This window comes from Cricetulus griseus, chromosome 2 (genome assembly GCF_003668045.3).
Source record: "Cricetulus griseus strain 17A/GY chromosome 2, alternate assembly CriGri-PICRH-1.0, whole genome shotgun sequence".
NCBI classification, from domain to species: Eukaryota; Metazoa; Chordata; class Mammalia; order Rodentia; family Cricetidae; genus Cricetulus; species Cricetulus griseus.
The window spans coordinates 225,541,028-225,829,385 of record NC_048595.1 but is presented as its reverse complement, the minus strand read 5'-3'; the positions used below and the strand labels follow the sequence as shown (position 1 = coordinate 225,829,385).

Sequence of the window (288,358 nt, the reverse complement as noted above, 5' to 3'; positions counted from 1 at the left end):
GACATAAGGCAGAAGCAATAGGAGTTCAAGGTCATGTCAGTGTCAGCTACATATTAAGTTAGAGGCCAGCCTGGGGTGCTTGAGACTGTGTTTCAAAAAACAAAACAGAATACCAGTAACAACATATATACCCACATATGTACTTTGAAGAGGTAAATAATTTTAATTATTATATAATCATACACACAGTTCCAAAGTCTTCCACATTCCTCTGAAAACAGTCTTTCACAGCAATATCCTACTCCTGGTACTGAGTTTATTTAGGACACAAACACACTTTGCAAAGATATAAGTAATTTTTTTTAATTTAAAGATTTATTTATTTTATTATGTATACAGTGTTCTGTCTGCATATATTCCTGCAGGTTAGAAGAGGACACCATATCTCATTACAGATGGTTGTGAGCTACTATGTGGTTGCTGGAAATCAAACTCAGGACCTCGGGAAGAACAGCGAGTGTTCTTAACCTCTGAGCCATCTCTCCAGCCCCAAGTAATTCTTTTTGAGACATGGTTTTTCTACAAGGCCCTGGCTGTCCTGGAACTTACTATATAGACCAGGATGGCCTAGAATTCATTTGCCTCCTGAGTGCTAGTATAGAGAGGTAAATAATTTTAATTATTCTTAATGTTGAAGAATCCTTCCTTGTCTCTGTATTTTACAAAGCATAAAAGTATTTAAAGTATTCCTGCTGGATGGTGGTAGTATTCATCTTTAAACCCAGCACTTGGGAGGTAGAGGCAGGTGGATCTCTGTGAGTTAGAGGCCAGCCTGGTCTACAGAGTGAGTTCCAGGACAGGCAGGAATTCCACACAGAAAAATTCTGCCTTGAAAAAACAAAAAGTAAACAGAGATCATTTTTAAAAAATCAGATTATTCCCATAAATAGATTTATTTAGAAATCGAGACAAAGAAATTATGTGTGGTAGCTTCTACTGTATTAGTCAATGTGGATGTTATAATGTAGGAAAATAAGTGTTAGTGTTTATTCTGTACTTTGCCTTGGTCTTAGAAAAAGTGGGGGCCAAATGCTGTCGTTTAGTGAGAACTGGAGCTAAAACAGCACATCTCCTAGGAATTCATTATCACCTGACCTGGCATATTGTTCTCATCTATTCCAAATTAAGTTCTAGAATGTTGAGAGCTCACCTTGTGACAAGTGCTATATTAGGTTCAGAGTAACTGTGAATTCTTTTTTTTTTTTTAATTATCACTTTACTCTGAAGTCTACAGGGGAGATAGACTGCTTCAACAGATGCTCTCATTCAAGGAGAGCCTGGAGAAATCTGTCATCTTCTCCATCCACCCAAGTGAATTCATAATACTAATGTCTAGTTTAGGAGAACTGGGTAGAATTATGGTATATTCTGGTTTTCCACCTTAATAAGTACTGCTAAAATTTTCCAGGCACCATGTTATTGGCTTTATATCTTTTGGGAAAATTTTACTGTGTGTCTGTCACACATGCCTCAGTGTGGGAAAATTTGCATTATTATTATTATTATTTTGTTATTATGTGTGTTTTACACATGCCAGGGTATGCGGTGAAGGTCAGAGGACAAGAGGACAATTTTTTTCTTTGTTGCTTTTTTTTTTTGTACAGGGTTTTTCTGTGTAGCCCCAGCTGTCCTGGAATTCACTATGTAGATAGACAGGCTGTCCTCGAACACACAGAGATCTGACTGCTAAAAGGCATGTGCCACCAGGCTCTGTTTCCACAGTGGAATTTTGACGGGCTTGACCCTTTGCAGTCTGGTGCATACAGATACAGCCACTTTGAGTTGATGTGTGGAATGACCCGGTCATGTCTGGAACATACTACTGTGGGGAGCAGAGGAAGCCCTGAGCATGTGAGGTCCTGACTGAATGTGTGCTGTTGACATGGGCACTGCCATGTCAAAGATCCTAGCTTCACACCTGGAGAGAAACCGCAACTCCAGCCCCCAGCCTACAGTTAGGCTCAGAGGGAAATGGCAAAGCCTTGGTTGACATTTTGTGCAGACTCCATGTTTACAGCCCAAAGACTGCCCTCTACAGAGACTGCTCCTATCTAGAGGAGCTAAACCTGTTTCCTTGATCCAGCTGTGCACCACAACCCTGTCCATTTATCTGTAACAACCCCACTTTGTTCCTCAGCTGTTTGATGAGCATGCTCAACTTCCCGGACGATGCAGCTTTCCCATCAGAGACTACAGTAGTCCACTTAACCCCAGTTTTTCTGTCTCTGTGATAATCTCTTCATTTCTCCCTTGCTCCCAGTCAGGTCCAGTGCCTTGGCTGTGCACAGCTGCTGCACACTATTTTAGCACAGTCCTCTACTACCGGTGGTTCTCAAAATCTTCCTGAGCCTTTGGAACAGGGAGCACTATTGGTAGTGAGTGCCCACTTCTGGATGCAGCCCCTGAAAGGCTGCTCATGTTGCAGTGGATGCCTTACACTAAGTAGATTCATTTTAATTTAAAAAGGAACACATAGCCGGGTAATGTGGTGCCCACCTTTAGTCCCAGCACTCAGGAAGCAGAGGCAGGCTGATCTCTGTAAGTTGTAGACCAGCCTAGTCTACAAGAGCTAGTTCCAGGACAGCATCCAAGCCTCAGAGAAACCCTGTCTCAAAGAAAGTAGTTAAAAGCACTGGCTGCTTTTGCAGAAGACCCGGGTTTAATTCCCAGCACCCACATGGCTGCTCACAGCCTTCTGTAACTGCAGTTCTAGGTGATATGACCCCCTCACACAGACATGCATGGAGGCCCGAACACCAGGGCACATACAAAAGGCAGCAGAGGGTACAGAAAGAATTGGAGGGAAGAAGTAGGGGCAGATTTTATCAAAATACATTATATTCATGTATGGAATTTATCCAACAATAAATAGTTTTGGAGTTGGGCATGGTTACAACTTTGTATCGCAGCTATTCTGGAAACTGAAGCTTAGAGGAATGAGAGTTTGGGGCCAGCAGAGGCTATGTAAGGAGAAATGTATCAAAAACAAAAATCAAAATCTAACAGTTTTGGAGCCAGTCTTGATGGCACACACCATTAATCTCAGCCTCGGAAAGAAGAGGTAGGTGGATTTCTGTAAGTTTGGAGGCCATCCTGATTTACATAGCCAGTCCTAGGCCAGCCAGGGCTAAACAGTTTTTTTTTTTTTTTTTTTTTTTTTTTTTTTAACAATGGTGGCACTGCTGTTAAAACCACAGAAATGGCACAACTTCTATAAAAGGTAATTTGCCAATAATTACCAAATTACAGCTTTTTCCTGCAGTACTGGGAGATTGAATTCAGGGCCTTGGACATTGGCATACACTCTATAGTTGAGCTAACTAACCCCCTGATGCTTAAAATATATATATGTGTGTGTGTGTGTGTGTGTGTGTGTGTGTGTGTGTGTGTGTGTATGTATTGTTTGTTTTTTTAGATAGGGTTTCTCTGTATTGCTTTGGAGGTTGTCCTGGAACTTGCTCTATAGACTAGACTGGCCTCGAACTCACAGAGATCTGCCTGCCTCTGCCTCCTGAGTGCTGGGATTTAAGGCATAAGCCACCAACGCCCGGCCTTAAGTTATATTTTTTAAACTAAAAGTTATTAAGTGTGGTGGTGGGGGTGGAAGGAGCTTGGGATACCTCTCAACCCAATTAAATATCCTGCAGCTCAAAGTGTCCCCTCCTCTTGGTAGAGGCCCATGTAGCTCAAGTTGACCTTGAACAACCTCTATAGCACTGGGATCACAGGCTACATGCTCAGCCACACGTTCCATTCTATGTACTTCTGGAGATTAAATTGAGGCTTTCTGCAGGCTAGGCAAGCAACCTACTAACTGACCTGTACCCCAGCCTGAAAGTGTTCTCAGGTGGTACATGACATCAGCCTATATTCTGCAAACAGTGAAGCAAAAAGATTTCTTGGTAATACATTCATTAAATTATCACTGGCATACTTTCCAGATACTATGCTCTGAGTATTTTTTTCTTTTGTTGAGACTGCCGTGGCTGGCTGGAGCTCACTACGATCTCGGCTAGCTTCAAACTCAGTGTAATCCACCTGCCTGTGGCTCCTGAATGCTGAAATTAAAGCTGTGTGCTACCATACACACAAGGCTCTTCTTTTTTAGATTAAAAACTCACAAAGAAACAATTTAAAATGATAGAATTTATTTTAAGATGATATACATATGCACATGTACTATTTTAAAAATAAGCATGTAAATGATAATAATTATAAAACATAAATCAGCCCTAATTTAGTGTTATCAGAATAAAAGAGCAGGTATAGAAGTCTGTCTCACATTGTTGCATTTGCCTTTTAAAGTCAGAGCAAACACTTAGTGAAGGACCATTTATCCCTTTTCATTCATGTTATCATGAATGCCCCTCTTATCACTTACATTCAAGTCATCAAAATCTCTTAAATTATTAACATACTATCATCACTAAACCGAGTAATCTAAAAATACCAGCCTAAATTAAAACCCTGAGGAATTAAAATCTTTTACACAATAGTTTTGGTTAAGTGCAATTCATGTTTGTAAGGACTACTTAATTTAAGGTCATACTTGGTAAGGCAGAGTAAAAATAAGATCTACAACAGTAACAATCTAAACTATCTTTTAGTTGTTTTAGTTGTCTTGTTTCCCTAAGAAGTAGTTTTGCACATCACTGGACCTCTTCACTGCCTGCTGGCGGATCAGCTTGACACTCAGTAGTTAAAACTTGTGCACTAAACTGAAGTGTTAACGATGGTGGTTCAGGCTTAATGCAGCCAAGGGGCTACATGGTGGAGAGTTCATGTCCATGCTCGATCATGGCCTGCACAAATTGCTTGAAGACTCGATCCATGTAAGTACATTGCCTGGGCCAGATTCCCTCCAGAAAACCAATATGGCCTCCGTAAGAAGTAAGGACCAAAGCCACATTAGGGTTTTGCTTAGCAGTTTCTATTGGGATAGCTTGAGGAATCGAACAGAATTGTGTGTATGGGGGGGTGGGGTGGGGTGGGGTAAAGAAGTGGGAGAGAAAGAGAGAGAAAGAGAGAGATCATTAACATTTCTCATTTCTAATCAGTAAAAACATCATTAAACAAATACTTGTAATAAGTGTGACTAAATGGAATGAGTCTGACTAATTTATACCAGTCACCTATACTCTTATAATAATCCACACTTGTACTAGATCCTTATTTTTTAAAAGAATCTCCCAAGATTTATATCACCTATAATTACAGGCTGTTTCTTGGCTGTGAGATGGGCTTGTGCCCTGCCTGATAACCCGAGTTTGATCTCTGGGACCCACAGGACATAGAGACAGAACTGCTCAGACTTCCACACGTGTGCTGTAGCACTCACGTGAGTGCGAGGACACTCATGCACAAACACATACAGAAAGGTCAGGTAAAATAAAATAAAATAAAAATACAGGCTGTTTCTTGTTTTCAGAAATTAAAACCAAACAAAGCTTTGTGAGAGTTGTAAATCAATTCTGTATAATTTTGAGTATATGTAAATTTAGATTTCTAAGCATGATTGATAACTATACAAATGACTTAAACCCCAAATGTGAGATATATACATATATATGTATGTATATGTATATATATATATATATATATAAAGATATAAAGATAGCAAGAACAAAGAGAAATAAAATTATGGCCAATGATAATGCATGTTTACCTCCTGTTGCTGAGACATCTAAGACAGGGTAATCATCTTTTTCTATCTTTCTGACTTTCTCTTTACACTTAGCAGAAAAGAGAAGCTTTATAGGAAAATAGGGCTCTAAAGTGAAATGGAAATAATTCACTAGTAACAGCAGAGTTTGTACATCCTCTATCACATTAACTTTGAGCAGAAACCGCAAGGGTATGAACTAACGTCGTTTTCTCTTTTCTCCTAGGCCTTAGAGTACAGTGGGGGTAAAAAATGTGTGTGCATGCGCGTGCAAGTACACAGTACATGCCCCAAAGACTAACTGGGGAACCTTGTGAACCTGAAGCTCTGCCTCTGGGCTCCACCCCAGCACTCTCAGCCTGTCTAACCCTGATTGTTAGCTACAATGTTATCAGAACAAAGGCTCTGCCATGATACAGTTCTGTGAACCATGTGGGCGGCCTGTTCCCTGAGGCTGCAGACAATTGTCCTCTATATGCGAAGACTATTTTAAGGGCCTGGGAAAAAAATAGGAAATAATGAGTTTAAACTTCACTCTGTGGGTCAGGTTAAATGTTGGGAAATTCTTGTCTGTAGCAGAAGCAGAAAAGTATAAAAATGGATGAATAAGTATCAGATCTTATCCAGTGAGATTATGTGAAGCAATACTTTACATATTAAAGCACAGTGTACTTTAATAGGTACTAAAGCCAGTTTCATTTTCTCATCTGGAACCAAAGGCCCAAAGTGCCAGCTATTGAAAATCCCCTCTGGGTAAATGTGACCTCCAGAGAAATGATGGGTGATTCAACATATCTGTGTGTGGTGGGGTGTTCCAAAATTTCACGGTACATGGGTTAGGTTTGGGATCTGGATAATTATGCTGTTTAGTGGTGACTGAGCTCGGGGCCTCGAATGTCCCAGGCAAGCACCCTACCACTGAGCTCCAGTCAAGCCCCTAAAGAAATGTCTTTTTGTTGTTGTTGTCTTTCTGTTTTTTGTTTGTTTGTTTGTTTTTTGAGACAGGGTTTCCCTGTGTAGCTTTGGAACCTGTCATGGAACTAGCTCTTGTAGACCAGGCTGGCCTTGAACTCAGAGATCTGCCTGCCTCTGCCTCCCAAGCACTGGGGCTAAAGGTGTGCACCACCACTGCCCAGCTAAATGTTTTAAATAAAGTATTTGGAGAAAATGTTTAAAAGGGACTAGAGAGATGACTCAGTGGTTAAGAGCACTGGATGATTTTATAGAGGACTCACAGTTGGTTCCCAGCTCCTGTATGGCAGCTCACAACCGTATGTAACTCTTCTTCCAGGAGTTGTGGGCACAGGGCAAACAAAATACCCTAACACATTAAAGTTTAAAAATAGATTTAAGAAGGTTTTTTTTTTTTTTGGTCAGGCCTGTGGCTCCTACCTAACATACCAAAGCATGGGAGGTGGAGACAGGAGGGTCAAGAATCCCAGGAAAGCCTGGGCTACACAATTACAGCCTGTGTGACAACAACAAAACAATAACCATCCTTCAGATACTGAAGTTTGTAGATTACTTTCAATAAACAAACATGTATGCTTATTGCTGTTCTTTTTTACTTGTGAAATCAGGAAGCTTCTTTTTAAGATTTATTTTCATTATTTTCAATTATGCATGTGTAGGACAGGATATGTGTACATGAGTGAAGGCTCTGTGGGGCCAGAAGGCAGGCAGCACTAGATCTGGAGTTACACATGGTTTCAAGTTGCCTAATGTAGGTGCTGGGAACTGAACCCAGGTCCTTGGCAAGAGCAATACAACCTCCCAACCCAATTGCTATTCTAGAATAAAGAGAGTATGGAAGTTAACTTTGGAATAATTTTCTTTCTTATTATATCCAGGAGAAAAAAAAACTAGGTTATTTTCCTTTAGAAATAAACTTTTAGCCCAAATTTGCTTCTAACATCAAAATCCTCAAGGACATTGTATTTCTAAAGTCTCCAGTCCTCTTCTAGGTTAAAGGACGAGAAAAACTTCAACTTCTTTTACTTTGGAATTCCAGGAAAAAGAGGCAAACAGTGTCAGTGTTCTCTCTAGGCAATGATACTGGAGCATAATCCGTTCAAAAGACCTGTGTCTGAGAGTAAGGAAAGGAACACGAGACCACACGGGGACCCTGAAAACACAAGTCCTGAGGTCTGAAACTTTTAATAATGCTATATTATATTTATATATTTATTTATTTATTTATTTTGAGACAGGGTTTTTCTGTGTAACAGACCTGGCTGTCCTGGAACTTGCTTTGTAGACTAGGCTGACCTTGAACTCAGAGAGATCTGCCTGCCTCTGCCTTCCATGTCCTGGGATTATAGGCATGAACCACTGTTTCTTGGCTTTTGTTTGCTTGTTTTTACATTTTGAGTAATGTCTTCCTGGCTCAGGCTGCTCTTCAACTTATTAAAGTTCAGACTGGCCTTAAATTCTTCTCCTTCTTGGCTCAATGTCCCAAGTGCTAGGATTATAGGCATGTAGTTTCATGCCAAGCAGCATTTTAATAAAAAAATTGTAACAGAAATTACATGACTATTATATTTTTATTATCATATTTCCTTAAAAAGAAAAAAATTAAAAGTTAAACTAGGAACTGGGGAGATGTTGTTGTCCCAGAGGATCCAGGTTCAGTTCTAAGCACCTATGTCTGGTAGCTCACAATAATCTATAACTCCAGCTCCAGGGCATCTGTTGCCCTCTTCTGGCCTCAATGGCCACCAATACACACATGGCATATACTCACACAGACATACACAGAAATAAAACTAAAAGCTAATTCTTTGAAAACAAAGTCGGTTCACATCAAAGTGTGTAGACAGACGGTGTTCTTACCATGGCTGGGCGAGAAAACATCATCCACAGCATTCAGGCACAGCACTGGGATCCCCACTGACTTCAGCCTTCGGTTTGGACTGGCATCGGTGTAATAATCATCAATTGTTCGGTATCCAAACATGACTGAGGTGAATCGTTTATCAAACTCTCTAATAGACTTAGCCTGAAAAGCAAATCCAGACTTAATCTACTCTTGGAGTCACAGGAGGAAATAAAAATATTAGGAGAAGCTACCCATTACCTTCATGACCTGGTCCATGTCAATTTGCTTGACAAACATATGCCGATGCCTGGAACAGAAGATATTTCAAACTAAAAATTAAGATCATCTCTACCTCAGTCATACCTAAAATATATAAGAACAGGTAGTTAAATAGCCTAGCACAGAGCACAAAGCTGGCACTAAAATATTATTTGCTGGGCCAGTGAGATGGCTCAGGGGGTAAAGACACATACTGTTAAGCCTGATGACTTCCAATTCTGGACCCATATGGTAGAAAGAGAATTTCCTCACACAGATGGTTCTCTGACCTATACAACACACTGCCCACACAAAGCTAATGAAAGTATGATGAAAATACTTTAAGTTTGCTTTATGCACAGGTTCGTGTCTTGCATACCTCAGTGCACATGTTGAAGCTAGAAGACAGCTTTGGGAGGACCCATCCCGCCCCCCGCCCCCAGGCTAGCCACATCTCTGCCTCCCATCCTGCCCTAAGAGCTGGGTTACAGACTCACACCAACAACCACATCTGGCTCCACGTGGGTTCCGGGGATCGAAACTCTCCTCCTTATGCTTTCGTGCAAGTGCTTTATCCACTGAGCCATCCCAGAGCTTCTTCATTTTACCAGGAAAATTAACTAATATATTTTTTAAAGATTTTTATTTATTTATTATATATTCAACATTCTGCTTCCATGTATATCTGTCCACAAGAGGGCACCAGATCTCATAACGGATGGTTGTGAGCCACCATGTGGTTGTTGGGAATTGAACTCAGGACCTCTGGAAGAGCAGCCAGTGTTCTTAACCTCTGAGTCATCTCTCCAGCCCCAACTAATATTTTTGTAGACTTATATTTTAAAAGTTGGTCACTTCTCCTCCTCCTCCTTTGCTTTTTTGAGGCAAAAAACTTTTTTCTCTGTGTAGACCTAGCTGACCTGAAACTTGCTCTGTAGACCAGGCTGGCCTTGAAAGGTGTACACCACCACATCTGGCCCTGGTCACTTTGCTTTTGTAATCAATATATATCCATCTTTTGGCAGTGATAGGAATTGAACTTAGCACATGGAACAAGATGCATCTTTAGGCCCTCAAGCAATACTTTAATCCAAATGATTCTTCATTTTTCTTGCTACTATTCCCATGTCAATAAACATGCCAGTGATAATTAGTAACCACTGCTATAATAAATAATGACATTCTGACTCTGGAGTGCTTTTTAGCAATATTTATAATCAATATTTGTAACTAAACAAGCAGGTAAATTTAATCCAGTGTTAGATATCAACTTTCAGGATAACAGTTTTCATTAAGTCACGTTTATATTTATCATTTCATTTAAAAATACTTGGTAGGGGTAGGGTAGGGGCTATAGTGGTTGAGTATGTGCCCAGCATGCTTGAGATTCTGGATTCAATATCCAGCACCTAACAAATAAACAAATAGTAATGGCTATTAAAGGAATAAAATAGAAAATCTTGATGTTTTGTGCTACTATGCTGCTTACTGTTAGAAGATGCACAATTGCAGAAAAACTGATGCAAAGACATTAGTTTGATGATATAAGAATCATGAGCTATGAATATGAAAGTGAACTGCATTCTATTTCTTTCTTGTTTTGAATACATTTCCTTAAAATAAAAAAAATTCACTTGTGTTCACGTGTGTATGCCACAGTGTGTGTGTGTAGGTCAAAGGTTCACCATATGGGCCACAGGGATTAAACTCAGGTTGTCTGGCTTGGTGGCAGTTGCTTTTACCCACTGAGCCATCTTGCTGGCACACATTCTCCCGTTCTAGAACACACCATACCTGTAAGAACATGCTTAAGGAGCTATATTATTCGACATGGGACACTCTTTTGTTGTTGAGACAGGGTCTCTCTATGTAGCTTAAACTGTCCTGGAGCTCACTATTTAGACCAGGCTGGCCTTGAACTCACAGACATCTGCCTGCCTCTGCCTCCTGAGTGCTGGGTTTAAAGGTGTGTGCCACCACCACCCAGCTGCATTATGACTTTCATCTACATTTTTAACTTACATTTTTTGATGCATTCATAATGTAGAGAGCATTTTAGTACAGTAATAAATACACTGTATAAATAAATAAACATATACCAGTAGTGCCACACTCGAAAATTTCATACTGCTGGGTCATGGAATCTAAAATGTGTGGTAACAAAAGGTTCGAAATGTGACTTACCTCTTAACTGAAGACTGGAGGCAAGTTGTCAAGTAGTAATTAAACAGCAGCCAGTTCAGGGGTTTCTCCAATGACTCGGAACACGCAAAAGTATTCCAGCCAACTGAAAATGTTGCAGCTGCCATCAAAGGAGTTTTGGACCCAGTTTTGCCCAAGTAATTTAGAAGCAGCATTCTAAAATAGGGAGAAAGAAGAAGATTGTGACGTGTTACATCTCTCAAAAGTCCATTTCTAACTGTGCACGTCCCAAGGGCAAGGCAGGAACTAGGAGTAACCAATGCTTAGTCTTCCTTCCTTCCTTCCTTCCTTCCTTCCTTCCTTCCTTCCTTCCTTCCTTCCTTCTTTTCTTTTTCTTTTGTTTGAGGTAAGATCTCAGGCAGCCTAGGCTGATCTTGAAAACTCACCTCTGTAGAATAGTCTTGAACACTTGACCTTCCTACCTTTGCTTCCCAAGAGCTGGGTCTGTACCATCATCCATGACTACTGTTTAAGTCACATATTGGAAATGTTATCTTTGTTCTTTCCTCATATTCTTTAGAATTTTTTACATGTACTATTTATTTGTGCATGTGTACATGCCACAGTGTATGGAAGTCAGAGACAACCTGCCAGATCAGTTCTCACCTTCCACCATGTGGGTCTGGGGAGATGGGGGACGGGGTGCAAACTCAGGCTATCAGGCTTGGTGGCAGGCATCTTTATCCACTGAGACATTTCATCTGTTCATGTAGCATGATAAGTAAAAGACTCAGAGACAGATATTGGGGTTCAAGCTTCAAGCTGAAGATCAGAGAAGCAAAGCAGCCAGGCCAGTAGATCTTTTTATTTTTTTATTTTTAAGGGCAGCAGATCTTACCTCTACCCAGCTGAAATGGCAATCCTGTCTCCACATCCTCGGAGGCACAGGCTCTCAGTTCCCGTCTCCTCCTCCTGATATTACTTTCTCCGTCCAATCACATCACTCCTGTCTCTAAGTCCCTAGTGCTGGGATTAAAGGCGTGTGGCCCCAGGTGCTGAGATCGCCTTTCTGTGAGCTCTTTCTTTTAGGACTGGATCAGTTTCATGCAGTCAGTGTGGCCTTGAACTAACAGAGATCTGTCGACCTTTTAATCCTGAATCCTGGGATTAAAAGTGTGTGCCACCACTGCCTGGCTTAAAGGCAGGAAATTTTTATGGAAAGTGGACATCTAGCTTTTAAAAATAAATTTTTTGAAAAACTTTTAAAATTACATTTATTTATTTATTTTGTGTGTGCGCACGCGCACGTGTGTGTGTGTGTGTGTGTGTGTGTGTGTGTGTGTGTGCATGCGCACACGTATATATACTCTATATGAAGTTTGTGGAGGTCAGAGAACAATTTGAGGGAGTCAGTTCTCTCCTATGTAGATCCCAGGATAAAATGCATGTGTCCTTGCCTGCTCAGTTATCTTGCTTCACTATTTTTAGTTCAGGCTGGCTTGGAACCTCTAGCCTTCCTGCCTCATCCTCCAGGAATGCTACAATTACACATGTGCTCCATCACATGCGATTTGAAAATGATCCTTGGTCATGACTATGACTTGCACACAGTGCTGTGGTCACAAATCCATTTGAGGGATGCTTTCTGTCCTCCGAAGAGTTCAACCTAAAAGACCCCTGCCCCTTAGCTCTTAAGTTTGCCTCCTCCTCCGGTCGGCAGCTGATGGGGCGCACGGAGGATGCCTCGCTCCTGCGCCTCCCCGATCTCCACCCCCGCAGGCCTCCACTTCCCCCGCCGCAGCACGTCCGGCCGCCGGTTCCCTCCAAAGCTGGTCCACCCCGGCGGGGCCCCCGTGCCCCCTGCCCGCCCGCTTGGCACCGCGCCCCGGGGCTGGGGCCGAGCAAGGAGCCCGCGAGGAGGCACGAGGGCGAGCACCAGGTGGGCCGGCACAAGGGCAAACACCAGGTGAGCTGGCCTGGGCCCTTCCCCCGCGCCCCCCGCCCGAAGAGAAACACTCCGTCCCAAGGTCTCCGCCCCCAAGGTCAGCCATCTGGACGCGCGGAGGGGGGAATTGAGTCGGTTGTACCAGACACCAGACCTTGAGAATATGCTGGTCTGGAATGGCTCTGTGCCTCACTTGAACCATCCAATAGAAATGACTCTGTACTTTGCCTCATTTGAATAACTCTGTATTTCACCTCATTTGAATGACTCTATACTTCGCCTCATTTGAATAACCCTGAGTAGCGCCTCATTTACATTGACCAATGGGAATAACTCTGTACTGCGCCTCATTTGAATTATCCAATAGAATCCCTGCTTCTCGCTTATGCTTTTTGCTATATAAGGACCCCTCTCCCTTGGCTCGGGGCGCTTGGCCTCACAGAAGCTAAGTTTCCCCGGGTACCCGTGTCTCCAATAAAGCCTCTTGCAGTTTGCATCCAAGTTCGTGGTCTCGCTGATTCCTGGGTACGGGTCTCCTTCTACGAAAGTACCTCCACGGGGGTCTTTCAAACCTAGAGTTCTCATATAGTAATTTACACTTCAGCTGGAGGTCAAACAAAATACACAAACCAGAGCTGGACGGTGGTGGTGCACATCTTTAATTCCAATACTCGGGAGGCAGAGGCATGCAGATCTCTGTGAGTTTAAGGCCAGCCTGGTCTACAGCCTTCCAGGACAGGCTCCAAAGCTATAGGGAAACTGTCTCCCATCCCAAAAGCCCCCTCCCAAACCAGAAGAGCTGGGAAGGATCTAAAGCAGAATGACCCTGAAATAGGCACAATCAAATCTTTAGATGCATTTCAGGATTGAAATAATGTCAAGATGCTACCTCAAAAGATTATTTTATATGGAAAGAAGGACTCTATTCACTCACCAGTGTGTGTGTGTGGGGTGTCAAACACAGGTGGGGAGGAGTCTAGATGGAGAAAGAACTCATGGATTAAAGCATTTAAACTCCGAAGAGTGGATTTTATTTGGCATCTGTATATCAAACTATAAAATTAAGTAACAGATTTTGGGGAAATATGAACACTCAATATTTAGTGATACTTAAGAAGCACTGTTAATCTTGTTCAGGTGTGTAAGAGTATTATGACTTTTTAAAAAACGAGACAGGTCTTCTATTTAGATCTACCAAGTGAAGTATTAATATACTGACTTTCTTCTGTGCATTCCACTCCAAGAAGAGCTGTGATACAAGGCTGATGCCTTGTGTATTGTGTAGACAAAGCAAGACCCCATCCCATCTCCCTATTCCAGAATACACTTCATCTATTGTCCTGCGATAGAGGCTTTATCAGACACCAAAGTGAGAAATACAGATGCCACACTTACCATATCACAGCCAAAGGCCAAGAGCTGAGTCAACCAATTGATTTATTGTTTTGAGGTACTAGGAACTGAATCTAGGGCCTCCCGTGGTTAAGCATGTTCTCTGCTCAGTGCCGTTTGAAATAATAACAAATGATTATGAGGGTTAGTTAATAATAATCAGAGTTGGGAATGAATTGGAGAAGTACAAGATTACCCACAAGCTGATATGTTTGGAATTTTCTATTCATTTCTAGTCTCACTGGGAGACTAGAATCTGGGTCTAGAGATGCAGAGTTTCTTGACTTAACTCAGTTCTGGCTCAAAGCCCATACTTGGCCCCAGACATCACAGGCCCTGGGATGACCCCAGTCCATGGCTCACTGGGCATAAAACTATTGCTTAAACTATGCTTTTGTCAGCTGCATCTCAAAAAAAAAAAAAAAAAAAAAAAGAATGCACTCACTTGGGAACGTGTCACAGTGCTAGGCAACTAGAAGGTGTGATTCCTTCAAATAATTTACAAGACATTAATATTCAGCCAGCTGGAAAAGCTAATCTAATGGTGAGACTCAGCCTTTGGGCACTGAGGCTTCAATGCTGGATGAATAGGCCCTTTCCCGAGGGCTTCTGAATAGACAATTGGTGCCTCTTTATATAAGGGCTAGCCTTGAAAAAAAAGTCATGAGTTTATACGATTAAGGAGAAATGTTCAGCACTTACTCTGTCTTTTCAGGTTCACACTTTGGGCTGAAAGAAAGAGATGCTAAACCTGCCCATTAAGCACAACCTGGAAATTTTGCCTGTTTCCATGCTGACTCAGAGTTCCTTCTTTACTAGGTCAAGCCAGACCTTCCATGCTAATGTAAGGGATGGATTCTTTATCAGAATCCAGAAAGCTCTGGTCAGAGCCTACTCTTCAGAGCCTATCATTCATGGCGGCCTTTGGCCTTTGAGCACATACCCTCGCAAATGTTTTGAAAACTGAGACAGTAGATACATCCAGAATAAAGTTAAGAAAAATATTTTCCATTTTAAATGTTGACTGGCTTTAAAAATCAGGTAAAAAAAAAGAGCAATTTACTTCTGCCTTATGTATGGCTGCCAACCAAGTACATGCAGTGCCCGTGGAGGCCGCAAGAGTTCACTTAGGATCCCCTGGAACTGGAGTTACAGATGGTTGTAAGCAGGGTGTTCGGAACCAAACCTGGGTTCTTAACTAACAAAAGCAAGTGTTCTTAATTGCTGAAACATCTCTCCAGCCCCACCCCCCATAATCAGCTTTTAAAATAAAGGCAAATGGTCATTAGTGTGCCTGAGTACCAATAATGAATGTAGAATAAAATATCTACATGGTGAAATAGTCTAATGAAAATGACATCAATAGCATTCATGTTAAAGAGTTTGGTGGGGGAAAATATCTATAGTTATATATATGTCAACTTTTTTTGATAATTTATTCTGCAGATAGTAAAAACAAAGATTTTTAAAAGAGAATTTTTCAGTTAGATAAAATTTTAGAAAAATGAAATACAGCAGTTAGGGGCAGAGGTTTGGGTCTCAGTGGCCAAGTGTTTGCTTGACATGCATTGATTCTAGGTACAATCCACTGCACTGTAAAAAAAATTAATTAATTAAATTAAAAAGTAAGTTTGGACAATGGTGAGAGGGGTCTAAAGTACAGGAAAATACTAGATAATAACTTTTAGATTTCCTTATGCTCACTCTACACACACACACACACACACACACACACACACACACACACACACACACACACACACTAAACAGTTGTTAGTGTCGGACACTAAAACCAGAGTGTGGCAGGAGAGAGTTCCAAAAAGTGTCAGGAGATGTCCCACGAGGAAGCACTTGCTGTCTTCCCAGAGGACCTGAGTTCAGTTCCCAGCACCAAGACAGGCTGCTCACAAACATTTTTAACGCCAGCTCCAGGGGACCTAATGCCGTCTTCTGGCCTTCTGAGGCACCTCACCCCCAGCATGGTACATACATATACAGACAAATATACACATAAATAAATCTTCAAAAAATTCCAAATAAACCCCAATGTAAGGCAACTGCATAAACCATCTTATCATAACAGCATCTGGAGTGGGAAATTAACAAAATTAAGTTTATCTGATGACTCCAAGAAGGACTCACTGTTCCCTTTGAATCACAGAACCAAGGAAAATACTATAATTTGTCTGAGCTGATTTTTTTCTGCCTTCCTTCAGCCACACGTGAGAGACTCAAACATCCACAGTTAAGTGTTGAGCTAGCTTATAGTCCTCTCAGAGACAGCAGTGAGGACTGCTCCTCTTGCTTGTAGTCCTCTGAGAGAGACAGAGAGACATCGAGAGAGAGTGAGAGAGAGAGAGAGAGTGCAAGCGCCATCCGTGAGGACTGCTCCCCTCTCCAGCATTTCAGAAAGAGAAGTCCTTACCCTCCCATTGACACGCCTGCTGCCAGAAATGGGGCCAAAGGGTACAGGCTGTGGACATGGTGGATGACTGTCTCCAGGTCTTCAGTGTTCGCACAGCAGTAAGTCCGTGGTGTCTGGACAAGAGGGCATTATTGTTAAAATATGAGGGGAATGATTTGTACAGAGTAGAAATGTTTAGTTAAAAAAAAAGTAAGAAATCACAAATATAAAAAATAACCTTGTGCTGATGGTGCATGCCTTTAACCCCAGCACTCAGGAAGCAGAGGGAGGCAGGCAGATCTCTGTGAGTTCAAGGGCAGCCTGGTCTACAGAGCTAGTTCCAGGATAGCCAAGGTTACACAGAGAAAGAAACCCTCTCTCAAAAAACCAAACCACCACCAACAAAATAACCTTGGTTTGTACATATTAATAATAATAACATGTTCATATCTTCTAGTACACTTACCTGCCACTTAAAATCAACATGATTTGGTAGCACTAAGAAAAAGACTTTGAATGTGCAAGGAATACTTCGTATGAATAGGGCAAGCCTGGCACAGATACCTTCAATTAAAACAGATGCAAACATGCAAATGTGTGAGAGAAAATGCACAGAATTATTATTGTTATTATTATTATTATTATTATTATTATTATTATTATTATTTGAGACATGGTTTCTTGGTGTAGCTTTGGAGCCTATCCTGGAACTCCAAGAGATCCGCCTGCCTCTGCCTCCCAAGTACTGGGGTTAAAGGTGTGCACTGCCACCACCACTGGGCAGAGAATTACGTTTTATAGAAAAACAACGTATGTTCCCTAAGAGACAAAATAATTCTTTATTATAAAAACAAGCAAGGGTACAGAAAAGATTTTCTGATAGTGCTACTGAAGGGTTACATTTCAGGGCATGCTGGGTGTGGTTGTGAACATCTTTAATCCTAGCATTCTAAAGACATACTTAGTGGATCTCTGTGCGTTCCAGGCCAGCCTGGACTACACAGCAGAGTCCCTGCCTTGGGGGTCGGGGAGCAAAACTGTGGCTAGTTTCTCACCAGGGACCTTTTTCCTCCACCCTGAGTGCTGTCTGCCCAATGAGAAGTGAGATTTCCAAATGATGCCTTTATCTAGACAACACAATATAAAATCTGACATTAAATATTTTCTATGATTCTGTATGCATTTAGTCCCAGCCATGCTTCACTCCAATAAACTTAAAATATTATGTTAAGTTTATTATGCTTCAGTAACACTAAAACAAATGATTTCCGTGTGAAATTCATCAATAGGGGCACTGCTATGGCAGATAACAGACACTTCATTTGGGACTTGGGAGGTGTGACCAGGCCTCTAAAAGATATACTGAGTGTGTGTTTGTGAGCTCAGACAAGTTGACATTCAACTATATGATGAATCAATAAAACAGTAATACTAGATAATAAAACAATAATACAAAAACTGGAACTAGTTACCCACACTATTTGACTTTAATATTCTGATACTCATAACCACACTAGGAAGCTTATGTATTACCTCCCATTCAAATATTAATTAGCAGCTGCAGAAAATTACAGTTTTTATGATCCACCCAATTAATCTCATCCCTAAATCACTGCCTATTACCCACTGTCATCTTTTTGAGATACGTGAGTATGAAATACTACAAAGTATTTCATACAAAGACAAATGCCACCCTGACAGAATGCATACTGGTTAAGAATTCCTGAATAATTTAATGTGTGCCCACTGAAGCCTGTGGGAGGGCCTATTTTATATCTATTTTGTAAATGAGAAAATGGAATTGAAAGACTAATAGCTGTGATAACATTTTAAATGCACTTGTGGAGTGAAAAATCCAATGAAAAGTCAAAACAGAACATATTTACCACACTCATTTGTAGTGACTGCAGTTTGTCATGAGAATTTATGTGACAAATTTATTCTTACTTGGTATTTGTATTATACATAAGTTTACTCTTACTACATAGCTTTAAATTTTGGATTATTTATAAAGAGTCCACATCTACTCCATCTACTCCTGCTTTACAGGCTCTAAGGGAAGTATGCACACACATGTGGGGACACAGGCACACATACATGGACACACAGTTAAAAGATAAGAAAAATGCCCTGTGGAAAATTCCAGGCTCAGAATCTTAGTGCCAAAAAGTGCCCCAGATGTCACCTAGTTTTTTTTTTTTTTTCCACATGAGGAAATGGAGGCCCAGAAAAGTTGAGTAAGTTTCTATAGGGCACTCAGCAGCAGAAAGTGGATCAAATATTTACAGTGATTAAACTAGTTCTTGTAAAGCACTGAGGTTCCATGAGATACAACAGCTATTCCAGGAGGAGATTAATGTGCAGGAGAACTACTGCAGTGGAACCCAGGACTCAGGACCCTTTTCACTTGGAGCTGGACTTGGCACACTTTTTTGTTTGTTTTCAAAACAGAGCTTCTCTGTGTAGCCCTGGTCGTTCTAGAACTCACTCTGTAGACCAGGCTGGCCTTAAGCTCACAGAGATCCACCTGCCTCTGCCTCCTGGAATTAAAGGCATGCACCACCATCGTCCAGCTACACTTCTAATACTGAATCAGGCCACCTAAAGATTTTAGTTTGCAGACCTCTCTCAAGGTCTAGTGATGTGTATGCAGTTACTTAATAATTCTATTTAAGCAACTCTGTGATTCTGGTGTGGGTCTGCCCACCTAGAGGAGCATTTATTATTTCTAATAGTGTCCCTTAATCATCTCTATGGTGTGGTCTGTTTTAAAATCATACCCATCCCTGTCCAGTTCCTATTGAATTGCCCACATTGTTCTGAAGAAAAATGATTTTGGTTTGGGAATATGAATTTATCAAGGAGTTAGAAAAGAAAAAAACATGTCCCACAAATATAACCAGCATTTCAAAGTACTTTCCTCTTACTACTGATGAATGTATAAACATGATCAAGTGTCAACATTTGCCTGAGAGCATATTACTTTTTAAAAAAACAATCAACCATGAAATAAAGAGCCAAGAAACAGTCCCGTCAACTTGGAGTCCAGGGTGACTTGTGTGCCCGCTTGTCACAGTCCCAGATGGAACAGTCCATGTTCCTGTAGTTGTCTGCATAAGGCTCCTCAGAGCAACAGTGGCTCTGGGCATGCTTTGGAGCAGGTTAGCCAGCCAGATCTTTCCAGTGCAGAGCCCTAAGAGGCACATCCCAAGTTCTTCCATGGCTTGGGCTTTGCACGACATGAATGATCCTGGGCTGGGAGCACTACTGCATGCAGAACATGTAACACTCAACGAAGACTGTTGTTTTAAAAAAAAACAAAAAACAAAAAAATCACAGAAACCTAACTGCATCCCAGATTGAAAGACTTCGCATCTCTGCAGGGGGAATGGATGGAGTTCATGGCTACGGTGTGTCAGCCTTCTCAGAGGATCCTAGGTACGTAACCAGGGTCAAGGACTACTGGTCTAAGAGGACAGAAGCAGAGTGAGAGATGGACCAAGAACAGAAGGAGCCTGCAGTGACAAGAAGGAGAGGGTCTATGCTGAGTGCAGGGAGAAGCACATTGGCCTGGTGGTGTGGCCACGTCTGGGAGTCCCTATAGTCTTAGAGCTGTACTGTCTTGGACCTTACAGGCTCTTGGGCTCATCCCAAGCACTCATCAGACAGAGTCTAAGCTATTGTTATTTCTAAAACCCCTTAATAACGTAAGTATTTCTTTCTTTTTTTGAGTAGGAAGGACTTATTTCAACTTATACTTCCAGATTATAGTCCATCACCGAAGGAAATCAGGGCAGAAACACAAGCAAGAACTGAAGCTCCCTGGCTCAGGCTCAGATGCCTTTCTTACATGGCTCAGGCTTGCCTAGGGATGGCACCAGCCAGTAACAGACTCTTCTAAAAGAACACAATAAAATGATTCCTAATGATATTCTGTTATACTCATAGATCAGTGCCTTGTCTAGTCATCACCACAAAGGCTTTCTCCATTAGCAAATGGGAACAGGTACAGAGACCCACAGTCAGACATTATGCAGACAGAGTCTAAATTGGAGGTTTCAATTGGGTACCTTCCCCTGGAGATGGCAGAACCCCTTGGAAGAAGGCAAGGAAAAACTGTAGGAGTCAGAGGCGATGATGCACACCAGGAGAACATGGCCCACGGAATCAACTAAGCAGGGTTCACATGGGCTCAAAGAGACGGCAAGCATAGGGCTTGCATGGGTTTGCACCAGGTCTTCTGCATATATATTATAGCTGTTAGCTTGGTGTTTTTGTGGGAGCGAGTGTGCCTCTGGCTCTTTGGCCTGCTTTTGGAACTTTTTTCCCTCCTAGTGGGCTGTTTTGTCCAGTCTTGATATTCCTTGTTTTAGTCTTGTTTCCTCCTGCTTGGCAGTTGTCTTTTGGAGGCATGCTCTTTTCTGAAACGGAGGTGGAGTGGATCTGGGGGAGAGGAGACGTTAGGGGGAGCTGAGAGAAGTCGGGGGGGGGGAGTGTGGTTGAGATGTATTGTATGAGAGAAGAATCCATTTTCAGTAAAAAAATTACAAGAAAGAAAAAGAGAAAATGCCCCACAGATTTGCCTTCAGGCTAACTTGATAAGGCACTCAGGTTTATGGACCGAGCAGAAAGAATAGTCTGAGGAGGACAGTGTGAGAGCAAGGATGTGCTTGAGGAGCACAGCTGACAACTCAGTTATGACCAGCTGCACTGCCCTCTGCAACTGTTTCTCTCTCTCAGGACAAAGCCTTTCTAGAAGCTTCCTTCTAGCTCTTTTTTTTTTTAATTAAAAAATTATGTTGGGGAATTATCATTTCCAAGATTAATTCAGGAAGTGGTCAGTAATAATGCAGAGTTTGTGGACAGCTCAGATTCTTGGATCCCTGTCTTCAAAAATCAATCTGCAGGGGCAGAGGAAAAGGTCTACTGTCTCCCAAAGACTCCATGTTCCCGGCAGGGATGTCTGAGGTTCAGCCTGGCCTGATGAGGCTGGTCTGTTTGACTCCCCTAGCAGCTTCAGCAAGGCTGAGTGGGTGCCATTCTCACTTCTGTGGAAGAAGCCCCTTGGCTTTCCCTCATCCCTGCAAAACTCAGAAGAAAGGAGGACAATATGGTGGAAACATCTACCTCCTGACCCTTTGCAGGGGCCATAGCAACCCTTGTGCATTGCAAGTGCATCTCTGACCTCTTCCAGCAAAGCTTTTACTTCTACAGTGTTTTTCTACCCTAGAAAAACTGCTTACCCTAAATACCCATTTCACCTTTGCCAGTTCTGGGGTAATTTCAGTTAGAGACAGTACCTTCCTGTTTGATCTCTGCTGACTCATCTTTTGTTCCTTTTTTATGCCTACCTAAGGTCTTTCTTACTGTGGGGCCCAGCCACACTAAAATCCTTTCTGAAGCAAGGAAAAGTATAAATAAACACAAAAGTCCCTCCGTACTTTAAACAGAAACCATTCATGGCTCTATGACAGAAAGAAGGAATACCAAGTGCTCCAAATGCTACAGTTAGGCCTATCAATATTGGCATCTTGCTCTGTGACCCTACTTAAGTAATACTCAAATGTTGAATGACTAAACTACAACCAGAATTATGTCCTTTTGGAACAAGCTATTTTATTGAATGTCCAAAATATAGTTCTACTTATATCCTTTTATAAATACTTAAAAAGTATTATAGTTGATATAGTAACACACTGTGGGGTATTGCTGTGACAGACCTGACCATGTTGTTTGGGGGAAGATCGTGAAAGGATTTTGGAACTTTGTGCAAAAAAAGCCATTGAGTGTTTGATGCTTGGTGAGCTGTTCTGTAGGAGTTCTGAAGGTAAGAATGTTGAGGGCAGATGGAGGCCTGGCTTGTGAAGTTTCAGAGGGAAGTTTAAAGACTCTATCAGGGACATTTGTTATTTTGAATTAACATTCTGTGGTTCTGGTTAGCTGGGGCTGAAGGATCAGCTGTGATTAGCTAGGTACCAGAATTACTAAAGTGAAACCTTTGTTTTGCTGGGATACTCGATGCTGGGAAATTAGAGGTAATTAAAAAGAAAACTAGCATCATTGAGGTAAAAATCTTCTGGGAAGTGTTTAATGAGAGCACAGAGAGCTGTGTCCAGATGCAGCAAAGGTTGTACTAGAAGACAAATTGTGTATGCTGCAGAGGGGAGAGTCAGAGAAGAGACCTTTGGAGGGACACAGAAGATTGTGAGTGAATCCCACATATTGACATTGAGTTATTTATACAGTTGGGAGTTTAGTTTTGCTTTGTTCAGATTGTGACTGTGCCCTGGTTCTTCCCTCTTGCAGTAAGGAATATTGACCTTAATTTTGATGTTTTAAAACAGGAGCCCACAACTGAGAGATTTTGAAATTTTAAGAGTTTTTTTCTTTTCTTTTCTTTTCTTTCTTTCTTTCTTTCTTTCTTTCTTTCTTTCTTTCTTTCTTTCTTTTTTTTTTAAAGAGACTGGATGTGTAAAAGGGACTGAATTTTTAATGTGTTTGAATTTGTAAAGAGTGTGGTACTCTTTTGTTGTTGTTGTTGTTTGCTCTGTTTTTTCGAGACAGGGTTTCACTGTGTAGCCTTGGTTGTCCAGGAACTTACTCTGCAGACCAGGCTGGCGTTGAACTTACAGAAATCTGTCTGCCTCTGCCTCAAATTGTCAAGGGGTTAATTGTGTTGGGTAGTTTATGTCAACTTGACACAGCTAGAGTTATCAAAGAAAAAGGAGCCTCAACTGAGGAAACACCTCCGTAAGATTGGGCTATACATTCCACATAGAGGGATACTCCCTGAGCCAAGACACATGGGGGTGGGCCTAGGCCCTATCCCAAAGGATACGACAGACTCTGATGACACCCTATGGAATGCCTCACCATCCAGGGGGAGCAGAAAGGATATGTGATAGGTAGGGTTTTAGTTGGGGGGGTGGTAGGGGAGGAGGGGAGAGAGAGGGAACTGGGATTGTCATGTAAAACAATCTTGTTCTAATTCAAATAAAAAATCTGCAGAAAAAAAAAGATTGGGCTGTAGGCAAGCCTGTGCTTCCTTATCTTGACCAGTGGTTGATGAGAGAGGGGCCAGTCCCTGGTGGGTGGGGCCATCCCTGGGTTGTGATCTTGGGTCCAACAAGAAAGCAGGCTGAGTAAGCCATGAGGAGCAAGCCAGTAAGCAGCACTCCTCATGGCCTCTCCATCAGCTCCTGCCTCCAGGTTCCTGCCCTGTTTGAGTTCCTGTCCTGACTTCCTTTGGGTGAACTGTGATATGGAAGAGTAAGCTGAATAAGCCATCTCCTCACAACTTGCTTTCTGGTCCTGGCATTTTGTTGCAGCAACAGAAACACTAAGACACATATACTGATTAATTATGATTGAATACATGCTTCTTGTTCCCTAATGGTGTAATGAGTTAATACAGTAGCAGTTATGCCTTGGATAGTAAAACTCTTTAATTTTACAAGAAATTTTTGTATTCATAATTCTCTGTGAACTTCAAATACCCTTGTGAAGTGGGATGTGTTTGTTGTTATTGTCTTTTGGTGAACAGAGAAATGGGTAAACTGATGTATCACTTAGCTGGTTACTGACGAGACGAAAACTTGAATATGGGACTTACTGGCTGTGAATCCCTAAAAATCATGAAGGAATGATGTCCTGAGACACAACAATAGACATTATTATTCTAAAAGTGATAGAAAACAGTAAGGAAGGATTGGCACAACAAGAATGAAACATAGCAGGGAACACACTAAATCCTACATGCTTCCTGCCTGGTGCAGAGCATGTGATGATGTAATTAACGATGAGTTCATACAAGCTCGGGCAGCCCTTTCTTACCCTATGTCTGTCTGTGGCATTCACAGCCCACTTGACCTTTGTCTTGATCTGGCTTCATTTTCTGCCTGCAGCTTTCCATATTCCTCACATTTCCAAATCCTGGGTGCTCATTACAGCTTTCATGTATCACCCTCTCAAGGACTTTGTGGAGACTAGTACCCTGCCACACATTCTCTGCTCACCACACACACACACACACACACACACACACACACACACACACACACAAATTGCTTTGGAATCTAGGTAGAAGTTTTCTCCTTGAAGATAAAACTCTTGCATCTTGTGTGCCTGCAATCAGCATTACATGAGCCTCCGAGTCTGCCAACATCTCAAATGATAATTAGAATACCATGGACTACAGCTGTATCAGATCCTGGACAAAACAACCTCCTGGTTGGCACCATGAGAATCAGAACCCTACAAGTGTGTTCTCTCTCTCTCTCTCTCTCTCTCTCTCTCTCTCTCTCTCTCTCTCTCTTTCTCTCTCTCTCTAGACATGGTTTGTCTGTGTAGCCTTGGTTATCCTGGAACTTGCTCTGTAGATCAGGCCGGCCTTGAACTCACAGAGATCCTTCTGCTTCTGCCTCCTGAATCCTGGGATTAAAAGTGTGCTCCTACCACCTGGCCAAGTTTTTTCTTCTTAAGAGAAAATATTTAGAAGAGTGTATTTTTTTCATATCCTTGAGCTTGCCATGGGCAGAGTCTGGCCTGCATGAAGGCATACATATATCCTCGTGTCTCAGTGCAAAGTGATTGGCTTGCTTAATGGCACTGGCCTCTTCAGAAACCATGCCTTCTTCACTCTCAATTTTACATTGGTTTTTCTAACCAAACTTCAGTTGTTTTCTTTCTTTTTTTTTTTTTTTGGGTGGGGGTATCTTTCTCCTCTGCTCTCCCCATACAAAGTCTCAAAAAATGGAGCTAGCAGCTAGGCAAATCCCAGAACTTAGGAGGAAGAGGTGGGTGGATCTGTGATTTCGAGGCCATCTTGGTCTACAGAGTGAGCTCCAGGACAGCCAGAGCTGTTATACAGAGAAACCCTGTCTAGAATCAAACACCCCTCCCCCCCAAATGGAGGTAGCAATAACCATGCCATGGCCTGAGTATTTGGCTGCCTTCCTTAAAATCTCAAAATATGGCCCAAGTTCACTGCCAGAACATAACACAATTTTCAATAGAGTCCTTGTTTCCATCTGAAATCAAATCACAGCCAGAGACTGTCCTGTCTACATATATATTGGCACTCGAGTCATCTGAGCGCCTACCAGAATCACCCACTGATACTGAGACTGCATCATCCTAGGCATTCTAGACCAGATATCCAAGCTTTCAGATTTCTCCTGAAAACTAATTCCAAGGCTTAAAAAACCAAAAAGAAAGGTTTTGTGCCAGCAACCATCCCACTCCCGGTACCAAATTTCTGTACTAGAGGGTTTTTTTTTTTTTTTCATTATTCCGACAAAACATCTAAGAGAACAATTTAAATGATGAATGATTCATATTATTTAGTTTCAGTGGTTTCAATCTATCATGGAAGAGGGGATGGCACAGATTCTATCATGGTGGCCAGGAAGGGTAGAGGAAAGGATTGGGAAAGGGTGAGGGACAGAGAAGGTCTAGACTGATGGACTTTCTCCTTTTCCCACAGCCTATGGAATGAACCTATTTATTTTTGGAGCAGGTCTTTCATCTAATTAATTTTCTCTTGAACTGTCCTCATAGACAGAAGTATGTGTTACTAATTTCATAGTTATTTTTCTATTTTTTTTATTTAAATTTGGAACAAGCTTGTTTTATATGTCAATCCCAGTTCCTTCTACCTCCCCACAGGCATTTTTTCATCAGACCAAGTTCATAATCAAGATTAATTCTTGCAGTAAGTGTAATATTTTACACTTCCATGGTTCACAAGTTTGTGGGTTTTCTTCTTTTCTTTTCTTTTCTTTTTTTTTTTTTTTTGGTTGTTATTCTGAGCTTGAGTTGGCCCAAGTTGGCCTTGAATTTTTTTAGTTTGGTTGGTTGGTTTTTTGAGACAGCGTTTCTCTGTAGCTTTAAGAGTCTGTCCTGGAGCTCACTCTGTAGACCGGACTGGCTTCGAACTCAGAGATTCACCTGCTGCTGCCTCCTGAGTGCTGGGATTAAAGGCATGTGGCAGCCTTGAATTCTTGAGCTGGAGTGATCTCCTACTTTAGCCCCCAAGTAGATACAGCATATCACCATGCCTGATTCAACTTACAGATTTAATTATCAAATGCAGCAATGATGTAGAAGAACTTCTATCGTAGTAAAAACTAGCTAGGGGAAAACCATGACTCAAATAATATTTCTTCTTTGTAAAATTCTTCTTTGTCAAATATTCATACACACACGGCTAATATGTGTCATGACAAAACTAAATTTCTTTTCTGGTTTTTTGTTTTATTTTTTGAGACAAGGTTTCATTTCACTGTGTAGCCCTGGCTGTCCTAGAACTCATCTGTAGACCAGGTTGTCCCTGACTCTGCCTCACTAGTGCTGGGATAAAGCCATGTACTACCACTGCCTGCCTAGGTCTCTTTTCATAACAGAAAAACAAGTATCACCATACTGTTTTTGTTATCTGGGGTGGTTTCACTGAGACTGGTCCCCATAGGCTCATATGTTTGAATGCATGGTCTCTAGTTGGTGGAACTGTTTTGGGAAAGATTTGGAGGTATGGCCTTGTTGGAGGAGGTGTGTCACCAGGGGTGGGCTTCACACCAGGCCCAGTCTTTCTTTCTCTGCCTGCTGCCTGTGGATCAGAAGTGAGTTTTCAGAGCTACTGCTGCCTGCCTGCTGCCATGCTCCCTACCGTGATGGTCATGGACTCACCCTATGAAATAGTTATCAAGGCCCTAATTAATGCTTTCTTTATAAGTTGTCCTGGTTATGGTGTCTCTTCACAGCAATAGAACAGTAAGTAAGATTCCCCCTCCCCACTCTTGGGTTGAACCTAGAATTTCACACATGCTAGGCAAGAACTCTAACCACTGAGCTTCATCTCCAGGTCATATTGGTCAACTTTTGAAGAAAATGTATTTTGCAATAAAAATGATAGACATAGCTGGGTGGTAGTGGTGCACACCTTTAATTCCAGCACTCATGAGGCAGAGGCAGGGGGATCTCTCTGAGTTTGAGGCCAGCCTGGTGAGTTCCAGGACAGCCAGGGCTCTGGCAGAGAAACCCTGTCTCAAAAACTCAAAAAACAAATAAACAAACAAAAAACCTAAACCAAAACAACAAAAAAACCACTCCCCAAAACCAAAACCCAAAAAAAGACTTAATGTCTTTTTTTGAGAATTAATTAAAAATTAATTAAATTTAAATTTAAAATTAAAAATTAAAAATTAAATTTAAAAATTTAATTAATTAATTAAAAAAAGAATTAATGTCTACTGGTTTTAGAATCTAGTTACTATAAAAGTTGTTATGAAATAGAATAGTGGTAGCTGGAGAGATGGCTCAGTAGTTGAGAGGACTTCCTGCTCTTCTAGAGAACCCAAGCTCAGTTCCCAGAATTAATGAAATGGCTCACAATTGTATATAATTCTAGCTCAAGGGTATCTGATACACATACTAACACACACACACACATAAGTAATTAAAAATCATAAAGCATACTAACTTCAGTTAGAGAGATTTTTCTACTATGATCTTATATTAATTGTAAAACTAGTTTCAATAAAAAATAATATGCCTTTCATTATAAAACAGGAAATGATTCTTTTTCAAATTGAGGGTTGTCATTTAAATGTACTTACCAAGAGATTCTCTCCAGCCACTCCTCTGTTATTAAAAACCACACACCTAAAAATGAAGAAAGTGATTTTGTTATTTTCCACACAATTCTTTGTGGTGAAATGTTATTTATGATTTAATAAAGATTGTCTTAAGTATTAGAATGCAAAGCCAGCCACACTAGTTAAGTAGGCAGTGGTGGCACACACCTTTAATTCCAGGACTCAGGATGATCTCTGTGAGTTTAAGGCCACTCAGGGTTACAGGAGAGTGAATCAGTCTAAAAGATTAGTAGAGCTCATGCCTTTAATCCCAGCTCTAGAGAGGTATATAAAAGACAAGGAACCAGTGTCTTAGGCTGCATTGAGGAGAGGCAGCAGCAGTCTGAGGCTTGGTGAGAGCTTGTAGGAACAGTATTAACCCTTTTGGCCTGAGGTAGAAGTAAGAGCTAGTGGCCAGCTGCTTCAGTTTTCTGATTGTTGCTTAAAGTTTGAACCCCAACATGTATCTCTGGGTCTTTTATTTTTGTGTGTGTGTGTTACAATTCTTCCTAATGATATACCATTGAGATCAATTTACTGACACTAGCCTACAGCATTAAAATAGTAAAAAAAAAGTTGGACCAGGAATGTAGCTCAGTTGGTAGAGTGCTTGCCTAGCATGGTGAAGCCCTGGGTTCAAATTCTAGCACTGTATAGAGTGGTTAAGGTGATGCATGCCTACAACACTAGCACATGGGAAAGTAAAGGCAGGAGGATCACAAGTGCAATGTCATTTTTACCTGTGTAGCAGTAGAAAGTTTGAGACCAGCCTGGGAGAGATGGAGACCCTGTCTCAAAAATCTGCCAAACAAATAGACTGAAAAAATCTGTTTGAGGGACTTTGAGATATCTTAGCCGATAAAGGCACTTGCTGTCAAGCCTGACTTGAGTTCATTCCCATGACCCACAAAAGAGAAGTGACTCTTGCAAGTTGTCCTGAGTCTCCTGAAAGCACAATGGTGTATGAACACGAACACACACACACACACACACACACACACACACACACACACACACACACACACAATTAAAAATGCTTGTAATACTGAACTGAACTCTGGAACCCAGTTGTAGAGAGGAAAAATGAAGATCAAGAGTGCCGGACCAGGCTGGTGAATCCCACAGAAACAGCTGATCTGAACAAGGGGGAACACATGGTCCCCAGTCTGCTGTCTGGGAGGCCAGCACGGGACTGATCCAGACCCCTGAAAGTGGATGTCAATGAGGAGGCCTCGAACCCTATGGGGCTCTGGTAGTGGATCAGTATTTTTCCCTGGTATAAGAAGGGACTTTGAAGCTGGGTGTTGGTGGCTCAAGCCATACCCAGTAAAACAGACCACTTCCTGTTGGCTGTGAGTCAAAATGTAAAAACTCTCAGCTTCTTCTCTTCCCATCATGCTGATAATGGACTAAACCTCTGAACTGTATGTGAGCCACTCCAGTTAAATGTTTTCCTTTATAAACGTTGTGGTGGTCATGGTGTCTCTTCACAGCAATAGAAACCCTAACTAAGACACTATGTATCTGCATGGGAATGTGTACATGAACGTGGATGCCCTGGGAGGCAAGACAAGGGCATCAGATTCCTTCGGGCAGGAATTACAGTGGCTGTAAATTGTCATGTGGGTGCTGGGAACAGAACTCTGGCCCTCCAAAAGAGCAACAAGTACTTCTGACTGCTGGGTCATCTCTCTAGGTCTTTACGTTTTTAAAAACATCTTACTTGTTTACAAGTATGTATGTATATGTGGGTGTGCATTTGCATGGTATAAATATGGAAATTAGACAACAAATCTGTCCTTTCCTTCTGTCATGTAGGTCCGGAGGATGGAAATTATGTATGTCATCAGGCTTGGTGTCAAGCTCATTTACTTAGTCATCTTACCAGTTCCAAGACCAGAATTTTATAAGTGGTAAAAACATTACCACTGGTAGTGCTACAAATGCCTGATATAGTGGAATGGACCACCAATATACTACTACTTAGTGTTAAAATATTTAGCTCTCACTTAACTTTCAATTAACAGTTATATATTAACATTTCTTGGTAAAAAATCCTGACTCATACCTATATAGGTTCTTATGGATTTAGTGTATATGTGTGTGTAAGTATATATATTTTCATGCCAATTAAAATTCATTTTGTTTTTGTCTGTTTATCTATGCAATCAAGCCTGTGTAATATTCCAAGTTTTGCCTTTATTCCCAGCACTCCAGAGGCAGAGGAAGGTGGATCTCTGTGAGTTCGAGGCCAGCCTCATCTATAGGGTACATTCCAGGATGGGCTCCAAAGCTAGAGAGAAACCCTGTCTTGAAAAACAAAAACAACACAAAAAGATTCCATGTTTCTTCTTTTGGGGTGCTGTGACATTGTGCAGGTTTAGAGCAGGGATGAGTGAGCTGCTAGCCCTATAGGTCATGCTCAATTCTGATTTGCCTCTCAGGGTGTTAGGGTTCAAGGTACACCACCTCCATTGAAGGTGGTAGTTTAGATCTGGTTATTAACTTACTTATTTATTCTGTCATTGCTTTTTGCATCTGAAGTGCTATCTACAGAATTTTTAGGTCTAGCTACAAGGGAATAAATAGTTAAGAAAATCTCAGAGATCAGGCTAAGGAGATGATTTTGTCTAGTAAAACCCACATAAACCAGTCAATGTAATAGAGCACACTTGTAACCCCAGTGCTGTGGAGGCAGACAGGTAGTCTCAGGCGAGTGGGAAACTATCTCAAAGAACAAGGAGAATAGTAACTGAGGTTCTATGTGCAGATGCACAAAGACATACAAGCAGCCACATGCATGCATGCATCCACTAGCACAGAAATATAATTAGAAAAAAACCAGAAATATCACATCATAGCTGGGTGTGGTGGCACAAGCCATTAATCCAGCACTTGGGAGGCAGAGGGCAGCTTGGTTCGCACAGAGTTCCAGGCCAGCTAGGGCCATACAATGAGACTTTCTCCACTGATGGTTGTCCTTTTGTTTTAAGAATGGGATCTCCTACCTTTCCCCCCGGCTGGTTCTAAACTCAAGTTGAAGTCACCCTCTGCCTCAGCCTCCCAACTAGCTGGACTGTCAGGCACATTCCGCTATACCTGACTATTTATTTATTTATTTATTTATTTATTTATTTATTTATTTATTTGGTTTTTCAGAGAGGGTTTCTCTGTGCAGCTTAGAAACCTGTCCTGGAACTCACTCTGTAGACCACACTGGCCTTGAACTCCCAGAGATCTGCATGTTCTGTCTCCCGAGTGCTGGGATTAATGGTGTGTGCCACCACTGCATGGTTTATCTGGCTTCCTTTTCCTTCCCCCCTCCCCACAAAAGAATGGCAAGACAGACTATATTTATATATGTGGCCTTGCAAGTTGGCCACTATGAATCACTTGCATAAGCACCTAAGTCACATTGTGACCTTGAGCCTGAAGCTCCTAGTTAGGCAAGAACTGCTGCAGGGAGCAAACATTAAGGACAGATCCAAATGGCTTCTGGAATAAGATGTCACATGGCTGCAGTGTGAGAAGGCCACCAAGCTATAGAGGGGAGAGGAAAAGATGGTTTGCAAATGCATGCAAAAGCAACCTAGCCACCTGGGACTGCTCTCCAAGCTGCAGACTGAGCATGTGAGCTTTCCCCCAGGCAACCAGAGAAAGCGGATCAGAGCTCGGGACTCCTGTTAGAGAGGAAACTCATTTGATCTCTCCATCTTTGTCACAGCTGTCTCCTAGTTTGGGCATGGGCAGAAGGGTAAAGAGGAATGTGGGACCTGCTCAGCCAGGCTGCCCTCTCTCCCGCCAGCTGGTGAGAGGTGGTGACAAGCCCCTGTTAATTAGCACTGTCCAAACAAATGGGACAAATTTTTCCCCTTTTTCCAAATGACTTTAAATGGTATACACATAAAAAAATGGGACTGCTCAATGTTCTTTCTGCATTTTTAAACTATCTAATTTTCTTCTTCTCAAAGAAAGACATAACAAACGAACACATATGGGATGAAGGGGGCTGAGACATGGTGTGGTGGTTTGAATGAGAATGACCTCCATAGGTTCATGTGTTTGAATACTTGGTCCTTGGTTGGTGGAACTCTTCAGCAAGGATCAGGAGGTGTGACCTTGTCAGAAGAAGTGTGTCACTGGGGGTGAGACAGGTTTCAGAAGACTCATGCCATTTCCTATAGTCAGCTTTCTTGACAGACTATCTTTGGACCACCAGCCCACAAATAATGACCCAGAGACTATTATTAATTATGAAAGCGTGACCTTAGCTTAGGCTTTTCCCAACTAGCTTTTGTAACTTAATTCATCCATATTTCTAAATCTACCACATAGGGCTTGGTTACCTCATCTCAGTATGGCACATCTGACTTGCTCTGTGTCTGCTGGCAAAATTGTGCACCTAGATTCTTCTTCTCAGTTCTTCTCGTTCTGCCCAGATGCCCTGCCTATTCTCTCCTGCCCAGCTATTGACGATTTAGCTCTTTATTGAAGCAATCTGAAGGTGTCTTAGGCAGAGACATGTTTTTACAATATAAACAAATATTCTGCAACAATTCCCAGTGTGCTCTGCCTCCTGCTTGTGGATTTAAGCTGTGAGCTCTCAGCTGTTCCTGCTGCCGTGCTTTGCTCCGTCACCATGGATGTTATCCCTCTGAAACTAAACTCAGTTAAATGCTTTCTTTTGAAAGTTGCCTTGGCCAAGGCATTTTATTACAGCAATTGAAATATAACGAATGCAGAAGTTAACCTCAGTGTTAAGAGCTCATAGTGTCTGTGCAGGGGACTTGAGTTTAGTTCCCAGCACCCATGTCAGGCAGATCACAGTCACCTGCAATTCCAGTACAGTGGACACAATGCTGTCTGGCCTCCATGGGTACCTGCATACATGTATGCAGACACATAATTTAAAAAATGATTCTTAAAAAGGAAATCTGTTATTTAGAACTTTCTGTAACAAGAGAATATGTTAACCACAGTTTCACATGGCTTTCATGTGCCCCCAAGGGCTCCTATGTGGGAATTTAATTTAACTGTGAGGTATTAAGAGACTAGGCACTTAATCTATGAAGTTCATAGTGGGGCCTTTGGGAGATGACTGGGGTGTAGTCCTACTATTAAAGAAGAGTGAAGGATAGGACACCCATGTGAGCACTCCTTATCTCTTACCATGTAAGACCCTGAAGCCACTTTGGGATCCATCCAGAAGGAAGTTTATTACCATATGTGATACCCTGATCTTGGACCTCTGGAAAGTGAGTCAAAACAAACTTCTTTTCTCTATAAATATCCAGGTATTTCATTATTCCAGGGAGACAGATAAGTTTTCTCTAATGAAGGTGAAATAAAAGGCAGAGAGCCCAGGAGTTTTTTCTTTTCTTTTTTTTTTTTTTTTACATTCTAATCCCAGTTCCCCCTCCCTCCTCTCCTCCCGCTCCCCCAAATCTCTGCCCACCTCCCATCTGCTCCTTGGAGAGGGGAAGGCCTCCCTCAGGAAGTCTACTAAGATTGTCGATCATCTCATTGGGGCAGGACCAAGGCAACTCTCCACCCCCACACCCCTGTGTCTAGCAAGGCATCTCTCCATATAGAATGGGCTCCACTAAGGCAGTTTGTACATTAGAATTAGATCTTGGACCCACTGCCAGTGGCCTCATATATTGTCCCAGTGACACCACTGTTACCTATATTAAGGGAGTCTGGTTCGGTCTTATGTAGGTTCCCCATTTGTCAGCCCTGAGTCAGTGATCTCTCACTAGCTCGTAACCAGGATTTTTCAATCTTCAATACTATAGGTATTTTAGATTAATTTAATTTCAATTAAATTTGTTGTAGGGCTGTCATGTGCATTACAGAATGTTCAGTAATGTCTCTGGTCTCTACCACCTGAAAACCAGTAAAAATGCCCCAGGCATGACAATCAATAATGTTCTCAGGAGAGAGGAGGTAGTTAAGTGGTAGAGGCTTGCCTGTCACCTGTGAGGGCCTGGTTCCATCCCTAGCTCTGTTTGGATGCTGCCCTTGGTCCTCTGTGTAAAACTGCACCCTGCATTGTTACTGTGAGGTGGACTAGAGAGTGGCATCTGCTCAAGGTACCAGAACACATGTGGGCTTTCCTACCAAACACACAGGCACACAAAGGATCAGACAGCCCAGGACAGGCATTGAGAACACAAAAGTGAAATCTGTAAGATAAACAGAGTTTAACACAGTCTAAGATATTTTCTAGCTCAACTACCCCTCAGCTGTTTGTTTGTTTGTTTTATGAGACAGGGTTTCTTTGGGTAGCTCTGGCTGTCCAGGAACTCCTGTAAACCAGGCTGGCCTTGAACCAGAGATCCACCTGCGTCTGCCTCTGCTGAGATTGAAACCATTTGTAAGCCCATGATCCGGCTGACAAGGAAGCTACTTTTGCCATGGTATTGATGACTGCAGACAAACAGTTGATAAAGAGGGACAGAGAAGGCTTCAGTGTTTGCTGCCAAGCCTAATACCCTGCATTGGATCCCTGGGAACCATGTGGTGGGAGGACAGAACCAATTCCCACAGACTGTCCTCTGACCTCTAAGCACACTTGATGGCACTTTTGCCCCTACCCCACAAAACAGATGAGTAAAATACAATGATAAAACGTAAAAGTATGATTGAGAAGCTAATTAAAAAAAATGGTGCCAGGTACCACAAGGGTAACAGAACTGTGCTGTTTTTCTGGGATTTTGTTTTTTACTTTTTTTTTTTTTAAATGGAGAGTGGTGGATGTTTCTACAATTTTGTTCAAATGACTGCAGAACCTGGAAAAGCTGTTGCTGCTATTGATGCATAACATACTGCCATTATATATATATATATATATATATATATATATATATATATATATACATATATATATAATTTGAATTTTTGGAAACTTTAGCTGTGCTGTCAACTTTGGAAAAAAGTATCCCAGTTTACCGTGTTCAGTTGGCATTGTACAAAAATTAACAGCCATATTGTTCTAGAAATGTTGAACTTAATTTTTTTCCATTTGTATAGGGGTAACGCACTGTATTAAATATGTAAGATTTAAAAAAAAAAAAAAGAAGGGATTTGAGAGCCCATCCCATGTGAAGGGATGCTCTCTTGACCTGGACACATGGGGAAGGGCCTAGGCCCGGCCCAGGATGATGTGGTAGACTTTGGGGAGCCCCTTTTGAGGGCCTTACCCTGCCTGGGGAGTGGAGGGGGGATGGCTAGGGGCAGGTGGGATGTTGGGGGGAAGGGAGAGGGAGAAGGGATTGACATCTGAAGCAAGCGTGTTCCTAATTTGAACTAATAAAATAAAATTAAAATAAAAAAAGAAATAAAACAACACCAAAAAAAAAAAAAAACCCATAAAAGTAGAGGCATCAAGCAGAAATGGGTAGAGTGAGAGGAAGGTTCAGGGATCAGCTGCCACTGCCACTGCAACTGTTTACACCTTGACGGGGCATGTTTTATACACCTTGCAGGACTACTAAACATCAAAATGACCCATTCATTCAAAACCCTCATTAAGCAGAATCTACTAAACTAAAAAGGCAAATCAAAGCCTATAAGAGCGAAGAGAAAAACAAACAGCAACACACAAAGGCCCTCCAAGGAATACCTTCAGTTAGACTAACGGGCAATATTTTCACCTGACAAGAGGGTTCAATGTCCAATGAGTGGCACAGACAGGAAAGCTCTATGGGTTCAACATGGGCAGAACTGACATGACAAGTGTAACAAAGATGCAAGCTAACATTATATAAGCTGTCCTAAGGCTCAGGGCAGGAGGTTGCTATTGTAGTTGAAACATGGCTACTGTGGTGGTTTGAATGAGAAAGACCCCATAAGTAAATATGTTTTAAAGCTTGGTTCCCTGGTTGCTGAAACTGTTTGGGAAGGATTAGGGGGTGTGGCCTTGTTGGAGGTGTGAGTGGGGGTGGGCTTCACACCAGGCCCAGTCTAACTCTCTCTGCCTCCTGCTTGGGAATCAGATGTGAGCTGTCAGCTACTACTCCTGCTGGTTGTCATGCTTTCTACCATGATGATCATGAACTAACCTTCCAAAACTGAAAGTAGGCCACCGATTAAATGCTTTGTCACTTATGTCTCCTAGCAACTGAATGGTAACTAAGACAGTGATCTATGTATATATTAGTGCCTAAGGAGGCCCAAGAGGGCATCAGATCCCTTGGAGCTGCAGTTACAGCCATTGTGAGCTATTGGTGCAGGTACAGGGAACTGAACTCAGGTCTTCTGCAATAGCAGCAAACATTCCTAACTGCTGAGCCATCTCTCCAGCCCTAGGTACAGAGCTCTAATGCAAGGTTACAAAAGATGACAAGGGGCTCTATTTCCCGGAATGTTAGGACAGAGCTTATCAGGCCAACCCTTACATAGAATAGTGACGATAAACTTTCACAATATAAGCAGATAGAGAACAGCAGCAAAGCAGGCAGAAACTGAAAGCCAAGTTGACACACAGAGAATAGAACAGCAAGGAGGGGGGAGGAGGAGTTCCTGTTTAATTTTGTGAGGAGCAGCAACAGTTGGTATTTCAGTGCAGAAAAAAGTCCAGTAGAAATACTTTGTCTTATGATTTTGAAGAGTATAAAGTCTGCGACAATTATTATAGTTGGAGGTAGAGGAGACACAGAAGAGTTCTAAATTCTAATGAAAACTGGGCCCCAATCTCCACATTACTCCTGTTTCTGCCTCCTGTCTGGCTGGTTCTAAGCAGCAATTTTAAGGCTGTCAACTAGACAGATGTCAGTTGCTGTTAATCACAGATGATACAGGTTGAAATCTGAGTTTAGCCAAGCTATCTGCTGATAATATAAAGAAAAATCAGTACTATTCAGGAAAATATAACAATCCAAGCCTTTTCATTTTTTTCCCAGACAGGGTTTCTCTATGTAGCCCTGGCCATCCTGGAACTTGCTCGGTAGACCAGGCTGGCCTCAAACTCATAGAGATCTGTCTTCCTTGGCCTCCCAAGTGCTGGGATCAAAGGCATGCACCACCACCCAGATTTTTGAAAATGGATCATCCACAACACAACTCAAAATTAGTGAGCCATGAAAAATGGGAAAACATAACCCACATTAAAGAAATACGACAACTGTTCCTGGTGTGGTCCAGATGGTAGAATCAAATCAAAGCAAGCCTAGAATACGTGTGTTTGTGTGTGTGTGTGTGTGTGTGTGTGTGTGTGTGTGTGTGTGTGTGTGTGTGTGTGTGGTGTGTGTAAAAGAATTAAAAAAGAAAAGCCCAGGAAAGAAACAGCACTTACAAAAACAGAAGTTCCTGAGGCTGAAGAGATGGCTCAGCAGTTAACAGCACTGATGCTCTTTCAGAGGACCTGGGTTCAGTTCCTAGCACCCACATGGTGGAGCCCAGATGTCTATAACTATAGTTCTGAGATATCTGAAGCCATCTTCTGGCCTCCTCAGGCATCAGGTACACACATGGCACAGGGACATAGGTACAAAATAAAGATAAATAAATCCTTTAAAACCGGAAATTCCAAGAGGCTGAGAATATAGCTAAGTGAGTCCTTAGCAAGCACAAGGCCAAGTTTATTTCCCTAGCATCATAACAAACAGAAACTCAGTTGCTGGTTTAATATAAAAAGAGGCAGGTGTGCTGGCACATGACCTAGCACTTAGGAGGCAGAGACTGCCAGCATATCTCTGTGAGTTCAAGGCCAGATTATCCTGGTCAACATACCAATTCCCAGGCCAGCCAGGGCTACCCAGTGAGATCTTGTAAACAAACAAACAAAACCCCCAGTATCAAAATACTTGCTATACATGTAACTGTAACTGCAGAAAGAAAAGACAGGAAGAATAAAGAAAAATCAAAGAACTAATATCCCCAAACTTTCCAAATTTGATAAAATATGTAAATTTATAGATTAGAGAAAGGCAGAATAGGAATTTAAAAAATAGAAAATGAATTACAAATAGTATTTCTTAAATCTACTGTATCATTAATTACATTAAATATAAAAGTACTAAAAATTCCAATTAAAGGGCTGGAGAGATGACCCAGTGGTTAAGAGCACTGACTGCTCTTCTAGAGGACCTGAGTTCAATTCCCATCACCCACAATGCATCTCACACCTGGTTGTAACTCTAGTTCCAGGGCTTCAGGCATGCATGCAGGCAAAAACCAATTAACATTAAATAAAAATAAATTATTTAAAAATTCCAATTAAAAAGCATAAACTGTTAAACTAGATAAAGCAAGGTATATTATAGTTTTGGGGGGTTTGTTTTTTTGAGTCAGGGTTTTTCTATGTAGTGCTGTCTGTCCTGGAACTCTCTGTGTAGATCAGGCTGTCCTCAAACTCACATAGACCTACCTGCCTCTGCCTCCAAAGTGATGGAACTAAAGGTGTGCGCCACCATGACCAGCTTGAGTTTTCAGTTTTTGAGACAGTCTCTTGTAAACTAGATTTGAAATCATTTTGTAGCTGAAGATGATCTTGAACTTCTGAACCTCCTGTTTCTATCTCCCAAGTGCTGGAATTATAGCCTACTATATATGCTATCAGGTTTAAAAATAGAGACACTATGGAAGTTAAATAATGAAAAAGAATGTAACATGTAAACGGTAAGCATGAAGTCATAATAACATCAGTTAATTGTGTTCCCTGCCTCATGACATGACATTAAAAACAACCTATCAGGTTCCTGACTTAGGCTCAGTGAAGGGACAACAGGCACTCTGTCAGACTACAAAAGTAAAAAAAGCCCTGGCCTACTTGAAGCAGTCCAAGGAGATGGATGATGAAGACAAGGCTTCCAAGTAGAAACAAGAAGAGGATCAGAACAGGTTCAGGGACTTAAAGCAAAGGCTGAGAGAAAGGGCTCCCTGACTACAGGTGAAATAAAATACCAGGCAAGAGTAAGCTGCTCCTGATGCTCAGGATTACTGTGACCCTTGATTCATTTCTACTTAAACACCTGCATTTCTTGTTATAAATCTTTTGTCACCTACAATGTGAGCTGCCTGGCACGGATGCTGGGAACTGAACTGTGGTCCTCTGGAGAGCAGTAAACACTCTGAACTCACCCCTGAGCCATCTCTCCAGCCTGCATGATCTTAGTAAACAATATTTTTGGCATTTGAAGAGTTACTTGCCATGAACTGAGCATCTTGACATCCAAGGATATAAAAAGTTATCAAAGGAGTTTTGTGTGGTGGTGCATACCAAGAATGCTAGAATGTGGAAGGTGAAAGCAAGGAACATCAGGAATCCAAGCCCAATATCAGCTACAAAGAGAACTCAAGGTCAGCCTGGGCTATATAATACCCTGCATCAACAATGAAGTTGCTAGGGCTCATCAAGAACTAGTAACATTCCAAATAGCCTAGCAGAAGCCATACAATTATCTGTAGCAAAGGCATGAAGCTCAATCTTGATCTTGTTACATAGTAGCTGTATAATTTTGGTTAAACTATTACATGGCTTGGTGAATTCAAGGCCATCCTGTGCTATGTGATGAATCTTAAGACAGCATGGGCTACATAATGAGAACCCGGCTCAAACAAAACATGTCTTAGAATTAGGTGTATATGAAATAAGATTATATATAGTGCATAGTAAGGAATCTATTACTAACAATTAATCAACAAAGCTAATTTGAAATTTTCATTTCCAATTGACATGATTGTATAAATCAGCAAATGATACTGCATGACAATTCAATACATTCCAGTCCAGGTCTCTATTCTTTCTGCATATCTTCTGCCAACTAAATATGTAGCCCAATTAGCTGAGTGTTCATGGGTAACAGCAGCATCACAAGGCATGGCAAGAAGCATGGATTGTAGGTTGGTAAAGAAGCCAGCAGCTTCCCTGCCTCAGCAAGGCACATCTTTCTGTTGGCTCAGTCACTGCCTGGCCAGGCAGGCTACTCTAGGCTTTCTTAGGCAATAGGCTACCCAATGCACCTTACTGCTAGTTGGCCCTTCTGGAATGATTAAGCTTGTCCAGAAGCTAGATAATGGCCCTCATTCACTCCTATAGACTCTAAGAACAACACTTCCTAAATTGTTTGTTCTTGGTGAGGGACCAGTTAATGTTCTTTGTAGAGGCTCACATGTATGTGAGCCTCATAATTCTAGGAGGAAGAAGGTATCCTCTGCAAAACAGAAAATGAAAGAGCAGGGAGGTCAGAAAAAGATGTTCCTAGAAGCACAAGTAGTGTCTAACCCAGCTGCAATTTCCTGACCCAGCTCACCATTCCGTCCTTGTTATCTATGCTAGTAACATTCACGTCTCTCTTTCCAAAGAGGATGGGTGTTCTGAACACAGAGTACATCTGATGGGCATGCCAACTTTTGTAACAGAGCTCTGACCCTGAAAGGTTTGAGGTTATTTCCATGTGTGTAAGTGTGTTGGGGATGGAAGCAAAGCCTTGGGCATACTGGGCAAGTACTTGGCCACTAAGATACACCTTTATCTTTGAGGGGTATTTGTCAGTGGACTATCTAACAATGGGACCACTTGTCGGTATCTACCACAATTATTTTCTAGTCTATCATTACATAATTTAAACTTTTCACCTGTGTTTTCTAATATGCTTAACATAGTTAGTCTCAAGAACAATAAGTTGTTATTACCTCATTTTTCACACTGGAAAATGTTATTTTTACAAAAAGTAAATTATCAAGATAAGAAGTTTCTGATGTTAACTTAAAATAGCTTCTAATCTAAAATGGGGGAGGAATAAACTCTTGCTTCAACAACTCCATTTTCCTTAACTTGGTTTTCTTCATTCTTCCTCCCTTGGAGGAATCTACAGATTGTCCCAAGGTACTGCTAATGACGCTGGAAATGTAACATCTCATTGGAACCTGTGATAGCTTGGTTACCACACCCCTAAATAAAGCCCCAAACAGAAAAGTAAAGACACACTTGAAAGCAGTGAAATTTTAACCTTATTTAAGCCATTTCTCAAATGAGTCTCTCTCTTTGCTGCCAATCAGTGGGTTCCATGGTGACTGAAAAGCCACTATCCTGTCAGACCACTTAACAAAATAGGCTTTCTCTAAGTAGGAAAAAAGTAGTCACACATGTTTTAAAATGCAAGTCTTAAGGTTGAAAAATTCTCAAAAAAAATTAAGAAAGATGCCCTCCCTTTCTTCTGACTCAACTTCCCCATCTCTCTCCTCTCCTTGCCAGCTTTACTTGGTTTTCTTATATGCTTGTATATGCTTGGCTCCTGCACTGGCCGACCCCAAGGACATCAGATGATAACAATCCATTTTGGGGAAATTTCTAGAGACCATATCCAGGGCCTCACACACGCTAGGCAAACACACTAGCACTAAATTGATCCTCAGCCCTCAACCCTTGTGTGTGCACCCTTAAAACATGAGCATGTTTTCTACTCTCCTTGTGTTGCCCTGGGTACTGGAGTTGAAGTGATGGGATTGGGGAGGTGGCTCAGTGGTGAAGTCCTGACTGTGCAAGCATGAGGACCTGATTTCAGAGTCCTGTGTAAAAGCCAGGCACAGCAGAAAACACCTGTAACCCCAGTGTATGTGGGAGTGACACAGACAGAGACAGGTAGGGCCCAGAGCCTTGCTCACCAAGCCAGTCTAGCTAAAATGGTAAGTTCCAGGTTCAGTGAGAAACCTTTCCTGCCCCCCACAGAAGGAAAGAAAACACACCCTCTGTCAACTTCCAGCTTCCACATGTGCAAACATGGACAAGCCCATTTGTATCTACACATATGTACATCATATACATGCCATAGAGTTAAAGTGTTCATCGGCTGCGAGAGCACACACACACACACACACACACACACACACACACCACCACCACCACCACCACCACCACCACCAAAATAAAACAACAATAAAACCAAACTCAAATGACAACCAAGTCTGGATTGGGGAAATGGCTCATTCTGTATAGTAAGGACTTGAGTCTGAGCCCCAGAACCCATCCTATAAAACTGCTGGTGGGGTTGGGGAGATGGCTAAGAGCATCGGCTGCTCTTCCAGAGGCTGAGGGTTCAATTCCCAGAATCTATGTGGCAGCTCACAACTGTCTGTAACTCTAATCCCCAGGGATCTGGCTTCTACAGGGTCCAGGCATGCACATGGCACATAAACATAGGCAAAACACCCATACACATAAAAATAAATAAATAACAGAGTGCTGCATGGTGATAGTGCACATCTGGAATTCCAGCACTGAAGATGCAGAGACAGGCAGCTTCTTGGGGATCACTGATCAGCCGGCTTTGTCTATTTGCCAAGCTTGAGACCAGTGAGGGACCCTGCTTCACAACAGAACAAAACTAGAGAGTCCCTTTGGCCTCTACATGCTTGTATATATAAGCATCACGCACAGTGTGTATGTGTGTGTGTGTGTGTGTGTGTGTGTATGTGCCTGGGCTCTGGGTACTGACAAGTTGTGACTGTTACCTGGACTTTCAGGACAAAGACATCTGTGACTTACTTTTACTCCACTTTGGTGCTGGGGATCCATCCCAGGGCTCATGTATGCTGAGCCAAGCACTCTTACACTGAGGATACCTTTCAGCACAACCTGAATTTTGTTGGGGCCTTTGTTAGCTGGGTTTTCTGTCAGTTACAGTCAATTGTGGGCCTGCAGAATGCTCACTTCCCTGTTTCTGCATATGCTGTCACCTCAACTAGACTATAGGTTCCCGGGAAGTATAAGCTCTGATACTGCACAGCACCGAAAGACTTAATGACTGACCTACATTTCAATGAGCTTGTTATTACATAATTCTGGATGGGTCACTCTTTAGTATTAGCTGGGGGTGAAGCATAATGATAAATGACTAAAAAGGCCAAGGTAAAAGCTGATCCAGATATAGTCAGACTCACTGTTTTCCCCTTGTTTGTGTTGTAGTCCAGGAAATCAATTCAGAGAATGGAAAAAGGACTTTAAAAAAAAACCAGGATATTATTTAGGTACAAAACACAACCTATTAGGCTCTGTTACTACATGTAGGTTTCTTTTATTATGCTTTTAAAAAACTTCATTTTCTTGATGAGTGTTTCATTATGTTGCTCAGGCTGGGCCCCAAACTCCTGGGCTCATGTGACCCTCACTATGGGTATGTATGTGTTTATATGCAGGCCCAGAATTGGCTGTAACTGACAGAAAACCCAACTAACAAAAGCCCCAACAAAATTCAGGTGTTTGTGTGTGTGTATGTGTCACAGTGTTCATGTGGAGGCCAAAGAACAATCTCTGATGTCAATCTTCAAGTTCTACTTTGTTTGAAACAGGGTCTCCTTGTCATCTTTTTTTTTTTTTTTTTTTTTTTTTTCTGCTTTGTATGCTAGGGTAGCTGGCCCACGGTCTTCTGGGGTTCTCCTGTCTATTCCCATGTTCTGGGAAGAGCAATGGATTACAGGCACCTGTGCTGCACCCGTGACAGTTGGTTTTTTGTTTGTTTTAGAACATGGTTCTGAGGGTTTCCAACTCAGGTCCTCATGCTTGCATGACAAATGGTCTTTATCACCTGAGCCATTTCCTCAGCTACTGAATTGCGATTTTTTAAAGAAGCCAGCATGGGAGCTAGAGAGACAAGTTACAGGCACTGGTCAATCTTCCAGAGGACCCAGTTTTGGCTCACAGCATCCACACTGTAGCTCATGACCATCTGTAACTCCAGTTTTCTGGTATCTGATACCCTCACACAGACATAAATGCAGGTAAAACACAAGTGCACATGAAATAACCATACATAAATCCTAGGAGAGGAGGAAGAGGGAGAGGAGGAAGAAAGAGGAAGATATGCCCATCAAGCCTACCAATTACCTGCAGCACTTGGGCAACGGAGGCAGCCTGAGTACACACTGAGTAGTCTAGCCTAGGCTACAAAGTGAGACTGTGTCTCAAAGGAAAAAAAAAAACAACACTTTTTGTTATTGGAGGGAACTAAACTTTGCCTAGGCCTTTTCCCATGGGATATTTTTCTCTAAACCTACTTGTGACCCTGAGACCTTTCTTATTTCATATGACCTCCAGGAAACATTTGTCCCAACAGATTGATAAAATTGGAAAGCATTTATCTGGCTCAACAGTAATCTCCTCCAAGAGGGCATTTTGCAACCATAGTGCTGTGAAGATGGTCACTGTAAGCAGGTCAAATATTCTCTATCCAAGCCTATTTACCTTTGACCTAGTTAGAACACTTTTGCTCATAATTATCTCCTATCAACTTTGTCCTAGTTTCCTTCCCATCAATCATTGATTTTGAGTGAGAGGAAAATGTTGTGTTTATAGCAACCATAAACCCTTCCTTTTCATTCATCCATAGGCTGCAGTTAGATTCTCTCTCATGTCTCAGTATCCTACCAGACAGCACAAGTTCCCCAATGACCTGACACAACTCACACTCTGGCCCTATCCCCTCCCCCAAGTCTTCTGTTTTCACATGAGTGGAGCTGAGTCCTCCACATCACATGGATACTTAGGTCTGTCCACAAAACTCTGTAAGGAGACATTACAACATGTCTCGTGCCCCTGACACAAGATGCAAAGTGCCTTGTGCTCCTAACTTAGAAAAAGTTCCTATTCTGATCAGACTAGAGGATGACAGAAAGAAGACATTTTCTAAAGACCCTTTGCGTGTGGACAAGTATTGTACACACCCCATCTAAATCCCCTGACATAAGAGAGGGAACTGTGGTGAGGCAATCCAGTTAACTGCTAGGATCACTCTGTATGTGGCAGTCCCAACATGAGAGTCCAGGTTGAATCCTAAAGCCCATATTACAAAGCCTTCCTCAAGCCCTGTTATCCTAGCCCCGCACCTGCAACAGCTCAGCTCCTTTCTGCCTTCTCAGGATGAAGAACAGCCTTCGGTCAAGCTTTCAGATTTACGTTTTACTTCAGTGGTTTTGAGACTACCTGTCCTTTCTGTAGTCATCAGCAACCCTTGTTCGGACTCTGGGGTGACTATCTCATTTGCCCTGCTTTGACCAGTAGAATACAGAAGTAATACTGTAGTAGTTCTAAGTTTGGGCCTTAGAACTCACAGGCCCTGACAGCTTCTGCTTTTACATTTAGTAAACGCTCTTCCACCCAGAGAACAGAGTGAGCCTGAGGGTAGATGAGGCATTTTGACAGCTGAGTGGTCCCAAGCATGTAGCCTTCCTAACAGCTAACCACATATGCACAAATAATCCTGGCTAAGGCTGAATTTCGAGACCTGAACCCAAACTGCCAGCCCCTGGGACTGAACAGAATGGTTATTTTAAACTGCTAACCTTTTTTTTGGGGGGGGGGTGTTGCTAAATGGCAAAAGTGAAATGATACAGCCTCTCTGACTTAGGTCAGAGACTTCAGTTTTTTGTTTTCTCAAGGCTCTATTTGTTTTTGGTTTTTTTGTGGGTTTTTTGTTTGGTTTGTTTTTTGAGATAGGGCTTTTCTGTGTAGATTCGGAACCTGTCCTGTAACTTGCTCTGTAGATCGTGTTGGCCTCAAAACTCACAGAGAATGTTTTGCTTCTGCCTCCAGAGTGCTGGAATTAAAGGTGTACGCCATCACTACCTGGCTCAAGGCTCTATTTGTAAAACTCAGAATTTCTTTGTGTTTGTGTGTGTATGTGTTTCATGTACTTGTTGGTATGGGTGGGTACATGTGGGTGCATGTATGTGGAGGAAAGAAGTTGATCTAGGTGGTCTTTCCCCAGTCACTATCTGCTTTAGCTTTTCAAAAAAGGGTCTCTAAGTGGACCTGATGCTCATCAATCTGGGTGGACTGGCTGACCTATGAGTTTCAGGATTTAACTTCCACCATTTTTCCCAGTGCTGGGATACAGGCAATTACCTCACTGTCCAGCTTTTTTTTTTTAATGATTATTTTATGTGTATGAGTGTTTGTCTGCATACATGTATGTGTATCGGGTTGCATGCCTGGTGCCCAGAAGAGTCTGGAACTAGACAGTGGTGAGCTGCCATGTGGGTGCTGGGAACTAAGTCTGTCCTCTGCAAGAGCAGCAAGTGCTTGTAATTGCTAATCCACCTCTCTACTTCCTGAGCTCAGCTTTTCACGTGGATTCTGAGGATCCGAACTCACATTCTTCTGTCTGCTGGGCAGGCACTGAGTGACTGAGTCATTTCCTCAGCCAGACTCTAAGTCCCAAGGTCACGGGAGAGAGGACTGACAATTGCCTTGCCTTTCCTCCTCCTTCCTGCCAAGGCCAGTCTGATCTAGTCCCGAAAACTTCCCACTCAGGCTGAAATACCCCAAGTCTCCTGTGATGAAACCCTGGGCCTCAGGGTCTCCACAGCCTCATGAACCCAGAGCAGTGACAAACATGTAATGACAACTCTCTGAGGTTGAGCAGGAGGACCCGAAGTTCAAGGCCATCCTTAACTGGTTCTTTAAGCTGCTGACAAAGAACTGGCCCAGCCTTCTCCTTACAAGGTCCCCAGGAAAGTATTAGTTTTCAGAATCTTTGTGTCTTCTCATAATTCTAGCACAAGCCTTCCCTACATTTTGACTGCATAGTGACTTTGATGTGAGCCTGGGCTATATGGGATCCTGTCTCAAAACTGGAATTGGGCAGTGGCTTTATAGATCTCTACTTTTTTAGCATAATCACATTTTAGATGTAAATTAGAAACAAGTTTCAATGCTGTTTAAATGGAATAATCGTGGATCCCTGCTACTTCTTAGCAAACCCCAAATCTAGAATACTTTGAGCTTCTGAGAGAATGCTACTTTATGAGCATAACAGGCTTTGTTTGTAAAAGATCAGAGTTAACTTGTTAAAACAGAATTTCCTATTATATTTCCCTCTTTATGATGAAGTGTCATATAAATGAGTATTTCCAGTTTAGAAAAAAAAAAAGAGGTTGACTCTACACACAAGTCACAGAGTGTACCATTGCAATATCACCACCAGCTACGGCAATATTGCCATCAGCTAAAGAGGAGCATCACAGCAAAAAACAGTACCTTTCATAACAGCCTTGCTTTAAGACTCCAGAGCTGAATCTGAAATGTAAAGCTGCCAAGTCACTTGGAAAAATTAAATTGTACCTGGTGGCCAAGTTGAATAATGGTTGTTTAAAAATGCTATGGTATCAGCTGGCCAGCAGTCATGTGCACCTGCAAATTCAGGTGGACAAAAAAGGAACTGATTGCCTATGGAAAAATAAGGCTGACCTACAATTAAAGCTGAACATTTTCCACACTTGGATCTAAGCCAGTCGAATAAGATTAACAAACCTAAGGCCCAAAATCGAAGTGTGATACGAGACCTCCTGTTGTTCCCTGTCCCAGGGCTTGGAACTGCTATTCTGCACAGCACTCTCTTAAGGGGTCTCTTATTTCTCAGGCGTGGCAGCATGTGTGGGGACATGACACTATCAATTCCCAGGTGCTCTAATATCATTTCTCATTTATCCTAACCTTATTGTATGGTACTATGCTAAGAGTCATTTCCTACAAGGTGATCAGTTAGGAAATGGAGACAAAAGAGGAATCAGAGTTAAGTAATAATTTAGGAGATTTCTTAATTCATACATGAGGGAGTGTGAATATGTCTGTATTTGAAACATACCTCCAAGGAAAATAAAAATTTTGTTTGTTTTTTTCAAGACAGGGTTTCTCTGTGTAGCCCTGACTGTCCTGGAACTTGCTCTGTAGGCCAGGTGGCCTCAAGCTCAGAGATCTGCCTGTGCTGGGACTCAAGGTGTGCACCACCACCTGAAGGAAATTTGGGAAGGGGGTAGGGTTTCTCTCTATGTACCCTAATAGTCTGGAACTTTCTACAAAGATTAAGCTGGCCTTGAACTCACAGTAATCATCTTGCCTCTGTCTCCCTAGTGCTGGGATTAGAGGCATGTGCTGCCATGCTCACTCAGTCTGAAATATTAATATGTCATGGGAATTAAGTGAAAAATGGGAAATAATCTTTCACAGGTACCTGTATCCTAATTCTTCACTGAGATGGATCATATGAAGGATGTAGGATTCCTTGCTTGTTCCAGTCAGGCCAGGTAACAGCAAGATAGTAGGTCTGGTGCTGGCATCCACATAACACGAACTGTCATTGTTATCAGACCAGTCCAGTGAGATCTGTCCTCCATCTGCTGTCTTAATGAGTTCACTGAAAGTAAGGGTTCCAAAGGCATGACTGAGCAGTGTTTTTACATTGCATCTTGGTGTTTTCATTCTATAAATATGACAGTATCTGTTCATATCAAAATAGCTTACCCACATTCACACATGCATAACTATAAACCACTTTCTTTCATTACAGAAATATTATAAAGATTAATTCCATATTTCCAGCAGTCCCATAACAGGTAAGAGGTAAAAAATGAATTTCAGAAGGGGATAAATCAGGGTAATTGGGGTGTGTATGTGTGAATGTGGTCAAAATACATTATTTAAATGCACAAAATTATCATTGAACCAATAAATTATTTTTTTAAATGAACTTAAAAAAGAATAAGCTTCAAAGAACTTCAAATATTGGGTGGGAGTGTGGTAAGCCCCAGCACACACACACACACACACACACACACACACACACACACACACCTTCATATATTTATATTAGTCATTTCCTTATTACTCTCAAATGCATAGCATTTAACCCCTATTGATTAAGGTCATACAGATACCAACAGGGAACTCTGCTTAGATTCAGTGCTGACTTTTTCTATGCTACAACTCTCTGACTCAATAATGCATCCCTCACTAAGTACCCTACAAAGTTTGCTTCCTGAATGACTTCTCACAGAGCATCTATGGGTCCAACAGAGAGGAAAGGAACTCCAGAAAGACCAGATGACTCAGGGAAATTGGTAATAGACACCATTTAATCTCCTGGTTAGATATGTTCCCACCCACATCTGCAACACCTCAAAACATTATCCTCAAAAACCCATGTGCTTGTTACTATGAGCTCTTTTGTGGGAACACACACACAAAACCTGAAGCGACTGACAGTCTTACCCATGTGCAGAGCTGGACAACACCTGAATAATTAGTGCATCTCTCATCAAGGTGCCTAGGTCCTCAAGGACAAATCTGGAAACAGTCCCCCCCAAAACATAGCGCTTCTCACATCCCAGAAATAAGATATGGCTTCTGCCCATTTACATTAGGATGAAAAAAGAAAAACAGGCAGGGAAGAGCAACACTTGAATATTTTCCTGCAGCTGGAGGTAGGTGGGTAGGCGGGGCATCCCTCCTATTTTCTTCTCTTAAGTTGTTTCTTTTGTTAACCACAGATGGACTAACGAAGAACTGGAAGCAGGAACTAACTAAAACCTGTGATTTGGAAGGTATGTCTCAGTGACTTACTTCCTGTACTGCACCAGGGGCTTGGCAGTGATGAAGGGTCTCAGCAGTGTCTGTCCTCGGCTCTCCCAGCACCATACTGTCGGGTAATAGGTTTCTGTCACCACGGGACAGTGGTCCTGGAGGAAGCGGCCGAAATTCTTCCCTCCAGTCACTAACTGCGGTTTCTGCCGGGAGAAGCAGCATCGGTGAGGGGTCCAGAACAAAGTTTACGGCGGCGGTCGTAAACCAGCAACCAGCAACCAGAGGATTTATCGGTGTCCCCACCCGCAGGCCGCGCGCGAGCCCTCCGATTCATCTCCTCGGAGACTGACGCCCAGAAGCCACAATCACAACAGTCCCAAGATGCACTCAGTTGCATCCCGGGGGAAATGCAAACTGAGCGCCGGGTGTCCTCCCCGAAGTACCACGGCTGTGCTGTCCGGTCCGGGGCAGGTCCTAGCTAGTGGCTAGCGCTGTCCGCGAGCCCTCGGGGCCCCGGGGCTCGCCACGCTCCACCGCCCCCGCCCCTGGCTCACCTTGGCAATGCTGCTCAGGTAGTAGCAGGCGTAGGCGACGCTGAAGCCCAGGATCAGCGACAAGCCCACGCCCGAGCCGAAGAAGCCGACGCGGACCTGGTGCTCCAGGTAGAGCGCCAGCTCCCGGGACAGCACCCGCAGGTCCATGGCCAGGCGCTGCATGGCGCGAGCGCGGCGCAGCTGCGGCGGAGGCCGGCCTGCCCGAGGGCCCGGACCCGCGATGCGGGGGAGCGGTGCCTGCGGGGCGGAGCGCGGCCTCGGCCAACCGCGGCCCGGGAGGCGTGGCCCGCCCCGCCCCGCCCTGCCCCGCCCCACCCGCGAACCTTCCAGACGCGCGCTGGAACGCCCCGGTGCCGTGGACCCCCCGGTGTCCCTCGAGAGCCGGGAGAGAGCACGTGAGCCCTGCAGAAGAAAATGGGCCTGGCCGCCACCTGCCGCCGTGACCTTGAGCTCGGATGGCAGCGGTTTGCAGAGAAGCGGGCACTTGCTTCGGATTCCAAAGTTGCAGCGGAAAGAGAGCTTGCACTACGCAGGGAGAGAATCCTCCATCCCACCGGAGCTTGTGTCCCTGGGGAAACTCTCCAAAGAAAAAACATCCCCTCAACTGCAGACACTCATGCTCGACTTTCAGTCTCCGGTGAATCTTTTAAATAGCCAAGGGCTATTATATGAGAGCTGGGTCTTGAAAAGGTCAGGAACCGGAAGTAAGATTCAATCATGTGGTTGATTAATGCCGTGAACTCTCAGGTGTATGGCATTTCGGGCTGATTATGCAGGATGCACACAGGGAAGCATTTTTCGAAGTAGGCTCTCTTAGGCTTGTTTGTGGCGATGTGACTAAAGTCTGAAAGACATCTGAAACAATTGTGGCTAGGCGTATATAGGCAAACAGTGAAGGCAAGGGCTGATGAGACTACGAAAAATGTCAGTTTTAGATTATTTGAATATATCGATTTTTTTATTTTTAAAGACAGAGTCTTATGTAGCTCAGGCTTGCCTTGAACGCACTGTGTAGTCACGGGTGACCCTGAACTTCCACCCTTCCTGCTTTCACCTTCCTAGTGCTGGGATTATCAACCAAACTGGGATTAGCACCAAAACAGGTTTATGCAGTGCAGGGGACTGAACCCAAGGTTTTGTGCTGCTAGGCAAACACTCTACACTGAGCTACCTGCCTAGCTGTACATTGCTTATTTTTATATCAGCACATGATAGTTGTATTTTATGGATTAGAGTGTGAGATGGCAGTACATGTGTAATCTATAATGATCAGTCCCAGATAGCTAGCATGTCCATAACTGCAGGCATTCATCACTTCTTTGTGTTGGGAACATAATAAATTTTGAAATATAAAGTGTTATCAACCAGTTAGGATTATAAATCACGATCTCTCACTTGACAGGAAATGAGATGGCTTGAAAGTGAGCGGTTTATTTGCCTTTGATTTGCTCAGTGAATCTTGGGGTTGGTAACTAGATAATTCACTTACTTCCACTCAACCAGGCCTTCTGGATTTCTCACTGTCACTTTGTTTTGCTTTTGTTTCTTTAGACCACATTTCTCAACCTGTACACCCCCCCCTCCCCCGGCCCGTGCTCACAGGGGTAGCATATCACAACAGTAGCAATTCATAACAGTAGCAAAAGTACACTTATGAAGTAGTACTGAAATAATTTTATGCTTGGGCATCACTACAACATGAGGAACTGTATTAAAGGTCTCAGTGTTAGGAAGGTTGAGAAGCACTGGTCTAAACAATCTAAAGCCTAATGTATATCAGGCTGGCCTCCAACTCTCTATGGAGCTGAGACTGACCTTGAGTTTGTGATTCTCTTGCCTCTTTCTCCCAAAGGTTGAAATTAAGGGGTTGTACTGATCCCAAGTCCAGGCTTTATGGGCTTCTGGGGATCAAACCCAGAGTTTGTGCATGCTAGCAAGCACTCTACCACTGAGCCATATTCCCAGTGCCTCTTTTTTTTTTTTTTTTTTGAGACAAGGTCCTACCGTATAGCCAAGATTGACCTGAAACTCACTGTGTAGCCTGGGTGACCTAGAACTCATAGTCACTATGTCTGTCTCAGTCTCCCAAATGAGTGCCACCACCACAACAGGACATGCCACACCCATCCCCGACCCCCCACCCCCCACCTCCCTGGCCAGTTTCATGAGAGACAAGGTCTTGCTGTGCAGGGTGGCTGGGGAACTGTTCAGAGTGGCCTGGGGCTTGTGGCAGTCTCCAGTCTGAACCTTTCAAGTGCTGCAATTGTAGGCTTATGCCACCGTGCCCAGCAATATGTGTTATTTTGTTTCTGTGTGTGGTGCTGGGGACTGAACCCAGGGCCTCATCCTAGCTAGAAAAGTGCTCGACCACTGACCTGCATGCCTGGCATGCTTCTCCCCCACCAAAGCTGTATCTTAGTACAACTTTCGGTTGCTGTTACAGAGGGGGAGGGGGCCTTATAAAGGAAAGAAGCTTAGCTTGTATTTCTGGAGACTGGAAGTCCAGGATGACCTCACCTGACAAGGGTCTCAGAAGTGGTAAACATTGCAAAGACAGCAGGCTGTGCAGAGGAGACAAACAGGTGTGGCCTTATAAAGTCTGCTCTGCAGAGCCTACCAGCTCCCTGAAAACAAGCACTCACTACTATGAGGATTAATGTCATCCTTCCAGAAAGGGGGTAACACTCTTGACCACCTATTACCTCTTCAAGTTCTTAACCACCTCTCAGTATTGTTACCTTAGGGACAACATTTTGACATGAGTGTTATGGAATGATCTTTTTGTACATGATGAAGCTGTGTCTTTGCCAAGGTGCCTTCTGATTGTTTTTATCAAAGAGCTGACTGGTCAGTAGCTAGGCAGGAGGTATGTATAGGTGGGACAGCCAGACAGAGGCACTCTGAGGAAGAAGGGTGGAGTCTCCGGAGTCTCCAGAGAGAAGAGAGAAGCAAGATAAACATGCTGTGTGGAAAGAGGGTTCAGCCATGTGGAAGAGGGTAGATAAAAAAAATGGACTAATTTAAAATGTAAGAGTTAGCTAGTGAGCCGGGCCGTGGTGGCCCACACCTTCAATCCCAGAACTCGGGAGCCAGAGGCAGGCAGATCTCTGTGAGTTCAAGAGCAGCCTATAAGACCTAGTTCCAGGACAGCCTCCAAAGCCACAGAGAAACCCTGCCTGGGAGGTCCAGATCTTGCAACAGTTCTCCTATCTCTGCCTCCTGAATGTTGGCTCAAGGTCAAAATATTCTAAGATTTAATGGAAGGCAAGTCTTAAACACAAACACATCACCATGAACTTTGTGTAATATATCATATTTAATCAAAATGTATTATACTAAAATATAAAAAAATCTGCCTAAAAATAAAATCCAGAAAAATACAAAAGAAAAAAGAGTGGATGATTCCAGAGAGTGAGATTAGGTGACTAGATCTGAAAAGCAGAATTGACTTATCATTAAATATCTTTAAAATTTTGTAACATGTTTTTGTATCATATGTAAACAACAACAAAGGGCAAAGAGAACTTTATTAGTTAACATTGTTTCAAGGTTAAGAGCTAAACCACAGAAGGTATCCTGTGTTAATCTTATAAATTTTGGACAAAATGTATCTGTTTTCTATCTGGAAACCAGTAGGATCTGTTAGGTAAGGGTGTATGGGTGCAATTCTGTGCGCACCCTGTACAGAATATATTGTAAAAAGGAGGAAGGATTGAGACAAACTTGCTAGGGTACTTGCTCCATGCCACTTTGCTAATAATCTGTAATCATTATTTGTAGACAGAGTTTCTGTCCCACCCGGTCTCTCAGCTGTTTAGTCCCAAATAAACACACAGAGACTTATATTAATTACAAACTGTTTGGCCGATGGCTTAGGCTTCTTACTGGCTACCTCTTTCTTAATTATTAGCCCCTAACTATTTTTTAACCCACTATTAATCTGTGTATTTCTACATGGCCTTATCTTACTGGAGAACGCCTGATGTCCTGTCTTCCCTGTAGCTACACAGCATCTGCCTGGCAGCTCACTCTTTGCATCCTCCCCCACAGAATTCTCCTCATCTGGTAGCCCCGCCTATACTCCCTGCCTGGCTACTGGCCAATCAGTGTTTTATTCATCAACCAATAAGAGAAATATATATGCAGAAGGCCATCCCCCATCAATTATTCCTGGATTTTATGGGAAATCCATTAAGTTCCATGTCTTAGAGGACAGGATTTGGAGAATTTTGCTTTGGTTTGGTTTTGGGTCTAGGGGACTGAATGTGTGTGCTTGTTCACAGTATGCATGTCCCTCCAACCATGGAGAAACACACAGAGCTGACAGGCTTGAATGCATCTTGGCTTCAAGCAGGGTAACAGAATGTTGTTAGCAATTTCCCTTTGCCCTAGAATTGAATGTAGTATATATACACACATAGGGATGTCAGGGGTCTAAAGCTGGGCATCTTTGCAGCTCTCTGAGTTAGGTAAAGGACATCTAACCTGGCCTAAATACCCAGTGTCAACATTCTAGGTGCTTCCTTCTCTTCCTGGGCCATACAGACAGACTGGAGAGGGAGAGGGAATTGGAGCTTTAAATTGTTGATCTGGGACTTTATTCTAAAGACCATTCTGGTGACAGGTACATAAATGCTGACTGTTTTGTGAGGTGAATGAATTCCTCGATCAGGATGGGGAAGAGAAGAGTGGTTACTCAGATGGCAGAGTAGTCTATTCAATGGTTCCTGAGAGACTCAGTCTTGCTCTGTGTCTTCCAACAGGCCCCACTGACTTGCATCCATAGCTTTGTTCGTGTCAAGGACTATCTTTGTTCAGAGGCTATGGTGGATAGTGTCTCCATCAGCCTTGCAGTGAGTGCACTCAGCCTATGGTGGATAGTGTCTCCATCATCCTTGCAGTGAGTGTACTCAGCCTGTGGTGGATAGTGTCCCCATCAGCCTTGCAGTGAGTGCACTCAGGCTATGGTGGTTAGTGTCTCCATCAGCCTTGCAGTGAGTGCACTCAGGCTATGGTGGATAGTGTCCCCATCAGCCTTGCAGTAAGTGCACTCAGCAGCTGACACACTGGAGAGCTTCCCTCCGTATTGAATATGATTTCATAGGAAGACTTGCAGTTCCTGTCTTGGCTTTTGAAACCCAAGCTGCAGGAAAGGAAGCAGCCATGTAGGAAGTCCTTCTACTCAGACCTTCTGCTCAGTGAAAAAGCTCAGGTTGATACCATGCACAGGCTTATTTTGAGGGAAACACCCAGCCAGCCCCCAGATGTTCTGCCAACCCAGCTGTGGTGCCAGTCATCTGAGTAAAGAAACCTTCATGGTTCCACTCAACCTGACCTATCCCTGACCCTGGGCCCAACATATCTCAACACAAGCACACAAGAGCCTCCATCTAGGGCTGGGAGATAGCTCAATTAGTGAGGTTCTGGGCCAAGCAGGAGAACCTGAGCTAGAACCATGTAAAAGTCTGGCTATGCGTACTTGTAATTCTAGAGTGAGGAGGCAAGGCAAACGGACCCCTGGGACTACAGGCCAGCCTAGCCTACTCAGCAAGCTTCATGCTCCAATGAGGGATCCTGACCTCTGTCCTCTATATGCACCTGTACATTTATTTGTACACACACATAAACACACATGTAAACATACAGACACAAACACATGCACAATCCCCTCCATATAAATACACATAAAAACATATATACATATACACATATAAACACACACACACACACATAAACACAGACACAAACACATTCACACACAAACACATCTACACATACACACATACATAAACAGACACAAACATCTACACATATGCAATGCCTAGCTGAGCACAGGCAACCTACAAAACTCTGCTATAATTATACTTTGTGGTTTCAGTTACTAGGTTTTTGTAGGGTGATTTCATAGGCAATGATAGCTAACTAAAACTAGTGCTTTGGTACTAGATGAGGTTAAGTGGCGAGAGACTTAAATTCTAGACAGCTTCCTTGATGTCAGTGAGCCAATATGTGATTCAACCATATGGGAACCACATATCAGCAATTTTTCTTGCATTTTGTAAATACTTGCTCTGAATGGATGAGAAATCTATCTCAACAATAGCCCTTTGAAATAATTAGTTGAGAAGGACTAATATTTCTAATAGGTCTTCTCTGATATATTTTACCACTGTAAGATTTCAGAACAAACCTTTCATGACTGTGAGGAAGATTCATTTGTGCCACTTAACAATTGCAGCCACACACAACAATTCCACAGACAGCAGTGTGTGTGTGTGTGTGTGTGTGTGTGTGTGTGTGTGTGTGTGTACAGAGACTCAGCCAAACAGGATCTCATTCTATAGCCCAAGCTGGTCCACTGGTACTGCCCACGCAGACCAGGCTAGCCTCAGGCTTGTGACCATCCTCCTGAACCTCCCTTGTGAATGCTGGAATGACAGGTGTAAGGCACCAGGCCTGACCAAACTAGTCCTTAAAAAAACTACACAAAACAGTAATATGTGAAGAAAGAATGGATATGTATATTTATTTATTTATTTATTTTTGGTTTTTCGAGACAGGGTTTCTCTGTGGCTTTGGAGGCTGTCCTGGAACTAGCTCTTGTAGACCAGGCTGGTCTCAAACTCACAGAGATCCACCTGCCTCTGCCTCCTGAGTGCTGGGATTAAAGGCGAGCGCCACCAACGCCTGGCTGAAGAATGGATATTTAATGAAGCCAGGTAGTTAGACACATATATATATAAACATATATGTAATATACTTTGATCATATCCCCCAAAGATCCCCACATTTACCTCCCACATCATCCTAACTTTCCTTCTGTTCTTTGCTTTGTTTTTTGTTTTTTAAACAGGACCTCATGTAGGCCAGGCTGGCCTTGAGCTTTCTAGGTAGCCAAGGATATTCTTGAACTCCTGATTCTCCCGTTTCCACCTTCCAAGTGTTAATATTACAGACATGTGCTATCTCACCCAGCCTAGAGTACTTAATTAGTAATTAATGAAGTGCCTTCTGGGGCATTAAAAATAAAATCCAGAGGGAAGTGGGTGGGAATTGAAATGAAACAGATGGGTTATCTGACTGCCCTAGTGGCATTAATTGTTCTAACCTCTCTACATCCATGCATTTTAGAGAGAGAAGGACTGAGGTGTAGCCCAGTTGTAGGGCATAAGCATAACATTTGGGAGGTCCTGGGTTCAATTTCTTTTTTAAATTTTATTTATTTATTATGTATACAACATTCTGCTTCCATGTATATCTGCACACCAGAATAGGGCAGCAGATCTTATAATGGATGGTTGTGAGCCACCATGTGGTTGCTAGGAATTGAACTCAGGACCTCTGGAAGAGCAGCCAGCACTCTTAACCTCTGAGCCATCTCTCCAGCCCCATACAGAGTTCTTTTTTTTTTTTTTTTTTTTTTTTTTTCGAGACAGGGTTTCTCTGTGTGGCTTTGGAGCCTATCCTGGCACTTGCTCAGTAGACTAGGCTGGCCTCGAACTCACAGAGATCGGCCTGCCTCTGCCTCCCGAGTGCTGGGATTAAAGGCATGTGCCACCAACGCCCAGCTCCTAGGTTCAATTTCTAAAACACACACAAACACACACACACACACACACACACACACACACACACAAGCTGGGGTTATGGCTCACTGGATAAAGTGCTTTCCACAAGGGTGAAGAGCTGAATTCAGATGGCAGAACCCATATAAAGCCAGATATGGTAACATGTCTGTAATCCAAAAACTCCTAAGATGGGGCGGGGATGGAGCCAGCATTCCCAAAAGTTCACATCATGGCCTGTCTGGCATTCATGTTGCCCTGTGTGAAGCAAGGTAGGAAGTGAGAACCTACACCCAAGGGCAGGGCTCTGATTGAGATGTAAGAAAGCAAAACCAGGTGGCAGTGTATGCCTTTGGGCAGAGACTGTTGGATCTGTGTTTGAGGCCAGCCTGGTCTACAGAGTATTTCCAGGACGCCAGGACTACACAGAGAAACCCTGTCTTAGAAAAAGCAACAACAATAACGACAAAAACAAACAAAAAACCTAACCAAAACTACACTAAAAAATTAAAATAAATTTACTTACATTCTCTTTGTGATTGAAATACATTTGATTGATTTGAGGGAAAAGAGAGAGGCATGTGAGTGTATAGGATTTCTTTAAAAATGCAAACCTGTAAAAGGAGAAACTCAGAGGTCTATGAGAAGCTACTGCGGTTGTGTCACTCTTTGCCACGTGGACTTTATAATGATGAAGCTGCAGGGGTCTGGGATTTAGCTCAATGATATAGCACATACATGACAGCCAGGTTTCAATGCCCAAACTGTAAGACAATCAGAAAACCAGACACAGTGTAAACTACAAGTCCAGTAGAGATGGTCGATTAGAGCCTGGCTTTTACTTTTACTTTTTTTTTTTAAGAGAGGGTTAATCTGTGTGGCCTTGGCTGTCGTGGAACTTACTTTGTAGACCAGGCTGGCCTTGAACTCCAGAGATCTTCCTGCCTTGCCTCCTAAGTGATGGTATTAAAAGTGTGTGCTACCACTACCCGGCTTGTTTTGTGACAAGATTTTCATCTGTAGTCAAGGCTGACTTGGAACTCACCGCTGGAATTATGGACATGGGCCAATTTGCCCAGCTGGCATCAATTTAAAAAAAAATCTAATTTTGTATGTATGTGTGTGTGCCGGGGTGTATGTTTATCACCATGTGGTTGCTGATACCATGTGGTGCATGGTACTGCATTTAATATTATGCATCCCTAGACCCTATCTTCTTGGGTCTGTGATAGGTGTTTTGGTCTGTCCTTCCTTTCATGCCATTCTTAAGGGAACTTGTTGAGTATACTGGAGTGCTAATCAGCCTGTCTGTGTGGTGTTTTCTCTTTAGAGTGGTTACCATGGAGAAGGGCCTTCTCACTACATCCTATCAGGGAGCACAGAACAGCTGCCCCACAACACTGGGATGTGATATTTATGAATTGATTAGTGCTTGGCAGGTTCCTCTGCTGTAAAGTCTCCTCTTGGCAAACCCACAAGTCTAGCCTGTGGTCTGTGGTCCAGCGGGAGATAATAAAGGGTGGCAATATTGCTCAGTGGTAGAGTGCTTGCCTAGCATGTGTGGGACCCTGGGTACAACTTTCAGTATTGAAAATAAAAAGAGGGAGCTGGGCGGTGGTGGCACTCGCCTTTAGTTCCAGCACTCAGGAGGCTGAGGCAGGTGGATCTCTGTGAGTTCGAGACCAGCCTGGTCTACAAGAGCTAGTTCCAGGACAACCTCCAAAGCCACAGAGAAACCCTGTCTCGAAAAACCAAAATAAGAGGGGGGTGGGTAATGTGGTAGTTGAAATTGTTTCACCCCCTGGAGAAGGGAGTGCTAACTATATCATTTGGAAACCTCCTAAAAATAATATTTGTCTTATTTCCCTACTCATTAGCCTTTTAATTTATGTCACTACAGACTCAAGTATATTTATTTACTTATAGTTGGATTATAGTCCCCAAGCACATTATTTCATTTATTTTTTTAAAAAGTTTTATTACATTGATTGACTGTGTGTGTATATGTGTTGTTGCTCCCATGCAATGGTACAAGGATGGGGGTCAGAGGACACCTTGGAGGAGTAGGTTCTGCTCTTCTATCATGTGGGTCCTGGAGATTGAATCAGGTTGTCAGACTTGGCATCCTACACCCTTACTTTATTTTTAAGCCTTTGTGGACTTTGGCCACTGAAGCTACAGACTCTTGGACAGCCCTCCTCTGTTGTTTGAGTACTTCTTTACCATCTAGTCCCACAAAGGATTATTTCTAGAACTGTTACTGGCTTATTTGGCCACTCCTCTGTCCCAAGCCTACTCCTCTAAAGAGCCCTGCTTCTTTCTTTTTTAAACGCAAGGATGGTATTACCAATATCATTTTGGAGTATCACAGCTGTACTCTCCAAGTAAGTGTGCGTATCTGCAATGGTTTTTATCTGCATCCATTTGAGTATATGTAGTAGCTAGAGATGAGTTACCTGAGGGTTTATGAGGAAGAGTTCCATCTATCAGCAATGTTCCTGGTTTTCTACTTACACTGTTGGATGAAGCAAAAATTCTGTGTACAATAGGGTGCGTCCTATGTCCCCACCCTTCTCAAGTCTGTTATAAATCAGCAGCAGCAAAAGCAGAAGAGCTCATGATTTGTTTTTACAGAGGATTCCAGAGCTGAAAAGCATAAGCAGACAATGAAAACCATTTCAGGATTTACTCAATTTTAAATGTACTATAGTCAAAAAATAAATGTACTGTAGTCTTATACAGATTATTATGAGAAATGACAAGTGTCATTAAATTAATAGGCTATTTATTAGTAAAGTACTGTGACCTCCAGTCTTACCTCTGTATTTTATTGCTATAATCACAGCCCTAACTTGAGCACTATGATTTCAAGAGTCTTACTATGAAGCCCTGTTGTTTGTTTTGAGACAGTGTTTCAATATGTACCCCTGGTTGTTCTGAAACTCACTGTGTAGTCTGTCCTTGAATTCACAGATCTGCCTGCCTGCCATCATCACCTGGCCAAACCTTTGCTAATCATAGTGTTTCTTATGATAGTCTGAGGCTTCTAGGACATTTCCTACCAATAACTACCAATAATCAATTTCATCATTACCTTGTGCTAGACGGCCGGGTAGCCCTGTATGGGATCTTATATGTATTATATATAAGAGATAATTTCAATTTCTGATTATTATCTTGTAATTTAATAAATAACAAAGTTAATTCTGAATCATCTGGAACAAGTACAGTGGTTTCAATATGTAAAACAACTCTTTCTGCATATTGAGAATCAGTAACTATATTGAGAGGTTTGGGAAAAATCTAATAATTCCATAAGACTAGCATATAATTCTGACTTTTGAATGGAATCATTAGGACTTTGAGCCACTTTACTTAAATTTCCTTATAACCTGCTTTTCCTGATTTGTTTGCATCGGTATAGAATGTAAGGGCTCCAGAAATTGGCTTTGCCCATACCATGTGTGGAAGGATCCAGTTCTCTTTGTAAACTGAAGTCTCTTGCTTTTGGAATATTTGTTTTTACTCTACCCCCAAATTACTGTAAGCTCTTTGCCAATGTTCATTTTCTGCTTATAAAGAGGAAATTTAAGCATTAGTAAAAGATACTACAATTTCTCCTGGACTTATTTCTGTTAATTGACAAAGTCTCAATTTTCCTTTCAGAATCAATTCAGAAACCTTTTCTACATAGGTCTATAATTTTTAACTATGTTTGTGTGGCAAAAATATGCATTCTAAAATATTATCTTCTCTCTTCATAAAATTCCTGTCAGAATGTGTAGAATATGAAATAACAAGAATACAATCAAGCTCTAGATCCAAACTATGGTAGGATATTATTTTAAGGTATGACTTTTGTTTATGAGGCATTTGTTTAACTCTGTGGAGCTGCGGTTCTTTGCCTATCTAACACACCTGGTGGTCTAATAAAGAGCTGAATGGCCAATAGAGAGGCAGAAACAAGAATAGGCAGGGCTGGCAGGCAGAGATTATAAATAGGAAACCCAAGGAAGGAGCAGCAATGAGAGAACAAGGAGAGGAGGGTGTTCGGGCCAGCCACCCAGCCACCCGGCCACCCACACAGAGTAAGAAGGAAAGTAAGATTTATAGAAGAGAAAGATAAAAGCCCAGAGGCAAAAGGTAGACAGGATAATTTCAGTTAAGAAAAGCTGCCAAGGCTCTCTACTCTTCTCCTCTTCTCTTACGCTCTCTCTGCCTCTCTATGGCAACTGGCCATGGCAGTCAGCCATAACCCTGTTCCTCTTCTCTCTTAGTCTCCCTACTCTGCAGGGCCTATAATAAACTGGTTAATATGTCTAATAGTCTCATGTCTCATCTTGTGTCTCTTCTTTTATTTCTAATTTAAGCAAAAGAATAACATTTGGCGCCCAATAAACTGGTTAATGTATATAAAAAAAAAAAAGAAAGAAAGAAAAAGAAAAGCTGCCAAGAAGTAAGCCAGGCATTCATAACTAAGAATTAGCCTCTGTGTGTGATTTATTTGGAAGTTGGGTGGCAGGCCCCTCAAAAAGGCCAAAAAGCCAAAAGAATAAAACTTCTAACAACATAATGGTATACAAACATGGTACTTGTATTTCCATAGGGCCTGAGAAAGCTTGAAAAAATAGGAGGGGGTGAGGATATGGCTTCTTTAAGAGTCTCAGCCTGTCAGTTTCTGCCGGTCAGTGAGCCCTTGAGCACCTAGTATGTAAAGCAGAAACAAAAAATGAGGTAAAAATGCCTGCCATAGTACAAGCATTGGCATTCTAGCGCTCTAGGAAGGTTGAATGCAGTTCCTGGAGAGACGAACCTCTGACCAGGACATGAGCTTTAGGCTTGGCACTCAGGAATGGAGAAGCAGGCAAAGCAAGCTGAGAGCCATGCAGAGTATCCAGGTGTAGTTTATTAGTCTAAAGCTTGTTTGTGTGTCCAAAGAAGGTTAAAAGATATGCAGTGAAAGAGGTTTAGATGGGAAAAACCTCTAAATAGGTTCCAGTGAGTTTTATAATGTGCATAGGCTTAAAAAAGCAAGAAAAGGGATATGGATAGAAAGAAATGGTTTAAAAACAATAGTCTTTCTTTTTTCTTTTTGGTTTTTCAAGACAGGGTTTCTCTGTGGCTTTGGAGGCTGTCCTGGAACTAGCTCTTTTAGACCAGGCTGGTCTTGAACTCACAGAGATCCACCTGTCTCTGCCTCCCAAGTGCTGGGATTAAAGGCGTGTGCCACCACTGCCTGGCTAAATATAATAAAGTCTTTAAAGAGAGAGTAAAAGTAATAGGAAAGAATAAGCCACATAGAAATGGTAAATACACAGGGAGTCTGGGTCCTATATGCTATTATGTTGATTTTGAACTTTTTTGATTGCTGAAAAGCAAAGGACAGCTGCTAAGAGACCTGGAGTTGAAAGAGGGACTGTGGAAATAAATCAGCCTAGATATTTGAAGAATGCCTTAACTTTAAGAGTCAAAAAATGTATTTGTCAGATAGAACTAAAAAATGCTTTGGAGAAGCAGTTTTGCTTTTGTTTCCACAGGAAACAAGAGGCTATGGATTCCTTCCAGGTTGATATGGATCTGGTTAATGAAGGGAGACCTCCTGAAACTTAGCAGGTGACACCTATTAACACAGATTATAACTGGTCTTCTCAGGACTTGGTCTTTATCTCCAATTTTCCCAGGGACCCTAAAAATGCTTTGCCCGCATTCATCTGGAAGCAGTCTAGAGAGAACAGCGTCCACATTCCCAAGAGAAAAAAGGGGTGTGGATGGTCTTTGATTATTTTGTGGGTCACAAATGTTTATTATAATTTAGGGGAATATAGAAATATAGGATAAAAACTATTAATCTCAGATATTTTGCTTTGGCATGGATTTTGGTATATGGATAAAAATTCAAAGTCAATTTTGTTACACTGTATATGTTTTTGCTCTTGTCTAAAGGATTTTTGTATATTGGTACAAGTTTAAGGTAATTTTTGTTACAACACACTGTATACATGTTTTTATTCTTATTTAAAGGATTTTTGTACATTGATACCAATTTAAGGTTATTTTTGTTACAACATATTGTATGTATGTTTCTGCTCTTGTTTAAGGTGTAGTACCTAGGCAGTTCATTTAAAAATGTAAGGTAAAATTTTAGTTTTTGGAAGCTATTATTATGAACTATTTAGGATAATCAGGAAACACAGGTCAGTAGTTAGTCATCTAAACAATCAAATTTTCAGGGATGCTAGGTGTGTTTTCTAGATCATATAGAGATCTATTTTAGATAGATAGATGGTCTTCAAGCCTTTCAAAGACCTACAGAATATAGCATTTAAAATAGTCTTGCAAGTTTTCTGCTTTACTGAAATATCTGCCAGATACTTGGGCCTGTAGGCTGAAGATCGATGCCTCAACATTGCAAAGGAACTTTGGGTGACTGTCCAGGTAATCATATGTCTCTGTCATTTCTAGAGTTTTTAGAAGTCATTTGCAATGCACTTTTTATTTAAATAATAATATATGTTAGGAGATTTTCTGTGTCTAGTCTCAGTCCCACTGGACTAGGTTCTCTTCATCCAATTGGGTCCCTGCAGCCGCTATAAAATAACCACTCTGAGACAATATTTATAATTGTTTGGCCATTGGCTTAGGCTTCTTACTGGCTAGCACTTTCTTAATTATTAACCCATTCCTATTAATCTGTGTATCTCTATGTGGCCTTTGCTTATCAGTAATGCCTGAGGATCCTGCCTCCCTGGCGGCTACATGGTGACTCTCTGACTCAGCCTATTACCTTTCTCTATCCATGTTTGGATTTCCTGACTGGCTACATCCTGCCTGTCCATTGGCCAAAACAGCTTTATTCATCAACCAATAAGAGAAACATATATTCACAGCATACAGAAGCATATCCCCCATCAACTATATTCTTCTGGTGCCTTTGATGGATTTGAAAACTAGATAGTTACAATTGCAGTTTCCTTAGATATCATAGAATGTAAGTTAGGTATAAAACTTGGAATTCACTAAGATAGGATAGATAATGCATTATTTTCTTTGAAGATGCTAACTACAAATGGATAAAATATGTAAATTATTTCTTACTTTGTTGGATACAGTTTTATTTTGTTGAAGTTAAAACCTTTCTTTTTATTTAGACAAAAAGGGGAAAATGTGGTAGAATGTGATTTTAAGGTATGTGACTTTTATTTATGCTGCATCTGTTTTAACTCTATGAACTGAGGTTTTTTGCCTGTCTAAAACACCTGGTGGCCCTAATAAAGAGCTGGATGGCCAATAGTGAGGCACAAGCAAGATTAGGAGGGGCTGGCAGGCAGAGAGTGTAAATGGAGAAACAAGGAAGAAGAGCAAGCAATGGGAGAACAAGGAGAACAAGGGGCCAGCCACCCAGCCAGCCACGGAGTCAGAAGGAAAGTTTTTAGATGAAAGCCCAGAGGCAAAAGGTAGGCAGGAAGATTTCAGTTAAGAAAAGCACTCATGAAGCAAGTCAAGCTAAGGCCAGGCATTCATGACTAAGAATAAATCTCCCTGTGTGATTTATTTGGAAGCTGAGTGGTGGGCTCCTCAAAAGACCCCAAAGGCAAAAACATTAAAACACTATCAACACCAAACAATCCACATATGCATCTTGTAATGTCTTTTCTACAAAAGCAAATTCTTAGCTTCAGCTGATAGATTTCTAGGACTATTTATGTCCTTATCACCTTGTAAGGTTTGAAACAAATTACATAGTTCTTGACTTGTTAATTCAATTGTGGGCCATAACCAGGTAACATCTCCAAGCAATTTTTGAAAACCACTATGAGTTCATAATTGGTCTCTCCTGATTTGTACTTTCTGTAACTGATTTTTTTGTAAACTTATCTTATATCCTAAGTAATTAATAGAATCTCCTCTTTGTATTTTTTCAGGAGCAATTTGTAATCCTCAACAAAGCAAAATATTATTTACTTTTTCAAACCTTTTTTCTAAGATATCTGTGTCTGAGTCAGCTAGTAAGATATCATCCATATAATGGTAAATTATAGGTTGAGGAAACTGTTATCAATTATTTCTAATGGCTATTGTACAAAATATTGACACATGGCAGGGATGTTTAACATTCATTGTGGAATAATATAAAGGCAGAGACAGATATTGGGGTTCAAGCTGAAGATCAGAAGAGCAAAGCAGTCAAGCTACCAAAGAGCTCTTACCCCTACCACAGCTGGGGTAATCCTGTCTTCAGTATGGCTGGAGACTAATCTGCCAGCACTGAGACACTGATCCTGTCTTATATACTTATCTAGTGCTGGGATTAAAGGCATGAGTTCTGTTTCTCTTTTAGACTGATTCACTCTCATGTTGCTCTGGGTGGCTTGAACTTACAGAGATCCATTTGTCTCTGACTCCTGAGTCCTGAGATTAATGGTGTATACCACTATTGCTTGGCCTCTATGGCTGTGGCTAGATTTGCATTCTGATCTCCAGACAAGCTTCATTAGATAATAAATAATGTATCACCATATATGTCTGTATGAGAGTGATGGATCTCCTGTAACTGGAATTATAGACTGATGCACGATCGATCTTAATTAGTCTTATCAATAAAAACTTGGAGTCAGATATTAGAGTGGAAGCTGAAAGATCTGAGAAGCAGAGCAGCCAGCCACTGGAGAGCAATCCTCTTACTGAAAAAGGGCTGAACTCCTGTCTACACCCTACCTTATCACTTCCTTTCTCTACCTAGCCATGTCACTTCCTGGCTCCTGTCTGTACAGACCTCCAAGACCAATATGGTTAACTAGTGGCTAGCTCCACTCTGATCTTCAGGCAAGCTTTGTTAGAACACAAACAAAATATTAGATTTCCCCCCTTTTGCCTAAAATAAAAGGAGAAGGTTATAACTAACATAAAATACTATAAACAATAAGTACAATAACTATATACAAAATATACCATCAATGGTATAGACATTACCAATGTCTTTTCCATTAGCATTTGACAAATTTAGAGAAAATACTCCATTATCTATCCTATCCTGGTGAGTCCAAAGTGTTGGACCTAACTCACTTTCTATCTTAACTTGTATTGCCAACCCAAAACTATCTTTTTATATATCTCAACCTTATACACTTTAAACCTCTTTAGTGACTTTCTTTTCTGAATTTGTTAACAAGGAAAAACTATAACTATAGATGGGGGAAGGAAATAATATTAACTGAATAAGCAGAAAGTCCAAGCAAGTGACTTCCAAAAAATGTAGGAAATGACAAAAATAGCTGGCTGCCTAGACAGTCACTCAAGGGTCCTCTGTAATGTTGGGGCATCCATCTTTGCCCTACAGGCATAAAATATCTGACAGACTTTTCTGTGAAGCAGGATATTCTGAAGGGCTATCCTAATTTGTCTTGGCAAAGTTCGGCAGTCACTTTCTTTGTATCCTGCTTGTCAAATTAGGACACCATACCGTCAGCACTTGAGGTTAGGGCACTTTCTTGCCCAGTGGCTAACTTTTACTACAAAGAAAGTAAATTCCATGTGGAGTTTCTTCAGTGCCCATCATCTTCCTGGATGTAGATTGGTGCTTCCAGGAGCAGACATGTCTCATCGTCATAAAAAAGAACCTGTGTTATTAAAACATCTTAAATGCCAAGTTCTGTAGAACTCTGAAGTGTTTGAAGATGACCCGTCTATCAAAAATATCTGTTTGACCTTGATAACTTACCTAACATAACTACAAGTTTAATTGTAATAGGTGACCAACTTCTAACCTGCACTTCTTTATTATCCTAAATAGTTTGTAGTAATAACTTTCAAGGACAGGACATTTGCATTACATTGTTAAATGGGCTGTATAGGTTCAATACCTTGAGCAAGATTAGAAATGTATGTACAGTATATTTTAATAAAATTACTTTAAATTTGTAATCAATATACAAAAATCATACCAATGTAAAATATTTTAAACTAGTAGTTGCTTTTTTGGTGTAAAAGCAGATTCAATAATCTACCCTTTTGTCCTATTTCTATATCTCCCTTTTTTCTTTTCAGAACAAAATCTAATCTCCTTTGTTCAGCATCTTTTGTTGTTCAGGATTTTTCTTGGTCATTACCAATAACAACTTGTAACCAACCCCCCTAAAGAATGACAAATATCCATAACCCATTGAACAACCAAAAGCTACCTGTCTCCACTACTTGGGAATGAGGGCATCATGTTCTTAAAATTACTTCCTACTGCCTGGGGCATAACAGACAGGGGACCCTGAAAAAATTTTAATTGTTAAGTCCTGGGAGAGTTAGATTTATCATTTGTTGTTCAGTCTCTGCATAATGGGATGATGCATGACTTATCTCAAGTCCTGGCTAGAATGTTCTGTGAGGTTGGATCATCTCAGCTAGCCATCTCAAAATTGTCCTGAGCAATTTGTAATCCAAAGCTGATTTCTACGTGGTGTTTGTCATCTTATTGGCCTTACAATAATCCAGATGGAATTGCCATTGTGGGGCCCCATCAACCTTTTGAAGACTTCAAGGGTCACTGTTATCTCAAAGAGGCTAAAGAATCAATATTTGTTAGAGTACAAAACTTAATTCCTAGCAACTTGATAGATAGAAACTCAAACCCAAAATCATGTACAGGAAGCTAGATGAAGCCTTTTTCTAGAATTAGTTTGTACTGTATATGACCATTAATATCATGATAAAAAGTTTAAAATACATATGTGTATATGTATATATAAACCTTATGCATTTTGAGATAATATTTATATCTTAAAAGCTTCAAAGAGTCAAAATCAAAGGATTATGAGAGTAGGGGCAATAAAATTGTCCCTAAATTATGGTTTTTCTTCTGTTCCATATCAGGTGGCTCTTCTGACATGAGACAGAGATTTTGAATTTTAATTTAACAAGCATGCTTGGCTTTAGAGAAGGAGAGAACCACACTCCAACTCCAAAGCCAGCTTTAATTTTTAATTGCACTGGGACTACAAAAAGACCATTTGCATTATATGTCTGTAGAGAAATGAGAAACAAACATTAGGGAAGATTTATGAAATTTTATCCTGTTGGAAATGTGATATACCAATAGGCCAATTTGCTCTTTTTCTTGGGACTTTATTTTCTGGATGATCTGTCCTTTTTTTTCATGTCTCCTTTGTCCAGTGGTCTTCAGCTTCCTTAGCTCGATGCCTTCATTCTCCTGAAAGACAAAACAAAAACCTGGCCACAACTCTAAATTTTGGGGAGGTTCCCTTTGGGCAAGTTATATATGAAACAATGAAAAGCATTTGTTAGTTTTAAAGTTAGTTTAATTGAATGGTCAAGCTGTCTGATGAACTATCACCTCTTCCAATCAAAGGGAGTCTTGTTCAAATCTATCTTTATCAATTTTGATGATATCCATAGCTTTTCTTCTCCTGTGGAAACAAAAGCAAAACCCCTTCCCCGTCTTAACACATGTTCTTGTTTCTATCCTGAGGTCAGCACATCCTTAAGTATACAGGCTGATTTAATTCCATAGATTTTTTTTGCATTAGCCAAGGTTTCTCCACAGTTGTTGTTCCTTTCTCATTAGCATTTAGAAAATTTAAAGTTAATAAAGCACTAGGCATTTTATTTCTGGAGGTCTTTATTACCCCCTTCTGTTTATTTAGCATATTCTTTAGAGTTTGAATTGATCTTTTTATAAACGCTTGCCCTGTAAGATTGTATGGTATACCTGTAACATGTTTTAAATTGTAACAAGCAAAAAATTGTTTCATTTTACTAGAGACATATGCTGGAGCATTGTCAGACTTAATTTGTACAAGTATTCCCATTGATGGCCATAACTTTTAACAAATGTTTGATTACACAATCAGCCTTTTCAGAACTCAAAGCAGTTGTCCATTGAAATCCTGAATGGATATTGGTGGTGTGGTGTACATATTTTAATTTTCCAAATTCTACAAAATGAAACACATCCATCTGCCAGATTTCAGTCCTTTGAGTACCCTTTGGGTTACTTCCTGCAGGTAGTGGAGTCTGGTTGCATCAAGAACAAGTAAAATATTTCCTTGTCTTGTTGCCACATGACAGAAAAGTCTTTCAAACATTTGCTATTGACATGTTTTTTTAGGATAAATTCTGAGGCCTTTGGCACAATTCCTATCAATAGTTGATCAATTTCATCATTATCTTCTGCTAGAGGGCCTGGCAGACCCATATCAGATCGGATGTGGTGTGTGTGTGTGTGGGGGGGATGATTTCTATTCCTTATTATGTCTTGTAACTGAATAATAAAATCAATTCTGTATCATCTGGTACAAATTCTGTGGTTTCAATATGCAAACAACTCTCTCTGCATATTGAGAATTGGTAACTATGTTAAGAGGTTCTGCAAAATCCCTTAATACCATGAGAATAAATATAATTCTGACTTTTGAACTGAATCATAGGAGCTTTAAGCCACTTTACTTAAATTTCTTGGTTTGTAACCTGGAATGTAGGGGCTCCAGAAATTGGTGTTCCCCATACAATGTGAGGAAGGAGCCAGTTAGTTCTCTTTATAAGTTGAATTTTCTTGCTTTTGGGATATTTGTTGCTAAACTCTCCAAAAATTACTGCAAGCTCTTTGCCAAGGTCAGTTTTCTGCTGATAATGAGTAAGTTTCAGCATTAGTAAAAGGTACTATAATTTCTGCTGGGTCTATTCCTGCCAAATGATGAAGTCTCAATGTTCCTTTAAGAATTGACTCAGAAACCTTTTCTGCATAAGTTTTAAATTTTTTTGCTATGTTTATGTGGTAAAAAGATCTATGACAATATCTTTCCTCTGCATTAAAATCCCTGTATGGGAATGTGTAGAGGGTAAAACAACCAGAATGCAATGAAACGCCAGATCCAACCAATCCACATTTGCTTCCTGTAACTTCTTTTCCACCAAAGCCGGTTCTCACTCAGCTTCAGCTGACAATTCTCTGGGACTATTTAAGTCCTTGTCACCTTTCAAAGTTTGGAACAAGTTACTCAGTTCTGGATTTTTACTCCACTAGTGGGCTGTAGATGGGTGATGTTTCCCAGCAATCTGTGAAAGTCCTTGGGGGGGGGGGCTGCAGTTGTTCTCTCCCAATTGGCACTTTTTGGGGTTGAATTTTTTTGTAGAACTATTTTATATCCTAAGCAATTAACAGAATCTCCTCTTTGAATTTGTTTTTCAGGAGCAATTTGTATTCCTCAGCAAGGCAAACTTTTCTTTACTTCTTCAAACATTTTCTTTAAGGTGTCTACATAGGAATCAGCTAGCAAAACATTGTCCATATAATAGTAAAATATAGATTGAGGAAACTGCTTATGTATCATTTCCAATTGCTGATGTACAAAATATTGGCACAGGGTTGGGGATATTTGACATTCCCTGTGGGAAAACCTTCCATTGATCTCTCTCTCTCTCTCTCTCTCTCTCTCTCTCTCTCTCTCTCTTTTTAAAGATTTTATTTATTATGTATACAACATTCTGCTTCCATGTATAACTGCACACCAGAAGAGGGCACCTGATCTCCTAACGGATGGTTGTGAGCCACCATGTAGTTGCTGGGAATTGAACTCAGGGCATCTGGAAGAGGAGCCAGTGCTCTTAACCTCTGAGCCATCTCTCCAGCCCCTATTGATATTTCTTAACAGGATGAAACTTAATAAGTAGGCACCATGAAGGCAAATTTTTCTTGTAAATATATAGTGAAGAAATAGTATTTTAAATCTATAACTATAATTGACCATCATTTAGGTAGCAGAGAAGGGAAGGGAACTCCATGCTGTAGATATTTCACTGGCTGAATCACCTTATTAACAGCTCTTAGATCTGTTACCATTTTCCATTTTCCAGATTTATTTTTAATGACAAATAGGGGAGAATTCCAAGGGCTGGTTGATTCTTCAGTATGCTGAGCATTTCGCTGCTCCTGCACCAGCTGTTTAAGACCTGTAGTTTCTCTGATGTTAAAGGCCATTGCTTAACCCATACAGGTTTGTCTGATAGCCATTTTAAAAGTAGGGCTATTGTTACCTTTGAAAGATCAGCAGCAGTTGTGCTCTGTTCTTGTACAACCTGAATGGTTTGTGATTGCTCTTTATAGTACCTTTTAATACTCTTCTCAGAATCCAAGTTAGTCAATCATTTGTTTGAAATTGGATTAATTTTAATCTGTGTATTCCATTGCTGTAACAAATCACTTCTTCATAAATTCATTGCTATTTTAGCCACATGTGGCATTAATTTTCCTTTCTGTTCTTCTGTTCCTATATGTCTGACCCATTGCGTGCTTCATTTCACCTGAGACAAAGTTCCACTCCCTAAAAGCTGAACATTTACCTCCTGAAGAGGCCAATTTGAATGCCAAGATTCTGGTGAAACTTTTACATCTGCACCTGTATCTACAAGACCTTCTATGAAAACATCATTTATTCATATTTTTAACTTAATTCTTTGATCAGTTATAGAAATTTGCAGAAGTATTTGCTTTATGGTTTTTCCTGAAATTTTTGTTTTATCTTCTATAGCTGTTCTATAATCCAGAGCAGTATGGTATTTTACAATGGACATTAGTTTCTTTAATTGCTCTGGGAAGGAGTTTTCTCCATGGTAACAGGGAACAATGGAACTGAAGTTGGCATGGGGGCCTGTGAGAGGCCCTTTGTGGTGTTTTCCAATGATGAAGGGTTACCTTTTCTGTCCTTTGTTGATCTACATTCATTGGTCCAATGTCAGCCTTTGCCACTCCTTGTGCATACTCCAGAAGGGAGGGATGTTCTGTTTGGATTATTCTTAGAAAAAAACATTGTTTCTAGGAATGCCCTGCCTACAGGTGACCTTGTTCGCTGCAATTAAAACACCTGACATTTTGATTTTTTTTCAAGCCTCTGGAAATTGTCTCTCTTATCTAAGCATCATCATGGTTATGAGATTTTAGATTGACTGTATCTAAGATCCATTCCTCTATGGGTACTGATCTTGCCTTAAGAGCTAATTGCCCTTTTGCATTGTAAATTAGCATTTTCAATAGTCAGATATTATTATTTGTCTAGCTTCTGAATTTGTTATGATTCTATTTGTTGCTGAAGTCAATCTTTGTAAAAAAAATCAGTGAAAATTTCTTTTGGGCCCTGTGCAACTTTAATAAATGACTTAGTTCTCTTTCTAATTTTTTCAGTTCTGTCCCAAGTATTCAAAGCTTCTGCTTGGCATAGAGCCAGGGTGTGGTCATCATATACAGACTGTCTTTGTACATTATCATAATCTTCCTCTCCAAGAAGTTGGTCTTGGGAGATTTACATTGAACTTTGTTCAATGGTTTTAGCCTCTTCTTTGAATCAGGTCCTCTATTGTGATTGAGGACCAGGTTCCAATACTGATGTAACCAAGTCTCTCCAGTCTTGTTGGATAATTCTTTTGTTTGTTTGTATGTTTTTTTTTGTTTTTTTTTTGTTTTTTGTTTTGTTTTTCAAGACAGGGTTTCTCTGTGGCTTTGGAGGCTGTCCTGGAACTAGCGCTTGTAGACCAGGCTGGTCTCGAACTCACAGAGATCTGCCTGACTCTGGCTCCTGAGTTCTGGGGTTAAAGGCATGCGCTGCCACCACACCTGGTTTTGATGGATAATTCTGATAATGTGTTTAACAGCTGCTTCACAAAAGGTGAATGCATGCCATATTAGACTATCCTGCTTCCTTAAATCTCCTCAAATCTAACATTTCCATGGAAGTGCATTTGGCAGTTCCTGTAAATTGACTGGATATATTAAGGTTGGTAGTTTGAAAACCTTGGGCTGTACCTCTGTAACCTTATATTACAGTGCTGAGATTGTTTCTCCTTTACATTTTTCTGTCTGGGTCTGAATGTCTCTATGATCTGTTTTGATACATTTTTTTCTAAGACTTGTTTCTTGACATTATTTTAGGGATAAAACAATAAACATTAAACCAATAATGTTTATAATTGACATTACATAAATCCCAACTAAGTTAATTATCCTCTCACTTAATTGTTCCATTTTAAGCCATCTATTGTGTAATCATATGGAGACCTAACTCCCTCCATGTTAATAGTGTTTCCCGCTTTTAAATGTGGGATAGAACTCTTTTTTTAAAAACTAATTCCCCCACTTTAAGAATTCCCATTGTCAGCCAGGCATTGTGGCACACACCTTTAATCCCAGAACTTGGGAGGGAGAAGCAGGCGGAGCTCTGTGAGTTTGAGACCAGCTTGGTCTATAAGAGCTAGTTCCAGGACAGCCTCCAAAGCCACAGAGAAACCCTGTCTCGGGAAAAAAAAAAAAAAAAAAAAGAATTCCCATTGTCTCACAAAATATGCTGCTGCTGATTATGTTGAAATGTGAGGCTGACTGTTGTGTAGAACAGTAGAAGCCCAAGAGGGTATTCTAGGTAGCTACCTAATTTGGCAGCAGCCGGAGAAGGGGGTCCAGGGAAAGCCCACAACCCACTGGGAGGGGGAGCCTGCTGTCTGAAAAAATGCACACAAGGGATCATGGGGCAGAGGTATGTGTAGTGGGAGTGGCCTAAAGGCAGAACCAGCTGGCGGTGAGGGGCTGACTCCAGCCCTTCAGTGTTTGGAGCCCAAGCACCCGTGGAGTTTGCTGCAGAGAGGCTGCAACAGAAGCATCCCAGACTCGCTCAGAGGGCTTGCGGAGAAAAAGGACAACCTCGCCAGCTGGGCAGTGACTCTGGCCACGTGCAGTTCTGGTCTGTGCAGTGGCTGCAAAGCCACAGGCAGGCAGCTTTTTCATGAATTCATGTCCCAACGTTGGATGTCAGATGATGTGTAATCCTAATTTTGTTTTACCAATAAAAACCTGGAATCAGATATTAGAGTGAAAGCTGAAAGATCAGAGAAGCAGAGCATCCAGACACTATAGAGACTTCCTCTAGCATTCCTCTTACTGAAAAAGGGCTGAGCTCCTGTCTATACTTTGCCTTATCATTCCCTGTCTCCCATCTGTACAGCCCTCCAGACCAATATAGTTAACTAGTGGCTAGCTCCACCGTCTGATCTCCAGTAAGTTTTGTCAGATCAAAATATCACAAAAACAGACAGTTGTAAGCAACCATGTGGGTTGAACCTGTTAAGAGCAGCCAGTGCTTGTAACTACTCAGCCATTTCTCCAACCCTCTATTCCTCAATTTTAGCATGGAAAAGGCTTCTTTTTAAAAAATACTTAATTTCCCCTTTAAGAATACCCAGGTGTCTGCTGATACTGATAGCATAGGCAGATACAGAGGTATCCAGCTGCATTAAAGATGTTTGGCTGTGTGTGTCCCCGTCAAACCAACAGGGTGCCCCAAGTGGAGCCAACTGCATGCCCCAGCGGAGGGCCATTGTAGCAGCTCACCTGCAATGCAGGGACCGGGAGTGAGCTGCCTGAAGAGTGAATATAGGGAAAGGGGTAGGGAAAAGCCCAAGGCTGGTGTGCCGAGTGGGAGGGGACAAAGTCACTTCCCCAGAATGGTGGAGGGAGTGCAAAGAAACCACCCCTGGCTGTCTGCACCTAGGCAGAGAGCACAGGCCATGGAAGGCCAGGGGAGGGTCTGAGGTGATGAGGTGATGAGGTGATGAGGGAAAGCCACTGGTGGCTCTGTGCCTTTAATCCCAGCACTTGGGAGGCAGTGGCAGGCAGATCTCTGTGAGTTTGAGGCCAGCCTGATTTACAAAGTAAGTTCCAGGATAGCCAAGACTGTTTCACAGAGAAACCCTGTCTCGAAAAAAAAAAAAAAAAAAGATTTCTTCTGTTGGTGTTCATATGCAGTGTTTCTGTTGAGGTCTCCTCACTCCCAGGAGCCAGACAGTGCTTTCTTCCCCTCTGCTGCTGCTATGTGTATCATGGAAACATGGACCAACTTTCAGGGAAAGCAAACCTGGCACTTGCTCTTCATACATCTCGGACATGAGTCTCATCAGTCTGCTGGGTCACCTAAACTGTGGGGGTCCATGTATCTAGATATCTAAGTTCATTACATGTCCTTTCACTAACCCTGATATTGGGGGAATCCTCCTCCTCCCTCTTTGGTCCTCCTCTTTCTCATGTTGTATTATTTGGTGATAGGCAAATATTCCACCAAAGGACATCTACTCTCTCTTCCTCTTATCCTTTCAGCCATAGGTCAGCCAAGGGTCCCAAAACACTCTTTGTTTTGAGGTAGTGTCTCACTCTGTAGCCTAAATTGGTCTAGAACTCTAGGTAGCACAGGCTTGCCTCAAATTCATGGCAAGCCTCTTGCCTTAATCTCTCAATTGCTGGGATTACAGGCATAAGCCATCATTCCTGGAGTCCAAGACATATTGCTGCCCCGTTTCTTCCCAAAAGGTGCTGTCGGTGCCCCACACTCACTTTGAAATGTACTCAGGATGGTGTTACATGTCTTGGTGCACTTTCAGAAATGAGAAAGAAATGGTGTCACTTTATTATGATATACTATATCATTTGAATTTCCCTTGGAATTTCAGGGAGCAACCATTCCTTTCCCTAGAATTCACTCTCCTTTGAAGGAGAGATTGATAGGTAGACTTATAGGTAGACTGTGCTATCTGGTGCTGTAAGGACTGGAATGTTTAAATTAATGTGTAGTATCTGACAACAGCTTGAAACAGATGGCCATCACATAAACGGGCTTGAAGTGCACTCTTCACAATGCTGGTTCAAGGAGGACATCCGCCATCTGTGAGTGGTGATAGTGTGCATGAGACAAACTAAACACCAGGTGAGGTATGGTGGTGTGGGGAGAAGTGCATGTTCTAGAACATGTCTTTCTGATGGAAGTCTAGCAGGCTGTATGGAGAAAATCCTTATGAACATCTTGGGATCTCCATTTCAGGTGTTTAGTCCATCCCTGAGGATGCACGTTCCTTGGAAAATACAGTCTTCGCTAGGAGGGGAAAGGAAGACACTAGGAACCCTTCTCCTCACTTGCTGAGATAAGATTCCTGGAAGACTGAATACCTGTGGGCCTCATGGTCAAAACAAGGGTCTACTTATCCATGTCACGGGCTATCCAAATCCAGAGCACCTGGGCAGAGTACAGCGTGAAGGTTGTGAGGAAGTGTTTGAATACTGCAGTGAACTGGAATAACTTCAGTAGATCCTGGAGATGAAGAATCAACAGAGGAGAAGGGAAAGTGTGGTACAAACAATTCTATTTGTTCATTTTGAGAAAGTGTCTCAGTATTGTTGTACAGGCTAGCCTCTAACTTCTGGACACTAATAATCCTTCTGCCTCAGTCTCTCAAGCAGGTGCGACTGTAGGCATACACCACCACCCTGGATGGTATTAGTGTGGTGATACCTTTCTGGTAAAAGTAAGCTTGTCTGAGGATCAGAAGATGGAGCTTGCTACTAGCTAACCATAGAGGTCTGAAAGGCTGTACAGACAGACAGGAGATGAGATGGCTGGGCAGAAACATGAAGCAAGATGGCTGGGAGAGAGAGGATGTAAGTGGGAAGAAACAGGAACTTGGTCTCTGTTCCACTGGGAAGCTGCTGAAGTAAAGGTGGCTGTGGCTTGCTCCTCCTGCTCTCTGACCTCTCAGCATTTTCCTCTATATCTGACTCCAGGCTTTTATTGTTTAGGCCAATTAAGAACTCAGTTACATACTAGGAATTCTAGCCAGAGTCGATGCTAGTTCACATCTTTACCTGTGGTACACGGAAAGGAACATAGTAGCCAAATGGATTGCTAAATTTGCACAATGAGCATCTGATAGTATGCCAAGAGGAAGAGAAAACATTTTCTGTTAAGTCCTCCTGGGAAACCACAGAAAACACAATGAAGCAGATCTAAAACTTCCTAAGCTAAGGCTAAGGCTCAAATTCTCACTTATGGTAAATGCAATTTAGGAAGCAAAAAGAAAGGACTACTATTTGCTGGTTGAGATCTGAGGTACTGATACAAATCTATTAGGATGAAACATGCCATGGTTCTCAAAGACAGACAGGCAGAGGTGTGTGTGTGTGTGTGTGTGTGTGTGTGTGTGTGTGTGTGTGTGTGTGTGTGTGCATGTACCTGTGTGTGTGTGATACTGTCCCTGTTTTTAAACAGAGCACCCCAAGAGCCAGTCTGGTACATAGGTCATATTTCATTTTTCACAAGTTGGGCCATATAACTTTTGGCTATGACTTTCTCAAGCACCAATGTTTGGGGCTTTTCTTTTTGGCGGGGGGAGGGGGGGCGGGGGAGGAGCGAGGTTTAAAGACAGGGTTTCTCTGTGGCTTTGGAGGCTGTCCTGGAACTAGCTCTTGTGGACCAGGCTGGTCTCTAACTCACAGATATCTACCTGCCTCTGGCTCCCATGTGCTGGGATTAAAGGCGAGTGCCACCACCCCACCCTGCTGGGGCTTCTCAACACAAGTATGTTAGAAAGGACAAAAAAAGGAACCCAAACCATTATATGTACACATAATGTTAGTTCCTCTGTCTTGCACGTGCTTGTTGAAGAATACAGAGGGAACACTGAGCTAGACCCAGGCTTCTGACATCATTGTCATTTTGCTCAAACAGCTGACACTATCTACAAGAAATAGGTTCTGCCTGTGAGGAGCCGCACTCATATTCGCCATTACAAGATGGCGCTGACATCCGCTGCCGGATCAAGTAAACAGCGTTGGTATACATGTGCCCAGTGTTTTTCCACTGCCTAGCCCCGCCTATTCCATGGCGTCATATAGGGTGACGAGTCATGCACCTATCCCAGCTGTACACGCATCGCTCAGAGTTTGTGAGCCTTTATAAGGGGACGGGATTCTTGGCTCGGGGTCTCCGCTCTGGTAAGCTTATGCTCTCCTCTCAAGACGCATTAAAGCTTTACTGCAGAAGGATCCGAATGTCCTGTGTCGTTCTTGCTGGCGAGGCGATTGCGCGGGACATCTGCCAACCTATTTGGGAATCCAAATCATTCCAGTGTAGGCATTGCATGGTATGTTCCTCTTCCAAGTACAGTTCATCCTTGAGCATTCAGCCTGCTTTCTTTAGTAGTCAACCCTTTGCTTCTACTCTTAAACCAAATATTTGGCGGTAGACCTAACATCATATCCAACTTAAGAAAGAATGTGACACCCAGCGTACTGTGACCTCTGAGCCTTCCTGAAGCCCATGTACACAATCTCTTTAGAGTGGTTGTGCCAGAAAGACACTTGTGCTGAGATTGTTGGAGCTTGTTTCCTGGAGCTTCTGTGGTAAGGTGGGTGAAGCCAGGAACACGAGATCATTAGCACCTGCAAAGGAAGCCAAGGAAAGGAAAGTCAGAAGTGAGGACTGGAGGGCCTGGATCCTAGAGATGTTGCCTGCACTCTTAAATCAACACAAATTCATCAGAATTTCCAAGGGATTTTTTAAGTTAAATTATTCAGTGGATATGCCCTTTCAGTTACACCAACTTAAATAAATTTTTCTATCGTTTAGAATAAAACATTCCAACTAGTACAAAAAGATTTCTATTGTTTAAATAAAATAACTTTAGGATGGAAAAGAATGGGAATCACCCCAAAATAAATTTCTGAAATAACACATTAACAAAAGAATTTGAAATGGGCTGGAGAGATGGTTAATAGCACTGGATGCTGTTCCAGAAGACCTGGTTCAGTTCCCAGCACCCACACGGTAGCTCACTAATGTCTGTAACTCCAGTCTCAGGGGATCCAACCTCCTCTTCTGGCCCTTAGGAGCACCAGGCATATGTTTGGTACACAGACAGATATGAAAATAATATATCCACACATGAAATGATAATGAAGGAAAGAGAGAGTATGAATCATTTAGAACTATATTCAATTTTAAGTTACAAAATGCCTATCTAATCAACCCATTGCCATAAGCCTCTAATCATAGCACCTGGAAGATTGAGACAGGATTATGAGTTAGAGGCCAGTCCGGGCTTAGTAAACCACATAAACAACAAACAAACAAACAAACACCCAACCTGACAAGACACAAATGACAATCTGAAAACAACCTGAAAAGCATTCTTATCTGGATAAATGTGTAGCTTTTTGTAGAGTACCTGGCCCAGTGGGTGAAACCCTGGGTTCCATGTCCAGCACTGTGAACAAGCACACTGAAACAAACAGGAACAAAAAGGGAAAATTATGTCATACCAAAATCTAGAAGGAGAGAAGGGGAAAGTGCCAGGGTGATGAGTCAACTAATGAAGTGAACCAGCAAGGATCCAGAGTTCTTTCCATGTAGAACTTGGAATGTAGGGGCTGGAGAGACCGTGGTCAGGCACACTGCCTGCTTTTGCAGGCCTGGGTTTGGGTCCCAGTAACAACATGGCAGCTCACAACCATTACCAACTCCAGTTCCATGGGATCTGATATTCTCTTTTGGCTTCTGCAGGTACCAAATACACACACACACACACATGGTATATTCACCTAAATGGAGGCAAAACACCTATAAGCATAAGCTAAAATGATTAAAAAAAAACTAAAGGTAGAACTCCAAGATCTATAGTGAAGACATTTTTGAATGGACTGTGACAAATCTGAGAAACCTGAACTCACAAGTCCCCTAAGATTCCCCCTTTCCTTGTCTTTCTTCCCTGTCCCTCTGCCCCTCTCTCTTCCTTTCCAAACTTATTCTGAAATAGTTTTAAACTCACAATAAGTGTCCAAAATAGTACAGAATTTTCAGGTTCCCTTCACCTACTTCTGTCCAATGACAATATCTTATATAACACGAAAGCACCTTGTCAAAATCAGGACACTGACATTGGTACAGTATTATTAACCCAAGCCCAGACCTTATTAATACTTACCAGTTTTATAATCAACAAGCTCCTGGCTTAATCCCCATTCCTTAACTGTAATGCTTGGCAAGCAACTTATCTGTTCTCTATACAGTCTTGTCACCTTAAGAATGCTAAATAAGCCATTCATGCGGCATGTGTCTGTGGTCCTAGAATTTTGGAAGTAGAGGTATTGATCCTCATCAAGCATTAAAGATCATCTTCAGCTACATAACAAACTCGAGGCCAGCCTAGGCTATCGAAGATCCTGTCCAAAGACCAGGAAAGAAAAAGCCTGTGAATAGCCAGGTGGTGGTAACACACACCTTTAATTCCAGCACTTGAGAGGCAGAGGCAGAGGCAGAGGCAGAGGCAGAGGCAGAGGCAGAGGCAGAGGCAGAGGCAGAGGCAGAGGCAGAGGCAGAGGCAGAGGCAGAGGCAGAGGCAGGTAGATTTCTGTGAGTTCAAGGCCAACCTGGTCTAGAAAGCAAGTTCTAGGACAGCCAGAGCTGTTATACAGAGAAACTCTGTATCAGAAAACAAAACAAAAAGAAAAACATAAAAATCCCACTAAGTGGAAACATATAGTATGTAACTGAAAAAATGTCCCTTAAATCTATCAGAATTGAAAGTGCTGATATATTGTTCTTTTTTTTTTAATTATAAGACAATTTCTTTTTCAGTGTCTGAGGAAACTGGCCTTCCATTGACTAAAAATCTCTTAATCACTTCATAAATCTCATCTAGGGGGACATAGTTTATTAACAAAAATCAAAGCAAATAAGACCAGTCATGTGCTGTATATCAATGTTTTAATCAAAAATTCTCTCCCCCCCAAAAGGGAGTTATGCTGACGATGTGGGATGACCTTTTGTATGCTGAAAATATGTGTTGCTTTTATTGGCTGGTGAATAAAGCTGTTTTGGCCAATGGCTTAGCAGAGAGAGACAGAGACAGAGAAAGACAGAGAGAGGTGGGGGAAGGGAAGGGGAGGGGGGAGGGGAGGGGCTGTGAGGGGAGAAAGGAGAGAGAAGGTGGGCAATGTAGTCGATGGGGAGGCAAGATACCAGGGCATCACTGGTAAGCTACAGTCATGTGGTGATACACAGTTTAGTAAAAATGGGTTAATTTATAAGAGTGTGTGCTAGCCAGTAATAAGCCTAAGCCATTGGCCAAACAATTATAAATATATATTTTAAGTCTCTGAGTGGTTATCCTATAAGTGGCTGTGGAAACCACATGGGCGGAGAGAAACTGGTCCAGGGGGACCAGGCAGAATGCATAATAGCATCCAACTATACAGCATAGCCAAGATGTACAAAGGTTGCAACATCTAGGTCTGTGTAGGTGTGTCCTCTGATGTCTCTACAACATTAGCAATGCATTTCTCTGAAGTACTCCTGTCCGGTGACACATGACAGCTGCATATTTTGAAAGAAAACTGAGAATACATGTGGGAAGGTTCCAGAAATGCTCCACAAAAGGAACAACACTTAACAGAACATTGCATTGGATTGATCAACATGGGAACACTTCCCAGATTTTTCTAATAAGTTGAAAAGCCACAACATTTTGTATGTATGTATGTATGTATGTATGTATGTATGTATGTATGTATGTATGTGCTGAGGATCTGTCCCATAACCTGATATACATTAGGGAAATTCTCTAACTTTCAGATACATCCCCTGCACGGTTTAAGGGGGAACAAAAAGGCTTTGGGAGCAGGGAAAATTTTTGCTTGAGGACACCCTTCTAGGATATGGAGAAAGAATTTGGTCAAGGCACCATCTGTATTTTTCAAAGAGCTCATTGACATGGTTCCTATGTCTGAAGGCTAGAGGTGATGGTAGAATTTAGCACTGTGTTCTTTGAATTCAAGCTATACTAACAGATACCAGGAAACAGGGTGAATACAGGACTAATGGGGCAATCAGAATGTTTTAATTCCTGGGAGTTATTTGGTTGTGGCTATTAATCACAGTGAATTCATTAGATACACACTTTATGTGAGTGAATTTTGATCTATGGAATCATAGAAACTCTAACTCTGGTGAACACAGATCTGACTTCAGCCACCTTGGGAAGGATTGTGGCCTTCAGCTAGTGTCTGGACATAGCTGCAGTACAGCCAAGACATGGACCCTGTGACCTAGTTGAAAATCTATCTTGTGATTCTCTTCCCTTCCCTCCAACCAAGGGCACCCAGGAAAGGAGATTTCCCTTTGAGAAAGATCACACAGGCAACAAGTATGCTAATACCTGTGGGTCAGCGGTGGCTTAGGAAGTCATGATTAACCCAGTCTGGGCTCCAGCATCACAGTAATTCTAGGTAGCCAATTGTAGGTCTTCTTTACTTTCTGAGAGTTTCTGCTTGTTTTCTTTGAAGTCTGGGTGTTTTAGTTATCGTTCTATTGCTGTGATAAAACATCATGACTAAGGCAATGTATGTAAGGGAGCATTTAATTGTGGGCTTGCTTACAGTTTCATAGGGTTAGTACATGATCATCACAGTGAGGAGTGTGGCAGTAGGCAAGCAAAACGGCACTGGAGCAGCAGCTGAGGGTTCATATCCGCCCCACAGGTTGAAGGCAGAGAGAGAGAGACAGAGAGACTGATTGGGCCCAGCATGGGCTTTTGAAGCTTCAAAGCCCACTCCCAGTGACACGTTTCCTCCAACAAGGTCACACTTCCTAGTACTTCTCAAACATTTCCACTAACTGAGGACCATACATTCAAACAAATGAGCCTGTGGGGACCATTCTCATTCAGGACCACATCCTGCAAGCCATTCCCATAAATCCCATATATACATTCATTCATTCTATCAGTTCTGTTCTTTTAGAGAACTGACTAATACAGTCACCAAGCAGTGTGCACAGGAAGGAACAGCAGGGCACTGAGAATCCAGGAATCTCTTGGAAGATGTCAGTCACTGGGAAGAATGTTTAAGTTAAACATGCATGATGTCACTTTTGTTAAATGGAACTTTAAGTTTGGTAGAATGGTCACAAGGCTGCTGAACACCTGAAATAATAGCAGGGAAGGAAAAAGACAAAGTCAAGTGTTGTCCTGCTTCTGCTACAGCTGTGGTGGTTTAAATGTTGCCCTCAGTCTTGGGCATCTGAATACTTGGGCCTCAGCTGGTGGTGCTTTTGGGAAGGTTTAGGAGGTGTGGCCTTGTTGCAGGGGTGTCACTGGAGGTGGGCTTTGCAAATTTAACGATTTATGCATTTCAAATTTGGTCTCTGCTTCCTGCTTGTAGTTTGAGATGTGAGCCCTGTGTTGAGTTCTAGCTGTCATGTCTGCCACCTGCTGTCATGTTGTCCTGTAAGCCCAAATAAACCCTCCCTTCTGTAAGTTACCTTGGTCATGGTGTTTTATTACAGCAACAGAAAGAAAACTGATATGGGGAGATTTTGATAATTTCTGGATACCTACACAGGCAAGCCAGTTCTAGCAGTTGCAGGATCAGGGTGTGTCCTATACTTACAAGCTCTGTCTCTGGTAGGGGTAGTGACAGTGGTATTGTGCCCCTTGTCTCAGTGTTAGTGTGAATGAGAGACTCTGGCTGGTTATAAAATAGCCATAGTTCCAACAACAGCAGAAGCTACTTAATCAGCCTCAATGGCACAGTCATATGGTTCCTATCCTGTAACAAGTCTTTCTTTATACAGCTAGCTGTCTAGTAATGGCCTGGAGACTTTTTTTTTATTACTTATGAAAGCTTGACCTTCGCATAGGCTTGATCCTAACTAGCTCTTACAACTTAAAATAACCCATCTATATTAATCTGGGTTCTGTCAAATGACTTGTCACCTCTCCTCAGTACCCTACATCTGACTTCCTCCACATCTGGCTGGGGGATCTTCTGCGTGTCTGATTCTTTCTCAGAGTTCCCATGTCTCCCTGGAAATCCTCTCTATGCTCTCCTGCCTAAGTACTGGCTGTTTAGCTCTTTACTAAACCAATCAGAAGGTGCCTTCGGCAGGTGAGACAGACCCTTTCTAGTCCATTGATGTCTTTTCACTTCTGCAGCCTTCCCAACACTTTCTGAAGTCAGTTTGCTATATTAAATTTCTGCAGTTTGACTACTTATGAGGGATTTATATTTTCAGAAGTGAATACTAAGGAACCCGTACATGGCCCTCAGCAGTGTCCTGAGCTCTGGATGATGGACTGTGACATGGGATGTAGGAGTAAGAGTCTTAGGAGTTCTGGTCCTCTGTCTTCTTCTCCCTCGGTTAGCTGTTTTAGGGGACAGAGGAGCAACAGCAATGGATCCCTGCATCACCATGTGGAAGAAACCACTCCCCTGCCTCACCCTCCAGAGTGTTTGGACTAAAGGCATGTGCTATTGATCACACCTGGCAGGGGTTTATTTATCTCACCTGTGGATAGAAGAGAAAACATCTCTTCGTTTTGAATGGCACCAAGTATTTCCTAAGAAACAGAAGTAAACTTATGTGTAAAACAACCACATTATATACATGGCCAATATGATCCAGTAGTTTCCATGATGATTCATATTAATTTGGGAAAATACCATGTAAACATCTAAGGATGCAGAATGATTTAGGTAGAGAGAAGAGAGCATGAAAACTTCTATAGTCTTTTTTATAGGGTAATATAGGGTAATATGCACAATGTGGATATATAATTTTTTTTTTTAGGGAGTTTGAGGCCAGCCTGGGCCTCATGAGATGCTGTTTTAAACAGTCACTGTTCTTGAAAGAGAGCCATTAGCTTAGATTACCTCTTAGATGCCTTTCCAGTTTAAGACAGCGCAACAATTCATATAAGGTAGAGTGAAATTCTTGGTTTTATCTGCTTGTTTTTTGAGACATAGTCTCCTTGTGTAGCCTAGGCTGGTCAAAGGTTTACCATCTGTTGTCAGTTTCCCAAATGCTGAGTTATAGGTGTGGGCAATGATGCTAGATTTGGGAAATGAAATGCCGCTAAATTTTTCACTGGTTTCCTGGGTGTGGTGGTGCAATTTGAGAGTGGAGACAGTGAGTCTTCAGGCCGAGGCCAGACTGGAGTACATAGAGAAGTCTATTCCAAAGGAAATCCCTGAAGAGCGGGCACTAAAAGTACAGAGGCTGTTGGAGTGTAACTAACTCAGGGGTAGAACATGTGTGTGCTTAGCATGAGAAAGAGCTCACGTTCAGTTCCTATCGTCCCTTTCCCAAAACCAATGTAAACATTTGTCATAGTAAATACAATCATATGAAGACTGGAGTATTACTATTACTGCTTATTATCCTGACTCTGCAGGAAGGCAAGGTACAACTTTCAAAAGGCTTAAAAACACACCGCCAGTCAGTCACCCATTCTGGTTTAAAACGTTTGTACTCTGTACGGGGATTATAAATCACTTTTAATCTGTGCGTCGTGTGCCCTATTCTTCCTCCCGTTAAAAACGAAGCCCCAGACAGGATGCAGTCCTCAACTCACACCCCGTACACTTGAGGACAGCAACACTGGCCTTCCCAGGGCAGCAGCCAGGCTCGCACCGCCTTTCGCTTCCCTTAGCCGCACGCCAGGCCTTCTTCCTCACAGCCAATGACAAGCCGGGCTTTCGGGCTCCCTGGTCCCGGTGCGGCGCATGCGCACGCCCTCTGCGTCCCGGGAACGCTTAGCGATCCGTTTCCTTCTCTTTCTTTCCCGGATCGCGCGACACCCCAAACCCTTCCCACCCCGTTCTCGCCGAGGAGCACCTCGCAGTCCCTCACGAGGTGCCGCTCGGGCCCGGGACGCGGCGGTACCCGGATGTGGAGCCGCTCTCGCCCGGCGGGGACTCGGTGGCGGGGCGGAGCGCGGCGGCGTGCGCGGGGGCTGAGGGAAGCGGGGCCCGGGGCCCGGGCGCCGGCCGCTCGCCGGCCGCTAGCGCCGCCATCCACCGCGGAGCCGGCTCCCGGGCGCCCAGGCACAAGCGAGCGGCCGGGGGCCGCTGAGGGCCGGCAGCTTGCCTGGCCTCCCGCTGCGCTCGCCGCCGCGCCCGGGCGAGCCTCCCCCGGCCCTCCGCGCTCCCGGCCGGGGGAGAGCGAGGTTTGCTGGCGGCCGTCGCTGTAGCCCGGCCGGGGAGCCCGGGGCAAGCGGCAGAGCCCCCGCCCACGGCCGCTCGCCCTCGGCCTGCAAGCCGCCTCCTGCGAGCCGCCGCGGGCGGGCCTCCAGTGGAGCGGGGCCGCGACGGCCACGGCCCCGCCCGGGCGAAGGGCTTCTCGGGGACCGCCCCGCCGCCGCCCCGGTGAGTCGGCCCCACGGCCCGCGGGCTCGCTGCCGCCCCCGCCGGCGCCCAGAGTGCGGCCCGGGCCCAGATCCCTCACGGCTCCCCCGCCGGCGGCGGCGGCGCCCGCCGCCCGGGCCCCGATGAGTAACTCCCGCAACAATCGGGTGATGGTGGAGGGGGTCGGCGCCCGCGTAGTGCGCGGCCCAGACTGGAAGTGGGGCAAGCAGGACGGCGGCGAGGGCCATGTGGGCACCGTGCGGAGCTTCGAGAGCCCGGAGGAGGTCGTGGTGGTGTGGGACAACGGCACAGCCGCCAACTACCGCTGCTCCGGGGCCTACGACCTGCGCATCCTAGACAGCGCGCCCACCGGTAAGTAAGCGGGGCCGGCGGGCCCGGGGCTACGCGCGTGGGAGGAAGGGGCGAGGCCGGCCGCGGGACGCCTGCGCTGCAGTGCAGGGCCACCGGGAGTTTGAGGTCCCAGATCCCGGTCAGCAAACTTGCAGAGCAGGACCCCACCTCCCACCCGCAATCTCCAAGGGATTGGTGGAAGAAGGTCCTCGGCCAGCACTTTCCTAGATGAAAAGCGTCGCAGACAACAGATTTCCTCCTCTTTGGGACAGGGGCTGTGCAATAAGGATTGACATTAATCAGCCATCAAGTGATAACTGTCTGCTGGGAGGCTTGCTTTGCCATATGGTGTGGAGTTGCCAGGGGCCCGTCCCTTGGTGCCTTCGCATTGTTGAGCTAGCTTTTTTCATTCCCGCTGGTGACACAGAATGACTTATGAGTTCAGCTGATAAATACCACTTGGGACTGTGAAAATGCATTTTCATCCAAATTGTTTAATTATGTATGTTTGTAGTAATAGAGGGGAAACACTGAGCTGGTGTGTGTGTGTGTGTGTGTGTGTGTTTCCAAGGGGAAGACAGACATAGGAAACGCCTTTATTTTTCTTTCTTTGATTAGTATCCTGCCTCGATACGATGAAAATGCTATCTATACATTCATCCTGAGATTTAGTGATGGTTATGGTTTATTCCATTATAGGGGTCTGAGTTATTTACACTGTAATTTTTTATGTGACAGAGTTGCTTTCACAAAATAAATACGATTTATTTTAATCTATTTTCATTTAGATCTACTTTTTTTCTTTTTTCTTTTTTTCTTGTTTTGTGCAGCTCTGGCTGTCCTGGAGCTAACTTTGGAGACCAGGTTGGCCTCGAACTCACAGAGATCTGCCTGTCTCTGTCTCCCTAAAAGTGTGCACCACCACCGCCAGGCATGGATATGTTCTTGATAATTGTATTCATTTATAAAGTTTAAGTTGAAATTGTATTACACTTCAGAATTTCTAAATAGGATGCTACCGAGACAGTGAGTTTGGCAGAGCCTAATCATGAAATGGATGAATAGTTGCTGCTATTAACAGAGAGAAGCTAGCGTGAGCCAACTCAGTTTTGAACAAGTAATTTATAAACTTTTGTTAAACTTTTAAAGAGACGGTCTCATGCAGTCCACTGTCTTGGACTTAATGTGTTGATGAGGTTGGCTCTGCACTCCTGATCCTCTTGCCTCAGTTTCCCCCAAGTGCTGAGATTCCATGTATACCCAGATGAAAATAGTGTTTTCTTTTAGCTAGTTTTTGTGCACTGAAAGGGATGTATGTGCATCACTCAAAGGGCAGCCATTGTTACCTGTTTCTAGTATATTTTTAAGTTGCAAGCACAGATGTGAATATATTGAAAATACAAATGTCTTTTCCCCCTTAAATACAAACACAATAAACTATATTTAGTTTCTGTACTTTGCCTGTGTGTGCACAGGGGTGGATATATATCTGGGTGTACATGTGTGTGGAGGTCAGATGTCAATGTCTGGGGTCTTCCTCAGTCAGTTCTTTGCTTTTTGAGACAGGGTTGCTCACCAAACCTCACTGATTGGTTAGTCAGGCTGGGCTTCAAACCCTGGGGGTCTTCTTGTTACTGTCTCCACAGCACTGAGATTTCAGGCACATGAGAGTCTTGGCTGGCTTTTTTTTTTAGCACAGGTACTCAGGATCCCATCTGGTTTGAGCCATCTCCCCAGCCCTTCATTTAGTAATTGGTCTTGGTGATTGTTCCATGTTTGTATTCTGTATTCATGTTTTTATTCTTTCATGAGTGAATGGTATTCCAGTGAGTGGGTGTAGAAGTTGAGTTTCCCAGTAGCTTATTGATAGGTATTTATTTATATTTTGGGTCTTCTTACAATGATGCCATGGATGAATCCTTCTACAAATCCTTGTGCACATACGCCACTTCTACACAAGTGGAATTGCTGCACCAAAGTATGCACACATTTAATATTTGCATAGATGTTAACTGATTGTCCTCAAAGATATTTGAAGTTTACATTCCTAGCAATTGTATTTGATATATATGCCTGTTTATGCACACTTTAAAACTTTGGTTTTATGCTAGCTCAGTCTGAAGTCTGATTGAGGTATAATAATTTGGAGCAATTCTTAAGATTAGTGATTGTAGGTTTATGGAGAAATTTAAGTGTCTTTTTAGAGTAGAGGTATCTTTTTTTCCTTCTCAAACATTTATTATTTTCTTTGTGGTGAAAAACTTTAAAATCCTTTTTTTTCTACAGCACATTGTCATTCATGACAATCACTGTCCTGTGCAGCAGAGCCCTAGAACTTAGTTTTTAATCTTCTGTCATGATTGTGCTAGAGCTGGCTCATGTTTTGTAGTATGGAGTCTGTCTGATGTATTGAAAGCTTAGTATGAAAGCATGTGCTTTTAAGGGTGACTGTCAGCCTTTGTTTACTTCAGGATAGTCTAATTTGCTCACTGATGGAAACAGTTCATCTTGTTCATCTGGTTCCTTTTTGAAGATACTGTGTTGGTGCTGGGGATTGAGCCCAAGGCCCATGCTGTTTGACTGCTGCATTCTAGCCCTTAGCAAACATTTGGAAGCTCTTTTGCAGCAGATTAGGTAGTCTTCATGTGGAATGCTTGTTGGAATGTATTTTAGTTTCTGTAGTTTAATTTTTATACATTTTAAGTATCTTTAAAGTATTGAACAAACATAAGCTCTTAGTTCTGGTTTTCTCTCTTAGCCTTATAATGCTCCTTTTTGTTGTTCTTTTTTTTGCTTTAAATATGAATGATGTCTACTGACATTTTATTACATTCTGTAAGATTTGCTGTTATATTCAGTGCTTGATATTTATTTACACAATAGTGAAAAATGACAAAATTCATCTTTCACTTTGAAGTAATTTTAGGCCTATAGAAATATTGTATACTAGTAAGATTTTTCTTGCTTTCACTCATCTCTTTCATTTAATGGTTTCCTTTAACTTTGGGCCATGTTCTCATTCTTTGTCTTTCAGAGGTACCAGCCACTAATCATGTAGACTGTCCTTCAAACTGTTTTCCTCATAGCTAAATGCTAGCAAAGTATTTTGGCAAGAGTATGATAGAATTTTGCCCTTTGCAGTATTAGGAGATGCATAATATCCATCAGTCTCATTACTGTTAACTTAGCAGCTCTTCACCTTCTAGAACTTTTTTGTTTTGTTTTTCAAGACAGGGTTTCTCTGTGTAACCCTGGCTGTCTTGGAACTTGCTCTGCAGACGAGGCTGGCCTTGAATTCAGAGATCTGCCTGTCTCTGCCTTTGAGTTCTAGGATTAAAGACATGAGCCACCACTGCCTGGTTCCTTCTAGTGCTTTTGTATTATCAGTGCAATACGAATATGAAGATTGAATCATCATGCCTGCACCTTTGGCCATATGAAGCCTGCAAAAGTGTCTTCCTTAGGGTTATTCAAAAACCATAGTGAGAATTCCTGCCTTAAGGGACTTTCTCACTGAACAGAGTTTTGCATAAAAATGTTCATAACAGTGCTGGTTGCATGTAAAAGAAAAAAAATTAGAAAAAAACCAAAAAGTATATAAATAAGAGAATGATTAATAATAGTCTTGATAACAAATGAGAAAGCTGTGCATATTTGAATGGTGGCGTAGTAGTAGTGCAGGAGAAATGGTAAATGATTAAAGCTGCAAAAGAAATCTGGAATGTTGGAGATGAGCTTGTACATAGATGGGGGAGTTATTTGTTAGCAGGTACAAGGCCCTGGGTTTTATCATCAGGAAGGAACAAAAAGCCCTTTGATATGTCAAGATGCAAAATATACTATGGATTACTTAGAGTTTTAAAAAATTACATTTGTGTATGTGCTACAGTAGGTGTGGTGGTTCACCCCTTCCACTATGTGGGTTCTGGGAACTGAATGGGGGGGGATTAAGTTGTCAGGCTTTGAGACAGACATCTTTACTGTCATCTTCCCAGCTCTATTGCAGTATTTGAACTAATGTCCAGGCTAGGCAAACCTTAAGAAGAGGAGTGTTTGGTAGGAGTTTGTATTATATAACTTGGGTCTTAGGTACATTTGGCTTGTTTGTAGTTCCCAAGAAGACTGTGGAATTACATGGGTTATTAGTTGGGGGTTGTGAAGTTTATGATCAGGTAGGTATAGTTGACGTTATCATCTAAGTACTGGGTTTAGAGGATTTTGGAGAAGCATATTTTTACTTAAGATTTGTCTTGTTATCATTCAAGGCAGTACTATATTATTACCAAAGGGCATGGAGAACATGGATTAGTGTTTCCCAAGGTTCTCTCTGTTATTCTTGGCATGTGTAAAAAGGTGGTGGTCAGGAAAGTCAGGTTTATTCAAACTCTCCCAGTCTTTGTTGGTCTGAGACGTTGGAGTGTGTATGGAATCTTTGTGTCCAGTTCTAGCTAAGAATGTTTCTGAGGTCACATGGCAAAGCCATGTAATCACAACTGTGTATCAATTGTGAACTTTAAAGGTGCTAACCCAGGATTAAAAGAAAGAAGTCTTAAGATATTTCTTTTCTGAGGTTTTCTTCTGGTCCATTTCTAGAACTATAGCAGAAAAGTGTATTGTCCAGGGACCTTGGGAGATCAGTGGGTGGGGGAATAATAGACAGCAGGATGCCAGACAGGGAAGGATGAAATGTCATTGAGATTGTGCTCAGTAATAGTTAGTAACACCTGCAAAGGAAGTAGATTTTCCTGTAGGTTCTGACTATTCATAAAGACTTCTGTATGGTGACTTTATTTCTGACTTTTAAAGCAATGTTTTAAGTGAAAGTCCATCCAAGGCTTTTGGGGGCCATTGGGAGGCTAGGTATCAAGCCCAGAGTCTTGAGTAATTCAAACCTGATCTCTTACTATTCCTTCTCTGTATCAGATTATTCCTTGGTTGTATTGAGAACCTCAGCAAATTAGCTTAGTAGACCCTGTATTAATATTTCTATACTCCAGGAAGCATATAGACCATTCTGGCGTCTTTCAGAATGCAGATTCCGACTCAGCAGCTCTTACTCTTCAAGAACTACTCTCTTCCCCTTCCCCTCCCTGTTTTTCTCCTCCACCCCCTCTCCCTGTGTAGGTGTGCATATACCTTTTTTTTAAAAAAAGATTTATTTATTATGTATACAGTATTCAGTCTGCATGCATGCCTCCAGGCCAGAAGAAGGCACCAGATCTCATTACAGATGGTTGTGAGCCACCATGTGGGTGATGGGAATTAAACTCAGAACCTCTGGAAGAGCAGTCAGTTCTCTTAACCTCTGAGCCATTTCTCCAGCCCCATGCATATACCTTTTATCACAACTGGTGGGTGACAGACAGTAGAGATGAGGTCAGTTCACTGATATCCCCCTTATTCTGTCCTCGGTTTGTAATATATTAAGTAGATCAGAAATGATCACCACCTGTAATACCTTTAGAAGTGAAATTTGTGATATAACATTATAATTTGGCCAGTACTCCTTTAAAATATTTATTTGTATTTTCTTTTATAATGATAGTGGCTGGTTATTTAAAATGCATTCATGGGGGTTGGGGAATTTAGCTCAGTGGTAGAGCGCTTGCCTAGCAAGCACAAGGCCCTGGGTTCGGTCCTCAGCCCTGGGGAAAAAAAAAAAGACAAAATAAAATGCATTCATGTAACATTCATTGTCATTTGTTTTTTAAAGTTAACCATAATTCTCTGTTGCCCAGAGACAGCTGCTTTGGTGTACTGTTAATTTCTCTTTTAACACTTTTTTTTTCCTGCTTGAGATTTTATGGGGCAGTTGTTCTTTGATATGTTTGGTGAATTGGTTCTAGGAACTCTTTACTGGTTCCAGAATGCAAGGATGCTCATGTTCCTTGATAAAATGGTATGACATTTGCATATAGATTATGCATATCCTTCTGTATACTTAAGTCATGTCTGGATACCTTTGCCTAACATTGCAATGCTATGCAAATATTAGTTATCCTGTGTTACTTAGGGAATAATGACAAGGGAAAAAGTTATACATGTTCAGAACACGTGCATTTTAGTTTTCCTGATATTTGTAAGAATTTTAAAAAGATTATTGGTGTGTGTATGTGTGTGTTTTGTGTACATGCATGTTTATGTATCACTTGCATGCCTTATGCCCGTAGAGGCCAGAAGAGGGTGTTGAATTCCTTGGAACTGGTGTTATAGCCAAGCAGGAGGGATAGTTGGGGCTACCAGACCAGGAGAAGGCTAGGGAGAGGCCACAGAGAGATGCTATGTAGAGACTGGGAAGATAGGACATGCCAGGCATTCTCTGGTAAGATAAGGCAATGTAGAAATACACAGATTAGTAGTTATGGGTTAATAATTAAGACAGAGCTAGCCAATAAGAAGCCCAAGCCATCGGCCAACAGTTTTATGATTAATATAGCATCCGCGTGTTTATTTGGGGCTTAAGCTGCTGTGGGACGGGGGGGGGGGTGACCCAACAGCAACAGCTTGGTCTGCATCAGAGAAGCTTCTTCTTGCAGTAGATGGGGATTAACACTGAAACCCACAACTGGACAATGTGCAGAGAGAGAGAGATATTTTGGAGTACTCAGTCCTAAAGGATGTCTTTGTCAGACTTTTCCCTTAAGACTCAGAGATCAATGTGGAAGAGGAAACAAAGATTAGAGGTGATAGATGACTCCAAGGAAACAGTGTCTCCTAGACACGGCAAGACTGAGACATATATGAAGTCAGAGAGTGGCAGCATGGGCAAGGCCTGCACAGGTTCAATCAGATGAGGTCCCAGCACTGAGAGGGGAAGTAGACATGGTGCCCACCTATATTCTTTCTGGTCTGTTTAATTCAGGGTTGGTTGGATTTGTGAATCCAGGTTAACTCTACTGTTAAATGCTTTTTCTCTTGACATATGTGTTTTCTGTTTGAGTTGTAAATAATTTAATGTGTTTGTTATATAGCAAATAAAAGATTCTTTTAATGCATTAAACTTGTGCACTTGAAGAGAAACACATTACTACATGACTCTTCCTTGTAAACAAAGCATATCATTCATCCTGTTCTTTAGCTTTCTTTTTTCCTATACTTTGTCTTAGACATTTTTCTAGATTAGCACATTGACATTGACATAGATCTTTTTAAGTAGCTACATGGCATTTAATAGTGGACAGTGTTTACGTAACTACTCCCCTTTTATTCTGCCACTGTAAACAATGGTCAGTATATGTCTTAAAATATTAATTTTAGTTGTATGTTAACGATATAGCAATTTCTTGTTAATGACATGACTGATACTATTTTCACTGATTTTGAAAATCTTCGTCTTTTGAGAAGGTAATTTATAGGTGTTATGACAAATGAAAATTTTATGTGATCATTGCTACCTTCCTTCATTTAGTTGACTGAAAAACTGTCAATTTGCCCCTACTGCCCTTTCCATTGCTGTGGTTTGGAAATTTCAGAAAAATGAGTCTCAAATTGTTACTCCTGTTCAGTGCCCCCCCCCCCCTTTATAGGCTGGCCTTGAGAGATCCAGCTGCCTCTGCTTCCTGAATATGCTCCTTTTAATGCTTTAGAATTTACTCTTAACATTAGTTTAAGCTTGAAGGCTAGGTTATAGCTTAGTGACAGAATGTCTGCTTATGTGTGAAGTCCGCTAGGCGTTGGTGGCGCACGCCTTTAATCCCAGCACTTGGGAGGCAGAGGCAGGCGGATCTCTGTGAGTTCGAGACCAGCCTGGTCTACAAGAGCTAGTTCCAGGACAGCCTCCAAAGCCACAGAGAAACCCTGTCTCGAAAAAAACCAAAAAAAAAAAAAAAAAAAAGTGTGAAGTCCAGGTGTCACCCCTAGCACCAACAGAACAGAACACACAACCCCAAACCAAACATGAAAAGCATTACACTTGACAGTTATATTACTGACAATTAACTGAATTTAAAATTTTAGTATTGAGCTGGATCAATGGCATGTCCCTGTACTACTAGCTACTCAGGAGACTGAGGCAAGAGGGTTACTTAATTAAGCCTTGGAATTGGAGATCAGCCTGGTCAAGATAGCAACATGCCGTCTCAACAGACAAAAATGAAATTTTAGTACTTTGTTACACTGTCTCATATTTCATTGCTTTCCCTTACCTTTTTCTTTGGAAAAGTTTTTTTCCCCTTAAAAAAATAAAGAGTAAATACTTTGAATACTTGAAGATACGAAAATTGTTTTATATTATTGTCTTATTACTGTCACTCTTAAACCTGAATGAAAATTCTAGGCTCAAATTCCTTACTCTCAAAGCTGTCTTCCAGTTAGTGATGAAGATGAGCAATGCTGATGTAACTAGTACATATTGTGATTATTGATGAACCCGATGGAATACTGCTAGACTTTTTTGACTTTGCCGTGTATGTGGTAACACACATAAGAGGTAGTTTATTACATAGAATGATTTAATGTGAGGCATCAGACCCTCCATCTTAAGCTGTCTAGCCTTTACCATTAGGATAGTACTGGGGTCCTTAATCGTTCACATTTTTTTGTGTTTCAGACACATTAATTCAAAATTTCAGTTACACCAGAAAATGGAAAGACCCCACTAGTTTTCATGGACTGGCAGAGTTAATCTCACTGGTGTTCACAGACTGGCAGAATTAATATGAAAACAGTTGTATTACCCCAAACAATCTATAGATTGGATGCATTCCTATTAAAATTCCAAAAGCATTCTTTACTGGAAAAAAAATCCTAGCATTCATATGGAAGCATGAAGAGCCTTCTATAGCTAAAACAGCCCTAAACAGAAAATGCAGTGCTAGAGGCTATCACAGTACCTGATTTCACACTTAACAGAGCATAGCTGCAAAATTAGCATGGTACTAGCCAGAAACATATATACACAAAGACCAGTAGAATAGAATAGAGAAACAAATCTAGTGGCTACAGCCATATAGGTTTTGATAAAATTGTCAGAAACATAGATTAGAAAGAAGACAGCCTCATCAGCAAATGGTGCTGGGAAAACTGGATATCCACACATAAAATAATGAAACTAAATCTCTATTTTTCACTCTACCTAGAGATCAATTTCTTAGTGGATCTAAGACCTTAATGTTAGACCCAGAACTGAAACTCTTGTGGGGAGGGGTACACTTTTAAGATAAATCATAGCTTTTGGCTCAGAGGAGGCTGTGGTACAGTTCTCTTTGTTTGTCTTGAATCCAGGTTCATCTGACACTGACAGCCTCTACCATGCTGTCAGTGAGATCAAAGTTGTATATCAGAAGTGCCCCAGAGTCTAGGTACCACATCTGCCTCTGGTCTGATGACATCTGTAAGGCACCTGATATTTGGGAACATCTGAGAATGATAGTGAAAATGATCATTCAGAATAGACAGGTCCAGATTGAGGGGGAACCTTTCCATCTAGAAAGTATAATAGTGCCTCTGAGATGGGTAGAGAGGACTAAGTGGAGAGACTGCCAAGAGAGTGGAGGTGGGGGGGGTAGTGAAGGGGAAAGTGTGAGCAAGGTACAGTGGTTCATGTATGTATGAAAATGTGGCAAGAAGAAAACTAAAACCACACCCCTATCTACCTTTGAACCTTTGAAGCTTTTTTTTTTTTTTTTTTTTTTGAGACAGGGTTTTCTGTGTAGCTTTGGAGCCTATCCTGGCACTTGCTCTGGAGACCAGGCTGGCCTCAAACTCACAGAGATCCGCCTGCCTCTGCCTCCCAAGTGCTGGGATTAAAGGCGTGCACCACCAACGCCCGGCAAAGCCGTGTTATGTTTTAAATATTTATTTTATTTATATGAGTAACCCATCTTTACAAACATCAGAAGAGGGAATCAGATCTCATTACAGATGGTTGTGAGCCACCATGTGGTTGCTGGGAATTGAACTCAGGACCCCTTGAAGAGCAGCCAGTACTTTAACCACTGAACCATTTCTCCAGCCCTCCTCCCTCCAAGCCTAGTTCTTGCCATCCATCCATCCATCCATCCATCCATCCATCCATCCATCCTTTTATATTCCAATCTCAGTTCCCCCTCCCTCCTCTTCTCTCCCTCTCTCCTCCATCCCCAATCCCACCTCCCCCTTAGGGTCAAGCCCCCCCCCCAGGATATCCCCTCACCTCATTGAGTCAGGACCAAGGCCCTCTCCCCATGTCTAGGCTGAACAGTGTCTCTCCATAGAGAATGGGCTCCACAAAGTCAATTTATGCATTATAGTTAGATCCAATCCTAGCTCTTTAGCAGAAAGTGTCACATTGTTTTATCCACTCAAATATTATTTAGTATGCTGTGTTCTTTTGTTTTATGAAGAAAGCTATCCCTTTAATATTGACAGTTAATGAAAGAATTTGTATGTGTATGAGAGAGAGAGAGAGAGAGAGAGAGAGAGAGAGAGAGAGTGTGTGTGTGTGTGTGTGTGTGTGTGTGTGTGTGTGTGTGTGTATGCTTGTGAAGTAGGCCACGCTGACTGGCCAGGCTCTGTGGGGCTCTGCTTGTCTCTATGTCTCCTGGTCTGGGATTACAAATATGTACTACTCTGTTTGTTTTATTTTTATTTTTTGGTGTTTTGAGACAGGGTTTCTCTGTGTAGCTTTGGAGCCTATCCTGGCACTCGCTCTGGAGACCAGGCTGGCCTCAAACTCACAGAGATCCGCCTGCCTCTGCCTCCTGAGTGCTGGGATTAAAGGCGTGTGCCACCAATGCCCAGCTACTCTGCTTGTTTTAATATTTTTGTTAAAGTGGGGATCATATTCTGGTCTCAAGCACTTTGCTGACTGAGCTATATTATTAGTCATTTCTTAAAGATGATTTGAAAGGTTTGTTTTGTGAAATTTAAACAAGTCAACTAAAAAGTCATCTGAATCTAAAATAAAGTAACAGTTATTTTAGGATGTAGGTATGAAAGTGTGTGAGTAATATACTTCATTTCAGTGCTGCAAACTATATCTGGCTGATTGTGGAGGCTTATGTCTAATGAGGTGGGAGGAGTGTGAGCTTGGGTCTGGCTTGGACTACATAGTTGGTTCCAGACTAGCTTGAGCGACCTGTGAAACCCTGGCACTCTCCCACCCCATCTTTAAACATTAGTTTTCACATTGCTCTATCTTGTTTGAGATGGGACAGCATTTATTTATTGTCAGACATCTGTACCTAGTGGGGGTAGATTAAAACAGGTGAACTAGTAATGACTACTTTTCATTGCAGAAAAGGCATACAGTTTTAAAATGCTGTCTATTTTGTAAAAGAGAATTGTGGGACTCATCCTTAGTTTTGGCTCTTTTGTTCATTTTGTCTCAGTTAAGTTGGGGCCCAGAAGTCACACCATGTGCTAATGTGCAGAGGTGCACCACTGGCAGGGCCCTTGTTTAGCTGTCTTGTTCTTAACTCCTACTCTCTAGGGTTCCACATGTGAATTCAGAGAGACCTACCCAGGGTGCTAGTGTTAGTTTACTAATTTACAATTGATAAGCTTAATTTTACTCTTAGATTTTTTGTGGCCGGAGAAGTAAATACACAAGTGAGAGTTGTTTTGATTTGAGACAGGCTTTCTCTATGAAGTTCAGGCTGACCATGAACTTTTGATATTGCTGCCTAGTTTCCTGTAGGCACATGTGTAGATGGAAGTTTCTGTCCTGCCCAGTCCTGCAGCTGTTTAGTCCCAAATAAACACACAGAGTCTTATATTAATTATAAACTGGCCAATGACTTAGGCTTCTTATTGGCTAGCTCACTCTTAATTATTAACCCATAACTACTAATCTGTGTATTTCCACATGGCCTTACGTTAACGGAGAATGACCGGGCATTCCATCTTCCCAGTAGCTACGTGGCGTCTCTCTGATGACTCTCTGACTTCTTCTTCGAAGCATTCTCCTAGTCTGGTAGATGGCCTATACTTCCTGCCTGGCTACTGGCCAATCAATGTTTTATTCATCAACCAGTAAGAGAAACATATATTCACAGCATACAGAAGGACATCCCCATCACACATGCTTCATGTCTAGCTCAAAAGTAGTTTTAAGGGACTTAAAACTACTTCTTAGTCAGGATGGTTGGCGTTGAATTTACTTCCCTTTGGATTGTAGCATGAGTTATATGGTGTGTTTGCCTCATAACACTTAACACTGTGAGGGTCACAGGAACATTCTGTAACAAATACATGAAATTCTGTAGTGACATAAATGCATAATCCCAGGGGAATAGCTGTTAATCTGCTGTATAGCCTTTTTGCTTAGGCCAGGGACTACCATGAGTGAGTTTGCTGCTACCTTTAAAACAAGTGTTTTGGGCTCTTTCCACCATTTCTCTGAGGAGGCAAGTCTCTTTCTCTCTTTCTCTCTCCCTTTTTTTTTTTCCCACTCCCCACTTCCCTTTCCACAACAAAGCTTCCCAAGTTTTTTTTTTTTTTTTTTTTTTTTTTTTTTTTTTAAAGTGTTTTGGGAAAAAAAATGTTTCAGGGAAAAGTGTGTTTTGGATTTTGGAATTACATGTGAGAAACTGTGGCTTGTCTCTCTTGGGTTCCACTTCCTATGATGCTTTCCCATTTCTTGAGGTTCTTCTAACAAAGCTCCTCTCTGAGTTTTTCAGGGAAGTCTCTTCATTCAAGACCCCATCATGCTGTCCGGTATGATGCTAGCTAGCATCTTTCTTGCTTGCTCTCCCACTTTAAGGCCCAATCACTGTGTACCCTCCATGGTTGTGGAGCTCACTTTCCTAATAAAACTCATGCTAAAGGTGGAAAGAGTGGGCACATTGCCCCGCATTTCACAGAACCGTCTTCCATAGACCTTGGGTCGTACTTCTCATTTTGAAACAAGCAAACAGCAACTGTGCTCTGAAGGAGCAGTGGTTCTCAGTCTTCCTAATGTGATCCTTTAATTCAGTTCTTCATGTCGTGGTGACCCCCCACAAATAATGACATGGACCTTTGTCTTAGCTTACGTTTGTTCCTAACTAGTTCTTGTAACTAAACACATATTTTTAAATCTATGTTTAGTTGAGTAGCTCGATATCTCCTCTCTCCATACTGTCCATCCTGCTTCCTCCACACTGGATGGCAGCTCCCACCTTTCTTATTCCCAGAGTCCTCTGTCCCTGTAAGTCCCAGCCAACCTCTTAGTTGCTTAGTTATTGGCCATTCAACTCTTTATTAAGCCAATCAGAACTCTGCCTTGACAAAGATACATCTATAGTGTAAACTAATAATCAACACCCAAGCATAAAATTATTTTTATTGCTACTTCATAACTATAATTTTGTAACTGTTTTGAACCAAAATGTAAATATCTGTGTTTTTGGATGGTCTCAGGTGACTTGTGAAAGGGTCATTTGACCCTCTTCCCCCCAAAAGGGTCTAGGTTGAGAGCTGCTGTCCTAGACCACGTCTTCACCCGTGTTCTTAAGTATGTCCCCACATTGCTACCATGTGCAGAAATAGGGTTACAGTAACTGAATTATATCCTTAGATAAACTAGGAACACAGCAGCAATTTTGCCAGATTGCTGCTCTATATATTTATTATACTTTTAGAATAAACAGGTTTTGTAAAATAGTCATCTCACATTACCTTTAAAACTCTTAAATGAATTCTGGTTTTTGACCAATTAGTGTGTAAATGAACTTGTGGGATATAACCAGGTAAGGTGGAGTTTAAATAAGTAGAGGAACTTAAGTGTTACTAGGACATTATTGTCCCAAATAACTGTATATGGCAGAGTCTAGATGTCCATACTTCCCCATCATCATTATTTTTTAAGTGTCTTTACCTTTGTAGGTTCCTACTTTGTTCAGAACTATTTATAGTCTCAGAACACACTTGGGATATGAGTATTTGGTTATTTTCCAGGGCTGGGTGTAGTTTTATTTTATTTATGTTCATTTGCTTGTATGTGTGTGTGTGTGTGTGTGTGTGTGTGTGTGTGTGTGTACATAAGAAGACTTGCAGAACTTGCTTCTCTCCTATATCATGCATGGGTCCTGGGGATCCAACTCAAGCCATCAGGCTTGGCAGTAGGTATGTTTATTTTACTCTCTGAGCCATCTCACCAGCACCCCAGGGCTAACTTAGTAGTAATTTCGTTTTTTTTTTTTTTTTTTAAACAAGAAGTGGATGGGACTGGAGCTATGGCTCAGCATTTAAGAGAACTGGCTGCTCTTGAGAGGTCCTGAGTTCAATCAGTTCCCAGTGACCACAAGGCAGCTCACAAACTCAGCTCCATGAGTTCTGACATCTTCACTCAGACACACATGCAGGCATTAACAACTATGCACATAAAATAAAAATAAATGATTAAAAAACAAGAAGTGGATTGGGAACTTTCTGATTTAGAAGAAATTATTTGACCTCTGGGAATTTTTTCAGGGCTAGTGATAGAGTGATTAGAGATTGGAGCAGTAATACTTTGTATATGGTGCCATGGGCTTCCCTCTCCCAGTCTCTCTGGGAAGCTGTGGGAAATGCAGAGCTTCGGATTCAGAGGGTCAAGGTCTTTACTGTTTTTGATCTTACTCAGTGAGTCAGTTTAATGAGGGTTGGGTTTAACAACTCTCATTTACCGAGCTCCAGCCTGTTAGACCGGTAAAGGCTTCATCCTCCTAAGTGTGTGGACTGCATTTGTTGATGACAGATCAGGCCATCTGAAATGAATTGAATGTGCTGACAGTTCTCAAATTCAGATCCAGTCTGTGCCCTCCTTGGCCTTAAGCCTTAATTTTTTACCTACATAATAAAATTGGAGTACGTCAGGGTGTACAAGTGTTCTGCTTCTAAAAGTCAAATAATGAGTTTTGGCTTTTTAGTGCCTTTTGCTGACTTTGAATTTGCAGCAACCCACTGCCTCTGCTTCCCCAGTGTTGGTGTTACAGATGGGCGTAGGCTTAAACTGGATACATTTTTTTGGTTTCCTTTTTGAGATAGGGTTTCTCTTTGTGGCCTTAGCTGTTCTGGAACTCACTCTGTAGACCAGGCTGGCCTTCAACTCACAGAGATCCACCTGCCTCTGCCTCCTGAGTGCTGTTATTAAAGGTGTACGCCACCACCGTCCAGCAATCTTTTAAATATTTAAAAAGTACTTCCTTTGGGATTTATTTTACTGTTATATTTAACAACTTACATCTTGAGTTCAGTAGGTTGAATGGAAACATACCCTAACCTGTTGGGTGAATGGAGACTTTCAGAGTACAGCTTGTCAAGAGGTGAGCCTTGTAATCAGTCACACCTGGATTTGAAGGCGAGCCTGCCACTTTAGGCAAGTTACTTCTCTGAGCCTCATTTTCTTAATATAAAAAACAGGATAATACCTATTTTAGATTGCTGGGAAAGTTAAGTAAAATATATGTAGCGCATCGAGCTTGGTAAAATAGTGGCGCTTAGTAATAACAACTGATATTTTAATTAAGTTAGCACTTCTCAAGTAAGAAATATAGAACAGTTGGTAGGTAATAAAGCCCTTGTCCTCAGTAAGAATTTTAATTATAGTGTAGACTTATGTACACAGTAACCACAGTTCTCATCTTAAAGGAAATAAGAGAGTTTGTTTTTCAGCCAATTTTAGTGATCGTGGCCAAGGAACACAGATTTAGATTGCTCCAAATTCCAGGTTCCAACATGGAAGTGGTTTCCTGAAATGTTATAGTTTTATAAACAAAGTCATAAGTCAAGGCAAGTTTAGAATATGTTGGTGGGTATATCAGAGAGGCAATTGTGGCAAGATGGGGGAGCTTTTCTGTAGGCCCAAGATGCTGATGGCATGCTTAGGGTTAGGTTGGTGGGAGCTAGTGGTCTAAGTTAAGAGATTCCAGCAGGTTTCTATCTAGTCACCACCAGTTGTGAGTTCTGACACAGCATCAGGCAAGGAGTATGAGACATTGCAGTCTCTTCGCAGTACTGAAATTGTGATCAGTCCTTAAGATGCAGATGCTCTTTAGCACATTCTAGTCACAGACTCTAGGTGCTGGCTAACCCTTTCTGTCACATTTGAAAGAGTTAAAAAAGCTTAGCGAGTCCATAAAGCATAGAACTCTTTTGTCTCCTTGAATGATGGCAACAGTTATGTCCCAATAATTAGTTTGAATAATGGTTGACTTTTTAATTTTTTGTTTTTTATATTAGAAATCTCTCTCTGTGTGTATGGTTGTTATTGTTTTGAGACAGAGTCTGTGTAGCCTCTGGCTGTCCTGGAACTCACTATGTAGACCAGGCTGGTCTTAACTCAAAGAGATCCACCTGCCTCTACCTCCTGAGTGTTAGGATTAAAGTTGTGTGCCATTACAACCATCCTGATGTTAAAAGTCTTTTAGTTTGGACAGAATTTCATGGGTTGCTAGATACCATGCTGGTTTACCGGAGATACTTGTTTTTTATTTATAAAAAGTCTTGGAATTTATTACATAATACTTAAGATATCCAAGTAGATAATTAGTAGAATAATGTCTCATCAAACTCATCTAGAGGCTGTTTTGCCAGTTTGAGTACCTGTGCATTGGTAGCTTGTTTCGTTGCCTTCCTTCCTCTTTGAAGGTAATTATCAGAAATTAGTTTCTTTTGCTTCCATGAGTTTCTTTGTATTTATGTATTGCTCTTCTGTGTCTGAAAGCTTTGTGCAGTCATTTCTTCACAGCACTTCGGCTGATTCACTTCCTGTGTTCCATTGAATGTTTTCTATGTGCTTCTATTTTCTTGTCCATCAACAATTGTTTATTTTTTCTTTTGCTGTTACATAAAGTGCCCTGATTTAGACATTCTTATCTCACTGTGAGTTTGCTTCAGGGACTGAACTGCTTGTAGGGAAACTCCAGTTCTGTTGTCCTTTCTCTTTATAGGCTTAACATTTTACCTTAAGCAGTACTTTGTGAATTTATTTTTTTCCACTGGTTCTCTTAAGAGCTTACTTTTTATTTTTTATTATTGGTTTTACCAACATGCTGTACTGCACCTAAATATTTCCAACAAGAAGTTGTTAGCTATATAAATTCTTTGTTGCGCTTAGGAGAGATGCTGTGAAAACTGAGAACAGATGGTCATTTGAATTTTAGTAGAATCGGTCAGAGCTTTCATCAGGTCGTTCATTGAACGGTGGCAGGTGTCTTCATAGAGTGTAGGAAAACAGTATTAACTAACTCTCCAGGGTAATGCAACATGCAACAGCAAGGAGCAAAGGGGCTAATAGGTTTAGCTGGGGAACTCTGCTGGAGCTAACAGTTTTAGATGAGAGTGCATTGGGAGAGCTTAGCATCCTAAAAGATCAGTGAAATGTTGGTCTTGTTTAATGCCCTTTCTCCTGCTTTAGGTTTTATTTAACCATCAGCTTTTGTTTTGAAGTCAGTTGCATTCTCATTGTAAGTCCTACAGTGCCAATGGTAGGGGGAGGGTTGCTTGTTTACTTTTTTCCTTACTCTCAGTGCTGGTCTGTTTCACAGCTGTTCAGTGCCTTTGTTGGCATTTGAACTGTGGGAACCAGAAAGGATTTAGATGTGCTTTTGTGTGCATTGATAGTTTTCCTGAAGTATTCTCTAAAACCATGAATTGTAAATTGTAGAAGGTTGCTTTCCCCCTTTTTAATGCCAGTTGTCACTTTGTGTGCCTGTATGCAGTTTATGGGCTCATGAATGTTATTGTACTTTGTAGAAAATGGACTTAGAGATGAGAAATATATAGATAGGGCAGTAGTTACAAACTGCTTTTTTAATCAAGTGGGGACTTTATCAGCTGCACAGTTAGTTCTAGGGGTGTTGACTGGTCAGTGTGCTTTACTTTTGGGATAACGGATTACATGGGGGTCTATTCTGGTCTGTTCAGAACAAAACCATTTTGTGGATGTTTACTATTACTGGTATCAGTGTGATAACAATTTTGGTCAGCTTTCCTGCAATGAGATAGAGATTGTTGTATGTGGAATGGATAGTATACTTGGTGAATGGCAAATGTCTTCATAAGCAAGATATTACTTAGTGTAAGGGTTAAAAAGAAATCTTAGTAGCAGTTGTGCGCTCTCTTACAATGTAAGAATGTAAGTGAGTAGATACCCATCATCTCTGGTGTGTATAGTTTAGTTTTTTTCCAGTTCTTCGAATTAACACATACTCAGTGTAGATTCAGTAGAAAACTCCAAGTGGCAGTTCCATAGTGTATTTTGGTGACTTTCTTTCTATTCATGTTTGCGCAGGTATATTATGTAATTTTTAAAAATAAAATGTTTTGTTATAGATGTTTGCAGAGTAGGTAAACTGATAAAATGTTTTACCATGATATTTTGTGTGTTTTAACTATAAAATTGCCTTTGTGGATTAATATAGTTTGCATACATATAGCTCCATATTTTCAACATCTGTTAAGTTTTTGTCTTTATACAAATAATTGAGTATATTTGTGCCGTGAGAGTTTGAAAGCAGCATCAAAGTCTTAAATGATTTGGAACATATTACAAGTGTAGAGTCGTGTCTGTATTTTTCTGTCATTGGTATCTGATTGACTTCTTGACATATCTGATAAACCTGGGATAGTTTTTTTTTTTTTTTTTTAACTTATTTTTGATCTTTTGAGACAAGGTCTCACTGTGTAGCCTTGGCTGGTCCAGACCTTGTGGCAGTCTTCCTCACTCCACCTGGTGGGTGCTGGGATTCTGGTGTTTGCATCACACCCAACTTTGGATTATTACTTTTGAACTGTGCCTGTTTGAGAAATAAAATTGGTTTCCATTGTTTTCCCCCCTCAAATTACAAAATTAACAATATAATTCTAATAAAAAATTAAGCAGTTTAGAAACTAAATAGCAGAATTAGGAACTGGGGAGATGCCTTAGTGAGTTCAGTATTTGCTGTGCAGCCCGAGGGCCTGAGTTTGGATCTCAGCATCAGTCCAGAGAGCTGGGGAAGTGTCTATATACATGTGTACAAATGAACTTTTGTTCCTTCTCCCTGTTGTGTGCTGCTGGAAACCCAACTTATGGAACATCCTAGGCAATGCTCCACATGCAGCTTCTGAGATTTGTGTCATGCTTAGAACGTCCTCCTTAAGGCCTGGCAGTGATGGTGCACACCTTTAATCCCAGCACTCTGTGAGTTCGAGACCAGCTTGGTCTACAAGGGCTAGTTCCAGAACAGCCTCCAAAGCCACAGAGAAACCCTCTCTCAAAAAAACCAAACAAAACAAAGAAAATCCTCCTGAAAATGGAAACATTGCTAATGAACTTTTGTTCTTTCTCCCTGTTTTGTGCTGCTGGAAACCCAACCTTAGGGAGCATGCTAGGCAATGCTCTATCACTGATGGTATTCTGAGCCCATGGTGTTAGATTTTGTACTGCTACTTCTGTGATTTTTTCTTTCCTTCTAAAATCACATTTAGTTCTTTGTTTTTGGTGCATTGGATTGTAGGAGCCCTATAACAAATATAAAATAATTTTAACTTTCTTTGTGACAGTAACAGATAACTCAAAAACCTTATGCAAAATGATTTACGTGTTGGCTACTGTAGGTCAGAAATTTGGAGCCAGCACAAGAAATGACTTTCCTTCACTTTATAGCATTTGAAGCTTCAGCTGGGGGTCTGGTTGCACTCAGGAATTCTTGAGTATTTCTCTGTAGCTCTGTCCTCCCGTGTTGGTTCCTCTGTGGCTGCTGCACTGCAGGCAGGCTTGAGCTTTGGGCTTAGAGCTTCCAACACACACAGAATGAGAGTCACTGGACAGGTACCACCACTGACATTTGTGTAGGTTCTCATGACCTAACATCAGAAAGAAGTTACATACCGTTCATTATTTCTGAGTAGGGAAGTGGACCCCATGTCACTGCCTGCAACTAAGAGCACATGGAATGGCATCTAGATCAGTGTGGTCATAGTTTGAAAATACAGGTTGTCATATTCGCTCATTTAAATCAGTTCTTTAGGGATATAATTAGTATAATGCATATCTGAAACAGAGTATACACTGATTTCAGATTAAAATATCTACCCTTGTTTTTAATCATTTAGTATAATTATACTAAATTTATATTTACTATAAATATACATGTCAGAAACCATGTCAACTTGTCAGTTCCCAGTCTAATTGTAATTTATCTCCAAGCCTTTGATTTTAATTTATTGTCCTGCCTCTTGTGTTTGCTCTTCTGTGACTTTTTCCTTTCTTTGAAAGGCTTACTAATCTATCATTTCTTTGAAACTCTTTTGATTTGTTTTAGTGCTGGCAGTTGACTGCATAGATCTTCTGCTACTGAGGTATATCCTCAGCCCTAACTAGAAAATTATTATGGCTTTTGGTTAATAGCTCCCCTCCCTTTCTTCCTTCTCTTCTCGTCTCGTCTCTTCTCTTCTCTTCTCTTCTCTTCTCTTCTCTTCTCTTCTCTTCTCTTCTCTTCTCTTCTCTTCTCTCCTCTTCCTCTTTCTCTCTCTCTCTCTTTCTTCCTCCCTCCCTCCCTTCCTTCCTCTCCCTCCCCCCTCTCCTTCTCTCTCTTTCTGAGGTAAGTTCTCCCTATATAGTCTAGGCTAGACTTGAATTTAGTCCTCCTGCCTCTGCACTTCACGTACTGGGATTCTGCCATCTCTTGACATGATAGAAAGAGTGATATTTGAATCCCTGCCTTCCTCTAGGAATAAAAAAAATATGGGGAGGGGTAGGAATGACCTCAGTCAGTGTCTTAGTTAGGGTTTCTATTGCCATGAAGAGACACCATGATGGTGGCAGCTCTTACAAAGGAAAACATTTAATTAGGGCTGGCCTGCAGGTCCAGAGGTTTAGTCCATTATTGTCCTGATGGGAAGGAAGTGTGTCAGCATGTAGGCAGGTGTGGTGCTGGCAAAGGAGCTGAGAGTCGTGTCTCTGGATCCACAGGCAGCAGGAAGAGTGAGTGAGCCACTGCCCCTGGCTTGAGCTACTGAGACCTCAGAGTCCACCCCAGGGACACACTTCTCCAGCAAGGCACACCTACTTAAACATATAATGCCACATGGGGCCATTTTCACTTCAACCACCACCGTCAGTAAAGAACTTGCCTCTCAAGCGTGAGTGCCTGGATTCTATCTGGAAGCCCTGTCAAAATGGCATGGCAGAGTGCATGTAATCCCAGAGACAGGAGTGTTCTGGAGCTTACTGGCTAGTCAGTCTAGCCTAATTGGTGAGTTCCACACCCTGTTTCAAAGGAGGTGGATGATACCCTGTCTCCCTAAGCATGCATACACACGTGAACTCATGAATACACATGCTAAAAATAATTCTGCATGAGTTAGTAGACATTGATGATGTTCACTGCCAAAGATTGTGATGTAGGAGACAGAAGGGTTGTGCATAAAGTGTATTTGATGTTAGAATAGTCCGCTCTTGGGTTGTCCAGTAAGGCACCCTGTTAACTGTTATTGTGTGTTTTCTCCTTCCACTTTCCCTCTGCTTTGGCTCAAATACAGGCTTGTTCTTGAGTTTAGCTCCTCATTTGAAATCTGGTTATCTGGGTATAGAAAATGATTAATACACTTACTTTCTTATTAGGGAGTGGTTACTATTAGCAGTAGTTACAAGTTCTTTTAGAACTTAGTAATCATGTTACTTGTAGAGTGTGCTTGTAAAGTGGTGTCACTGGTATCACAAGTCAGATACCACTTAGAACATTCTGGTTTCTACTTACTGAACAGTGATATTAGTATCAAGGATAATAAAGGAGAATTGCCACAGCCCTAAGGTTACTTTCAGTAGTTTGCCATGGCCTTTCAATGTTTCATCCCTGTGTGAGCAGTAATGAGGGAGGTTACAAGTAGGTAACAAGTTTGTCCTTGACGGGAGGAGCATGCACCATAGTATATTGTTTTCCATTTAAGGATTTTTAATTGTGTGGAGTGTGTGCAGATGCCCCACAGAGTCCAGAAGTGGATGCTGGATCCCATGGAGCTGAGCGGCCTGAAGTGGGTGCTGGGAGCTGGAAGTGCTTCCTCTGTTCTTAGCCTCCCAGCCAGCTCTTAGCACCAGTGGATGATCTCCCTTTCTTACTGTTTGAGTTTGTGTGTGTAGGTTCACATGTGCCTTAGAGAGTTGTTTGCCTCCTTTCTCCATGTAGGTCCTGAAGATGGCACTCGGGTGTCAGGCTTTGTGGCAAACATTCTTAGCTGCTGAGGCAGGCATCTTATTTGGTCCTTGTGGAGCTTAGGTTGGCTTGGGAGTTGCTGTGTAACTAAGGATGACATTGAATTCCTGATCCCTTTCATCCATCTCTTAAGGGCTAGGATTATAGGGTGTGTGCCATCATCCCCACCCTTAGCTAATAGTTTTCTAAAATTTAGTGTTTATGGGGGAAAACACTGCCAAGTGCTTATTAAGTTTGTGGAAGGTTTGTTTTTATGCCACCATGATGATAAATGTCAGTTTCTTTCGAAGTAATTATTTACTTGGACAATAGGTTGCAGTTCTCTTTAACAGTCCTGAAGGGTTTTTTTTCCTTCATAGATATGTGTGTATGTTTGTATCAAGCAGGTTTGCAGGTGTGTGGGCACACAAATGTATGTGCATGTGGAGACCGGAGGTTGACAGTGGGGGTGTGCTTTGCATTCGTTGGGGCAGATTACCCGAATTGAATCCAGAGCTCAACTGATAGAGGCTAGTGTAGCCAGCCAGCCAGCCTGCCCTGTGTCCACATCTGAGTGCTGGGGAGATCAGGCAGGCGGCTCACCTCATATTGTATGGGTTCTGCACATCTGAACACTGCTCTGTATGCCGGTACAGTAAGTGTTTTAACCAGACTCTGAGTGTGAGTATTTATGTTCAGAAATTTTTAGATGGTGGGGAAAGACTGTGTTCTTGTGTTATGCCCAGATTTCTGTTTATGGAGAGCTAGACAAAAAATGCTGGCTTGTGTTTTACTAGTGAAATGAGAGTAGAAAACATGTTTAGTTAATGATGTATATTGATCAAAGTATTTCAGATCTGTCACCTTGTAATTAGATGTGTTGTGCTTTTTTCAGTCCTTTGTTAAAATAACCTGTAATATGCTGTTGCATTTTCCCCAACACAGTAAAGTGCAAATAAGTATTATTTCCATAGGCATCAAACATGATGGAACTATGTGTGACACTTGCCGCCAACAACCAATCATTGGCATCCGATGGAAATGTGCAGAGTGCACAAATTATGATTTGTGTACCGTTTGTTATCATGGAGACAAACATCACTTAAGGCATCGCTTTTACAGGATTACTACACCAGGAAGTGAACGGTAAGGTAAACAAGTTTTTCTTCAATCATGATTTTTCTTTTTAGGCTATTAGCTTTTTCAGGATTATGAAGTAGCTGTTGACAGTTGAGGTTTAGTTTTAGGGGAAAATGAATAGCAGGCTAGACTTCACAGATTCTTAAAGACCCCCCACCTCCACTCTGAACCCAGCTTACCGTTCTTTGTATGTGGATCATTCTCTTGAGGTGACCAAAGTGCTGCTACGAAGTGTTCTCCCTGAGTCACAGACAAGTGTGTTTTGCAGCTCATCCTGAGACACTGCACTGCCTTTTGTAGGTCCTGACAGGACACTTAGAGCCATAGCCTGAGGTGGTTTTGATTCCATTGCTTTTTACTTTTTTTTTTGTGAACCTGAACAAACCCTCTTTTTCATGCTTCAAGTCCTTATTTGTAAGATGGGCAGTGTAGTGTTGTCTTTCTTTTAAGGAGCTAACACCTTCCCCATGTAAAGGCTTTTACATTTCACATATATCACTATTTCTCAGTTTTATAAAATGTGAAAATAAAACTTTTATTTTTAGGGTTCTGTTGGAGTCTCGTAGAAAATCTAAGAAGATTACAGCCAGAGGCATCTTTGCAGGTGCCAGAGTGGTGCGAGGAGTGGACTGGCAGTGGGAAGATCAAGATGGGGGCAATGGGCGTAGAGGAAAGGTATGGACTTTTAAAATTCACCATGTGCTCTAGAGTGTGGTGTTGAGATTTCTATTGCTGCTGTGAGTGCATGTCTCGGCCCATTCATTTCCATGCCAGGAACAAGTTTTAAAAATCTTCATTTCTTTCTTTTTCTTTTGGGAGAAAATAGGTCTCCTGCTTATTTGTGAAAGATGCTGTTTCCCAAGAAGGTTATTAGGTGGGTTTTACTTTAGGCTCCCTCCTACTGTTTGGTGGTCCATAGATACCTTCCTGAAGATTCCATGGGCCAGTCTTTCCTAAGTAGCACCTCAAGTTTAGATTTTTCTGCTGTTAAAATTTTATCTGAGGGCCTAAAGTGTAGTTCAATGAGAGAGCCTCAGTGCCTTCCTGGATTTGATTCACAGAACTGTTAAAAATCATAAACATTAGCTGGTGCCATAGTGGCACATACCTCTAATCCCAGGATTCAATAGGCAGAGGCAGGCGGATCTCTGTGAGTTCGAAGCCAGCCTGGGCTGTTAACACAAAGAAACCCTGTCTTGAATCCCCACCTCACCAAAAGAATAGAATATATGAGAGTCTTTAAAAGCCTCTGTGCCTGTCCCATTTGCAACCTTCCTCCAAAGTAACTTATAGCCTTATTTTATGTTTACCATTTTGTTTGTTTGTTTGTTTTCCTTTATTACTTTTTGGTTAATGTTGTCTCTACAGCAATTGGTACTTACATTTTGAAAAAGAAAGTAGCAGTCACAGACCTAGCTATTTTAACAGCAGGGCAGAATGTTCTTTTTAGATGAAGGCTCCCAGAAAAATAGGAACAGATTAGTCTGTAGTAACTGTTTTTCTTCAGTACCTCTAGAATGTGTGAGGATCCTTCTGAGGCTGGCATTAGGCACAGCCATTCGTGAGTTCTGGGAACACAGCTCAGCACAGGATATCAGGTGACAGAGTAGGGGTAGATCCTAGGTAAGAACATTGTGAGAAGAGGTCATTGCCATGTAGTGTTTACTTCTAAGCTCACTGTAGCCCACCATAGTTTTATAAATAGGATAATGCATAATATTCCTACCCCTTGTGTATGGGAGAAAGAGACAGACACCTTAACTAGTGTTAGTGTTAGGAAATAGGTGGTGGAGGAGCACAGTCCAAACAAACAGAACATTTGATACCCTAGAGATGTGGTCAGGCATAGTAGGCAGTCTGTTCTCAGGTCAGCAACATATACCAGCAGTGGAGATCTTTTTAATTTTAAAAAAAGGTATATTTATTATGTATACAGTGTTCTTCCTACATGTATTCCTGCAGGCCAGAAGAAGGCATTAGATCTCATTATAGTTGGTTGTGAGCCACCATGTGGTTGTTAGGAATTGAACTCAAGTCTTCTGAAAGACCAGCAAGCCCTCTTAACTGCTGAGCCATCTCTCTAGCCCCTTTTTAATTAAAAAAACAAAACAAAACAAAAACAAAAAACATTTATTTATTTATTTATTTATTTATTCATTTTTTGAGACAGGGTTTCTCTGTGTAGCCCTGGCTGTCCTGGAACTGGCTCTGTACATCAGGCTGGCCTTGAATTCCAGGTGTTCACCATCACCACCTGGCAAGAGCTTTCAGCCTGTTCAACACTGGCTGTAGTCTGGATGACTTCTCCATGTGCTTGTTGCCCCATCTTGAGGCACCTTCTTATAGCCTGCTGTTTTCTCTGGATGCCTCTGTCCCATTATGCTTTACGTACTCTTTCCAGAGCACAGACTTAGAAAGTTCATAAGAAGACAAAAATTAATATTTTATTCTGAAATGAGTTTATGTTCTTTTCCACAGATACATAGGCCAGAGGATTAGATGTAATTTTTGCGAATGATTTTCTAAGACAGTTGCTGTGAGGCACTCTGAAGCCACCGAATTGGGACTGTATTGGGTTTTGTTATGGTTGTAGTTTGCTTTCTGTTGCTGTGACAAGAATACTGACAAAAGCTAACTGGGCTGGTGGGGTAGGTAGGTGGGAGGTCGGGGGTTGGTGCTGTTACTGCATCCCATAGGTTATGTTCCACCATCTAGAAAAGCAAGGACAGTAGCTCAAGGGAGGAACTGAAGTAGAAGCCCTGAGGAGTACTGCTTATTGACTGGCTTCCTATGGCCTGCTCAGGACCACCTGCTTAGGGCTGGCACTTCCCATTGTGGACTGGACCCTCCCACTTCTTTTGTTAAATTGTTAATAATCAATTGTTAATCAAGAAAAGGCCCACAGGCTTACCTCCAGGCAATCTGAGATGCAACCTCTGAGTTAAGGTTCCTTCTTCCCAGATGACTTGGCTTGTATCAGGTTGACAAACAACAACAGAACACTAACCAGTCAGCACTTTTGGGAGAGTGAGGAAAAGGAATAAACGTAGGCTTTCCTGAAGCTGTGAATTATCACTATACAACTTTGGCTTTTTATTTGTTATTTTATGTAGGTATGCTAAGTCAGAGTCCTTCTTAAAAAACACTTTTGATGAAAATATCTCTCATACGTCAAAGTAGAAAGAATAGCATAACATATTCCTAGGCATTCATCACTCAGCTTCAAAAATTATGAACCCTTTAAAAATTCCATTTATTTGTTGAAGAAACCCAGATCTTTAGCCTTGGCTGATCCTTCATCTTGTGTTTTTCTTTTTCTGTGGTAGTGAGGGTTGAACCTAGGACCTCACTCATACTGCTAAATAAGTAAAAAAATAGGTCTTAGGGGGCTGGAGAGATGGCTCAATGGTTATGAGCACTGCATGTTCTTGCAGAGGATCTGGGTTCAGTTCCCAGCACCCACATGGTGGCTCACAACTGCTTGTAACTCTAGTTCAAGGAATCCAAAGCCCTTTTCTGGCCTCTGAACTCCTGCACACATGTGGAGCTAATAATCTCATGTAGGCACACACATGTATAAATAAATCAATCTGAATCATAACTACTTAAGGTAGTGTTAAATTTTACAGCATGAAGTACTGATTATATTCGAATCTGAAGAAAGGTTATTGCTACAGACGGCATGTTGCATGTTCATGTCAGCACATTACAAATTTGCTGGGTAAACTTGTACAGTGTTAATTGGGCAAAATCTTAAAGCATGGTGGGGCAATGATGGACTAAATTAGAAAGATGGTTGCCTTTTGAGAGACAGGTAGAGGGATGGATGTGATGAGCATTCGGGGTCTTGAAAAGTCTTGGCATTCTTTTTTTTTTTTTTTTTTTTTTGGTTTTTTTTTTTTTTTGGTTTTTCAAGATACGATTTCTCTGTGTTGCCTTGGCTGTCCTAGAACTCACTCTGTAGACCAGGCTTGACTCAGACTCACAGAGATCAGCCTGCCTCTGCTTTCTGAGTGCTGGGAATAAAGGCGTGTGCCCCCACTGCTTTAAAAAGGCATTCATTTTTAAAGGTAGTAGAATAATTGTAAGGGCATTCATTTCTTTTTTATTCTTAAGAATATGCCTAGTTTGTTTTTTACAATACATATAAAAATTAAATATATATGACCTTATTAGTAATTTAAAGCATTTCTCAAATGGTTTCTTAAATGTTAAAAATGAAACTGTTTTATTTCTACAAAAGTACTGCCTATCCCACAAAGCTATTTCTTGAGTACAGAGCAGAAAAGAACGTTTAATATTACTTAAAGTAATATTGGTCTTTTTTTTTATGTTTTTGAAGGGCTAGTGGATATGAGTGTTAGAATGGAGAAAAGTTATTTGGATTGTATTTGAGCAGCTACCTGCTCTTAGGTGTCTGACTGAGTGCCACCTTTGGTGCTGCTCACTGTATGCCACTCTGTGCACTCGACTCTAGGCCTTTAAGGGTTAGTAAAGAATCAGTGCCTGCATGCATGGCTTGTGTGTTTGTGTGTGGTGGGGAGCAGGGAGAGAAGAGAGAACAGTTTAGAGTTTGACACGTTAAGTTTAATCAGTTAGCTTGTGGTGGGGCATTATGTCTGTGTACCCACCGTAGCATGCTGTTCTGGCTGGGCTAGCCTGCTTTCTTTGCAACTGAGCGGCTCAGTGTCACTGACATTGTTAACAGCATTGGCTTTGTCATATTGTAGCTGACTAGAACACAGGTTTATCTTCAGTTGTTTAGATAAATGCTTAAAGATTTTAAATTATGTATTGGATAGCTGGCTAAAAAGAGTCAGCTGTACTTTTTTTTCTTTTTCTTTTCTTTTTTTCTTCTTTTTTGTTTTTTTGAGACAGGGTTTCTCTGTATTGCTTTGGAGGCTGTCCTGGAACTCACTCTGTTCACCAGGCTGGCCTTGAACTCACAGAGATCCGCCTGCCTCTGCCTCCCGAGTGCTGGGATTAAAGGCATGAACTACCCCAATGCCTGGCGTAAGCTGCGTTCTTAAAGGATTTTAAAATTTGCATTATTCATTTTCTGATAACCTTTTAAAAATTTCTACAGTGATATTAGAATGTACTTTATAATGCTCAGGTAAGGGCATGTGTGGTGACGTAACCCTGTAATCCAAAAGGAATTTTAAAGTCACCTTGGGCTGTGTTCTCACAGCTTATCTCAACACCCCTTACCCCAACAACAACAACAACACCAGGCTGGGGGATACAACTCAGTAGTGGAATACTTGCCTAGTATACAGAAAAGCCCAGGGCTAAGTACCACAAGGAAAAAAACCAGCATAAACAGTTACGTAAGTTGGATTTGGTAAAACACGTCATGCAGTTCTGTCCCTTGGGAAGCAGAGGCGGGAGAATTTCGAGTTTGAGGTGGAGATGGGCTACTCAAGGATGTTCTGTCTTAATAAAATGTGTAATTGTGGAGAAATAGGACTTTATTGATAGTTCAGCAATGCTAAAAGTGATATTTGGCAAATAGGTATTTTTTTCTTGATTTTTTTTTTTATGGGTTGATAGATGAAAAGATTTTTAAGATTTCAGTATAATTAAAGCATCTAACCTCTTCTTTCTTTTTTTCCCCCTTTTTGTTTTTCTTTGCTTTTTGGGACAGGGTTCTCTGTGTAGCCCTGGCTGTTGTGAAACTTGCTCTGTAGATCAGGCTGGCCTTGAACTCACAGAGATCCTCCTCCTGCCTTCTGAGGGCCTGGATTAAAGGCATGTGCTACCACTGTCTGGATGCTGCTTTCTATTTTTTAAAGATTTTTTTTTCCTCCCCCTTAACTTTGTTAGGTAACGGAAATCCAAGACTGGAGTGCATCAAGCCCACACAGTGCAGCATATGTTCTCTGGGATAATGGTGCTAAGAACCTTTACAGAGTTGGCTTTGAGGGCATGGTGAGTAGTGAAGAAGCCCACAGGCTGTGACAGTGGGTGCGCCATGGTGGGAACTGATGCCATCATGAGTGTGTGCTCTGTCTCTTTTGTTGGAGGAGATGCATCTGAGCCATGAACCTGCAGCAGGAAAGGAGGTCTGTAAGTGAGGACTTCAACTCCTCATACCTGACTTAGACCCTGTTTATATAAACTGCTTAATAGTAAATAGATTTTGCCATAGTAAAATGTCCAGTGGATTTAGCCTTTAAAATCTAAACAAAAAAAATAAACAGGGCTGTCTCTTGGCACAGATTTGGAGGCTAGTATTAACATGAAGTAGTTTTTGTATTCTATGCTGTGGTAGCTGATAAAAAGTGTACATTATTTTTAAGGAAGTTTTTTTTTAAGTTTTTATTTTATATACATTGATGTTTTGCCATGGGTGTTGGGTCTCGTAGAACTTGAGTTTCAGGCAGTTATGAGCTGCTCTGTGGGTCCTGGGACTTGATACCAGGTCCTCTGCAAGAGCAGTCAGTGCTTTTAATCGCTGAGCCATCTTTCTGGCCCCTCTTGTAGTTTTGTTAAAGCACAGACTTGGTGATTAAATATGATTATCTTGTACACAAAGTCCTAGCACCCCAGAGGTAGAGGAAGCCTCTCAAGTTCAAGGCCAGCTTGGGTTACATAGTGAGACTGCTGCAAACAAACAAACAAAAACAAAAAACAAGATATGAAAGCAATAAACTTGGAAACATGAAGAATTAAGTGGAAAATAATGTAGGTTTAGTCAGCAGATTGCTTTATATTTCTATGTTTCATGGATCATTGTTCAAGTAGTGACTTTATTTTGTGACAGGGTCTGGCTTGGAACTTGCTATATAGAACAAACTGGCCTTGAACTCACAAAGGTCTGCATGTCTCTGCTTCCTGAGTGCTGGGATTAAAGATGTGGGCACCATATCCATCCAGCCTTACTGTTTATTAATTCTGAAATGCAAATTTTTAATAACCTTTCAATTCTGAATATATTCCCACTTAAGGAATTATTATTTTTATATTTTAATTAAATACTGTTTTTGTTTTTGTTTTTGTTTTTTTGCATGCTAGGCAAGTGCCCTAGCACTGAATTATATCCCCAGCCCAGACAATTCTTTGTTTCATTCTTTTCTCAGCTCTCTTTGCCTTCCATTTGGAGAGCAGAAGAATAGCCAGATGTCTCTTTAATATATTTCACTTAAATATGAAAGGCAATATGAGCTTAAAATAAATGCTTTATTTATTTATTTTTATTTTCAATTTTTTAAGACAGCGTTTCTCTGTGTCACCCTGTCTGTCCTGGAACTAACTTTGTAGACCAGGCTGGCCTTGAACTCAGAAATGTGCCTCCCTCTGCCTCCTAAATGCTGGGATTAAAGGCATGTGCCTAGCTAGCAAATGCTTTAGTAATGCCACATTTTATTATTGGCTAAGAGAGCTAATTTTCTTTCCTACTGCATATTCATGACTCAGTTGTCTATACATGCTTTTGAATTGTAAATTGTTTTTTAGGATTCTAACTATTTGTTTCATATGAAGATGTATGTGCTGTGTGTGTTCAGGTAGTTGAATAAAGACCATATGTAAGTTGATGGCTCTTGAGGTCACTGCCATAGTTTAATGAGCTGTCTTTAAGAGTGTTCCCTCCCTCTCCATGTCGGTAAGCGGGGTGACAGCAGTTTGTAAGTGGGGTGGCAGCCAGTTTGCTTGCATATGCTTTTGCGTATTATGTACATATTTCCTTAGGATGGAGCTTTGGATGTAGAATTACTGGATCAAACTATTACATTGAAATAACCAAAGCCTTTGTCTATGTCTTGCGATGAGTAACATATGGATAGTGCAAGATGGGTTGTTACAGAGTTGGGTTCTGTGTGGCTATGCCAGTCACCTACTGTATGCACCAGCAACTCTTAGACATTTTTTAGTGGATCTATTCTTTTTCTTTGTTTTTTTTTTTTCTTTAACTCACTTTAAATTTTTTTGTAAGTAACACCCAAGATTAATTATTTCTTGTAACTTGTAACCACGGGTGTCTTCTCATTCAGTTACTTAATTAAGGATGAATATATTTTCTTGTAAAAAGTGGGAAGGAACTTAATTAATTAGATAGAGAAGTTAACTGCAAAAGATCAAAGACTGGATTTGGTTCCATTCTCTGCTTCTGCAGGCTGCTTGGTTTTACCTAATTTCCCTTCTTACATGCATTTGCCTTGTATCTTTAATAAATGTTTTGAAAGTATCAAATTCGATGAGGTTTTTGTTTTGAGTAAAATTATTTTAAGATTTCAATGTGTTGTGTGCTTTTCAAATACTGGGTATTTCTTAGAGTTTATTGCTTTCCATGTGCATTTGAAAATACTTAATGTTGAAGTTCAGTGTTAACTTTGAACATTAACATTAGATAGCTGAAGGTAAATCAGGTCTGTCTGAAGATCAATGTTCTAGTCTAAAATGGTTCTGGAAGCAGTGAAATGTGGCTCCCTACTGGGACTAACTCTGCTGTGTGCTGAGAGAAGTTGCCTTTTTCAGGTACTGCACCATATTTCAAGTTTTCATGGGTTATTTTTCTGGTTTCTTTTCTTAGTCTGATCTGAAGTGTGTCCAGGATGCCAAAGGAGGTTCTTTCTACAGAGATCATTGCCCTGTGCTAGGTGAGTCAGCAGATTAAAGAAAATTGCCAACTAATGAGTCAGATTCATACGATCAGGGTAATGTCTAAACTGGACAGGAAAAATTGATTATCATTAAAGATATGTAGAGAAGTACTCGGTTTCATTTTAGTTCTGGAACATTTATTCCCTTTCTATGGTTTATTTAGACTCACAGGAGTTATGTCTTGGGAATTGATGTACTGAACTTAAACCATTGAAAAGTTTTATATTAGATTATATCAGTGTTGTACCTCCCACACTACTGAGGAAACAATTTGACAATTCCGTGCTTATAAATACCTCACAGTTACTTAAAGCTTAATTTCTTAGTAAAGGAACATTTTCAAAACCAATTCATTTTGAAAGAGTACAAAAGCCAAAGCTGCTTTCATTTACAAATTCATTATTGCCATTTTCTTGTGACAATGTCCCCGAGCCCCAGATGCTTTCCTTGTGCAGTGTCCTCCTCTTCTTTTCAAACAGTGCTATTTTCTTCCAACATACTTTTACTTCTTTTTAAAGTAGGAGAATCCATATACTCTTGGTGAGCACTTACCTTCTTACTTTATCAGAAAAGGATAGGCTTAGCATGACCAATTAGATCCCACAGTGTAGTGTCTTATGACTTTAAATCTTTATTCCAGAGTCTTATTTTTAATTGTGTTAGATCAAAATGTAGATTTTGTTTTTAGAAATAATACTAAGCACTTCTGAGTAAGAGGTGGCATTTCTCCCTTGCAGTTTGTGTTTGATTACTTTGTGGCTCTGGTGCAGTGTTAGTCAGCAATCATCCAAGCAGATCCCCAAGGGTTTTTGGGGTACAGAAGCTGTACTCTGACTTAGTGTTGGTAGTTATTGGAGATTGCGGGTTGGGGCCTTGTGTGGCAGGGCTGTGGTACCGCTTCACAGAGGAAGATGGATGGCGGGCGGATGGGAAACATTGTATGCATATGTTAAGATATCATAGTATATGTATGAATATATACAATTATTGTGTGTCACTTAGAAAAAACTATTTCATAAAAGGTTATGAGGGAATACCATGAATAGTTTTTGGTCAGTAAATGAGGTAAACTAAATGTAAAGAGCAGACTCTTACACAGAAACACCTCAACTGAATAGAGAAGATAAAGAAGAAATGGAAAATTAACAAAGACTTCTAATCAGTCACAATAGCAAGGTAGTGATCACACAGATGAATGTAGTTGCACACTGCAGTGACTGTCTTTTTTCATTCGTTTTTCCCTTTTCACTAATTATGTTTGGAATTACAGGTGAGCAGAATGGCAACAGGAATCCTGGTGGATTGCAGATTGGTGACCTGGTAAATATAGACCTTGACCTAGAAATTGTACAGTCTTTGCAGCATGGCCATGGAGGATGGACTGATGGGATGTTTGAGACTTTAACTACAACTGGAACTGTCTGTGGCATTGATGAAGATCATGACATTGTAGTACAGTATCCAAGTGGCAATAGGTTGGTACCATTTCCTGGGTTTTGATGACAAAGTTAACATACAGAGACAAGAGCCTTAAAGAAAGCAAGTAATATGCTGTAATTCCAGGTTTATTAAAGCCGGTCCTTGGGCAGTAGATACAAATTCAGAATGTGTTGGTGAGGCATTGATGTGTGTGTGTACACGTGCATGCACAAGCACATGCTCTTTATACGTTGTAGTCCAAGGAAACTTGAAGAGGTTGGTTCCAGGGTTTGAACTCAGGTTGTCAGGCTTGGTGGTAAAAAATGCCTTTACTTGCTGTTCCATCTTGCCTATCCCTGTAGATGATTCTTACTATTCAGAGTTCCTTTCCCTCTGGGTTTGCTTTCGAAGAACATGCTTGTGCATGCTTGTAATGTTTTATTATTTATGTGTATGTGTACCTGCATGAATTTATGTGTGCCATGTGTATGCAGGAACTGTTGGAGGCTAGAGGAGAGCTTTGCATCCACTGGAATGGATTTAAAGGTGGTTGTGAGCTGCCTTGTAGGTCCTGGGACTCAAACCCAGGTCTTCTGCAAGAGCAGTAAGTGTGCTTAATCCAGTGGTTCTCAACCTTCCTAATGCCACTACCCTTTAGTAGTTGTGGGGACCCTCAAACATAAAATTATTTCGTTGCTACTTTATAACTGTAATATTGCTGCTGTCATGAATCATAATGTAAATATCTGATATGTGATTCCCCAAAGGGTTACAACCCACAAGTTGAGAAACACTGACTTAATCACTGTGGTCCCTTGCTTAGTTTTTGGAACAGGTCTCTCTCTCTCTCTCTCTCTCTCTCTCTCTCTCTCTCTCTCTCTCTCTCTTTCAGTCTGATCTTTCACTTGTTCTAATTTCAGATAAGTACTTGAATTCTGAAGAGTGTATGAGATATCAATAATTTAGGAATTTATTTGACAAGTCATGTTTTTTTTTTGCCCTGGAGATCAGTGTGTGTTTTGTACATTGTGGTACTTTGTTTGATAAGACATTGAGTAGTCAGGGAAATGTCAGGAACATGATAGCAGCATGGGAAAATGCTCATGTCAAATAGAGGAGCCACAGTTTTGGAGTAGAGTGTTTTGCTGGCACGAATGAAGCCTTGTGTTTATTTCTTAGCATTGCGTAAATCCCATGTGAGGCACATGTCTATAATCTAAGCATTGGGATGAAGAGGCAGGAGAACAAATGAATAAGGTTGCTCTGAATGTGTTTGAAGCTAGCCTGGACAATATGAAATTCTGTCAAACAACAACAACAACAACAAAAAAAAAAACCAAAATTGATTTTATTTGTGCGTGGTTCTGGGAAATTGAACCCAGGATTTAGGCAATGCCAGGCAGTCTCACCATCACTGAGCTATAGCCCCAGATCAGGTTTATTTCGATACAGCTATTACAATTACGGAAAGCATTTAATAGACATAATAATTATGTCTATTATTAAAACTCGACAGTCTTTATCTATGAGATTGGTAGTGCTCTAGAGCAGTGGTTCTCACCTTTCTTAAGGCTGTGACTCCCTGACACAGTTCCTCATGTTGTAGTGACCCCTATAAATATATAATTATTTTATTGTTACTTCATAACTGTAGTTTTGCTGCTGTTATGAATTGCAATGTAAATGTCTGATATACAGGATATCTGATAGGGGACGCCTGTGAAAGAGTTGTTATCCCAAAAGGGTTGAGTCCCATGAGTTGAGAACTCTTTATAGGGGATGGTACATTTGGTAGGCAGTTTGTCTAGGATAGAAGGGTAACTAAATATATGTGATCAGGAAAGAAAGCTTTTCCTTAAGCAGCTCTGCAGAAACCAACTCTATGTGCACAACGATGTATACACAAGGATGTTCTTTATGTATCGTGTGTACTAGTAAGAACTGAAAGTTACATAAACAAAAATCATTCAGAATGTAATTGCAGAGGATTGCTTTAGTATTTTGAAGTGGTGCAAGGTTTTTCTCCCTGCAGTGTTTAAAGATGTATTAAGTGAATTCACTCGTTCTGAGCCTGGTTTTGCTCTTGTAGGTGGACCTTCAATCCTGCTGTTCTCACTAAGGCAAACATTGTCCGAAGTGGGGATGCTGCCCAGGGTGCAGAAGGAGGCACCTCGCAGTTTCAAGTGGGTGATCTTGTGCAAGTTTGTTATGATCTGGAAAGAATTAAACTTCTCCAAAGAGGACATGGTGAATGGGCTGAAGCAATGCTTCCAGTAAGTATATTTAAAATAGTTTGGGAAGACATAGTATATTTTGCTTATAGAATTAATTAATTAAAGTAAATTACTTTTAGAAAAAAATTGGAATTGAATGTTAAAAAACCACTCAGAATGTAATTGCAAAGGATTGCTTTGTATAAACACATACACACACGTGTGTGTGTGTGTGTGTGTGTGTGTGTGTGTGTGTGTGTGTGTGTGTGTGTGTAGTATTCTAGGTGTACTAGGCGACAAGACATACTCATGCCTAATTTGTTCCAGTTGGATTAGCCTAGGAAGATCCAGAAGGGTCTAGTATTTCTGGTAACACTGTTAATAATGTATGTAATGTAGTATTAGGAGGGAGAGGTTTTTGCTGGTATTTAGTTCCCAAATGAGAAAGCAGCATGCTCTTCCATCTCAGTAGTGCAACAGCACCACAGCTTTCCTGCTCTAGGGAGCTTAAAATGGTGTAGGGATGTGGGGGCACTACACATGCATGTCCTCTGAGAGCAGTTTTGCTGTCAGTGATACAGCTAAATTTTACTTTTAGTAAAATTTTTCACTTAGTACACATTTCATCAACTGTTCAACAATAATAAACAAGTTTATTCATTTTTCTTTTCTTTCACTAGCTTCTCTTTGTCCCCTCCTGTTTTACCCTCTTTTTGGTTCTGTGGCCCACTCCCTTCCACCTTGTTTTGTCATCCTGTTTAGTCCTGTGTTCAGTTCACTCTTCCCCTCTCTTGTTGTTTACAGTTCCCATCCTGTGTGCTCCTCATTCCTCCTCTTAGAATCCCATCATCTTACTGTGTGTTGTTCAGCCCTCCTTTCTTAGGACAGTGCTTCCATTTTTTCCTCTTCGCCCTCAGTTCCTGCCCTAACTAGCCTCATCCCATCCTGTTTGAGCTCCCCATCTTGTCTTTACTGTTTTCCTGTCCATTCTTCTGACTGCTCCTTTAGTAGATATTTTAGAACATAAAATAAACCTATTAGATTTAAGATACAATCGTAAACAAAACAAGAAAAATATAATCTCTTTGTACATTACCTTAAAATATGAATAAGTAGTTAAGTCACCATTAGCTTCTGGGCCCACACCAGTCTGCATGTCAGCTGAGTGAATCGATAGGGTATATGGTAGACTTGAGAGCAGGACCTATTTGCTGTATTAACTATCACATTCTCATTGGCTAGTGTGGAGATTGGTGCTGTAACTGAAGCTGAATCTTAGAGTACTCTTACTTACTTGAGTTTGGCTGGATATGATGGTGGCCACAGCCAATCAGCTCCCTTCCAATGTAGTCTTTATTAAGGGAAAAGGTGCTGAGAATAGAAATTAAATTGAGTGGAATGGAGACAACATGAGCAAAGGAATGAACAGGTCCAGAAAAAAGGTGGCAGTGATAATGGTCTTATCTCCACATGTAGCTAATACTGAGGATGGATTAAAGAACAGAACATCACTACACACAAAGAAAGGTTATGCACAGAAAACTGACAAAGCTAAAGTTGGGCTGGAGAGATGATTCAGAGGTTAAGAGCACTAACAGCTCTTCCAAGAGGACCTGAGTTCAATTCCCAGCACCCACATGGTGGCTTACAACCATCTATAAAGAGGTCTGGTGCCCTTTTCTGGCGAGCAGGTGTATATACAGGCAGAACACTGTATACATAATAAATAAATAAATCTTAAAAAAAAAAAGCTAAAGTCAAGTAATTCAAAATAAGCTAAAAAAAAATTAAGGGCATGTCAAGGTACACAACAATGAAATAGCAGAAATTTTAGAACTTAGGAAAGAATTAAAAAGAAGAAAAGTGTCATTTAAAAAATAATGATTGGCTCAGGGAGTGGCTCAGTTGTAAAGAACCTACTAATCAGACATGAAGGACTGATTTCCTGTGGCCAGAAGTCATGTTAGAGTCCTGTGTCTGTAATCTGGCAATGATAGCGGGGGTGGGGGGGGGTGGGGGGTGGGGTGGGGTGGGGTGTTGCGCAGATCAGTCCAGCTTGCTGGTCTGCCAGTCCAGTGAGTGAGTGGGGGTGGGGGCAGGGAGACCCTGACCTGTCTCAGCAGGTAAGGAAGAGGCCAGGGAGAGGTGGCTCAGCAGGTAAGGGCACCTGCCATCAAGGCTGATGATCTGAGTTTGATCTTCAGTGCCCACATGGTAAGAGGAAAGAACTGTTCCTTCAAGTTATGCTCTGACCATCACATTTGTACGATGTCATGGGTGCACACTTGTATTTATACATACACACAATAAATAATAAAAAATGTTACAAAGAAATTAAGTGGAGGGGGCTGGAGAGGTGGCTTAGCAGTTAAGAGCACTGGCTGTTTTTCCAGAGGACCCAGTTCAATTCCCAGCACCTACATGGCAGCTCACAGCTGTCTGTAACTCTTCTTCCAGGGGGTCTCATGCTCTCATAGAGACATACCTGCAGGCAAAACATCAATGTACATAAAATAACAATAAATAAATTAAAAAAAAAGAAATTAAGTGGAGAGTGATAGTGGAAGACATCAGTGGTGCACGCGCACACATACATACACGCGCACAACACACACACACACACACACACACACACACACACACACACACACACACGCACATGAATTTATGTGCCACACAGAGACACACATACATACATACTACATACACATGCACAAGTAAGTTTTTTAAAAAGTGATGATTAAGTTGGGACACATATAATTACCACAGATAATATCTTAGAAGCAATAGAAAAATTTAAATATGAGAAGAAGAAATTATATTCCATAGAAAATGATACCAATAAAATATCTGATAATATGTGTATGTAAGCCCAATAAAAGTAAAGGGCTGAGACAAATAGAATTCTTTTTGGTATTGCTAATATTTGAACTAAGATTTTGTGAATGCCAGACAGCTGTCTACTAATAAGCTAACACTTGTAATTCCAGCTAAATGTTCTTGAAATTGAAAACAGATTTGAAACCAAATTTCAAAGGGAGGACCCATGGCATACCCGGGGAAAGCTACTCTGATAGAATAAGTGAGTCTTTATGGATAGGACAAATTCTTTGGTTCTTTAAGAAGAAAAGGTCAAATTATTGCTCGTAATGGGAAGAAGATCATTTTGTTGTATGGAAAAGTATCTCAATGTTTCATGCCAGAAAACAGTGATAATTATTACAACTAAAGAAAGAAAGTATATATTTAAGCAAACTGATATTTAAGTATAAAGATTGTAAATTGTTCTGAGTTTGTAAGAATTTAAAGGCCCTGCTCCCGTAAGCCTGTTCTGAGCAGTCTACTAAAGAATTGAGACAATCCAGGTGACTAGAGAGGTGCCAGCTGACATGCAACATGTATTTGTTTGCTTGGTTAATTACATTGGAAGAGGAGCATGTATAATGATTATACTTTCTAACAGCATAACTGCAACTGTCAGAAATGGAAATGAGGAAACACGAGAAGTTTAATAAATTGTTTGCTTTATAGATATATTAACTAGATGAAATACTATTATTTAAAGTTAGTGCAAACCTGTTGTGCAACGGCTGCACATAGCAACCTCTGTAGTAGTGCATTCAGCCTACTTGTATGAGTTGCCTCAAGGAACCTTCAGATTTTGATCTCAATGCTGTTCCCCATCTAGGTTCTAGACAGGGATCCAGGGTACCATTGGAAAGTTCTAAGCTATAAATAAGTAGCCAACATTCCAATTAGCTAGGTCATCATGTTTACCTGTGTAGAGCCAGGTTCAAGTTTCCTGGCCACTCGAACATCCATACCTTAAAGAAGTGGGGCTTCACCAAGTTTAATGAATTTGATTAATTAATAATGGTGGCTGAGAAGTGGCTCATTGCTGGTATCCATGAGATCAAATATTTTCCCAGTTCTTGTCCTCTAACTGGTAAGGTCTTGCACTCCTGAGGGCTTCCACTTTGCCAGAGTTCCACACACCACAAGTAATGTTCACTAATAAATATCATATCCAGTCTGCTTTAAAAAAGTATGTGTATGTTCACAATACTTGGGAGGCAGACAGGTGGATCTCTGTGAGTTCAAGACCAGCCTGGTCTACAGATCAAGATCCAGGACAACCAGGGCTACACAGAGAAACCCTGTCTGAAAAACAAGCAAACAAACAAACAAAACCCAGTTTCCTCCCCCCCCCCCAAAAAAAAAGTGTGTGTGAAGGTATGGAGAAGGAGGTGGAGAGGATTGTAATAAGAATATTTGAACGGCTATCTTCACAATTTCTCATACTACAGACTAGACATATTCATGTATATAACTTTTTAAAAAAGGAGTAAAGGGATGAGTGTTCACATTTCATATTTATATACAGATATTTGCTAAGTATAGCTGTTAGAATAAAACAATTTTTAAACAAAAAATGGTGCCTGGAGATTTAAACTTGGTTGGTAGAGTGCTCACAACTGGCTCACGGTAGTCAAGAACCCTAGTTCCAGAGATCTGATGCGCTCTTTGACCTCCATGGGTGCCTGCATATGTGTGGTGTACATACATACACGCAAGCATACATGTATACATTTAAAATAAGAAATAAGTGCCGGGAAGTGACCCTGCTCAGAAACATGTGACGCCAGGGGCCTGCTCACCAGATCTGAACTCTGCAGTGAGATCCAGCGCACCCGGACACTGCCGAGGTGACGGTAACCCGGTAACAGTGTCATCTCCATCCACGACAAGAGGACAGACATCAGAGTTTTGGAACTGTTTGCATCTACCAGAAGAGAACCTTGGTCCCATACCCACCAGGAGAGGAAGAGACTCCTGCTACACCCACCAGAAGAAAGAATTCAACAACAGAAAACCAAATATGACACCACCGGAGATTAGGAACCATACACCAGCAAGAACTGAACATCACAATGCAGATGAAGCAGAAGAGAATGACCTTAAAAACATCTTTATGAAAATGATAGAGGACTTCAAAGAGGACATGAGAAAATCCCTTTAAGAAATGGAAGAAAAAACAAACCAAAAAATACAAGATATCAACAAATCTCTCAAGGAAACAGTTCAAGACCTAAAAACTGAAATAGAGTCAATAAAACACAATCTGAGGGAATGCTGGAAATAGAAAAGCTGGGTAAATGATCAGGAACTACAGCTGTAAGCATAACCAACAGAGTACAAGAGATGAAAGAGAGAATCTCAATAGTTGAAGATACACTAGGAGAAATAGACTCATCAACCAAAGAAAATCTTAAGTCCAACAAATCCTTAACACAAAATATCCAGGAAATATGGGATACCGTGAAAAGACCAAACCTAAGAATAGTAGGTATAGAAGAAGGTGAAGAAATCCAACTCAAAGGTGCAGAATATATATTCAACAAAATCATAGAAGAAAACTTTCCCAGCCTAAAGAAAGACATGCCAATGAAAATACAAGAAGCCTACAGAACACCAAATAGACTGAACCAAAAAAAAAAGGTCTCCTCACCACATAATAATAAAACACCAAATATACAGAATTAAGAGCAGCAAAGGAAAAAGGTCAAGTAACATAAAGGCAAATCTATCAGAATTATACCTGACTTTTCCATGGAAACTCTGAAAGCCGGAAGGTCCTGGATAGATATTCTACCTACACTAAGAGACCACCCCTAGCATAGGTGTGGACTTTGGGAGCCCATTCCACCTAGAGGAATACTTCCCGAGCCAAGACACACGGGGTTGAGCCTAGGCCCTACGTATCCCAAAGGATACAATAAAGTCTGATGACCCCTATGGAAGGTTCACTCTCCAGGGGGGAGCAGAAAGGATATGTTATAGGTAGGGTTTTAGTTGAGGGAGGGTGGTAAGGGAGGAGGGGAGGGAGAAGGAAACTGGGATTGTCATGTAAAACAATCTTGTTTCTAATTCAAATAAAAAAAAAAATCAGAAAAAAAAGACATAAGTGCTCACGGGTGTTGGTGGTGCACGCCTTTAATTCCAGCACTCGGGAGGCAGAGGCAGAGGCAGGCGGATCTCTCTGAGTTCGAGGCCAGCCTGGTCTACAGAGAGAGTGCCAGGATAGGCTCCAAAACTACACAGAGAAACCCTGTCTCCAAAAACAAAAAAAAAAAACAAAAAAAAAAAAAAAAAAACAAAAAAAAAAAAGAAGAAGAAGAAGAAGAAGAAAAGAAAACCCGTTTCTGACTTCTGTCATGGAGAAACCTGTAAGTGTGAGAGGGTAGTAGCAGTCACCAGTGTAGTGAAGATTACGGCTTCAGATAACCCCCTTAATAAAAAGAAACGTTAGGTGAGGGTGGGTCTTGTGCCAGACAGCAGAGATGCCATCAGGGACATGTGTTGTACTCAACGAATGAACAGCCAGCTTGAGTTCTTATTGGTCACATACAGTAAAGAGGACAAGCCTGTGCAGCCACGCCTCTTAGCAACATTTAGATTGTGAGAAACTGAATAACCCTGTTTCATCGTATTAGTTACCAGAAAAAGATATGGACTTTAAAATTTAAGACTTTTTGTTTTTTTAAGGTTACGTGTGTGAGTGTCTTACTTATATTTGTGTGTCTGTACCATGTATGTGCCTGATGCTCACAGAGGTTGGAATAAGGCATCAGATCTTCTGGAAATGCACTCATGCGTGGTTGTGAGCCACCATGTGGTGTTGGGAATTGAACCTGGGCTTCTGCAAGAGCAAATACTCTTAACTGCTGAGGCAGCTCTCCAGCCCTTGGGATTTATTTTTCACATGTTTGTCTGTGGATCTGTGCATGTGCCAGTGCCTCCAGAGTCCAGAAGAAGGCATCATCTCTCTTGGAGCTAGAGTTAGAGATGATTATGAACCCACCTGCAAGCAAGAACAGGTGCTCCTAATGGTTAAGCCATCTCTCTGGTTCCATTATTCAGATGGTTTTGGGGAGCTTGGGACAGACTTCGTTACTCAGCAAGAGCAGTGTGTGCTTCTGAACTTTGGATCTTCATTTTAAACAAACTAAAAGGTTATTTATATGACAGTTAGACATTTAAATACTGTTATTTTATGTCTTATGATACAGAATTATTGATATAATTGAATAAATATATGCTGATATAATCTGGGAGTGGAGAACGGGTAGGGGAATAGATGAAGATTTGTCATAAGCTAGTAATTATTTTTAGCTGTTGGAGAGAACATGAAATTCCAGAATCCTATTATCTACTTTTGTTCACAGCTTGGCATAATAAAACATCAATGGGGAGAAGAAAAAGAAATTAAAACATTTTTATGTAGTATTTGTTAAATATATATATCTGTATGTATATGTCTGTATCTGTGAAATGGTGGTGCTTGGTTCAAGAAGGTGGGAAAGTCATACAATTAACAGTGTACAAGGTTAATTTTATCTGCTAGGAAGTTGTTGGCTATTGTTCTAGTCTCACTAATTTCCAGGTGTTGTGATTCTGTGACTCGCTTTTGTATCTGAGTTTCAAATGGAGCTAATGGAAGTGCTTGTTTCTGGGTTGAGGACCTGTGTGTGCCAAGGTCTTAGAACACAGTTTACCTCCTGGTGAGAACTCAGGGTGCTACTGATTATTTGTGCCTGGCCGACCTTCTTATTCTATTTAATGCACATGTTATTTCTTCACTCTTCTTTTGAAATTGTTACTTAAAATTTTCATTTTAGGATAATTAATATCTTATGTGTATGAGTGTTTTGCTTGCTTGCATGTTATTTGTGCCACATGTGTGCTGGTGCCTACAGAGGTCAGCAGAGGGAGTTTGATCCCTTGGAACTACACTTAGGGTTGGTTGTGTGCCTCCATGTGGGTGCTAGGAACAGAACTCAGATCCCCCTGCAAGAGCAGGTGCTCTTAATGGTTAAGCTGTCTCTTCAGCCCCATTATCCAGATGGTTTTTAAAAGATACAGTTTGTGACTAATAACCCATTTGAATATGATTATTTCTTAAAAATGGTTAAGATTAGGAACAAGTAAAATCAACACTTTAAAATACTGGATGTGGTGATAGAATTTAATAATCCTTTTTTTTTTTTTTTAAAGACTTTAGGTAAAGTTGGCCGAGTACAACAGATTTATTCAGACAGTGATTTAAAGGTGGAAGTTTGTGGCACATCTTGGACATATAATCCTGCAGCAGTTTCCAAGGTGGCATCTGCAGGATCAGCCATTAGCAATGCATCTGGTGGTATGTTTTATCTTTTTTCCTTAAAAATAATACCCAGTTCTCTGGCTGGGCCTGGTCGCACACAACCTTTAATCTCAGCATTCAGGTAGATCTCTTATTTCAAAGCCATCCTGCCTACAGAGTTAATTCCAGGACAGCCAGTGCTATACAGAAAAACCCAGACTTGAAAAACAAACAAATAACAACAGTAGAAATAGTTTCCATGCACTGATAGTCTTGTGTGTACACTTGGTTTTCTTCCAGATAACATTGGTTCACTTGGATATTAAATACTTCGTCAATTTTTCTTTTCTTATCCCTTTCCTCTTCCCTTCCCCTCCTACCCTTCTTTCCCTTTTCCCCCATTTTAGTTCACCAAGTAACCTTGATTCTGGCTGAGGTACTCTGGAAAATTTGATGATTTTGTGTTTTTTCTTGGACATATCAGGCTTCTTTGCAGATCTGAGACACTTGAATTCTTAGACACTTGAGTTCTTAGCTTTAGTCAGAACTTGCATTTCTGCCAAAACAAACCTTCTTTCTTAGCTTACTTTTTATTTCCAACATTATTGCTAGCAGATGTCTGTCTGTGTTTGTCTGTCTGTCTGTCTCTCTGTCTCTCCCTCCCTCCCTCCCTCCCTCCCTCCCTCCCTCCCTCCCTCCCTCTCTCCCCCTCCTTCCTCCCTCCCTCCCTCCCCTCTCTCCCCCTCCCTTCCTCCCTCCCTCCCTCCCCTCTCTCCCCTCCTTCCCCTCCCTCCAGGGTTTCTCTGTTTAGCTTTGTAGACCAGCCTGGCCTCAAACTCACAGAGATCTGCCTGCCTCTCCCTCCCGAGTTCTGGGATTAAAGGCGTGTGCCACCACTGCCTGGCTTTCTTCCTGTATATTTTTATATGTCAGTCATATGTTTCTTCTTAGCATTTAATAAATTACTATGCACACCATAACATCAGAAACTGGTAAAATGTGAACTTGCTGAGTACTTGGCTAAACTTGTTCTTAATGTTGTTCTGTTCCTTCATATGCCCCAGCTTTGTGTGCACAGTCATGTTTATTCTGCATTGTTTTTTAAGTTACTATATGTCTCCCTTACTTACCATCTAGTAAGGGAGACAGAGCCACAATAGTAAGTGGAATGTACAAAAGAAAACATTAGGTTGGTAGATATAGTGGTGCAAACCTATAGTCTTATTTGATAAGTGGAGGCAAGAGGATCAGAGTTTTGAGGCTAGCCTGGGAAGCTTAAGACTCTATGTCCAAAAAGAAAGAAAGATTTAAGGTTTTATATTGCTTTCTATTTTCTCTTTTGAGTTCCTGTTGCAAATTGCCAGTGTACTGATAGCTTAAATCAAACGGTGTTGGGGTCTGGGAGATGGCTCAGAGGTTAAGAGCACTGGCTGTTCTTCCAGCGGTCTTGAGTTCAATTCCAAGCAACCACATGGTGGCTCACAACCATCTATAATGGAATCTGGTGCCCCCTTCTGGCCTGCTGGCATACATGCTGGCTGGACACTGTATACATAATAAATAAATCTTAAATAAAAAAGGCTTTAGGGTTGTGTGTTGTGGTACATGCTTTTAATTTCATCAGGGCAGTCGTGGTGTCACACACCTTTAATCCCAGCACTCGGGAGGCAGAGGCAGGCGGATCTCAGTGAGTTCAAGGCCAGCTTGTCTACAAAGTGAGTTTCAGGACAGTCAGAATTATTATTATTATTATTTTGTCCTTTTTTTAAATTTGAATTAGAAACAAGATTGTTTTAAATGTCAATCCCAATTCCTTCTCCCTCCCCTACCACTACCACCCCCCCCAACTAAAACCCTACCTATCACATATCCTTTCTGCTCTCCATTGTATCCTTTGGGATAGGGCCTTACCCCCCCCCCCCGCTCAGGAGTATCCCTCTATGTGGAATGGGCTCCCAAAGTCCACACCAATGCTATGGATAAGTGCTGAACTATTACAGGAGGTCCTGTAGATTTCTGAGGTTTCCTCACTGAAACCCGTGTTCCAGGGGTTTGGATCAGTCAGTCCCAAGCTGGTGTATCCTAGCTATCAGTCTGGGGACCAAGAGCTCCCCGATGTTCAGGTCAGCTGTTTCTGTGGGTTTCACCAACCTGGTCTGGACCCCTTTGCTCTTCACTCGTCCTTCTCTGCATCTGGATTCCAGTTCAGTTCGGTGATTAGTTGTGGGTGTCTGCTTCTACTTCCACCAGCCTCTGGATGAGGGCTATCGGGTGGCATATAAGTCAGTCATCAATCTCATTATCAGGGGAGGGCATTTAAGGTAGCCTCTGTTGCTTAGATTGTTAGCTGGGACATTCAGAATTATTACACAGAGAAACTCTCTCTCAAAAAACCAAAAACACGTGTGTTAGGGCTGGAGAGACGATGTCTCAATGGTTAAGAGCACCAGCTGCTCAGTTCAAGTTCCAGCAGCCACATGATATCTCATGATGCCCTATTGCAATCTGATGTCCTCTTCTGGCATCAAGGCATACATGCAAATATAGCTCTCATATATATAATAAATCTTTAAAAAAATCAAGCAGTGTTGGTTTCTGTTTTGAGGCTAGATGTATCATGCTAATTTGGCTACATATAAAATAAAGTGAAGAGTAATTAATATATATTCTCAAATAATTGGGCTTAGCATACCTTGTGATTTTTCTCTAACCCCAATTTTTGATTTCTTTGATTTTTGAATAATGACTCCAAGAATTAAAGGCTAGAACTTGATATCTTCTGTATTAATTATACTGTTCAGGAAAAACAGTCAAGTGGTACTTAACAAAGCATGGTATTGTCATTAATATGTTTATTTTCACCTCAAAAATTGATTTGCTCCTAAAGTGTATTTATTCCAATACATATAGAACTTTTTTTTAAAAAAAAATTCTTTTTGCTTTTGGGAGGCCCACCACTCAGCTCCCAAATACATACATAGATACAAACATACACACACACACATACTCACAGAGGTTTATTGGGGGGACCCACCACCCAGCTTCCCCCACTCCCCCCGTCTCCCCACGGAGGTTGATTATTATTATGAATGCCTGGCCTTAGCTTGGCTTGCTGCTAGCTTCTCTGAACTTTAACTACCCTACCTTTTCTCTCTGGGCTTTTATCTTTCTTTCTTCTGTTCTTTCTTACTTCCCTTGTAATTTCATGGCTGGCTGGGTGGCTGGCCCCTGACGTTCTCCTCTCCTTGTTCTCTTGTTGCTTGCTCTTTTTCCTACTTCTGTTTATACTTTCTATCTACCAGTCCCATCTGTTCTTGCTCATGCCTTGCTATTGGCCATCCAGGTCTTTATTAGACCACCAGGTGTTTTAGATAGGCAAAGAACCACAGCTTCACAGAGTTAAACAGGTGCAGCATAAACGAAAGTCACCCACCTTAAAATAATATTCTACCACATTTCCCCCTTTTTGTCTAAACAAAAAGAAAGGTTTTAACTTTAACATAGTAAAACTATATACAACAAAAAAATTATCAAGTAGGAATTAGTTTACAACATTTTCACCATTTGTACTTAGCATCTTCAGAGAAAATAATTCATTATCTAAGGAAAACTGCAACTATAATTATCTAGTCTTCAAATCCATCAATGGCACCAGAAGGATATAATATTATTTAAATAAACAAAATGTGCATTGCAAATGACTTCCAAAACTTTAGAAATGACAGCGACATCTTACTCCCTGGACAGTCACCCAAGGTTCCTTTGCAGCATTGGTGCATCTGTCTTCATTCTATAGGTCCATAGGAGCTGACAGACTTCAATCTAGCAATAATTTTAAAGATTGTCCTGCCTATATTGTGAATTTTTCAGTCACTTTCCTATGTTCTGCAGAATGTGTGGCAGTTTCTTGTGTAAAGCAGGAGCCCTGAAGGATTGTCCTTCCTTGTTCTGGCAAAGTTCAGTGGTCACTTTCCTGTGGCTTCTGCTTGTCTAGTGTGCTTAGCACACTGTAAACAGTCAAGACAAGTTTCTTTGCCCAGTGGCTAACCTTGCCGCAATGAAAACTCATTCCATAAGGAGTTTCTTCAATGCTCATCATCTCTGAAATAAATTGATGCTGCTAGGAGCAGATGTGTATCATTGTCATGAAAACCCTAAATTAGCAAAACATTTAAAATGGTATATTCTGTAGGTCTTTGAAAGATTTGAAGAGCATCTGCCTATCTAAAATATATCTTTATATGAGCTGGAAAACATACCTGACATATCTACAAATTTGATGGTTATAGATGACTAACTACTGACTTGTGTTTATTATCCTAAATAGTTCATAATAGCTTTCAAAAACTAGAATTTTCCCTTACATTTTTAAATGAACTCTTTAGGCACAGTACCTTAAACCAGCAGAAACATACATACAGTATGTTGTAACAAAAATAACCTTAAATTGGTATCAGTATACAAAAATCCTTTAGAATAGAAACATATATAGTATGTTGTAACAAAAATTACCTTAATTTGTATCAATATACAAAAGTCCTTTAAACAAGAGCAAAAACATATATACAGTGTAACAAAATTAACTTTTGAGTTCAGATCTATATACCAAAATTCATGCCAAGGCAAAATATTGAATTTAACTGTTGCTTTTTTCCCTATATTTCTATATTCCCCTAAATTATAACAAATATCAATCATCTGCCAATTAACCAAAAACCACCACACCCCCCTTTTTCTTGGGAATTCGAGCACAGTCTTCTCCATACCGCTTCCTGCTGGCTGTGAGCAAAGACATCCCCCAGAGGTACCTAAGACAAATTGAGATAATGACCAAGTCCTGGGAAGACCAGTTACAATCTGTGTTGATAGGTGTCATCTACTAAGTATCAGGAGGTTTCCCTTCATCAAACCAAATCCATATCCATAGCCTCTTGTTTTCTTTTACAAAGTAGTTTTGATTTTTCATTTGACAAATACATTTTTTGTTTTTTTAAAAGTTAAAAGGCATTTTAAAAATATCTAGGCTGGTCTATTTCCACTGACCCTCTTTTAATTCTGGGCTTTTTTGCAGCTGTCCTTTGCATTTCATCAATCAAAAAATTTAAAACCAACACAATAATATACAGTATTCAGATTCCCTGTGCATTTCCCATCTGTATGTGGCTTCTTTCTTTACTGTCTCTTTAAAGACTTCACTTTTTTAAATGATTTCTTTTTCTAATTGTCTATACCCATTTTCTTTCTTTCTTTAGCCTTATGCACATTGTAAAACACACTTGATAGGGGATGTACTTCTGTATATTTGTTTCTCTTACTGGTTGATGAATAAAACACTGTTTGGACAATGAGGCAGGAAGGTAGGTGGACTAGGAGAAGGAGAATTCTGGGAAAGGTAGGCTGAGAGAGCTTGCCAGAAACAGACAACATGGAGCCAACAAAGGAGAAACAGGTCTGGGCATTCTACGGGAAGCCAAGACCATGTGGAAATACATAGATTTATAGACTGGGTTAATAATTAAGACAGAGCTAGCCAATAAGAAGCCCTAGCTTTCGGCAAACAGTTTAATATTAATATAGTGTCTGTGTGTTTGTTTGGGGCAGCAGGGCGGCAGGACCTGGTGGGAAAAGAACCTCCGAAATACACACTGGAACCTATTAGAGGTTTTTCCTTCTGGACCTCTTTTAGTTCGTATCTTTTTAGCTTTTTTTTTTTTTTTTTTTTTTTTGACTGCACAAGCAAACTTTAGACTGATAAGCTACACTTGGATTCTTTGTACAGCTCTCAACTGGTGCTGTCCGATTCAGGGTTCCTGAGAGCCAAGCTCTGGTCCTGGTCAGAAGTTCGTCTCACTAGGAACTACATTAAACCTTCCTAGAGCTCTAGAATGCCAATGCTTGTGATACGGCAGGCATTTTTACTTTATTTTTGTTCCTGCTTAATGTACTAGGTGCTCAAGAGCTCAGTGATTGGCAGAAACTGTCTGGCCAGGATGGTAATCTTTTTTTTTTTTTTTTTTTTTTTAAGCTTTCTCATGCTCTAGATGGATATCCAAGCCCACATTGGTTGCCCAATTGTTGTTTTTCATTTTTGATTGTTGCCTTTTAAGCTGTGGCTCTCCTATTCAGCAACTGCTACTCCCCTGCTTCCAGCAGCGGCTAGGCCACAAGAGCTGAAGCCTGAGGGAATTCTGTTCCCTTAGGCACTGACTCTGTAAAAGCTACTAATAAAACTTATTTAAATCTCTGTCCCACTAAAGAACTCAAGATTCAAATGTTGAGGTAGAATCCTGCCTCCCAGAGAGGTTAAATAGAAAGTAGCTCACCAAGCTCACCTCTTCAAGCCTTCCCATGCCTTTTTCTCACCCCTCCTTATAAGCTTTCCTCCACCTGGCTCCTCCCTACAGCTTCCTGTCAGCTAGTTACTGAGCCAGCCTCCTGATCACATCATTATACAAATGTTCCAGAGCAGAAACAAAAGCAACACACCTTAAAATAATAGTCTACAACAAAGATACTATAGAAGTTACATTGTTTCTGAGTTGTAACTGTTGCCCTTTGGAGTTTTATACAGTCCATAGTATTCTATGGTCTATAGTGTTGTATGGTCTGTGCTGTAGAATTAAGACCTAAAAGACATTTGTATCATTGTGGGATCCCCATGATAGTATGTTTGTTTACAGTGTCATTAGTATGACTTTAAATCTGAAATTATTTTATAAATGTCTGTCACTCTTTATTTTTTCTGCATTTACAACTTGAAATACATGATTTTAGAATTTTGGGTTGAATTTAGTGTAGCTTGGTATTAAGGCTTATTACTTGCATGCGTTGTTGTCTGTATAGAGTAGAAGTAGTAAAACAGGAAAAGCATTTAGGCCCATGGAGAGCATCTGTTCCTGTATTAGCAGTTTGTTTTGTGCTTTGCAGAAAGACTCTCACAGCTTCTGAAGAAATTATTTGAAACCCAAGAATCTGGTGACCTCAATGAAGAGCTGGTTAAGGCTGCTGCCAATGGGGACGTGGCTAAAGTGGAAGATTTGCTGAAAAGGCCAGATGTGGATGTGAGCATTTAAAAAACAACTTTGAGGGCTATGCAAAAATAGTAGTTTAATAACTTAACAAAGGTTAAAGTCTGCAAACCTTTTAGAATTGGCTATTTCAGTTGATAAAGACCATGAACCTATTTTTATTCTTCATGTGGATATATAGTATTTTCAGTACTGGTTATTGAAAATACTGTTTTTCTCCAGTACCTATGTATCCTCAGCTTCCAGTATCAAAGGGGTTGGTTTTTTTTTTTTTTTAATCTGTTTCTTTGTCAGTGTCTGGCTGTTTTAATTATTATAGTTTTAAGTACATCTTGAAGTCAGAGTACTGTAATTCTCTCTGCTATATTCTTCCTGCTCAAGATGTGTGGGTGTGTATGTGGTGTTTACAGATAGCTTTTAGACTTTTTTTTTTAAAGTTTTTGGTTCTGTCAGGAATAGTCCCTGGGATACATTGTAGCTTGCTTTGGGCACTTTGGATGTTTTTAATATTCTTATATGAACTTTGCATGTCTTTTTGTATTTATGTGTGCTCTTCAGTTTGCTTTCCTCAGCAGTTTAGTGTTTCATTGTAGAAATCTTTGACCTCTGGTCAAATTTATTCTTAGTTACTTTTGGGTACTAGTTGTAACTGGGATTAAAGTTTCCTACTTCACATGGCTAGCTACTGAGATAGGCCATTGCTGCTAATGCTCATGTCTTGTAATTTGTTGATGACTTTTTTTAACTCAGGTAGTGTTTTGGTGGATTCCTTAGGGCTGGCCCTCTACCCTTCCATCTTTCCCTTCTTTTCCCCCTTGCACTTAACTTCCTTTCCTTCTCCCTCCCTTGGGGTTTCAGACAGGATCTTGCTGTGTAGCCCTGGGTGGTCTTCTGTCACTAGGCTGCTGGGGGAACTGGCATGTGCCCCTTGTCTGGCTTTCTGGTTTTCTGTATAGAAATCATGTCACCTGCAGACAGTGACAGTTTGACCTCCTTTTCCAGGTTAGATGCCCTTTGTTTTTTCTTGTTTGATTGCTCTGTAACTACCTGTGCCAGGTTGAATAAATACATATCAAAGTGTCCATCCTTGCCTTGCTCCAAATCTGCAAGCTTCCCTTATTTATCGTGTTAACTGCTTTTTACTGTATATTACCTTTATTGAAGTGTGTCCCAGCTGTATTCAGTTTGTTCAGTTTTCCACATGAAGAGATACTGGATTTATTGAGTACTTTTTCTGCATTCATTGCGATGTTCATGTTGTTTCTCTGTCCTTCATTTGTTGAGGGATGTAATCATGGTTATTGATTGCAGATGATGAAGCACTTTTTTATTTTTTGCAGGAACTACACATGATTGTGACAATAATCTTGTGAAGGGTTTTTATACCTGTGTTCATCAAAGATATTTACCTCTTGTTTTGTGTGTGTCTTTGTCTGGTTTTTGTACCAAGATAATGCTTGCCTGGTAGTTTGGGATAATAATTGAAGAGAACTAACTTCATTAGTTCTGAGAGGTGCAGTTGAAGGAAGCAAGTCTTTGGGAGGCTGCTACTGATTCCTTCTTGTGTTACTTTCTAGCCAAGTTTTCCATTTTGTGAAGATTCAGGGTTGATAGGATATATGTATCCATGAATTTGTTCTTTGTGGACACATGCTGTTTATAACTATCTCAATGATCCTTTGATTTTCCATGCTGTTGGTTGTAATATTTGCTTTTTCATCTCCAATTTTATTTGAGCATTCCCCCTTTTCTTTAATCAAGCTAAGGATTTGTTTATTTTTTTTTATTTTGTCAAAGAACAGGTCTTTGTTTTCTTGATTTCCTTTTCAGTTTTATTTATTTCTGTTCTTATCCTCTACTTTGGTGGTTCTAGTGTTCAAACCCTTGGCCTTGCGAGCACACACTGTGTTCTTCATGATTTTGTTCCTTCTACAGATTGTGGATTTGGTGTGTTTGTATTTTTGTACTTCCTTAGAGCACAAAGATAGCTGGATTATTGACTTAATTGAATTGAAGTGCACCTAGAAGATTGGTAAAGTAACTCTGTGTGTGTGCGTGTGTGTGTGCGTGCGTGTGTGTGTGTGTGTGTGTGTGTGTGTGTGTGTGTGTGTGTGTGTGTGTGTGTTTCCAGCAAAAAATAAGGTGAGGGTGGACAGGAAAGAGCTGTCCTTGAGTGTGGGCAGCACACTCCGATAGACTGGAGGTCCCTGTGAAATAGAAGTGGGGCAGCTAGCCCGGTATAGGCATTCTCTCCCCACCCCACCTCAGATATTGTGACATGAGTTGTTCTGCCCCCTCACACTCTCTTCTCCATGATGGTCTGAAACTATAAGCCCTCCCCAGAAATGTATATTAAAGAATCATACCTTCCTTAAGTTGTTATTCTCAAGTATTCAGCAGGAAAAGTCTTAACAAGTAACACAGCTGTTGATTTGAATCTTTGTTCATGGTTGTGAGGATTTGGATGCAGGGCCTTACACATACATGCCAGGCATGTGCTGTAGTATTAAACTGTATCTTCAGACCCTGGGGTCTTTTAAAATAGTTTTTTATTTACTTGTAGAAACTGTATACATTTATGCAATATATTTTTATCATTACCTTCTTTCAACTCTTCCCACTACCCTCAACACCATCTCTCAACTTCATGCCTTCTTTAAAAAAGAAAATGTTATTAATAACTTTGAAGTCAAGTAGTTCTGCCCATACATGTGCATGACATGGGTGTGGTGGCAACCTACCAGTGGTCATGTTAAACAGTGACTTTCTGCCTTAGCAGCTATCAATTGCCTACCAACTCCTCTAGGGGTGGGGCCCTGCCCCTTTCCATCCATGCTGGAATCTTGACTTTTTGATCTTGTGCTAACTATAGCTGCTGCAGGTTGCTATGTGCAGCAGCTATGTCTTATCCAGAATCCAGCATTTCACAGCTGCCTTCCCCATTCTCTGGCTCCACCCCCTCTTCCTTGATATTCCTTGAGTGTTGGATTGAGGGATGACCTATCTGCAGCTGCGTATTCACTGTTACTTATATTCAGAACTTTGACCAGTTGTGAATCTCTACATTAACCATTATCCAATGAAATAATAAGCTTCTCTGACCAAACTTGAGGGCAGCACATATTATGTGTATAAACATTAGAACTTAAAGGACAGTTTGATAGCAAGACCTTTAAGCAGAACAGTAGTAGGTTCCCTGTTGTTTTGCACTTCGCACAGTGGCTTCACCTTAAGCAACTGCTTTTCCAACCAGCAATTGCAACTTTGCAGGTACTAGCAGTGGCATGGCTTCAGCCAGACAAAATTCTGTTCCCTCAGGCACAGGCTGAGTGCTAAAGGAAACTTTAAATCTGTATCATTCTATAGAACTCAATTTAAAGGTTGAGGTGAAGTACTTCTAGCTCAGAGAGGCTGAATAGCAAGTAGTTAACCTTTTCTCTTTGTTCGTGTCACCAGGAAAAAGGGGGCATCCTTCTGCTCAGCCCTCACTGAAGAACCCTTGCTACACATGGTTCCTTCTTACAACTTCTATCAGTTAGTTGCTGACTCAGCTTCCTGACCCCAAGTTAATTTTATTCAATCAAACAAATGTAAGACATCTTTGCACTGTTAACAAAAGCAGCAGAAACAAAAACATGCCTTTACCCAGTTGAAGTAATATTTCACAGCAGTTCCTCCTTAGGCCTATGATCCAGGCACAGATTATTTTTACAGTGCCAGGCATGAAATCCTTCTCTTATAGCAGGCCGTATATCCAATTAGAAAGCAGTTGGTTACTCTCATAACTGTAATGCCACTATTGCACCAGGTAGGTTAGTGTTGTAGCGCTACTGTGCCTGCACTATTACAGAAAAGGAAGGAAGGAAGTTGGTTTGGAAATTATATAATGTAGAAATCAACAATTTACACATAAATAATGGATCAAGGAAAAGTAAAGCAAACTTAAAGGCTCTTGAAATAAAAATGTAATTATAGCATAAACAAACTCTGGACTAGGACAAAAGCACTCTTACAGCAAAGTTTACAACATTGAAAGCAAAATGCACCTTTCCAGGCGGGTCAGTCTTGTAGCACTCAGGGTCAGTTGTTGGTTAAGGCCATTGGAGACTTTTCTCTCCAGCAGCCTACAGAGCACCTTTTGGCACAATGTGAGCTAGATTGTAGGGAGTGTCACCTAGTCTGTTTGAGGTTGATTTTTATGTGTCTTGCAGCCAGAGTGTGTGGTGTCTTCAACAGTAGGGTCTTACCATCTAGGATTGGTGGTATCTCTTGGCTTCTTGAGGCAGAATCTTATTTTGTAGCTCTGGCTGGCTAGCTCTGAACTCTGTATAGCCCAGGCAGGCCTCAAATTTGTATTTCTCTTGTCTCTACTTCCTGAACACGAGGGTTACAGATGTGAACCACCACGTTTGGCTTTTGCTGCTGGGTCTTTTTTTTTTTTTTGTGGGGGGGCGGGGGCGGGGGCAGGTTCAGAGTCTTACATGTGCTGGGCAAGTGCTCTGCCAGAGTTTACACCCCGGGTTTCTGCCTTTTTCATGTAGGTGATTGTTACAGACTTGTTATAGTGGGCTTGTCCTAGTCTACAGATTTTGGTTGTATTTACATTTTTGTTTCAAGAGCTTTGAAATTTCCTTGTTTTAACTTGATCCAGTATTTATGTATTAATTATTGATGTCTACATTGTTTAGTTTCCAAACCTACTTTTTTTTTTTTCTTCATGTACTGTGGGCAGAAAAAACCCAGCTCAAATTGATTAATTCTAAAGGTTTTGTTGAAAGTTTTGTTGTGGCCTATCATAATGTATCCAAGAGAGTGTTAAGAAAGATGGTTATTCTGCAATGTTTGAATGAAATGCTGTATAGATTTCTTTTAGTTTCTCTGTAGTTTAAGATGTGGTTTATCTGCTTTTCCTTTGATTTTTGTGTGGATGATCTTTTTGTCTGCTGCTGAAAGTGAAATGTTAAACCCCCGCTCTTACTGTTTGTCTGACTTAAAGTCTCTATTGCTGCAGTGAAATACCATGACCAAAAAGCAAAGCTGGGGAGGAAAGGATTGACTTACTTTTTCCTATCACTGTTCATCATCCATGGAAGTCAGGACAGGAACTCAAGAAGGGCAGGGACCTGGAGGCAGGAGCAGATGAAAAAGCTGTGGAGGAGTGCTGCTTACTGATTTGCTCCCCATAGTTTGCTCAGCCTGCTTTGTTATTGGAACCCAGGGCCACCAGCCCAGGGATAGCACCACCCACAGTGGGCTGGTCTGTCTCTTAATAAATCGCTAATTCAGAAAATGACTTGCCTACAGCCCCATTTTATGGAAGCATTTTCTTAATTGAGGTTCCCTTTTCTCAGATGACTTTAGCGTGTGTCAAGTTGACATAATATTGAATATTTTCTACTGAAAATAGAAATTGAATCTATTGAATATTTGGGTGAATCTCTAGCCCTGGATTTCTTGACCGTTATCCTACTATGTGCTCCACTGTTCTTCAGCTTGTCATGTAGCTCAGGCTTGCCTCAAACTCCTTGCCTTTTTTTACTACTTTGGATTTAAAGCCTGTTTTATCTGATATAAGTAGGGTGATTACTGCTTTCTTAGATTTCCGTTTTCATGGATCATCTTATTCCATCCCTATACTTTGAGTCTCTGTGTGTATCATTAGAGATGAAGTTTGTTTCTTGTAAGCAATATATAGTTGGGGCTTATCTTTTTTTTTTTTTTAAATTATAGTGTGCTTGGCCAAGTCTGTCTTTTTTTTAATCAAAATTTTGGAAGATTTTACTATATTATGTATATAGTGTTATGCCTGCATCTCAGAAGACGGCCCCAGATCCCATTATAGATGTTTGTGAGCCACCATGTGGTTGCTGGGAATTGAACTAAGAGCCTCTGGAAGAGCAGCCAGTGCTCTTAATCTCCGAGCCTTCTCTCTAGCCCAAGTCTGTCTTTTAATTAGAGAATTTAGTCAATTTACCTGATCTTAAAGTTACTTTTAACAATGTCATTTAAATTTTTGTAATAAAAATTTAAAGCACAGTTTTTGTTTTACTTCTTTCAAAAGTCCATTTAAGCGTAGTCATTTGAGTTCATACAGAAAATGCATGCCAGGAAACTTACATAAACATTTATTTTTGTGTTGTATCAGTAATTGCCATTATTTTCTTTTCAAAAGTTGATTTTTTAAGTTTTCTACGCTGTCTGATGCTTTCTGAGTAATGCAGACAAGTCAAGTCCTGTGTCGTGTTTATTCTAACCATTTCTGTTGAGGCTATATTATAGCTTATGTTTTATTTGCAGTTAATTTATTCAAGCTAAGTAAACGCTTTTCAGAATGGAAAAGTAAAGGGTGAGGGACTGGGAAGATGGCTGAGTCAGTAAAGTGCATGTTGTTCAAGCCTGTGGACTTGTGTTTGATCCCTAGTAGCTACATTTAAACAAGCAACAAGCTGGTGTGGTGGTATACCTATAATCACAGTACTGTGGAGGCAGATAAAGGAAGATCCCTGGAGCTTTCTGGTTAGATATTCTAGGTGAATCAATAAGCTCCAGGGCCAGTAAAAGACCCTCTTCTTCTTATTTTTTTTTTAAAGACTTTATTTATTTATTATGTATACAACATTCTGCTTCCATGTATATCTGCACACCAGAAGAGGGCACCACATCTCATTACGGATGGTTGTGAGCCACCATGTGGTTTCTGGGAATTGAACTCAGGGCCTCTGGAAGAGCAGTCTGTGCTCTTAACCTCTGAGCCATCTCTCCAGCCCAAAAGACCCTGTTCTAAAAAAAATAAGGTGGTGAGCAATTGAGGAAGACATCCTTACCTGGACATATGGCTTCCACATGCATGTGTGTATAGACACACATTCTTCTTCGTTTCTTTAAATAATGTTGATGACAGTAATGTTGTGACATTTGTAATGTCAGATTAATTTCAAAGAATCATATGCTATACATGGTGTAAAAAAAATCCATATATATTTTGGCTATTTCTGATTTGTGTCATTTGTTAACTTTTTTCCTTTCATTTTTAGGTAAATGGGCAGTGTGCTGGCCACACAGCAATGCAAGCTGCTAGTCAAAATGGACATGTTGATATTTTGAAGTTGCTTTTGAAGCAAAATGTAGATGTAGAGGCAGAGGTATGTAAACTAAGCTTGAAAACCTTTTAAGTAAACTTTTTCTAGAAATCTATGTAAGATGGAATTTCATTCTTAAAATTCAGTATTCGCCTAGTGTTGTCCAGATTGAAATGAAAAATTGAGAAACGATGCTTAAAAGCTTTCCTTCCCTCCCTCCCTCCCTCCCTGCCTCCCTCCCTCCCTCCCTCCCTCCCTCTCTCTCTCTCTCATTTTAATGATTCCTCAATATTTTAGACATCATTTCCTTCGACTAGGGTAGAAACACTGTTGAGCTCTGCTGTGTTCACCCACAGTTCGTATTAGAAATGTATTAGAGGAATGTATATCCTTGGAATCAAGGTCTTTCCTATCTAAACTCAGAGGTCCTTTTTTTCTTACAATGTATTTGTCATTTGCTTAGCCTCTTTATTATTTTATTTTGAAGTGTTTACAGTGCATTTTTATCCCTGCAAATTCAAGTAAGCTGATGTTTCCTGTCCCAGCTTCCCAGTCTCAAATAACCATTCTGAGGCTTATATTAATTGTAAATGCTTGGTGAGTAACTTGAGCTTAATACTAACTAGCACTTACATTTTAAGTTAACCCATACTCCTTATTTGCACTCTGCCACGTGGCTGTACCTTCATTAACACGGCATGCCATGCTCATCTCCTGCTCCCTCTGCCTCTGCCCTTCCTCATCCCATCATTCTCAGTTTGGCTTTCCTACCTAACTATATTCTTTCTGTTCAGCTATTGGACAATCATCTTGTTTATTAAACCAAACATAGTGACATAATATTTACACAGTGTAAAGGAATATCTACGGCAAATGCATGTGCTTAATTTTGTGTATATTACAAAAGGGCAATCAATACTGTCATTGGAGTTTTATCTGACACCTGTTCTGTATATGAAGTAGGAATGTTAGCTTGGTTTGTTAACTGTAACATTGCAAATCAACAACAACAAACCAAAGGAAAATCCCATAATTAGTTTAGACATACAGGATGTGTAGTAGTTTTGCCCTCCAAACTCTTCCTGTGGGAGGAGTTTAAATACTTCAGTTGCTAGAGTCTCCCCCACATCTCCATCTTTAAAAAGGAAGTCTTCCTGATCTTGTTACTTTCTTTTTTTCCCTCTGATTGTTTGTCTTATTGGACATCTAAAGAGCTTAATGGTGTTTTACAACTAAATAGTTCATTTTTGATGTTGCAAAGTAGTATATGCTCTTAACCTCTGTGCTGTCTCTCCAAACCCAAGTGCTTAAAGTTCAGATTAATGTTGAAAAAGATGCCAATTACATGACAGCAATTTTTACTGTGATGTTTTATTATGAATGGAATATATAACTTGATTTTTCATTTGCAGTAGTATAAAAGCTGCAGGTATGGTGGCACATATCTGTAATTTCAACACTTGGGAGACTGAGGCAAGAGAATTGCTGTAAGTCTGAGGACCTCCATGGTTGTATAGAAAGACTTTGTTTCACAAAACCAACATATTATAGTAAGCTATTTTTGTGTGTACAAGAAGATGTGTTAATTTTAGTGTTTTATAAATGGAGAGCTATTAGTTTTATTTATTGTTTTGGTTGGATTTAGGTGAATGGAATTAAATTGAGTTGAATATCTCATTTTAAATTTAGTGACTCCAGAATCCGTATTTGTAACAGGTAGTGAAATACCAGTGCCCTTCTGAAATCAGAGAGCAAAAGAAACAAGAGTCTAAAGCTACATTTCTTTTTACTTAATTAAGGACAATAAAAGCCTCTGTCTGTACTGACAACATGGGATTATTCTGTATTTGTGTATCTAGAGCGCTGTGTCCCTGGGAGATGGCCTATAGAATAGGGTGTAGCTGAGGAGTTTGGAATATCATCGACATTGCTTTCATAAGTTTTTCTCTTGCTTAATTGACTACAGTATTAACACTAGAGTTGTGTGCTGTAGGTCGGATGTTTGAAAATAGTCCTTTAGTTTGGTAACTGTTAGCTAGACAGTGAGAATCTGGGGACTGGTGCTGTACTCCTTGCTTTATAAATTATTGCGGATTTATATAATTCCTAAAAGCAGTGTGAAAGTGATGTTTCTATGTCAGGTTAAATTTAATAAATTTTTTGGAATCTCTGAGAAGGATAAGATGGAACCCTTATTCAGACTGTAGCAAAGTGCACAGAAACAACTTTAGCAGGTCTGGAAGTGAAGTGATTGGGGAACTTGCTGACCACAGAGGCATTGCATTGTTTTCCCAGGTAAAGCCTTGTCTGTGTTTTCCCATCTGTACTTTGTCAGGACACTTAGTGGGGCCTTTTTCTTTCCTGACTCTTATCAGACTATTGATTTAGAAGGAAGGGAGGGAAGGAGGCTCTGTAGACAGAGTTTAGGGTTTGATTTTATTCTTAAACCTAAATAATTAGATCTTTACATTCTTGGGGATAAGCAAAGTATTTTTCCTAATTTTTCTCCATCAAATTGTTCAGAAGATCAAAATGATAAAAACATAAGTTCAGCATTTTGCTACTGATGCTATACTTGGTTTTACTTAACATTTGGAGAGTGATTGCCTTTGACATAAGTTCAAGAAAATTTTATTTTTGCTAATGTCAGTTTTTGTAATGGTAATTAGCAAATAAAAGGATGTTTATTATTCAAAACAAGACAACACAAAACCCAGTCTCCCAAATGTTAGAAGAAAAACTATTTACACATTTAACTAAAATATAAATATAACTCATAGCTCAAGATAGACACAAAATTCATCGATATTTTCTTCTTTCCCATAAGAACTCACATTTGATGCTGTTGGGCTGGGGCTAGACTACACATCACATTTCATTCCTGTTTCTTTGACTTAGGAAAAGCTCAGAAAGCTATTTTGGAAAGTTGGCTTTGTCTAGGCATGGCTTACTGAGCCCAGGATTGCTTTCTGTTTCTTCCTCAAATGTACAGGTTAAGGCATCAAAGCCTTTGAAAACTTGAATGTGTCCACATGGGGGCAAATTTTGGGTCTCTTCAGGGACTCAGGAATTTTCCTTTTCCTCACTGATAAGGTATAAAGATATGGAGGTTTGGGTGAATGCCCTTTATTTTTAGATGCAATACAAGCATTCTTAGGTTATTAGGAAGCATAGGTTGATTTTACTAATGTTTAGGAAGACTACTTGAGTTGAGGTTTAAGTAATAGGATCGATATGAAGCTTTATCATAGACCCCAAATTTTCCCTCCTTCCATCCTTCCCTCATGCTCATGTTTGTTTGTAAGACAACTACTTACTGATAGAGCCACCTCCCCTGCCCCATAAACCCAAAATTTAAATGATATTTTTGCATCTAAAATGATACTGGGCAGAAAGTTGATTGTAAAATTCTTCTGTTACAGCTCACAGGTATCATTGCAATGTAGCAAGTAAAATTGTTTTCATTCTTTAAAAACACAGGCTTCTGTTTCCTTGTCTGTGATAATATTTTAAAGGATTGGACCAGTTTTAACATGATACTTTGTATCAATTGTATGTATTCTAACTAAAAATTTTTAACAGACAGAAGTAGACAGTACAGGGTTTTTGTTTTTTGTTTCCTAAAACAGATGTTATTAGCTAGGTGATGGGGGTGTACACCTTTAATCCCAGCATTCAGGAGGCAGAGGCAGGTGAATCTCTGAGTTCAAGGCCAGCAGCTTTTGGTCTATAGGTGTTCCAGGATAGCCAGGGCAACACAGAGAAACAAAGAAACAAAAAACAAAACAAAAAACCCAACCAAACAAAAACAGATGTTACTTCTGTCCAATTCTGTTTATCTTGTTAGTGAAAACAACAAAACTGTAAAAATAGGTAAGTGGTTTCAAGATTAATCACTATAGAGGAATCTGTCTTAAACACCAAGCAGGACCCAAAATACCACCATCAAAATAGCTTTAGATACTTGTTCCCAGAGTAATTGAAGTTGCTGTTAGAGACTCCCTCACCCTTAAAAACTGAAACTGTTGAAGACCTGGAATGTCATCGGTAGACAGGAGAGAGAGTGATGAAATACAGTAGTTAGGGAGAAGCAGGAGCCAGACTCTTACCTCTGCTTCAAGACCTGCCTGGTCTCATCTGTTCAGGACCTCATCACCTTCCCTAAGTCCTCTCTTAAATACTCTCCACCTGTCAGTACTCCTACAGTTGGTTGGTACCAGGCTTCCAGCACAGGAACACTTGTACTAGCAAATTATTGCCCAACTGTAGCAGTCACAAATGCTCAGTAGATTGAAAGTATGAATAGCACAGTGTCTTCTCCAGCCATAGTGAGATGAAGGCAGAAATCAAGCAGAAGGGTGGCAAGAGTCAGTCTGTGTCACAGAGTGAGAGAGAGCAACACTGCTCTGCAGAGACCTCTGTCTGGCATAAAAATGAAATGGAGGCAGGGTGAGCTGTGGTAATGAGTCAGGTCCCAGTTAGTTGGTGAAGAGAGAATAGGTTGGAAAATCATTTCAAGAATAATAGCTGTGGATTCTGATAGACACATACAGGTTCTGAGAGAGGAAGAAGATACTTGTAAGTGGGGGGGGCGCACAGATTTTGCTGAACATATGACTGTAGTTTTGTTAGGCAAGATAGGGGCAGCTGCAATACCAACAGGTTTTAGACGGTGGAAAGGACAGAAAGGGCAGGAACTGGGGGTAGTTAGGTTTAGGGTTAGTCTAAGGACCCTCCACAGAACTTTATGTGGACAGCACAGAGACAGGCTGTGCTGTAAGTTTACTCAGAATTCTAATTGAGAAGAAAGCAAGAAAACTTACAAGTACACTGATTTTCCAATTTAGAAAAGAAACCTAGAATCAGATGTAATTGTAGTGTCAGATGTATGTGCTATAATCTTTAACTTTTTAAAGTGTTTTTTCTTTAATGTTATATATCAGAGTTTAAAATTTTTTACTAACTATATACAGGCAAGAATTACATTAACAATGTCTAGTCTATTTGCATTTGACACATTCAGAGAAAATATTCATTATCTATTCTACCTTGGTTCAAAGTGTTGTAGTTTCTTACCTTTATGTAAAAAGTTAATCTCATCTCTTTAGAAATATGACTATTATATTATATACAGTATGGCAAGCACAGTTTAATTCCTCTGAAAGTGTTTTAGAATTTTGGAAGTGTGGAATTTACTAGTTCAGTGTTCATTTCTTTTTATATGTTTATGTATAGAATTTTAATAAAGTGCTCCTAGTATTAATAGGCTTAGGTTCAGTTTAAATATGGTGTAATGTAACTGGTCTAGTTTTATCATTTGTCATTATTCATGTCAGTTTAGAGCTATTTTATTGGTTTCACTGTTTTTATATTTCCCAACTATTTTTCTGAAGTTAATCTTGTTCGTGGTGTTTTTTAGCGTCAGCTTTTCTTTCTTGACTCTTTACTGATGCTCAGGATAAAGATGGAGACCGAGCCGTTCACCATGCCGCCTTTGGAGATGAGGGCGCTGTTATCGAAGTCCTGCACCGAGGCAGTGCGGACCTGAATGCTCGCAATAAGCGAAGGCAGACGCCCCTGCATATCGCTGTCAATAAAGGGCACCTTCAGGTTGTGAAGACGCTGCTGGACTTCGGTTGTCACCCCAGTCTCCAGGTAAAGCTTGTAAGGAACAAACTGAGCGGGCATCAGTAGAACATTGTTCAAGGGACATAGTAAGTTCTGTGGTAAATTTGTTATTATGAAGACTATCCCAAGATATAGGCTGATGTAAAATAACTTACTTCATAACTATTTAAATATTTTCATTATAACTTCATTTATTCTAGATCCTTTGTTTAGGTCTGTTTTGGAAAATATATTGTGTTGATTTACAGTAGGAAGGAAAGTGGCCTAATTTTTGAAGCAGAAGTTTCACCTATGAAATGATTGTTTTCTAAGCTCATTTAGCAACTAGATGAACTTAAACCACATATGTAAGAAAAATATAGTCTGTGTCCATAATGTGTTTATTTTGGTTATTAAACACTGTCCTTTGTATACATATAAGACTAAAATTTGGAATGAATACTTATCTTCATAGCAAAGCAAATATTAGTATATCAGTGTTTAGATTCCTTCCTAGCCTTTCTTTCTCTTGATGAATAGACTTGAAATACTGTTTTTAAATAAAAGTGGTCCTTGAAACACTATTTGAATATGTAGAACTAGTTTCTTTAAATTAAAAACTCAATAATGCTTAGAACCCAATAGGGGGAATCACTATGAACTTTGTAAGCTGTGGTATGGATGATTCTCAGCACAGAATTCTGAGTGCAGTAGTCGGAGCAGCAGCTTTAGAAGGCGGCAGCGGGCTCTGCTCAGCAAATGGTTACTAGGAAGTAAGTTTTCTCAAGTGACGAGGTCCAGGATGTGGCTTCATAAGTAGAAGCCACAATGGCAGAATTGGAGGATGGAGGAAAAACTGAGGGTGATCAGTTGAAGGAGAAGAAATTAGATCTACCCATCTTTCTGTCTGAAATGGGAGGCAAAGTTATGTGTAGGGAATGTTAATTGGAATTGGGGTAGACAAAGTGTTATTCAGACTTGTGCTTTGACAAAGCTGTTGTGGGGATCAGAAAGCAGGACAGACCAGGGACCTGTGGAAGGGTGTTCAGGCACATTAAGAGTTCTCAAGTGAGAGCTACACATTTTTAGTGCCACCAAATAGAAGGAAGGTGGTTGCATTGAATTTGGGTTAGGAATATTTTGTGTGTGGGTGGGTGCCTGTGATTGGAAAACATTTTCTCTGAAGGGCCAGATGGTACTGTAGGTTTTTATGTGTTTTGTTTCAACACCATTCAACTCTGCCTTTGTAGAATAAGGCATTCATAGCTAATACATAGGTAGATAGGTATGGCTATGTTGTGGTAAGATTTAAATTATAAAAACAGGTGGAAAGCTGGATCTGACAGCTGTGGTATATGATAGAGGGTAGGTAGTCTATATAGACTTTGTAAAACTACAAATTGTATAAGCTCTAAATAATTCACTTATGCAGACGGTTAATATTGAATTAGAATCTATTGCTAAGTAAATTGATTAATGACAAATACCTCCCAAAAAAGGTGGCTTGAGGGACTGGAGAGATAGCTCAGTGAGTGAGAGCACTTACTCAAGCAAGTGGACATGAGTTCAGATATTTTGCATCCACACAAAAAGCTGGGCATGTTACACATGCCTGAAAACCCAGTCTTGGGTTGATGGAGACAAGTGGGTCCCAAAGCTCACTGGCCGGACAACCCAGCTGAAATAGTAAACTTCTGATTTAATCAGGGACACTGCCTTAAATGAAGTGGGAGAGTGGAGGAAGATGCCTGATGTCCTTCTCTGGACTCCGTGGACTTGTTCGTGGGTGTGCACACTTGCACATTTGCTTGCACCACACACACCATTCCCCTTACATAGAGATACAATTTTTTAAAAAGCAGATTTAGAAAATGTAGGTTTTGATTAGATATGCTTCTACTTTGAACTAAGTAGCCATTTTCCTGCCCTTTGAAAGTACTTTGGTTGTTGATTTTACCAGTGCTGTATATTATATTAATATATATGAAACTGAAGAATTTTTGATACTTATGTAGTTAAGGCTAAAAACCACTGGCTTTAAACTCATTGTTCTGGGGCCTAAGACTGCTTCTGTAGGTTCTTTGTTTCTATATTTGAGGCTGGGTCTCTTGAAGCCCAGCTGGCTTTGAAATTACACGGTAGACAATAATGACCTTCAACTTCCCTTCCTTGTGCCTTCGCCTCCCAAGTGCCAGGGTTACAGGTGTATATTGTCATGGCAGCTTCATGTGATGCTGGAGATAGTGTCCAGGGCTTTGTGTACGCTAGGTAAGTGCTCTCCCAGCAGAGCCACATCTCCAGCCCTAATCTTTTTTGCCTGCACTTTATATTTAATAGAGCATAAAGTTGGGTGTGTTAGCACATTCCTGTAATCTCAGCACTCAGAAGGTAGTGGCAGGAGGATTAGGAGTTCAAAGCCAGTCTCAACTATATAGAGCAGTTTCAGGTCAGCTCAGGCTGCATTGTGGGAATCTGTCTCAGAAACCACCACCACCACCACCATCATAACCACCTCCATCCCAACAGCAAGCCAACAAGGACTCTTAAGCATGAGAGTCAGACAGTTGTTCGATTGTTATACAGCCTGCTTCTTTGTGTACAAGTTAAGTGAAAATCTCCCTTTTGATGTGATCAGTGGAAGGAAAACTAATGAAAATCTCTTTAAACTTAAAACAATTAAAATAAAGGATTCTGAAGGTGACACCCCTCTCCATGACGCCATAAGTAAGAAGCGAGATGACATCCTGGCTGTTCTTTTGGAAGCTGGAGCAGACGTGACCATCACCAACAACAACGGGTTCAATGCCCTGCATCACGCTGCACTAAGAGGAAATCCCAGGTAAAAATTTCTTTTTGTTCTGCTTTAGATGTTGTTTGAAATGTTTTCCTGTTGTCTGTAGTAGTGTTTTCCTGATGTAATGAGGACAATTTTGGCTGATTTCAGCATCTCACATGACAAAGCTCTGTAGAAAATGTGCCCTTATTCATCAGGTACATGTTATTCTGATATAAGTACTATGAAATGGTTTCATGTCCATTGAGTGTAGTTATAAAATATCAGGAGTACCAGCTAATCTAAAAATATTCTAATTAAGTGCACTTTAAGATGTTTTGCTTCTTCAGCACCATTCTCAAGGTGTCTTCTAGGCTTATATTATCCATTTACACGATGTTAAGTATTTATGATGATTATTAATGCTGGGTTGTTTAGATGTGTAATGTCGAGGAACCCTAATCATGTATTAGTAGTATGTCTTCTACCTGATAAAAGGAAGGGTTTGCTGGTTAAAATATGAGAGAGGCTGCCTTTGGAGAGTCATAATATTCATAAAGGATCAGCAAAACTCTCAAGTGACAACACTGAATGATGCGGTTTCCACCAAGTCACTTTTTGGAACAATTTTAACCTAGGCTTCTTTATAGTTTAGTAAAACCCTATATATTTTTGACTAAGAAAAATATAGCCAGGCAGTGGTAGTGCATACCGTTAATCTCAGCACTCTGGAGGCATGAGGCAGGCAGATCTCTGTGAGTTTGAGACTAGCCTGTTCTACAGAGTGAGTGCCAGGATAGGCTTCAAAGCTACATAGAGAAATCCTATCGAGAGAGAGAGAGAGAGAGAGAGAGAGAGAGAGAGAGAGAGAGAGAGAGAGAAAGGCCACTTCTATGTTCATTAATTTTATCTATCCATGAAATTTTTTTTGGTTTTGTTGTTGTTGTTTTCATTTTTTTGTTTTGTTTTGTTTTGTTTTTTGAGACACGGTTTCTCTGTGTATTCCTGGCTATCTTGGAATTAGCTCTGTAGACCAGGCTGGCTGCAAACTCACAGAGATCTGCCTGCCTCTGCCTTCTGAGGGCTGGGTTTAAAGGCGTGCACCACCACCACCTGGCTATCCATGAATTCTTATTCCTGGAATTCCTTAATGTGTTTGTTAAAGCGTCTTAGTATAACCATGTGAGGTAGTCACTGAAGACAAAGGGTTTTATTCTGACTACTGTTTGCTGGGGGTGGGGGAAGGGCACACTGAAGGACTGAATTGTTGATTACATACTGATTTTTTTTCAGATTACAAATATTTGCATTTTGAAGGAAACTGTAATTATTATGTCTCTGCTCTTCAAATAGAAGATGAGAATGATAATATCCCATGATAAACCTCTGCTAAGTGCATTAGATTCACCATATCACTTAATTCTTTTAAAAACCCACATTTTAGGGTGCTAGAGAGATGGCTCAGAGTTTAGGAGCACTGACTGCTCTTCCAGAGGTCCTGAGTTCAATTCCCAGCAACCACATGGTGGCTCACAACATCCGTCATGAAATCTGGTGTCCTCCTCTGGTGTGCAGATATACATGGAAGCAGAATGTTGTATACATAATAAATAAATAAAATCTAAAAGAAAAAAAAACCCCATATTTTAAAGCCAATTGATTTTTTTTTTCTTTTTCTTTCTTTCTTGCCCTGCTGGTGATTGTACTTGGGACCATGCAACTTTGAGGTGAACTCTATTCCATAAAGCAATGGCCCTGGGCCTTTGAACAGCCTATGAGTTGGGTGTTAATAGCCTCCTTTTGTTTGTTTGTTTGTTTTTTGAGATGCTGTTTCTCTGTGTAATAGCTCTGGCTGTCCTGGAACTCTTTATAGATTAGACTAGCCTTTAATTCCCAGAGATCTGTCTGCCTCTGCCTGGGATTAAAGATGTGCACATCACTGCCCAGCAATAGCCTCATTTCATAGATGAAGTATGTGAGAATTACATGCCTTGGCTTGGCATTCAAGCACATTTCTTTTTCAAGATGGTTTCATTGAGAAGTGGACCTGGGCCTGTCATCTTCCTGCCTCAGTCTCCTGAGTGCTAGGATTATAGGCAGATGTATACTACTATGCCAGGCTGAGTGTCCAGAGCCCTTCTCTCTGACTTTATCTCCCACTAATTGAAATCTTTCTGCCTGCCTTGTTCTTCGCTACATTATTACACTGTTTTCCTTCCTAAAGTAGGCTGTTTGCTCTCTTCCTCCAGGTTCTCAAACACTTTCTTTCATGAGGATGTTATCTTAGTCACCTTCTCCTTCTTCCCCCCTGCAGCTACTTCCTTCTGTTCAGCAAAGTTCTGTTACTCGCGTGTGTGGCCTGCTTAGTGCTGCCTGCTCACTGTAAGACTGTGGGTGTTCATATTCATGCATATGTCCTCCACTCCACATGTCCAAATAGCACACACTACAAGACTTCAAAAGATATGATTAATTACAGAATGAATTCTGTATGAATACTGAAGTTATTCAGATGGAGCAAGCACTTCAGAGTAAATGGTCAAAAAGATTTTTGAGGGAATTTAGGCTATACTGTAAGATCATAAAGTTTGAGACAAACTAGAGATTATAGAAAAGTGCTGTCTTAAGTATTTTGAATTGTTTTGTTTTCATTAGATGTGAGCATAGTATAGTTAATAAGTTAAGCATATTGAGGAGGAGGAATATTTTTCTTGTGTTTCTGTAATTCTTGAGGATTCTTTAGAAAATATGTAACAGTGACTCCTTCAGCCAGCTAATTAAAGACATTCAGTAAAGAAAGGAGCTGGAGAGATGGCTCCATGGGTAAAGGTGCTTGTTGCATAATGACGAGTTCAGTCCCCACAACCCAGTGTGGAAGGAGAGAATGCACTGACTTATGCAAGTTGTCCTCAGACCTCTACATGTTTGCTGTGGTGCACATATACCTTCATGCATCAGATAAATATTTTAAGAAGAAAGGAAAATGTGCTAATTATATAACAAAATGGCTTTGGTTAAAGCTAGCTGAGTCCTTTATTCCTTTTTTTTTTTTATTGTTGGGCAGTCGTGACTCTTGGTTGCCATATACCAATTTTTTTTTTGAAGACAGTAAATAGTTATTTAAATGTGTGTCAATTGTAATAGCATGTTGGGTGTTTTGAGATTTTTTTTCATATCAAATATTAAAGTTAACTTTTCTTTGTAGGCTTTGGGTCTTTACCATAAAAAGCAGATATGGCACATTATTGTTTCTAAATGCTAAAAATTTCCCTCTTTTTAGATTAAATATCAAATATTAATAAACATGCTAGCTAACACCTTCCCTTTGTCTGTTCCCTAGTCTCTCTTGTTAATGTGGCTGCTGTCCATATTGTAATGTTTTAGCCTCTTTTTGTTTTGCACTGGTTGCATTTACTTAGTATGATTGATTGCATGCTGGACTTCTGTTCCACTTTAATTGTAACTAGTGTTCTTTAGTTAGTATAATTCTTGGGTGTTTTTGAGGAATTTTTTTTCTGTTTTATTTTTAGAATGTTTGCACATTTTTCCTGTTAGGTTTTTTGTTGTTGTTGTTTTGTTTTTAACAGCATTGTATAAGCAAGCTAGTATTCGGAAAAGTATTTGCTTGTAATTATTTCCACTTTTTAATGATTGAAAATGTGGGAAGTTTATAAAATTTGCCTATGCACTTGTTTGTGTGTATGTGGAAGTTGAGTACACTCCACTCCCCGGCTTTGCTTTTAGCTAATAATAGTAATTTTTCAGCAGTGCATCAGCAACGTGGTAGAACTGCTGGATGTGGCTGGGATTTTCTGAAGGAAAACTTTTATTATCTTGGTCTTCAAAATATGTGTAGGTGCCTTATGTTTATGGAAGATATGTTTTGAGATCTGTTCTTGAAGGTACAGATCAGTACAGATTGTACAATTTCAAAGCTGATCTGGTCATGTTTTCTAATATTTGATGTGTTTGTTTTTGTTTATGTGTTGGTAGTACTGTAGATGGAACCCAGGACTTTGTATGTGCTAGGCACTCTGGAGCTGCATTTCCAGCCAGATATTTTATGTTTATAGCGATATTTCCTACTAGAGTTTAATTTGAGACTTGTGAAGGACAAAGACAGGAGAGCAGTGGCATGTTTACTAGTGACAATTGTCACTGCCCAGGTGAGGGACAAGGCTGCAGAGTTGAAAGTCTTCATAAATAATACATAGCAATGTTTTAGCATTTCCTTGGTTTTGAATATTAGAAACTTTTGCTTCAAGTTCAGGGGCAAAGAATTAGATGTTTATTGTTAAAGTCTGTCCCTGAGACAGCATTCTGCAGCATTATGTTAACACTCAGGTAAATAGTGGCAAACTTGAAGGCTAGTACTATTGAAGGCAATGACTCCATTTCTGGAGTGCTAACTATTATTACAGTTTTCTGTAATTTTAAACACGCATACCATGCCCTGGAGAGTGTATACTGCTTTCAGAGGAGGTGAGTTTAGTTTCAGGCACCCATTGGCAGGTACACACCTGTCTGCAACTCCAGGGGAATCTGATGCCTCTACTCTCTGGGGGCATCTCACTCTTATGTACATGTCCATGCACAGATAGAAATTCACATGATTTTTAAGAATTATATAAATAACTCTTAACATGCATACCAATGTGAAACACAGTCATATTCTCATCATGTTTCTAGGTGAGTTAAGATGAATTTCTCAGATATTTTCTTCCTTTTTTTTTTTTAAAGATTTTATTTATATGTATACAACATTCTGCTTCTATATATATCTGCACACCAGAAGAGGGCACCAGATCTCATAACGGATGGTTGTGAGCCACCATGTGGTTGCTGGGAATTGAACTCAGGACCTCTGGAAGAGGTCTTGCTCTTAACCTCTGAGCCATCTCTCCAGCCCCTATTTTCTTCCTTTCCAGGAAAGTCATCAGGTAGTACAATAGGCATTTCCTTATTTTCAGAAGAATGAGAAATTTAATAATTTGATTTTTGAAATTTGCAATGCTGTTATAATAGCTTTTAAAGTTTATTAATTAAAATGAAAAGTTAATACAAAGACCACAAATAAATAAGTTTATTTGAAATCCTTTTATGACACATTTTTTTCATAAAGCTTTTAATAAACATCTTTAATCACTATTGTTCTTCCAAATAAAATTGACAGTTGCTGGTTATTTGCTTTTAATTACAGTCAGAATAAATTCAATAAGCTGAAATTAGTTGCCATATAGTTCATATTACAGATGAAACGCTGGCTGTCCTGTGGTAATCAATGCATAGCTACAGCTGGTTGAAGGGGACCAAATCCATTGAAGAGGCGATTTGGTTCCATTTTACCAGCTTTAGCAAAGCATTATCGCTGCTAGTTTAGGATCCAAATTGGTTAAATGTTCATTTATAGAAATTCAACATGACAAATGTTAGAAGTCCTGTACTGGTGTGCCAGTGGCCAAAAGTGAAATTCCCACCGTATGTGCATATCCTACCACTTGGTACTCTTGTAACTCACTCAGTCTTTTCCCTTTAACACATTAACGTACATCTTTACATAATTTCTTTTTTTATTTTTAAATATGTAGCCCAGGCTGGCCTCGGATCCTCCTTCCTCCGCCTCCTTCAGCAAATTCTGCTGGTGTGCACCACAACTGACTACTTAATTCTTAAGAATTCTTAATTCTTAATTCTTGGAAAACCAACATCCTTTAGAAAGAACAGATGTCTAATGCATGTCAGAGTAATATTTCAAGTTTATCTCCCAGCAGGATTCTTTGTCTTTTCTTTATTTTTCTTCCTTTCTTCTTTGTTTTGAGACAGTCTTTCTGTGTAGCCCTGGCTGTCCTGAAACTCACTCTGTCTGGCCTCAAACCCACTTCTGCCTCCTGAGTGCTGGGATTAAAGTTGTGTGCCACCACATCCAGACTGCCAAGCCAGGTTTTTAAGTAATTAAACTGGAAGCTGAGAAAGTCATGTTAGCTCCATATTTCTGCACCGCTTTTTTAGTGCGAAAGTCAAGGACTAAGCAAGTTGTTGACAGGAGTGGAGGGATGTGAGTGGCCTTAAGAAAACACCTCCCCCCTTTAGTTTATAAATAGATCACACTTGTCTTCGGTGTCATTCTTTCTTTTTACTTGTGTTGGCATACTAACCTTGAGGTCATAATTTAACCTCCTTAAAGATCTATTTCCTTAACTAAATTCCGTGCTTTTTGAGTGTAGATTGTTTATTATAAGGTTAGTGTTAACATTGATGTGTGGTAGTTAGCTATAATCCATGAATTTTGAATATTAAAGTCTACCACATATGTTTAAAAGCATCACTTAAGTACTTGTTATAATGTGGTTCTGCTGTAGATTTCCTGTCTGAGGAGGATGTCTTCTGAAACATACTCTTGCGAGAGAGAAAAGTCTGATAAACTGATAGTTTGTAAAATAAGAATGCTGAGTGAAATTTATTGTCTTAAACTAACCTGGGAGAAGGATGACACAGGGTAAGACAATATGCAAATAGTTGTTTATGGTATTCTGCTTCTGTAGGCTCTTAAGTATTATGCTGTTGGTGAAATTAATGTAATTTTAAATCTTTGTATCATTTTTCATAATAGTGAAATAGGTTTTCAACTGCCTGAACTTGAAAGCTGAAGATAGCACTAGCCTGGTTCTATTTTTAGTAGTTACATGGCAGCCATTCAGCAGATCCAGTTGCTCAAGTGTGCTTTTGGATAGTTCAGTTTCATGTGCTGGCCATATCAGGGCAAGGAGAGGCATAGGAAAAAATAGTACAGCGTTTGATAATGTCAGCATCTGTCATCCCTGTCAGGGAGGCAGTTGACGTGTTTGGGTTACAGCAGTGTCAGCAGATGTCCAGAGTCTTAACATGTACTCTGTTCAAAAGGAACACCTGATCTAAGTGCTGGATGTGACATTTCAGGGTGATTGAGAACACTCCTAGATATGGTAGTTAAACTTGGAAGCATTAGAATCAGTTTTCAATTTTACTTTATAAATGAATAGCCAGCATTTTCTAAGGATTGTAGCAGAAATTCCTCGTTGCCAAAATGTTTTTAAAGAATTATTAAAATCTTTCAGACTTATGGAATAATTAATACAATTTTTCATAATTCATTTTGAGCAGAATGATACCCTTTGATATAAGCAAGGATAATACAGTCTGTAAAATATTTGACATTTTGTTACCAATATATCATGCTTCCTTTGAGTTGGGGGTCCAGCATTTTGTCATTTTTATCCGTCTCTCTCATGCTTTAAATGTTAGCAGCATGCAAAGTAGAGATTGGTTTAAGAACTGACAAACTGGAGACAAGGGCAAATGATTTCATTTGTACAGTATAATTTTACTTAAAGATAGCCTTTAAAAATTACAGTTTTCTATAGTGTCAGGAAAGAAAATATAAAATTGAAAAATTTGCCTTAGAAAATCCTCTGATTTTAATAGGTGGTACATTTTACCACATATGAAGAATAGCTATTAAAATATGAGTAAAATCACATTTTAATGTGATTTTTGTTACCTTATTTTCTTATTAGATCTCTTGATCCTGATTTGATTAATCTGATACACTTAAATAAAGATCAAATTGTGAAGACAGAAAATGGTTGATCTGTATCTCACTGTTTTGTGCTGGCAATACTATTTCTTCTGTAGTAGTCAAATTTTAATCATGTGAGTACTCACACAATGTAGAATTAAAACAAAAATTGAAATCTACTTCTAAGAAACTTTTCCTTTAAGTATAATGTCAGGGATATTAGTTTGCACTTGCAAATGGCTGGTACTTTTGGGATGGGGATTTTAATACTGTTGGTGGCCATTTACTTGATAGCAGGTTAATTCATCGTGTCCAGGTCATCCTCCTGGAAAGCATTGCTCCTCTTGGTGGCCATTACCTACCCAAAATACGTACTTCTTTACATTCCATAGCAGTGTATGTTCATATGGGTACATAAAGAAGTATGTGCTCTGAGTAGGCACTGCTGAGCTGTTTGCTGTGGAAACTTGAAGCCCCTTCCCCTTTGTTAGTAAACATTCTGGTTACTGAAAGGGACCAGTAATAGGTCATGTGCAGAGATGAGTTTATCAGAGACCCAATTTCACACAGATTTACCTGACCCCATTGTGCACTTGGTGTGCTTTGTTGTGGGTGCACGTAAGCACTGGTACTTTCCTGCTTGGTTCTTCTTCAGGAGATGCCGAGAGTCAGTGGAGTTCTGTGTGTACTCAACAATGCTAGTGCCAGAGTGCTGTTCTCTCAGGCACAGGTCCTTTTTCTTCTGCTTTATAATTTGTTTCTAGAGACTATAAACATACGATAATTAGTTTTTTAGAATTATTTTTGTAAACCAGATACTTTTACTCAAATCTTATTGGAAGGAACATACTATACCAGAATTGACTTTTTTCATTGTATGAGTCAATGAATGTTCATAAATGGTAATTTATTTTCAAGGTTGCAGGGGAAAACTCATTATCATTTGGCAAGTTCTTTGTTGTTCTTTTGTTATTATTTCCTTACTGAGTTTTGTTCTTCTGTCTTTATCGAATACAAGTTCAAATAGACATGTAAGTATTTGACTTGTGTGAGATTACTTTTTAAAAATGTTTTTTTAACATAAAGGAAAATTTAAAACAATTTCTTAACTTCTTCAATGTCTCCATAAAAAAAACAGAAGCACTTAAATGTTTGTGAGACTCTGGGTTTTACGTGGAATATTTAGCACAAGAAAAAAAAAATTTCGAGTGGCCTTTAATCACTGACATTTAAAAAGTTAATTTAAAAGGAGACCTTTAGAAAATTTGAGATTTGGAAAAGTATAGAAGAGGGAGAACTGGGAGAATGGGGGTAGTAGAATTTCTGCAGCTTGTGAAGAATGCTAGTGCAGCAGCCGGCAGGGCAGCAGCCAGCCATGCAGCTGAGCATTGCATCATGCGCCTTCATACACAGTTTTGTGGCTTGAATAGTAAACAAGGGGAGACATTATGAACTGCAAGGTTTCTAGTTGACTAAATCTCAAAATAGCTTTTTAAAGCTGTCATACTATGGGGCATTGATGCGGATTTACCAAGGAATTGAGAACAATTGAAACAATTGTTTAAAACATTAAAGCTTAAATCTTTAGTAGCATAATCTCAGTGGTAGATTGCATATTTTTGAAGTTATCTGGCATACTATTTGAACAATGGCATTTTAAAAACTAAATGGTCAGTGTGAGCTTTGAAATTAGGCTATGCCTAGATATAAATTAATTTAACAGTGAGAATATATATCAGTCAGTACTAGATAAGCATTCAGACAGCCTGAAGCATCCTTACAAGTCAGCCCTTGTACCGGGTTACCTGTGAGCTTAGCCTCCTGCAGCATTTACAGGACAAGAGAGGTGAATGACCTAGAGAGCCATGCCGCAGTCACTGCATCGGGATTGTGCCATCACATTATTTGCTGACTCAGCACTTCTTTTTATGAGCCGGGTGAAGTTAGGGGGTGTAGGTGGACACAGAACCTTACCCTTTAAGATAAATTTAAAAGACAAGTAAATAAAAATGGATACTCTACTTTTCTCTCCTGCCCTTCCTCAACACACAAACACAGACATATTCACACATGTGTATGCACACATACACACACACTAGAATCAACGTTGGCCATATGATTTGGAATGTAATATATATCAGTTATTGCTTCGATAGCTAGAGAAAATTAGCTATATAGGGGATGGTTGCTAACAATGACCAAGAAATGTACCTAGTTTGTTGTTAGGTGAAATAATTCACAAGAGGGGGAAAAATTGCAGAGGAAGTTAAAGATAGATTAAAAACAAGAAACAAAAACAAAATTGCAAACAAAACCCCGAACACACCTCGCTCCCCCAAGTAGCTATAAACATTCACCCTGTTTCCTGTGGCCACCAGAGTACATTGGGTTCTTCTGACGCCTCAGGAACTATTCTGCGTCTTTCTTGCTTTGAGATTCTTTTGGGGGAGCGGGAGTTTGAATTTCCAGGTTAATGGTAGATCTGGAGTGAAGCTTCCTTGTCATATCCAGAGGTCAAGTCTGCAGGCGAGGTCAGGACTTCACATATTCACCACAGAGGCCAACTGAGATTCTTCCCTCAGTAACCACAGCCTAGGCTGTTAGAGCTTTATAGGCAGCTAAGCATTTGAAACATGCACTCCCAGGCAAACAGGCTCACTTGTGCCTCTCTCTTCCCTGACCATATTTAGTCAACCATAGCAAAAAATAGTCTCTCAGCTGTCGATTGTCGATCTCAGGGCTGAGGAAGCTTCTATCTTGCTTTCTGCCTATTGATTGTTCTTCCTGTGGTTCAAACACTGCCATTTGCCCTGCCTTTTTTTTTTTTTTTTTTTTTTAAGAACTGCCAAATAAAGTGGTGTCTCATGTTTCTACTTACATTTCCCAGATTCTCCCCGAGCTTGTGCTGAGATGGGGAAAACCTCAGGCGCTGTCACTATACTTAGAAGTGCTGCAGAGAAAAAGGGAAAAGGAAGGCACACAAAATTTACCTTGGCTAGTAGCAGGACAGTCTTCAGGCAGATCTGGAGGGTGTAAAAATCCCTTTGCTGCCAAAATATTTTATAATCTGACTTTTTTTGTTGGTTAAAAAATGATTTGTACAGTAATGTATTGCACAGCTGTCAGCCTTTAGGGGTTTTGTACAGTTATACAAGTCCAAAGAAGTAGACTTCTTTGGTGTGAAGTAGACTGTCCTGAGGTCTGCACCTGTATCCTTTATAAGCAGTGACCCCGGTTTTCTGATTAGCACTTAGCTATGACCATCCACAGACTAAAGCAGCCATGTATTTGGCATAACTTTGTGTATGTAATGTCTAAAGACAGGAAACACTTCTATTGTCAATTTTAATAGTATATTCAGAACAAATTTCAATATAGACATTTGTTTTTAACCAAACATCAAACCTAGCAAATCTATGAAGATAAAATTTAAATATCAAAAGCCTAAAAAAATGGGGAGGAGAAACCAAGTGCATCTTGTCCCTAATTCAGATGTGTTCTCTCAAGTATCCACTAAGCTAAGAGTCAAGTAGAACTACCATCACTTTTCACAGCATCCAGAGGGAGTTAGTTGTCTTTGACATTCATTTGTGTTCAGTGTTAAATTGCAGGTGTAGGGTGGAGGGGGTACTATTTTAAAGTATTTTAAAGGAATGCTGTAGATAATTGCAAATTTTAGAAAACTTTACTTTTCCTAGCTGTTAATTTATTCACAGTAAGAGATGATACATGCCAGATTTTTTTAAAGAACTTGATTTTCAGGGTCCTAAATTACCCTACTTTGCTGCCACATAGCAATGAACACTGTACCATGTTTCTGTGCTAGGTTCTGACACTGAAGTGAGTTCGAGAACTCCTGCTCCAGGGCTCAGCAATCCACCAAAGATCTGGTATTGCTAGTCCCCTGCCTGGATGCCCAGGGTTGAGTCCCTGTGTTTCTTCATTCTTTCCACTCACCAAAACTTTGACCTCTGTGGTTTCCATGTGCAAAGAATCTGCTTGTACACAGTTGTATAGTAATGTTTGACATGGCTCCAAAAGCTTCTGTTTGTGTTAGCTTCTCTTAAGTTCTGTCATGGGTTTTGTACTAACCTCTTTACCTTTTATTTAAGGGACTCTTAAATTAGCTAAGCAAACATTTATTGAACATCCAGTATAATACTGTTGTAAGGTCTGTTTAAAATTAAACGATGCTAATATTGCAAGGCTTCCTTAGTTTATGTGCTGGGTTTATTTGAGAAAAGTTCCCCCTCTTGCTGAAGAAAGACATTAGGAATAGCAGGCAGGCCCTAGAAATTGACCCAGTGCCATTTGAGTACTACATACCAGTGTAGACAACTGCTTGTCCCCTCTGCTTCTTGGAACTCATGCATTCGTCATTCAGCAAATGTCTGAGCACTGCCATGTGCCAGGGATTAGGTTAGGCACCACTATTAGTTGTTCTGGAACTTAATGCTTCTTTGGCACTATTTACAGATGCCTGCTTAACTAGTCGTAAGATCTTATTTATAAAACGTCCATGTCCTTAATGTGTTGGAAAAGAACTAGTTGAGAAACGATGAAGAGTGTGTCACTAAATCTTAGAGACTGCAAATAGCAATCTGTTGGCTTAAGAAAGATGCTGAATGACCTAATGAGCTAGGAAGTGTCTTTGTGTAACTGCATGGCCTGTATTTCTTGCAGCGTAGCCACAGACTCCCCTTGTACCAAGCTGGAAGTGCTTCACAGAAGAGCCTGAAACTGACCTTCCAGGTTCTATGGTGTGTTCCTAAAATTAGTCTCTTCTGTGGAAAGAAAAGGGCAGACCACTCTGATCTGGTCTCACTGTGTGGAGGTGAGGGACCAGGGACTCTTCCTTTATTTTCTTTGAGCTTAACTTGCAGACTGGGCCCAAGGATGTTTTGTTTACTTTTCTGAAGGAGTTGATAAGTTTCTAATTAAATTCTCTGAAAAAGGGGGGTTGGAGAGATGTCTCCTTGGTTAAGAGCACTGGTTGTTCTACCAGAGGATCTGGGTTCAATTCCCAGCACCCACATGGCAGCTCACAGCTATCTGTAACTCCTGTTCCAGGGGATCTGACACCATCACACAGATATATATGCAGGCAACACACTGATGCATGTAAAATAAAGATAAACCATTTAAAGATACTCCTAAAAATATATGTGTGAAAAGTGAGAGAGAAAAAGATTTTAGCAGAAGCAAAAGTGAATTCCCACAGCACCAGTGTAGAATGTACCCATTATCCTGTGTGGATGCTTCTCTCAAACAGGACATGGCTTTGCACCCCTTGAGTGTGGGATGTGTGGGATGTTACTTGTCAAGAAGGTAATGTAGAAAGAGTGGAGAGAGCTATGACACTCCTCCATCCAGGTGTCAGGGGTCAACATCAAGAGTGTTAAGTTATGTGGATAGTAGGTGAAAAGTGACAAGAGGCACTGCCTGTGTAATCTTTCCCCAGGGTCTCATAATTGCAGTGATCATGAGAAAACATTGGCAAGATCCCAGGTAAAGAATTAGAGATCTAGTTAGTGCTCTACAGGCTTCTCAGCCTCATCAAAAGTAAGAATGAGAAATTGTCACAGCTCAAAGGATAGGACAGGTGTAATGTGGTATTCAGAGTAGACAGAAAAGAACACTAAATAAAATTAAAAAGTATTTTAAAGTATAGATAGCTAGAGGGCTAGGGCTATGGCTTACTGGCAGAGCTTGTGTAAGGCCCATCCATCCCCAACACCACAAAAATGAATGAATAAGCAATAAATTAATCCACACACTGTCAACTAGCTGATAGTTACTTAGCATGCACTTTTTAAAAAAAATTGTAATTAGTTTTTAAGAGACAGGCTATTTACTCTGAGCTTGTCTTGAATTCATGATCATATTGCTTTAGTCTTTTAGGTGCTATGATTATATGCTTGCATCATCATGTCCAACTTTCATTAGTTTTGACTGATCTGTCTGCAAGCATTTCTTTTTATGTTTTATTTTTTAAGATTATATTTCCCTTTCCTCCCTCCAAACCCTTCCATGTATGCCCACCCACTGTTCTTCAAATTCATGACCTCTTTTCTTGCTATATTTGTGTGTGCGTGCACATTTGTATGTGTATTCCTAAATACATAAATATAGCCTGTTTAGTATTTATGTTATTTGTATGCATATGTATTTAGGGCTGACCATTTGGTATTGGATAACCAATTGGTGTGTTCTTCCCTGATGAAGACAATCTCCTGCTCTCAACATTCCTCAGGTGCCTGTGGTTGTTAGGGGAGCTTTCCCCATCTACATTAGCATGTCTGTTACTACTGTCCTTGTTCAGGTTGTGCTTAGTAGCCATGTTGGTGAGACTTTGTGATTGTAGCTTCTGACATTTGTGGGAGACACAATTTCACAGCAAACACTCTGTTCCTCCGGGTTTTATAACCTTTCTGCCTCCTCTTTTGAAACAGTCCCGAGTGTGCATTTCTTTACAAGTTTACACCAGTCAACCATGTGCTGATTAATGATTAGTTTCAATAAAACATTAAGTATTGTTCCATCCGATGGAAGCAGATGCAGAGATCCACAACTCACCAATGGGCCAAGCTCCTGGAGGACAGTTGAAATGAGGGAGGAGCGATAATATGAACAAAGGAGTCAAGACCATGGTGGGGAAACCCACAGAATCAGCTGACCTGAGCTAGTGAGAGATCACTGACTCAAGTCTGTCAAATGGGGAACCTGCATAAGACCAACTAGATTCCCTTAATATAGATGACAACAGACTGACTTAGTGGAGGCCATTCTATGTGGAGAGACACCTTGCCCAGCCTAGACACAGGGGTGTGGGGTGGAGAGGTGCCTTAGTCTTGCCTCAAGGAGATGATGGGACAGACTTAGTAGACTTCCTTCCTACGAGAGACCTTACCCTCTCCATGGAGCAGATGGGAGGAGGGCAAGAGGAAGAGGAGTGGGAGGAGAGGAGGGAGGGGGAACTGGGATAAGAATGTAAAGAAAAATTAATTAAAAAAAAAAGTATTGTTTCATGTTCTCTTAAAAGCAAACTAAGATAGGCCCTCCCTCCCTCCCTCCCTCCCTCCCTCCTCCCTCCTCCCTCCCTCCCTCCCTCCCTCCCTCCTTGTATGTATGTATGTATGTATGTATGTATGTATGTATGTATTGTTTTAAAGTCAGCTCTCATATAGCCCAGGCTGGCCTGGTAATCACTGTGTAGTTGAGGCTGCCCTCGAACTCCAGGTCCTTTTGTCTCTACTTCCCAAGTGCTGAGATTAAAGGTATACCACACCATACCCAGCTTCAGACTATTTTAAAAAGATTTAATTTTTAGGAAGTCCTTCTTTTAATCTGTGAAAATTGTGAAATGCTCATGTTTGTGTGTTATAAAGGGTTGAGATGACCATATTGTGACCATATTGTGGAAGTGTCTAGAGGAAAGATTTGGATGACCTATTATGTAACCCAGTGGGTCTCAGCCTCCTAATGCTGGGACTCTATTAACATCATGGTGTGACAACCCCCAGCCATAAAATATTTTCATTGCTACTTCATAACTGTAATCTTGCTACAGTTATGAATCCTGATGTAAATATCTATTTTCTGATGGTCTTAGGTGACCCCTGTGAAAGGATTATTTGACCCACAGAATATGAATGTTGGGCCACCAGACACAGTAGTTGTAGATTTAATTAGGAAAATGAGCAGAACAATTTTAATGTTTTTCATATAGAATAATTCCCAGGTTTTGGACTAGGATGGTAGGTTAATGGGGAAAAAAAAGTGAAAATTGAGAATATAGGAGGAATGTATTATAGGGAGGAAGGGGGAAAGAGAGATTTGTGTTGGGTGTGGTGGCATAGCATTTATAGTCCCAGCATGGAGGCGGATGAAGCAGGAGGCTCCTGTGGAGGCCACTCTGTACACAGTGAGACTGCCTCCAAAGGATCGTCACAGATAGGATGGCCTTGAACTCATGGGAGGTCAAGCTCAGTTTCCCAAGTATGACATCAGAAGTGTGATCCACCATGTCTGACTCATAAGCCATTTATTCTTCTTTTTAAAAAAAATGATAATTTTGCTTTTGAAGGGCAGAGATCTCTTACAGACACTGCCCCAGGAACAACAGTCAATGTGTTCTGAAACCTCTCTTCATTTATTGTTGCAGTTAATACTTAATTTTCTAGATAGAGACATATTTTTTAATCTTATTGTAATTTCATTCTGATAGCTTAATCTTAACACCCAGTTAGATGTCTGGATATCCTCCAAAAGTCTTTCTGTATTGCTGTCTGCATTGCATAACTTAAACTGTTGGTTGATTTATTCTTCTCATGTGACAATATTACAGTTTCTATAGGAAGGCAGAAATTACCGTTTCCTTTTAAAGGGGTACTAGAGAGATGACTCAATGGTTAAGAGCAATGACTGCTTTTGCAGAGGACTCTGGTTTGACTTCCAGCACCAACATGAAGGGAGGTTTACAACTGTCTTTGGTTCTAGGGGATCTGAGGCCCTCTATCTGACCTTTGGGTACCAGGCAGGCATGTGGTACATATTGCATACATTCAGGCAAACACTCTTACACATAAAATAAATTTTAAAATAAAAATAAAAATACTTTCCTTGTACTATAATTTCTAGCTATTTAAAATGAGCTTTCTTGTCTCAATAATGCCATATTTCTTTTGAAATTTAATTGCACAAATAGTTTTCTATTCTGTCAGTGTGTGCAAGGGCCAAACAAGTGTTTGAATAACTGAGCCATCTCTCCAGCCCCTCACATAGCTTTTAAATAATCACATTTTATTTCTAATTAAAGATTATTGTAGATTTATTTATGCATATGAATGTTTCCCTGTATGAATGTGTATGTGCCACATTGGTAACTGGTACCGAAGGAGGTCAGAAAAAGGCTGGTGAATTGGAGTGACTGACAGGTGTGAGCAACCATGTGGTGCTGAGACTAAACCAGGTCCTCTGCAAGAGCAATAAGTGCTCTTCACTGCTGAACCATCACTACGTCTCTGGAACATTTTATTTTTAATACAGTTTCTCATGGTTTATGTATCTTCTAAACGTGTATAAAAACTATAAGCCTCTTGTAAGTTTTTTTTCTCATGTGGTCTGATGTGCAGAATGGTATAGTGTACAATATCACAGTCATGATGACATTCAGATGTTTTGTAGTGCGGTGTGTCTGTCACCAGTGACGTCCCATTAATCTGAGTGGAGCTGAGCATGGTGGCTCATGTGTGTAATCCCAGCACTTGGGAGGCTGAGGCAGGGAGATTAAAGTTCAAGACAAGCCTTGCCTACAAAAGTAGTAGTAGCACTCTAAAAACAAAAATCTGATATAAACCTAAAAACTTGGTATTAGTTCAAGGTTAGAGGGTCTTTGATCCTCCATAGCTTACTTTTCAAAAGCAGTTATTTATTTATTTATTGTGTGTGTGTGCTCCAGTGTACATGTATGCGTGTGTTCACAAGGGCATAGATACTTCACAATGCACACGTGGGGCCAGAACACAGCTTATGGGGTGGGTCCTCTCAGTCCTCCATGTGAGTCCCAGGGCCTGCACAGGCACTGAGGCTCAGCACAGGCCCATTCATTATCAGGAACCATCTCACCTGCTCCTTCAAGCCTGTTCTTAGACTCTTTGAACTTTCTCCGTGGGATTCATAAACTGCCATCAAAGACATTTGCATTTTGAGCCTTGTGACCCCAGGGCCACAACTCCATGAGTTGTCCATTTAAAATATATTTGTGAGGAAAAGTTGCCTCTGTAGCATTTATGTTCTCTGCTGGCTCTATTCTGCAGATGGGGATTGTTTGTTTAGCTCTCAAACACCAAAATGCTAAACACTGAGAATTATAAGAGCAATTTCTGTCTGTAGGGACATGACTTATTTTTAAAGAATGTGTTCACTTGATAACAAGATTTCTTTTGAATATTTTTCTAAAGAAAATAAAATTCATATTATGCAAATGTAAAGACAATGTGGATTTGCCTTGCAGTGCAATGCGTGTTTTACTCTCAAAGTTACCAAGGCCGTGGATTGTGGATGAGAAGAAAGATGATGGGTACACTGCCTTGCACCTGGCCGCCCTGAATAATCATGTGGAAGTGGCTGAGCTGTTGGTGCATCAGGTAGGAGAGAGAGGCGGTTATGTTGTAACCAGCTTACAGCAGTGTGAGTCTTTAGTTTATCTAAGCAGGAGGGTTTTAATAGGCTGCAGTAAAACCCCCATGATGATGAAAACTGAAGCAATGCATTCTCTGCTTTTTTTTTTAGCTTATATATATATGTATATGTTTATGTTTATATTTATATAAGAAGAGCAATAATGGCAATATGTTATGCATCAATAGCAGCAACAGCTTTTCCAGGTTCTGTAGTCCTTTGAACAAAATTGTAGAGACATCCAGCACACACCATTTTAAAAAACAAAAAACAAAAACAAAAAAAACAAACAACAACAACAAAAAAGTAAAAAACAAAATCCCAGAAGACAGCACAGTTCTGTTACTCTTGTGGTACTTGGCACCATTTTTTTTTTTTTTTTAAATTTCTCAGTCATCATCTGGGAGGAAACCATTCTGAGCAACATCATTAAAAACAGCTCTGATAAAGCATGGTCACTACTATGTATCATAAAGCAGGTCCACATATGAGTGAGTACATACCATGTTTGTCTTTTTGTGATTGGGTTACCTCGCTCAGAATGGTTTCTTCAAGTTCCATCCATTTTCCTGCAAATTTCAAGATTCCATTGTGTTTTTCTGCTGAGTAGTACTCCATTGTGTAAATGTACCACATTTTCTCTATCCATTCTTCGTTTGAGGGGCATCTAGGCTGCTTCCAGTTTCTGGCTATTACAAATAATGCTGCTATGAACATATGTCCTTATTATATGAATGTGCTTCTTTTGGGTATATGCCTAGGAGTGGAATTGCTGGATCTTGTGGTAGACTCCCATTTTCTTGAGGAGTCGCCATACTGATTTCCAAAGTGGCTGTACAAGTTGGCACTCCCACCAGCAGTGGAGGAGTGTTCCTCTTTCTCCGTATCCTCTCCAGCATAAACTGTCATTGGTATTTTTGATTTTGCATTCTCTGCTTTTTAACATTGGTTATTTTTGTTTGTTTGCAATGAAACAGTCTTGCCATATAGCCCTGGCTTAGCTAAACCTCAGTATCCTGCCTCAGCCTCCTGAGTGCTGGAATTGCACGTATACATCTCTCTGCCTGGCTGATAACCCTAGCTCTCTACTCCCAGTCCCTTTTATTTGTGTTTACACCATGGTGCATGTGTAGAAGTAAAAGACAGTCCTCAGGAAATGATCTGTCCTTCTATGGAGGGAGTCTTGAAGATCAAACTCAGGACATCAGACTTGGCTGCATCTGGCCGGCCTCTCCCCAGCATTCACATTTCAATAAGCATAACAGGGTGACAGAAAAACATACATGAATACAATAAAAACAAGCTAAAAATGTCTGTCCTCCAAACTAAGGTGACACATTAGAGTCTCAGCTCTGGCCAGTAGTCCAAAGAAGGGCATAGGTGGTTGTCAGAGTTGTGACAAGACTGGTTTTAAGACCCTAACAGTTTAGGGGCTGGAGAAATGGCTCAGACACGGGTTAAGAGCGCTGGCTGCTCTTCCAGAGGACCTGCACCCATACAACAGCTCACAGCTGTCTGCAGTTCCAGCTCCAGGGTCTGACACCTTCACACCGATGCACACAATAAATTTAAATAAATTATTTTTAAGAAGACCTAAGAGTTTACGATATTTCTTCTGAAGCCTTGATTCTGTTCTTAATTTTGATTTGTTGTGCCAGGTATTGTGCTAAGCATATTTTTGTGCTATATTTCTTAATCTTTACATAAGCCCTGTAAAATAGGTTATGCTGTCACACCATCATGGAGCTGAAGAAAAGGCTAAATTTTGAATGCTTACAAAAGTGACTTGGAAATGGCAGAGCTAAAGCCAAAAGTGCCTTGGTTTCGAAATCAGTTCTTTTGTCCTTAGGCCCTTTCCCTTGTGTGTAGGTGCCAGCTGCTTTCAGAGCCCGTTAGCTCATGGGCTCTGAGCCTGCCTAGGAAGGACTTCCTGCTTTACCTTTGCTGACTTGTCACCACTACTCAGATCACTTTCTCACTGGATGAGGAAGTGCTTCATTATGCAATAGAAGGAAGTGAGCTATCAAGTCATTAAAAGAACTCTGAATCCTATATGGAGACACAGTTGCTTGCTCTTCAGACGTACCTACACTGGGTATTATAAGAGAATAAATAGTGCTCAGCTCCACAGTGTGCTTTGTCCATGAGCTGGTTTGAGATAGTCACTGTAAAGGAAGTGCGTACCCTCATATTACCCGGTCTACCTATAGGTTGGCTGTCTGTCTAGTTTTCAGTATCCACATGACAGCAGTGTCAGGGCAGCTTCCAAGGAGGAAGCAGTAGTCAGCCTTGCTATCTGTGCCTTGTGAATAGCTAACAGTTTGCACAGTGTAACCATTTTAAATCTGTTCATTGTTAGGGAAATGCAAACCTGGATATCCAGAATGTGAACCAGCAAACGGCCCTACACCTTGCTGTTGAACGGCAGCACACTCAAATTGTTAGGGTAAAGTATTCTTATAATTTTATCTTATTGTGAAAATTGAAATGATACAGTGTTCTACTTCTCTAAGTAACATAGTTCCAGGAACTTTAGACTTTAGGATAAGGTGCTAATATCTACTTCAAGGTCTTCATATTCTCAGATTTCTGAATTCTCATAATGTTAAGTGAGAAAAATTGAAAGTAACAATTAATTTGAATAATTACATCCCTCTTAATGTGTATAGTTGATAGTAAAAGTAAAAGCTTTGGGAACATGTTGCTGCAACTTGAAAATTGAACTATATATTTTTAATTTACCAATCTGATGATTTCAAGCAAAATACCTGAAAAAAGTATTGGTTTAAATATTTTTATGGAGCAGTGACTCTTATTGGAGACTGAAGTAGCTGCCACAGTGTCACCAGTGTCACCTGGAAATGTGACTGTTAAGTTCATTCTTGTACTCTGCTGGCCCAGCAGAACTGGAACCTGGGAGGGGTCCCTTATTTGATTTTTTTTTTTTTTTTTTTTTTTTTTTTGCTGTGACAAAATACCAGACAAAAGCAACTTGAAGAAAAGTTTATTTTGGCTCCCAGTCTGAAATGGCGCAGTCTGTTCTGATGGGGAGGTCATGGCGGTGAAGGAGCCTGAGGCAGTTGGTTACAGTGTGTCCTCAGTCAGGAAGAAGAGAGAGTTGGATGTTATCACTCAGCTCACTTTCTCCTTTTCCGCTTTTATTCAGTCTGGTACCCCAGAGCATTGCTCAGTACCACCCATGTTCAATGTGGGTCTGTCCTCAGTTAAATCTCTCTAGAAATGTCCTCAAAGACACAGCTGCCCAGAAGTGTGCCTCCTGGGTGGTTCCAAATCCAGTCCAATGACAGGGAATTTAGCCACCAAAGGTAGGTAAATTCCTGGTTTAACAAGCCTTCCAGATAGTTTTCATACTTTCCAAGTTTGAAAGATATGTCCTAAGATGATATTTTATATAACTTTTTAGAACAAAAAAGAGAGACAAAATATGATTTGCCAAGACAAGTAAGACTGTACAGTAAAATTAGCTTCTGTGGATGCTGTTGTTCAGCTCACTTTGATGGTATTTGTAGAAAGAATTAGGAAGGTTGTTAAAACACCATAAGGAAAATCTAAAGTGAACTTACAATTTACTGCACAAGTCACATAATGAATAGTCAGCAATTCATTTTGCCAAGTGGTTGGGTTTTAGCAAACAGTGTTTATATTTATTGTTACTTGAAATTTCAAATAAGGGTCTAGAGTATGTACTGTTACTGTAGATTTGCTGTAGTTTCTCATAGGTGTGGACACTATCCAAATGAGGCATCTTTCTCTCTCTCAGCTTTTGGTCCGCGCAGGTGCTAAGCTAGACATTCAGGATAAGGATGGAGATACTCCTTTGCATGAGGCTTTGAGGCACCACACTCTGTCTCAGCTACGGCAGCTACAAGACATGCAAGATGTGGGGAAGGTGGATGCTGCCTGGGAGCCATCAAAAAACACAGTGAGTAAAGATAATGCTCCTCACTACCATTGGAAGCATGCTTTATATTTACTGCTTACTGGTCTGCATTGGATAAGACATTTTATCAGAGTTGTATTTGGGTTTATAAAACTTCATTATTATTGGTCACTACGAAGTACATTTGTTCTGCATCTTATCAAAAGTTGTTTGCTTCTTTATAACATCAGCATTACAAATAGGGGTGGAGTGGGTATTTGTTATGGTTTTAATTTGAAATCCCTAATGCTTGTTCATTTTGACCAGCTTTTCATTTGATCAACACCACATGTATTTGATGAGCTGTCTGCTCAAGTGTTTCTCATTATAATTTTTGAATTCTTTGTTTTCTTTTGGTTTTATTTTTTGAGGTGTTAGGGATTGATCCCAAGGCTTCATGCATACTAGGCAAGCACTCTTCCATTTCCTAGGTCTTTTGTTTTCTTCTAATTACTTCAAGAATTGCTAATATAGTATGAAAAGGAGATCATATCCAGTTTGTGATACATAAGTATTTTCTCCTTGTCTTTGGCTTGTGCTGCCACTGCTGCTGCTGCTGCTTCCTCTTTGTCTTGGTGGTGGTGGTGGTGGGGTTGGTGACAGTGGAAGACAATTAATAATTGATGGTGCAGTGCTTTTGTGTAGGAGTGAACATAATTTATTATGCAATGTTTTTGTATGGAAATGATAGCTTAGTCAAAAGCATTCACAAGAATTAATGTGTGTAAAGATAGGCATGCTTGACTGTGGCTGTAATCCCCTACTTAGGAGGCTGAGGCAGGATTTGTGACCAACATGTGCTGTATAGTGAGTTCTAGGTCTAGGCTAGAGTGAGACATTAGCTCAAATAAAGAAAACAACAAAAGCTTCCCTGTGTAATCACATATTGTATAGTTTCCAGGCACTGGAGAGATGCTGTATGTCCTCTAAGTACAGAGAAAAATCATAAGTGTATGTTCACTAATTGTGTGAGTGACTGCTGGTACTTCTGCACCTTCTGTCTTTCTCAGTAGAGGAGGTCCAGAATGGATATTTGTTCCTTTTTATCTTCTTAGAAACTAGTTTTCATTCTTAGAAAGCTGGGGCTCCATTTGATCTAGTGTTTCCCCAGTATGCTTCTCTAAATTCAGATGGACCTAGAAGTCTAAAATCAGTCTGGTGATGTCCTCCTTATCATCAGTGCTCTGTGATGTCAAGAAGTGAATTGTGCTGCCCATGCATGTTTCTTCCCCTTTTGACAAGTGGTGTTTTGTGTTGAGGTCTCACTGTCTTTCCAAATGTCCTCAAACTCTTGAGACTCCTGCCTTGAATTTTAAGTGTTTTGGATTACAGATGTGAAAACCACCATGTTCTTAGAAGAACAAAATGTCTTTTTAAAAAATGATTTATTTATTCTTTTTTATGTGCATTGGGGTGTTTTGCTTGCATGCGTGTCTGTATAAGGGGTCAGAAGCCCTGGAACTAGAGTTATAGATAGTTGTGAACTTAAATGTGGGTGTGGGGGAATTGGACCAGGTCTTCTGGAAGAGCAAGTGCTCTTAACTGTTGAACCATCTCTCCAGCCCAGAACAGAATGTCTTAATGTTGATTATTGTATATGCTTTATGTGTCCTAAGAAGTCTTTGGCAAAATGAAGGTCACTCAGACTTTTTCTTGCTTTATGTTATAGAAGCTTTTAAAGTTGAGCTGTTTAAGTGCCATGAGAGTATGGCATAGATCGAAGTTCATTTGTCATTTGTCATTGATGGATGTCCAGCTGTCCGTGCACCATTTGTCCAGTAGTATCCTTTTCTACTTGAGTGTCTGTTGCCTTTATCCAAGATCAGTTAGCTATTCTTGTGGAAGTCTCCTTTTGCATGGTTCATGGTGTTCTTTTGCTTCATGTCCTTAGATAACTCAAATGCCTTGTAGCTTTGTGATTTGGAATTTGCTCATGTTGAAATCAATCTATGGAACTCCTCACATTTTTAAAAATTGTTTGGCTATTTTAAGCCTTTATGCTTCCAAATGAATTTTATTATGATCTTAAGGACTATAAATAAATCTGAGGCCAAAATGTTTGTGAATTTTTGTCTTGCATGACTCTGAGTGTTTATTTTTAACTCCTTTGTGCCTTTTTTTATTTTTTCATCATTTTAAAATTGAGAGGAGCATACTTCTCTCCATAGGTTGTTGTATAAGATCATCAAAGTACTTAAAACATACATGGCTTATTATGGATGCTTAGTTAATCTTGATAGTTATTTTAGCAATTTCAGATATATTTGGATCCATAGCTCAGATGACACAATCAGATGCTTATTTGTCTCATTAAATTTTGCCTTGATTCAGAAACACTGTGTAGTTCATAGCATCTCCAGGGTGACATTGAGTAGAAACAAAAGTGGTTTCTTCTTAACCAGAAACTGCACTTGAGCTTCTTAGCCTTAGACTTTGATTCTATGTGTGTCTCTGAATCAGTCACGTAGGAGGCAGGTCTCCAACTGGGTTTCACCACTTTGGATCCACTTATACACTGCAAAGTCAGTTCTCAAATGTAGGAAAACCAAGGGAAATGGGGGTTTTGGATGAATCCATATAAGTGTTCAGCACACACACATATTGGTAGTAATAATTGATGGCAGATTTCCTTAAGGGAAAATCATGACTCTTTTCTTTGATTGCAGCTAATAATGGGACTTGGTACCCAGGGAGCAGAAAAGAAGAGTGCAGCATCTATTGCCTGTTTTCTGGCAGCCAATGGTGCTGACCTCAGCATTCGAAATAAGAAGGGGCAGTCACCACTGGATCTCTGCCCTGACCCAAGTCTCTGCAAAGCACTGGCAAAATGTCACAAGGAAAAAGTCAGGTTTGTACTCTTTATCATCACATAACTTGGTGTTGTATTCATAAGATGCTATGTAGCTCAATAAGGGAGGACCTGATACTTGCCTATGTCTGGATCTTTGCAGTTCTTAGATCTTTATGTTGCACTTGAAAGCATTTCCTCTACTTACTGTCTCATTCCATGTTATATTCCCCACATTGTGTATACCAATTTATGCATGATAAACTTGAGAAACTTTTCTGAACTAGTTTGATCTTCTAGGAATCCTATGTGTTCTGGGAATTTATAAGGAAAAGCCTTACTCTAGTGATAATGCTGCGGTTAATGTTATAATATTTTCCTATAAAGGGCAGTTTACTCTCATTGAAAGATTGTAAGAATTCTGGTACCTTACACCAAGAGCTTGGAGACAGTTATTAGCAATAAAGGGATAAAAGAATGAACAAATGAGTCAGCCAATTGGTTGTTGCATTTTCCCTAAAGATGATCATTTCACATATTCCTGTTTTCCCGACAGTAAAGTATATCAATAATTTTAATTAAAACTTCTGGTGTAAATATTTTCTTTACTGAGATACATACAAAAAAGTATACATCTGTTTTTTCAATCAAAACATGGCTATGAAAATATTGTTGACTTTTATACCTCTTATCAATCACTGACTATATTGGTAGCTGTCCCTTTACCTTGTGTATTTTCTCACCTCTCTTAAAATGTGTATGTAACAGCCAGGCAGTATTAGTTATACATACATGCATTTTCCTGGCTTTCTTCTCTACATTTATTTCGTGTAGTCTACCTTTCTGTAGAGTACTTTTATCCTCCTGAGCAACACACGCATGGAATAGCGGAAGTGTCTCACGCTCTAGTGTTTCATCCTTGTGAACGCTGGGGATGCTTTCTTTCCTGGTTGATACCATAGTATGATGTTACTCAGGGCTTTTGTTTTATGCCTGTGACAGAACATGTTCTAAATCAAACTTCACTTATTATATTAGCTTTTTGTTCTGTTTATTTTGAGATAGAGACTTAGTATGTTGCTCTGACTGTCTTTGAACTCCTTCTGTAGACCAGACTGGCCTAGAACTCACAGAGATTCGCCTGCCTCTGCCTCCTGAGTAGTGGGATTAAAGGTGTGTGCCACTGTGTCTGTCTCATTAAATTAGTTTTTGCTGGTGTTTTTCGCTGTTTATTAGAAGTTCTCCCTTTTTCATTGAGTCTTCATTTAATTTGAAGATTGACTGATACTAGAAAAATAAGAAGATGCAGAGAGGTTCATAAATAGGTTAAAAACCAAGCATTTAGTACCTTTTGTTCTATTCTTTGAGTAGTAGAGATGTGAGTATGAGCATTTATAAATAGAAAAATAAATAGGAAAAATGGTTTTACATCAAGTTGTTGACATTTGATTTTTATTATAATCTGTTCTTTTATGTGTACTAATGATGCTAAAAATTAATTTGTTTAGAGTATTTGGATGGGTTTAATGTGAAATATTTTGTTTTATTAGTGGCCAAGTGGGTTCTCGGAGTCCTTCTATGATTAGCAATGATTCTGAAACCTTAGAGGAATGTATGGTATGCTCAGACATGAAGAGAGATACTCTTTTTGGTCCATGTGGACACATTGCGACTTGTTCTTTGTGTTCCCCACGTGTCAAGAAATGCCTCATCTGTAAAGAGCAGGTTCAGTCCAGGACAAAGGTACCGTGTCGGTAATTTGCTGCTCTGTTGTGGAGTTCTGTGAGACCATAACATGTTAGGCTATGTGATACTTATTTCACATTGTTCTTACAAATGAATTAAATATCATAATACATAATTTATATGTCTAAAGAGATCAGTTCAGATTTTCTGATTTGATTTCTAGTCTAACCTTACTAATGTACTTTGCTGTGTTCATTATTATCACACTTTAAAATCATTTATGCTTTTTAACTCTCAAATTTTTTAGCTTATATTTCCTTCTTTATATCTAAAGTATAGTACTTGAAAAATAGTTACTGTTTTTTCTTTCAAAGCCTTCTATAACTTAGATACATTGAATTCTACTTTGTATTGCAGAGATCTCTAACCAACTCTAACCATCTCTGAGTTACTAGCAGAGCCTTTAACCATAAGGGAATAGTGACCCCAAGTGGTTAAAAGGGAATCAGCAGCTTCATTGAAGAAAAAGTCTAAAACTAGTATTTAGAGGAAAGGATATTTTTAGATGTTACTAGGATTCTTCAGTAATTTGGGAAATATAAATACATTTCAAATTAATACAAACTTTTTGTGGAGTAAGGAAATAAAAGTTTTTGTTTTAAGTGCTAGCAATTAAAGTGGGAAGTGGTTGCTTTGCTAACACTACTAAAGTCTTGGAGGACATCCTCTGCTCAGAGCTTTATGTAACAAAATGCTTTGAGAGTAAAACCTTAAAAAATAATCCATAAGGGGAAAATTTGTGCTTAGAAAGACTTTTCTCTTAAATAGGATGGGTAGATAAATGATTGTTAGTTTGCTCTACTATTTTAAAATCTTACAAATAATATTAGATAATTTATTAGTACTGGAGATAGCTTTTGAGTTCAAGAATAGATCAACCAGATTTTACTGCACTAATAAACTAATGTACCAAGTGTACAAACTCCATGTATAGCACTTAGGCTTGGGCAGGAGACCACACCTACATGAAAGCAAGCAAGAACAAAATGGTTAGTGGTTAGGTGGTGTGATGGGTGAGAAGTGGTCATTTCTGGACAATAATACTAAATAAAAGGTAGCTAAATATAGCTCTGCTGGGAAAAGGTAGAGTAGAAAACAAATAGGACACTAAGGGCAGTATTGTGTGCTGAACAGAAAGAGAGCCAGAGGCAAGGTTGTTACAATACATGGCAAAATTTATTCATTGTAGCTGAGGTCAGATGGAAATTATGAGTAGGCTTTGGGAGACTTGGGGACTTACTTAATGATAAGGCAGGGTGAGCAATAACCTAAAAGCTTTGGGCTCCAGGCAGCCTGGAATTGGCCAGGTTCTAAAGGGGTGGAGCAGTTACCTCCTAGATGGTGGTAACGCAGGCACCCTTCTTCAACCTTTAGTCGTTTACCAATCTGGGCAGGGTTTTGTTGTTATCAGTCTTTTCACAACCATTTGTTTTAATATTTATTTATCAAAATTTCCTTTATAAGTTTTTGAAAAGAGAAAGAAAGTTAACATTTAGCTCATTATCCCTGACCTCAGATGAAACAGAATCTTTCTGTACAGCTCTTGGTGTCAGGTGGGGAGAGAGCTGCAGAAATAGTGAGTGGTAAACCAGGGCACCTGACAATGTGCAAGTGATGGAGCAGCCAGGAAAGCAAAGCACAGGGAAAGCACACTGGTGTGTAAGCTCCCTGGCAGATAGAGGCCCTTTCTCCGCAATGTTCACTCTGCTGCTTTGTTTTGTGTTTGCTATAGATTGAAGAATGTGTGGTGTGCTCTGACAAGAAAGCAGCTGTTCTTTTCCAACCTTGTGGACACATGTGTGCTTGTGAGAGTAAGTAACCTACTGGGAACTCCCCAGTGTCATTATAAAAATAAGAAGTGAAGTAAAAAATTACGTCTTTGATTCCCACCAACAGAAAAGCTGGACGAGCATTTAGTACCTCTCAGTCTATGCTTTAGAGCAGTAGATTATGTGGAATAATTTGAATACTGGAAATCTGTGCTCTGTCAGGCCCATCTGCTTTTGCATGTGACATTGGTACATCTTCATTTGTCATCACCTTAACATTGCCTTTCCTGTGTACCTGCCTGACTCCTCAGGCTCTTGCAGCATCTGTTGTTGGGGGCTGTAATTTTGTTCTGTTGACTGTTAGGTCAGGAAAAATTTAAGAAGTCCTTTGTTTGGGAGGACACATTGAAGCTTGTCTGGTGCTCTAGATGAGTGGCTCTTAACCTTCCTAACGCTGCACCCTTTAACACAGTTCCTCATGTTGTGGTGACCCCCAGCTGTAAAATTATTTCATTGCTACTTCATAACTGTAATTTTGCTATGTTTATGAATCATAATGTAAATATCTGCTATGTTACCCCTGTGAAAGGGTCATTTAGGCCCCAAAAGAGTTGTGACCCACAGGTTGATAACCACTGCTGTAAGTCTCAAGCCCATTAACTCAGAGACCTTGGCTTTTATATCCCACTTATATCTTGCAGATTTGAAATTCTCATTCCTTTGTCATTTTTTGTTTGTTTACTTATCAATGAAAGTGCTCAAGTTTAATACCTAAATAGTGCTTCATATTATAAAATAGGATAGTCAACAAGTATTGGTTTTATTATGCTGTCTGACTAGAATAACATGCAAATTGTATGGTAGTTAATTTCATTGGTACAGATGCCTGTCTTAGGGTTTCTATTGCTGTGAAGAGACACCATGACCACAGCAACTCTTATAAAAGAAAACATTTAATGGGATGGTTTATACTTTCAGAGGAACATGGCAGCGTGCAGGCAGACATGGTGCTGGAGCCTAGAGTCCTACATCTTGATCAGCCGGCAACAGGAAGTGAACTGGGGACACTGGGTGTAGCTTGAGCATACATGAGACCTGAAAGCCTACCCCACACTGACATACTTCCTCTAACAAGGCCACACATAATCCAACAAGACTACTCCCTTTGGGGGCCATGTTTTTGTTTTTGTTTTCTCCTCAAGCTACCACAATGCCCTTTAATGTTGGGTTAAATTTTCTACTCTCGTGTGTGTGTGTGTGTGTGTGTGTGTGTGTGTGTGTGTGTGTGTGTGTGTGTGTGTGTGTGTGTGTACACGTGTCCGTGTCCGTGTCCGTGTGTGTATGCTCACATGCAGAAGTCAGAGGACACTTGAAAGAGTTGGTTTTCTCCTTCCACCCTGTGGGTTCCAGAACTCAAAACTCAGATGGCCAAGCTTGACTTACAGATATCATTACCCACTGAGCCATCTTATAAGATCCCTGAACACTGATGTTTTTGTTCTAATTTTTTTTTTCATTCTGATAGACAACTAAATAAAAGGCCAAGGGTTTATTCAATTAACAGCCTACCTTAAGAAATTGTTTCTATTTACCATTTTTTAATTTAAATTAGAAACAAGATTGTTTTACATGTCAATCCCAGTTCCCTCTACCTCCCCTCCTCCCTCCCCTGTGGCCACCCCCCAACTAACACTTTACCTATCCCATACCCTTTCTGCTCCCCAGGGAGGCCTTCCATGGGGGGGGGTCTTTTTTATTGAGCTTTTAACTCTGTATTAGACATTTTAATATCTTCTTAAATGTATCTCATAACTTTCAGCACAGTTGTAGTTATGTGGATTTTCTGTGTTTTATTATTTTATTTATGGTTCGCTGGAGCAAACCTATGGCCTCTTGCATCTTTAGCAAGCACTCTGCCTCAGAGTCACATCCCTGGCCCTAAACTTTCTTTTTTGAAATAGCGTCTTACTTGTAACCCAGGCTGCCTGAGCTTTTGGTCCTCCTGCTTTTGCCTCCCAAGTACAGGAATTGCATATGTGCACCACACTGCCCAGCTTCTAAACATGCTCTTAGCCACTTACTGAGGAGGATGTGACTGAGGTAAACAGCCCTTTCCTAGAGAGTATATGCTAAAGTATTTAGTCCAGTACCCACACCACAGTGATGGCAAGTAGAACATTGGAGTATAAATCACTTTGACTAGTCAAAGGAAGGGTAACATCCTTTTTGAAGAGGCTGATGATATATTTTTGTACAAAAATATAACTAAATGTAACAGTTACAGGAAGTTTGTGTAATTGTGATGGTATGTTGTTTGATATATTAATTACAGTAATCCTTTAAGAAAATAGTCTGTCCCATGCTGAAGACAAATCCTCAACTAGATTTATTAGTGCCTACCTACCACATACTGTATTATGAAGAGTGTGACCATTTTATGTTCAGGCCTTGGTGTCAGGCTTGAGAATGATTCTGCACCCAGTCTATTCCCATCAGAAGGATATAGCCCAGCCTGTCCACCTTTATGACTCCACACTCTGATAAAGTTCAATTTGAAATAAAGCATACTGCATGGTAAATGCTGATAAAAGAATGTGTTAACTTACTGTGTCTTATTTTGTAATTCATTTATATGGGTTCTGTGGATCACACTCAAGTTACTAGACTTATGGGGCAAGTGCCATGTGTTTTCACCACTGAGCCCGTCTTACCAGCCCAACACCAGACTTCGGAGGCTTTGTAATATGAAGAATGTTCATGTTCATAAAGAATATTGGTTTTCTGTTCTAAATATGAAATTTAGTGGCTGTGTATGTGTGCCCATTTCTGGGGATCACTTTAATTAAGCACAAGTTCAAATGTAAGGTGATATAAACAATAATACTCATTGTGCCTAGTTCTCTCTCTCCCCTTTCCAGTCTTCCTTCTTTCTTTTTTTTCTTTCAGAGACTTTTTATTTCTTATTTTATTTTGATTTTTCGAGACAGTGAAACAGCTCTGGCTGTCCTAGAATTCACCATAGACAAGGTCCCAGAACCTCAAACCAAAGGGAAAATAGCAAAGCCTTTATCAGGGGACTGGGTGCAAGTGTTTACAGTGTGTGCACACAGTGTCCACCGTGGCTGTCTCCTTTCAGATGTTTATAGCCTGAATACATCAGTCATTGCTCTAATATTAACTGAAATGTGTCAACAGTATTTCTCTCCATTTTCTAAATCTTAAGATCTTTTTTGTTTGTTTATTGGTTTTGTTTGGATTTTTGAAACAGGATTATAGTTATATACCACCATTCTTGGCTAAACCTTAAGAGATGAAAATATTTACTTGAAAAAAAATCACTATTTGGATATATTTGAAAATGTTTTCATAATAAGTTCTTTTTCTGGTGGACAGTTCTCATTCTTAGGTTAATAGCATAACAGTGAGGTAGTATTTGTGTTCATAACTTGATTTTTATTCATAACTTGTTATAGTTAGACTCTGGTATAATTTCTTTAATGTTTGCTTTAGTATACGGGTAACAGAAATTAGCAGAGAGAGGCAGTGCTATTTATGTTGTAGGTAAAGAATTGTCTGTGTTACTTGTTTCTAGACTGTGCCAGCCTGATGAAAAAGTGTGTGCAGTGTCGGGCAGTGGTTGAACGCAGGGTGCCTTTCATCATGTGCTGCGGTGGGAAGGGTTCAGAAGACCCCTCTGATGAGATCTGTGAGTGTCTTCCCTTTTGCAGTTCCCAACTTGGCTTTTTTGCTGGCTTTACCTCCCAACTTTATACATATTACACTATGCTGCTGCCTTGTTTGACAAGAATTGGATTGACAGAGGATCTAGTATGGTTTTTGGTGCTTTTGTTAGTTACATGAAATGTAAAATCAGATTTTTATTTAGTTTGTGGTATGCTTATGTGGACTTTAAAAAGGTGTGCATACATGTGTAATGTGTGTGTGTGTGTACTTCTGAAAGCCTCTATATGCAAATGACTACTCTATGGAGTTGATTCTCTCTTCAACCTTTTATGGGTTCTGTGGATCACACTCAAGTTACTAGACTTATGGGGCAAGTGCCATGTGTTTTCACCACTGAGCCCGTCTTACCAGCCCAACACCAGACTTCGGAGGCTTTGTAATATGAAGAATGTTCATGTTCATAAAGAATATTGGCTTTCTGTTCTAAAGATGAAATTTAGTGGCTGTGTATGTGTGCCCATTTCTGGGGATCAGTTTAATTAAGCATATAATCTACCAATTTAGAGTAACTGGAAATGGGGAATCCCAAGTTTTTTTTTTTTTATTTTCAGTTTACAAATGTATTCTCTTGGTTCCTTTACATAGCATGCTTCGAAGACCATTTAAGTGGGATTCGTTCTGTGGAATAGTGATTATTAGGGCAGAGTCACTTTTAAAAAGTCAAAAGAAACTGGTTAATACTCCTGTAGTAGCTACTTTGCTCTGGTTCTGGTGGCCCATGAGCAAAGAAAAGGAGTGAGCATGTTTGTGACTTTGCCAGAGAAATCAAGTAGAGCCTTGTAACACTCAGAAATTCTCACTGCTGCAACCCCCTGTCTGTTTTCTTTTTGGTCAGGGTCTTGCTGTGTAGCCCAGACTGACCTGTTGGTAATATTCCTGCCCTCAGTCTTCTTGTGCTGCAGTTTCAATAGTGTGCCACCATGACTGGATTTCTCTTTCTTTTTTTAAAATTACTTAGAAATTATGTATAAATATGTGTGTGTGCTAGTACTTGGGCACAAAGGCCAGAGAGGCATTGACCTCCCCTGGAGGTGGAGTTACATGTGGTTGTGAGTCATTTGATAAGGGTGTAAGAGTAAGAGCATTGTGGTCTCTTAGGCACTGAGCACTCTCTCTAGCCCCCATCTTAGTCAGGCTTCAATTGTTGTAAAGAGACCCCATGACCATAGCAACTGTTATAAAGGAAAACTTTTTATTGTAGTGGCAGCTTACAGTTCAGAGGTTCAGTCCATCAATGTCATGGTGGGACATGGCAATGTGCAGGCAGACATGGTGCCGGTTACATCTTGATCAGAAGGCAGCAGAAAATGAACTGAGACACTGGGCAATGTCTTGAGCATAGGAGATCTCAAAGCTGTCCTCACAGTGACACACTTCCTCCAACAAAGCCACACCTCCTAATAGTGCCACTCCCTGTGAGATTATGGGGGCCATGTACATTCAAACTCCAACACTCCCCAAATCTAATTTCTCTTGAATATTATAAATGAGTGTTAATCTGGATTTCCCTACTGTATCTTTTGATCTCTCTGTGGGGAAAAAATTTTTTTAAGACGACCCTAAGAATAATGTTAGTTCCCTCTACCCCTTTCTTTTGTAGTAGAACTTATAAAACCCGGGGCCTTGCACATGGCTGCAAACATTCTGCCACCAGCCATCTTCAGCCCCATGGGTTTGATTTTTTTGTATTTGTTCATTTGTATGTTTTTTGGTTTTGGTTTTTCAAGATAGGTTTTTCTCTGTTTAGCCCTGAAACTGGCTCTATAGACTAGGCTGGCCTTGAACTCGGAGATCTGCCTGCCTCTGCCTTCTAAGTGCTGTTATTAAAGGCATAGGCCACCACTGCCCAGCTTGGTTTTGTCTTTTAATAATTAAAAGTTTAGAAATGTGTCATTATGTCAAAACAGTAATAACTAAGAAGGGTATTCTTAAATTCTAGCAAGTGGGAGTATTCCAGTGCTGCAGAAGGACAAGGACAACACCAATGTCAACGCAGACGTGCAGAAGCTGCAGCAGCAGCTGCAGGACATTAAGGAGCAGGTAATGGTTGCCTCCCACCACCCAGTGCTTCCTACTGTGCCACTTAACTCGTGTCCGCTAGGCTGCGCGCCCTTGCTCAGTAGGTGTGGCTTGTGATAGCAGACCAACAAAACACACACAGATTCCAATAAACATGGCTGGGAAAAACCTGAAAACCTGCCTTGGAAGTGAGCTGCCTTCCAAGCTAGTTTGAAGAGTGTAGGAAGATTGTTGGTGTCATGTAGAAGGCAGAGTTGCAGCAGCAGAACTCCTTTGGTGCTGCTGGGCAGAAATGTAACTAAACTACGGAGGAAGACACTGTCATCTGATGAACCTAACAGAGTGGTATTTAGGACTCCAAGCCTGGCAGAAAAAACCTGGGTAGTGATTTTCTCTGCTAGGAAGAAGCAAAGGGGAAGTTTCTTGAGCCTGTTATAAGAGTCTGGTCAAGTTGTGGATTTCTGTGGCTTGTGTGCATTTCCATACTTCAATAGAAAATTAAAACGTGTATATGTGTTTTTATATACACAAGGGAAAGATAAGTGCAAAATTCAGATTGGTGTTGATCATTGAGAGGTGGATGGAGGGGAGAGGGGAAGTTATTAGAAGGGTCTTGAGAAGTGAGAGTAGTATTCTATACATCAAACTGGGTATTAGTTACATTTTTATCTCCATTTTATACAGTTTTGACAAAGTACACTTTTATCTACTCGATGTTTATCAAAGCAAGAAGATAGAAACACATTTATACTATGTGTTTGAGTCTTGAGCCAGGTGTAATGGTACATTCCTCTAATCCTAGAACTCAGGAGGTTGAGCTCAAGACCAGAGAGACCTTGTCTCACAAACATCACAATAAAAAAACAGTAAAGCAAATCCTGTTTGTCACCCTTGCTATCTATCTGATGCAGTGTGGTCTGAGGTTGGCAGTCACATCACTGTTGCCAGCCACTGAGCAGTTCTTGATTCCAACCTTGTTGTCTGTGTTTACCAGAAATAATGGATGTAGTAATGGTTCTCAACCTTCCTAATACTTCGACCTGTTATAGTAACCCCTGTCCCTGTAAAATTATCTCGTTGCTGCTTCATAACTAATTTTGCTATCGTTATGAATAGTAATGCAAATATCCAGTATGCAGGATATCTGATGTGTAACTCCTGTGAAAAGGTCATTCCACCCCCAAAAACCACTGCAATAGAGGGTGGCCCATGGCCACATGATAACTAGTTTCAAATGTGTGTTTACTAGGCTTTTGTGCACATGGCTGAAGAGAAAAAAGCCTTCTCACTGAGCTGGTTTTTCCTATAGAATCCTCATTTAGCAATAATTGTTCTATCATGATTAAAGATAGACAAGGATTTAAAGGTTTTCCCCCCTCATTTCTCTTCTCCCCCTTTCCTTTTGCCTGTGTTTGTGTGTATAGTGTCTGTATGTATATGGGTGCACATATGTGTTCCTGTTCATGAGCATATATATATGTACACATTTATGTGGAGGCCCAGGGTTGACAAATGTTTTCCTTATAGTTCTGGCTAGGGTGGCTAGCCAACTTGCTCCAAGGTTCCCCTGACTCTGCCTCCTGTACACTGGGATTACAAGTGTGTCTGTGTGCTTCCCTGGATTGACATGGGTTCTGGGGATCTGAACTCTGGTCCTCATTATTACATTTTTATAAATATATATCATTTTTTGTTTTTATTTGTCACCCTCCCCCTTTCCATCACCAATCAACCTACTTTCCTCTTATTGTGTGTTCCCTGCCTCCCACCCCCGTCAGGCTAGGCTTTCATGTCTTACTTTCTACTGCACTCTTACCCTCTGCTTCTCCCCTCTACAGTCCTCTTGCTGCTTCATGTCCAGTCAATATGGATATACACATGGCATTTGTAGAAATTTAAATCTAGATTCTGCATATGAGACATATGGTGATGTTTGGCTTTCTGGGGTTGATGTGCTATCTGCATGTACACCTGCACACCAGAAGAAGGCATCTTATTTCACTACAGATGGTTGTGAGCCACCATGTAGTTGCTGGGAATTGAATTCAGGACCTCTGGAAGAACAGCCAATAGCCTTAACCTCTGAGCCATCTCTCCAGCCCCCATTTCCTTATCATTTTAGTTAGTTATGGGGTATATGCATTCGTGAGTGTACATGTATGTTTGTATCCATATGTGGAGTCCAGAGGTCATCTTTAGGTGTCATTCATCAGAGCTTTGTTTGTTTTCCCCACGCACAGGAGTGTGCTGCCCTACCTGTGTTTTATGCAGTGCTAGGAATCTGGATTCACTTCCTAATCCTTATCATAACAAGCACTTTTCTGGCAGACCAGTCTCCCTAGCCATAATCTGTTTGTTATTTTAGACAGGTTCTTCCTTTGTAATCCTGGATGGCCTGAAATTCACTGTGTAGACCAGACTGGTCTCAAACTTGTGTTGATCTTCCTGCCTCTGCTTCCAGAATGCTGGAGGCATGTGTGCCACCATTACAGGCTATAGATTGTCTCTTTACTGATAGTTTCTTTTGCTTTGGGAAGCTTTTTCTTTTCTTGTAATCATATTTGTTAAAGGGTATTAATATAGGTGAGAATATATTTGACTCAGTCAACGTAAAATAAAATAGTTTGGGGCTTAGGGAGATAGCTTAGTAGTTCAGAGCACTTGGCTGCTTTTTCACAGGTCCTGAGCTCAATTCCTAGCACCCACATGACAGTTCACTATCTGATACCTAGTCTTGTGTATTGGCATGCATGTAGACAAAGCACTGGTGTGCATGAAAAAATAATCTTTACAAAATGTTTAAAGTTTTGAAGCTCCCCTGCATTTCAGTTTCTTTCCCATGAGACACAGGAAGATGAAGCTGTTTTGTTTTGTTTTCTTGTATGGAATCAAAAATCCATAAAGAAGGGCTGGAGAGAAGGCTCAGCTGTTGAGAGCCCTGCTGTTCTTCCAGGGGATCCAGGTTTGCTTCCGAACTAACAGCCATGCCAAGTGTTTTATAAGCCATTTATAACTCCAGACCCAGGGGACCTGATACCTTCTTCTGACTGCATGGGCACCTGCATGCATGTGGCATACACAAACATAAATAATAAAACAAAATCTTTTTTTAAGTAATTTATTTTTTACATTCCTATCCCAGTTCCCCCTCCCTCCTCTCCCCCCACTCCCTCCACTTCCCCTCTTTCCATCTGCTCCTCAGAGAGGGTGAGGCCTCTCCTAGGAAGTCTACTAAGTCTGTCCCATCACCTAGTTGAGGCAGGACCAAGGCACCTCTCCACCCCCACAGCCCTGTGTCTAAGCTGGACAAGGTGTCTCTCCATATAGAATGGGCTCCACTAAGTCAGTTTGTGCATTAGAATTAGGTCTCAGACCCACTGCTAGTGCCTCATATATTGTCCCAGTCACACCATTGTCACCTGTATTAAGGGATTCTAGTTCAGTCTTATGCAGGTTCTCCATATGTCAGACCTGAGTCAGTGATCTCTCACTAGCTCGGGTCAGCTGATTCTGTGGGTTTCCCCATCATGGTCTTGACTCCTTTGTTCATATTGTCACTCCTCCCTCACTTCAGTTGTACTCCAGGAGCTTGGCCCAATGATTAGTTGTGGAATTCTGCATCTGCTTCCATCTTTTTCTGGAAGAGGGTTCTAGCTTCTCTGGGGTTGTGGATTGTAGGCTGGGTATCTTTTGCTTTATTTCTGGTATCCACTTACAAGTGAGTACATACTATGTTTGTCTTTCTGGTTTTGGGTTACCTCACTTAGGATGGCTTTTTTGTCAACAATACAAAATGGCTCCCTAAAAAATGGGAAAAGATCTTCATCAACCCCACATCTGACAGAGGGCTAATCTCCAAAATATACAAAGAACTCAAGAAACTATAATTCAAACTACTAGATAATCCAATTAAAAAAATGAGGTACAGATCTAAATAGAGAATTCTCAACAGAACAATCTCAAGTGGCAAAAAGACACTTAAGGAAATGCTCACCATCCTTAGTCGTCAGGGAAATGCAAATCAAAACCACTCTGAGATTCCATCTTACACTGATCAGAATGGCTAAAATCAAAAACACCAATGACAGCTTATGCTGGAGAGGATGTAGAGAAAGGGGAACACTCCTCCACTGCTGGTGGGAGTGCAAACTTGTACAGCCGCTGTGGAAATCAGCATGACGATTCCTCAGAAAATTAGGGATCAACCTACCTCAAGACCCTGCAGTACCATTGTTGGGCATATACCCAAAAGAGGCATATTCACACCAGAAGGACATTTGCTTAACTACATTCATAACAACAATATTTGTAATAGCCAGATCTTGGAAACAGCCTAGATGCCCCTCAGTTGAAGAATGGATAAACAAAATGTGGTGCATTTACACATTGAAGTACTAGTCAGCGATAAGAAACAATGACATCCTAAAATTCACAGGCAAATGGTCAGAACTATAAAACAGAATCTTAAATAAAGGCAAAGGAAGGCTGTTAGGGAATAAGATAAAAGGGGGTGTTAGATAAGTGTGGGCAATGGCAGGGGTGGTAAACAAACTCAGAGTATTTTAAATACATGTACGAAGATGCCGCAAAACTGTTGCAGGAGCTTTCTGTCCCTGCTGGTCCCACGGCCCTTGAGCCCCAAATAAACACACAGATGCTATATTAATTATAAATCTGTTGGCTGATGAATAGGGCTTCTTATTGGCCAGCTCTGTCTTAATTATTAACCCATTTCTATCAATCTATGTATTGCCATGAGGCTGTGGCTTAATGCCCTGACATGTTGTTACTCCTTTGGCAGCATCTCGACTCTGTGGCAGGCTCTGTCTGCCTACTATTCCGAGAATTCTCCTCATAGTCCCACCTGTCTTCATGCCTTATTGGCCAACAGTGTTTTATTCAGCAACCAATTGGAGAAACATATACAGAAGGACATCCCCCATCATAAAACAGTAATGTTTAAAAAGTAGTAACATTAGAAATATATATTCACTGTGTGTCTGATACTATAGATCACACTTGGGGCTTACAGACATGGCAGACACACTCTTCTTGCAGACCTAACCCCAGCTTTCAGTTTCTCACACTGAACCATGATACATACTGAACCCTGTTATGGATCAACTTATTTCTAGAACTTTTCATCCTAAAAATGTTTATTCTTCCTTAAAAATTCACACCACCATAGTTTATCACTAAACAATTTAGACACTTGAAACAAAACTAAGTTTTTATGTATGGATGGGGTTTCTTACAGGAATCTTCCTTCAGGATGATCACAGTCTAAGGAAACATGAATAGTTCTTGTCACTCATATCCGAGTCTTTCTATTATCCCCTTGTCCATACCCTAACCCCTCCTACCCCAGTCTCACTGTGAAGCTAAGGCTGGCATTAGCTACCTCAGCAGGTTGTCGGGATTATAAATCCGACCACTTGACCCTGGTTCCTGCTTGTCTGGTTTAACTTAGAAAATTAATTTCACATACTACTAATAACAACATATCACTCTTAAAGTAATAAATGTGTTTCCTTTTGGAAATGCAAGTTATTAACTACATAGAAATCTTTTTTTTTTCTTTCATTTATTTTTGTCTTGGAATGAAAGCTAGAGCCTCATTTAAAAAAAAAAAAAATGCGAAGCAAGTATTCCACCACTGAACTATATATCCCCAGCCAGGTACCTTGAATTCTTGAAAATGTAATGGAGTGACGATATTTTAATGCCACTAAATGAGTGGGCTTACCCCCCCCCCCATCTTGCTTTTTGAAACTTCAAAATAGATGATTGTAAATAGTTTGTTTGGAAAGGAATATGTTTGCCAATTTACAGCACAATTTTCCCCCGGTGGTTACAATTATCATCACTGTCATAGACTTGAGGCCTTGTTTAGTAATCCAGCCATTCCTATTTACTTTATTTCTATGTTGGGAGAGAGAAAATTCATAATGAAGTGTTACATTAGAGGAAAATGGGCTTTTGTTAGTGTAAGTATGTTTTATGGATAAATAATGACTAGAGTGGCTAAAAGCATATACCTAAGTCTTGAGAGCAGAATAGTTCTGGCAGAGTGTTTGAGAGCAAGAACTCCGGGGCTAGCAATCCCAAGATGACATGTCTTGATGTGAGTACTTAGCAGGGCTTGGGAGTTTAATATCTAGCATAGCGCCTAGCAAGGGCTCTCTGCTGGGTATCTGCACTGCACCCCACTTTAGTGCCACACAAGGCACTGGGTACTTGGAGGTAACAAGTCTGCTTCAGGTGTAGTGGGGTAGCTTTCATCCATTGCCCATTCTCCAATTTATTATCATTTATGTTGTGTGTGTTTGTATGCATAGTTTATGTGCATCCTGTACATGCAGGAGCCACTGGAGGTCAGATTCCCTGGAGCTGTGAGCCAGCATGTGAGTGCTGAGAACCAAACTCGGGTTCTTTACAAGAGCAGCAAGCATTTCTAACCTCTGAGGGTTCTCCACCCTGTACTCCTGTACTCCTGTACTCATGTACTACCTTTATACCGTTTGGAAAGAATAGCTAGCATCTATTTATTGTAGGGATGACCTTTTTTTATTATAACTATTTTTGAACACATGATTTTTAAATAATTTATTTTTGAGCTGGGTGTGGTGGCAACACCTTGAATTCCAGTACTTGGGTGGCAGAGGCAGGTAGATCTCTTAATGAGTTTGAAACCAGCTTGGCCTACATAGTGAGTTCATCAGCCAAGGCTACAAAACAAGTCCTAGTTTCAAATACCCCCTCTACAAACAAACAAACAAACAAACAAACAAACAAAAAACCACACACACTGGAAATTTTATTCTGAATAGCAATACATTATTTGACTAAAACCAGAAGAGAAAATTAATGATCTGAAAGAGTTGTCATGTTGCACTTCAAGTATAAAATGGCTCGTATTTACCCGTTGTCTCATTACATTTCAGACTATGTGCCCTGTGTGTTTGGATCGTCTGAAGAACATGATTTTCCTCTGTGGCCACGGAACATGCCAGCTCTGTGGAGACCGAATGAGTGAATGCCCAATTTGTCGAAAGGCAATTGAACGGAGGATTCTTTTGTACTGATTAAGAAACACAGAGTGTTTTGTTAGCTAAAGTATGTGATCATGAGATCTTAGTGGGTTCTAAAGCTAGTTGGAAGTTTAATCTAATGGATTAATTTGAAATTTCATAATTTTTTATTAGAATGTAATTAGATTTGTATATGTACCTCCATCACAACGAAAACATCATACAGTGTTTGAAATTGCCGATTTGGGTGTGTGTGTTTTCCTCTGAAAATTTGGAACATCAAATCCGTGTTAATTAATAGAAAATTTGCTATTGGCTTCAAAGGGGAAATCCTTTAAGGACCTCCTTTAACATTTGTTTTTATTGTATTTTTCTTTTTAAATTTATACATATGTTAGACCTTAAAAGTGATTTACAAGGTCGATATTCCTTCATGATTTCATGATTATCATGATTTCACATGGTGAAATGACACAGCTATTCCAAAAAGTCCTATGTAAGGTGAGTGGGCAAGTAAAACTATGTCACATGTGTTAAAAGTATAGTAGAGATGCCACATGGCTGAGGCAGTACTGAAGGAAAGATTGTATTTCAAGATAATTAGAAATCATCCAAATGATTATTTCAGAATTAAGTAAATGGAAGCATGTGCTAAGAGAATAATGACTTTACCTTATTTCCTAGACTTAAGGAAAATTGATTAGCTTAAATAAATGACCAGTTTCAAAATCAGCAGTGGATATGAAAGGGAAAAGCAAAATTGTAATGAGAATTGAAGGCTCGCACAAAATGATGCAAGCACACCTCCTACCTGACCGTTACTGCTGCACTTCTTGTATTAGCTTGTCACTGTTTGGAGCAGCCATTTGCAGAAAAAGATCTGTGAAAAATAATTTCCATTTTCCCCAAGACAACTGGCCTGGGCTTGATCTAATGAGTGCACACACCGTCGTGTTTGTGCCTCTGAGGTCTGCTCAGCAGGGCAATGCATTATTAGAGGCAGCAATCTTCTGTGTCTGTTCATTCTGACAGTGTTACAGAGTATCTTCATCAAAAGCCTTACTCCCCCTCTCTCACATAGCGATTTTTGCTACAAAAATATTCTTTAAACTGCCAACTATAACTAAGATACAGTAAATAGTGTAATATCAGATACTTAGAAAAGGGTGCAGAGGCATTTATGGAAAAGCATGTGATTACATGTAGATTTTGGAGGGGGCTAAGCATTTCTCTCCTTTAAATGAGTAATCTCTGTATTTATAGTAAATATATGCGTGTTTTGAGATTCCTTACTGTTAGATTATAAGAAATTTCAGCTGTTTACAGTAGTGTCTACTATATACTGTGTATAAGTATATACTCTTAGTGTTCTTTGGGGATAGTTTTTCCCCACATTTGAATCTGGCTAGCTTATTTCTGTTTTTCTGCTGTAGCAACTAAATGTGGGAGACCAGAGCATCCAGCCTGATTGTGCTTTGTTGCTGGTGGTTCACCTGCCACCACCTTTGCCAGGCCTCATGGGATGATGTCCTGGCTGTGTTGCAGACTCAGCAATTCCATGTCTGTGTTTAGCTGAGTAACTGCTGTTTTTTGAGATAGCGTCTCACTATGTATTCCTGGCCTGGAACTTACTGTGTAGTTCAGGCTGGTCTCAACCTCATGATCCTTCTGCCTCTGCCCTCCAACTGTGGGATTATAGGATGAGGACCCCCTGCCCCCTTGTGTCCAGCAACTATTAATCATTTTGGACAGTACAGTTGTTAGTTTCAGATTAGGAATGTTATGTTGTGACTTTAGTTATGTAGTTAGGAACCGATGAGGCCATTTTCTAAGTATAATTTGAAGTTAAAAGAAAAGATATTCTGATGCTAGGATGTTTACATAAAGAGACAGACTATCTTCTTGCAGACTTGGAAATAGCAAAATTGAGGGTCTTATCTTCCTTGCCGTAGACTGCCCATTGGGCAATGAAGGATGGCTGCTGTACACAGTCTGCCAGTCCAAGAACCTGTAGGCCACAGCTGCATCTCATTTAAGTCCTTTTCTCTGTCTCTTGAATTGCAGTGCTAAAAACTTGTGTCTGTAAGGGGACAGCTCCTAGCTCTGTTTCCTCCTTGTTAGAGCACACTAACTTCTGTGAGAGAAGCCGTAAAGTCTCTAGTGCTGGGACCTGTGGATTTCCCTTTGTCACTTGGCTGTTTATTTATGAATAGAAGATATTCTTCTAGTCATGTCTTCAGGCACCTAAAATTATTGTAAATTTGCTTGGGTTTGCAGGAGACAGTAAGACCAAGAACTGAATCATGCCAGTGACTTTCTTCCTCACTCTCTGAAACTGCTACCTCTTAGTCTCTTCACAGTACTTGGCCCATTGGGTAGCTCTCTTCCTTGTTACCCAAGCCTCTCTTCCCTGTGCCTCAGAACAACTCATACTTCCCTTAGGATTATTTTTACAGTGGCATACATTCTTTTTTTCCCTTTTTCTTTTTTTTTTTTTTAGCATTGGGTTTCAGGGGCTTGATAGGAAGGGAAAAAAAAAAAAAAAGGTCAGTGTCCTAGCACATTCAGAGTTCACACTGCAGTTGTGTGTTAGGGTCTCTAGGCACTGTTAGCACTCCTGATGATGTTTCAGGAAAGCTTTGGGAAGCAGTATTTGGAATCCTTTTCTGTACCCTCACCCGACCACATTTTCTCCCTCTAAATACATACAACTCACCAGATGGTGCTAGCACAGTTGCACTTGTTCATGTGGGTTAACATTCTTATCTATGCTGTGCACATATTAATTTTGTTTGGAGCAAGGTTTCCAAGAGAGATAGTTTTATATTAGTGTAAGAACATTATACTAGGCAAGTTGCCCAAATTATGCTTAAGGTATTTGTAACTTAATAATGGCAAATTAACCAGAAGTCTACTGAAACATAAATGTAACTGGAAATAACTTCTTAAGTTTATATTTTTGATGATTTTAGCCTGAAAGAACATTTTACTTTAGAATGTTGAAATGCATGCTGCTTAAGATTTGTCTAATTCAAAATTCAAACCTTGCTGGTTCATTTTTACACATGCGAATATCTTGGGTAGTCATACGTTGCCTGATGGGTGTTCTTTGCTTATTTTGAATTCTGGACACTTTTGAACTAGGAATAGTTAAACTAGGACAGTGCTGGATGGAGCAGAGCTGGTTTGAGACGTAAGGGTTGCAGCAGGTGTGAAACAGAGACAGCAAGCACAGAGAAAGGAGCGTCATGTAGGGTTTGCCGCGGCCTTAGTGGAAAGGGCATGCGTATTTAATTAAGAATAAAAGTGTCTGGTAGGTCAGTTCTTCATATGTCTTCACAGTTGTTTTGTAAATTACAGATTTTAATACAACTTGCTTTTTTTAAGGTCTAAAAGCATTTATCCTTTCAAAGTGTCTGAAATATTTATAGTAATAATTTGTATAAAAAATGACTCACAGGATACATTTTTTGGAATTTTTTTAGATTGCAGTAAGAACCACATATCATACAGTTTGTTATCCCGACTGCTTCTAAATGTGCAGTTCAGCAGCGTCTCTTCCACTATGTTGTTGAAAAACAGGTGTGGAACTTTATCCTGCACAGTTGAAATGTCACATCCATCAAGTACTCCCTTTTTCATATCGTCTATGCAGTAGGGGGTTCTGAGTACATATAAAGCAAACATTCACATTACTGAGTAGAGTCCTTTGTGTTTGCAAGATCTAAACTTAGGTAGACATCAGGTTCCTGACATTTGAGGGAAGGCAATCTCTCCCCTGCCATAATTGTTATTTTTACATGTATATTAACTGAAAGTGTTTATTAGTTCATTTTGAGCTGGGGTGGAAAAATACAATTGGGGGAGATTCGAGACAGGGTTTCTCTGTGTGGCCCTGGATGTCCTGGAACTCACTCTGTAGACCAGAGTGAGTGGCCTTGAACTCACAGAAATCCACCTGCCTTTGCCTTCCAAGTGCTCGGGTTAAAGGTGTGCGTTACCACTGCCCAGCTCAGAAAAATACATTTAAATATGATAAATAAGTTAGCTTTCTTTTGTATAAATTGGGAAGGTAATAGATTTTTCACAAGTAATTTGTGCCTTGTTATAAACACCCCTTGTCATTGAGTCTACCTGTCAAAGTTTTAGAATACATTTTTCTTTTAAAATGGCGTCTAATTTAACTTCCTTGAAATATCACATAGGAATGCTTACTGATGTTACTTGATAATCATGTATATCCTTTTGACTTTAACACACACACACACACACACACACACACACACACACACACACACACACACACACACACACACACACACACGGTAGCAGTATTGATGATTACGGTTGTATGTCTCTAAACATTAAATGTGAGGAAGCTGTTTAATGCTGTCTCGTGCACATGTTGCTTTACTTGCAGTGAAGGAGAAGTCCTTTGCACTGAGTGTCAGTGGCTGATAGAGTGGCTAGTAGTGCAGTGAAATACAGCATACAAAGAGGAATGCGTAGTTAATGAAGTTAAGTTGCTGCTTCGGCATTTTCTACCTCCTTTTCTATCAGAATACTGCTCTTCTTCCCCCTTCTAGCATCTCATCTTGTTTGTGAGTGAGAAGGAAAGAGCCTGAGGTTAAGTTAGACTCCTTTTTTGAGAATGTAAGCAATAGGTGCAGGAAAAGGGACTGGTCAGATTGATTTGGTGCCTGAATCTAAAAGTATGAATTGATATGTGCAAACTGTCTAAGAGGAAAAATAGTGCTGAGTATTTGAATTTTCCTGCGTAGTTCTCTTGATTTTATTTCATAAACATGACTTTCCTCAAAAGCAAAGTGGTCTTCTAATTTTTTTATGAAATAAGCAAATACGCCATTTTGTCTGAGTATACAGTTTCAGGAAGCTGCTGAAAGTTCCGACTCAGGGCTTTTTCACAGTTTAAGCAATTAGTAATATATTTTGGAAACTCCATCTGCATAATTTTTCAGTGCCTTGAATGAATTACTAACCCAGCAACACTTCAAACTTTGTAGTGGGCAGCCTTTGGTGCACTGGGTCATGTGTGCACATTCCTAATTATACTGCTAAGTGTGTGCAGTAGCAGCTCTGCATGTGTGCTGGGTTTGCATGATTCTTTAAGGGAAGTGTCTACATTTGCACTTGATACTTGGTTTTTGCTTCTGTTTTTTAAAACCTGATTATTCAATGCCATGGCACTGTTACAAGAAAACTGGTGTTTGCTGTCAGTATGCAGTCACCTTAAATAGCTGTTGGGGAAAGGGCAGGGCACACACTTTGTTTAGTACAAAAAGAGAATCAGTTTGGGAAGCAGATCTTCCTCTCAAGTGGAAACCAAACCAAGCCAACCCCTTTTTTTAGTGGTTCAATTAAAAAATTAATTGAAAGGAAATCATGAATTGCATGTCATTCTTGATGCTGACCTGTAGACTAAATGCACATTTCTGTCTCCTTCAGTATGTGTCTGCCATTCTAAGTACAGTATATTCAAAAAGGAAAAAGTAGTTTGACTCACAAGTGTTTTGCTTTGTATTTTTTTTTCCAGTTCTTCTTAGATTTCAATGTTGGAATAAATTTAAGTCTTGCTTATGGATAAAATTCTGTATGGAAAATTATTCTTGCTTATTAGCTTTTGTTTAAAAAAAGCTTAGTAATAACTAAGCTTTTTGAAATAAATGAAAACATTTACCATTAATAAAACCTGTGGTGTAATATGTTTTTCTCTGATTTTTGGGAAGCTATTCTTTACAGTAATATGAATGAATTTTTATTTTTAAGGCATTTGAAAGCAAATCTCAGTACATCAAAAAAAATCCTATTATTGGAAAGAAAATTACCATATCTTTGAGAAACAAGGACATCTCTCTCCAAGTCAATATAAGAAGTAAGCATCCACATCTAGAAGGCTCCCACTGTGAGTGCTCACATGGCAGGAGCCTCTGTCCAATGGTCAAAGAAGCTTTCATATTTAACACCTACTTCTTCAGGATTAAGATTATTTGGAAAGTAGCCTGAATAGAATAGGCTTGATCAAAGGAAACCAGACAGGAAGACTCAGCCTGTCTGTCTCTATATATTTTAAAAGCTTACTCCTCTTCAGAAGTCAGGGGTGTGTGTGTGTGTGTGTGTGTGTGTGTGTGTGTGTGTGTGTGTGTGTGTGTGGTGTTTTGTGTATAGCATTTTTTGGAAGGCAAGTATTTTACAGCAATGATGTATCTCTCCCCTTTTCAGTGTTTTGTGAGTAATCAGTCATTGAATAGTTTGGGGGTATTTTACTTTTAACGTCGCTAGATGCACTTGTTTGTGATGTTGTTGAGAGGTTTTCTGATTCCAGTTTAAAAGATATGTATCCCAAATGTCTAAGAGAAAATCCATCAGAAACAGAATCTTTTGTTTAATTGATAAAAGCACATGTATTCCAACAACTTTAAAACTGAATTTTTTTGATAACTTCTAACAAATTGTATTTTGTGTTTATTTCTATTACTGTATAAGTAGCTATCTCATGGTAATATTTTTATTAAATTGAAACTAGGTTTAAAAATAAAGACATTTTAGAAAATCTGCTTTATATTTTTATCATTGACAGTTAATTCATCATTCACATAGGTTAAATTTCACTAATACTGTATAGCAAGCATTTCTCAAACTTGGTGATGTTCTTTAGAGCTGCATCAGGAATTCAGAGGATGCAGCAAAGCGTGGGGTAAAGTGGGAAACCAAAGCAGTTCCTGCAGTGAGCATTTGCCTAATAGTTTCCCCATTTATAACCAAACTAATAACTGATGAGCGCACTTTTATTTTCTTGAAGGCCTATAATAATAATAATACTAAAAGATAGATGTAGGAAGTAAGTAAAAGACTAGACCCATAACAGACCACCAGTGAATGGATGACATGTCAAGGACACTGGTTGGTGGTGCTGCTGTTGTGTGACACCCTGAGGAGATGCTTTCTGTTTGCCCTGGATAGGCCCTTGCATTCACAGAACAACTTTCTAAAAGACAGAATTTTAAAAGCAGTGTAAATATTTATTTTCACATCTCACCAATTAGTATTGATATTGAGCAGAACATTAACAATTTAGAAAGTGCTGATAGGGTGAAGTTGACCCTAGTCTAACAAAGACAAGCAGTCAAGCTGAGCCTTTACTTTCTGACCATATCACAGGCAAACCATTGAGGAAAGACACCTGTCGAGACACCCAGGAGTAGACTCCTTTGGGAGCCAGTGGTAGGTGAATTACTACAGGCTTAATCTTAAGAGGTAGAAATTCAAGGGGAGGGTACCATATGGTTGAGCTGGAGGACCTATCAGTTCTTGCCTCAGTGGTAGAGCACTTGACTGATGTGTGAACCCAGGTTCAATCCTCTGCACTAGATGAAAAAGAAACCGAAAATGTACCATTAGTCAATTGTTTAATCCTCAAGGTCACATAGGACATTTAGTAAGGAAGATGACATTTGGGACCTTCAAATATACTTAAATGAATCTTAAAAGAATGACACAGCATATTCTCCCAGACCACAATGGAATTAAACTGGAGGTCTACAGAGATGGTTTTAGAGAAAAGTTGTTAAGCTGGGGACTAAGCTACACACAGGTTAAAGAAATCTAAATAAATGGAGGCTACTTTGGATAACTGGGTGTTGTGGCTTACACACCTTAGGAGGCAGAATCAAAAGGGTCTCAAGTTAGAGGCTGGCTTGGTGATTGATAGATACAGCCATAGGCACGCGCTCGGGGAGCCGTGAAAGCAGTCCCAGGAAAGGAAGCAAAAGATGTAAACTCATCAAGCCTCCTCTAGCAAATTAGAAGAGGAACAAATGAGTCAAAAGAAATACAAATGTGAGCAGATACTGGAAGGAAAAACAAAACAAAGCCCCCAAACTAAACAGGAACTTTTTGGAGGAAAATTAATAAAATTAAGAGCCAAACCCTGAAATGATAAAGAGATTAGCCAGCTTAAATAAACTATTAAGGTAAGGATTGCTGACACCAGAAATAAAAGCAGTGCCATCATTCTATAAAATGAAAGTCAGTCATGGTATACACCTATAGTCCTGGCATTTGCACAGTGGAGGCAGAAGGATTGGTAGTTTACAGTCATCCTCAACTGCAGAGTGAGTTCAGGCCCACCCGAGCTACATGAGACCCAGTTTAAAAAAATATGAACAACTATCCCTGAGTATTGTATGTTTATGTGTGTGTGTGTGTGTGTGTGTATATATATATATATATATATATATATATATATATATATATATAGTGTTTTATTGTTATTACCACTTAAAGGTATTCCCATCAGGGAGAACTGGGGAATCTGGATAGCTATCAGAGAAATTGCCTTTGAAAACAAAAAATAGGAGCAGAGCCTTTCATGCCAAATAAAGAAATTATGCCACGTATCTACTGTCTCTTCAGAAGCAGAAAGAAGACTTCCTAAGAGAGAGAGCCCAGTTCTTAAGTAAAGAGTATTCCTTAGGGTTTTTTCTCCAACTTAATCTATGAATTCTATCAAAAATACTACCAACTTATTTTATGGATATTGACAAAGTTGACTTTAAAGTTTATATGGAAGAAGAAAAAGTTTGAGGATTAACAACAGTCCCTGACTCCAGGACTTAAGATGTGTACAGCTGAAGTTCTATAATCAGCCTTGATGCTCACCAGCAGATGAATGGATGAAGGAAAACGTTACATGCATATAATCCAACCATAAAGAATGAAATATTAGACAGAAAATGGAAGGAACCTAGAGATCACCATATTTGAGTGACAGATTCAGATGAGTGTTGCACAGTGTGATGGTTAATGTGTTCAACTTGACAAGATCAAGAATCACCCTAGGACACATACCTGTGAGGGATTTTATCTGGATGAAGGTAACTGGAGTGGGAAGACCCACTACTCCATCGATCTGGATCCTGGATGAAGTAAAATGGGAAAACTAGTTGACTGGGCAAACATCACCCTCCGCCTCCTTATTGAATGCAGTGTGACTAGCTACTTCACGCTCCTGCTGCCATGACTTTCCAGCCATGATGGACTACACCTCTACTGTTAACCCAAATAAACTCTTCCTTTCTTGAGTTGCTTTTGCCAGGTATTCTGTCACAGTAATAAGAAAACTAATAGAGACTTGGTGCTGAAAAATGGGCCTGTTGCTGTAATAAACCTGACCATGTTTCTTAAGACCCTTGGAACTTGTTTGCAGGAGGAATGTGGAAATTTGAAACTTTGGGCAAGGAAAGGCCTTGAATATTGTAGGCAGAGCTTAATAGACCATTCTGATGGAACTTTAGAAAACACAAATGCTGAGTAAAACAGACAGTGGGAAGTTGGCTCGTGAAGTTTCAGAGGATAAGATCCCACCCATTGAAGTCTCTGTCTTGTGAAATGCAAATTCATTACAAAGGGAAGAATATAAACTGAGAATCAAAAGCAACTGCCTGGGGAAGTGTCTCCCCAAGATCAGCACACAGAAGCAGACATAGCTGTGATCCAAGGGAGTCAGGTCCCATTCCAAATCGGCAGTGAACATAGCACCATTCACATGGTGGTTGTTTTTTCAGGCATAAAGGATTGAAGAGGTTATCCAAGCTTGTATCTCCATTCGAGGGAGCTGCTAGATGAGGCTGATTCCCCGTGGAGAATCTGAACCCCAAGCTGCAGTGGAGACTCAGAACCATGGGATTTGCTGAAGAAAGCTGCAGGCATGGGGCAGAGTTGGCCCAAGAGAGATACCATATGCTGTAAGAGTGAACCTACCTAAACCATCTAAAGCACAGACAATTCTGTCATGACCCCCAGATGCCAAACATGGAGCTGCAGAGTTGACAGTTGCCCTGCTGAATTTCAGTCTTGCTTTGGTCTAATTTTTCCCTGCTTTGTCCCTATTCTCTTTTGGGACAGGAATGCTTGTGCTGTGCCATTGCTGTGTGTGTAACTTGTTTTTTGCTTTACAGGAGCTCATTGTCTGTGAGTCTCAGATGAGACTTGGACTTTTAAACAGTGTTGAAATTGTTAAAAGACAATGAGGGCTTTTGGATTATGAGACGGTCATGAGCCTATGGGGATGGAAATTACTCTTTGAAAGTGATATGTTTGACACTTGGGAGGCAGAGGCAGGCGGATCTCTGTGAGAGTTCGAGGCCAGCCTGGTCTCCAGAGCGAGTTCTAGGATAGGCTCCAAAGCTACACAGAGAAACCCTGTCTCCAAAAACACAAAAAAATAAAAATAAAAAAAGAAAAGAAAAGAAAGTGATATGTTTGGGTATAAAGTTGACACAGGGTAGAGTTGTTATGATTAATATTTTCAACTTGGCCGAATTTAGAATCATCCAGGAGACAAGGCTCTGAGAGATTATCTAGAATAGATTAGCCTCTGGCCATGCCTATGAGGGATTGTCTAAATTAAGGTAATTGAGGTTGGAAGAACCACCTTAACTGTGGGTGGCACCATTCCATGGGGTGGGGGTCCTGAACTGAATTAAAAGGAGAAGGCTAATTGAGCATCAACATTCGTTACTCTCTGCCTCCTGACTGTATACAGTGGGACCAGCTTCTTCAAGTTCCTGTTGCCATGATTTCTTAGCCATAATGGATGGTACCCTTCAGCCATGAGTGGAAATAAACCCACCTTTCCTTAAAGTTACTCTGATTTTCAGATATTTTAATCACAATCATAGGAGAAAATGCATGTTTTCTTTCATGTGGGTCTAGATTTAAGTATGAGTATGTATATGACAGGGAAGCAGTTTGTGAGGAAGAAGCAAAACAGCAGTCGGTCAGGAGAAAGAAACGTGAACAAGGCATGGTGATACATTTGTATGAAATGTCACAGTGGAAGCTGGTTGTGATAGTCCCAGCACTTGGGAGGCTAATACAGGAGTATTGTCTTGAAGTCAAGGCCAGCCTGTGCTACCTAAACCCTGTCTCAAAATACACACATGTTAAAGAACTAGTCCCCCAAACATGCCAAGCACTTTTAAAACTGAATGGTGGTTTATGCATAGAATTCCAGTACTTGTGATTGCAAAAGTAAAAAGAGGCAGGAGAATTGCTATAAGTTTGAGGCTAGCCTGGGCTACAAAATGGGACTCTGCCTCAAAAATAAATAAATAAATAAATTAAATAAATAAATAAAATGAGCAAAACTTCTGGACATCTCACTAGAGGAGAGAGGTATTTGACACACCATCCTGTGTCACCAGGGAGCTGCCATTTACAATATGCATGTGCAAACTCTGTAGTAGAATTGCTAAGTTGTGAAAAGCCAATGAAACCAAGTGCTGACAAGGAAACATCAGCCAGAACTCTCACTGCTTCCAGATGGGAGTACAAATGATATAGACACTCTGGAATACGGTTTGGCAGTTTCTTATAAAATTAGCCATAAGATGGTCCAGCCAAAATCACCCACAAAACAGCATGTGAATGCTAAGTTATAATTGTCAAAAACCTAACATGCAAGTGATGTTTCTCAGTAGATTAAACAAGATAGTGAATGTATACAGTGTTAATAATCAGAAATAAAAAGAAATGAGCGATCTGGATGTGGTGGTTTGAATAGGTACGGACGGACGCTATAGATTCATGTGTTTGAATGCTTGGCCCATAGGGAGTGACACCATTTGGAGGTGTGTTGTTGGAGGAAGTGTGGCCTTGTTGGAGGATGGGCTTTGAGGTCTTGTGCTCAAGCTACACCCTCTGTGGCACATAGCCTCTCTCTGCTGCCTGTGGACTAAGATGCAGAACTCTCAGCTCCTTCTCCAGTGCTGTGTCTGCCTGCATGCTTCCATGCTCACCGTGACGATAATGGACTAAATCTCTGAAACTGTAAGCCAGCCCCAATGTTTTATTTATAAGCGTTGCCATGGCCATGGTGTCTCTTCACAGAAATAGAAACTCTAAGATACTGGACATAAAAAAAAAACCAAAACAAACAAACAAAAACATAGAGGATTGTTAAACACATCATCAAGTGAAGGATGCTGAGCTAAGAGGCAACACACTACATGATTTCAGCTCTTTAAATATACAGGAAAAGTCTGGCTATGGAGACAGTAAAATATCCATGGCTGCCAGAATTTGGATGATGGCCTGGATGAATAGGAAGAATACAAAGAATTTGTGACAGAGAAGTTATTTAGTATGGACATATTTCTTAGAACCATAAAGTTATGTTCCTGTGTCTATGAAGATGGCCTGGCTGTGGCATCTTACCACATCGATTGACAGGCTTGATTCGGCTATCTTGCCTAGCTAGGTGGGTGTCCCTCATTGTTTCATGGGTCCCTCTTGAAGGTTCATGCTTGATAGATGAGGACAGCCTTCCTGATATAGGAGGACCATGCTTCCCTTCTAGACCTTTCGCCTAACTCTCAAGAGTGAGCCCTATTTTAGACTATGGACTTCCATTAATAGTAGTCTATTAATATTTTAAATTTTAATTTATTTATTGTGTCTGTATGTGAGCATGGAAGGGTCAGAGGACAGCTTAGTGAAGAGAGTTCTCTGCCACGTTTACATGGGAATTGAATTCAAGTTCTCGGGCTTGTATAACAAGTGAATTTATTCACTGAGCCATCTTACTGGCCTCTACTGTATTAATTTTGATTCATCAAATTACCAAATACACCACACTATTGCAAGATATTATCATTAACAAAAGATGCATGTGAGAAAGTGTTTGACAACTGTACGGGCTGTTCGACATTTTGGTAAAACTAGAACTGTTCTAAAAATAAATCTTAAAAAAAATCCAAGACTAGGGTTTTTTTAAGATTTATTTATTATGTATGCAGCATTCTGCATGCATGTATGCTGGCAGATAGGAAGAGGGCATCAGATCTCTTTATAGGTGGTTGTGAGCTACCATGTGGTTACTGGGACTTGAACTCAGGACTTCTGGAAGAGCTGCCAGTGCTACTAACCTCTGAGCCATCTCTCCAGTCCATCCAAGAGTTTTAATAATGCCTGCTTTCTTACATATAACAAAACAGAACAACAACAACAACAAAAACTGGAGCTGGGTATGGTAGTACACACCTTTAATCCCAGTACTTGGGAGGCAGGGGCCCAATGATCCTGAATTCAAGGCTAGCCTGCTCTGCATAGCAAGCTCCAGGACAGTCAGGTCTGTAGTGAGACCCTGTCTTAGAGAACACAACACAAAAACCCTGGAGCTGGAGTTACAGACACTCATGAACCACCACATAGGAACTGGGAACTGAACCCAGGTACCTTAAAAGGGCAGCCAGTGCTCTTAACCACTGAGCCATCTCTCCAGCTCCTTTCACCTGGCTTTTGTGTTTTGTTTTTTGTTTGTTTGATTTTTTTTTTTTTTTTTGAGACAGGGTTTCTCTGTGTAGCCCTGGCTGTCCTGGAACTCACTATGTAAACTCAAAGATCTGCCTGCTTCTGCCTCCCGAGTGCTGACTATTTAAGACAAAATCTCTCATTTTGCCTGGAGTTTACTGATTGAAAATGCAAAATTGTAGGTGAGCAGTGGTAGCGCATGCCTTTAATCCCAGCACTTGGGAGGCAGAGGCAGGCGGATCTCTGGTCTACAGAGTGAGTTACAGGACAGCCAGTGCTACACAGAAAAACCCTGCCTTGGCAAATTGAAAGAAAACAAACAAAAAAAAAAGGAAATTGCAAAATTAGTGACAAACAATAGAGAAATAAATGTATGAGTGAATATAAATGAGTGCTTATTGTGCTAATATGTGGTGGGATTTTTGTTGTTCGGTTTTTATTTTATTTTTTTTATTGTTGAGGCAGTCTCACTGTATAGCTCTCATTGGCCTGTAACTCACTAACTCACTCTGCAGGCCAGTGTGGCCTTGAATTCACAGAGATCTGACTGGCTCACTTTCTAAGTTCTGGGATCAAAGGTGTATGCCATCAGGTCTGGCCAATATGTAGTATTTAAATGTATGTAGAATTAAGATGGTTAAGAGCAAGAATATAAAAGGTGAGAGGTGGATTCTGTGGTTTGATAGTGTGAGTGTTGAAGTTTACTACTGAATGTGGAGGATGAGGTGAAAACAGTTCCACTCTGTGCTTTACCTGTGTGGCCTTTGGCACGTGATTATAACTAGGTGAGGTCATTAAGGTGGGACACCAGGATTGAATCCCATTGGCCTTTTAAGCATAGGGAGAGAAACCAGACAGATGCAGATACTCCACTGTGCCTGTCTCTTGTTTCTAGCTATGTGATGCTGTATGCCAGCAAGGCCATCAGATAAATCCCCATAGCTTGTACCTGCAGAACCATGAGGCAAAATGCACTTCTGTTTTAAAAAGTAGCCTGAATTGGATACTTTGCTACAGTTATGAAAATGGACTAGTATAGAAAGCAAATAGATCATTACATTTCTGAATGTATAGTTATTTAGAGCAAGTAATAGGACTGGAGAGATGGCTCAGAGGTTAAGAGCACCGACTGCTCTTCCAAAGGTCCTGAGTTCAATTCCCAGCAACCACATGGTGGCTCACAACAGTATGTATGAGATTTGGTGCCCTCTTCTGGCATGCAAGCAGAACACTGTATACATAACAAAAAATAAATAAGATCTTTTTTTTTTAAAGAGTAAGTAATAAATCACTTTAGACAATAAGACTTTAGAAATGCACATATTTGGGGTAACTATTAAAATTAAGACAGTAAAATTATGTTGAACAGTAAGCTGGAGGGGAAAATATCAAATATTGGTACCCCTTTCTTTTGTAAGATCAAATACCCCACATTCAGTCTCCATCTAACCTCTAACGTTTTAATGATTTTTATTTTCTTATTACATGTTTTGATTTTCCACTGTGGCTCTAATGACTTGGAGAAGTGCTGCCCACAGGTCCCCAACCTATAGTGCTACTGGGAGCCCATCAAACCTCTAGGAGGTGGGGTTTATCAAGGGTGTGCTCTGCAACTGAGCACTGGACCCTGACTCTTCCTGTCTCTTAGGGTTTCTGATGGACCTTTTCTCCTCATGCGTAGTTTAACTCAGGCATTTTGCTACTTAATAGAAGCTGACTAAGAAAGAAAGGTTTCCACTCAGAGCTTGGCAGTTTGGGGCTAGCCTGGACTATATGAGATACTGCCTCAACCTAGGAAGCAATAATCTTGCCTGCTCTGGATCAGGGGAGCCCAGGAAGTTGTGGGCATCACCCCTGAGGTCAAGTCAGATAGTTGGTTTTGTTTTGTTTTGGTGGTTTTTTGTTTGTTTTTGTTTATGTTTTTGTTGTTTTTCAAGACAGGTTTTCTCTGTATTGCTTTGGAGTCTGTCCTGGAACTCACTCTTGTAGACCAGGCTGGCCTCGAACTCACAGAAATCCTCTTACCTCTGCCTCCCGAGTGCTGGGATTAAAGGCATGTGCCACCACTACCTGGCCTAGTCAGGTAGTTTTTAAAAGAAAACAAAGGATCTAGTTTCTCCAGGTTTCGCTCACTGTTGATTACTGTTCAGTCCACATATTCCCTCTGGAAAGGAGAGGGGCTGTCCAGTCCTCATGCATCTGCCAGGGCAGCAAGTCGGCCTTGAGTATCCATGCCCTCTTCCCTCTTCAAGAGCTTTGACAGAACGACGGGGGAGCTCATTTCCTCTGTCCTCTGCGAGGACACAATGGAGCTGAGAGCTGTCCTCTGACTGCTGGAGGGGAGGTGCACTCTGGCTGGCCCTCGCCTCTGCAATTCTGTCCACAGAGGAACAGACTTCCCATACAAGAAGTTTGTCCACCCGTGTTTGCAGAGATGGTCAGCCTGGTGTTCACTGTGGAATTTGCTCCTTCACCTCTGTCTCTCTCTTACTCTCTCTATAAAGTGAGTCCTGAGCACTATGGCCCCTAGTAAATATGGCATCATGGTTTTAGAACTGCAGGGCTCAGTGATAGACAGGGGGAGGATGCTCAGAGAAGAGAAATTAGGTAGTTGTCAGTTGTCAGGAACTGTCCTCAGACTCCGCCTGGTTTTCTCTACCTTCCTTCCTTCTGGGGGTGGGGTGCAAACTCTTACATAGCCCAGGCTGGCCTTGAAACTGCTCTAGCTGCACAGGACCTTGACTTCTGACTCTTCTGAGTGGGGATTACCAGAGTGCAGCCTGACTTCCAAACTACTGTTTCCTTTCTGTTCCTTCCCTCCCCCCTCCTCCTGGGCTTCCTTCCTTCCCTGTCTGTTTACACTTCCTTCCTTGTCCCTTCCCCCTTGCTGCTCTTCCTTCCCCTCCTTTCTGTTGTTTCAAAGCTCTGTTTCTTCTCCCTTGGATGACAGCGTCAAACTGTGTCCTGAAAGACACTAATCACAGAAGTGATTGGGGGGGGGAGGAGCTTCAAATTGAATGGGAAGAATTAGAGTGGTTTATAGTTTTCCTTACTTTTGTGCTTTGAATTTTCCAGACGAAGAGCAGGAAAATGGTTCTTGGAGTCTTTGTTAGTTGCACTATCTTGTTGTACCACCAGGGGTCAGTAAAATTCTCCTAGTGAATCAAGTCCTGGGGCTGCTGTGTTAAGGAACCTGGATCTTTTCAACTGCCCTTGTTCCTTCCCTCTGTCCTCACACAGCCCTCTGGTGGGAAACAGTCAGAGGGAGCAGAGTTTTCAATAAGTAATGTTTTAGTTAAAAATTGCTGCACATAAAATATAGTAACAGCCAATTAAAAAACAAAAACAAAACTCTGTATCTTGTGTTGGTGCCATAAAGGGGCTTGTCTAGAAGCCTGACGACCCGAGTTTGATCCCTGAGACCCATATGTTGGAAAGAGAGAACTGACTCTATCAAGTTGTCCTCTGACCTCCACACATACCTCAAGATAAATAAATATAATTTAAATTCTAAAAACCCTCTGTATCTTGCAATTATTGTGTCTAGGGGTTTTGAACAAGAGATAATATGTCTAAGACAACAATAATATAATGGGCAGACAAATGACTCATGCATTATATGACATGAAAACACTGGGCGTCACTGTCTGGGAGCAAAATAACAAGTTGTCTCTCCCAGATAAATGGACTCCACACTCCCAGCAGGCCACTTTCCAGTTAGACACACAAATGTGCACACATAGAAAGCATGTCAAGGCTGTGGGGCCAGGAGCTCACATGATGGAAGTTGTATCTTTCAGAAAACAACTAATAGAAATACAGGTGTCAAAGTGGGTTTGATTTACAATAAGAAGTGGCAACCAATTACAGTTAGAACAAAGATTGCACATATTCCCAATATTTCAAAATTGGATTTTTTTTTTTGAGACAGGGTTTCTCTGTGTAGTCCTGACTGTCTTAAACCAGGCTGTCTTAGAACTCACAGAGATCCATCTGCCTCTGTCTCCCAAGTGCTGGGATTAAAGATGGGTGCCACCTCAGCCTGGCTTCAAAAAAGGATTTTTTTAAAAAAAAAATCAACTTCCTGATATCTCTTTCTTTCATATCCTTAGTTTGAACTCTTGATCTTTTAGTGTCTGTGATTTTTTAAAATTCTTTTAATTAATAGAAAAAGCAGGATAATATAGCATGTTCCTTTAACATGGTCCCTCCCTACCCCCTGCTTCTTCTCTCTCCTTTCCTCTCCCTCTCCTTCCTTCTCTTCCTTCCCATCCCTCCCCCTTCCTTCCTTCCTTCCTTCCTTCCTTCCTTCCTTCCTTCCTTCCTTCTTTTTTCTCCTTCCTTCCTTCCTTCCTTTTCTTCTTTCTTTCTTCCTTGCTTCCTTCCTTCCTTTTTTTGAGACAGAGTCCCATTTAGCCCAGGGTGGTCTTCAGCTGACTAGGTAGCTAACGATGACCTTGAATTTCTGATCCTCTTGCCTCTACTCCCTGAGTTCTGGGATTACATGCATGTGCCAATCACACGCTTAGGGGATGTTGGTCTACTCCAAGGCCCCGTGTATGCTAGACAAACCCTCTACTTACTAAACTACAATCCCTAGTTCCTAGCATGGATTCTTGAAAGTGATTGTTGATAACTGGGGTTTCACATACAGACATAACTCATTTATAAATACAGTTATTCTTCTATAAATGTGGAAATCCCACTATATGTTGTTTAAGACAGGACTTCACATTGTAGCTGCCCCGATGGTTAGTTTTAATCTTCAACTTGTAATGATCTAGAATCACAGAAGAGCCTCAAAAAGTTTAGATTAGGTTGCCCTGTGGACATGGTTGTGGGCAATTTTTCTTCTTTTTAGATTTTATCTTATGTGTATGGGTGTTTGTCTGCATATATGTCTGTGCGTCATGTACATGCCTGGTGCCTGAAGGGGTGAGAAGAGGACACTGGATCCCCTGGAACTGGAGTTAGGGACCATTGTGAGATGCCATGTGGGTGCTGGAAATTGAAGATGCAGCCCACAGCAGCGGACCCTAATCTAGATTTGGTTCTGCAATGTGAGGTAAGCACAGTTCGACTACTTCTCTCTTCTTTTGACTGTGGATGACTGTCCTCTTCCCTCCTGATGCTGTGACTTCCTGCGCTGATGGACTACACTCTGGAGTGGTAGGTTAAAATAACTTTCTTTTCCAAATTGTCTTTTATCAGGATATTTTTATCACAGCAACAGGAATTAAACCAGAAGATACACTGTCAGTGAAAACAATATTATTTGTGTCTATGTTATAAACAATATGCTCACACAAATGCGCTACAGAGAGAGTCCCAGCCCTGGAAAGGGGCCTGGAGCTTGAGCTTCATCGGCTCCAGGGTAAATCCCCTCTACATGTATTTCAACTTAGAGCCTGTGGGCCCATCAGCCTTGACACTGTTCAGGGTGCCAGTAGTCAACAAATAAAATACTCATCCACACCAATAAGAACAGATGTCTGTCTACTGGTGGGGCTTCTAGCTGCAGGCAAGTCACAATGCTCCCATGTTCACTAACACTTCCGTCTCAGCTTTGGGTGATATACAACATTTTGGTCACAACTTACTGTGTTATAGTTAAAGTCAAGGAAGATGGATGGCACAGGAGAGGTGCATAGCTAGTCACAGTGTCTGCTTTCCCAGCACTTGGAAGATTGAGGTAGGAAGATCTTGAGTTCAAAGCCAGTTTTGGTTACATAAGTGACCAACATGAGCTATGTAACAAGACCTTGTCTCAAGAGTCTAAGACAACTGTGGTGGTTCACATTTACAATACAGCAATGGGGAAGCTGAGATAGGAGGATTGCCTTGAGTCTGAAGCCAGGTTGTGTTTGTTTTTTAAACAAAAGGGATAAAAAGGAGACATTCAATAAATTATTAACTATAGTCACCCACTTGGGCTATTAGAGACCCAACACTAGAATTTATTCTATCTCACTGTATTGTTGTGACCACTAATCGGCCTTTCTCTGTCCCCACTTGCTGTACACCATGCCATCCATCCCTTGCTGTTGGGAATGAGTACTTTTTGTCTCTCTGTGCCTGGCTTCTTTCACATGGCAGATAGGTTCGTCCATGTTCTTGAAAATGGCAGGATTTCCTATTTATGAATGATTACTGTTCTTTTATGTGTATGTACTACATGTTCCATATTTATGAATGAATATTCCTTTGTGTATATGTGCTATGTGTTTCATGTCTGTTTACCTGTTGATGGACACCTAGGTTCATTTTGTGTCTTGGTTATTTTTCATAGAGTGACAGTGAACAGAGGAGTACAGATTGCGTGTCGCTCACTGAGTATGTTCCTAGATGTGGGCTCAATAGACCAGATGGATCAAGCTATTTTTAATTTGCTTTTCTTTGATTTATTTTTCATTATCATTATTTTTGTGGTCATTTTGAGACAGGGCCTCACTATGTAGCTGTGGATGGCCTGGAACTCACTATGTAGACCAGGCTAGCCTAGAACTCACAGATATCCACCTGCCTTTGACCCCTGAGTGCTGGGATTAAAGTGTGCACCACCATACCCAGTTTACTTTTTATTTAAATACACATATGTGAGTTTGTGTGAGTTTATCTGCACTGCTTGTGTGGAGAATCCCTTGGAGGCCAGAAAGAGGAGACAGATAGTTGCAGATAGTTGTGGGCTTCCAGGAACAAAATCCATATCCTCCGCAAGAACAAGTTCTCTTAACTGCCAAGCCATCTCTCTAGGTCCTGACTTGTATTTTTTGAGACAGGATCTTACTCTGAGGTGCAGGCTGGCCTTTGACTATGGAGATTCTCTTGCCTCTGCCTCCCAAGCTCTGGGTATAGGAACATGCTACCATATCTTGCTGCTTTGAGTGTTTTTTGAGTGGCCTCCTGTGGTGATTTGAAAGAAAATGGACTCTAAAGGGAGTGGCACTAATGGGAGGGATGGCCTTGTTGGAGGAAGTGTGTCACTGTGGGGGTGGACTTTGAGGTCTCCTATGCACAAGCTACGCTCAGTGAGACCAACCACTTCCTGTTGCCTCCAAGTCAAGATGTAGACTCTCAGCTCCTTCTCCAGCACCATGTCTTCCTGCAGGCCCCATGATTTGATAATGGACTAAACTTCTGAAAATGTAAGCTGCCATCTCAATTAAATGTGTTAAGCCTCTGAAAAATGTAAGCCACCCCAATTAAGTGTTTTCCTTTTTAAGAGTTGCAGTGATTATGGTATCTTTTCACAGTGGTTGGAACCCTAACTAAGACACCTCCATACTGTCCCCCTTGGCTGTACTAGTTAACATCCCTGAGTGTAAGGCAGTTGTTCATCATTTGAAAACAGCCATTCTTAACTGGTGGCAAGTGTCTCATTGTATTTGCCCTTATAATTAGTGATGCAGAGGATTTTTCCACACACCTGTTCATTTGTGTATCTTCTGAGAAATGCCTAGTCAGATCATTTTCTTATAAGATTATTTTATTAACTTTTCTTTTGTCTTGTTGTGTTCCTCATACACGCTAGGCAATAACACCTGTTTGGATGAATGCTGTGCACAGACTTCCCTCCCGGGGGATGCTGTTCACTTCTTGCAGCCTTCCCAGTCCAGCACACATCCCATGTTCTGGCCCCCAGCCAGGAGCTTTCCCTGCAACTCTAAGACCCACAGATCTCCCTCTGTCTGGATGACAAGACTGCAAAGACCATCTCTGCAACAAATATCTGTTAATGACCCACCAGGGCTAGCCTGTGGTTAGGTTCAGCCACAGCGAGTTGCTTACATAGCATATTCAAGGACAATTCTGTTTAATCCGATTATAAACAAATTGGTGACAGGGACCAGAGCTTCTCACTGGCCTGTCACAGTTCTGGGCGTGTCTGTGCTGAATAAATGCATGTTGATGGATATAGCTATATCTCCTCCCCAGGAGCGAACATCTTGGCAGCTTCCTCCTAAGGAAGCTGGAGACTCCCTAGCTGGGTGGAGACGGTGGTGTTATCTCCTGCATCCCGGACGCTCATGGAGTGCCCCAAACCTTGATGATGGGCTCTTGGCCAGCCTCTCTGTAGCTCATATTTGAAGCAATTTTTCATTTTCTACAGTAAATTGATTGGAAGTCTTGACTTTTTTCTTTTATTCTTTAAAATTGTGTGTGTTCATGTGTGTGTGCTCATGTATATTTGTGTTTATGTATGTGTGGACATAGGTCAACATTAGGTGCTTCATGCATTGCTCTCTAACGGGTCTCTCACAGAACTTGGAGTTCACCAATTTGGTTGCACTGGCTTACCAGTGAACAACAAGGTTGCTCCTGTCTCTACCTCCCCAACACTGGAATGACATGCACATGCCAGTAAGCCTGCTAGGTGTGTGAATTCAGGTCCTCACATTTGTGTGGCTAGCACTTCACCTACTGAGCCATCGCCACAAGCCTCAGAAGTCTGTCTTGGAGCCTTAGGAATAGAACCCATAGCTGTACACACAGCAGCAAGTGATGCACCATTAAGCTCCAGTCTAGGCCTTCCACCCTGAGTTTTTAACAGTGACAATCTAAATCTAGTCACTGGCCTTACCCCCTCCCCAAATTCCTTACTTAGCAAATTTAGAGGGGTTTGAGCTGGGTCAAAGTCAGTGTCCCATAATGCAAGTGGGCATGTTAGGTGCCTGCTTCATTAACCCTTTGCTGGTCCTGTTGCTGTCCTGAAAACCATGTGATGTACAGGGAGAAGATTAGTCTTGACTTGTCCTTCTCTGGACTCCAGGCTGGCCTTGTTCTCCACAATTGTATGACCATATTACCTCTTCTGGAAACTGGGACACTACCAGTTTGGTAGCTATGGGATTAGAACTCTGGGAGACAGTGGGAACTGGGCCCGATGCATTCGTTCCCTGTTTGTAATCTGGGCAGCAAAAGCAGGCATAGCTGTGTCCTCAGCCCCAGACAGTGTTCTGTAATCTTTCTTCTCTGTCCTCCTAACCATGGAGACCAGGATTGGGAATCAGTGACAGCTGTGGCATTTCTAGGAAGGAGTGGCCCTGGGGGAACTGAAGGTGTTGAGATCTTGAGGAACTTGCCTTCTTTCCCAGAGTCAAACAACAAATCATAGTTGGACAAAAAGTTGCATTACCTGATTTTTTTTTGAAACTTCAATTTTTAACTAATTTTTATGCTTAGTTAACATCAGGACTGCGTTTCTGAAGCCTGGCTCTGTCTGATTTGGGGGAGGCCCCTTGGACCCTTACTGATGCCTGAAGCCAGTGAGAATCCTTTTATCTGGACAACCTCTGCACCTCAGCTTCTTCATCTATCCAATGGAGACCTTAGGGCATTTGTCCTGAGGGCAATCTAAATAAATGTTCCCCGTGTCAGTAGGTGGCAGCTCCCCTTTCCCACTGCAATGCTCCCAAAATTGACATCTTCCTTATTCCATTTTTCTTCTTCTTTGAACCTAAATCACCATTGGGTCTTGTCAACTCTGCCCCCAAGATGGGTCTAGAGAAACAAAGCTTCCACTAAGAACCTGGACCAAGTCACCTTTGCCTGGCTCTTGGCAATGCCCTGCAAGGGCAGCTTGTTTATCTCCTAAGTCAGATGGCGTCTCTCCCCTTGGAGAATGAAGGGTGTGGCCTCTCTTGCATGAGGTGCAGTCTGCCGCATCTTCTTTCCTTGTCTCCCACTGTGCCCTGCCCTGTGGAGCAGCCATTTCGCCTTCTTCGTTCTCATCATGTATTCGTGTGATGGCAGCAGGCAGGGGCTGTGCATGTGCCAAGGGGTGTGTGGAGGTCAGAGGACAACGGGAGGCATGTCTTTCCTTCAACACTGTGTGGGTTCACAGCAGCTGCTCTACCCACTGAGCCAACTGGCCAGCCCAGAGCCGTCTCCTGCTCACTGTTGTACACTCAGTGCTCGGAATGGTCACCCTTCACTTAGGAGTTAATTGTGTGTTGGAGGACTGGAGCAAACATAACCACAGGAGAGGTGTAGACAGGTTCACGCCTTTAATTCCAGCACTCGGCGGGCAGACCTGAGTTTGAGACCAGCCTGATCTACAGAGTGAGTTCCAGGGCATCCAATGCTACACGGAGAAATCTTTTCTCAAAAACCAAACAAAAAATCAAAACAACAACAACAACTCTCAAGTGCTAAAGGAGCATGCAAAGGTGAATGAGTATGCTCACGCGCACTGGGGACCTGATCGTTCTCATTTGTTTTCTATAGCCAGAAGCTGTGGTCAGGTTTTCCTGGTCATCCCACTGAGTCCTCCTGGCAGTGTGTGAGGAATGCTTAGTACTGTCTTCATTTCCTATGTTCCTGACATTTTTAATTTTGTGGCAACAAAGGTCATTCTCTTAGTAACTGAAGGGAGAGGCTAATGAGAAAGAATAGCTATCAGCTGGCTAGAATGTCCCAGCAAAGCCACACTAGAGTGACTGGACTGTAAAAAACAAATGACAACAAAAACAAAAAAAAACCTGGCCTCATTCTGTCTTCATGGCGTCCCTCGCCAAACCACCCCTACATACCAGGGTGTACAAGGCACAAGGCATGCGAGTGCATGGCCACTCTGAATGTGCTGTGTCCCTCCTAATCTGATAGTAGCTTCTTTGTTTTAGAAAAGAGGCCATCTAGGGAAAGTCCCACTGTCAGCCTGAGGATTGGAGATCTAAAAGGGCCTTGGGGGTCATGTGACGTCCTGATTCTTCAACAGCCTTCAACAAGGCCTTCACTGGGAAGATGGCCTCCTCCTCCCTCCCTTCCTCAGCCTGCTCCCCCTTTCCACCCTTGCTCCCCTGACTTCCTCCCCGCTCCTTTCCTTGACTGCCCTCAAACCCCTGAGTTTTTATGATCTTACTAAATCTCCTAAGTGGCTGCCACTTGAGGCAGGTACCTGCTCTTCTATGTATATTGAACTTTGTACACAATTTGATTATTTTAAGGAACACATGACTATATTTGCTTATTTACTTATGAGACAGGGTTCCAGCCTGGAACTGTGTAGCCCAGGCTGGCTTCACTGTGCCTAGTAACTTACTCTTGGGCATTTTTTTTTTCTGACTTCCTCCTGCAAAGCTTGTTCAGGTGTCTTACTTGGAGTCTTAAGACCAGACACTCCCCTGCTCTGAAAGCAGTGAAGTCACAGTGCACTTGCTTACACCAAGTGTTAACGTCACCGCCCAGCTCTGGGGACACCTCTTCCCAAAGCCTTTGGCCTGTCCTATTATCATAAATCAAAACCCTCAGCCTGGGGTAGAACATACTCTTGAAAAGATTGGCAAGTGGTGGGAGGAGACAACTTTGTTTTGGGGGAGGGGTGGGCAGGGGATTTTGTGCCTCTTAAATATGAATTATATGAAATCAAGAAAGACAAAGAGAAGAAGAGCGGAAAAAGTTCAAACACCGTTTTTTTCATTTTGTCTGTGAAATAGTTTCACTTCAAAATATGTGCTTGCTATTGTTTTCACTCCTCCAGTGAAAACAGACAGAAAATGTCTTGCCTCTCCAGCGTTCTTTCTGATTGTCAGAAACAGGAAAAGAGCCTAATTTCCCATGAAACGCCGGTATCACATGACCTCAGTACCACGCAGTGCCACTCTGTTGCGGTTCCCGGGCCTCTTGCTCAGATACCATTTTTCAAAGACCTTCGGGATGCTTCTGGTGCCAAGTAGGTGCTGCCTTGATGCTTCGCGTTGATGAACGGTCTTCTAAGTGCCTGTACCGAGCTTAAGAAAAGGAACACCGCAGCACGTAAAACGCCGTGCCAGATCGCACACAGACGCCAAATCACATCCGCCCCTATCTCTCTGGACGATCCTCCCCCCCGCCCCCGAAATCTAGGCCTGGCACCTTGCCCTGAGCCTTAGCCAACTGGACTTTAACAGACTAGGATGGAAAGAGAGATCCAGATACGTTCCCCTATAAATCTCCGGTGGAGCCAAACCCTGCCGGTCTGTTTGTGGGCAGTGGAGGAAGGGTGCAGAGGGGTGTAAGTGGAATTTGCAAACGCTCAAATTTTCTTTTAGACAACTGTAGGAAAAGCACTTTCAGATTCTCCACCTTCTGATGCACCGGGCCTGTCCAAAGCTATTCTACTTCGAGCCTTTACAGTGTGCTTTCTGGGTGAGGTGCTAATGTGAAGCGAAATGGCCAAAATGGAGAGCTAGAAAGAGAGAGAGGGCTCGGGCTGCAGTCCAGTGCTTGCCTGGTATGCAGGGAGCCCTGGGTTCAAGCCCAGCACAAATGGACCAGGCACTCCTGAGGTCTCAGTACACAGGAGGTAGAGGCACCAATCCTTTGCTAGTTTGAAGCCGGCATAGACTACACAAGACCCTGTCTTGGAAGAACAGTAACAATTAGAGAAAGAAAAAAGGAACAAACAGAAACACAAGAAGAGCCTAGAGTTCCCAGCCTGGCTCTGCCGCCTTTAGCAGTTACTGCAGGGCTAGCTTCTGCTGTATAAAGGGCGTAAGCCAACTGCTGAGTTGCAATTCTTATCCTGAGATTTTGAGATTATATTTAAGTGCCTTAGGTTAAATGCCTTAAACAAGAAATTGTGTATATAAAAGTCAAATGTTGTACATAACTGTGTGAGTGAGAGGCCACATTATGGTCTGGCAGGACACAGACCAAATAGCTAATTTGGGTCCTAGCTGAGAAAGCAGGTAAGGCTGATGGACAAGGGACGGGAGCGGAGGGAGGGAGGGACTAAAGGGCACTTTAAACATTTGTTTTAATTTTCAAATTGAGAATATAGATGGTCCTTGTTTCTTTCTTAAAAATTTTTTTTGTGAAGTTTTGTTCTCATCATAATGCCAGTATCTGAGCTATGGATGTGGCTTAGCTGGTAGAGTGTTTATCTAACAACATACATGATGAGGCTCTGGGTTCAGTCTCTGGCACTACAGAAACTGCCTGTCGTGCATAGGCCAGTAATTCCATCACTTGGGCAGGAGATGGCTAGCTTCAGCTCTACTTGAGGTCAGCCTGGGCTTATATGAGCTCTGTTCCTAAACACCGAAGACCCAAAACCAAAACCAGGTAAGTGTAAATAAACAACTGTAATTTAGAACTATTGTGGGTAGAAAAATGCCTTGACTACCCCAGGCCTGCCCCAAATCCTAGCTCAGCAGCACACACTGGAGAGTGACAACTGTCTCTCCATGTCACAGGCTGAGTGTGACACCAGCCTCTGCTGCGCTGAGTCTAGAGAGAGGATCCGACTGCAGATCCATCTCACAATGAGAGATTATAACCCCCAGGTTGGGCCAGGCAGATGGCTCAGTGGGTCAGATTTGACCGGGCGAGCTTGACGCCTGGCATCCTTAAGGAGCTAGCCTTCTCCTGAAGTAGTCTTCTCACAGCCCACATGCACAAGGCGGCATGCGTGCACACACACAATTAAATGAAGTAAACTTCAGATGTCCAAGTACATTTTCATCTTGTAAACCATCATCAACTAGGAAGCATTCTAAGTTGGATCACTATTAGGTAGGGACTGGTCTGTATTTGTGAGAAACAAAAGCAAAACCAAAATGCACTGTGAAAATGGGGTGTCTGGGTGTGAGATTTCTAAGGGCCCCGGATGTCTTCCTCCCTCCCCCACCTTCCCACACCCTGCTGCTCCCACCCTTCCTGCACCCATGTGCTGACCTAACCTGAAAACACTTGGCCGACGTGTTCTATTTGACAAGCCAGAGGAATTTTATCTTCTGAGGAATAAATCACAATACTATCATTTATGATTTCTATCCAGTTTGCTCACCTTGGTGCTGGCATGGAACCCAGGGCCTCTCGAATGCTAGGCCAGCACACTACTGCTACATGGTGTCCCAGCCTCTGTGATTTGACGTTGCTTCCTGTTTCAGTTACTTCCTGTCTGAAAAGTTAGGCTCTGGACTTTTTTTTTTTTCCACAAGAAAAAAATGGTGATGGAAAGATGAAGAGAATTTCTCCAGGTGCCCATGATAGCAAACAGTAGCTGAGAATCTGTTAAGTTTAGGTTTTTGCTGATACATCACTTTTGAATTTGACTCAAGATCCTTGCAGCCTCTGACTAGATCACTATAAATCTTTTGTTTCCTAAATGTTCAAGATCCCCAAAGTGTCCCTAGTCAGGTGGGGGACAGAGAAGTAGGGACATGGGCCGTTTTCTTCCACAGCTTTCTATCACGGAGTTCTGACAGGCCAGGTCCACAGTGATGGCAACAACTATGTTTCTGGCTGGGCTGTCCCAGTGCTTCTGTGGGTAACAGGAGTTAACAACATAGGGAGAAACATGCCCCTGGGGAGATCTTAGAATTGCTAATTGGGACAGGGAATTGTGCTCTCTTGTTCTTGATGATGTGAAGAGATCAGTACTTTCAAAGTCAGAGAAATGGGATTGTTTCACTCATCAGCCAGGCACACTATATTTTCTGGTTTTTTTTTTTCTTATCTGTTTTTTTTTTTTTTTTTTTTTTTTGTGTGTGTGTGTGTGTGTGTGTGTGTGTGTGCGCCCGCTAGCCCACTCGTGTGGAGGCCAAAGGACAACCTTGGGTTTCCTTCCTCAGGTACTGTCTACTTGTTTTGTTTTGAATACAATGTTTCTCACTGACTTAGGGCTCACCAAGCAGGCCAGGGAACCCCAGAGCCCTCCTGTCTCTGCCTTCCCAGTGCTGGGAGACAAACAGGCTCTACCACACCTAGCTTTCTCAAGTGGTTTCTAGCCCTGCTTTCTGTTTTTGTTTTTTTGTTTTTAATTAATGAGTTAGGATTGATGTAATGGAGCAGTCTGCAGAAGAAATCATGCCAGTCAACTAAGAAGACACTTCGGTTGTTGCCCCATTGAAGACAAGGAGAAAATCCCAATGGAGACAGGCCTTGACATGTACAGTATAACTTACCAGGTTTGCAAGTTCTTATGGTGGAAGTTCCACCCAAGCCCCCTCCCCTATCTCCCCCCAAACCCTGCATCCCAGAAAGCCCACCAATGATGACCCCCTCCTCCAGAGATGCTCAAGACCACTCCCACAGGGTGTTTAAACTGTCCCCCAGAAAACAGACTCTTGGTTTTCCGGTCTCTCTTTCCCGTCTCCTCTCTGGGAGGATGGGAGGCCATCCGGGAGTGTTGTATCCATTAAACATGGGCTTTTTCTAATTTGGCTTGATTTGGTCTGACTTGGATTGCTGCATCGGCGGAGAGACTTATCAGGGTGCAGAAACTTTTCACAAGTTACTAGCTGAGGTTAGCCTCAGCTCAGGTATGTAAGAGCTGCCAGAGGCCAGCCCTGAAATCTGTAAGACATTATAGACTGGGAATCCAAGGGAAGATGGTGGGAGGGATCCCTGGGAATCACACACACACACACAAGAGTCTAGATTGTCTTCATGCTTGGCCTAATTCTTGGAGTTTGTTTTCTGTTATTTTAGGATTACTGAATTCATTGGGTTTTGTTTTTTGGCCCCTGAAAAGAGTTCATGGCACTTCAGAGAGGGGCATAGCATTCTCTCTCTCTCTCTCTCTCTCTCTCTCTCTCTCTCTCTCTCTGTCTCTCTGTCTCTCTCTCTGTCTCTCTCTCTGTCTCTCTCTCTCTGTCTCTGTCTGTCTGTCTCTCTCTCTCTGTCTCTCTCTCTGTCTCTCTGTCTCTCTCTGTCTCTCTCTCTTCTCTCTCTCTCTCTCTCTCTCTCTCTCTCTCTCTCTCTCTCACACACACACACACACACACACACACACACACACACACACACACACGTGACCCTCCAGGCCAGCCTCTGAGAACTGGTTGATGTTTTCACAAGTAACACTGTGGAGACTGGGGACTCTTACCACTGCCTAACCCCTCTGCAGTAAGAGTGCAGCTTGGCTTGCTTGTTTATGCCTGGGAAACTATACATCTGCTGTTTAAAGTAAGACAACCTTTCAGAATACCTACCATCTCCAGAGAGCAGGATAGCTACATATATGATAAAACCTTTACTGTTTAAAGTAAATTTCTGGGCTAGGATAGGGGAGTGCCATCCTGGTACATGCACAGCCCTGGGTTCAATCCTCACCCCCACAGTAAATAGAAAAAATAATACATTTTATTATAAAAATAAATTTAACTTTGTTCATTCTATTTGGCCTCAGTCCAAAAGGGGTTGCTTTTACTCAAGCACTCACATTTTTGCTAGGCATTATGAAAGACCCTGCTTCTCTCTGTCTCTCTCTCTCTCTGTGTCTCTCTCTCTGTCTCTCTGTCTCTCTGTCTCTCTGTCTCTTTCTCTGTCTCTCTCTCTCTCTCTCAATCCTAACACCTGTCACAGCCCCTCTCTCTCCAATTCTACCTCCATGAATCCAGCTGGGGCCTAATCAACCCTCAGGATACTTGTCATTTGTAGCACACAGGAAGCCCATGTGACAAAAGCACAGCCACTGCTCTGTTCCTGAGGGCTGCTAAGGAATCACCACTCACACATGTGACATTCACTACCACTAAGACCACATCTTCCATTGATGCTCGGTGCTTGACCCTTAGAAAGCCTCATTCAGGCCGGGCGTTGGTGGCACACACCTTTAATCTGGGAGACAGAGGCAGGTGGATCTCTGAGTTCGAGGCCAGCCTGGTCTACCAAACCAAGTCCCAAATCACCACCACCCCAAATGCTAAACCCAAACAAGTCTTTTTTTTTTTTTAACTCTCCCTGTAATTCTATCACAGTCAGGATTAGCAAGCATTCATTTTTCTCAAAGCACTGATATAATTCTTTCATTCCCAGCTATGAGCGTCTTCCCTCTTCCACTCCTGATAACCCCAGAGAAGCAGAGATTACAACGTCTATGCTTCTGCAAAGGCCAGGGTGTTAAAGACATGGCCTCTAGGGGGCACTACTGTGGTGTGGTGTGATCTTTAAGAGGGTCTTTAGATCACTGGGATGCCAACTGTTAGACCCTGGCTTCTTTATTCTCTCTTGCTTCCTGGCTGTAAGGTGAACAGTTTTGTTCTGCCATGTGCTGGTTATAAAATGCTGCCTTGCCCCAAAACAATAATCACAGACTAAAGACTTTGAAACCTGTGAGGCAAAAACCTAAATCTTTTCTCTCTATAACTTCTTTGTTTCTGATACTTTGTTACAGTTACACAAAGCTAACTAAAATAGCCTCTTTTGTCTTCCCTAGTATCTGTGTCTATGGATGCTTCCAGCTGAATGAATGAGGTTTTTTTAACTGATCTATAGCTATAGGAAGACAAATCACTACTCACGGAATAGTTGAGGCAGAAATGGGAGGTTTTCTTCCCTCCCTCCCTCCCTTCCTTCCTTCCTTCCTTCCTTCCTTCCTTCCTTCCTTCCTTCCTTCCTTTTTGGTTTTTCAAGACAGGGTTTCTCTGTGTAGTCCTGACTGACGGAGATCTCACTCTGTAGACCAGGCTGGCCTCAAATTCAGGGTTCCACCTGCCTCTGCCTCTTGAGTGCTGGGATTAAAGGTATGAGCCTCCAGGCCGGGCCTAGAAGGCTTTCACTGATTAGAGTAACACACCATGTACTTTGTGCTAAGCACTTTACTAAATCATTTCATACATTATTGCTGCGTGCTAGCTACTTTGTTATTCCCATTTGACAGGTTCAGAAAGTTGAAAATCAGAGAAGATAAGCACTGCATTCAAGTTGAAGCTAGCATTCTTTCTTTATCTGACTTCTGCTCCCCTCTCCCCTTTCTTTCAATGAGGTCTCACTATTTAGCCCATGCTGTCTGAAACTTTCTCTGTATCCCAGCATATCCTCAAGCTCACAATCTTCCTGCCTCTACCTCCCCACTTCTAGGATTGCGGGTGAAGCAAGAGTCTAATCTCCTTTTGTGGGCCTTGGTGCTCACTACCTTGAGGAAGCCTATAGATAACATGGTGCCTGCTCAGTAAATAGCTGCTGATGGAAAGAGCAAGTCAAACTGGCAACAGCCCAGACTTAGACACACTGAACTTCTCTCAAGAGGAGGCAAATATGAAGAAAGGACCTAGGTTGAGTCGTGTGGAAGATGGGTGTGATTACGAAGGGTGCTGTCGTCATGGCCTGTGTTTGGGTGATAAAGTCTGTGTGTTATGGGGTGTGAACTCATGTGGAGGGAGGCAGGCTCTCAATGGAGCAGGAAGCTCACAGAGAGATAGACTGAACTGGCACTCCCTAGGGGATCTCGTCTCTCTTTTGATGATGCCTGGATATTTTGATGGGTAAGGCTGTGTGAGGACATAGTCTCTGATCTGCCCCGTAGAAAGAGTTCCAGAGCTCTTCTTCACAGCGCTTTCCAAGATTCTTACAAGTTTGGTGGTGTCTTTTTTCCCCTGGTTGTTATGGTAAAACACCCTGATGAAAGCAAGTTAAGGAAGGAAAGATTTATGTTTCCTTATAGTTCCAGTGGGGGTTGGAGTCCATCATGGCAGGGAAAGCATGGTACAGTGGTAGGAACTGGAAGATGATATATCACATTTTTGTTCACACACAGGAAACAGAGAGAAAGAACAGAAATCGGAATAAAGTTATAAACCTTCAAAGATTACCTCCAGTGAAGGTATTCCGTCAGTAAGCCTGCTATCTCCTAACCGTACTAACTTCCCAACAGCACCACCAGCCAGGGATCAGTATTTAAAGTCAGGAGCCTATGAGAGACATTTCTCATTTGGGTCACCATAGGCGAGACTGCCTTGGCTGTCTTCCCAAAGCCCTCCACAGTCATGGCCTCTCAGGTGCTGCTTTCACTTGTGAAATCACACAGTGTTTTGAGGAGTTCTCATATCTCCTAACCCAGCATTATTACCTTGCCTCAGTGTTTTAATTTTATCACTTGGCTTGTTTTGTGCACGGAAATTTCATTTCCTTTCCTTGGCAGAGGATCTCACTACTGACTGGCCATGAGTTATTATGTAGATCATGCTGCCCTCTTAATTGTAGTGATCCTCCTGCCTTTGTCTCCCAAAGGCTGGGATTACAGCATTCCTTCTTTGTGGAGGGTGAGGAAAAGCAAAGCTTGATGGTGGATGGTGTAATCCAGGCATTTGGAGCAGGAATCAGGAGATTGAGGAATTCAAGATCATGCTCAGCCACAGAGTAAATCCAACACTCTGTCCAGCCATGTCTTACAAAACAAAATGAACCAAAATGCAAGTAATAGTAAGCATGATGGTGGTGCATAGATACGGTTGTGTAAGAAAGTGATGGGGAAGCATTCTACATGCTATACACCTGCAGTGTGGTTGTTCAAGAGAAGTTGCTGGGACGGGGCATGTCATGAGGTGTTGGGAGTTGAGCCCAGGACCTCATGCATGCTAGTCAAGTACTCTACCAATCAGGCTACAACCTCAGTTCAAAATATAAACACATCAAACATGATTTTTACAATTACTTATTGTATATGTGTGTATATACTCATGTTGGGAGGCACATGCATGTGGAAACTGAGAACAGCTTACAGGCACAGCTTAAATATGGAGTCACCATCCTAAAGATTAGTAATCCAGGGTCTGGAGTGATGGTTCATGGTTAAGATTTCTACTTCTCTTCCAAAAGACCCAGTTTCAGTCCCTGGCACCCACCAGCAACTGTACACATTCACACAAACACATTGAGAAAAGAAATTGTAATAAAAGAAGTAAAAAGAAAAAAAATTCATTTTCCAAAAGGTGAGCTTGTTTTGCTATTTACCTCCTGGATCAAAAGAGCTGAGTTCATTTGCAAATATGTCTGAGAATACAGGTCTCCCCACACCCAACACACAACATCCTAGAGGCCGGGTGTTTCCCACAGGAAGGAATTCCTCAGCTGTAGAACTCCAGGACTATTCTGACAAAGCTTGAGGGGCTGTTCTGCAGGTGGACATCTGGGGGCTCAGACTCAGCGCTCACTGTATGTCCATTGTGGGAGGACAGAAGTGGGAGAGTTTTATTGTCATCTGCTCGTCAAAGGTGCTTGTGAAAACCTATGTTTTACTGATGTAGGAAATGACATACCTCATTTCTTGTTCTGATACCTCATTGTGCAAATTAAATTTTATTTAAAAACTTGGGGTCACAAGGACCTTTGGGGAATATGGAAATGCTTTTCCATGGAGTCATTTGAATTAATTGAATTTTAAAAATATTATACATAGTTCAAGTGTACAGTAGGGTATTTTTGATGTACATATATATAGTTTTCATGGTTACTACAACCAAGTCAGTTAATATGTCATGTTACAAATTACTTTTTAAACATCATTTAACAGCCAAGGGTGACTCCAGGACTCAGGCACTCAGATAGGCTTGCTGCAAGGTCAAGGCCAGCTTGAACTACACAGCACCAGCCTTGTCAGGGATACATAGTAAGATCCTGTCTCAAAAAGTCCAAAGAAAAGCAACCAAAACCCAAGCCAAACCAAACAAATAAAAACAAGACCCCAGAAAGCAACAACAAAAACAAAAATCAGAGCTGGCAAGATAAATCAGTGGTAACAAAAGATTTGCAAACCTTGTGACCTATGTTCCATCCCTAGAACTTAAGATGGAGGGAGAGAATGGATTCCTCAGAGCAGCCCTCTGGATATTCTGTGGCTCATGTTTGCATCCGTCCATACTCATGTGCTCATTATATATACTCATGCCACCATTATACATACACACAAATAAGAAATGAAACAAATTGAAAAGTAAATACTCCTGTGGTGGCTTGAAAGAAAATGCCCCCTAAAGGGAATGGCACGATTAGGAGGTGTGGCTTGTTAGAGTAGGTGTGGCCTTACTGGAGGAAGTGTGTCATCGTGGGGGTGGGCTTTGAGGTCTCCTTTGCTTAGACTACTCTGAGTATGCAGTCTACTTCCTGTTGCTTTCGTATCAACATGTAGCCGCTCCTTCTCTAGCACTGTCTGATGCATGAAGCATGTCCCACCATGATAATGGACTGAACTGTAAGCAAGCCACTCAAATGTTTCCCTTTAGAAGAATTGCTATGGGCATGGTGTCTCTTCACAGCAATAGAAACCCTAAGACAACTCCCAAAACAAACAAACAAAACAACTCCTCTGAATGAACAAAACAAAACCCCCAAACCATTTTTAAGACTTGGAAGATCCATCAAATCCACTTACCTCCTTTTTTATTTGAAGGGTTGTAGACAGTGGGGAAGGCCAGGACTAGAGCCAGGAGCCTTGTTCTCCAATCTGCTGCTTTGCTGGGTCTGACTGTTGAGACCTGCCTGGACTGTGGGGAGGGATGGGCATGGTTCTTACAGCCTGTGAGGAGTGGAGCTTTGTGGGCTCTAGGTCAGCCAGGCAGGCTAGCACAACAGATCTGAAGTAGCCAGCGGTGATGGGAAAGAGTGCAAAGGGGCCAGAGGGATCAGACTTGAGCCTGTTGGAGAAATCCCACATCTCACTCTTCTCTCAAAATGCCTGTACCTCTCTTGATGATGCAGGTAGAAAGAAAACCAGAGTCCACCATCCCCAAATCCTTTACAAGGGCCCCTCTGGAGTTCTCTGTTCTTGCATATGTCAAAGCTAAAGGTCTTTGCTTTTAAAGCCCTTTTCCTCCAGCCATTCCCTTACCCCAGGTACCCAGAAGTCCTAGAGTGTTCCCAGAGGCCGCTAGGAAGCCAGGGTCCCATCCTCACCCCCCAGCACAGCACTTTCTGTGAGGCTAATGGACCTGCACTTTGGGTTTGAAGAGGCCTCTTTTCCCGCAGTTGCTAGGGCTGGCACTGCCTCCAAGCCTGTTATCGGGAAGAGGACAGTTTAAACAGGTCTTATCACTGTGTATTCAATCAAGGTTTATGAGGGCTGATAAAGATGTCACCTAGAGCTTCATGTGTTCACTGAAACTCTATTTCCTGGTGGGATGAAATGCAAAGGTATCTGTTTTCATTTTATTTTAAAGAGAAAATTTTGGAATAAATACATTTTGTTAAGCGTGGTTCATGCAGACAAGCCATTTATGGTGCAGCATGGGCCAGGACAGTCCTCTTGCAGTGCTGAGGGCGGGGCATTAGATCAAGTGCATTTATGGGGCAGCATGGGCCAGGACAGTCCTCCTGCAGTGCTGAGGACGGGGCATTAGGCCTTTGGCCTCACTAGCATCATAGCTCTATCATCATGAGTTATCACAATTGCTTGTTTAATAATTCAGCACCATCCCTGACCTTGGCTTAGGTGCAGCCATCAGCTGTTGTGTGCTTTTAATTTTGTGTCCTTTTATGTTATTGAGTCATTAGAGCAAAAACATGTTTGCTTTCATCTTTAATTTTAATAAAAGTCTTGTAACTAAACATGCTTGATATATTCCCTCGTTCTATTAGAAAAAAAAGTATTTCCTTTATGAAACTGTATTTGTGCATACACAACTACAACTGCAACAAAGATAACAGGGACATGACAAAAGGCCCTGAGCATGTAAGCAACCATGTGTCTGCTTTGTCATGAGGCTTATGCTGGCCTAAGTCTTCCACATGGTAAACTGTCTCAGTGGCTATTTAACATGCTTTCTGTTGTTAACTGGCTAAAACATAGTTGCAGAAACAGGGCAAGAAGCCTTGGAGTGTTACAAGGTTTTCTCCCAACCTTCAGTTCAAAAGGCTCCATGGCTTGACAGCTATTTTTTTACCTCCCGATAACTCTACTTAGCCAGTTAAGGAATCCACATTGCTAGTGGGCTACACAGTCTCTGCTGGGATGGTTTAGGAAATCAAATTATCTGCTCATGTAATACTATTGAGTTGCCCTTAATGACTTTCTTTAGTGTGTGAACACACCTCTTCCCCTCCACAGGGGGCAGGCTCAGGAGAGATGATTTCTCCTCATCTGTCCAACCCAGAAGGGAAGAGGATCCTCTGTGATGGCAGGGAAAGATGGAAGTGGTGACATGGAAAGGGAGGTGACCTGAGAGCTTCTGGGAAGAAAGTTAGCAGAGAACAACATTCAGGGCCAGACCCCAGGGAGAGCTTCACACAGGGCAAGGACAGATAATGGCCAGATAGTACCAGGTGCTCACTGCCCAGGTGCTCTCCCCACGGTCGGACACTAGGATGGAAGTACACATAGTTTACCAGACAGGGTTCCGAGAACATTGGTAAGACAGTGGAGAAAGGGCATGGAGAGGAGGAGAAAGCTAATGGTGGGTGTGTTTTTGAGAAGGCTGCTGCTGCTGCTATGGGTCGTTGGAGCCCCATATTGACTAAAAAGCACTCAGGAAGGCAAGAACTAACGACCTTGAAGCCCAGGGAGCTGAGGCATTTGTCGTAATTCATTCATTAAAACATATTAATATTGAGCCAGCAAGATGGCTCAGTGGTTAAAGATGCTTGCTGTCAACAAGAACTTGAACCTTGTTCTTCGGGCCAAAGTTCAGAACCTTCAGTCCTCAGAACCCATGCGGTAGAAGGAGAAAAATGATCGAGACGGATCCTCATAAGCCACTCGGTAAGTCGCTCTCTAGCTTACTCATGCGTGTGCCTCCCAACATGCACACATACACAGTAGATATTGTAAAAATAGAGTTTTGATGTATAGTATTTAGGACTGAGGTTGTAGCTCAGTTGGTAGAATGCTTGTCTAGTGTGCATGAGGTCCTGGGCTTGACTCGTAACAACTCATAAACTGGGCGTGGAAGAGCATGCCTGCAATCCTAGCACTCAGGAGGTGAAGGCGGGGCATCAGAAATTGTTATTGTTCAAGGCCAATCTGGGCTATTTGAGAACTTAGGTCAAAACAAAACATAAATAAGATGCATTATAATATTTTATTTTCATCTATTTTAAGAAGCCACACCCCCAGGATACCTTTATCCTCTCCTAGAGCCTACAGATATATCCTAGATATGATTACGAGCCAAACCATTTGTAGGATGATGTGTTGGCCATTGTCTTTTAAAAAAAGAAAAGCCTGGGGTACAGATCTAAACAGAGAATTCTCAACGGAACGATCTCAAATGGCAGAAAGGCACTTAGGGAAATGCTCAACATTCTTAGCCATCAGGGAAATGCAAATCAAAACCACTCTGAGATTCCATCTTACCCCTGTCAGAATGGCTAAGATCAAAAACACCAATGACAGTTTACGCTGGAGAGGATGTGGAGAAAGAGGAACACTCCTCCACTGCTGGTGGGAGTACAAACTTGTACAGTTGCTGTTCAAATCAGTTGATTTCTCAGAAAATTAGGGATCAAACTTCATTACCACTTTTGGGCATATACCCAAAGGAGGCACATTCACACCACAAGGACATTTGCTCAATTGTGTTCATAGCAACATTATTCATAATAGCCAGGTCATGGAAGCAACCTAGATGCCCCTCAACTGAAGAATGGATAAAGAAAATCTGGTATATTTATATAATGGAGTTAGTGGTAAGAAACAATGACATCCTAAAATTCACAGACAAATGGAGAGAACTAGAAAAAAAAATCCTGAGTGAGATAACACAAAACCAGAAAGACAAATATAGTATGTATGCAAAAGATACCAGACTACAAATCCACAACCCCAGAGAAGCTAGAACGCTCTTCCAGAGACAGATGAAAACAGATTCAGAAATCCACAACTCACCAATGGGCCAAGCTCCTGGAGTACAGTTGAAATGAGGGAGAAGCAATAATATGAACAAGGGAGTCAAGACCATGACGGGGAAACCCACAGAATCAGCTGTCCTGAGCTAGTGAGAGATCACCAACTCAGGTCTGACACATGGCGAACCTGCATAAGACACCCTTAATATAGGTGGCAACAGTGTGGCTGGGCAATATATGAGGCCACTGACAGTGGGTCCAAGACCTAACACTAATGCACAAACTGACTTAGTGGAGCCCATTCTATATGGAGAGACACCTTGCTCAGCCTAGACACAGGGGTGTGTGGGGGGAGATGTTCCTGCCTCAATGAGATGATGGGACAGACTTAGTAGACTTCCTAGGGGAGGGCTTACCCTCTCTGAGGAGCAGATGGGACCTGGCAGGGAGTGGGGTGAGTGGAAGGAGAGGAGGGAGGGGAAACTAGGATTGGAATCTAAAAAATACATTCATTAAAAAAGAAGAAGAAGAAGCCTGTGTCTTCTGGGAGGAGTAAGAAAGTGCTAGTGTCAAAACTATTAGAAAGAGTATTAACAACCTGGAAGAAAATTCTGCAGATTAAAAAAGGGGGCGTGTCTAGCCAGGAGGTGGTGGTGCACACCTTTAATTCCAGCACTAGGGAGACAGAGGCAGGTGGATCTCCATAAGTTTGAGGCCAGCCTGGTCCACAGAGTGAGTTTCAATGTAGCCAGGGCTACACAGAGAAACCTTGTCTCAAAAAAAAGTGTGGGGGGGGGGGCAAACTTTTTTGCTTTTAGATCACACCACGTGAAACCGCCTTTTTGGCTGGGCGGTCAGTGGTATATGCTTGTCGTTCCAGCTGCTTGAGAGGCTGAACACCACAGAAACTCAGGAGTGTAAGAACAGCTTGGGCAGCACAATTAGCTGATATGAGAGATTTATATCATTTTAAAATTTTAGTATTTATATTTGTCTCTGTGTGGTATGTGCACGTGAGTCTAAGTGTCTACAGAGTCCAGAAGAGGTCATCAGAAGCCCTGGTGCTGGAGTTACAGGTGGTTGTGAACAGGTGGGTGTGGATGCTGGGAACCAAACCTGGGCCCTATGGAAGAGCAGTACACGTTCTCAACCACTGAGCCACCTCTCCGTGCCGAAGATCAGAAGTCTATGAGACCCTGTTTCAAAACAAGAACAACAAAAAAGATGCTGGGATCTGGAGAGGTGGCTGATTGGTTAAGAGCTCTTCCAGAGGTCTCAGCCCCTGAATGGTGGCTCACAGCCACCTGTGACTCCAATTCCTGGGAACCTCCTGCCCTCTTCTGGCCTTTGCAGACACCAGCCATGAACATGGATATGTTCAGGTACATGTATACATAAAACCATAATGATTTTTAAAGTTACGTGGGTGGAAAGCATTACACCATTAGCTGGTGGCAAGGAAGAAGGGTTTCAGGTTGATGAGATGATTTTCCCCATGTAAAGCTCAGCAGCAGAGGGCTTGGGGCTTGGTCCTGTCCCACCCTCGACAAGAACGGGTGGCAAACTTTCCTCATTTCGTTTTGCTCTCTTCACTCACCGTTATCACTTCTAGTATTTTGTTCACATGTACAGATAAGTATCTCTGGGTAGTTTTAGACACAGCAAAATCTTCTTCCAGCATTTGTTTCATTTAACTTTATCTAAATTAATCCTTTGATAAACAGAAATTGCTAATTTCAATGTAATTAAATTGAGTTTGGGCCTTTTAAAGCCTGTTTTAAGAAACTCTGTTTGCCTCTGTTTCTCTCAATGCCTCAGCATTTGCAGAGGTCTAGCTCTGAAGTCCTTTGCTGTCCCAATGGTCAGCTTGTCTGTCTGTGAATACATGACCATGGCATTTTATTGTTCTTGTTTCTACATACTCCTCAATATATGTCACTAAGGTGAGTCTCCCTTCTCGGCCCTTCTTCAAGTCCACTGGATGTTTCCGTTTTCATATACATCTTAGAATGAGCTGGTTGGATTCAATGGAAAGAGTTACTGAACTTGAACTCTACTTTGACATCCTTTGAATTAATGAATTCTTCATGTAGGCATTTTTATAGTTTTGTTGCTATTGTGCAGAGTACACTGGTTTTTAAAGAGTGCTTTCTAAATGGTTATGGTTGCTCTGGGGCAGAGACAGTCACACTTTTTCCTATGAGGGGCCAGACTGAACAGTTAGCTTGCAACCACGGGAGGTCGCTCTTTCCTCCTCCCTCCTCCCTCTCTTCCCGCTGTTCCTGCCCTTCCCCTCTCCCCCCTCCCTTCTCCCTATACTCTTTTTCTTCTTCCTCCCTCATCTTCCTCCTTCTTCTGCCAGTTCTCCTTCTGAGCCCTTTAATGAAGGTCAAAACCATTCCTGGTTGGTGGGGCTCATGAAAACATATCTTAAGACTGGGCTCAAGGGAGCCGGGCGTTGGTGGCGCACGCCTTTAATCCCAGTACTCAGGAGACCGAGGCAGGTGGATTTCTGTGAGTTCCAGACCAGCCTGGTCTACAGAGTGAATGACAGGACAGCCTCCAAAGCCACAAAGAAGCCCTGTCTTGAAACTTGGCTCAAGGACCTGTTTCTTCATTCCTCCTATGGAAAAATCATATTAATTTCATAAGTTGTTCTTTTATGCTGTGACTTCACCAAGTAGGTCTTTTTTGTGGTTTACTTGACTGTGATGCTTTTTCTACAAAGATGATTACATGGTCTGCAAATAATATAATTTTATCTTCCCCTTTAATTCTTACCTTATTATTATTGCATATGTGTGAATATGCATGTGTGGTGTGTATGTCGGGGTACCTGCATTACAGTGTATATGAAGATTGGGGACGACTCTGTGAAGTCAATTCTCTCCTTCTGCCTTTGTGTTTCTGACACTGGCCTAGAACTATCTATGTAGCTAAGTTATGTATCTATGTTGCACATGATCCTCTTGCCTTAGCCTCCCCGGGAAATATAGGTATAGGCTACCATGCCCAGCTTATAGCTTCTTTTCTAAATGTAATGGCTTTAAAGTTTCTGGTGAATTACCTTTGCAAAGTTAGCTGGTTTCCCTTCTGTTTTTGCTAGGAATTTTGGGAGGAGGGTGTTATCCAAACAGTTTTCTTCACCATTTGAGGTGATGTAACCTTACCTAGTAGTGAGTTGAATTAATTGGTCTAATGATCCCATATTGAACCAGCCTTGCTTTCTGAGGTAAATCTTATCTGTTCAGGATTCAGTTATTGTTTTGAGATTTTTCCATCTCCATTCATGAGTGAAAGTGGCCTGTAATTTCTTTTCTTACCATGCTCTTATCTGATTTCTGAATAGAGATTACACAAGTCTCATAAAATGAACTGGGAGCTCTTTAATGCTTATTGACTTTTTCAAATTTTTACTTGTACCTATTCTATAATTCTCTTCTAGGAAGTTACTATTTCATTTTGCCTATAAAATCTATTAGGGTAGGCCAGGCATTGGTTGCCCATGCCTTTAATCCCAGCACTCAGGAGGCAGAGGCAGGCGGATCTCTGTGAGTTCGAGGCCAGGTCTCCAGAGCGAGTGCCAGGATAGGCTCCAAAGCTACACAGAGAAACCCTGTCTCAAAAGACCAAAAAAAAAAAAAATCTATTAGGGTATAGCCACTATTGATCCTACGATTATTTTCTAATCTTATATCTATATGTATATATTAGTATAGTTATATTATCTATATTATATCTAATCATTACTTTGGGATCTAGATTTTATTTACTTGAGTATTTCCCTCTTGTTTTCTCTTCATCAATCTTGCAAAGAACATGCAAGTCTTCAAAGAAAGCAATCCTCGATGGGGCAGTGTCAAGAGGAAGCTGAGTGTCCCTGTCCCAGCCACCAGTGGTCAGAAACTCATTGAAGTGGACGATGAACACAGACTTTGTACTTTTTCTGAGAAGCACATGGCCACAGAAGGAGCTGCTCATGTGAAGGCTTGTGAGAGCTCAATCAGTGGCAGGAACGACAAAGGTTTTCCCATGAAGCATTGTGGAAGTCCTGACCCACAGTAGAGTGTGCCTGTTGCTGAGTCAGGGACATTCTTGTGATAGACCAAGGGAGCTGGAGAGAGGAAACAGATGCTTTGGGGTACCAGTCTGAGTGTTCTCACCTTGGTTATTATAAAAAGGAGAGAAGGCTCTTCCTGGACTGATAGTGCCTGTTGTCTGGGTCCCAAAGAGTTCACGTATCACATGAAAAATAAAAACTCAGAGGCTAATATTTGGGTTTAAGCTTCAAGCTGAAGATCAGAGAGGCAAAGCAGCTGGTCACTAGCTCTTACTGTACCTCAGGCTGAAAGAACTGTCCTGTCTCAGTGTGGCTGGGGAATAAATCTCTCATGAAACCCAAAAGGAACCTAAACAGGAAGCCATCAAAGACAACTCTTAAGAAATAAAATAAGGATGTCTAGATTGGCACCCCACAATTGGTGGCTTTTGGTGGGGTGTGGGAGGTGAATGACTCAGCTCTACTTAAGGGGCAGGCCACTGAGAACTTGACCATGCTCCAGTAAGTGTGTGAATAACTTGGACCTGTTTCTTCTTCTAATTATTAATTTGGGGGGTCACAAGGGAGGGGAAACAGACATGGAAGGACTTAGAAATGAGAGTGATTTGCGTACATGATGTGAAATTCCAAGTGAATCAATAACAATAAAATTTTTAAAGAAAGACTAATCCAGGTAGAGGCACACACCTTTAATCCCAACACTCAGGAAGCAGGGACAGGTGGATCTCTGAGTTCAAGGCCAGCCTGGTCTATAGAGTGAGTTCCATGATAGCCAGAACTACACATAGAAACTCTGTCTTGGAAAAAAATAATTAATTAATTAAAATAAAATAAACATAATATTAATTGAGGTCAAAAAATAGAAAAAAATTAATTGAGGTTACACAATCTCAGAAAGAAAAAGCCCACATATGGAGGCTGTCGAGATTGCTCAGCAGTTAAAATCACTGACTGCTCTTCCAAAGGACCTGGGTTCAATTCCCATCACCTACATGGCAGCTCAGGACTGTTTAACTACCGTTCCAGGGGATCCAACACCCTTACATGGACATACATGCAGGCAAAACACTAATGCACATAAAAAATTTTTAAGAAAGAAAAAGACCGCATAGTCTTCATATGTAGAATCTAGCCAACAATGTATGTATACATGTAGACAAGTGTACACATAGGTGAAATATGGCATAAAAAAAGAGAATAAGACCAAAAATTATGGGATAAGGAAGGACCAAATGCAGGTAATAGACATGAGTCATGAAAGAGGATATAACCCTGATTATCTTTCTAGTTCTTAACTCTGTCATGGATTTTGTTTTGTTTTTGTTTTGGTGGAAGGTAAGTGCATAAAAATATTTTAACACAATATTTTTTGATTATATGGGAATCTTACATCTTGCACCCTGATTGTGCTTACCTCCAGTCTTCCCCTGTCTTCCACCCCCCTCCTTTGTGACCTTCCCCCAAAATAAAGGAAAAAAAAAAAAAGAAAGAGAAAACAAGTCCATTTTGTGGTGTCCATATATTCACTGGGGCTTGGTCAAACTCCTAGGAAAGCTGAATCCTCCTCCGCAGCCCTGCCGGGAGCCATCAACTGTCGAAAGCTACACCTCAGCGTCCATCACCATTCTTTGTTTAGTTCTCCTTGATGGCTTCCTCTCTGGGTTGTCACTTTTTGGGTGGGGTGGGGTAGAGGTAGAGGTTGTCACAGAAGTCTTTGGTGTTCCTCTTTCTCAACTGTGCATCTGTAGCTTCCTGGCCTTCACAGTAAGCAGAAGCACGGATCCTGGGCTTCCACATGGTTCTGGCAACAGCACAGACCACAAACATCCACTTGGTCTCCAGCATCAGCACTCTCTGAGGACTGCGGCTCCATGGCAGTACAGCCTGCAGGCATCAACACTGCTCTCTGATGAAGCACTGCCCATACACCAGTATGGCCTCTGCGAGAAACGCGGACTGTGCACGGTCTTTACAGGAGGCCCACTCCAGTAAATGGACCATTCTTCATTGCAAACATCCTGTTGCTGTTCAGATCCAGGGCGATAATGGGGCTGGGCAGCCTATTTGTAGAGGCTGAGCCCGAGTAAGCTCCAGGCTGCCCCATACCATCCTGCAGACCCACTGTGTTCTTCCACCAACGTCCATCAGCTTCTCGCACAACCATCACAGCAGGCTTGTCTCCAGTTCTGCTGGGCACACACTGCTGGGCTTCGTCATCTCCCTTGCCTCTTCATCACATATTCGGCGGTTGTAGTTGCACTGGAAGCTTCAGTGCATCCCAAACAGCTTTACATGCAAATGGTCATTGCAATGAGTCAGTTGGTGTGGTTCGAGGCCTCTAGATTGTGCTACACTGTCAATACTGGACCCTTAAGGAGACAAGATGCTGCTTTTAGCTTATATAATCTTTGAGTCGGGTTAATTCCAGTGTGTGACTTTATTGCAGTAATTTTTACAATAAAGTTTTTTTTTAAATGAAATGAAAGTGGAGAGCCATTGAGGAAGACAACTGATGTCAACATCTGCTTCCCCCAACATGCATATATGCATGTACACCCATACACACACACATGCAAGACAAAAACAATATATAGCCCCATCTATGTTGTCAATGTATACAAAACTGTCTAATTTGTTGTAGTAACATTTCATTTCAAAGATTATGTCTCTCAAAATCATACTTCTAACATCAGGAAATTTATTGGGTTCAATAATCCAATAAAGTTTTGGAGATTTCTGGAGAAAAGAGCTGCTGAGCTCATGCCACTGAATCCGAAAATATACATACATGTGCATATGTGCATGAGTGAGTGTGCCTGTATGTGTGTGAGTGAGAGTGTCTGTGTGTGTTGAAGTTCCTTTTAGAGGGGATTTTGGAAACGGCCTTAAGTGATGAAGGGGGTATGATAGTTGAAGATAACTTAAGGGTAGAGTTCTTTTGATTGGCTTTTTGGGGGGTTGAGACAGGGCTTCTCTGTGTAGTCCTGGCTGTCCTGGAACTCACTCTGTAGACCAGGCTGGCTTTGAACTCAGAGATCTGCCTGTCTCTGCTTCCTGTGTGCTGGGATTAAAGGCATGCACCACCAAATTTTGAAAGCAAAAGGTTTAGCTGTCATTGACATAGAAATACTTGGATATTTCTTGTTTTGTTGTTAGTATATATTGTATGTGGCGTTGCTTTTCATAAAGATGATTTAAAGTAGATCGTACAGTCTGACCTTATTCCTCTCTATAGCTGCTCCTTCCTGTCTTCTTCCCTTCATCTCCTCTCTCCATCTTTTCCTAATCCCCCTCCCCCCCGCTCTCTCTCTCTCATGCACACACACACACACACAGAAAGACAGAGAGAATTTTTTATATATCCATATAAAATTCAGGATATTCATCCATGAATACAGGATATGCACAAGAATGTAGGAAATATATACCCAGAAATAGTGTACCTGGATCATATGGTTGTTCAATTTTTAGTTTTGCTAACAGACATTAGATTAATTAGATTCTTCCCCCATCATTGTCCAGGATAATGACTTATTCAATCAACACAGTATTGATTTGTCCCAGTGGCAAGCCAGAGGAGCATTCTCTCCGTAGAAAACATTTATTAAGCTAGGTGTGGAGGTGAACGCTTTTAATCCCAGCACTTAGGAGGCAGACACAGGCAGATCTCTGTGAGTTTGAGGCCAGCCTGGTCTACAGAGTGAGTTCCAGGACAGCAAGAGCTACAGAAAGAAATCCTGTCTCAAAAAAAAAAAAAAAGAATGTTTATGATAGCTTGATTCATGATTAGCAGGTAGTGGAAATGCTCCTTCCAACACCTTCAGGGATATGAATGAATCTCAAATGCTCTATGATAGATTAAAAAGGCCACACTCTAAAAGCCACATGGGGCCAGAGGGACAGCTCAGCAGGTAAGGACACTTGCCACCAAGCAAGGGGACCTGAGTGAATCCTTGAGAGCCACATGGTAGAGACAGAACTGTCTCCTCTGACTTCCACATACATGCCAGAGCCCGTGTGGGTGCATGCACAAATGCATGCCTACACTCGTGCGTGCATACACTTGAGCAGCTGTGATTCCACTGTGTCAGCTGGTTTGAAACTTTCTCAAAATGACCCCTGGGAAATACAAAGGGGAGAGGTTGGCTTGGAAATAGCAAGGGTCCTGACCCCAGAATATTTTGACAAACTGGATTCAGGAAAAATAAATTACTGTGTGCAGCAGGGTCAGCTGTGGACCTGTAGAAGAATGCCAGCCTTGGTGGCAGGAAGGGAGAGGGCCTGTCGGCAGCTTCAGCAAGGCCTTGGGCCTGCAGGAAACCCTGCAACTTGGCCTCTGCCCCACCCCCTCGGCCATGGTTCATGCTCCCCTCCCCCCAACCCCCTCCCCCAGAGAAACCATGGCTATTTTGATGTAGAAAGAATTGCTCTGGAAGTAGTTTATCTGTAGAACCAAATTCAGACTCATTATGGAAAATTCTAAAACTCATCTCAGACACAAACACGAAAGAATATTAAAGGCCAAATTAATAATTAGAGTTTGAGTACTGGCCTTCGTCTCCTCTCCTCTTAGTTGAGAAGAGGTTCCGAAACCATGAAATTAGTGTGTAACTGGCACTTCACTGGTTTATAGTTTGTTCATTTAATCTAGATTTCTAACACTCCATGCATTCAAACCTGTCAACCAGGAAAAGCCACTAGATTGAAAACCAAGTTACCCCTGGGAACTTTCTGGACCTCTCAGGCTCAGGCTGATCTTATTGTAACTGAATGTTGAATCATAAAGCAAGGAGCAATCTCTCAGCAGTGAGGTCTGTGGTCTGGGATCCTCAGTTAAGACCCCGTGGGAGGAAAGCCTGAGTGTCTGGGGAGGGACACTCATTTACCTTGCAGAAAAGACTTCACATAAGACTAGGAAGTGTGATCTTCAGGCCCAGTTTAATCAGTGAGCCATCAGATGGTGTCACATATTCCTATGGAGGCAGGCTCTGGCTAGGAGTAGGGTTGGGAGCAGGGCTTGGTGTCTCAAACCTGTAATCCCGGTACTTAGGAGGCTGATTGAATGGGAGTTGCTGAAAGTTCTAGGACAGCCTGGGCTACATAGCAAGGCCTTATTTCAATAAGCAAACTAGCAAGCAAATATTCCTGATCTGTTGCAGCGGCAAAACTAAGACACCACTGCTGCTCTTGTCTCTGGCTCAGTCAAAGACATCCCATCGGATGGAATTCAGCAGTTTTGCTCTACCCATCTGCTAGTGTCTCTCCTTTTCCAGCTACATCACCATTTGGTAATGATTCAATCCTTAGCGACACAAAAACAAAACCACAAACAAACAAGATGCACATTGTGGTTCATGACTACAATTGTAGTACTCAGGAGGCTGAGGCAGGAGAATGATGAGCTCGAACCATCTTGGACTACATACATTTCAAGTTCCAGTCCATATTTTAAGAAGACATTGTCTTTAAATAAAACAAAGCATAACAAACCCAACAGACGGAACCCTAAGACTCAGTGACTCTGAGATCTTTCCCCTAAGCAGTTGAGCTGGAATTCTAGCCCCAGGCTACCATCGTTGGTACACAAATGGGATGTTGCATAGCAATACATCCTTTCATAAAAAGGAGGAGGGGCAAGCTAGGGAGGAGTAGAGGATATGGGGTGAGGCTGGGGGATGCCCAAAGGAGGCCATCCACAATAATAACTTTTCTAAATGTATTTGAAAAAGAAAAATTACAGATGTTTTTGTTAGTTAACTTTTCTATTCTTTTTCCTATGAATTCTGACCCCGTCTCCTATTAAGCCTTATAAAATACCTTGCCAACATTTCATGGAAATTTCTATTAAGTGGCCATCTATGACCGGACTTTCCAGGTTTTGGGAATGGCTGGCTGCTTCCAGAAGGCTCTGGAAGGCAAGGCTGTCTGGTATTGGGGCCGTTTTGGAGAGTGGAAGAACCTTGGTGGGAACAATGTTTTCATTTTCAAGTTGCTTCCACAACAGGTCCATCAAGTTACCTAGAGTCTGAAAAGGTAAAATAAAAAAAAAAGTAAATAAATTTAAAAACAAGGCTTGGTGTCACACCACTATAATCCCATCAGGCACTTGCTCAAGAGTTAGTATCAGAATTAAGAGTTCAAGGTTAGTGTGAGCAATTTAGTGAGTCTAGGCTAGTCTGGATTACATGAGACCCTGCCTCAAAAGATATAAATAAATAGTATGGAGGCCACAGACTCATGCTGTGATCAAATTAGATTGTGCTAGTGGGTTCAGTGCCTTTGCTTGATGAAGTGCCTAAAGTGTTAGAGGGGACTTCTTTGTCCTGGTAACTGCCAATGTCCCTGGTGCAGACAGGGGTCTGATAAGACAGGAACATTGCCAATGTTGGGATGAAGCCTTTCCCAAGTTTCAGAAGGACTTAGCTTCCTGCAAGCCACTTGTGCTATGTGGAGATCTCATTGTGGCTCATGGGGAATTGCCGCAGGATGTATACCACTGGGTGGTGGCTTCCGAAATTTCTACCCCAACACCACCTATGCCTATATTTTTGGATTTACATAATGAATGCTCTGTCCAAGAATGTTGATTGGTGCTGTGATAATTTTTGGTTGTCATACACTCTCTTTTACCTGAATTGTATGACAGCAAGATCGGTTCCAAGGCTTTTGCAGTGACCACTGTCCCATCCCTCTTTACCTAGCACTGTGACACCCCTTCAGAAGTACCTTTTGCCAGGAAAAAGTCTGGTGTCATCTCTCATTTTTAGGTGTCCTTTAGGCCCAAGGCTGTTGTTTTTGTAAGTGTCCCCGCTCTGTTTTATGCATTAAACCAAACTTCTGGTTTCCTTCTAACAATCCAAGTAAAAATAGAAGCCCTACTTAAGAAAAGAAAGAAAGAAAATAAGAGAAAAGAAAAGATGGATCTGGCACTTTTTCCCCTGCAGGTAGTAGGCAAACCTAGAAGGCCATTCAGTCTCTCTGAAAAAAGAGACACAAGATGTATCACATGTGGAAGAAAAACGTAAGGACATGCGAGAAAGTGAAAGCTTTTAGTATGTGCGTAGTGTTTGGCTCCAGAGCCTGGAGCTGCCAATGAGGCAAATCTTTACCACTAGCAACCAAAGGGGTTCATTTATTTATTTACAATGGTATCCCAGACTGGACTGGAAACTCTGCCTAGCCAAGGTTGACTTTGATCTCTTCATCTTCTTTCATCCAGCTTCTGAGTGCTGGGGTCACAGGTGTGGCTCATAAGCCCTTTTCCCTCTTTTTAAAACATTACTGTTTTCCAGCCAAAGTCATCCTTTTTATCTTTCTTTTGTTTTTTTTTTTTTTATTGTAGTTCAATCCTCTGCGTCTTGAATGCTGGGTTAAAGGCATGCGCCATCATGGCCAGGTCTCAGGTGCTGGAGCATTGAACTTGTGCTCATGGAGCTTTGTGCGCACCAGGCAAGCACTTCACCCCAACTCCGTCCAGCTCCTAAGATACTTCTAATCTCAGCACTGGGGAGGTAGAGGCAGGAAGATCTTTGAGAGTTTGAAGGTAGCCTGGCCTACATATCAAGTTCCTGGCCAGCCAGGCCATATAGTGAGACCCATTCTCAAAAAACCAAATCCAAACAAAAGAAACCACAACAAAAGCAAGCAGCATGCGTTGTCACTGAGGTTCGACTGCTTGGCAGACAGAGAAGCAGTGGTCTCTAACTTGAAAGCCTGGCTTTTGATGCCTAAGGAACTACTACCTGGATAAATCCAAGACACCCAAGATTCCTCTCTGAATAGAGGAAAGAGAGGAGGAGGAGGAGGAGGAGGAGGAGGAGGAGGAGGAGGAGGAGGAAGAGGTGGAAGAGAAGAAATGAACTCTGGCTAAGTAATACAAGGGAATGTGGCCTGAGAGCTGTCTGGGACTGTATCTGATGAAAACCCACAATAATAGATCTTTCAGTGGGCTTTGGGGTTTACACCAATGCTGCCCCGATGATCCAGGATATATCATCCCAGCTTGTTAATGCAGAAAATGGCCTTGATGGTAGTATGCTGGGGGATCCTAGTAAGAGTAAATGCTGGACAGACAGCCCTTCTATGCAGGTAGCACAGGCATCACAGCTCACAAACCCAAACCACACACACACACACACACACACACACACACACACACACACACACTCGGTGATGTGTTGTTGATGATCTAATAAAGCTTGCCTGGAGATCAGAATGCAAAGCTAGGGCCAGGCAGTGGCGGTACGCACCTTTAATCCCCACAGCCACACTAATTGGCCATGGCAGCTGGGCCATGGTGGTGCAAGCCTTCAAATTCCAGGATTCAGGAGACAGAGGCAGAGCATGGATCTCTGTGAGTTCAAGGCCACCATGGCCTGTGCGAGAGCGAATCAGTCAAAGAGAAACAGAGCTCACACAAAGGTGACCTCAGGACTTGGGATCCCACGCCTTTAATACCAGTACGAGACAGGAATATAAGACAGGGGGTCAGTGTTTCATGCTGTATCCTGGGCACTCAGTCTCCAGCCACACTAAGGATTCATGGAGTCAGGATTGCCCTCCCAACCTTGGTAGAGGTAAGAGCTAGTGGCCAGCTGCTTTGCTTCTCTGATCTTCAGCTTGAAGCTGGAACCCCAATATCTGTCTCTGGGTTTATATTATTCATGCTTTCTCTCTCTCTCTCTCTCTCTCTCTCTCTCTCTCTCTCTCTCTCTCTCTCTCTCTCTCTCTCTCTCTCTCTCGTATCTGCCCACACAATGATTGTGGGAGATGTTACAGTGGCAGAAACTTGAAGACTCTACTTCCTTTCAGGCATTTGTGAAGGCTAACACTGACACACTGAATTGAGGCTGCCTGGTGAAGTACTTTGTCTCAGCATCAATGGTTGTCTCACAGACTGTCTTGAGAGCAGGCCTGTCAGGATGTCTGCTGAGGGCTAGCATATGTAACACAGGAGTTAGGAAGATGAGATCTATCTGGTGAGATGCCTGGAGTTTGGGGAGGGTGTATAGGTAAAGCTTACCTTGGAGCCCAAGCTGGAGGAAAATGTGTGGGGATCTTTTGACTTCCTCCACTGTGTACACCGAGTCCTAAAGACAGGAAAGCCCTCTGTGGGGTCTTAGAGGGCCCTGCGTTTCTCAGAGCCACACAACCAATGCAAAATATAGAGGCAAGCTTAGCAACTGCTGCAGGGCAGACTAGCAACAAACTAAGACCATTTCACAAAAGTGTGGAGTTTTGTGTGAGAAATCTCAGGTGAAAAAGTTTCTTTTTATGTGGAGGAACTGTCTTTTCTCCCTGGACAGTTCTACGCCTCAGCCAGGGAGGGGCCAAAGAATTTGAACCTGTGCAGAAAGAAGAAGAGGGCGGATTTGCACACGGCCCAGGTCCCGCAGTGCTCCGAATTTTGCTTTGTTTAGTTAGGTCCTTGGCACGGTGGTAAAATGAGCAGCGAGGTGTGGGGGAAGTGGGCCCCCAGAGCTGGGTCGAAACTGCTAGAAGATGCAAATTGATAAATAAACATTAAAACAATGAGGTAATCCTTTCACAAAGGACAAATTGCTAATCTAACCTCAGCGCCAGGAAGGCCGCCTCATGGAACAAAGGCAGCTTTCACTACCTGTGTTTTATTTGTAAACTGGCAGCAGCCGGTCAGTTAAATGGATTTAGTCTCACCTGCCTCCAAGGGGGAAGCGGGTGGCAGGTAATCCTCTCTTGCTCCAAACGTCTCAGGGAATTGGTCACCTGATCTGACCAGGAAAAGCCTTGGAAGCTGGGCCAGATTTTAGCCACTTTAGAGAAACAGCCAGCTTGTTCATCAACAATAGAGCCAGTGTGTGAGGGGCAGGGGCTGGGAGGGGCAAGCCTTCCAGGGTTAGACTAATGAGAGGCCTCGGGTTCTATGCTCCAGGACTTGACAGGGCCTTCTCTTGGGAAAAGGGGTTGTTGGTACTCCTCTAGTGACTCCCCAAGGATAAGGTGTCTGTCACCCTAGCTCCTTGCTGTGAGAACTTACAGGCTCCACTGTAGGCTCTTGCTTGTCCCCTGTCTCTGCACCTCCTCCCCAGGGCTGTCACTCCACTCAAGGTGTGAGAAGAAAGGACAGAGTCTGGCAAGGAGGTGACACTCACACAGATGGCAGTTGCCAAAAAAGTTAATCGCGTCAGCTACCACAGATAAGTCCCAGGCTTCATGACCTTTGGCCTCTTTTACTCTCTGACTGGCCACCCATCACCCCACTTCCTCCACCAGGAAAATCAAGGTGTTCTGGTGGGGTGAAGGGGCAGGTGGCTCCGCAAGGGTTGTTCGGGCAGTATTTCTGTGTAGTAACCATCTCTCTTCAGTCAAACTCTGCTGGGGTTCCAAATGCAGTCACAGCTTGGGTCTCTGGAAAGTGTAGGGACTCAAACCTGGCTTAGCCAGTGAAGGAGCTTATGGCTGGCCTCTAAGGGACCCACACGGTTGAAGAAGAGAGTTGACTCCTGAAAATTGTTAGTTATCCTCTGTTCACAGGTGCACGAACACACACACACACACACACACACACACACAGAGAGAGAGAGAGAGAGAGAGAGAGAGAGAGAGAGAGAGAGAGAGAGAGAGAGAGAGAGAAAGCAGTACCTTTTTCTGTACCCTTGTCTGTGCCTGAGACACAGGGCACAAACTCTCAGCCCCTAACTATCTGACTGACATGCTGGAAATCTCAAAGGCAACTCCAAGGCCACCAAGCAATGCTTGATCTCCCAGGGTGAGGAGCTGAGCTAGGGTTTGTCTTGCTTGGTTTGGTCCTGTCCTCTCTGAGAGAGGCACTCTCCTTGCTCCTACTGACTTGGGGGAAGCATCTGTGAGTTCACTTGTGCCACCTTGGATGGCTTATCGGACAATAACAGCAGCATTGCTTCTATAGCTCACATATTCCTGAAATTGCTCTCATCCTGGACCCCACAGCCACACTGTAGTCTCCATCTTAGTGGCAGTGTTGGGCAGACTGACCTCTTGTCTTGGAACCTCTCCATGGCTTGTCTAACCCTTCGCTCTGCAAGCTCTTCCCGGGCCCTCTGCTGGGTCCTGTGTGGGAAGCCCCTCACTGGTGGCTCCTAGGCATCCTTCGGAACCTTCACAGAACTTCCTCAAGGCATTACTCTTCATCAGCCTCTGGCCCAGATAATTCCTCTTCATTCTCTCCATTATCTGGCTCCTCTCCACTTCTAGAAAGCCTCAATTTTTACTTATTTATTCACACACTGTATGTGTGTACAATTGTACTTCCTCTGTCATTCTCTACCTTATTTTAGTGGTCACAGGCACACATGGTCATGTACAGCTTCTACATGGAAGCTGGGGATTTGAACTTGGGTCTTTTCACTTTCACAGTAAGCACTGAGTCATCATCTCCCTAGCTATGTATGTATGTATGTATGTATGTATGTATGTATGTATGCATGTATGTATGTATGTATTTTCAGGCATATTTATTCACAGAGCCCAGGCTGGCCTTGAACTTGCTACATAGTTGAGGATGACGCTGTGTGTCTGGTCCTCCTGTGTTCATCTCCAGAATGTTGGGATTCCAGGCATACCCCAGCATGCCTGCTTTAGGGAACCCAGAGTTTCATGCATACAAATGTATACTAATTGAGCTACAGCCCCAGCCTGAAAGTTTTAGTTAACATATACCTGTACAGACTTACTGATCCTCTTCCCAGTTTTAACCCCATGATAGAGACCATGTCTATACTGTTTAGAAGCCATGCTAGTGCCCAGCATACACTAGGTGCCCAGTCAATATTTTTTGAAAGAGTGGAACATAGTGACCATTTTATAGAGAAGGAGATGAGGCTTAGCAAGGCCAAGGAAATTACTTAAGGTCACAGTTGGTGTCCTTGGGGAGGTTAGAACCCAACTGTTTCTGACCTCAGACATGGGACACCCACCTGCTGCAGGAACCACATTCCTCCAGCATTGTTCCCAGTATCAATTTCTTCCTCAAGCATGTGGGAGGATCCCATTATTCATTGTGTCTGCTCTGAAATCTTGTCTGGTTTTCAGGGCTGACAACTGATGTGCCTCAGGTGTCTGTTACTCTTTGCCATAGAATTTAAAATTTAGATAGGCAATTCAGGTCAGATTAAGCACCGCACGTTTCCATTGTCTCTGAGTTTGCTCAGCAGTGAGGTATGCCTCCTCAAGACCCTCATCCTGGATTCGAATTCTGCTCCCACTAGGCCCCGGTGTCCGCCCTCTTTTGTCTTTATTCAAACCTGAGGAGCTCGCCCAAACTTTAACCTTATTAACAATTGTACGAAAAAAAATGTGCCTGATTTAGGAATGTGATGCAAATGCTAGTCTTAAGGCTGGGGAATAACAGGTATTTTCTGAACCCACTTGTCTTAACTCTGTTGCAGAGACAATCTCACTCTTTTTAATTGCCTTCGATTATAGCTAGGAATTGACTTGGGGGTCTCTGGGGAAATGAAAATGTCACTGCATATATCTATTAATTTGGTCATGACCAACAGCAGAGACAGTGATGGGAAATAATACTGGGGGGATGTAGAGGAATCAGAACCCCTGACGTTGCTAGTGGGAGTATAAAGTGTTGCAGCCACTATGAGAACCAGTATGAGCACTTCTCAAATAATTTAAACACAGAAATAGCATTTGTTCTAGCAATCTGTGTATATACTCAGAATAGTTTTTAAAAAAGAGAAAAAGAAAGAAAGAGAGAGAGAGAAAGGAAGAAAAGTCACTTAAAAGCAGCCTCACTTCCAATAACCAAAAGGTGAGAAACAAGCCAAATTCATGCGTTGATGGATGAATCTATGAGGTGTAAATGTATACTTGTGATGGAATATTACTAAGTACTACAAAGAAAGGGAATTTTGGTACATAGATAAAACTCCTAACATTATACTAAGTTAAATAGCCACAAAATAGCTACTATTCTGAGTCCACTTACATTTGATACCTAGAATAGACAAATTCAGAGACAGAAAGTAAACTGTGCTTCCCATGAGCTTGGGGGAAATTATTACTTACTGGCTACATAGTTTCAGTTTGATATTCTGAGGAATTCTGGAGAATGAGGTCTCTCATTCGCCGATGATGAAGGTCACAGGTAATGTGACTATTACTGATGCCACTGGGTTGAATGCTAATGACCAAAAATGGTGACTTTTATGTTCAACAAATACATTTGAAATGAAAAAGAATTATTTTATTGTTTATGTGTCCCTGTCTGAGTTCCCGTATGTGCACGAAGTGCATGCAGTGCCCAAGGAGGCCAGAAGTTGCGAATTGTCCCATGTAGGTGCTAGGAACTAAAACTGGGTCCTCTGCTCTGAACCACTGAACCCATCTTCAGTATAGCTTACTACAATAAAAAAAATGGAAGACACACACTCATGCACACACACACAGGCACACACACATTTACATGTGCATACATGTGCATACACACAGGTGCACACACATAGGCACATGTGCTCACACACACATGCATAACACATTTCACAGACACACGCACACACACACTCACACAATATAGGGTCTCATATAGCTGAGGCAAGCCTCACACTCTCTATACAGCTGAGGATGACCGTGAATTAATTTCTATTCTCCTACCTCCCAGGTTCGATGATTCCAAGCCTGCACCACAACACCTTGTTTTTAGTGTTGCTGGGATGGAAACCAGGACTTTGTGTGTTCTGGACAAGTATGAACCAATAAGGTCCGTGCTTAGCCCCAGCCCCAGCATTTTGCACATTATTACATACCTCTAATAACAGAGCCAACTAAGCAATCTGAGGATAAGTACCATTGGGATAGAATTGTAACATCCTGTGCTGCTTTAAGTAAAATCTCTAAGATTTCACCTGGAGACATAGATGGGAGAATCTCCAGAACCCATGTAAATCTGGGTAACACATTCACCTGCGATGCCAGCATCCCTACAGGAAGGCAGGAGATGGAGAAGGAAGAATCTCCAGAAACTGGATGGCCAGCCAGCCTGGCACGTGGAGAAGAAGAGACCTCAGCTCAAAGTAGAAGGGAAAGATTAAAAGCTAGCGGCATTGTATTCTTACTACCATGGAGCATGTGCACCTGAACTTGCTCACACAAGTGTGAACATACACTCAAAGATGTGTGCATGTGTGCGTGTGAAAGAAACCCTGTTTAAAGAGCAACTCCTGCCTGAAATGGTCCCTTGTTTTGTTCAGTGCTGGCTCCAGCCATAGATGCACATTCTTCAACTGCTTGTTCGATGAGTTTTAGGTGAGGTTTTAGGTCATAGCTGGCCTAGAGCCAAAGCTCTCTTTTCCATGAAGGTGGTGATAGTAACACTGGTGTTCTCGTTCATCTCAAGTCAGGAAAAGCTGAAAAGCATTTACAGGCCATCAGCAATTTGGTCCTGCCACTCAGGCCAGTTCGGGTCTTTCATCCCTGTGCATCAACTCCAGGAAGTGAACTTACACACATCAGCAGAGAGCCACAGCTGGGGTCCTGAAGAGGACAGTTGTGAAGCAAAGCTGTGTGCAGACAGTCAGTTGATGAACAGTCTGTGGATGGAGAGGTGTTGCCAGTTACAGCTGAGCTCTGGGAACCACATCAGGGGGGGAAACGGGAGGGAGTGCCATTTTTAAACTTCTCCCATCCATAGGTGATAACATGACTAGTGGGAATAAAAATGGAGAAGCTTGGCTTTGGATTCTGCATCTTGTCTGTGAAAGTTAATGTTTTCCTACAGTTTTACAGGGTGTTCCGAGCCTGTCTGTTGTGTGTAAGTACTCAAGAACCCAGGGTCAGGATCACCTGGGAAAACAGGCATCTTACTGTTATTTACTTTTATTTTAGTTTTTGCAGGGGACATTGTTGCATTCTGTAGCCCAGTTTGGCCTGGAACTTACTATGTAGACCAGTCTAGCTTCCATCAAATTCACGGCGAGTCTCCTGCCTCATCTTTTCATGTGCTGCAGTGACAGATGTGAGCCACCTTGCCTAGCATTTCCCCAGAAATGGGTGTGAGACAGGCCTGGAGTTCCTTTGCCATTGACATCTTTCACACTCAGGACACTCTGTGGCTCGTGCTCCCTGTCAGGGAGTCATGGTCATGGGGGTCTGTCTCTGCGGTGTCTCCTGAGAGTAAAGTACCCACACAGAGACTGATGGGTTGCACCATGGTCTAAAACAGTGATTCTCAACCTGTGGGTCACAGCCCCTTTGAGAGTCGAATGGCCCTTTCACAGGGGTCACCTATCAGACATTTACATTTTGATCCATAAAACTAGCAAAATTATAGTTATGAACTAGCAATGAAAATAACTTTATGGTTGGGGTTACCACAACATGAGGAACTGTATTAAAGGTTTGCAGCTTTAGGAAGGTGAGAACCACTGCTCTAGGGGGAAGAATTATGCTTATGCTTGTATTTGTTTGTTGCTGCTGTAACAAATTGGAAGTCACAAACTCAGTGGTTGAAAACACTGCAAGTGTTTGTGGAAATTGTAAGTCCTAAGACCAAGCTGCAGCCAGAGGCTCTGGGGTGGGGGCTGCTCCCTCAGCTTTCCCACTTGTAGAAGGTACCAGCACCGCTAGGCTCCTGGCTGTTCACTATGGCCAGTCTCTCAGGCCTTTCTTTGTCTCTGGCTTTGCTTTGGATCTCTGCTCTTCATCATGACCTCTCCTTTTCTGATTTTGCCTCTAGACTGATCCTTCAGAGGGCGCTTGTGAGTCTTATCAGTCCTGTGTAACCTAGGATGTTCCTGGTTTAGGATCATCTGCCATGTCCCCTTGATCAGTTAAGCAAAGTATTCACAGATTTCAGGAACTAGAATATCCAGGTCATCAGGGGTCATCATTCCACCACAGCCATTTCCTCTTTTAAGTAATCATTATTTTTGTTCCTTTAAAATTGATTCATTTAGGGGCTGGAGAGATGAATCAGCAGTTAAGGGCACTGGCTGCTCTTCCTGAGGACCAGGGTCTGGTTCCCAGCACTTACACAGAACCCTACAACTGTATGTAACTTCAGCTCTAGGAGATCGACGTTCTCTTCTGGCTTCCACCTGCATCGGGCACACAGGTAGTACACATATGCACATGCAGGCCAAGCAGTCATACACACACACACACACACACACACACACACACACACACACACACACACACACACACACACACACACAACCAAATAAACCTTTTTGAAAAAAATAAGTTTGTTTAGTCAGATGTAAGGACTCATGCCTAGCATCCTAGCGCTTGAGAGGGGAGGCAGGCAGACTGTTGTGAGCGCAGGAATTGGAGGCAGCCTAGGCAACATAATGAGTTCCAGGCCAGCCTAATCTACAATGAGACCTTGTCTCAAAAAAAACAAATTCAATGAGCACAATAAATAATTTGTTTCTTGTTTTATCTCTAAGAGAACACGTTCACAGGGTTTGCAAATCCCAACAAAAGCTAAAATGCAAAGGCTGAAGCAGCTAGTCAGAAGGTCTTAAACATCAATAGTTGTAAGGCAAATGTAAATCAGGACCACAGTGAGTGTATAGGTTTATGGTTCCCCACAGAGCACTGGCGGGAATCTCAATCACCAAGCACTGGTGATTAGGGCTGGAGTCTTTAATATATGACTAAGTTCCAAGGGCTCTGAGCTCACAGATGGACTCATGCTGTGACCATCCAAGTTTGTTCACCATCTCCTAAGAGGATTCCTTATTGTGACCATTAGAGTATGTGTTCAGCACCTTTCCCTCCTTCTCTCCCACCTTGCCTGTATGTCTGTCTGTCTCTGTTGCCTTCCCTGACTCCTACCTTCAATGGTTGATACGTCAAAATGGTCCTTTATAAAGGCAAGCAAGCAAGATTGAGGGCTTTTCCTGCCTCTAGAACTGTGAATGTCAATTTTTTTCTTATTATAAATTACGTAGTCTAAGGTGTTGTGTTATAGTAGTGCATAGTAGTCTAAGATAATGAGCATACTCACACAGAGGATTAAACAGAGAAAGTAATGAGTTTTAATTACAATATGCTTTATTTTGCATGTAATTATTAGGAATTTAATATGCATATGTGTGTTTCATAACTTTTAAGAACTTGGATATGTGTCTGTTATCATTTTTTAGTCTGGTCTTCTGGTGATCAAAGAAAATATTTTGTATGGATTCAATTCTTCTCATCTCTTTTCTTCCTTCACTATATTTAGAAATCTTTTTTAAAAATTAATTTTGAGATATTTATAGATTTTCAAGAAGTTGTATGAAGTAGCTCATAAAGATTCCACCTACCTGTTTATATGGTGAGTTGTGTCCCTCATGAGTTCATATTTAAATCTTAATGTCCATTATCTTTGAATGTGAGGATTGGCTTTTAGAGTAGATAGTTCCTTATCCAAAGTGACAAATGTGTCCTTACAAAAATGAGAAATGTGGGGCTGGTGAAATGCTTCAGCAGGCTAAGGAAACTGCCACTAAAATGATGCCTTGAGTTCAATCTCTGGAACCCACAAGGTGGCAGGAGAGAACCAAGTCCTGAGTTTTGTCCCTTGACTTGATGGCCACACGTGTACCATGGCACATGCATGCCTGTACGTGGGTCCATATGAAATAAGACAAATAAACAAATATTAAAAATGGGCAACTTGGGCCCAGAGACAGGCATAGAGCAACAGGGATGAGAAGGAACGCAGGGAGGAATCGTGGTCAAGGGGGGAGGCCTCCAGCAATGGAGCAAGCTCTCCATCAGGCAGGATTAATCAACTCTCCTTCCTAATCCTCTGCCTTTGGGCTTCCTGACTCCAGACTGTGAGAGATAAACTGCCATTGTCTAAGTCACTCCGTGGTTGTGTTATTTTGCTATGGTAGCCCTGGCAACCTTACACAAAAGCCTTCAAGCACTCCCCTTGACGGTGACATCCTGCACAATTAGAGTGCAGTCACAACCAAGGAACTGACGCTGTCTCAATCTTTCAACTTTCTTGAATCTCATTCATTTCATGTGCATTGTTTGCGTTTGTATTTTCTTGGTGAGATTTTTCTAATGCAGTCACGTGATTATCACTGTAGGAAAGATACATGACTCGGGGCTGGAGAGATGGCTCAGTATGCTGGCTGTTCTTCCAGAGGACCCAGGTTCAATTCCCGGCACCCACATGGTAACTCACAACTGTTTGTAATTCCAGTTCCAGGGTACCCAACACCCTTATATAGACATGCATGCAGGCAAAAACATCAATGCACATAAGAAAACAAAACGATACATGAGTCTCCATCACAAAGATCCCTGACACTCTTCACAGCTGTAGTCACTGCCTTCCTTTCCTTACTCGTTAACCCTGACCGACTAATACTCATCCATATGAATAGAGTCTTAAGGTATGGCTGGATCTGTTCATTCAGTGGTGTTCTCCGGAGAATCTATCAATAGTTCATTCCTTGTACTTGCTGAGTAGGTACAGTTAGGTTGTTTCAATTTGGAGGTATCCCGAAAACTCCTGCTGGAAACATTCAAACTACGCTTTCATCTCTCTTGTGGTTTTCTTTTTTACTTATTTATCCACTTACTTTTGATTGATTGATTCAGTATCTGTGTTGTGTTGTAGATGTGTGGTCTATGTGTAAGTGTGAGCATACATGCATGCATATGTGTGGGTATGTCTGTATGTGTGTGCTGGCCATGGGCCTATATCAGGTGTCTTCTGTTTTTTTTGAGACAGGGTCTTTCACTGAGCCTGGAGCTCCTCCACTGGGCTAGTCTGGCTGCCACTGAATCTTAAGGAATTGCTGTCTCCTCCCACTTTGTGCTGGAGTTACATGTGGGCCACCATGCCTCATTAAAAAATTATTTCAGATTTACTTGTTTTATTTATTTATTTAATTTATTTATTTTGGTTTTTCCAGACAGGGTTTCTCTGTGGCTTTGGAGGCTGTCCTGGAACTAACTCTTGTAGACCAGGCTGGTCTCGAACTCACAGAGATCTGCCTGCTTCTGCCTCCTGAGTGCTGGAATTAAAGGCCTGTGCCACCACTGCCCAGCTTGTTTTATTTTATGCATACGTGTTTTGCCTGCATGTATGTATGTGAATCAGATGCGTGTTGGATGTTCAATGGAGTCAGAGAGGGCATTAGGTCCCCTGAAACTGGAGTTGTGAGCCACCATGTGGGGGCTGGGAACCACACCCAGGTTCTCTGTGAGAGCAGCAAGTACCCTCAACTGATAAACTATCTCTCCAGTCCCATGCCCAACCTGTGTGGGTTCTGGGGATCTGAACTGAAGTTCTCATGCATTTGCCAACTGAGGCATCTCTCCAGTCCACTGTTGAGGTTTTAAAATTTTTATACCTTTGTACTCTAATTTTAGAGGTTGTCTTAGACATTACAAGACACACTTTTCTGTCCCACTAGGATTTATACAGCCCAGAGGATGTAGAGACCTCACCTTGGCCCAGGCTCCTCTCTGTCCTGTTCACTGTACACTTGTCTTATAGTAACACCTCAGACATGGCGCAAGACCAGCTTGCTGGTTCCCAGTCACCTATTCAAGAACTGGGGAGGCATCCTTCCAGCCTTGTGGCTTCTGATGAGATATTTAGGTTTCTTGAGCTGCTTTGCTGCCTTCTCATTGATTTAAGGAAGGTGTCATGTCTTTAGTCTTAAGTATTTGGCTATCTTTTCTAGTTGTTTTCTCTAAAACAATTTAATGCTGTTTGGGGTTTGCTGAATTACTCAAATCTGTAGGTGTTTGCATTTCACTGGAATCACAGTTTTCTGTCATTATTTGTCTCATGGTGCTCCTTTCCCTTGGCCTCTCATACATTGAGGACAAATGTGAACTCTTATGGGAGATTTGTTTATGCTGTAAAGATGTGTCTTTGCCAAGGCACCTTCTGGTTGGTTTAATGAAGGGCTGAATGGCCAATAGGTAGGCAGGAAGAAGCTAGGAGGGACTTCTGGGGACAGAGAGGACTCTGTTTCCATGTCATTATTTGAGACCTGGTAGGACAGAGTAAGACTCAGTACAGTAAACTCCTGTGTTGTCATCTCAGAGTCCTGAAATCTTGTTCATCTTCCCACCACTACATTTATTTATTTATTTATTTATTTATTTATTTGCTGTGTAGATGGAGACACCTTATTTTTCTATCTTTAAGATCATTGACTCATTCCTCTGTTATCAATGAGTTTCAGTGTATTAATTATGGAATTTTTCAGCTCTAAAACTTCCAGTTGGACTGGCAAAATGGCTTAGTGTGTCCTGAGTTTGATCTCCAGGACACATGTGGTAAAAGAAAAGAACCAACTCCTAAAACTTGTCTTCTGACTGCCATGGTGTATGTGTACACACACCCCCCCCCCAAATAAATAAACAAATAAATAAATAGTGTCATTCAAAAACAAACCAACAAAACCCCTCCCAGTTCAGTGCTAAAGATGCAGGACAGTGGCAAAATGCCCTAGATTAGACCCCAGGGCCACCTAAACCAATTAGAGCAAAGTGGACATCCAGAAGGCTGTAGACATGTGAAATGTCGACATAACAAAACAAACCTTCCACTTAGCTTCTCATTTTACTTCACTTTTACATGTTCTGTCTCTTACTGAGATGGCCCACCTTCCCATTCACTTAATGTTGGCCTTATTCTTTGGAGCTTTTCCTTCCTTTTACTTTGCTGTTATTGTATGTGGTGGGAGGTGCCTGTGCCACAGGGTGCTTCTTAAGGTTGGAGGCTAATCCTCCGAAATCAGTTCTTGCCTTCATGTGAGTCTTTGTCAGGAAATTCCAATACCTTTACAATCTTGCATGTATGTTTCAATTTTCCAAGTTCTTAGCATGCCAATTAATTTTGCATTCTGAGCGTTTTGTACATTAATATCGTTAATTCTCCAGTCTTGTCTAAATCCTGTAGTGGAGGTGGCTCTAAGGAACATGGATAACAAATTAGACCTCCAAATTCCTAGTGGCTTAGGATGTAGTTTAGTTGTAGACTCACTGGATTTGATTCTCAACACCACAGACACACAGATCCCGTGTAACATAGGAAAGGATAACTAGCCTTTTCAGACACACAGATCCCATGTAACATAGGAAATAATAACTAGCCTTTTCAGACACACAGATCCCATGTAACATAGGATATGATAACTAGCCTTTTCAGACACACAGATCCCATGTAACATAGGAAATAATAACTAGCCTTTTCAGACACACAGATCCCATGTAACATAGGAAATAATAACTAGCCTTTTCAGACACACAGATCCCGTGTAACATAGGAAATGATAACTAGCCTTTTCAGACACACAGATCCCGTGTAACATAGGAAAGGATAACTAGCCTTTTCAGACACACAGATCCCGTGTAACATAGGAAAGGATAACTAGCCTTTTCAGACACACAGATCCCGTGTAACATAGGAAAGGATAACTAGCCTTTTCAGACACACAGATCCCGTGTAACATAGGAAAGGATAACTAGCCTTTTCAGACACACAGATCCCATGTAACATAGGAAATGATAACTAGCCTTTTCAGACACACAGATCCCATGTAACATAGGAAATGATAACTAGCCTTTTCAGACACACAGATCCCGTGTAACATAGGAAATGATAACTAGCCTTTTCAGACACACAGATCCCGTGTAACATAGGAAATAATAACTAGCCTTTTCAGACACAGGCTGCAGAAACCATCAGCCTTCTGTGGGCTAGATTTTGCTATTTTTAAAAAGGAAAGGATCTCACTCTGTAGCCCAGGCTGCCCATGTTGGCCTCAATTTGTGGCAATCCTCTTGCCTCAATCTCTCTAGTGCTGGGATTGTAAGCACTGGGCACCAGCCCCTTCCACTTTCAGTCTTTGGAGGCTGTACAGAGCAGTACACTCGAGTGTGTGTGTGCCACCTCATGGCCAGTCTGGGAGGTCATCTCAAAGATCTTGGTATGCATGTACTTAGGGCCTGATTCACAGTGCTGCCATTGTGAGAAGTCACCCTATGAACCACTTCACCAAGTCCTCCTTATAATGTCTCAATTGCTTTCTGGCCCCTGGGTTTCAGTACTCCAGCCAGAAGAGCTATAAAGAAAGCAAGACATCTCTCCCATGTCCCTGAGCCTCAGGAGACACTCACTCCCCCGACTCTTCCTGCAACCTCATAGCTACACCAAGCAACTTGGAAGCTGAAAATGTTCTAAATCCCCCAGAGTTCTGGATGGCTTTGATTCTATGCCTCCTTCCCAAATCATGGGCTACTACATACTTAAAAAGTGTGCACATGACACACCATGGTGTGTGTGTGTGTGTGTGTGTGTGTGTGTGTGTGTGTGTGTGTGTGTGTGTATGTGTGTGTAGGCCAGAGGCCAGCATGCAGGAGTTGGTTCTCACTCCCACATCACGTGTCCTGGGGATTGAATTCAGAGTTAAACTTGTTGGCAAGCATCTTTACCCAATTAGCCATCTCTGCAGCCCCATATTATATTCTTTTCTTTCTTAATTTCTTTCTGTCCCTCTCCTTCCCTCCTCCACCTCCCTCTTACACACACACACACACACACACACACACACACACACACACACACACACACACACACCTTTTTTTTCTGGGGGGTCGAACCCCTGAGTCTTGCCCATTCTACGTGCTTGCTCTGCCACTGAGCCATACCTCCAGCCCATTACACATGCTCGGCAGCTCTCAGATCTCGGCTCCCTGCATTCTGTCCTAGCAGGACACATTCAAGGCACTAGCACTGTGAGGCAATGACTCCTATCTCCCCCAACACTTTGGGCAGAGTTCTGGGTCACTCCAAATGCTACTTACCTACACTTGGGCTGTTCTTCAAGCCTTTTAAAATCACTGTTTTTGGTGCTGTCCCATCCTCTGAAAACAGTGGCTCTCAGCTTGACTCGTGTGTATCCTTATGCGAAGCCAGAGGACAATGCTGGCTGTTGGTCCTCAGATGCCATCTACCTTACTTTTTTGAGACAAGATCTCTCATTGACCTAGTGCACACCAAATAGGGTGAGCCCCAGAGACCCTCCTGTTTTTGCCTCCCCTGCTGTGGGATTTAAGTGTGCACCACCATGCCTGGATTTTTTAATGTGGGTTCTGGGAACTGAACTCAGGTCCTTGTGCTTCTGGGCAAGCACATTGCTGATTGAGTTATCACCCCAGCCCATCAACTTGACTTCTCTTTAGAAAGAGATTTAATAAAATCTCAGACTGTTTCTCAGAATCCCCAGAATGAAGACCTGGGTATCAGCACTTACTTTAAAAAGGTAGGGTGGGAAGTAGTGGGGACATAAGCTCTGTTGGTAGAGTTGCTTGCTTAGCATGTGTGAAAAGTCTGGGTTCAATCTCAGGCACCACCTAGAATTCAGTGTAATGGCGCATGACTGTAATCCTAGCATCAGGAGGTGGAGTCAGGAGGATCAAAAGTTTAAATCCATCCTCAGTTACGTAGCAAGTTTGAGGCTAATCTGGGATACCTGAGACCTTGTCCCCAAAAGAAAAAACAAAACAGCACTTTACTTAATGCTTCAAGCCTGCTCCCCAATAGGACATCCTATTCTATCAATGTGATCATCTACCAGGCCCCAGAGAGAAACCTCAGAGTTAGCCTGAACTCAGCTCCCAAATTCTTCACAGTTGGGCTGGTCTTCTGGATCGTCATGCCATCCCCCTGGTTAACCTCCTGGCTCTGGGTGTGCAGTCTAAGCTACTGAGCTCAGCAGGCCTGCTTTGTGTGGCCTGGGCTTCCTCCCTAACTCCTCTCTCATCGCCTGAGTGTTTGCTCTCCATAGTCCAAAGACACAGACATTCCTGAGATGCTCCAGGCCCTGTCACTGGGGCTCCTAAAAAACAAGCCCAAGCACTGAAATGTTAGCTAAGACCTCATACCTCCTAAGGTCACTGCTGCCTCCTCATGTTCTCCTGACAGTACCTTAGCATAGCACTCAGGTCCTCAAACTTCACAATGATCTCTTTGCAGCTGATGGTGCTTTCCTGTGATTGTAACATGTGGGAGCCTGAGACGGGATAACTGAGAGTTTGAAACCAGCTTGGACTACCTAGGAAGACACTGCCTTAACAAAAACCAACAAAGCCTGATGCAGGAGTCTTTCCCATGAACCTTGGAGCACCTTAAAGGTGGGGACTTACAAATATTTGTTATTAATAAGCTTAAATATTTGTGTATCTGTTTTTTAAGTATCTGTCTGTGTGTGGAGTATAAAAATGTGGGTGTGTGCCATGGCATTCATGTGGCAATCTGAGGACAACTTGTGGGTTGGTGTTCTCCTTCCACCACATAGGTTCCTGGGACTGACTCAGGTTGTGAAGCTTAGTGTACAGGTGCCTTTTCACACTGAGTCATGGAGGCAGAGTTTCTCTGTGTCTCAGAGATTTAATATTAATTATGCTTGCCTGAGAGCTCATGCTGGTTACTAGTTAACTCTTACACTTCAAATTAACCCATATTTCTTATCTACCCTCTGCCACATGGTGGTACCTTCTTTCAACATGGCATGTTCATCTTGCTTCTCTCTGTGTCTGCTCTTGACCCCTCAGACTGCACCCTCCCTCTTCCCAGCATCCTCTCTGCCCTGAAAATTCTGCTGAGCTATTGGCCAATCCACCTTTTTTATTGACAATAAGAGCAATACATTTTCTCAGTGTACAAAAGGACTAATCCACAGCAGAGTTGCCTTACTAGCCCCTCAAATTTGTCTTTCTGCAGAAAAACACTGTGCCTACCTTGGAGCAGACCCTCAATGGTCCTCAAGCCCATGAACAAATGTGTACTATGAAGAGGCCTTTCGTGAGGCTAGAGAAGTTGGATCTACAAGAATGCTTGCAGAATGAACTGAGATCGACAAAGTTTCTCAGGTAAAGATGACACTGTCATTTCAGGTTCAGGCCAAGGTATCTTTGAAACCAATCTGAATGTTTTCTTATCTGAAGGAAAAGGAGACACCAAGAAGAACAAAGGCAGTGAAGTCCAAAGTTGTAGGTGTCTCTGCTGGGTCCTCTGCAGGTAGGGCCGGGGAAGGGTTGGTCCATCCGGTTTCTTCCTGGGGCTGAGTGGGATGGTGAGTGTTGACGACTCGGACCCCCCTCCTAGTCACAGGAGAGAACCACATTGAGTCCGGAGACTTGTCGAGAGAGTCTTGCTTTATTGGATCATGCATGCGCTTATTAAGTATTAAGAAAGTGGGTGGGGACCTCAGGATGGGGTGAGGTGTAAGGGCCAATAACATTTCACCACGTTAGCAGTAGCTGGGCAGAGGCAGTTTTGCTGAGCAGGCCAAAGACAGGTGGCCAAACTCTAGCCAGGCTCAAGTAGTTCCACTAGGCCTTGCGTGCAGGCCTTTTTTGGTCCAACATGTCTCTAACTTAGGAAGAGATACTCCTTAGCAACTTGACTTCAGTTTCTACCTGGCCACCAGCCACCTCATTGTCTTGTCTTATTTAGTGGTCTCCTCTGTGTGGTGGACAGCTATACCATAGGACTGTCTTGAGGACTGAGCAAGTGAATTCATGGGCTAGCATTAGGGCCCATAATTAAGAGCCATTAAATAGTATTCTTGCCATTTTTCTGGTGATTTAGGGAGTCAGTGGACAGAGTACATGGAGAGGGATTGAGACACATCAACAGGTGTCTTTATGCTCTCCTGTTCCTTACAGGACTATGTCTTTGGGTCTAAGCCTCGAGGCCCAGTGATGGGCTGACAGACCAGTGTCCTCCCCTTGCTTTGAGCCACAGCCCTTGGTCAGAGAGCTGAGGAGGAGCTAGCATCATCACTTTGCGCAGGAGGCTTTCGCATATCCTATCTCGGTGTCCTTGACTCCTAAAAGGAGAGGAAAAGTTTAGTGTGTTATACCTAAACAGACCCTAGTCACCAAGTGTGAATGGAGTTTCTGTCCCACAAGGCCCTGCAGCCGTTTAATCCCAAATAAACACACAGAGGCTTATAGTAATTATAAACTGTTTGGCTAATGGCTCAGGCTTCTTATTGGCTAGCTCTCTCTTAATTATTAACCCATTTCTATTAAACTATGTATTGCCACGAGGCTGTGGCTAACCCATAATGCTCTGGTATGCTACTCCTTTGGTGGCTGCATGGTATCCCTCTGGCTTCTCTCTGCATTCCTCTTCCCATCATTTCTTCTAGTCTGGTAGCCCCCCCCCCCATTTCCTACCTGGCTACATCCTGCCTGTACATTGGCCAAAACACCTTTATTCATTAACTAATAAGAGAAACATATATCCACAGCATACAGAAGCATCTCCCCCAACCAACCAAGGACATTCTAAACAAATCTTTTTATTTAAAAAAAAAACTTTTTTTGAGATAGGGCTTCTCTGTGTAGTTTGTAGACCAAGCCGGCTTTGAACTCACAGAGATCCACCTGCCTCTGCCTCCCAAGTGCTGGAATTAAAGGTGTGTGCCACCACTGCCCAGCTCCAAGGACATTCTAAAAATAAAATGTGGGGGACTAACAAAGAAGAAGTTGGCAGAGTGGTACACATCTTTAACCCAGACTCTTGGGAGGGAGAGGTAGGTGGATCTCTGTGAGTTTGAAGCTAGCAAGGGCTGTGCAGTGAGACCCTGTCTACTACTCTCAAACAAAACAACACCAAAAACTAAGGAAAATGCCCACAGAGTCTAGAGATGCAGCTTCTAGGTATGTTGGCAGAAATCCCCAGGCTTTGAGATAGCCATTCAGCCACAAAGATCACTAGCTTATATTTTTGGTACACAGCAAGGACAATATTACTGATGCCATTCCCTCTGCTACTTTTATTTTTTATTAATACATCTTTTGACACTAGTGGTAAGTATGTTCTCTGAGCTGTACATAATTAAACATAAAGCCCTGAAGTGATGTCCCTGAGAGGGTCAGAAATGCTCCTCCTAGTGGGCACAATTTTACCTGCATCTCAGGTAGAGAGTGCCTCTTTCAGTCCAGTGGGTACTTGGGTAAAGATGCTCGAAACACACACCTGACCACTTGAGTTCCATCTCTAGAACTCACTTACCAAGAAGCTGGATGCAGCTGCACACATCTGTAATCCCAGCACTCTTACCTTAGATGGAAGAATCACCCGGAGATTCACAGACCAGGTAGCCTAGGTCATGTCACAAAGGGACAGAAACAAGAGAAACCCTTCCAAAGTGGAAGGCCAAAACCAATTCTCAAAATATGTCCTCTGACCTCCACATATATGCCATGGCATGCCCAGGCCCACAACTGTTGTAGTTTAAAAAACAGTGGAAATTAGTCACGCCATACAACAGGGCTCACAAGGAAGGTTTAGTAGAAGAGGAGAGAGAAGGGGAAGAAAAAGGGACAGAGAAGGGGGCAGAGAAGGGGACAGAGACCCGTTCCTGGGGACAAGAGTGGCAGGAGAGAGAGAGATGGGAGGTGGGCAGGGTCCTTTTAAAAGGGAACAAAGTGAATGTGCACAGGAGGTGCTCTTAGTGGCTGCAGCTGAGGGTGTATCCTGTCAGGACCCCAAGGGCAGGCCAGTACAGATGCCTGAATACTAACAACAATCACATGCTCCCCAAGCACACATAAAATAATACAATTTTCAGAACCTGAATAAATAAAAATCCATCTGCCTCAATAGGAGAGAAAAGAAAGAGAAGAAAATCAGAATTAATTTTACCTGTAGTTAAGAGGCCATTTTCTATATCTTTTCATTCAATCCTTGACAAAAAATTCTTCAAGAGAACATCACCACTCTCACTCTTACAGGAGAGAAAGTGGAGACAAATGACTTGCCAGGGTCTCTACCTAACAAGAGGCAAAGCTGATTGACATCTGAACTAGCCTATTTGAGGAGCAGCTCCATGCAACAACAGCTTGCTGCAGAGACATTCAGCTCTTGAATTTCCACATTCCTCTGCTTGTCTGTCTCCATGTCTGCCCCCCACCCCCAGCTTCCCACCCTCTTCCTTCCCACAGGCTTCTCTTCTTCCCTTTCCGGCTTGGTAATTCCCTAATTACCAGCCAGCAGTGAGACCTCGTAGTCAAGAGGCACCAAGTACACCATCATGGCGCACACCTGTGATCCCTGAAACTCAGGAGACAGAAGCAAGAGGGTTGTGAATTTAGGGGCAGCCTGGACCACACACCGAGAGAGACTTGGTGTCTGTCAGTTTCACTGTGATGCATTTCTGAATGTGTGTTCATGGAGGGGACGTGGAGGGAGGCACAGGCTGTCTTTCAAGTGAGCAGGTCAGTCACAAGTTACATTTCCCTCTGTGCCAGGGACACTATAGGATAGCCAGACGCATAGATAATGAAGGCACAGATGAATTGGATCTGGCTCTGTTATAATGCAAAGCTGGCCTGTATCATGGGTGTGACATTCCTGCCGCATATGGTAACTTCGAGAGAGAAAATGCAGCAAGCCATGTGGATTCCCATCAGCTGTGCCAAGAACACGTAGCTGGTGCTGGAGACACATGCCACTCCCCAGCCGGCCTCTGCCCTTTTCTGTCTTTCTCCAGGACCATTTTAGGATTGGCTTCACTGCTTTGGGGGAACCGGGACTTTCCACCCACAGGGGCTCTGAGAATTGTAGTGATGTGTTTAGAGGTCTTATTCTAAACTGAACAGCAGTGTGCCTGACTGAGGTCCAGATCATCTTCCCAAGCGGCCTTGGACAATCCATAGTGTCTGTCTCAAAAGTGTAGTAGAGCTGGGTATGATGGCTCACATCTGAAATCCCGCCATTTGGGGGGCTGAGGCAGAAGGCTTGCCATGAGTTCTAGGTCAGCCTGGCTACATAGTGAGTTTCAGGTGAGCCTGAACTATAGAGAAAGATTCTGTCTCAACCTAACCAAGCCTAACCAAACCAAATTAAAAAATCACAAAAGTTCCAGTAGTCATATTGTAAAAATAAAGAGTAACAAACAAAATTAAATTTTTTGAGACAGAGTTTCTCTTTGTAGCCCTGACTATCTTGGAACTCACTCAGACTAGGATGACCTTGAACTCACAGAGACCTCTGTCTGAACTCACAGAGACCTCTGTCTCCTGAGTGCTAGGATTAAAGGTGTGTACCACCACCACCTGGCAAACAAAATAAATTTTAACACTGTAAACTATTTTATCTTACCCATTTGGTATAGGGTATAATTTTGACATGTACCTGATATAAAAAATACTGAGGCATGATGCACTTTGTTTTTTAATATTTCTCTCTCTCTCTCTCTCTCTCTCTCTCTCTCTCTCTCTCTCTCTCTCTCTCATTTCTTGAGACAGGGTTTCTCTGTTGCTTTGGAGCTTGTCCTGGAACTTGCTCACTAGAGCAGGCTGGCCTCAAACTCACTAGAGCAGGCTGGCCTCGAACTCACAGAGATCCACCTGTCTCTGCCTCCTGAGTGCTGGGATTAAAGGATGTGCCACCACTACCAGGCATTTTTTGTTTTTTGTTTTGTTTTTATATACTTAAAAATGTTTTTGAAATCCAACATGAATTTTATGTTTTAAGTGCATCTCCTGGTGGTGTCCTTGCTGGGTGGCGGTATATGTCTGTCACATGAGGTATCTGGGTGGGGCCTAGGAGGCACATTCTAAGGAAGGATATGTGATGATGACAGAAAACCCACTTCCTCAGCTGTAAACAGTGTTTACAAATCCTCAGTTCTGGGCACCACCCTTGTATTGTGGTTCTGTTCAGTCCATATTGAACAGTTCCTCAGACATGTTGGCTTAAGCTTTGGGGTCTTGGACCTGGCTGTTTCTGCCAGGAAGAATGCTGTCCCCCAGGTGTCTGCGTGCCATCACTGCTGAGAGATTTGACAGTCCCTTTGGAAAGGGTCCTTATTCATCTTGCCTGCCCCTGGGCCTTGTTGTATCCAAGGCATTTTAAGCTCGGCATGGTGGTACACACTCGTAATCCCAGCACTCAAGAGGCTGAGGCGTGGACAGTGAGGGTGAGGCCAGTCTGGTTTAGTTACACAGGGTGGGCCCATCTGGGAGACAGCAGGGACTTAGGGGATATATTTGGGACTAGAAAGATGGTTTAGCAGTAAAGAGCACTTCCTGCTTTTTCAGGGAATCTCACAGGTCCCAGAATTCACGTTGGATGAGTCATAACCACCTGTAAGTCCAATTCCAAGGAATCCAATGCCCTCTTCTGGCCTCTGAGCCCACCTATACACACAAGGCACCTCCCCACCCCACATACATGGTGCCAACTCACACATATACATAAATAAAAATTAATGAAAGTGAATAAGTCTTTTTAAAAATGTTTAGGGCAGGAGACATGACTCAGTGTCTAAGAGCACTATGACTTCTGTCTGGGGCCCAGATTCAGTACTCCATCTGTAACTGAAGTTCTAGGGGATCCGCTGCCGGCTTCTGGCCCCATAGGCACCAGGCAGGCATATGGTACACATTCATGCAGCAAAACACTCACATGCACACAAGAAGATTTAATGAAAAAGCTATTTAATAAATGCTGAAAGATGAAAAGTGGATATATTGAGTGAAGTTATTAAAATTTGGTTACCCAGCCTATAAGCTAGGAGACACCGTTTCTCCATCATTGTTCCATTTCAGATAGTAACATAAGGATATGTCATAACTTGTGTAAATGTACCTTCTGGCACTTGCTTGTTACCTCCTGAAGCCCTAGGCCTTAGATCGGAGATGTGTTGCTAGAATTCCTAAGGAAGCTCATTGTGTGATTTGGAAACACCGAATGGAAAGTTGGTCAGACACTGGAGACATACAGTGTACGTATATCTAGTGCTTATAAACCAATTCTTAAGATTGTTCTGGAATGTTCTACATGCACAAAGCACATAACACATGTGCATAAAATTCCAGTGATGGCTTTTATATGGTAAAATGCTCTTCAACCAAACATATCTCATTTCCTATGTAAAACACACTTGTTTTAGAAAATGAACCGGGGCCAGCAGTGGAGAGGCTGTAGGAATGGAGGTTCAGGAAGGGTTTGGAAACACCTACTGCCCCTTGATGGTGTTGTTCAACACACAGTGGCATTAAGAAGTCACTGAGGCAGTTGCTCCATGGTTATCTAACTGAACTCATGGTCTTGGGATCAGCTATTATGGGATGTACTCTGCATTACTACTTCTCTGATCATTCATAACAAGCCCTAACCCGGGAGGAGACTGGAGGTGGGGAGGAGGCTCCCAGCACGTAAAGTTGTGTGTGTGTAGACAGGGTATCACTGTACAGCTCAGGCTTGTTTCCACTCTCCATTCTGCTGCCCCTGCCTCTTGGGTGCTGGAATTGCAGCTGTGAGTCACTGTGGGGGAGAATACGAATCTACCACAATTTTTAAAGCCAGATTAGAAGAAACTTTATTAAATACTGGCCAGGGCAATGGGCACTCGCCGGGTCCATACCCAGGATTCCCAGAGAATAGCAATGAATTACATTAGTCAGGGGCTTATAAAGGCAAACCCACAAGGCTACGTACTTCCTGCCTTTGTCCAATCAGGGGCAAGCATACATCCTGACATACTTTCTGCCTACTTACCTCTGACCTACATGTGATCAAGCACATCCTGTGCAGTTGGGGCAACCAAGCTTACAGACATAAAAACATTCCGTTTGTTATCTTACATGAACAACAGCCTGAACCATTCCAGGAAGTTATCTGTTCTTGCACAAGTGGGGCTTATAGGTTAGAGGCCTTTTTGTTTTATAGACTGTCCTAAGCACAGTAATTAAAAAAAAATACATATGCCTAGCTTAATGCCATCCTTTGGGGTGGTGAGTTCTTTTTTCTGGTTTTGTTTTTCCTTTTGATTGATTTATTATATTTTGTGTCTATGATGGTTTTGCCTGCCTACATGTATGTGTACCACGTGCATGCTTGGTGCCCTCAGAGATCAGAAGAGGGCATCAGATCCCCTGAAACTGGAGTCACTGATAGTTGTAAACTACTATGTGGGTGCTAAGAACTGAAAACATATACCATGCACATATACACATCACACACAAATACACACATACATATACACACACACCATGCACACATACATGCACACACACATACACACACACACACACACACACACATATACACACAATACTTGAGATGGTTGAGAGGGGCAATACCAGCATTTGGAAGGTGGAGGCAGGAAAATCAGGAGTTTCAGATTGGCCTCAGATTGGTGGTATAAGATCTTAAAAGAACCAAAATTTACCACCACCACCCTGTCACAACACAATCCCTCACACAAACAAACAAAATCCAGATTCATATATCCACATATCCATAAGACAATTTTTATGATAGCCAAAAGGAGAGAACAATGTAAATGTCCCCAGACAGAAGAACAGATCTGAGACTTTATACACTCAGTAGCCTACTATTTAATCCCAAAAGAGGATGAAATTATCACATAACATGGGCGATTCTGAAAATATCTTTTGCTAAGTGAAACAACCAGACACAGATGGCAGCTGCTGTGCGATCTTCTTCCACAAGACAGCTTGCATGCTCCAGCAGAGATGAAAGGTAGGAAGGTGCTTGGCAGGCCTGGGAGGAAGCAGGATGGGGTTGTTTAAGAGGTACAGCGTTGCAGTTGGGGAGGATAAGAATGTTCCAGAGAAGCACGGTGGAGATGGCAGCACCACACTGTGAATGCACAGGTGCCATTGAAAGCACAGCCAAAGTGACTACAAAGGCAAGTTGTTCACTGCATTCTTTACCTTGGTAGCAAATGCACACATGTTCATGACTGCACTGCACTAGACAAGCATTTCTTCAGAATTTCCATTTTAAATTTGGAAAGCACTAAAACCACCTCATCAAAATTAGCTTCACTCTTCCTTCTCCTTTAGATGGCTTCTGGGCTTTGGCCTAATAACGCACAGGAACAGAGTCAGCACAGATCGACTGAAATCCCCCGGGTCTGTGCTGGCTAGGCTGCTGAACGAGGCAGGCTAGGCATGGGGTCCTCAGGACTGGCACGAGAAAGACCTATAAGGTCAAAAGAAGAGACAAATTAATGTGATCCAGCAGTTTTTGTTTTGATAGGGTCTCGTGTAGCCCAGGATGGCCTCAAACTTGGCACACAGCTGAGGGTGACTCTGAACTCCTGATTCTCCTGCCTCTACACCACAAGTGCAGGGGTTGCAGGCATGCCCAGTGTGACAGATGCAATATCGTTCACATTTGGGTGGAGGAGTCCTGGGTGGGCAGTCCTGGGTGGCTAACGTGTTACGAAAGCTGGTTCTGGAGCAGACTGGGAGGTGGGCACTTTCAGGAACTCCTATTTATGCCATTTTGAATTTAAGTGTATTTTCTTTAAGCTCCCCAGCCTTCAGTTTCCTATGTATGAATAGGAAAATTTGCACCTGCATTTGTTGGTTTTCCCTCATGACTCAGAAATCTCTAGAAAGTCAGTGTTTCCCAATGGCTGGGGCCAGAGTTCTCCCTCTGGTTTCCAAATCATTTGGGTAGAAATTTGGACCTGTTGTTGTCTCATCAGAAGCAACTCCACACAAATCTGGGAGCTGAAGGCCGCTGGCAGTGTCTGCGGAAAGCTCAGGGAAGTACCTGGCACAGGCCCAGGATGGGCTGCTGCTAGGGTAGGGGACAAGAGTGGGGAGACCAGGGCAGTGCTGGGCCACCTCCAGACCACAGTCTCACAGGGCTCTTGTTATCCGACACAGCCAGTTTCAGGCCTGACAGAGCTACAAGACTCTCAGAAATGAATGAACAAATGAATAATTAAACACAAAATAAAGCTGATTGGTATTTGTTCCTGGAAGAGGAATGTATAGACTTTATGACTGAGTGAGTCAACTCAGAGAGACCTATGCATATATATGTAGAAATAAATATCCACATGTACTTACATATGTACAAGGCTTTCTGACATCAAAGTGGCATCTACTTTGATGTATTTGTGGTGGGTCTACACACAGTGTAACCATTTTGTAAGCAATTTGGTAGTCATTGTAAAAATGAAATGTTTTTTTTCTTTTTAAAAATAAATATAAACCACATATAAACCACATATATGTTTTTCTTGAGATAGGTTCCTGTAGTGAGATATCTACCCTGCCCGTACCTGTTGCACTGACCATGCCTGTTTAGGCATGGTCACAGGTTCGGATATGACAGGGGAAGGCTAGGTCTGGGATCCTGGACCCCAGCTTGCTCTCTCTTGGTTTCCGTTGGGTCACAGAGCAGCCTGGGCGTGGATCCTCCGAGCAGGAACTTGCGGGCCATTGATTTCTTATGTAAGTGACTTCTCCCCGAATAGATTGAACCTAAATTTAACCAAGTTCCGTGTATCTTAATCTGTGCATCTACAGGTCCCCCTGTGTAGTGCAGGCTTTTCACAAGAGGAAGAGCTAGACACATAAAGAGAGTTGGATGAGTGGACACTACATAAAGTACAAAGTTAGGCTGGTGAGGTGGCTTAGCAGGTAAAGGTTCCTGCTTCCATGACCTGAATTCAATTCCCAGAGCCTGTGTAAGGACAAAAGGAGACAACTGAGCCCACAAAGCTGTCCCCTGACCTCCATACAGTGCTGACGTACATGGATACCGCCCATTATACATGCATATGACAAAAATATTAGAAGTATGAATTTATAACAGTGTTAATGAATTTTAGCATATATAAAGTGAAGAAATAAGGCTTAAAATATTAAAAAAAAGCATGCCTCCCTTTTTAAAAATTAAAAACAACTGAGGGGGACCCAGAAAAAATTGGAGGGAGATGAAGTTTATGATTAGAGTATGTTGTACTGTGAATGAAATTCTTAAATAATAATTAAAAATCTTATATTAACTTTTTACAACTAAAATAATATTGTATATCCAAGAATACATGTAAGGGGTTGAAGAGATGCTTCTCTTTAGAGGGCCTGAGTATGGGCCAGCGCCTGTAAGTCAGCTCACAATCGCCTTAACTCCAGGACCTGACACCGCCTTCTGGCTTCCACAGGCCCCAGAACACAAGTGACATACACATAAAATAAGATCGAATATTTTCAAAGGAATGCATATAGATTCAATACATCTATTTATAGGATGAAAGGCTGGAGGGGAGAGTGTGGTGGTAGAACGTGGGCTCAGCATGCATAAAGCTCAGTCAGTCCCCAGCACCAATCAAAACCAAAAGTAATCCAGACAAACGAGCAAAATCAAGTGAGGGTCTGATGAACAAGGAACAGGGAAGTCGGGAGGTGGCTCATACAGTGGCGTATGCTCTTGGTAAGACAGCCATCCCAGCGTTTGTTCGCTTTTATTTGGGGCAATGAGTTCAGGAGTCCTTACATTAAAAATAAATAAATAAATAACCAAACGTCTTGGTGTAATGGCGCACACCTTTAATTCCCGAATCCGGCAGGCAGATCTCTGTGAGTTTGAGGCCAGCCTGGTCTACATAGCCAGCTCAGGTTAGGTAGGGATGAGGAAGGTAAGCTATAAACAGTTGTTTCATTCATAACTACAGGATCACCTCAACTCCCCTCCACTCCCCAAAACCAAGGGGAATCCCTTCACTGCATTTGAGTGGAGCCTCCCGTTGGCTTGAGGACATCTCTATCCCCTCCTCCAGATGTAATTTCTTTTTTCTTACCTGCTGTTAGCATGCTTATAGTGTTATCCCAGGAACAACACTGGTGCAGGATTTGGAATGAATGTGTATCTTTAGAATGGGCTGAACTTTCTTCCCACAAATATGCTCTGCTCCCTCTGATGGCTGTACAGAAGTACCCTAGCGATTATGTATTTGACAACTGTTTTACTGATAAGCATTTAGATTGTTTTTGTGTTTTTTGTTTATAAAAATTTGTTACAGTACATTAAAATGATCCCAGGAACACTTTCTATGGGAGAAAGTGTATTGGTACAGTGCATCTTAGAAAGATTCTGAGTCACAAGAACCACATATTTGCAGCCAAGCATGGTGGTTCATACCTCTAACCCCAGGATTCAGGAAATGGAGGCAGGGACAGAAGTTCAAGGTTGGTTGTAAGTTGGAGACCACCCTGCGATATATAAAACCCTGACTCAGAACAGAAAGAAAAACAAACCAGAAATGTTTTTATGACTTGGCAGTTACTGCCAGATTGCCTAAAAAGAATACCTGTTTGTAGGTCCATCTTCAACATTTCAAAGTGTGTCCATTGGCAATATTAGGAAACCACCTTTGTGTTCCTTTGCTTCTCCAGGTTGTTAGCATGGGAATGGTTCCTAGACCAAGGACCAACAGAGAGGCAGCATCCACCCCCTGATCTTTAACGTCTCTGGTCCTGGTCACTAGGGTCACAGGCTGGACTTTTGCTTGGGCACTTGCAGGGTCCCTGTGTCTTCTCCCCTCACCCCCAGGTCAGTGAACTGGTGGGCCTGTCCTATTATGCCATAATTGCTGGGAAGTGGTGAAATGCTTCTCACCCACCCCTCTGGGTCATTATTTAGGATTTATGAAAAAGGTGCAAACTGCCATAAATCCAAACTTGGAAGCATGACTCTATTAATAATGCCCTGGGGCCATGCCAAAAAATAATGTCACAGTGTCGACAAGAGCCTTGCCATCACTCCTTCATAATACAGACATTTCTCCCTTTGGATTCAAATTTCCCAAGCTTTGGTTTTCCAGCTAACGACTTTCCATGTCGTAATCACGAACATGTCTTCAGCCAGATGGCAGGCAGGCCAAGAAGGGAAGATCCTACTCTCCTGTCTGTAGGCAAGGGCATCAATCAAGGCGCATTATATGCTCAGCCCAGTTACGCCTATACCTGGGGTAATACTGAATGAGACGTGCAGTCCAAGATGGCCAATCAGGAGACAGAGCTCTGGAAAACGCATGGTAGAGGGAGAAAACTGACTCCTGGTAAGTTGGCCTTTGATGTCCACACACACGGCTATGACATGTGCACCCCGCCCCTGAAAATAAATAAGTGTAATTAAAAAATTAAAAACAAAGGCATGGCATTTGTTCAATAAGGGAGAATTGATCCATATCTATGTCATGAATAACTTTCTGAAATCCAAGGTGATGTGAATCTTGATAAAGAATTGCTGGACCACTGTGGCCAGGGGCATAGGTAGGATTGCTAGACACTTAAGACCAACTTGAGCCACAGGAGACTGTCTCAACAAAACGAAAGTCAAAAGAAAAAAATGATGAGATGCTTTGCATTTGTAACCAATGCTGCACAAAAAGGTGTTGAACCAACTTGCTTTGTTGCAGCGAACTCTCTTGATTCCTGTCCTACCGCGATGCTCCACACTGGGTTTAGAACCCTCCAGAACCACCTCTTCCTGCAACTTACCTGCCATGTGTAGCAGCTCACTTTCTCAGCTGATAAAAATGAAGATCTACTACTTCTATGACTATTGAGAAGATTAAAGAGAATCTGATCATAAAGAGAGAAAAGCAGGGGCCGAAGAGTTCGCTCAATGGTTAGAGCAGAGGTTCCCAGCACCTACGTAGCTGCTCACAGCCACTCCTCTCTCTAGGCCCAGGGGATCCATCGCCCTCTTTTGTCCACTGTTGGTACTGCATGCACACGTAAACAATATTAAAAAAAAAAAAAGTGATAAACAACCAGAGCCAAACTTGTAGCTTTTTAGTAGAGGCTGAATGAGAAGAGGAGCAGGTGAAATTAATAAAATGTTGTGTTTTATTTAACCTCTTCCATCTAACCTATTATCATTCAACACTTAATCCGTGTAAGCATTTTTGTTTTTTTAGATTTTATTTATTTAATATGTATACAACATTCTGCTTCCATGTATATCTGCACACCAGAAGAGGGCACCAGATCTCATTACGGATGGTTGTGAGCCACCATGTGGTTGCTGGGGATTGAACTCAGGACTGGAAGAGCAGTCGGTGCTCTTAACCTCTGAGCCATCTCTCCAGCGCCCCCCTACCCCCCCCCCCCCCCGCCCAAACATTTTTGTTACAGCACTAGCTCACATTCTTTCCTTCATGGGGAGTCTCAAAACTCTTTGTCTTCCACTCTTTGGGTCTCATCCCCTATCAGACCAGCTTCATTTTAAGTACTTAATGGCACCTATGGCTGGTGGCTCTCACACCTCTTGGATTGTAGCACACACCCGGTAAATGCCAGCTGTTCGATTTTATCCCTTTGCATGAATTGCCGTCCTTCTCCTAGCTCAGCCTCTGGCCCCTTCACTGGTGAAGCCTCTTTGGCTCCCACCTCCATTCCTTGCATTAACAGTCTATGGTTAATGTAGGTATTTCATGCATCCTTTCTAAAGGGTTATAGTCCATTTTTGGTTCCTCATCACCTTGGGATGAGGAACTCAATTCCTGACATCCGCAGGGAAGAGGGACAGAATTGCATGCATGCTAATTCTTTTGATGACAAGGACATTGAGGAACAATGTTCCTTCTTTTCATTGTTGTTATTTGTTAGAGTGACAGGAAGAGCCAGTGCCCCCTCCCTCCTCAGACAGCTCTAAAGACCATTTCCCTAACGTGGGCCAGGCTACATGGTAAGGAAAGCACACGTCTTTATTAAACAATGGGCCTTGGGAAATGTCTAAAGTGTAAACATGAGCACCTAGGGACACAGATTTTTTTTTTTTTTTTTTTTGCTCTGATACCTTAAGTTTTCTTTTTGTTATTTAAATTTTAAAAAAAATTTAGAGTATTTTTCAGTTTTTGAACTTCCAGTATAATGACATTATTTCTCCCCTTTCCTTTCCCTCCTCCAAACCTTCCATGCAACCTTCACCCCTTGCTCTCTCTCAGTTCATGGCCTCTCTTTCTTTGTTGTTTCATATAAACTTTGGAGAGACAGAAAGAGAAACTACCCAGCCTCTCTTTCTTGAGGGATTTGAGCTGAGTAAAGATGGTCTATGAGCTAGTCTGGGAAATTCCATGTCAGCAGAGCACGGAGAGAGACAGTTGCCTAGATCCCAGGCAGCCTGTGGAAGCAGCCTTTCTGGGAGATGTTGGGGTAGAGTGTGCCAGCATTGGAGGGGACACTTGAGGGGAGTGGCTTGAGGGTGGTGGGAAGGAGTCCTGTCCTGGGTCTTTTGATGCTTGTTTTAGCTCAAATTCCCGTAGCATTCCCAGTTTCCTGACTTCTGCCTCTGAGACTGGAGTGGGGTGGAGTGGGGAGGGCATTGAGGGTCCAGCTTGTCCCTGCCAGAGTTCACTTTTCACCTTTTGTCTAAGTGCGGCTGGCTTCACCCTAGCATGTCCCTGTCTCCTGTAACTTTAAGGCACCACAGAGTCGCTGTGTTTGATGTGTCTTCACTTTAACACAAAGCACACCAGGGCTGGTTAATGATCATGAACTGTCATGGCAGCCACTCTGCAAAGGTGACATTGATGGATGGGCCTGCAGCATGTAGGGAGGCAGTGGGTACAACAGCAGAAGGTTTACTTAAGCCAAGGCTGATAATGGGGTGGGGGGCTTGGGAGTCACTGACAAGCAGAACCTTAATAGGATAGAGGAGGAGAGCCCCCTTTGGCATAGCCCTCTGCAGGGGCACCTCTCGCGTCCCTGATGAATTAGGAGTTACTTCAAATCTGTTTGGAGGCAGAAAAGAGCCTATGCTCGAAGATAACTTTGTCATCTTCTTGATTTGGCCTGGTTTATTTTCTAAGTTCGTGTTTGCCTTCCTCAGCCATTTGAGTCTGGAGAATTCACTCAATTTCCTAAATAGGCCTGATCTCTTTAGGATTGCCACTGAGACTGACTAGAAGTATAAGCCAGTTCATTGAGAGATTACATCTGGAAAGGTAAGATCAAATTGTTAAAAGGTGCCTGTCATTCTGCACAAGGCTCATTTCACTTAGCACACTCTTCTGAAGTTCCACCCACGTTATCCCCGTAACAACCAAGCATATTTCACAATATCTAGATCACAGGACTTCCAATATTCTTATCACAAGAAAATAATAAATATTTGAGGCAGTGGAAATGCTGATTAAACAGACTTAAACAATGTTGGTGCTGGGGATGTCCTCATACACGCTAGGGGTGTGCTCTGCCACTGAACCATACTCCTGAATCTTACTTCGTTTAGGGGATTTGCTAGTCATTACTCCATCCAGCACATGTCTTCCGTGTCACTATCATGACACTGTTGTCATTTATAAACCTTGCCTGTAGTGCCCATTGGACAAACCACTTTGCCATGTGCCCTTTAGTTAGAAGCTAAAACTTCCCTCCTGCCTCAGTTGAGTTGTTTGCATTAAAATGAGCTTTTGGGAAGTGGCTTGGTTACAGACTCCTCTTTTGTATGGAAATGTCAAATTCAATTGACAGGGACCCTTTAATCTCTCGAGGACCCAGGCAGAGAGGTGCTCTAGGGGTCCGATGGTAATCCTGTGGGGTGACAGCTAACGCCTGCTGGAGACGTCTGGTTGGCTCCCCACTTACTAAATTCAGCACCGATGGCCCCAGCTCACTGCTGGACAGCATAAACACCGGGTTTTGGTAAATAAACCCAGGCTATCATGTAGCCATCCAACATGCACTTAAGCAGAGACTGACAGCTCACTCCCGAGGACTTAGGGTCCAGGGCTGGAGCTTTTGGGTTCAGAGGCTCTGAGGTTCCAAGATAAACAAACCTGTCGGTGAGAGTGACCAGAGTGTTAGGTCAGCCCAAGGGTCACCTGCAGGTCATCTTGCTGGGAGCCCCGTCTCTGCTTTGTGTTTATTCTGGAGAGAAAAGCAGCAGGACCTCATAAAGAGGCTTGGATCCACGATGGGAAAGCTGCCCGTGGCCTGCTCAGCAGAGCCTCGGGATCGGGTGGGCACCAACGGCGCGCTCAGCACTCCAGTCGAGGGTGTGGGTGCAGTTAATGCTTTCTGTAAAAGTCAATTAACCAATTACTTTGGAAATACAGATTATGGGATGTATGGGCCAGCTAATGTGGGCTGCAGAATCAGAGAAGGGGGCCTCAAGGCTTAGCGTGAATTACGAGATGAGCAGGAGGAACTTGCTGCAGTCAGTGCTAGCAGCGACAATGAACAGAACGGGGAAACTTTCCCTGTCTGTCTCTCTTTTTTAACCATTGGTTTCTATAGTTTTCTCTGGATTATATTCCTTACTAACTAGGGGCTTTTGGTTTAAAGATGACAGAGAGGTGAGTGGGAATTTGTGTTATGACTCCTTTGTTGATTTTTAGCGCAGTAAAGACTGCCATCTCCTCCAGAAGATAGTCTCCCTCAGTCATCTCTCACTTCTTTCTTGTTTGGGAAGTCTGGGGCAGGAAGATGGTCCGCCATCAGAGGAAGAACTGGGGAGTTTAGTGATGCACACCTTCAATCCCAGCACTGAGAGTTGGAGGCCAGCCTAGGCTACATAATGAGCACTTGCCTCCCCCCAAAAAGGAAGAGTCAATGCATTTGTAGTTATTCTTTCAAGTCTGCAAATGAAATGATTTTTTTCATCTAGTGTTCAATTATTGTCTCTGAGAAATAGACTTACTTACTTAATACAGAGTCCAAAAGGGGCAGCTTCTACACATTAACCAGACTTGGGCATCCAGGAACAGTACAGATTGCCTTTCTAAAAATGTTTTTTTTTTTTAATTGTGTGTGTGTGTGTGTGTGTGTGTGTGTGTGTGTGTGTGTGTGTGCATGAAAACCGGGAAGTGGCATTGGCTCCCTGAAGCTGGAGTAAGAAGTTGTTTAAACTGCACAACAAGGGTGCTGGGAAGCAAACTCAAGTCCTCTGTCCTCTGGAAGAACAGCACATGATCTTAACTGCTGAGCCATCTCTCCAGCCCCATTGTGTGGATCAATTTACAACATATATGCTACATTAATGACACATTTAAAGATTGTGCAAGGTTGTATTTAATGAGACGGAAGTTGTACAAATCCTTGTGATGGCAGAGCTCAGCAGGCTGAGAAGAGAGTTTGAGACTATGTCCCTGTGCAAGACTCTGTCTTAAAAAAAAAATGCATCTAACAACATCCATAGAGATACAGTTACAATATGATTAAAAGAACTGAAACCATACCACTGTGCACAGCCACAATGGAATCGATGGAGTCAATATGAGAAGGGTAACACGTTAATTTTTGACCACCTAGAATGAGGAAGACTGAGGCCAGCAAGACAGTTCAGTAAAGATGCTTGCAAACAGACTTTGGTCCCCAAAACTCACATAAAGGGGAAAGAAGGGGGCTGGAGAGATGGCTTAGCAGCTGAAAATGTGCTACTATTGCAAAGCACCCATGTTCAGTTCCCAGCACTTACAATGGGTGGCTCACAACCGCCTGCTCTAAAGGGGGACCTGATGCTTCTGGCCTCCTTGGGCACCTGCAATTGTGTATAAACACTCACAAAATATGTGCATGAATGTACACACATTAAAAATAATAAGAATACGGGCTGGAGAGATAGCTCAGAGGTTAAGAGCACTGACTGCTCTTCCAGAGGTCCTGAGTTCAATTCCCAGCAACCACATGGTAGCTCACAACCATCCTTTATGAGATCTGGTGCCCTCTTCTGGTGTGCAGATATACATGGAAGCAGAATGTTGCATACATAATAAATAAAAAAATCTTTTAAAAAAGAAAAACAAAAAATAATAAAAATAAATCTTTAAAAACAGGGCAGATGTGGAGAATCAGCTCTACAAAGTTATCCTCTGACCTCAACACATGTACTGTAGAACACAATCTCCCATCACATCATGCACACACATGGACACACACACACACACACACACACCACATATACAAATACAAAAATTTTAAAAAAAGACAAGAAAAGCAGGAAAGTTCAACACAAACTTGGTTGTTAAAAACTTCATAAAGGTGAGGGACTAAAATGGTTAAAGCCATTTGAAAGACACTAGAGCATACAGACTCCTTTGCCTGTTGGCGGAGATGTAGGTATGTAGATCCACGGTGGAGGACATCCAGGGACAGTGTCAGATGAGCCCCGCTGATGTCTGGAATATGGGCGGAAACAACTCAGTGGAGGAAATATCTTTTGTAATGGGCGCTCAAGCAGTTAGGCACCCATAGGCAAACAGCCAACAAACACCTGCAATGGGTATCATATCTTACCTAAAACTTAACTCAAATTTTAGCATAGACTCAAAGTACAAATATTTTAGGAAAAAAAAAATAAGAGAAAAACCTATGAGACCTTGAGGTAGAAAAGGATTTCATAGTTTTGACACCAAAAGCAGCATCTATTGAAGAAAAAAATTGAAAGTTTGAAGGCAGATGTGATGATGCATCCATAATTCTACCATGGAGGAGGAAGCTGAAACAAAAAGAAAAAGACTTGGGCATGACAGTGCATGCTGGGTGTGCGCTGGCCATAATGGTGCAGCCTGGAGTCCTGGCCCTTAGGAGGATGTAGACTGTTTAGCTAGGCCAGCTTGGGCTACATAGTGAGTTCAAGGATAGCCTAGGCTACATGAATTCTTGTATTTAAAAAAAAATGAAGCCAACATTTTATTCGCACCTCTAAATCCCAGCACTCAGGAGGCAGAGACAGGCATTCTCAGTGGCTTTGAGGCCAGCTCTGTATACAGAGTGAGCTCTAGGCTAGCCAGCTTTACGTAGTGAGATCCTGTCTCAAAACAAAACAAAAGAATTAAGTACTAAGTTAAATAAAAACTTTTACTTTATGAAAGACCAGTTAAGAAGATAGAAAACAAGCTGTATACTGAGACAGCATATTTGCAAACTGTATATGAGGAAGGAGTAGTGTCCAGAATATACAGAGAGCGCCTACTTGAGGATCTAGGGAGGCAGATAGCACAATAGCGAAGAGCACTGACTGTTCTTGCAGAGGACCCAGGTTCGGGTTCAGTCCCCAGAACTTACAGGGCAGGTTACAGCCATCTACAACTTCAGTTCAAAGGACTCTGATGCCTTTTTCTGGCCTCTGGGGCAGTAAACATGGATGTGATGCACAAACATATGTGCAGGCAAATACTCATATATGTAAATAAAAAGAAATTAAACTTTAAAAAAATGGTAGGAACGAGGCCAGGTGTGATGGTATATGTTATAACCCTGGGATCCTGAAGCAGGGCAACAGTGAGTTTGTGGCTAGCCTGGGCTACAAAGCATCTTGTTAAGTCTGTGATCCACAGCTCCTGAGAATATCTGTTTAAGGGTTAAAGGATCCAGAGGTAGGGATATAGCTCAGTTGGCTGCATGCTTGCCTAACATCCATAAAGCCTTGGCTTCCATCCATCCCCAATACTGCAAACAAACAGAAGTGGAGTCAGGAGGCAGAAAGTCAATGGTCCTTGGCTACACTGTAAGTTAGAGGCCAGCCTGGGCTACACAAGCGATGTTCAAACAAACACATAAGTAAAAGAAAGATAGGAAAAAAAAAAGAAAAGAAATAGGAAACTCAAAGCATCCGAAGTCCAGTACACGGCCCCCTCCACAGATCTCAGCACTTCAAGGGTGGCTGACTCTAGGCCTCGCACTCTCCCCCACTCACTCAGATGCCATCTCATCCCTGAGCTCCCAGGACCTTTGTTGTCCCTCTTAAGATGCTTGCCACTTTCTTTCATATGTGTGAGTTCTATACTTCATCCATGCTCAACCACTGAACTGTAATAGGATTTACCTAAGTAGAAAATCTGTAAATATTTGTTGGGTGAGTCATGGTACCCGATCACAGTGTTAGTGGGTTCGCAGAGGTTTAGCAACTGTCCTTACAGAGAGATATCTGGAGAGATCTGGAGTTGGCCATGGCAGGCTTCTTCATGCCAATAGAAAATTAATGTATGGTATATTGATGAAAATTAATGTAGGTGCCCACTGTGGAGGTGGGGAAAGGACCCTTGTCACTCATTAATCCAGCTCAAACACAAAATTAAAAGCCACAACCTTCAGCGTCTCAGCTGTATCATCTGGAAATACTGAACTCCCCTCTGATCCAATGACTGTCTTCTCTACAGGGTAGATCTAGTCTTTAAGGAAGGGTGGGAGCTGAGAGGACAGTAAGATTGCTTCTGCCAGGGAATTTGCTGAAACCTTGCACACCACTGACTCCAGCCCCCATAGTGCATTCTTGGCTTTTGAAGAGAAAGCAGCCCCCTTCTTATCTGCGATTGCCTACTTAAACAAGCTCTGTGGTGTGGAGGTGTTGTCCTTTGGAAAGTTGGCCTGAGACACTTTACCAAGTGTCTGCAAACATTTAGACACGGAAAACTGCCCACTGTTAACTCACCGGCCATTGTCTCTGCTGGGGCCACTCTTCTCTGAAAGTGGCTGGCTGTGCTTGTGTGGGGGGGGGCGGAGGGGGGGGAAGGTGGAGGTGCCCACAGAGAATCCCTCAGCTGGGGGTCTGGGCTGGGGAACTGTGCTGCTGTTTGTTTAAACAACCTGAGTGTAATTGGGATTGTTTGAGATGCCCAAGATGTTTGGGAAAGTGGGGGAAGGGAGGCTGCTAGCTGAGGGACAGAGTTGGGGCAGCTGGCTGGGTAGTTGTCACTGGGAAGATTGGCCATTCCAGCTGGGTAGTGGTGGCACATTAGGATCCGGGTCAATAGGTCGGTGATAGAACCTATAAATTATTAAATCTGGCTCTTGAGGAGTGCATCCAACTATGAATATTTAACTTGAAATGTACGGTCCCATCCAGGCACAATGGTGTGTGTCTGTAAGCCCAGTTCTCTGGAAGCAGAGGCTGGAAGACCATGAGTTGGAGACACCACAGGCTATATAGTCTAGGCCAACATAGACTGCAATAGTTAGACTCTCCCTTAATCCTGAGCACACAGGATTACACAGACAGACAGACAGACAGACAGACAGACAGACAGACAGACAGACACACACACACACACACACACACACACACACACACACACACACACATTAATGTTACCTTTGCAATTATGTCACTACAGAGATAGTATAAACACATAAATACTTTGTGTTTGCTTGCTTGCTTGTTTTTTGACCATATTTCTTAGTAAAACCTCACAAAAATAGCTGCTGAATGTAAGGCAAGCTTTGGCAAGGAAAAGTAAGAATGTTGAGCAAGAATGCTTCAGGAGGGCTTACATCACTGCTGGGGTCCTAAAGGGACCACCAGGAAGTATTCACAGACCTACAGAAAAAGCAGGTCTGTGTTTTACTGTAGAGAACACACAATTTAATTTGACCTGGGGAAAAGGATGGAGGGTTAAAAAATGGGAAGAATTTGGGAAGAATAGAGGAATCTTGGCAATGCTAGCTGGGCTTGGTCAACTCTACCCTTTGTGATCAGGCCTCAAGAAAACCAAGGCCACCCCTCAAAGAGGAGTGATTCAAAAAAATACAAGGTTGCTCCTTGTAGAAAAATGCCCTAGTTCAGTGTTATCAGACTTCCAAAAAAATGAAATACCAAATCCCTCCCTAGAGAGGAGCAAAGAAAAAAAGAGAAAAGGCAGAAAAACGACTATGTGTTGTGAAGAGGAAATCATGTGCCTCTTCTCTGACCATAGCATAGGCAGAGGTCCTCAGCCAGCAAAGTAAACAAGTCCTTCAGGAAGAAGAAAGTCAGCCTTGGTGAGGCCCTGCATCTTCTGGTCCAGCACAGATACCCCAGGGCTTGTCAATTGGACATTTTCTTTCTGACAGGCTAGCTTTAGAATCTCTATGTAACCCAGGCTGATCTTGAACCCGTGATTCTGCTGCCTGAGTTCTGGGATTATAGGTGTGAACTGCCAAGCCTGGTTTTCTGCTTGTCACCTTGCGGATCACACTTGAAATTAGTAGGCAGGGGTGATGACCCGGTTAGTAAAGCTCTTGCTGTGTAGGCATGAGGTCTGGAGTTGACTCCCAGCACCCACATGAGAGCCAGGCGAGGCAGCACATGCCGTCTGTAATTCTATTACTAGAGAAATGGAGTCAGGAGCTTCTCTGGGGTGGGCTAGTGGATGCGGAGGTGGGGCTTGCCAGTCAGCCAGTCTAGAAAATCAGCAGACTCCTGATTCAGAGAGACTGCCTCAAAAAGGTTGAGAAAGATACCCAATGTCAACCAGCTTCTGACCTCCACTCAAATCCACGTATGTGCCCACCCACACATGTGTACGCTCCACCCCCCAAACACACACACACACAAAACTAGCAGTCAAGCATCTTGCAATAGATTTAGCAGAGTGACATCTACTAGGGTGCATTTGCTCTTTCAATCTGTTGTTGTCAGTTTTTTGAAGCAGGGTCTCTGTTTCTCAGGCCAACTTTGAACTTGCTGTACATATTTGAGGAAACTGAATTTCTGACTCTCTTGCCTCCACTCTCTGAGTGCCCAGTTTATTCCGTGCTGGGTATTGAACTGCGGTCTTCTCCTATGCTAGACAAGTACCCTGCCAACTAAGCCACATGCCCAGCTCTCATAGCAATTTTTTTTTTTTCGAGACAGGGTTTTTCTGTATTGTTTTGGAGCCTGTCCTGGAACTCGCTCGGTAGAACAGGCTGAGCTTAGAACCTACAGAGATCCACCTGCCTCTGCCTTCCGAGTGCTGGAATTAAAGGCGTGGGCCACCACCGCCTGGCCTCATAGCAATGTTTTGATGAAAGCTGTAAAACATTGCTTTTGGAGAGGGGAGGAAAGGGGAGAGAAAGAGAGGAGAAAGGAGAGGGGATAAGAGAAAAGAGGAGAGGAGGAGGGGGAGAGGGAAGGGGAGGGAAGCAGGGGGAGGAGAGGAATAGGGGAGGAATGTTTGCTATTCTTCCTTGTTTGCTACTCTTCCTGGCCAGTGTGGTTCTGTGCAAGTTGAGTGTGGTGGCTCTGAGCTGGTGGTTCTCATTTCATGGACACAGTGAACGAACCACAGAGTAAACAGTGGTACCACAGGTGACAGAACAGCAGCTTTTGTGTCACTTGGTAATTCCCAGGTGCTGAGGGCTTCTTTTCTGGATCAGGCCATTGAGTTCCCGTGGGAGGTGGGAGACACCGGAAGGCTGCTGAGCTTCGGCTTCCAGGTGAAAGGCTGGTGCTGCAGCTTTTGGTACTATTGTACCCATGGGTTGTTATCAGCTAGGATTTTGTGTTCCCATTACATGAAAGTCCCCTTCACACCCCCGAGGAACACTACCTCCTCCTCTGTCCACTATTCCAAACCCTAAGCTCCAAGCACTTGAAAGATTTAAACTTCATTGGTTTTCACAATGGCAATTTACAATAAACAAATATGTTGGTAATGAGTTTCTTTTCCTGCAGGTTTGTTTAGAAGACAATGTGGTTAGTCCTAAAAATTTCTATTTATTTTAGGCTGGGTGGCTCATGTGTTCTGAGAGGGACACTGCTTGTCAACAGAGAGTTAGATTTAGCATGATCTGTGTGAACATGTTTTGTGACTGGAGACCCACTGGAAACCCATGTCTTCAATCTGGAAAATGATTGCTTCACTAATGAATTGAAATTATTTTGAATAGAATAATCACCGGTAGTCATGTGTAGTGCACACCTTTGATCCCAGCACTCTGGGGCAGATATAGTTGGATATCTGTGAATTTGAGGCCAACCTGATCTATATACTGAGTTTCAGGTTAGCTGGGACTATATAGTGAGACTCTGTCTCAAAAACAAGCAAGCAAGCAAGCAAGCAAGCAAAACACAAAATAAACCAATCATTGCAGGTTAGTTTAGCTTAGGTAAGGCTGTACTTTTTGCTTATCAATATGTGAAAACATCTTAATTAAAATGATTCAGCTAGCTGGGCGTTGGTGGCGCATGTCTTTAATCCCAGCACTTGGAAGGCAGAGGCAGGTGGATCTCTATGAGTTCCAGGCCAGCCTGGTCTACAGAGCGAGTGCCAGGATAGACTCTAAAGCTACACAGAGAAACATGGTCTTGAAAAACCAAACAACAACAACAACAACAACAACAACAACAACAAAAACTCAGCTATTTGGTGAGAGTTACTGGGGCTTATTCGGCTGACTTGTCTCATGTTTCCAAGATGATCAAGACAGAAAAGAGGGAAAGCAAGGTGGGTTTTTTAAATTTGGACAGCAGAGGGCATGGGACATTAGAATCAGGTATAAATGACTCATGAATATGAACTGCTAAAATGGAACTTATTACTTTGTGTCATAACTTAAAATTTTAGAACAAGTCAAGGACGGTGGCTCACACCTTTCATCCAAGCAGGTGAAAGACAGAAGCAGGTGGATCTCTGTGAGTTTGAGGCCAGTGTCAGGCCAGCCAGGGCTACATAGTGGAACCCTGTCTCCAACAAACAAGCAAACAAACCAGATGCTCTAGATTCAAAGTTCATGGGTTCTACCATCTACCCTCTCTGTGATCCTGGGTACATGTGCTCATCCTCCTGTGTTTTAGTATTCTGAAAAAAAAAAAAAACAATCCTTATAGAATTAAGACAATTATTTAGCTGTGTGTGGTGGTGCATGTCTGTAAATCCTGCACTTGGGAAGTGAAGGCAGGAGGAACATTAGTTCAAAGTCATCCTTGGCTACAAAATGAGTTTGAGGCTAGCCTGGGCTACATGGGAGAGGCAGTGCCTCAAACAAACACACATACAAACAAACAAAAACAAAAAACAAAAGAAGCAGCAAAACAGAAAGACAGCGCTCAACAGGAGAAGGCTGTTTTTATTGGCTCTGGTGGCCATGGCTGTGCTGTCTCTCTTCAGGCACAGGCATGAGGCTGGGAATGAAGGAGACCAAAGACTGAATCCTGGAACTGACTGACAAGCTCAGACACTTGAGATCTGAGCCTTAATGTCTTTATCTGTAGACCTGAAATTAAAAATACCTAAAGGACAGAACTGTTGTAATGACAAATAGGGTAATCATGCAAATTGTCCCACTTGGATGGCTTTGAAACTGGCTTCTTACTGGCTCTTTGAAGGCACAAAGTCCCCTGAGCCTGAAGGCCAGGAGCCACCTTCGAAAGAATCCTGGCAAGAGCAGCCTCAGCCCTCTCAGCCAGGTGGCCTTTGGCCCTTAGAGTTTAAGAATCAGAAACCTGGATAATGGCCTCCTGGCTCAGAGCTCTCCTGGGCTCATTGTCTTAAAGCCTTGTATGATTTGCTCATCTAATCTGTTAGCAAAAACGCAAACTGACTAGTCTTCCCTGGATCCCTGGTGGCTACTGGTATCCCCAACTTTTCCTTTCTGGACAGCAATGACCTGGAGACTATGATAGCCCTTGAGAGTCAGCCTGGTGTCCACCTCCTCAAGCTTCTTTGGCCTGTGTCTTGGTTCCAGATGTTAAGAGTGGCTATGAAAAAGCCCAGCGACACAGCTGGGATGGGACTTGCTCCTCTTGTAAAAGATCTTAGAAGAAACAGTTGGGAGGCCGAGACAGGAGGATTTCTATGTATTTGGGGTCAACCTAGCTGACAGAATGAGTTCTAGGTAAGCCTGACAGAGTATTAGAAACAGCAGTAACAATAGAAGAGCCCTAGACCAACTTACCTTCTCTCCTATCCTCCCTTCCGGGATATGCTGACTAGGGCGACTGACCTCAGGATCTGAGTCACCAGACTGTAAATGACTAGAGAGTCACAGCTAAGTGGGTGCCATCCACTCAACACTCCACTCCTCCTCAGTATCACAAGTACCCCCCCAAGTTCTTTAAAAATAGTGTGTGTGTGTGTGTGTGTGTGTGTGTGTGTGTGTGTGTGTGTTTGGTGTGGCATTGGGTGTGGTGGTGCAATGCCAGCAGAGGCAGGCCAGTCTCTAAGTTCAAGGCCAGCCTGGCCTACAGAGAGAGTTCTGGGACATCCAGGGCAACATAGAGAAAACCTGTCTCAAAAAAAAAAAAAAGTGTGTGTGTACACGTATATACACATTAATTTCAATTAGGGCCTACAGGGAACAAAATTATCTTTAGAAGTACTAGACGTGTTCAGACAACTCTTGAAAGTCTGTGACGTTCAATAAGTGTGTGACCTATTGCATTTTGTATCCATGTCATGGAGAAGGCAGGGTCCAAAAACTTCTTTCTCTAATTGTGGATAGTCCACGTACCATTTCTGTCTTGTCACCTTCCCCATGTTCCTTTGCTCCTTTTTTTTGGCATGACTTGACAAGGAAGCATGGGTTCTCAGCCCCCTACTCTGCAGGTGTCCTGCCTACATTTCTCTGTTCTTGTGTGGAGCCAGCTTAACAAATTCCAAGAATACTGTGGGTTACTTTCTGTTCCAGACTGGCTGGTCCCTGCTTTCTACCTGGACCATCATTGTCTCCAAATCCCACTCTGCTTTCACATGCTGGCCTCCTGTCCTAACTTGCCCACCAGCTCCTAGGATCCCCTGCTTTTGGTTTCATGGCTTCCACCATCCTCTCACAGGACCACTCCTTATTAATAATTATCTATATAGGGTACAAGGGAGGGTGAGCAGTGTGGTACAAGAGTGTGTGCTCAGCATGCCCAAAGCCCACGTTCTAGCCCTAGGATCCCAAACACCATCCAAACCAGCTGCCACTCAGGCACCTGTGTTTTCTGTTTGTGTTTTTCAGCTGCTCCCTCACTTCACACAAGTCTTCCAATCAGGCCTTGAAAGGCTGCTGTAGATTTCTGCCTCCTTGGAGGATCCAAGACCACCCCCCTCTCATTGACTTAACATCCTGTTTCTTTATGTGAGGTGGCAATGAGTCACCATGAATGATCCCCTTTCAAATTGATTATAAAATGCTTTTCTGTGAGGTCCTCTTGGGGATGCATTGATGGATGGAAAAAAAAAAGTGTTAGTGTCAATGGCTTGAATCACTGCAGAGTTGAGCAGGGAGTCCCTGGGGAAACCTAAGGAGAGGCTTCTGGTTATGGGTAAGCCTGACATACCCAGGCCTCTTAAATGTTCAGATACGCATGGACAGAGTTCAGGTTTATGATGTGCTAACAACATGCAGGACCAAACATGCTGTTGAAATGAGATGAAAATGAAATCCCTTTTATATCAGACAATTCATGTTTACCTGTGCATGTACATGTATGCATGTGTGTCTGAATGCTTTTTCCTTTCTTTTTCCTTTCACTTCCTCCTTCTTTCCATTTTCCAGTAGAGTTGGAAGGACATGGCAAGGCTCACATCCCAGTTTGTCACTCACTGGCTATGGGACCTTGGTCTCTTAATATAAGAGAAATATTAAGAGACTTCTGTTAGGCAGTGGTGACATACACCTTTAATCCCAGCATTTAGGAGGCAGAGGCAAGTGGATCTCAAGTGGATTTCAGAGTTCAAGACCAGCCTGGTCTCTTGAGCTGGTTCCAGGATAGCCAGGGCTACACAGAGAACCCTTGTCTCAAAAAACAAAAATAAAACAAACAAACAAAACAACAACAAAAAAGAAAAGAGAAGCTGGGCAGTGGTGGCACATGCCTTTAATTCCAGCATTCAGGAAGCAGAGGTAGGCAGATCTCAGTGAGTTCAAGGCCAACCTGGTCTACCGAGCAAGTTCCAGGACAGCCAGGGCTGCACAAAGAAACTCTTTCTTCAAAAACCAAAATAAAGGGAAAAGAAAAAGAGACTTCCCTGAAGGGTGCTGAAAGTCATGCTGAGATAATATGTGTTTACCCTTGGGAAACTAGGATTATCAGGTCCCCCTAAAGCCCTGGGATGATAATCTACTCAACAAGGCTGTCAGGGACTTAGTCCCTCCGTGATTAGGAAATTCTGTCTTATCCGATATTCGCAGTAACCTAGTAATCCGTTGTAGGTGAACAAATGGA

General features: G+C 41.7%; 2 protein-coding genes, 1 non-coding gene and 1 pseudogene across 4 annotated transcripts; 3 read left to right on the top strand and 1 right to left on the bottom strand.

Annotated features, from left to right (window-relative positions):
- Window positions 1-4,077: 4,077 nt before the first annotated feature.
- Abhd3 (abhydrolase domain containing 3, phospholipase) lies at window positions 4,078-50,320 on the bottom strand. Its single transcript, XM_027404322.2, has 9 exons — window positions 50,107-50,320; window positions 49,592-49,755; window positions 48,204-48,386; window positions 28,237-28,282; window positions 16,643-16,755; window positions 10,923-11,096; window positions 8,739-8,787; window positions 8,495-8,660; window positions 4,078-4,942 (listed from the first exon to the last, which is right to left on the bottom strand). The coding sequence occupies exons 1-9, from the start codon at window positions 50,266-50,268 to the stop codon at window positions 4,764-4,766; spliced, it is 1,236 nt and encodes a 411-aa protein (XP_027260123.1). The 5' UTR covers window positions 50,269-50,320; the 3' UTR covers window positions 4,078-4,763.
- Window positions 50,321-86,761: 36,441 nt separating this feature from the next.
- Window positions 86,762-200,394, top strand: Mib1 (mindbomb E3 ubiquitin protein ligase 1). 2 transcript variants are annotated; one of them, XM_027404324.2, is made up of 22 exons: window positions 86,762-87,033; window positions 110,045-110,216; window positions 110,756-110,885; window positions 116,037-116,141; window positions 118,744-118,810; window positions 120,085-120,289; window positions 122,323-122,506; window positions 130,502-130,646; window positions 137,517-137,650; window positions 144,652-144,759; window positions 150,154-150,351; window positions 152,991-153,142; window positions 170,647-170,779; window positions 173,173-173,259; window positions 174,595-174,756; window positions 177,420-177,601; window positions 179,092-179,284; window positions 181,020-181,098; window positions 184,649-184,762; window positions 186,740-186,840; window positions 193,764-193,935; window positions 199,638-200,394. In XM_027404324.2, exons 1-21 carry the CDS (start codon window positions 86,805-86,807, stop codon window positions 193,902-193,904), a joined length of 3,021 nt encoding a protein of 1,006 aa, XP_027260125.1. In that variant the 5' UTR covers window positions 86,762-86,804; the 3' UTR covers window positions 193,905-193,935; window positions 199,638-200,394. The 2 variants fall into 2 exon arrangements, with proteins under 2 accessions (XP_027260125.1, XP_027260124.1); XM_027404323.2 differs by lacking the exon at window positions 199,638-200,394 and having other exon boundaries at window positions 193,764-199,573.
- Window positions 126,015-126,106, top strand: LOC113834551 (annotated as a pseudogene).
- Mir1b (microRNA mir-1b) lies at window positions 160,960-161,081 on the top strand. Its single transcript, NR_162756.1, has one exon. It is a non-coding gene; the product is annotated as a microRNA mir-1b (primary transcript).
- Window positions 200,395-288,358: the final 87,964 nt, after the last annotated feature.

Coding starts and splice junctions, on each gene's coding strand:
- Abhd3 (XM_027404322.2), bottom strand. CDS start 50,268: ATGCAGCGCCTGGCCATGGACCTGCGGGTGCTGTCCCGGGAGCTGGCG. Junction 16,756..28,236: donor TGGCTGGAGAGAATCTCTTG/GTAAGTACATTT, acceptor CCTCTTGTCCAG/ACACCACGGACTTACTGCTG. Junction 8,788..10,922: donor CTCCAGTCTTCAGTTAAGAG/GTAAGTCACATT, acceptor CTTCTGTTCCAG/GCATCGGCATATGTTTGTCA.
- Mib1 (XM_027404324.2), top strand. CDS start 86,805: ATGAGTAACTCCCGCAACAATCGGGTGATGGTGGAGGGGGTCGGCGCC. Junction 153,143..170,646: donor GCACTAAGAGGAAATCCCAG/GTAAAAATTTCT, acceptor TTTGCCTTGCAG/TGCAATGCGTGTTTTACTCT. Junction 186,841..193,763: donor TGCAGGACATTAAGGAGCAG/GTAATGGTTGCC, acceptor ATTACATTTCAG/ACTATGTGCCCTGTGTGTTT.